This window comes from Scleropages formosus, chromosome 15 (assembly GCF_900964775.1).
Source record: "Scleropages formosus chromosome 15, fSclFor1.1, whole genome shotgun sequence".
NCBI classification, from domain to species: domain Eukaryota; kingdom Metazoa; phylum Chordata; class Actinopteri; order Osteoglossiformes; family Osteoglossidae; genus Scleropages; species Scleropages formosus.
In genome coordinates, this window is record NC_041820.1 from 19,978,359 (window position 1) to 20,188,734 (window position 210,376).

Sequence of the window (210,376 nt, forward strand, 5' to 3'; positions counted from 1 at the left end):
AGAGCCCAAACTACCTTTACAATTGAACAATTAATCGAGAAAAAAGAAACGGAAGCACGGATTATTCAGTCTAGAGCATAGAAATTAATTAGTAGAATAAATTCCTCCTGACCTTCAGATATACTGTTAGATTAAACAGTGTCCATGCGTGATGCTGCAGTGCGCAACATTTTTAATGGACGGTGTGGGGAGAAGAGCCTCACAGTGGGGAAGTTGCCTGTGAGTCGGCGCTAGGACCCAGAAGCCCGTGCTGTGACACCAGCGCAACACAGACAGAAAGCTTGGGAGGTGTAGTGGAAGAACGGCAGGAGAATCTGATTAAATGAGCAGATTTTTTTTAGGCAGATTATTGAAGGACACAGCAGTGAAAAAAAGCCACCGAAGGCGCAAACAATAATGAGCGGGAAGCAGTTTTGAGACCTCGGACCAGGTAAAGTCCGGTGTTTTTCTTGTGGGGTTCACCGTGTCCGCCTGCCGCTGCACACACAGACAGGGTAGGTCCCATTGTATTCAATAGGATGCGGCTCCTCTCACCCGAGCTGCCCCGGGTAGGCCCCGAACCCGGCCAAAAACGAGCGAAATACGCCAAATAAGTGAGCAACCTCTGTGCTCTTCGCCTGCTGCCGCTTCGCTAATTGGCCTCAAGTTTCTTAACTACCCAAACTTTTGAGCTCAGCACAGCGTGTGCTGCTAACAGATGGTTTTATGAGTATATTTCCTAGTAAACTAGCCTGCGGTATTTATTCTTTTATCAACACAGTAGCCGTGTTCGCTGTTGACCCGCCTAGGCCGAGTCGTGGATGTTTTCCTCCTCCTCCTTCCCATGGCTCTCTCCGTCTTTTACTAGATTAAGTGCAAACGGATCACTCCAGGAGGCCACCTATATAACCTCGAAAATGTAGCGGTGTCTTGTGTATGTTTCTTCCTGCGGCTCAGCAGCACGGTAAAAAGGTACTTTCATTATCAAGTAAGCGCTTCAGAAAAGTGCACGGCGCGTTCCGCCGCGCGTGGCTCCGACTCCCTCTGGGTTCGAAAGCTGAACTTGTTTGGTCCGAAGCCCAGCCTAGTTTCGGCACACTAAAGCTGCATTTTGTACGGCAAAACGGCTCTTAATGTTGAGACTCGAGGCATGTTTTTGGGGGAACCGTTGCAAAGCTCTGCTGAGACGGGAAATACCCATTTTTCGACTGGTCATGTGCTCAGTCTTCGCTCGGACGGTACATGACATGATGATGTAGCACCGGCGCGCTGCTGAAATCGCTGCGATACTTAATTACTACACAGTTTGTGTGGGGAGCCGCGTTGAGGAGCAAAAAACTAGGCGCGCGCGGTCTCCACATTGCTGCTGCTCGGAGATATTATCTACTCCAAGTGATTTGTTTTTGTTCTTTCAATCTTTCTCTCCCCGAATTACGGGCGCGAGTTGGTAAACGTTGCTGCTGCGGTGTGCTTTGAGACACGTTTTCGTTCTCCGCGTGCGTCTTTGAAACGATCCCGAGCCGTTGGTGGGAATTTCCGACGCACGGTCGCAGCACGTGGAATGCGACGGTGACACGCGCTGACGCCCCACACTGCGCCCGGCTCGAGCGCAGTGAGTGAGCAGGGCGTGCTGAGCTCTCCGCACATCCGCATTAAACACTGAGCTCACACCGCTGTGCCAATTGCAGGTAAACACGTGAAATTCCACGTCCACGGCCGGCTGCGATAGCACATGCTCCACACACGCGTCACGTTTCTTTTCCGTGGACTTGGTTCAGACTGAGCCCTCATACATGTATATTTTTTTGTGTGTACTTTCAGTACATGCCGTGCGACAGAACAGTATCGACTGTTTTCCTCCTCAATGGTTTAGCAGGTCGGGTGGCTAAGGCGTGAGGGCAGGGATATCATGGTAAAAGTCAGCTTGTGTGGGCATTGAATTAAAGACACAATTTTTCCTTATGATATGTTATGTCTTTCAACAGTGGGGTAGTTGATAGTGTAGGGGGTAGGTGTTGCCTTCAGAACCGAAAGGTTGCAGGTTCGAGTCCCATCTCCAGCTGTAGTACCCTTGAGCAAGGTACTTACTTTAAATTGCTCCACTAAAAATACCCAATATATAGGTTAAACTCAGTGACACAGAGCGCTTGAACACAGGCATAAGGCAAAGAAACAAATACATCAGACAAGGAAACAAAGAAGACGGTTGACTACAGTCTAGCATAACACGTTATCAATGCGTTTATTAAAGCTATAATTATGCCTTCTGGCCATGGAGGAAAGGAACAAAACTCCCAACTGAAAGTCTACCTCCTGGGTATTCTAGATTAAATATGAATTCCAAGTCAGTTTACAGGTAATAATGGCATTGTTGCTGTATGGTACCTTAATTAATAATTCATAGCCAATAATTGTACGTAACATTGGAAGTCACTTTGGAGAAAAGCTTTGGCTAATTGAATAAATGTAAATGGTTCAGCAGTGGGTTGGACCACGGTCCTGCTCTCCGGTGGGTCTGGGGTTCAAATCCCGCTTGGGGTGCCTTGCGACGGACTGGCGTCCCGTCCTGGGTGTGTCCCCTCCCCCTCCGGCCTTACGCCCTGTGTTACCGGGTAGGCTCCGGTTCCCCGCAACCCCGTATGGGACAAGCTGTTCTGAAAATGTGTGTGTGTGTGTGTGTGTGTGTGTGTGTGTGTGTGTGTGTGGGGTTCAGCAGTTGTATAAAGGTGCTGTGACCTATTTTACTGTCATCAACGTATACATTGTAGTTTTGTAAGCCGAGAATAACGAAGTATGCAAAACTGTAACGATTTGTCGTTGATATTTTTTTGTCAGACACTTGCTGGCAATTGCGTCTCCTGTAGACAGGAGGATTTTGAATGAGGACAGTGGTGAACCCATGGCGAGGCCTGCATTCCAGAGGATGCACAAGCAGCAGGCGACTGACATGTGTCCTCTGCCTTTTTGTACTTATTTGCCTTGTTTTAATTAATGGTGAAAATGTTATACCATGTAACACTGCTTGACAGAACAAGCCTTTGACTTAAGAGGGCTGTAAATTGCATTATAACCCCCCCCCCCCCCCTCGTGGGTTGTGGATGGTGGTTTATTTAACCCCTCCCCCACCAGCTCGCTCTCTCTCTCCCCTTCAAGTGTCCAGGTCAGCTTCGCCCTGCGGCTATGAAGGGACTTCACTCTGCCTTCCTGTCGCCCTCCTGACGTAAATGTGCTGCCCGTTGCGTGGTGAATTTGAGGAATGCCGCGAGAAAAATCCAGAAAGAGGTCTGCATCATAGTGAAAGTGTGATGGCCACATTCTGGGATGGGCTCTTCCACAGGGAGGATCCTCGAGTCTCCAAGTCTCGTACTACACGAGCGCATGGATGCCCCTTGTTTCCACTGATGCCGTTGCGGTGGCTCCAGTTATGACTGCATTGTACTCAGGATGCCCACAGCAGTTGTGAAATAATTAAGACAAATGAAAGGACAAAGTGCAATGCGCAAAACCAGCAGTGACCGCAAGGTTTACACAGTGTATGCAAACGACGCATGTTTATTTCAGAGAGGATGGTCAGTCGCCTGCTCCGTAGCTGTCCTTCCAGTGCAGAGGGTCCTCGGTGATTAACGGTCCCTTTGGAGCTAATTAAGAAATAGGGCGGACTGCGGGCGACCAAAGTAATGGAAACTAGACCAGAAAGTCCGGGGGAAAAACCTTTACTAATGACAAACAAAACCAGAGAAGCGGCCTCCTAACTCATGGTTGAATGAAAAATGCCGCATGGTGTTCAAGGTGGTCCGCTGGACACGGAGGGGATGGCAGTTGCTAAGTTACTCAACATTAAAACAAACAACACACTAAAAGCAGTAATTCAGAGCGGTGCCTCACCAAGCCTGTCTCTCTGTAGTCATTTAAATTTGCAGGATTGACTTGGGAATTTGTTTATATTTGATTATGTTAATGCAACCAGCTTTGTACTTATTTACCGATTGTCCCTCCTTTTTTTTTTTTTTTCCCCCCCAGCTTAAATACAACAATAGTTATTGTTTAAAGGTGCAGTGTTGTCAGCACATGTGGTCCATCCTAGTCCTGGATTTACCTTCTTGGAGGGATTTTAAATAAATGTTGATGTAGACTACCTAGTGTCTGCTGGCCTGTATTCAGATCCACAGTAGAGATCTGGTTTTTGTTTATGTGACAGAATAATGTCATATAAGTGAAAATTGCATATCTATAATGGAATACAGAGAATCTGCATTTGTGTCCAGGATCTGTTATTTCTGGATATCACTTTGTGTGGCTTTTTTTACTAGAGAAATTCTGCCAAACTACTTACCCTAAATATACCTAATTGACAGCCAACTGTCATTCATGCCCGTGGCACCCATACTCTGATGGTCTAGAGCCAAAGACCTACTTTTGTGTGCTGCTGGTCGCCCCCCCCCCCCCCCCCCCCCCCCCTTCCCCTGGGCTTCCACTGTAGCAGGTGCACAGCTGTCTAACCTGTGTCAGCCCACACACAGTACCTCTGTCCAGACTGGGCACAGGTCTCAGAGCTCAAATCCTAAACCTGTGGCAGGCAACCGCAGATGATGTGTAAGGTGCATCAAGAGCTGTTGATGGCACCATAAGTAAAGGAGATATAGGGGCCAGGGGGTTCTTTCCAATCGCACAGTTTTCATCGCACTGCACCGCTGAGCACGAGGTTAGAAAGGCAGCAGCATTTCTGTGTCACCTCTGCTCTCCGACCTGAGCCCCTGTCATGGGGGGGCTGGAGAGAGTCAGCATGGGTGTCGTGTCCTTGCAGTAGCCTGAGCAGTGCTCCGCTCAGCAGCCTTGATCACTAGTGGTGGCAGGAGGAGGAAAGAGGCCAGACACAGCGGGTCTCAGAAATGCTTTGCATTTTTTTTTTTTTTTTTTTTTTTTTCTCCCCCACAGCCAATAGTGTGACCATACAGCCCCTCGTCTCACTGTGGAGGCCCAGTCTTTAGGCTGCAGGGTGTTTAAATGTGCAGATGTGAGCATGTAATGGTCACACAGTGTTTTGTAGAACACAAGATAGTTGGTTAGCAGGGTGGTTCAGCAGGCTAATGTATTTGCGGTGTGACTGACTTACGTGAGTACTGATATAGCGATCTGGAAAACATGCAGTGCATTATTCATATTTCTCAGCTGACATGGTGAACTGAGAGGAAAGCAACAGCAGCTGTTCAGAGTGCAGCCCACAGTCTTCCTGTCGACAGCATTTGTTTCTGATGCAGCAATGGTGCTGTTAAAGGTGCCGCGAGGGAACCGTGAAGGGCATAGTGAGGTCACTGAACACCAATGACTTCCTGTAGCAAGCGCAGGCAAAACTCTTGCTTGTGGACTTTTGCGTTGGTGGCTGTGAGCTCCAGCACCTTTGCGTTGAGCATCGATGGGCTCCTGGAGGATGTGTTTTTGCATGGGAATCATAGCACTGTTGAAGCTGCAGAGTACAGTGTAATTTGTGAAAACCTCCTAGTGTGTGTGTTAAACTCAGGCTTCATTTGTTCTCCTTTTCACTGATGGAAGATGTTTTAGTATGATGGGCTCAGCCAGTTGTTTCACTTTCAGTGTGCGTTAAGATTGGCTTCAGATAAGATCCCCACGGTTCAAGTGCAAGAAAGAAAAAGGGGTGAAATGCTGAAGGAAGGGCCCTGAACAAAGGAAGTCATCAGGTCATGGGTAACACAGTGTACTAGTCGACCCTGCTCACACACCCTGTTGCTCAAACTTTTTGTCCCTCATTGTTGACCTTGTGGTGGTCTCCACGCCCATAGACCAGTACTGTACATTTCGAAGATGCCGTTATAAGTACTAAGTCCGTTTGCACTAGTAGATGTTCAAGGTAGATTTACCTGTCGTTCTAAGGCTACACATGGCTGATTTAAAAACTGCACTGAACATGTGAACGTAACTGTAGAGTAACAGCAGCAGCGTTTCTTCAAGACAGACCGCTTGTGAATGTACACCGTAGAAAACATTTCAGGTTTGTCCTCTTTCTTTTAGTTGAGGGCAAAACCAGACTGTTAAGTGTGTTTGTCATACTTCAGGCGGGATACAACAGTTTAAAATACTTGGTTTATTTAAAACTGTCTTGCTTTTAGTGTTAAAATAGATGTGCAGTTTTTCAGATAGTGGAAAATCTGGCATTATGGGAAATGTTTTATGACCCCAGATCTGTGATATGAAATGGATTCATTGGTTGTCAATATCTCTCCAACTTCCTGTTTATTATATCCCAGGCCAGCACTGCAGAGAGAACGGGGTCACGTGAACGAATGAGATGGGGCTAGGTGTGTTGACGGCTTGGACGAAACGACCAGGGTTCTGTCCACAAGTTAAGGTAGCAAAGGGCAGCCCCATGTCGTTTGGCAAAGGCTTTCTCGTAGACAAGAACTGCACGCTCACTTCCTGCTCGTCCGTTCGGCTAACGCAGAGCTGCCTGTCTTCATGCTTGCTTCTCCTTATCACAGTATGAATGTATGGAGTTGGAATTTAATCTTCCAAGAAGAGCTAAAATACACTGACAAACTGTTCCCACTGAAAATCAGTTTTTATATTCTGATAGAATTGGGGGAAATTCCTACTTATTTAATCATTTTTTGTGTATTGAGGAAGTTTAAATTCTTTAAAGGTTTAAGCTCAGTACTTACATGTTCCAGGAAGTTCCAGAAGAAAAGCTGTAACTGCGTGTTAAGGAAGGAATAAGTGTGTGGAGAGAATTATTCCATTACCCAGGTTGTTATGGGTTCTTCCAATTCGGGGGTGGTTCTGGTGTTTCTTTACCCTCTGTTGCAGCTTTCCATATTAAAGGGGAGCAGAGAATACAAAGTGCTTCTTAAAGTAAAATTGACATAACAGCTTTTTATTTCTTTCTTTTTTTTTTTCCTTTCACAGGTAACTTGCAAGAACAAGGCTTGCTGATTCCTTTCGCCCTCCTGGTTTGAGCGAAGGTCTTGTGGGGAACTGCAGCATTTTTCCCAGTCAGACCCCAAGAACAGACCATCATGCAGGCCATTATGACTGACGTAGTGATTGTAAAGGAGGGATGGCTGCACAAAAGAGGTATTGCCCTTGTACCCTTCTCCACCACATCGCACTGTTGTTTCAGTGTGATGTGTGCGTAGTGGCCTCCTTCATGCTGGACTGTAGGTGCTCCCCAAAATGTGTTGCATATGTGTTTAATGTTGATGCATCCAAGTGCACACAACACAAATGCAGTAAAGTCTTGTTTGTCTAACATCTGCACATTGTTTGCCCACATCAAGTAATGATAGGGGACAGTATGTGGGTATCCAGACTTTCAGACTGAAAACTTCAATAACAGAATTGTTTTTAGAGGATGCCTGTTAGGGTTACATCTGTATCAGTCTTTTTTTGAATGTTAATGTACTTAATTTTAAACATATACCCCCAGGAAACCTGTTGGCCTTAAATACTGCATTTGTTTGCCTCATCCACATAATAAGCTGTTGGTGCGTTACAAACGCTCAGGGATTTAATCGGCGAGTTAATTACCCCAAAGTACTACTGAAGGAAGCGCAGTTTCCCACCACTCCTTATGTTTGAAATTGCCTGTGGAATGTCCTAGCTTTTCTACCAGAATATTGACACCACATTGCAGTTGGCTATTTTCACACTCCTCTATCCTGTTAAAGTCATGTTTATAATATGCTTCTACACCACTGGTTCCTAGTATAGACCAGTGGTGTGTTATGAGTTCCTTGTATGTTGGCTCAATAAGTATAAATTGTGAGTCGGATGTTCTGTGTCATTGTGGTTCACCTTGCATGATGGGGGGTGTAACAAATCAGTTTGTATTGATGAATTTATTCACAGGGCAGCGGTATTTTGTATGTCGATCTGGTGCGGAAAAATGACAAATAGTTTAACGTCTGAAATGGTTCCATGCATGCACTCAGAACTACCAATAATTTTTATTCCCCATGAAGTTGCAGGAAGTGCTTGTTGTTCATATAACTTGCGGGGATTGTTTTTACTGGAACTAAATTACCTTTCATGTGAATGCTTCCACATTCCAAGCAGAGAGAATGAAATGTAATTCTGTGCAGGTCTTTTTTTTTTTTTTTTTTTTTTTTTTTCCCTTCTTCTCTCTACATGAGACGAAAAAGCATTATTGAAAAGTACCTTCTGCGTCTTGCTTCTTTGCAGTTGCTTGTCCAATATTCTACACTTTTCAGTCAGACATCAGTGACTGAATATGCCTCAAATTTTTGAAGGCTCGAGCAATAGTCTGCAACAATCTACTAATGTGGAGTGTTGTCTTTTTGTTGAGGCATAGTTAGACTAATATTGATTTGGAATCTTTAAACACTTAAGTGTTTACAACTTCATAATACACTTTGACTTTGGGCATTTTTTTTTTCTTTTCACCCCCCCCTTAGGCAATGGGTAAAGCAGCTTTTTTTGTGTACTGTATCATATCTTCACAACATGGAAAGAGGTTTGAGAGGAAAATATGCAATATTATAGAGGCTTCAGGTATCATAGTGGGTTGAGCTACTACCTTTGGACCTTGAGGACCCAGGTTTGTTTCCCAATTCCTACAGTAGTACCCTTGTGCAAGATAAATACCCTAAATTGCTCCAGCACACATTACCTTGCTGTTTAAATGGGTAAATCATTATAAGTTACCTTTGACAAAACTCTTGCCCAAATGAATAAATGTAATGCATGATGTTCCTTTGTGTCTTGATGCTATTATATCATCAAGCCTGAGGTTTAAACCTATAACTGTATATTACATGTTAATACATGCTGCAGTTGAAATAGTACGAACCACACTATACTGGATTCAATTGGTAGCCATTGATTACTAGCAGATTATACTGAAAGGCTATTATTAATTGTGAGTCAGTGTTTGTCCACCCTTTTTGTGTGGTATGGAAACATAAGAGAATGGAATGGTTTGCAGCTGAGCGCAAAAGTGAAGGGAAAGATTTGTCTTGAGGTGGCAATCCTGAAGACACCGGGGATGCCTAAGCACTGGAATTGAAAAGAACGGAAGAACTCTTGCATTAGTTTAGCTTGGGTTTGTGTCAAATTTATCAGAATCACATATGCGCGCATGCATGTGCATGGTTGTGTGGAAAGATCATTGGGGGAAAAAAAAAATCATTAACTTCCATGATGGTGAATTGGATGGAATATTTAAGTATTGGGAGCAATAGCACAGTGGGTGGCATTGGTGCCTCGCAGCTCCTTGAGTATAGTTTTGGTTGTGGGTTTGAATCTGGCTTGGTTTGCATGGAGTTTATATTCCTTTCCACCATGTGTTTCAGGTGAATTGGTGACTCTAAATTGGATGTGTTTCTGTATGTGTGAGTGAATGCATGTGGGTACACCCTGCCAGACTCCATGTGCTTCTGGGATAGACTGGACCTCTGCAAATCTGGGTTTGACAGCTGGTTATTGATGATCTACTGTATGTATTGGTTTAATTTAGAATATGAAGTACTCATATTTTTAGTGTGTGGTGCATTATTGGTGAAAATATTGCGTTGCATTGTATTTTGACCTTAATTTCCCTCAAATGGAAACCATACTGGATGAAAATATCACACACTGCAGCTCAGCAAAGTTATTGTAATACACAGCAGTAATTGTAATGGTGTAGCAGTAAAGGCATGGCTGTGATGTCTGGAACAGCTAGAGAGGCACTGATGGGTGATTGATGAGCAGAAAATGAAGATCGGAGAAGACGGAGAGGAGGAGCTGGAACACTTGATTCCCCAAGTCTGTGCAAGTTTATGATCCTCTTATGATCTGGCGGCTCAACCCTGCAATCCGCAAACACATTCGAGGCCCGGAGAGTAGTGTCAGCCCTGCTATTACCGTTTCAACACAGTGCTTACTTTTTATTGCTGATTTGTCTGTCTTGAACTGAGCAGAAGACCTGCAAATGGTGGAATTTTTTTTTTTTTTTTTTTCCCTTCCCTCCATCATATGAAGTGTTGCCAAAAGACTGTGGAGGATTGGCTGGAATTCTGGTTTGCTTGAACATTGATGCTAGATATCTGACTGGTACCTTCTTTTACCATTCCCCTCCCCTTCCCCCCCCCCTTCTCCCTTCTGTGATCAGCAGTGCAGTGCTTGCAGGACAGTTGAGGAAGCTCAGTGCTTGGAGGACTGTTTGCTTTCCTTCAGCTCCATGAACGTGTAGTTAAAGTTTGCAAATAGGGGTTAACTTCTTCTGATGGTTCATGTTTAAGCCTGTCACTGATGTGAAGGTGACCTTATGGTGGCCTCTAAAGACTTGAGTTCCCCACCCCTGATTGTCAACGATGTATTTAGACAGTGTTAGTTGAAGTTTCATTAGAGCACAGGAGCGATGGGGTTTGACGTGTTTGATCTTAATTTTACATGGTTGAGAGTCTGACGCAGGGCAGCTCCCATCTCTTACGGTGGCCTCTCTTTCTGTGGCAAACACTTTAACATTGGTTCTTGTACTTGCCGATTCATTTAGGGGAACACCATTTAGATAATTATAGTTGACTAGCCATGAAATGGCTTTGAGGTAATTGAATGCTATTTCAAGACTTTGATTCAAATAACATGACAAGAGCTAGTCATTGGTTTGACCCTAACGAAATCAAGGACATGTTTGTGTTCAATTAAAACTTTTTTTTTTTTTTTTTTTTCTCCTTCAAGCTGTGTTGCTTTTTCTAAACAACACAACAGCGTAGTGAACATGACGACATTGCAGAGGTGTCTTTACGGCACACCGATTGCTTAAACAGAAGGTTTACTCATCAAAGTGTACAATTCCATAAGTGCTGTGACAGCACACACTTGGTTCCACTAAACTGTCACAGGCCTTGTGTTGGTTCTGTGCACGTTACCTCAATGCAAGTCAAACTCGTTCTGTGCAGTAAAGAGTAAATCACCTTGTCTTTTGCTTTGATCTTTTAAAATTTCAAATGTGTTTTGGTTTAAGATTAGAAGAGATTACTCAGTTGTGAAGTCGGGTGTTGGAATTCTTTAGTGTTTGTACAAGGTGTCGTTCCTCACATACCTGTTGCCTGTGCAACCACTGTGCTCTGCCTTCCCTGCTTTAGCTACGAGAGCTGGGACCCACCTTGTGTGGTGATGCTCCAGGAAAAGCCTGGAAGTGGGAAGGAGTGGGCTGCCGAGCTCTGGCAGATGTGAACGCGGGCAGCCAAGCGGGACAGGGTGGGGCAGTGGGTAGCACTGCGCCGCCACAAGCACACAGCACTTTGCTGTGCAACGCAAGGGTCATCCCAGTTCAGCTATGCAGACTGACGCAGTCGGCAGAGCTTCTGGGCAGGGGATAACCAGGATCGTGATGGTCTTTGGATTTGAGGCATGTAGTGGGACTGTGGCCTTGTTTTGTACACGCAGGATTTTAGGTTTTCCAGACGCCAGTGACATCACTCTGGTAGCCTTGCACTCGATGAACCCAGGTCACTTCAGCTGGGTCGTTGTTTCTGAGAGAGTCTGGCTGGGGGGGGGAGGGAAAAATGGAATGTCAGAACACGGTTTACCTCAAAATGATTTTTGAAAAATTTTGGGAAGCCTTTCCATGAACCCAAGTGTAGTCATTTGGTGTAGACTTGATGGCTCAGTTTAGACCCTTGATGCTTTCATTTCTGTATCCATTCTCTTGTTCCACCAGTGTGACCATTGAACTCCATGGTGAAAGAGTAATTGCTGGTATTTGGAGACATCAGTGTGAAACATGAGAATCAAGGGGTAATGCGGAAGTTACTAGGGTGTTCGACTTCGTAGCATATCAGTTTCCCCTCTAATCTTTTTATTCTAAATTTCCCCCAGTGATTTTTCTTCTTATTCTTCTGTTCCACTTTTAGCTCTTTGCATGCACTCTCACCTACTCCAAAATGTTAGGTACCTGTGCAAGGTATAACAGCAGCACAGCGTGCCTTTCTGGTTAGTGCTGGGTCTCAAACTGCTTCTGCACCTGCTTGTTCCTGTGCGGCTGCAATTGTTTGTTAGGCTGGCTGTTGAAACTGACTCTCAGAGCATAACACCTGTGGAAACCCATAGATGTAAAATACAGAAATTTAAATGATATTGTTGGCATAGATGGATGTACTGTTGTGATTAGCACTTCATTTGTTTATTTCCCCTTAAGATTTAAAAAAAAAAAAAAAAGGCTCTTTTGACTGAAAAGGGACCAGAGTTCATTACTTGCCCATGGTTTACAACCCTGTCAGATGGAAACCTTGTCAGTTTTAATCAGTACTGTGTGGTGTGTGTGGGGGGGTTTGATTTTTTTTTTTTTTTTTTTTTTTTTTTTTTTTTAAACAAAAAAAACAAAAAGGTGTATATGGTAATTATGCTTTGACAAATGTCTGCTCTTCCTTATTCACTGTTTACAAGAATACTTTGTTTGTTGTTCACCTCTAATGGGGAAAGGTAGAATTTTCAAAGATAACGAGATTTTATTATAAAGTTACCAGGCAAATTGGGGCACTTGTGTTTGTAGATCTTGAATTTCATAAGTGAATTAGAGGTGGAAACATTTAATAATAAAAAAAAAAAAAAGAACTTTCAAATCCATACACACACACACACACAGAAAGCAAACAAACAACCCTTCAAGAATGCAAGTTGGCACGCTGTCAGAGTCCAACAGCTGTGCTCGGTGAAATGTCACTTGGAACAGCTATGTTTTGATGTGGGGGGCACCCACCAGCTTCCCGTGCAAAACAAGGCCCCTTGTCAAGACGGCCTTCAGTGTCACATCATTGTCATGCCACTTTGGCCCGCTTGCCCCCACAGAGAGGGTCGATTGGAAAGACTCAGCTGTGTTGAGCCTGCTGCTTCCCAGCCCTCCCTTCTCAGAACTGCAGGTGATAAATCGTCTTGGTCGTAAAGCGGTCATAGGGCTTGTTCCTGTCTTTGGTCCAGTCTGCACCTTGTGCCGTCTGTTGTCTTCCCCTCACAGCCTCAGCACACCTTGGAAGCACTTGATGAGTTGAAAAGGACAAGGCTCAAAAAAAAAAAAAAAAAAAGTCTTCAAAGTCTGTCTTTTGCTTTGCTAGCTTGACATGGGCCGTGCCCTGGTTGCCATCAGTTTAACTCAAGGGCTGTTGTGGTTGTGGCAGTAGATGTGATGTTTCTGGTCCACCATATGCGATGACGTTATGGCAGAACACAATCATAGTTGCCAGCTGCTCTGCCACTGTCTCTCTTCGCTTGCACAGGTTCAGGATATTCTTGACAAGCCAATGGGTCTACCTTTTTCTTTCTGTAAATACCAAGAGTGGTTTGATTCCTTCCAGATTAACCACATCCCTTACAAGGGAACAAAAGTCGAGGTTTAGAATTTCCCTTCCTGGAAAAGGAAGGCAGTAGCAAGAAAAGTAGAACAAGCTTGTTCTTTCTACTAAGCTTAGCTGTAATCGCCAGAGCAGTAATTCTCAGCCCCTTCCAGTTATACTCTCCATCCTGAAGTAGCCAGGCTGCTCCTAGTGGTTGTTCTGCAGGCTGTGTGTGGCACGGCTGTGGCCATGGAGTCTCCTCAGTCCAAAGACTTCATGGCCAACTCTCCTTGGTTCTTCTCATTCCTGCAGCTGATGTCACCAGAGCAGCAGGAAATCATCTCTTTGTCATTGCTGTGTTGTAGTGGAGAATGCAAGACATCACTGGACTTGATTTATTTATTAATTTTTTTTTTTTTTTTTTTTGTAATACAAGTGGAAGACATGTTGGAAGCCTTATATTTGCCTTTCCCTCTTTGTGTAGTGCTGATTTTTGCAGGGGATTTGGACTTCCTCTGACTGGGGGCAGTTTTATAAGGGTCTTGTGCAAGTGTGGAAGGATGTCGCTATGCAGAGCTTGTACTCGTTTACATCATTTAGCAGATGCTTTTCACCAAAGTGACATACAGTTATCTAGTGTTTTGCAGGCACCTTTTATCCAAGGTTACTTGCAACACTAGATATACTACACTAAACTACTTTAACCCATACGTACAGCAAGGCAATATAACATACTCACTCTTGCCTTTGCTTTTGTTAACCACTTGTCCTTTTCAGGGTCAGAAGTCCAGAGCTTATCTGGAAATCACTAGGAGGGGAGCTCTCTGTACGGGATTCCATTCTGTCCGAGGGTAGCTGCATACACTCGCACATACTAACTCGGTAATGTGGAGTCGCCAGTTACCCTTAAATACATGTCTTTGGACGATGATAGGAAACTGGAGCACCCAGAGGAAACCCACACAAACACAAGGATACCATTCAAACTCTACACAAATAAAGTTTGGATTTGAACCCATTACTAAATTCACAACCTAGGTCCCCCTTGTGCCACTGTCCATATAGATTTGGTTCCCTTTTGGCATCCACAGTGCGCTTCTTAAAATCATGCAAAAATAATTTTTTTTTTTTTTTTTTTTTTTTTCTTTCTCTCTCCCTCTCTCTCCCCCCCCCCCGGAGTGTTTGGTGTTTTTATCCACAGGACTGAGGGAGGCTGCTTGCTCCAAGGGAAGACTAGTATTGAGTGTAGTTTGCTCCTCTTCAGGGGTATTGAATGACGTGGAAGCACCCATGGCTCCGGCAGGAATGAGTAAGGCGTGAGGCTTGCTGTCCTTGCCTCAGCCCCCAGGCCTTTCACTCATTTGCTTCCCGACAAGTGGGGTGACTCCACCAAAAAGGGCCGTCCCCTTCGTTAGGCTAACGAGGTTCCGGAACAAGAAGCGACTGTGTGTGGGAGGCTGTGCAGGCATGGCTACGGACGCCAAAATACTTTCAGCAGAATAAAGGAAATTAAAAGGGGGTGGGGGGTGGCAATGCAAAAGAAGCCAGCTAGTGAAAAGAAGGAAATGGATTCCTAATTTATATGGCTCATTTCTTCTGAAACCACATCCTCCACCTAACCACTACTGTGCTGGCATCTTCCTCCTTTTGATGCTTATTTGTCCGTATAGCAGTTTGACACACATTTTGCCGCAAACTCTCTGGATTTTTAATGTGGGGTTTTTTTTTTTTTTTTTTTTTCTTTTTTGTGTGTGTTTGTTAATCGCATGCCTCAGTGACACCTCTATCACTTGATGACCAGCTCATCTTTGACAATCAGATCCTTTAAACGTGCATGCTTATGCATGCCACATATGAGTGATCTGAAGGAGACAATGGCCAAGCTCTGAGGGAGAATGGATGTTGGTGGCTGGAAGGGTGAAGCGTGGTGCCTGGTTTAAATCTTGCTGGTACTGAAACGGGTCGGGCTTTACCTTGTCTGCCATAGTCCCCGTACCACGTCTTGGGCTCCTGTGTACCCTCCTGCCACCTCCATTCATCCCTGGCTTGCCCTCAGGGAAGGAGGATGTGCTGGAAGAATACCAAGCTTTTATTTTTTTACTTTATAGTGAAGAGGATCCCTCCCGTCTTTACCGTATAAATAGAGTGGTTAGCTGTGGCTGTTTCAGTTCTTCTGAGAAGCAGAGCCACCTGACATGAGCTGTCCTAGGTGATCACTAGGAGTCTAGTGGACTTAGGATGGGCATGGTGCTAAGTGTCCTTGTACCCAGATCCACACCAAAACCGCATACTCCACAGAACTGCTGAGGATCCCTGTGCTCAGCCCCTTCTGGGTGTCTGGTCGCTGGCGGGTCTTGCGTATCGCAGACCAGTGGGAGGCCAGCTTCTGCTAAATGTGGTGAGGAGAGCAAATGGTGTGGGCGCAGCTGTCGTGGACGGGTGCAGGCAGGCGGGGGTAACAGGATACCAGGGACGGGCACTTCCGGCAGTTGTTGGAGTGTATGCCTGGCTCTGCCATGTGCTTGCACCCCCATGCAGATTCTCCGTGCCATCCGGACACCCCCCACTATTCCTTGTACCCACACGCCGCCTCCTATGTATGCCCAGCCCTCTTCACCCCCGCAGAGCGTGAGCTACACAGGGGACCTGCTTCCGAGTGGCCTGGCGCTTCCCAGTCTCCAACATCAATCTTCAGAGCGCCTCTCCCCGACACCTGGGGAGGGGGGAAATGGCGCGGGAGGCCCTCAGCTGCTGGCTCAGATGGGGGCTCACTCTGTGGGCAGATTGCTGAAAGTTCCCACTTCTGTCAGCTCCCCATTTGTCTGCGTGCTGCTGATGTTTGTAATCAATTCAAAAAAGTGCAGCCTGAACTCTTAATGCTGTACTTTATCCCTTTCCTTCGTTCCTAATAATGGTTGTAAGAGAGACGTTTCACCTCTGCCACGTGCTGTGGTGATTTTCGGGTCCTTTCTTGGAAAGTTTCATATAACTTCAACATCTGAGCTATATTTTATTTTCCAGTGGTTTACCTTCTAAATAAGGTAAATCAATGGAAAATGTTGTTCTCCACTTTCGATGTGGGAGGGCCAGTCTTTTTCTTGAGAATGCAGATTAGTGATGTCTTTAGTATAGGTTTGTTTGTTTTGTTTTGTCCTATGCATTAACCTAGTTAACTAATCCATAGCCTGCTTGTTTAGTGAGGCAGGAGGGGGAGGGATGGGGGGGGTAAAAAAAAAAAAAAAATTCTGAACGGCAGAAAGAGTGAGAACTTCTCAGTGTCTCTATGGTAATCAGCAGGTGTCACTTTCTGTGGAGAAGAAGCGAAGGCTTTCTTACAAGCGTGAGAAAGAGGGTAGGCTCCCCAAACCTCCCCCACCGATCCACTTTTCCTCCCCCCCCCACCCCTCGTCGTAGCAGCAGCAACAGCGGCGGCAGTGTCGAAGGAAAAGCTGCAGTGGAATTTGGGAGCAAGCAGGGGTGGGGGTAGGGATGGGCTGGGGGGGCACTCATCAGTAGAGATGAGGCTGGGCCCGTGGCGACCTGTTGATAGTGCTGCCAGAATGGGCACTGTGGTCCCATCCAGCTGCATGAGAAAGAAAGCGGCCAACAAAAGAGTGCACGGACAGCAGGCGGAGAAGAAGACGGGGCGAGGGGGGGAGCACCAGAAGAAAAGAAAGAAAGACCAAACTCCTGGGCGGTTTGGCCCAGCTTGTGAATATGCCTGTTGTGAGACCGGGTTGCCTTATATGGTCATGGGGAGTGGGTAGGCCTCATTCGCAGCTTGCTTTGTAGTGTCAGTCTGCCTACGGTGACCTCTCCATCGGGTGCCCCCTTCTCTGGCGGGCGGCAGAAGCTCATTGAGATGCAGGGCACGGGGCTGCCGGGCGCAGCTGCGGGCTACAGGCAGGAGCTGGTGCAAAATGGGCGGGTGGGGATTGTGGTGGGGGTGTTCGGGCCAGGCAACAGTGGGGGAAAAAAACCCAACAAAAGACTTGGGTCTGCTGTTTCTGAGTTTAAATTTCCTAATCCCCAACACCCTCCAGTCCACACCCGCACGCACGCTGTCACCGTGGGTGCCCCTTCGCCTTCCCGACCACGACCGGCCAGGAACAAAACACAACAGCTAGTTGCCCTCAAAACCCCACACCCCCAACCCCCATTCCCCATCCTCCCCAGGAAGTCCAGCCACTCAGTTTGTTCCCCATTTCTTTATTTTCTGTGTGTGTCTGTCTGCGTGCGTCTGCGTCCGTCTGTGATGCCAGCTCCTGGGGGTTGCTCTTTCTCCGACTGCGGAGCTCGCATGATGTGTTTATTAAAGAGCTAAGCTCGGGGGTGTTTTTTTTTTTTTTTTCTCTTCTCCTCCTTCCTCTTAAATATCCTCACGGTCCAGTCCTGGTGCCATGGAGACACATGGACACAGTGGGTGCAGACAGACAAATCCACAGGCAGACATCTGACCTCCACCACCTCCTACCTAAGTGCTGTGTGGGGTTTTTTTTTTTTTTTTTTTTAAATTTATTTATTAAAAGAAGTGCTCTGTGTGTAGGAGAGGAATGGAGGCTGTTGATCTTGAGCACTGCATGGTCTGACTTGGAGTCCCGTTAGCGCTGAAAGCAGAGTAAACTCAATGTTGGGGGTACTTTAGTGACTCTGATAGTGGGCAATAAGCTGCAGCCGGTTGAAACCTCAAAAGGTCCCTGAAGGTACTGCCTCTAGATCCAAAGGTCGCAGGTTCGATCCCCACCTCCAGCTGTAGTACACTTGAGCAAGGTACTTACCCTAAAATTGCTCCAGGTAAAATTACCCAGATGTATAAATGGATAAATTGTAATAACTATAGCTTGTAACAACTGTAACCTTAACATTGTAAGTTGCTTTGGAGAAAAGTGTCAGCTAATTGATTACTTGGAATAACTGTTTTTATAATTAAAAGGTATATCCATATGGCTTTGCCTGGGACCCCTGTTAAGAGGTAATATCACAAGATCACACCAATAATGGAGGACAGTGTTAATGTAGCATTGGTGAGATGCGATGGGGTCATTCTAGAAGAGGCTTCAGGGTTTGCTTGCTCCCTGGAAGGCGAGGTCACCTGTACAGCCCATTTGGATGGGTGTTGAGCGCAGTTGTGTACATACTGTGAGACATGTCAGCTTTGCCTGATACTGACTGAGCAGCTTTTGTTCGGCACAGCTATAATTGAGTCTGATGCTTTTGCAAGCTGATGCAGTAAACGTAGCTGGAGGACCCTGCCTAAAAGTCCTGCTGCAGTCATACACTTGAGCTTGATTTAATCGTTCTCTCAACAAGCACACTCACTGCAATATGAGTGTTGACTTTCGTTTGACAGACTATTTTACTGCTTCATGTGACAAAATGGTCAGCAGGTAATTGTTTGTTTTGCATTCACATGACAGGATTTCTGTTTTCTGGGGCAAAAACAAGTGGTGTGTTTTATATTTTATTTATTTTGCTATTTATGTTGTAGTTTCGGTTAAAGGAGTCTAAGGAAAAAAGTGTAGACTTAAATTATGCGGACTAATTTAAAGATGCAATTTTCTTTGTGTAATCAAATTTGCATTTTGTGCATATCGATCTCCAAAAGCAGCTGTGGCACTTGTGAATTAATCAGCCACCCTACATGTTTGGCATTGGCACTAGAGCTGGGAGGGAGTGTCATTTTACTACCTGTGTGCTTAAGTTGTTAAATTTTGTTATGCAGGTTTAGATCAGTGGATGAAGCTCATTCCTTGCATGCGCACACACACGTGTGTGTGTGTGTGTGTGTGTGTGTGTGTGTGTGTGTGTGTGTGTGTGTGTGTGTGTGTGTGTGTGTAGTGTTCAATGCAGTGGGGGCGTGGCTTCGGCTCCATCCTGACTCAAGCCGCCCGGCAGTTGGCAAATAAAGATGAATTCCCTTTTGTTTGGCAGAAGCTTGCGGTCCATTATTTTCTACTTTGCCCAGCCATCGTCCCAAAGCCCCTGCAGCTGTTTGTCATGTAGAGACACTCTGTCAGTCCCGACAGCTCCTCGCCTGGGAGGTGGTGGTGGTGGTGGTGGGGGGGGTGCTTCTGCCCCCTTCCTTCCCCTTTTTGCCCTATCTCCCTTTCTTTTCTCTGTTTCCCTGCTCTCTCCTGCTTGCTTGGCCAGTGCCCCTGGTGGCAGCATCAATACTGGCTCACCCCTCGCTGACCTCCGGCTTTGGAGCCCCCCAAGAGATCGGCTCTCTTAGGACCACGAACACATCTGCATCCATCGATGGTGTTAGGAAGTGCCCTTTAAGAAATGAGTGAAAGCCTGCGATGCAACTGTGTCTGACTGTGATGGTGGAAGGGTCTGGTCTGTTTGATGTTTTGTGATTTCAAAGGTGCCTCTGAGTCAGCAGCACAAGCCGTGGTGCTAAATGGGGTTTTGTTTTTGATCTTATCTGCTGTTTGGTTAGGCTGTCTCGTCTCGCTCTCCAGTTCCTGTTTTGAAGGCTTGTTTATGCTTCTGATAATCGAGGGCCTGTGTGTGTGTGTGTGTGTGTGTGTGTGTGTGTGTGTGTGGGGGAGTGTTTTTCTGCACTTTGCCTTCTAAGAAACATGCTCTGGCTCCTGCTTTTTGTTCACCTAGTTGTTTTGAATACCAGCTCTCCTACTGTCCCCAGAGACCAGACAGCGGAACAACAAGGAATGTCAGTGTGCATTATGTGTAGAGTGCCCATACAGTCTTTGTGCAGTGTTACTTTTTAGAGACTTGTAAGATTTAAACGATGTGTAAAATGCAACCGAGAAGGAATTCATTCTTTATTGTAGGGTAACCAATAACTCCAACACAACTTCACTCTCCAGCATGAAGTTCATTTAGAGAGCAGGGCTCTGTGTAAACTTCACCGGGGGGGACTAATAGGGACAAACCTATGGAACAGTCCCCCCCCCCCTTCCTGATGGCTTACAGAGGCTTCAGGGTAGGTAGCCAGAGAATACAACTGACCCTTTCTTCAGTGTATCATAGCCTTTATTTTCTGGAATTCAAAATGTAGGAATGTAGTACAAATTAACTATTTAAATCGGGAATAAATTCCCTCTCTGCATTTAAAGATTCACTTACATAGAAGTGAAGTTAGTAAAAATTGCAACTGCGCAAGGATTTTTTTTTTTTTTTAATACAAGATATGGATATTCTTAGTGTTTCCCCATATTTTTGCATAGCCTGCACTGGGGTACGGCTGGTGTCGGTCTAGTATGCATGTGTGTACAGGCACTTTTCTCCAAAGCAATGTGTATCTCATCGGAAAAAAAAAAAATACAAAGTGCATTACATTTATTCATTTAGGTGATGCTTTTCTCCAAAGCAGCTTACAATTTTAAGGTTACAATTATTACAAGCTTACAACTTTTTTCAACTCATTTGTGCAGTTGGGTAATTTTACTAGAGCAATTTAGGGTATCAAACCTGCAACCTTTGTATCCAAAGGCAGAAGCTCTAACCACTACGCTACCAGTTATCCCACATCAACACACATACATGGTGTGTTCTGGTGTTTCCTACTTCTGAGAACATTTGTTTTTACTACTTGGCTCCAATGACAGGATGACAAATCTCTTCTCCCCCCCCCCCCTTTCCACTGTACTCTATTTATGTATTTCCTCTATATTTGATTTGAGGAGAGCAGGAACTTTGCTTTCTGTGAACAGTACCCATGACAGCTGAAACATGGAGGGCAATACCATTGGCCTGTACACAGTGAACTACAGATGTGCAGCTGAGTTGCATATATACACAAAAGAACATGAACCACGAAAACACTGTCAGTGTCCAGGGCCTCAGTGATGGCCACCCACTGTGAAAACAAGGCCGGAAAGCACCGAGCAGAGTTGGCATATTGGAGAGGATCGCTTGGGACTGGTTCCTATTGAGCCATAAGGCTCATTGCTGCCTGTTCTCCTCTTATTGCCGCTGACTCCCACACATGTCACTCATGGGTGATAGGGTTGCATCCAGGGAAGAGAAGTGGAGAATTTTGAGTTTCACTCTGACACATGTGCCAGTGGGATGCCTTACTTTCCACCACTACAGACTGCAATTGTTAACTCAGTCCAAGGACCAGTTAGACTTCAGAACCCAAAGCCACACTTATCATGAACCTTTCGCTAGAGGGGAATGGTTTTCAACTCTCACTGTCAGCCATATACGCTCTTGATGTGCTTGCTGCTTTCTGCATCTGATTGAGTGTAAAAAAAAAAAAAAAATTAAAAGTAGAACTGCTGAGAATGAAAAAGGGAAGGGACCTGAAAAAGCAGAAGAAAGGGGTCACAGAACAGTTTTTGCAGAAACTGCCCAGACAAACGGAAGTAAGGCATGGGTGAAGGGAGGTGGGGAGTAAGTGTCTGGGGATGTTTCTGTAGTGACAGCACAGCCAGCAAGTCACCATGAAGAAGTTCTCCAGCATGAAATGGCATGTCCTGCTGTTTAGCAGCCAGCTTGATAGCTGCCACTCATCTTTCTTTTTATAGGACAAGCCTTTAACACAGCATTAAGGCTCCACCTTGTTTGGGTGCTGTGGTCCTGGCCAGCAGCTCACTTTTTGTGATCTGCCAGGTACTAGATGTGCAAGAGAGATGGGGTTAACGTCATGTCGCAATGCACAGGCCGCTTGCCTGCGGAACTTCTTGATCCCTGTAGTAGCCCTCCTTTAACCCCCAACACATCTGCCTTCATAAACTTGTTTTCTGTGAAGTAGTGTGTATCACAGGGTAAGGTGTGGCAAGCAAGCCACATGGGCCATAAGATCTCACTTGTCCTCAAATGCCATGGCCTGACGTAGCATCCCTGGCAGCTCTCGCATTCAGGGGAGTTTACCCTGGGTGCCACATGCCATTGCGGTGAGCGTGTGTGTAGCACTGGACACCTCTGGGACCTCATCGCACTTGTTCCATTTTCCCATAAAGAGTCGAGAGCTGTATCATAAAAGTCCCATGTAACAAAAGGCATTTTGTAAAGTTACTCATTTCCTGTGCAATAAAGCATGGATTGCAAAGGTGATTGGATGTGAAATTTTATGCAAGGCTAGAATGTGCTTCCAATTTAGCACTAATACTTTGAAGCAGTGGACTCCCCCTCCCACCATGTTTTCTGTCTGGTGCCTCTGGTCTGTCGTCATGTCGTCAGTGGCCACGTGACCCACATCGTACTGCCTCAGAAGGCCTTTGCCCACCCTGGATAAAGGCGGGGTTGGATGGAGTGGGGTGTGATAAGGGGCACGTGGCTTGTTCGCCCACCCATCCATGGGGAGGGGAGGGGGTTGTGCGTCATGCGGGAGCTGGCAGGCTTGCACCAGGCCCCTGTGCTGAGATGCCAAGGAGCCTTTCACTGCTGACTGCTGCGCAACCCCCTTTCCTCACATCTGCCTCTGCCCATCACTGCCTCTGTGTCCATGCCATGTCTGAGTAGTGGAGGGTGAGGAGACACAGAGGCCCCTCCCAGCACATTTGACTGCCTCAGCACCTTGATGCCTGCTGCCTTGCGATTTGGTGTTGTCAACACAGTTCACCAGGCACAGGCGCCACTTCATTGGCAGCAGCCTGTAAGAATCCAGTGAATGTACTGAGTGCGCTGTCCTAAAAACATGTATGATATCATCCTTAAATGTAGAGAAAGCCTTTTGCGTCTCCCAGCTGTTGGAAGCCAGATTTGTCATTATGTTCTAATCTTTGATGCTGAAGCTGTAAGATGGCGTGGAAAGCGAGGGCTGTGCAGGAGAAGTACACTGAGCATCTCCCCATTTGTGTTTGTGGTAGTTTGGCGGCTGAGGCTCGACACATGGCCTCATTGTCCTGCCTCTGCATCGTGAACATACTGTCCTCGGGTGCACTTGGCAAACAGCCCCAGGGACTGTGGGGGTAATTGGGTCATCCAAGTCACAGCACACCGTGGGGGCAAGCAGGCATGGGTGCCACCCTCCTGTCACACAGTGCCCCCTGTGAACGGGCCAGTGAATCCAAACCAATCACGAAAGTTCTCTTTGGCAGCTGGCGAGAGGGGGGTCAGGGACTTACGGACTCCTATAAACATGTCGTGGGTTGGGTTGTATGACCTTCCGCATGTTGCAAGGAGGTGCTGTCTCAAAATGGGACTTGTGTCATTGTTGGCTGACGGCATAGTCTGCTGAGAAAATTAGATTATACAGACGGGCGACTTTAAAATAGAAATGGCTAAGGGTCATCGAATGGTCGCTTCGTAGGTGTTCGCCACTTCTGAATCGCATTCTTTCCTTGAGAACAGACCGCCTTCAAACTCAGTTGTATTGGAAGCTGTTTGAGGACCAACAAAGTCGAACTAATTTCTAAATTAACTATGTTTATTTAAAATACTTACGCTGCAGAATGGAAATGAAAAATCCCCCCACTCTCCATGTCACAATGAAAAATGACAACAGCAGTAACAACATATTGGACATCTGCTCCTAACTGAAATCTAAAGTATACAGTGCTTTGGGGCAGATGTTTTCTCTCTAGCTGCGATTCACGCTGCCTCCTCGCCAGTTGCAGTAAATCAGGTGTTTACAATTAGTCCGTCTCCTGTTTTAATGATTTAATCCCGTAATGGAGACTGTTGCTGAGCTTTAAACTCCTTCAGCACCTGTGGCCAGGGCTTCTCTCTGCAATCAGACACATGCATCCCTGCTATTCAGTCCTCTGCTCCTGTCTTGAGCCCTGGTGTGTGTGTGTGCACGTGCGGGGTGTCTTTTTTTTTTTTTCTTTTTTTTTTTTTTTTTAAATAAAGCCCTGTCACCCTCTGCTTGCTGGCACTCGCCATGGTCCATCGTTTTGTGCAAAACGCCCACTTGAATGTGCAGCTGTTTAACATCTTTTACGCAAGTGAGGGAAGCTGGCTCTCACTGAGCCTGCTGTCCACATTTGCTTCTTGTCGGCGGCATGTACTGCGCTCGGCAAGCAGTCTCGAACCCAGAAGTGACTAGTGATAGGAGTCTCGCCCGAAAAGGCAAACAAACGCCCTGCTCGCTCAATCTCAGAGTCACGGGAGCAGCGAGGGTTTAGTGTGACTGGCAGCAGAATGACGGCTCAGCCGCAAACCATTCTGTGTTGTGACATGGCTGGAATGCACTTTGCTTCTGTTTCTCGCTTTCTGCTCCCTGTGCGCTCAGCCTCTCCGCAGAGCGTCTCACACGCTGAGAGATCCCGCTGTCGTCCTCAATGCCTTCTCTGGTTGGCGAGAACGTGGCAGAAGTGTGCCTTGACTGATTCCATGTTCCCAGACTGCTCAATGACAGGAAATGGGGCAATTAAGGACAGCTTGCTCCGTCACCGCGTGAGGTTAATACCCGGCTCCTGCAATTAAAAATAAATGACACTTGTATAAATATTCAGTCCTATCTCCAATATGAGTCTTCGCTTTTTCTTTTTTTTTTTTTTTTTTTTTCCTCCTTCATATGGAGTGAAAGCTGTTTTTCAGATTTTAGAACATCTGGTGAAGCATTTCCTGACAAATCTGTGGCATAAATTGAGTTTGTTTGTATCTTGCAAATTTGTTCTGGTCCCCACCCCCCCCTCCCAACTTTCATTGGATAGGATCGATGCACTCAAGCAGGGAGCCATTGGTGCACAGTGGGGGCAGTGGAAGGGAAGGGGCCAGAGGGTCTTACTGGGTCACGATCACCTGTGCTCCTTGCTGGTGTCTTAAGTGAGAACGCGACACAGATGCTGACAGCTTGATCAGGCCGACTGCAGCATGTCGCAGACTTTGACTGCATCAAGCAGGAAAATATAGAAGTACAGCTTGAGCAATTATTGCAGTTCCGCAATGAGTCAATGGTTGCGCATCCTGAGAGCTCCTGTCCTGTCCCCTGCAGGAGAGTATATCAAGACCTGGAGGCCAAGATACTTCTTGCTGAAGAGTGACGGTACATTCATTGGATACAAGGAGAGACCACAAGATGTGGACCAGCTGGAAACGCCTTTGAATAACTTCTCTGTAGCCCGTAAGTATTTTGTTGCTCTCCATCCACTGCACAATACATAACAAATCATCACAAGCACTGACTCATCAACAGATCGTTACCATGTTTTCACTCTTACTAGGCCTTGCCAGCTCATTACTGTTAATAGGATTAAAGTGTTAATGCTGACAGGCAAAAGAAAGTCTCTTGTCCCTGTCATAAAAAGGAGTTGTGGCTGGCTTCGTGCCTTCCTGTTTCAGAGCTGCGTCTCTCGCCTTTCTCAGCGGTATAACACTTTACCGCGGCGTGCCAATGTACACACGGAAAGTTAGTCTGCTGTGCTCCGCAGATGATTGAACAGAGTAATTAGACAGCATATTGTTCGTCGAACAAAACGTTTCCACTTGACACCCTTGAGTTATAGTGGTTATTAACCGCCTGATTTCAATTATTTATCTTGTGGCTCCGAAGCCTGCTCCATCAGCAAGAGGCAGCGCAGGGCTTTGTCACAGTGTGGTATTCCTTCACCCCCCCCCCCCCCCCATCTCCCTGTGGCCACACCCCCCTCGTGGTTTGGGTAGAGCTGTGCCTTTGGACCCTCATTTTTGTGGAGCTATGGATAAGGGAAGCTACGCCAGCCGTCCCACACCAATATTAAGGGTCGGGAAGCGCGTAGTCGCCAATCTTCACCACTTGCATGTCTTGAACTCTTTTTCTAAATCTGGCATCTATGTTTCTCTGCTAAAAGGCACAGCTTGGAACAAATTTTAATCTGTATCTTAATTACGTTTTTAGATGTGCTTAATTGTTGCACTCTTTCACTCGCATCGTTTAAGGAATTATAATTTAGAAAATAATTATTCTGAATCCATACACCATGTAGAAATTTGGCCTGGGTGCTGTGCTAGAGTAGAAGTTATCACTCATTTACCCCGGGTTGGCACCAGGATTTCAAGTGCTGCATGAAATGGGAGCAAAAAAGGGGAGGGGGATTCAAATTCCTTGATTAGTGAAGAAAAATTAAATTGGCCTGAAATACTTCTGAAATTCAATCAACATTTAACAGAACATCTGACCTCACACAGTCCATATCTCAGCTTCATGTCCAGAATTCTATTTAATCAGTAATAGATTAAAATTTCTAGAGCTTTTTCAAAACAAACATCAGACATATATTAATTTTTGAATCATGCAGAAATACTCATTGTACACAGCTTTCATGATGGGCAAAAATGCTGCTGCAGGCATTTCCCAGGTCTTCTCCCTCCCCCTCAACAATGTTTTCAACTTTCATTTGTTGAATAGAGGTGGGGCGGTTGCCTTTGGACCTAAAGGTCACTGGTTCAAATCCTGTCTCTAGCTGTAGTACTCTTGAGGTATTTACCCTGCTTTGGTCCAGTGTTTTAAAAAAAAATACTGGAATGAATAAATATAAATGAGTAGCTATTTCACAAAAGTGTAGTAGCATGAAACAGGAACATTTTTGTTTAGTGTGTTGTATGGTTTTTAAAAATTCTATTTGCCACATTTTCATTGCCTATTGTCCATCGTATGCTGCCGACCGTGCGCTCTCCTGTGCTCTGGAGATTTGGAGAGCGTAGCAAATGGTCATTTCAGGAGAAAGTTTTAATCTTTGAACAATTGCATTTCAAAAAGTGACAGTGTTGTCTACTCTCAAAAAAGTTTACTGTTGGTGCATCAGTTAAATTGGAACCTGAAAGACAAACAAGTGTGTGCTTTGGGCTGTGACATACAGCTCTAACCTGTAATGAAGTCGTGTGTCAGAGTTAGCACGCTTGCTGGCTCTTGAATTAATGGATGTATTCATAACTGTTGAAATAGATTGGTGATTAAGAAAATAACGTATTTAAGGAAAAGAGACATTTTTTGCACTGTACACCTCTGCTGTCCTGTGGGTTTGTAGCTGCAGCTCTTTTCTTCCTGTAGTTTGTGCTATATCCCCCATGGCATTCCCCCACCCAGTGATAGTCCCAATGGTGTCAGCTGCACTGACAATAGAGATAAATAGCTGCAACTGCAGGTCTCTCTTTCTCTGTGCTCCCCCCACCCCCACGTGGTCAGAGTGCCAGCTGATGAAGACGGAGCGACCCAGGCCCAACACATTCATCATCCGCTGCCTGCAGTGGACCACTGTCATTGAACGCACCTTCCACGTAGAGACCCCTGAGGAGAGGTGAGTGCTAAGCAACCCCGCATCCCCCCCACCAACACTGGCAGCCCCTGTGGCTGTCACATGCACGGACAGGTAGTCACAGACGGTGCGTGTGACAGGCACCCGGCGCATGTCGCCAACGAGTGGACGGACACACCGAGGCAGCAGGTGAGTGCGGCCGACTGTAAAGGCAATGTAGTGCACCAGCTGGTGGGGGGGGTGGTGTTGGTGGCCAGTGTCAGAACAGGCTTTGTAATTTTTCTTGCTCTGCCTCCCTTTCTCTGGCTGTCCCCAGGGAGGAATGGACAAAAGCCATCCAGACCGTTGCCGACAGCCTGCAGAGGCAGGAGGAGGAGATGATGGACTCCTCACCGGACCCCATGGACGTGGAGGTGTACTTGACCAAACCCCGACTCAAAGTGGTGCGTTCCACCCCAGTTCAGAAAGTGTGTTGCCCTCGAAGCTCCTACCTGTTCTTTCCCTGCCTTGACTTCACCCTGTGCTTGCTATACTTGCTACCCTTCTGCCAACTCTGTACCTCATATCAGTTTGTTCCTGCCTGGCACAGCCATAAACACTGCAACACCTGATGGCTGGTCCTTGGGGCTTCATCGCCTCCGGATAGGACTCTTAGAATTGTGTAGTCCTGATGCCAAAGTCCTCGATGCACCACATATGGTGGCCAAGGAATACGTATTCTTTCAGCATTCTTTTACATTCCAGAGGCCATAGTTCAAATGGACAGCAGCCTAAAATTTACTCAATAGTAGTAAGAAGCTTCAACATTCTCATTATTGCTCATGTGGTGGAGGACAGTGTTAGTGACTCCCAGGTCTTTTGCATTATTTACAGTTTATATTGTGAGGGTTTTTTATTTTAAACTGTAAGAGGCCCTGATTGTAACACAGTTCCACCCTATTTCTTCCAGACTATGCACGATTTTGAATACCTCAAGCTCCTGGGAAAAGGCACTTTCGGCAAAGTCATCCTGGTGAAGGAGAAGGCTACAGGACGATACTATGCCATGAAAATCTTGAAAAAGGAAGTGATAGTGGCAAAAGTGAGTAGGGAACCTGGTTTCTAGGCAAGGATGGGTGGTTATGAATGGCATCTTGGATTTTTTTTTTTTTTTTTTTTTTTTTTTAATTTAAATTTATCATGTTGGACTTGTCTGCGCTACACAAACTGCCTTTGTGATCCCTTTCAGGATGAAGTAGCACACACACTCACTGAGAACCGAGTGCTACAGAACTCCAAGCACCCATTCTTGACGGTGAGAGACCCCTCTGCATGCCCAAACCCAAACACTTCATTGTCACTTCTGGGGTGCTGAATGGACCCCTCTTCAGACGGGCCCTCGAGGCAAGCTGCTCTGTTTCCTTTTGGGAAGCTCGAGGGATGTTAGCTAAACCGTGCTGAGGGAATCGGGGCTGAAAGAGGAGCCTCACTAGTAGATGTCCTGTGTGACACCCAGTAAAGGCTCACAATGATGCTTCCCTCAAATGGTCTCCCTGAAGTGCCTGGTATGGCGCGCCACATCTCTGCCGGCCTGAAAGGCTGCTGTGGGCCGTCCACTGTCTGAACACAATTGAGCGAGCAGAAGCGGTTCCCATCGTCTAAATGTCCCATGTGGTTGCGGATGCTGAATGGGTGACGTTTGAGAGCATCACTAATGCTCTGCTGGGCCTTAGGGACACAATACCCACTAAGGGCATGAGAGCCACTTGAGAGAGAGGCTTTTTTTTTTCCCTCTAGTTTTTAAACAGGCAGGAGTCCTCAGAAGAATTAAGACGCATATTAAAAATGAAATAATTGTAATTTAAATGTCATTTTATTGTAGTTTAGCTGGATGTTCTAGTGTGTTTTTCATAAGCAACTGGTACCATAAGTGCCTTGTCTTCCTTTTCTTTTCTCAGGGATTGAAGTACTCCTTCCAGACACATGACCGGTTGTGTTTTGTCATGGAGTATGCCAACGGTGGCGAGGTAGGCACCCATCTGAGTTCCGTCATAATGGCTGCAGGAAGCCTCTACTGCCCCTCAGACTCAGTAACCTTATGGACCTTTCCTCCCTGACTTCTGTAGCTTTTTTTTCACCTCTCTCGTGACCGCGTCTTCTCAGAAGAGCGTGCCCGTTTCTATGGGGCAGAAATTGTGTCAGCGCTGGACTATCTGCACTCGGAGCGTAATGTGGTCTACAGAGACCTGAAGGTGAGGGCATTGGTCCTAGGGAAGGGGACTGGTCTCTTTGCTGTTGTGTTAATAAAACAAAACACACACCAAATTAGTGTATTTTAGGTCTACTGCTGAGCATTTTTTTTTCTTTTTTTTTTTTGAGCTATGAATGAGACTGGAATTATTGGTTAGGTTAGGCTTTCCTGTATGAGTCTCTGAAGGTGCGGTGGGGGTGCTTGGATATCAGTTACCCCCGTTTCATCCACTTGATGAAACTATACCAGCCTGATCAGCAGTATAACTCCCCTCCCCACCAGGTTTATGAGCCAAGCTCCTGGCCTGCTAAGGTTCTTCTGAAAATGCCAGGGTAGCAGGAACAGGGGATGTGCTGACTCAGTGGGGGCACTGCTGGCAGCATGTGAGCTACAGCTGCCAGGTGACTCCTGTGGAGAGGACACTCTGAAACCAAAGGCCACACATTGAGAACCCTCTGCTTTATGGGCTAATGGATCCCAGGAGCTGACGCCAGTGGACTGATGTGTGTGTGTGTGTGTGTGTGTGTGTGTGTGTGTGTGTGTGTGTGTGTGTGTGTGTGTGTGTGTGTGTGTGTGTGTGTGTCACTCTTGCTCCCCCAGCTGGAAAATCTTATGCTGGACAAGGATGGACATATTAAGATCACAGACTTTGGCCTGTGCAAGGAGGGGATTACGGATGGGGCTACCATGAAAACGTTCTGTGGAACCCCAGAGTATCTGGCACCAGAGGTAAGATTGAGCGGTGCAGCCTGAGAAGCAGATTGTTGAAGGAATGATGTCACTCCTTAAAGTCACCATGCAGTCTTCAACTAATTCCTGGACTGAATGTCATGGCAATGGTTTCTTTATTTCTATTTGATAGGCTCAAACAGACAATCTTAAGTACTCTGGATCAAGACAAAATAAAATGAGCTCCCCATTAACATTTTTTCTGGGACACCTGACTCTTGTAGAGGAGGGTTGTTGTAGGGGTTTCCAGGATTATTTTTATCACCATCATTGTCAATAACTTTCATTGAGATCTTGCCAGGACAGCTTAGTGTTAGGTAAGTGTATTATGATCTTCCAAATCAGTACAGCAGGGTCTTGTGACTGGAGTAATTCAGGGTAAGTCCTGTGCTCAGGGGTACTATAGCTGGAGTGGGTTTTTGAGACTTTCAGGCTGCAAGACAACAGCCCTAACCACTGAGTGACCTGCTGTTTACCTGACACAACCCAGATGAAATGGATGTATTCTTTTCTGTCTAGGCAAAAACATATGCCCAATGAATTGTAAATTTTAAAATTCTTTAAATTTTTTTCCAGCTGAAACCACATCAGCTTCAGACAGTTGCCTTTAGTATTGTGACTGAAGATGTGACAGATTCCCCTTGCCATTACGTGTTGGTGCGTGTGTAATAGGATGCAGTATTGTGTATGTATGCCAGTCTCTCACCCCTCCCGAAGAAATGTTTCCGGAAGAACTGTGCCAAGTTGACACAGTTGCCTGCTCGTTGTTTTTAGCCCCCATTTGGAATTTGTTTGCTTGTGGTGGTTGCAGTGATCATGGGGGGGGTGGTTTGGCATTGCGTGGAGAAACGTGAGCTTCTGCACACCATCGTCCCCCCCCCCCCCCCCATCTCACAAGGAAGGCCATTCTGGGTACAGCTGCCTAGGATTCCACCCCTGACCTGCCCCAAGTGCTCCTACACCCTCTAGGAGCCCTCACTCATCTGGCTCCCAGGAGGACTACCTCTCCAACCTGAGCTGTCTTTTGCTATCCCTGAAGTTAGTTAGTGCCTCTATCTTCATTTTAACCTCACTTTATTTTGATGTTTGTTGTTAATTGTACTTTTGCTGAGATGTATGTTGCTTTGGACAGAAGCGTCTGCTAAATGAATAAATGTAAATGTTTATTGTAGCGGTCTGTAATCCCAGTACTGATTGGGTTTGAGAAGCAGCAAGATCTCTGAGCTGAAATGGTGTGGCTCCTTTTGTATATTGTCCACCTGCCTATCCACCCCAGAGTCATTGCTGTGATGTTGCAGCTTAGCGATAGCGATGGACCCAGCGGGGGCCGTTGCCACAGAGATCAAGGCGTAGCTTAGCAGCCCCGGTGGGCCTCTTCGTTCCAGGTTGCTCGGTGGTAAACAATGACCTTGTTGTGTGCAGAGCCCAGGAATGCTGAGGCTGGGCGGGGGGGGGCACTAAACTGGGCTTACTGTGCTTGTCTGAAACCACACCAGTAGGCTGTCTTTAGGTTTAATTAAAAAAAAAAAAAAAAACTGGGGTTCTGTACATTAAACAAAATACTTGCATGACATTTTAAGTCAAGAATTTCTGGATGTTTGTGTGTTTAAATCTATTTGGAATTTTTTTTCCCTTTTTTGTGATGTACATGTGTGTGATTTTGTGTGCGTGCGTGCACGCGCTGCCTTTGGTTCTATGTGAGGAGGCACTTGGCTCTGGCTCTCCTGGCCGATCCACAGCTGTGATGCTCTTCTACATATATGGGGCAGCTGCAGGCCCAGCTGTCGCGGTGTGTGAATCGCAAGACCGCGACTCTGGAAATAGAGATGGCCGAGTAATCCTATCACTGCACTGGCTTCATGTTACTGCCGACAGACCTCCTGTTCCCCCCACCCCACGTACACCTCTCGCTGCTCTGCTGTTCACCTCAACAGGCACACACAACGTAACTTAACAGTTCCTTTCCTTTTTTTCCTCTTTCCAGCTCACTGCCTCTATACACCCTGACCTTTTTGTTGGACCACAGTTCATACCATATCCATTCATAATTTCCTGGTGTTCTACTCAATCTTTTGTTTTCTCTGCTAATTCTCAGTGGTTTGATAGTGTCACACTTCAGTCTATGTTGCCCAAGATATCTTTGATGCCTTTGCCACAGTGACATGTCTCTGTCTATCCACCAGGTGCTGGAGGACAATGACTATGGCCGGGCAGTGGACTGGTGGGGCCTGGGTGTGGTCATGTACGAGATGATGTGCGGCCGACTGCCCTTTTACAATCAGGATCACGAGAAGCTGTTTGAGCTCATCCTTATGGAGGAGATCCGTTTCCCTCGAACCCTGGGCCCTGAGGCTAAGTCTCTGCTCTCTGGACTGCTGAAGAAGGATCCCAAACAGCGGTAACTGTTCCCCTCCCACTGGCGCCCATCGTCTTCCCATCCTTACTCCAGAAGTTGCCAGAGCAACATTGGCTTATAACCAGTCTGACCCAGTACTTCGCTGTGTCATTGTCATGTACGACTTCCATGTTTACATTGCGCACTGCACACTTTTATATACATATATAACCTTGTTTCTTGGATTTTTACACTAATAGTAATTTTAGTAATTTGTGACCTTGCACTAATAGTAATTTTTGTAAATTTGTGATTTACACCCTCTGTTCTCCTTGTGTTTTTCTTTCCTTATGTCCTTATAATTTATGTCATAAGCTGCTGAGAGGATTCAGAGTAAGAATCCCATTGTATGGTGTAAAAAACAGTTTATTGTACACGTGACAAACTCTTGAATCTTGTCGACATGGTTTCACCTTTTCATCCTCCCTCATTTAGGAGGCAAGAAGAGTGAGGGGTGTTAACACTCAGCATGATGAGAGTAAACTGTAATGTGTGATGTTTGTGTAGTTATTTTGATTGAGAACTCTGTCCTGTTGACTGATCTGTGCCTCCTGGAGGCCTGTACTCAGTTGCACTCTGACTTCCTCCCCACTGCAGGTTAGGAGGAGGGCCAGATGATGCCAAGGAGATCATGCAGCACAAGTTTTTTGCAGGCATTGTCTGGCAGGATGTTTATGAGAAGAAGGTAAGTGTTTTTCTCCAGATGGGCTTTGTCAGCTTGTTGTAGCCCAGCACATTGTAAACTGGGTGCCCTTTTTACCAGCAGCACTAGTCCAGGCTGCAGCTTGTCGCCCGATCCTGGGGACTGTCAGGCTCATTGAGAAGTCCCCAGGCAGCCCGCTGTAAGTTGAGCTCTGCTCGCTGAGCGGGGTAGAGGCTCGCTCGGTGGCATCTGCTTCCATTAGGCACTAATCAGAGGAGTAAATTGCTGAAAACAAAGCAGGAGAGTTGGGGAATATGCTAGCAATAAACCGGTGATTAACCCAGAACCAGCAGCTCCACAGAGGCCCTGTTAGGCACACAGGTATGATAGGCATCCCTCATAGGGATGCTCACCCGATTGGCTGATCTTGGCCCCAGCGTTGAGTTACACAGGTTGCTATGCTGGTCAGTGCCAGCTCTTCGGTATCAGTGCCCATAATCAGAACTAGGTTCAGCACTTGAGGAAACACTGTTCGTGCAAGCTAGCTTGAGCCCTTCTCCTAGTAGAAAAACATTTATTGCAACCAGGTAGCTGAACTGTAATTTGGATATAAGGGAATGGTGATGCCCTGTGCTGTGTGTGTGTGTGTGACAGAGATGTAGTGGATAGAACAACACTGTCTCATTGGACAGTGATATGTCAATGGACTCTGTTCTCTTCCAACAGCTGATCCCACCCTTTAAGCCCCAGGTCACCTCGGAAACGGACACACGGTATTTCGATGAGGAGTTCACAGGGCAGACAATTACCATCACGCCCCCAGGACAAGGTACGCACCTCTGCATGCTAGCTGAATACCCCCCCCCCCCCCCCCTTAGGCCCACACATGCTCCCTGTTGAGAGACATGCGGTCTCTCCCCTTGACACCAGCTCAAGTGCTCTTGTGTGCGTAATGAAAAAGTGGGTTGGAGGCGCAACCTGCATTGAAGCCATCCGTTCCAATGCAAGTGGGGTGGTTGCAGGAGCAAAATCTGGAGTGAATGTGTTAAAAGGATAAATGTAATTTTAAAAGAGTAGTAGGGACTGAAGTCATGAAGGAGGGAGAATGGGTTACTGCCCAATGCTGGTGCAGGGCAGCTGCCAGAAAAAGCTCAAGGGATTCTGGGAAATGATTACAAACGATAGAGCAGCCATGTCTACATGAAAGCCATTTAGAACTGCACTCAGCCACTGGGTTTAAGCATCCTGCAGTCTAACACAGTTCACAGTTCATGCTGGCTTTTATGTGTCCATCCTGTTTATGTGACATTGTCTTTTTAAATCTTTCAATTTTTTGTCAGTTTTGTCCAAAAACACAGAAAATGTGAATAGAAGTCATTCCAATCAAAATTAAAATGCAATTCAAATAATCCTACAGGTGATTCCACCATTCAAAAAATATTTTCATGTAGATGTATTAATTCCACCCCCCTACCCCATTGTCAGTTATAAGGCTCCCCATTGTCAGTCCACCTCTCCAGGTTTTCATTGCCTGAGATGAACATTGATCAGTTTTCTTGACGCGTAGCTGTTTCAATTCAAGTAAAAAGAAGAAAAAGGAATAAAGGACATAATGTGATAAAAGCAGTGTTCTGCTATTCGTGCTACCTTGGTCTCAGTCATGGACTAAATGTTTGCAGGAGAAGGTTGGTTTGGATACCTACCCTTTACTACGGTGGTGCCACCAGCTGGAGTTGGTGTGAAATTGCTTGCCTCTTTCCAGTTTTGCCTGGACAGAGCCTTATGTTAAAGGCAGCCTTACTCCATTCTGTCAAAGATCCATACACCCACCTATTATGTGTTCAGTGCAGGTTTGACCATGTGTGTAATTAAACTGGGCAAGTGGCTTGTTATCGCTGCTTTTAACTGGAGACTGTCAGGCAGCCATATTTCATAGGTTAGCTCTGGATGCACAAAACAATGCAGAAATACCATTCCAGTTCTCTGATTTGTCTATTTTTTGCCATTGATGGTTGGATCTCTCCTTTTCTTCCTCTCTTAGATGAGAGCATGGAGTCTTTCGACAGCGAAAGGAGACCCCACTTCCCGCAGTTCTCCTATTCTGCCAGTGGGACAGCCTAAAAATCCTCTTCTCCCCTGTCCCCATCCAGTCTCCACCCCTGTCCAGTCTACAATATCGCCTTTCCCCTCCACCAGACTGCATTGTCAAAGACCGTGGCCTGCTCCTGCTCTTGCTTTTTTCTTGTGTTTTCCAGTGCCCTGTCCCAAAGACCCCCCCGTGGGTTTGCCATATCCAGAGTGGGTGGTGGGGGGGACTCAGCACTCAGTCAGAAAGGGATGGATTTTTCCGTGGCCTTTGAAGACCATCTTTTTTTGTGAAGTTTACAAGAGGTAACACTACAGTGTATTTTCCACATAGGCCCCTTGTGATTCAGATCATCCATGTTTTGAATTAGCCTTCTGCAGAATTCCTCACCGATTTAACACACATCTGCAGTCCTGCAGCACCGTTGACGAGATGTGATGATCTTTTTAAATTCACACTTTGCTTGCATCATCACTTCCATTAATTGTGCTTGCTGTATTCTTACAAAGTGTGAATTTTTTTTTTCCTAAAGCGATCTTGTGGCGAAAAATTAACAGGGTCACTATTTTGGGGAGGAAAAACCTCCTTTTTGCATTTTCCAAGAGCGCCAAACCAATTCTAAGGTTCGATATTTCGAAACGATCTCTTAGTTTGTCAAGTAATATTCCTTATGAGCAGGTTTTCAGTGAACTTCAGAGTAAGTGATAAGCACATCCAGAATATGTACCCGTAACTGTTTTTGTTCTGGATATTTTTAAAATGTATGACCTCAAAATTAAAATGACCAGATGTTGGAAACAGGCCAGCACATATCACACAAAGTTCATCCTATCCACATGGGCCCATAGTCACCATGTTTTGTTCATAAATATAGGCACATTATATGTACCACAGTGCACAACAGGGGACCATTAGTAGCGTAGATTTAGCAGTAATAAACTACCTGTATTGAAATGATAGTGCAATACATTGACGGAGCAAGAGACAGAGGACACTTTATGACCCGGTGAAGGGGTGCTGGAAGATGTATTTGTGTTTCACTGCGTGACACATTTCTTTAGCTGGAAAAGCTGCAGTCCCTATCAACCTGGCGCAATCCACAGCCATGCCCCCCCCCCCATCCCCCTCAGGCGGAGCCACTCCCAAGCTACATCCCAGATAACGCTTGGGTTCCAGTGCGCTCGAATGTTGCGCTCTGCCGACAACCGTCCTCCACTTCCCTCTGAGCAGGCCATTTAGGCTCCGGTTCTTTCTGCTGAATCAGGGATTTTTTTTTTTTTTTTAAATCTTTCTCTTCTGGGTTTTTTCCTGCATTGGGTGATCAATGCCCAATGCATTCAACACAGCCTCAGTGAGGTCACCGTAACGATGCACACTCCTTTTGAGACATAGTTCTCAAGCTGCATTTTTTTTTTTTTTTTTTTTTTGGTTCAGGGGAACGTGAGAGTCGAGTTGGCGTCGAGCTCCCTGGCGAGCCTCCGCCTCTGTCCTCATTTTGTTTTTGTAATGTATATAAACGAGTGACAATGACGTGGACGGGACTGCACCCGAGGCCTGGCACCTTTCTGTCCACAGCCTTGATGCATTTGTAGGTTGTGTTCTTGTTACAAATGGGTATCGAAAACAGAGCTAAATAGGAATTGGCCTCCCCCCCCCCCCATTTTTCCTTCTGGTTGAAATGAGGTGTAAATACCACACAAGAGTGTTTGAGACGAGCAGAATGAAGTAATTTTATAGCTATGACTGAATCGAAACATGACCCATGAAATTTAGCCTTCCTGTCTCATTTTGCTCTGAATTTTAGGCTACGAAATGTACCCATGATTGGAAACTTTAAACTATTTGCGTTATTTTTTTGATCTTGACTGATAATCACTCAATGAACTTATTCAACATACTTTAATGAATGTAAAGGTTTATTTCTTGTGACACCGCCATTCATTTTGTAAGTTTTGTGTATGTATTTGATGTCTTGGAACTTTTTTTTTTTTTTTTTTCCCCCCCTCTCCTCTTGCTTTCCAGTGACCTTATGTTCAAACTGTAGACCCAATAGTTGCTTATTCATATATTCATTCCCCTTTTGCTGTCACCTCTTAGTTTTGGGGGGGGGGGGGGGAGAGAAATGTGCATTTAACTGATGTTTCAAAACAATTTCTTGGCTTCCCCCCCCCCCCCCCCCATTCCCAAACACCTTCAATGACAGCCAGGAGACTGAATTATAAAACACCAGCTTTAGTGAACAAAGAATACAAACTTTTTTTTTTGTTTTGTTTTGTTTTACACTGTTCAAACATTTTTACTTTAGCTTTGTTGTTTCCTTCAAATTGCTGAAATAAAGGGTTTTTAACTAAAAAAAAAAAAAAAAAGTCTCAGCTGTCTTCATTTGTTGCTGCAGACAAAGTGAAGGTGGTATTTTAATTGATGTGTATTGTGTGTAAGATAGGCCTGGAAACTGCTCTACTGCCCTAAACACCTGAGCACACCAAAAGTGAGAAAGCTTGGTATTGCCCCTGAACCAGAGAAGTAAATACAAACTAGTACTTTCCTCCCAATAGAAAGGCTGTTGATTGTTTTCTGGAAACGTCTGGAAATTTAACATTTTACAGACCTTGTGTTGAATTTTTTTTTCTGTAGGTCTGGTGTCATTGTGGAGTGATGGCTAATCCTGTGAGAACTCCTGACCTGTGGAGCTAGTGATGGGATCTAGTTGCTATCACCCTCCTGGAAATCTGCAACACTGTTACCCTATTGCACTATGCTGAACCATACTTATTTTTCAGCATTATCTAAGTAATGGTGGCACAGCAAGTAGCACTGCTGTCTCGCAGCACCTGGGTGGTGTGAGAGAACATGGGGTCGATCCTCGCTCTGTGTGGCGTTTGCATGTTCTCCCTGTGTCCGCATGGGTTTCCTCTGGGTGCTCTGGTTTCCTCCCATAGTCCAAAGACATGCTGTTCAGGTTCCCCATTGTGTGTGTGTGTGTGTGTGTGTTCCACTGATGTATGGATGAGTGACCCATTATAGGTAGTGTATCTAGCACTGTAAGTCACCTTGGTGAATGAGGTGTGTGGGCTGATAACACTATGTAATATCCATTGTAAGTTGCTTTGGAGAAAAGCATCTGCTAAATGTAAATATATACTTCTATATTATGAAGTCTAGAGGACTCTTACAAACTTAATAGCCAAAGAGTTATGTATTTTTTAAAAAAAAAATCAAAGTTGCTCATTAAAATGTTTCTGAAGGCTAAATATGCAAAGTAATTGGCTTGAGATGGTAACCACCTCCTCAAATCATAAATGTCAGTTTTTACTGTTTAGCGTTTTGAAGGGCAGCGCTTAAGAGCAACAAACTGACAATATACAGCGGTTCTTTTTGGCAGTGAAGTTTTTGCAGCGTTGAAGATGTTGCTGCTGAAAAAAGACACCAATTGGAGACATTTAAGTGGGTCATTAAAGTGACAGTTTAAAAAAAGAAGACCCGGAGGACCCTTGATACTCACGTCTAGCGTGAGGCGCATCCCTGACCTACCTTTCTATGCTGCCGTTTGATTTATGACCTTCTAAAGAGTCCGTCCCAGAACTTTGACTCTGCTAACAGAATGTTCAACTGTGTCCTCGCAAGCCCCGAGACCAAGCTACCTGTCCTACCTCCCCCAGCACACCTGGGTGTAGGGTAGCCTTTGGGTTGAAGTCAACCCTCCAAACGGGCATCAGTGCTTCCAGATTTTACACACACACACACACACACATACATGCAGTCTGAAACCGCTTGTCCCAAGCAGCGTCGCGGCAAACTAGAGCCTGCCCCGGCAACACAGGGCACAAGGTTGGAGGGGGAGGGGACACAGCCAGGACAGGACACCAGTCCATCACAAGGCACCCCAAGCGGAACTCGAACCCCAGACCCACCAGAGAGCAGGACTGTGGTCCAACCCACTGCACCACCGCGCCCCCCTGCTTCCAGATTAATCTCCTTTAATTCTATAGGTGGGTGGGGGGTATATTGTTTGACAAGCTCTCATCTATGGATTTACATTTTTTCCTCTATTTCAGCCTCTTTCTAAGGTACTCAGTTGTCACTCCATTGCATATGTTAACTTTATTATACCTTTACCCAAGGTAGCTAGCAATGATATCTACGCTATCGTAAGCTTCTTGGTTATCTGCTCATCCACACAACAGAACAATGCACTCCATACACTGTGGACAACTGAGTGACTGGTTCATCCAAAACATCTTTGTGACCGAAAGGGGGGCCACCCGTAGGACAGCTGCGTGACTGCAGAAAACGTACGAACTCCGCACACATTGAGCGCTGTTCGAACCCACGTGCGGTTGCGCGGCGAGGGACCCTATCTACCTGCTAGTCTGAAGCCGTTGCGGGGAAACTCATGCAGGATAGTATTGTCTGCTTAAATAAGTAATGTGAAAGAGCATCTCGGCCTCCTTTTGTGTCTGCCTTGGGCAACACAATGCCTGGTAATGTGTCTGACACCCATGACATCAACACGGTATTCAAAGTGTGCGATCTCCTGCGTTTGTCCCCGGGGTAAATTGAAGAGACAGTTGAAAGAGATCTGCAAGGAGAGCGCAAGAACAATGTTGTCTTTGACGCCCACCGAAAGCAAAATGTCCCACTTCCCTACTCGGTCAACGTGACTGTTTTTCTTTGGTGGTGACTTCAGCACCTGGTTGCGTGTGGATGGATCCTGGTCTAATGTCTTTTACTTTGCTGTTGTCCCCTTGACCGTACGGTAGTCTTCCCGTCTTAACACACACACGTTGACTGAAGCCGCTTGTCCCGAGCAGGGTCGCGGCAAGCCGGGACCTACCCCGGCAGCGCAGGGCTGGAGGGGGAGGGGACACACCCAGGACGGGATGCCAGTCCATCACAAGGTACCCCAAGCGGGACTCGAACCCCAGACCCACCAGAGAGCAGGCACAGGCCAAATCTGCTGCGTCACCACATCCCTTATGTCTCAACAAAGCTGTTTAATCAGTTGCGAATCATCCAACTGACTGACCCAGTCAATGGGGTTCCAGGCGGACTGTTCTGGCCTTGTGGCCGGTCAATACTTGTCTGCAGCACCGCATCAATACTTGGTCCTCGCTCTTCAACTCCTACATACCTGACCCATGAGATGCTCCATTATGATTATTTTCCTACCTCAATAAATGAGGACAATTAGTTGCAATGCATTGCTGTATGGAACAGTAGCAGGGCCCTTATGGGACTTCACCCTCCAGCCCTTTAAGTCACAAGCCCACACCCGTGAGCATGGAGTTCCTTTCTGTAGCCCTTCCTGATGAACAGTATCTATTCCAACATGTGCTTCGGAAGATCCCACTGTAAGCGAGTCTTGCCAGGCTCTCTCCCACCCCACATGAAACAGATTTCCTGAGATGTGCCATGTCCTTCGCTGCCAACATGCTCTTGATGCCTCATTGAACCTCAGCCAGATGTTGCGGCCTTGGGGCCACCCCCACTGTTTAATAGGATGCTACGATTTTGTGGCCTAGTATCTACTTTGGGAAATGTGGAAATTCTTTTGTGAATTGGGGTAAATGCCTGTTATGTGCATAAATCATTCCCGTTATATATGTAGATATTTAATGCACCACTGAAAAAAATGAAACGGGTGAATCGTTCAAAACTGGTTGTGTCTGATTCCTCAGCCACTGCTCCCCCTACTGATCAGCCTCAGCGATCATGCCCCTGTTCCAGCCCTCTTGCCCAACCCCACCCGCCACCCCTTCCTCCAATATTAGCTTTCTGACAAAGCGCCAAAACTCAAGACTGTCACCTAGCAACAGGGAGGAGCTCCGCGGTGCCCGGTATCCTTCAAGCTTGTTTTCGAAGGAAGTCCACAGTTAAACTTCATGTACTCACGAGGGAGCTCTTCTTCCCGACACTCACTTTTGTTGTTACTTCCTGCCGTTTCTTGGTCCACGCAACGCCTGTCCGCGGTTGGACTTCAAAGCACGTCCAGACCCCGCTCGCGGCGGGGAATCATCGTGATGCCCGTGACCTTACGACCCGCAATGTTTTTGAATTAAGCCATTACATCAATATTTTCTTTTCACTGTGTTATGACTCACATAATTAAGCTCTGGGGCAAATATACCTGAGATGCAGCTCTAAAAAGAGGATATTTGCTTGATGTAAATGGAGCCAACAATCTGTCTCTCCCTTCCAAGTGTAATGTAATACTTGTGTAAGGTACCAACTGGGCGAGTTTGGTCGGGCCCAGTTTCCCCAGTGTGCCCACAGCCGGACCGGGCCAGAGGAAGTGCTCCCCTGAGCCGGGCGCAGATGGCGTCGTTCGGGGAGCAGATGTTTGTCGGTGCGGGGCAGCGGATTGACTGGAGCCAGCTGCAGAGCAGGTAGGGGCCCTGTTACACACATTACAAGCACGGGCAGAGAGAGCCCAGCAAGAGGCCTCACCTCACACTGCCCCACGAGCTCTCCAGCTGCGCCCCCACAATGCATTGCTTTGTGATGGTGATTATTCTCAGGGTGCTCTCACTGAGAATTCGGGAACATGGTGGCACAGCGAGTAGCGCTGTGCTGTGAGAGTATGTGGGTTTGATCCCTGCTCAGTCTGTGTGGAGTTTGCACGTTCTCCCCTTGTCTGCATGGGTTTCCTCCGGGTGCTCTGGTTTCCTCCCACAGTCCAAAGACATGCTGTTCAGGTTCCCCATAGCGTGTGAGCGACAGACAGAGAGAGTGTGTTCGTTCCGCTGATATATGGATGAGTGACCCATTGTAGTAGTGTATCTAGCAGTGTAAATCACCTTGGTGAATAAGGTGTGTGGGCTGATAACACTACATAGAGTTAATTGGAAGCTGCTTTGGAGAAAAGTGTCTCCTAAATAAATGTAAACTTTCACAAAGGATCAGTGCCTACAGGACCTGGGGCTCCAGAATAAAATGTGTTTAGGTCTTCGTTTTGACCCAGTGTGCAGGAATGAAGTCACTCTCTCCTTCAGAACTGCTGAATCCTTTACACGTCTCTCATTTTACGACAGCTACATAAATCTGCAATACACCAGCCGCCGTGATTTTATTTCCAAGCTGCCTCAATTCTGTAGCCAGCTGCTCGTGGAAATGTGCACTGGCAAAAACAGTGGTATCAGGCAAACTGTCCTGCAGTAATCACATGTTTTTATCTAAAGCTCTTCCTCTGTTGAGAAATGTGTGTTTGTTCACCCTGAGTGTGTCGCTTTAGAGAAAAGCGCCTTCTAAATAAAAAAAGTGTAAATATACAAGAAGCCATTTAACCTTTGTGACAATCTGCTCATCAAAACAGGCAAAGTTACATGATACCTATCACACACGTTTCACTAAAATCCAACAGCTGAATGACGTGTATTTAGTGCTTTTTCTTAGAATCATGCAATAAATAAGCAGTTTCTCTAGTCCTACGACCACATCGTGCTTCTCCCCCAAAGAGATTATACCACTGCTTTCAGTGGAATCCTGAGAACAGTCATGCTTGAGAAAGGTACTAGAATTACTCTGGTAAAAAAAAAAAAAGCTCTTTCGGCTGAATAAATGGGGTAAAATCAAACCAGAAAACTTAACACTTCAAAAAATTGCTGGGGTTATACATGAACGCTTATCACACAGATATGTGCAAACGGTGACATTTATTTAGCGGACACTTTTCTCCAAAGCAGCTTCTCATAAGTTTTATGAGCCCACACGCCTTATTCACCGTGGTGACTTACACTGCTAGATACACTACTTACACTGGGTCACTCATCCATACATCACTGGAACACACACACTCTCTGTGGCACTCACACACTATGGGGGAACCTGAACAGCATGTCTTTGGACTGTGGGAGGAAACCAGAGCACCCGCAGAAAACCAACGCAGACACGGGGAGAACATGCAAACTCCCCACAGCTGCTGAGTTGGCTCCGCTCTAAGACTGACCGTAAGCGAAAGGGGCAGGTGAGCCATGACTGTTACAGCTCGAGACACACGAGAGCGTTTACAGCTGGAAGCAGCTGACAGCCCCTACCCAGCTGGCATGTGACACTGAAACAAAGTGTTGTGAAGGCACTTGCTGAGCCCTCCCACAGAATTCTGCTGGACCTCCGCTGCACACGGGTCACTCATGGGCAGCAAAGGAACCTCCCTGCTTTCGGGTGCATACCGATGACAAATTAATATGGGCGGCACGGTGGCACAGCGAGTAGCTCTGCTGTCTCACAGTGTCTGGGTGGTGCGACTGGACATGAGTTTGATCCCTGCTCAGTCTGTGAAGTTTGTATGTTCTCCATGTGTCTGCGTGGATTTCCTCTGGGTGCTCTGGTTTCCTCCCACAATCCAAAGACATGCTGCTCAGGTTCCCCCGTAGTGTGTGAGTGTTCCACTGATGTATGGATGACTGACCCGGTGTAAGTAGTGTATCTAGCAGTGTAAGTCACCTTGGTGAATAAGGTGTGTGGGCTGGTAACACTATATAGTTGTACACATTGTAAGTTGCTTTGGAAAAACATGTCTGCTAAATAAATAAATAAATGTAATGTAATATAAAGACTAATAAAAGGTGTACATCTAGTATGAGGAGAAATGTGTGTATGCTTTCCTCTTGTAAACCCCCCCCCAAAGGACTTCTCTCTGCCCTTGCATTTAAAACATTAATTTTTACTAGGAAATCTTATATCTCAGGGCCATCAAAGTCATGACAGTCATTTAACTTATCATCTAGCACTGCCAGGCTCGCACCCTGGTTCATCCGTGGCTTCATCACCAGATGGCACACACTGCTATTCTCTAAAGCCTTTTTGTGTCCTTGGATGACAACGGCACCTTGCAGAGAAAGGCCTCCCATCGGCACGTCGTCTAAATGAGCGCGGTATCTGTAAGAAAACGACAGCGTGGCTCGGGATTCAGCTCTGGTGCCTGCGTGGGACTGTGCACAGGTTCGCGTTTTTATGTATGACATTTGCATCTGCGTTTCACCGTTAGGAAACGCCTGCTCTGTTTTTGAGCGGGGACGCAGTTTCGTCCCATTTAGAGGTCCTTCAGATCCACGTGAAACGACCTGCTGCCTCTGGGAAGTGGCCCCAGGGAGAGGATGTGCCCCTTCCTAAATGTGCGCAGCTCAACGATGACCATCAGCGGCAAGTTCTGGGGAGGATGGTGAAATTCTGCTCAGTGGGTCAAATGGAAAGCTGTGCTGGGTGCCTGGAGACAGCAAAGGAGGGACCCACTGTGATTACTGACGTGGGCAAGATCCTTTTTAGCTGCTCACGTTGACTCATTTAGCTGATGCTTTTCTCCAAAGCAGCTTCGAATCTTTTACCCATTTATACAGCTGAGTAATCTTACTGGAGAAATTTAGGGAAAATACCATGTTTAAGGGTACTACACCTGAAGGTGGGAATTGAACTCATAACCTTTAGGACCACAGGTAGCAACTCGAACCACTATACAACACTCAGACATGTCCTTTGGGTCGGAGGCGGCCCCACCAAGGAGTCCACCTTCAATCTGCATCATACGAGCAAATGAAAGAATTTAATGTACAGTCTAATGGAACGGTGGGATTTGGAAAGGCTGGTATAAAGACAAAAGCAAACAAAACCCTTGACGACCAAACATTTTAATCTTCTGGAAAACTACCTTATATAATGTCAGCAAATGAGCTACATTCATCCGTAAATATTTTAGTAACAGTCGCAAATAGTGATTTTCTTCAGTGTTTAATTTCCTGTCATAAGCAGGTTTAAAACAACTTTAGACTAAATTAAACCAGAAATACTACATTTACATATTAAGAAGATGTTTTTCACCAAAGTGACTGCCAATGGATGCTATGTAGTTATCAGTCCACACACCTTATTGACCAAGGTGAATTACACTGCTAGATACACTATTTACAATGGATCACTCATCCATACATCAGTGGAACACACTCTCTCTGTCACTCACACTATGGGTGAACCTGAACAGCATATCTTTGGAGTGTGGGAGGAAACCAGAGCACCCAGAGGAAACCCCAGACACAGGGAGAACATGCAAATGCCACACAGACTGAGTGGGGATTGAACCCACATTCTCTCACACCACCCAGGTGCTGTGAGACAGCAGCGCTACTTGCTGTGCCACTCATATACTAAAGTAAGATTTTTTTTCTCTTTTTTTATTTTTGGCTGTAACTTCTTGAGTTTAGTGAAAGCACAGACATACACTTGTGAAATTCAGTCGAGCTGCTACAGCCCTTCCTGCTGGGATGCAAAGTTGGATGATCAACTGTCTTTTCTATCCTTCAGTCCTTCAGCAGATTGAAATGCTGCAGTGGGCTATAAGACGCAGATAAACTATACCATGTGGTATTTGACATCTGCATTTTACACCTTTAAAATAAATAACTTAATTTGAAAAATCTGTACTATTATCATTATTCATGAAAAATGCGCTTTATTTGGAGTCCAATCCATGTGCGCTGTACATGAAAATGAGCAGAGTGTAGAGTTCAGGAATTAAAAGTTACACCTGCTAAGCAGTCAAATATTTTCACTGAATATTTAAAACGAACATTTCACGGGACACAGAGGAGTAGGAATATTTTCCAAGTAATTCTTTTTAAATTTATAACCCTCTCCAGAATGGGAACTGTCACATAGGGTAGGAATGAGAGAACAATGGGGGGCGCGGTGGCGCAGTGGGTTGGACCGCAGTCCTGCTCTCCGGTGGGTCTGGGGTTCGAGTCCCGCTTGGGGTGCCTTGCGACGGCCTGGCGTCCCGTCCTGGGTGTGTCCCCTCCCCCTCCGGCCTTACGCCCTGTGTTACCGGGTAGGCTCCGGTTCCCCGTGACCCCGTATGGGACAAGCGGTTCTGACAATGTGTGTGTGTGTGTGTGTGTGTGTGTGTGTGTGTGTGTGTGTGTGTGTGTGTGTGTGTGTGTGTGTGTGTGTGTGTGTGTGTGTGTGTGTGTGTGTGTGAGAGAACAATGTTGCCCTCTTGTGGCCAGACTGGTGCGTAACAGTTAGTGCGTATTCAGGCCAACCGCTGGATATGAAGGTTTATGGCGCCATCTGCTGGAGGGTCTCGGTTCGAGCGGAAAATTGGGCAGGAATTTCCCCAGCGGTGTCCTTCATTGTCCTCGTTGTCCTCATTCTCCTCAATGCCCTCACCGTTGTCCAAAACAATGCATTTCACACATGGTGGGTGGATTAAAATAAGGTTTCTGCTGAAAACCGGTTGGGACAGATTAGGTTCTTTCAGATCAAGCCAACACAACTAAATAACTATGTAAAAACCAGGTTATATTCTGAAGCCAACGTACACCTGACATCATTGGTCAACGAATATAAAAAAACTGTTACTTTTAAAGGAGGACTTTTTTTTTTGTCGCCAAGGCATACTTAGCCTGTCACTTGTGTCCTTAATGTGTGAAACATTGCAGCAGCAGTTTAGGGAAATCAAAGCAGTGAAGAAACAACAACAGATCGCATTTAACTAGGTTACACAAGTATGAAACATACTGTAATATCTTGCGATATTATTTGTTGTTTAATTTGTAAATACTAGGAACTATGCAGTGTGTTTTAAAAAGCTTATGGTGAGACTTCATCACAGGCATGGAGCAGGTGGACCCACGCAGGGAAGGAGCCACTGAGGGAAGCCAGTCCTGTTCTGAATGCCTTGACAAGGTACCTTTGTCACGCACACGGTAAAAACCATGTCACGCGTGTCTGCTGCTCCTGCCTGTTGCTGCGTAACCCTCTTCTGCGAGAACGCGCCACGTTGACTAGTGGGTGTGCCTTCATTCCTGGAACTTCAACGTCACCCCGTGACGTCACCGCTGAGCACGTGAACCGAATGCAAACACAGGGCAACAAACGTGCGTGACGTCACGCATCACGTTCGAACATCTTGAAAGAAGTACGTTTTCAGTCGCAGGTTTGTTCTAAATAGCGGTTCAGTTCGGGTTTTTTTTTTCCCCGAGGCGAAATACATTTTAGCAGTTACTGTTTTGGTGTGACCTCTCATTTCCATTTTAGCGGATAAGGGAGGGTCCCTGACACGGTAAAACATTTACTGCGCAAGACCGACAGTAACTTATGCCAACGACGGCACGTTGGAGTGATGGAGTATTTTGGTGTAACACATAAAACCAAAGACCATTTTATATTTAAAAAAAAAAAACCCTCCATAAGGACATGGGTGGGTGAAAATTAAACACAACATGTACGTTCTCCACCCTCCTGTTCCGAACTATCACCTCGCTGTTTTGCGCAATGGAAAAAATGTATAATGACATCATGTCATGTTACACCCGAGAGACTAGCATGTTTAATTATTACTGGCGGTGTTTATCGCAACATTAAGGACATTTCGGTTCCGGCTTTTAATATAGCAGCGAAGCGCTTCCTCTACGGTGTACATGCACCGCGCTGCACGCACTCCGCTAACCGCTACACGCGAGGAGCCGCAGCCCTGGACTCTGCGCGAGCTCAGCGGTGACGTTAACCTGAGAGGTCGGCTGGGGGCGGGGCTGTGCCTCGCTCGCGCACACCACCGCCACCGTCGGGGGGTGGAGCGTCCCACGACTGACAGCCGTCCACGGGAGCGCGGAGCGCGGAGGGCGTGTACCTCTTCACCTGGTATCGCCGACACCGCCGCGCCGCACCGCACCGCGCTCAGCTCTGCTTTCCTTCCTCGGTGTGAGTTCGTGAGAAAGGCGGGCTCGGTGTCGCCGGGGGAGACGGAACGCGACTCACCGATCACAGCGTTTTACCATGTTTTAATGGTGCCGCTGCCGGCTGCGTCTGGGAGGAAGCGGCGTTGGGAATATACTATATAGGTAGGCTGCGGAAAACCGTGCGGGTTTCATCAACGCTCCTCGGCCTCTTTCTTAGCGAAGCTGGTCGTCAGTCGGCTGGTCGGGAGACGAGCGGCGATCGCGCCCGACTGAACCGGAATTTCAGCGCAAACGCCCGGGAGCGGCTCTGACATGACATGATATTTATACAGCGATCTGTAGGTTTCTGGATGTGTGTGTGTGTGTGTGTGTGTGTGTGTGTGTTCGTGATCGGCTAGCTAGTCCCAGCCCGGGCTCTGATTTGACCGTGCTGCCTGTGTTCGAGCAGCAGCTCGGCCGATGCCTGGCGGTGGGTGGAGAAGAGCTCGGTGTGTGACACATACTGTCGTCGATATAATCATGCGGTGTTGTTCGACACCTGGGCTGTGGACACACTGCTGTCTGCGGGGGAGGGGGGACCGTCTGGGATCGGCGTCTCCGTCTCTTCACCCACCGACGACACTCCATGGCATCCATCTCCCTGAAATCGCGTTCATTCTCTGCTATTATAGAAGCGGTGGACAAAATCTCCCTCGTTTGTCTAGAATACACGGCCGCGCGCAGTAACAAAATAAAGGTGACTGTCCGTGTCGGACCTCTGTGACATTATTTATTTATTTATTTATTTTTTTCCCCCGGCCGGGAGTGCGCGTGAACGGCGCGTGGATGAATGACAATGGAGCGCGGCGCGCGACATGTTCATAATTTCCACAGGCGGACAGGGTGGGTCGCCGCGTGCGGTGGCTCAGTGGGGGGCCTGTCCGGCCCTGGTCTCGAACCTGCTGCTCATTTCCCCCCCCAATCAGTTCTCTCTGCACGGATGAGCCGACAGGGGAAGCTAGACGTCACAGATGGCGCGGTGAAGAGGTTGATCGCAGGCCGCTGGACTTGGACCCAGAGCCCCAGAGGGTCGTGTGGAGCTGCTGGGTCTGATAAGGGCCTCCGCTGCGCTCAGATAAAAACACAGGGGGCAGGAGCCTCTGAGTGACTGGAGGTTTCATACAAACGTGCTGTTGAAGATCAACCAGAGGTGTGGAAGTGCGGTGGCCCTGGAGACCCGAGCAAGTTCTGCACTTCAGCTCCTTCTGAGCCACGGCTTAATCTCTTATCTTTATGTTCATTTCCCTCCCTTGAAGTCTTTGCCATCTGGCTTTTTGTAGGAGGAAAAAAAACACAAACCGTTCTGTTGTCCGAAGCGTTTGAACCGTGGTACGTGTTGCTCTTTATCGTGACGGTGCAGAGAGAGCAGGAGAATCAGAAAGTGGACTGAGCTGCAGACTGGGCACGTGCAGGGAAATGTAGTCGTCCGCATTTAGTTGTATAGCTTTTCTCCAGAGTAACTCGGTGCTAAAATACTGGAGGAAGTAGTTACACAAGGGTTCTCCGACACAAAGTGGGATTTGAGCCTAGGTCCTCCAAATGCAAGGCGGTAGATCTGATCACCATCTGATCACTGCCTCACTATGTAAGAAGGCTCCATCCATATTCACCCCTGGCTTCGGTTGTATGAGTGTGGTGTCATTAGGGATTATGGGTATGGATCCACCCACCTGCTGCCAGACCAAATAATATAAAATCTGCAGTTTACATGTTTGACATTGCAGCTGTTGTTAAGACTGACACCCATCAGGTGCGTTGACTTTTTTACTCACGCACACACATCATCTGAAACAGCTTGTCTCATGCGGGGTTGCGGGGAGCCGGAGCCTAACCCAGCAGCACAGGGCGTAAGGCTGGAGGGGGAAGGGACACACCCAGGATGGGACACCAACCCATGGCAAAGCATCCCAAGCAGGACTCGAACCCCAGACCCACCGGAGAGCAGGACCCGGTCAATCCCACTGCACCCTCCCCCCCTTTTTTTTAAAAAAACTCTTTTTGGACATATTTTAACAAATGTGCTTTATGAGCCTCTGTCTGTTTTTGTGGCGGCTGGTCGTGGCAGAGCCCCGATGGTGTGTCCGTGTCCCCTGGAAAGCGGTAGCGGTGGTGGTTTCTGGGAGAGCTGCCAGCCTGACTGCACGTGACTCTGCAGTTCAGGTGCACCCTGCAAGCTGCTGTGGGCAGGGTTTCTGCACTGCCCTCCCTATACAGTTCTCAAGGTTTTCGCTGTTCCTACATAACGTCATTGCCGGGACCTGTGTATTTACACACCCTTATTCACAGGGTCCAAATTCTCTTCCTGATGGGCCATGTGAGCTGCGTGCTGTTGTCAGGAAACTGCAGTCCATAGCCGCGCTTCCAGTTAGTGCACAAGTGAGCCCAGCGTTTGGTTTTGCATGGAGGAAGATGGAGGGAAAGATGTCCGCAGTATATACAAATTTTGCCGGTCGCTTTGCACCAAGAGGATATTGCTCCTTTGTCCGAAGCGCTGGCCCACGTACGCGGCTTCACGAGCAACCATCCGTTGAGCATTGACAGGTTTCTAGAGCTGCAGCAGCTTAATTTTCAACCGCGTCACCAGTATTTTCTTTAAAAATTTGTTCAGTTTCCCCTAAATCTTGCACTGTATTTATGACAAGTTGTGGAAGATCCTGAAATTCACCCTGAAGGGAAACGCTTCATGCCACAAAAATTTATAAACGGCTCAGAACTCTCGCAGCTTGTCCATTTTTAGCGATTCGGAAATTATGTGCGCAAATCAGATTTCAAATAGGGACCCAGTGCTGGCGTTAGCGTGTCAGTTTGATGGCGTTGGCTCACGTCTGTCAGGCTTCCGGAAAATGTTGCTCAAAAACATGAGGATTTGGAGTCGAACCCAGTCCTCTACATAACAGTAGTTCTGTTTCATCACTTACATGCTGGTGCATGCTGGTTGTGAGCACTGATTGTGTTGGACATTTGGATTTTTGGTCATACCATACATCTTAGGACCTGGACATGTGATATTGTTGCCTTGTGCATATAACAACCAATGTTTTTTTGTTCAGAAGCACTGAAAAGGAAGTAAAAACAAACAGAATAGCCACAACTGTAGTATATGTGGTAACACTGGGCGAAACTGTCGGTAAAATGTTCCAGACTGTTACTCTGGAGTTGTACTGCCATTATTAATTTGATGAACTGTTTACTAGACATCCTGCCTGGACAAAAGAGCTTCATCTTACTATGTTTTAAAGCCAGTTTTTATTTAGGTTCCCCATACTTGACATGTTCTCTCTTGTTGAAGTCTGGTTACACATTTACTTTTGGTCCACCCTGCTATATCATTCAAATTACTGTTCGTGCCAGTTACTCTGGTATCAGCCTGCAGGGCATTCTGGGATTGCTGCGCCTCTGACACAAGTTGAAGGCTGGTCGGTTGCTCCTTCAGTTGCATGCCAGCCAGTGGTAAAGCAAGCAGACGACTTTTGGCAAAAGGGCAGAATATTGTACTTGCCATTATACACCGGCGGGGGGTGCAGTGTGTTGACCTGGGACCTGCTCTCCAGTGGGTCTGGGGTTCGAGTCCTGCTTGGGGTGCCTTGCAACAGACTGGCATCCTGTCCTGGGTGTGTCCCCTCCCCCTCCAGCCTTACGCCCTGTGTTGCCAGATTAGGCTCTGGCTCCCCGCGACCCCGTATGGGACAAACAGTTCAGACAATGTGTGTCCATGTGCATTATACACCGGGTCCTGACCTTACAGACACATTTGGGCCTGGAAGTCTGTTTGTAATTCGATAGCTCTGTAAATCCAAAATCACATTTACCGCTGAGTAATATGTGTATCCATGCACTTATTAACATGATGGGTTTAGCAGAACTTTAGATAAAGCTATAACTGATTTAAAATCACTGAAAACGGAAGTGTTATCTCTGATACCTTGTGTTCACTTCTTTTCATGTCAGTGTTTATCAGCTTTTGACTTTCTTTCCCCCCCGTTCTCTTGATCGTGTGTAATATGAGGAGTCGGGTTATTGTACATTGTGGCGTGGTATTTTCAGACTTCTGGTAAAAGGGGCTCTTTTAATTCTGGTTTTCGTATTATGTTTTTCAAGCTGTGGTATCCTAAAGTATCCTTTAGATACTTTACAAATGCATCCTTAAAATACAGGCGGTCCCCGATTTGTGATGTTTCGACTTACAATTTTTTTTTGACTTTACAATAGTGAGCTGGACATTCAGTAGAAACTGTACTTCAAATTTAGATTTTTGTTCCCGGCAAACTATATGCGGTGCGATACTCTCTTGCGATGGCATCTCCCAGTGTGTCACGCGGTTGTGTTTTGTGCATCCGTAATGTCACAGAAGCGCCCATCTGTGTCTCCTGCTACTGCTGGGAAGAAGAAGAGGAGGGCAATTACTCTTGAGGAGAAACTCAAGATAATTGTCCAGCATGAAGGCGGTAAGCCTGTGTAATGGCCATCACATGTATGTTGGTAGGTTAGGTGTATTAAATGTATTTTCAACTTATGATGGGTTTCGCAGAACGTAACCCCATCGTAAATCGGGGACCACCTGTATCTTTAAGAGGACTGAAAATGAAAGTAAATGGATACCAGCTTCTGCAGACTGCTTGGCCTAGCACCCAAGTTGATGATGATGTGGGGCACCTGTCTCCTTCAGAATTCCCAGAGCCTTCTGAACCTTCGTGGGAAGATGAGTGTGACATCATGGTTCCTGGTGAGCAGCTCTGGGACACGCCACCGGCTCCCAAGGGAGATGATCTTTGTGGGCAGGGAGGACTGTGAACTCATGCTGCAGGTGGGTATCCCTGCCTTTCCTCTCACCTCCGAACATCAGACTCCACCTGTTCCGCCATCTCTACAGAAACTGCATATGCGCAAAAGAAGTGCAAATGAGCAGAGGTGACGAGTAGTCCGTGCCAAGAACGTCTCCATGAGTCACAGGCAGGCAACCGCAGACCACATCTTCAAGAATTTTCCAGTCTGCACTTCTTAATGTTTGTAGAATCTGTCATGGAGGTCCACGTCATTGGGTATCCATCTGTCGTAGTTTGTGACAGCAGATGAATAGAGCACGCTTACTTTTCTTTGTTCTGACTTTAAAAGGAATATTGTATTGTGAATATTTCTGTATAACAGGACCGTTGACTTCTTTCATTCCTTCACAGCCTTGAGTGTGATCAGACTGTTGCATGCAGTGATGTGGGTACAGTAGTGATGCTGGACTGTATACAGCCACACCCTTCACATGACTCTGCTGTCAGATTCAACAACAGAGTACATTTACTTTAGGGAGGTGGGCATCCAAAGCAGGGACGTGTCAAGGATTTAAAGCTGATGCCTGGCTTTCCATTACTGTAAATGAAAATTGCGATGTATGTAACCTCACTCCGCTGCTGCTCTTTAGTTCTTCTTTTACTCCTGTGCTTGCTTTCTTCTCTATTATATCTGAGGGACTTTGATTTGAGTCTCTGGGGGAAGAAAAACATGCTCAAAATTGTTAGTTCTTTCGTTAGCCTGTGGTTTGCTCCTCAAGCTTTGCCCGCCCACGGTGTGGTGACCTGCATTCTGTAGCTCGCCTTCTCCACATTGAAGCCAGCAGGCTCCTGCCAAACTGCAGTCTCGCCCATTCCTAATGGTGTCTTCTTTTGAATCCTCTGTTTAGATCGTGTGCCCTTCTCTCTTGTTGTCTCTTTTGTTGTCCCATTGTGCCTCTTTTGGTTTCCAACAGTGCTTTCTTTAGAAGTTATTATGGTGCAGCCTATGTTTAACTGCGTCTCAAAAAGATGCATGGTGTGGATCCTTCACCATGCCGAGCAACTGGTTTGTTTTCTCTGTTTGGCTGTTCCAGCTCCATTCAGTCTGTTTATTTAACGTACACTGTGTGCAGCAGCTTCCTGTAAGTAGTGGTTGTCGTGAATCTGAACAGGCCCAACAAGTTGGCCATGCGGCACTTACGGGTGATCAGACAGAATTGCCCCACAGGACTACATTACACTAGGGGTCAAATTCCTCTGGCTGGGGATGAGATGGTATAATGAGAAGATTTAGGAATTGAATTAAGTGACTAACTTATCAGCAGCTTTTTCTAAGGGACGATTGCAGGGAAATTGTCAGATTTCATCTTCAAGTTGTGGGCAGAAGTGCTGGCTGTGGTATGGCGATTGTATGTCACCTGTATTGTGTCGTGCAGTTAATAAAAGGAGGTCACCTGTGTTGTCCACTATAACACAGCTTCCAAAGAGTGGTCATTTTGGGGCAGTAGGTTGGATGCCGATTCTGTTGCGTAGGGCAGAGGACTTTTGATTTTTGACCAACAGGTGGGAAAAGCTCTTCACTATGGACAAGGTCCTGCTGAGCTAGGATGGGGACAGAATTCATTAGCAGCCAGGGACATAGGCACAAGGGAAGTGAAAGGGTGATTAAAATGAATATGAATGAATGTGTATGCATGTGCTTGAGTGCTTTCTCTCGTGTGGGTACAGAGGACTGAAGTGCCTAATGAGGGCTAGGAGAGTTTACACACGCTCTCTTAATTGATGGCCCTGTTCAGGACAACATGCTTTTCTTCCACACTGATGAAGCCAAGTTTATTGTAAATGAAGCGGCCACCATGGGAAGTCTATCTAAAGAGACTTTAGGTGCTTCGCTCGGCCATTTAGAATTTGAAGGATGTCTAAATTGGTGTAGAGGGGGCTAGTGTATGCCAAGAACACATTTACCACATCATTAGACCACCACCACGCCTGTCTTTGACATAAGGTGAGACTAATTATGCCATCAGTATATCAAACCCAAAATCAAGATTTATTAGACCAGGCTTCATTTTTCCAATCTTTAGTCGTCCAGTTTTAATGATCACTTGCCCACTGTAGCATCATCATCTTGTTCTGAGCTCAGAGGAGATGGAACCTGACATGTTTTTTGCTGCTCTAGTCCATCTGTGGGACAAGCGGTTTCAGCCAGTGTGTGTGTGTGTGTGTGTGTGTGTGTGTGTGGTCCATCTGCTTCAAATACTGATGAGTTGTGCACTGTTCTCCTGTGCTCATATTTTTGATTAATTCCGAGTCTGGCTGTTCTCTGCTGACCATTTTCATTAACAACGTGTTTTTGCCATCAGTGGTTCCAAGAAGATATTTTTTGCTTATCAGAAATTCCTCAGAAAATTAGTGTGCAAAAATTTCACAATTATAGGCGTTTCTGGCATGCTGGAACCACTACGTCTGGCATGAAGTCATTCCACAATCAAAATCCTTTATCACACATATTAGCCTTTGTAGTGCTCAGTCCCACAGTCACTGAACCTCTGGACCTTGTCTACATGCTTAATATATTTTGAGTTGAAACCACATAATTTTGAGTTTGTGGTAACAAGTAGGTATACCTAATAAAGTGGCCATCTGAGATGGCTTCGTAGACTTTACAATAGCAGTACCAGTTAGTTTCAGTGTAAAGAAACTGAAGCAAGGGGAAGTTTTTAAATGTTTTGTTTCCTTATCTACTTTGTTCTTTTGTTCCTTGGTAAGCCAGTGAGAACTAAAAGAAAATAAATGCAAACTGAAAGAGGGAAGTAGAAATAGATGGGTGCTACCCTACTTCAGAGCCTATCCTGGAAGCATAGGCATGGATCACTGCAGCCCTACACTGGTGAAGCAATAATTGATAATGGATGCACTGATGGGTAACTTTTTTGATAAAACATTGTCTATTGATGAAATGTTGGTTTGTCAAAGAGGTACATGGATGATGCTCTGATGTTAAGGTGATGCAAGGTTTTTGAAAACTAGAGCTAAACTCTCCAAATGCTCTTGGTCAAGGTTTAATGGCCTCATTTCTCCTTAAGCCCTGTTTAATTATGTGAAGCAGATTTTGTGCGCCTAGCGATTGCCTGTACGCTGCCCGAGGCATCACATTTCCCAAATAATGAAATTTTTTGGCTCTTCAGTTCTTAATATTGCAGTTCCTGAAGATTCAATAATTCACCAGTCTGCGTTGCCATGCATGCAGCCTTTTGTGCTTTTCTGCCATGCTACTGTGCTGCACGTGCTGTCTCGGCCACATGGTCTTGGTCTTGCCTTGGTGGGAAGAGCTCCTGAGATTCTGGGAAGCTGCCTAGCACGTGTGTGAGCGAGGAGCTGCAGGTGTCTTTAAAGATGTTCAGGGACGTAGCGGTATAATACTTCTTTGGACTTATCTGACCTCATTCTGGCCATGTTTGTTGCCGGCAGTTGTCGAGAACGGCTTTTGCAACTGCTTTAGCTTTTGTGGGCACCATAAGGTAACAATGTGCTTTAGTGGAAACATTCACTCAGTAGACCTCTCCCACTTATTTAGGGACTTTTCTTTGAATTCAAATTGCATTCTTGATGTACTAAGTATAGCGTTGTCTTTTAAAGTGAACTTTTTTCATGTTAAAGGAAGTGTTGTAACTGAGGCTGTGTGTGACTGTCTACATTAGTCCTTTCTACCCTCTATGTGTAGCTGAAGTGTGTAGCAGCTGGACAGCATGCTGCAATGATTCTTAGCAATATCTTCATTCACTGACAGCATTATGGTTTTCAGCTCAAGTGTTCATGAACCTTCTTTGTGGTCACTAACCTTGAGTCTCTTGGAAAGTAGTCCACAAAATCTTCTTGGAGTGTGATCTAGCCTTTTGAGTCTTTGGTCTTATTTCTGTGAAGACCTTGTGTCTGGTCAGATTGTAAATATCTTGGTTTGATTATTTTGTTAGACCAGTAGATGCGGCAGATCTTCCCCATACAGCTGTTGTATGAGGTGGAATGGATTTTTGTTTGGTCTTGGTAGCTCCCCAGTCTCGATTCTCAAAGCAAGACTGATTGGACATTGTGGTTTTAGGTATGTATTTATATTTACATTTATTTATTTAGCAGATTCTTTTCTCCAAAGTGACTTCCAGTGAACTCTGTGTAGTATTATCGGCCCACACACCTTATTCACCGTGGTGACTTACACTGCTAGATACACAACTTACACTGGGTCGCTCATCCATACATCAGTGAAACACTCTCTCTGTCACTCACGCACTATGGGGAACCTGAACACCCTATTTATGTTCTGTTCTCTGGATTTACAGATATTTGAGTTTGTAGGATGTTACTCTTGATTTCTGTAGCCTTGTTTTTTCAGTGGGTCAGATTTTAGTGGTTATGTCTTTAAGCTATGATTGATTTAACCTATTCTTGCTTTGTGCGTGCCTGATGTGCGTTTGCATCCTACAGTCCCGCAGCGTGGACAAGCAGCATGCTGTTATCAACTATGACCCGAATACGGATGAGCACCTGGTCAAAGACCTGGGCAGCCTCAATGGGGTGAGTTTTTTTTTTTTTTTTTTTTATTTTTAAAAATCTGCCTATGATCTCTGACCCCTAAACTGCTCTTGAGTTTTGAAAGAACCGATTCCTCCCAGCACTTAAGGCCTATTTCAGCAGACCTTGGAAGATTTGATGCAACAAGAGTAAAACACTACTTATTCCACACTGGTCCAGACAATGTTTAGGGGTGTTTTTTTTTTTTTTTTTTTTTTTTTTTTCTTCCCCTCATCCTGTCCCATTGATGTTATCTGTGGAACTGCATCAAATCTTGCACCAGGATCAGCCAGAAGAATGCAGCTATTGTTCTTTCCTAATTTTTTTGAGTACATTGACCACCACGCAAAGCACTCTGGCAGTAGCTGTGTTATTTGCATCCACTGCCTCTTTGGGCTGGTTGGGTGAAAGAGCACCTCATTCATTTGAAGAGCTCTTGATCCTGTCATCTCTGCTGATACACAGATGGAAATCACTGATCAGGGTTGCCGCTTTGTCACATTAAAGCAAATAATGAAATCACTGTGGGGCGAAGTGTCCAGAGCTGGTATCGCCAAAAAATGGGTCATTCTTGGGATGCGGAAAGTACCACAAGATCCCAAGTGAATTCTGAAAATGGAAACGTGTAGCTGTTAAATATTTATCTGCTCCCTAACCCATGCTTTTAATACATAAATATCAGTTTTAGTCCATGTGATAAGGAGAGTTTTACTGCAGTGCTCCAGTAACTGTTACATACAGATGTGGTCAGAGCCCAATGCTCTGGTTTCCTTTCCTGCTCAATGTAGATTAAATTTAAAAAAAAAAAAAAAAATTGGCTGCGTTCCAAAATATGTGGCCCAGTTTAGTGAATTTATCAAATTTATGGCTCGGCTGAATACAACGCTAGTATTTGGTTAAGGGAATGTGTTTGTTTTTCTGTAACTGTATGGCTGGTTGTCAGAGAAATTGCAGATGCACGTGTCTCTGGTTCCAGTCCATTATGGCCTGTGTCAGACTGTCCTTTGTCCACCTGCTTCTGGACTAGCATTCTAAGTCCCTCATTACCCATTACATAACCATAACCCTAAACGTACTTAGAATCCTAAAATAACTCCTTCGCTCACTGATAACAAGCTTCTTCAACGAGACCTTGCAAATATGTTTTTTCTTCTGCTTATACAGTTAACTCTGTAGGTATGTTGGCACTTCCCTTAGCTATGTCTAATATGTTCATGTTTCTTTTTCCCCACAGACATTTGTGAACGACCTAAGAATCCCGGACCAAACCTACATAACCCTGAAGCTGTCTGATGTCATTCGCTTTGGATATGATATTCTTTTTTTTTTAAACTGACCGCACATGTGCCACATAGCTTTTTCATCAGTCTTGTTAAAGGTCTCAGCTATGTTTCATGTCTTGGATGGAATTGTTTAGCACTTGCACTGTTGGGACAGCAGCTCTGCTTCTGGGTTCATCAGTGCTATAGCTACTGGGCTGAGTGCCTAAACTTCTCTACAATCTGAGGTGCTTAACAAGAGAAAATCACAGATTTTGCTACAGATCTGAAAGGTAAATCTTGTATGAAATGTTAAGCCCTTTTTGTTCCAGAGTGCTTGGGGTTTCGGGTTTGTCAAACCATTGACCTGGAAATTTCAAGCCGTCACTGGCTCTTTGTGAACACTTACAACAAACAATGGAATGACGCTTGGAAAAACGGGAGCAAAGCTGATCCTCTCGGTCGAGTTTCTGCATAAAACCAATTAGTGTGATCTTGGAGGAGGCGAAAAGTTAAACCTAAGGATGTTGACATTTACGTCATGAGTGTTGACATGTTCCTCAGTTTTGTTGGGCCTTAACACAGACCTCACATGCCCATGTGTACGTCCTGGAGCGGAGTCAGCATAAGGTTCCAGAGGAGGCTCTGAAGGTGGGTCCTTATATACTTTTTTTAACAACCCCCACATGCAAATAAATATGTGTGTATGTGTTCTTGAGAGAGTAGAACCTTTACTGTGGGGTGGAGTGTAGTCAATGTCGACTGCTGACCCACTGCCCCTTCCCTCTGGTTCCAGCATGAGAAATATACCAGCCAGCTGCAGATGGGCATGAAGGTGCTGGAGGGGAAACGGCACGAACGTTCTGACGAGAAGGGAGGGACCACCGATCCCCTGAAGCACAAGGGGGAGAAGGGAGAGCGCAAAGTGATTTCAGGTAAGTCACACCACTGGCACGTACCATGGGAATCCTGTACATATTACAGCTGCAGTACTGTGGAAAAGTCTTAGGCACTTAGAAGTTCCATAAAAATATTTGTTTCGGACGATTATTTAATGTATTCTGCTTTAGCATCAATGGGAAAGAGCACATTTTAGAGTTCCCACCATTCCTTTTGCAAAAAGTTACAATGTTATAGTGAGGGTTCTGTATGTTGTTAAAGAAAGTACACACACACACACACACACACACACTGTCTGAGACTGTTGGTCCTGAGTGGGGTCATGGCAAACCGGAGCCTAACCCAGCAACACAGGGTGCAAGGGAGAGGGAGGGGACATACCCAGGATGGGATTCCAGGCTTTGCTGTGTGACAGATTTGGACAGGCAAGTAGGACCAGGCACGTGAGACAAGTCTTAGCGCTAGCCAGGGGAAGACTGGTTAAGGTGGGTGTGTGTGAAAGCAGCTCAATGCAAGCTCTCAGCCACGTCTGGGGAGGCTGGCTGTAACTGACTCCCCCCCGAAACCTCCATCCCCCTCGACAGCTCCGTTAGCAGGAAACGTTGTCCACGCTGTATTGGGTTGGCTACCTGTCTGCAAAGCTGGGGTCCCTGAGGACTGAGACATAGTCGTGGTATGTAGGGTTGGGTTTGAAGCCTGTTGGCATCTCTTGGGCAACTGGGGCTGCTCAGTGGATTTAGGGTCATAATGTTAACTGCTCTGTACAGCACAGCTTTCATCCTTTCTAGTTTATGCCACCTACTGCCATTTTTTTCCACATGCCCTTTGTATCTGTAATTTTTCTGTTGTCACTATACAGGAGAACTTTTCTCATCTTTCAGCCTCTATGTCTAAATTCAACAAGAGTGCACTGTCAATTCTTGCCACCTTGATGCGGTGATTCAATTTTGGCCGTCTCGTTCCAGCAGAACTTTCAACGAAGGGTTAAACAAGCTCTTCAATGTGGCTAATACCTGCTGTGGATTACACAGCACGTTGGAGTCCTCATTATCTGCAGATAGGATGGATGAGTTAGGTGAGAGCTGGCCATAGGTAAGCACCCAGGCCAAGTTCTGTCACATATACTCAAAGTTTGTTTCATGAACTTCTGTCCTTTCAGCAGTTGTTTGTGATGGTCTGACATTAGTTTTGACTTTAGTTGCATATATAATTCTTTGAGTCTGTCTTCTGTAAATGCACAAGAGGTTCAAAATCCAAAGCCCCAAGGCTCTCTATTCTGGCTTCAGTGTAGTGGATGGGGCCCCTCTCTCACTCAGAACTGTTCTTTCCTTCTCAACATACAAGAAGTCTCAAAACCCACCTCTTTCAGAGTCACTTTGCTGCTGATCTCATATATGCTTCATAAACCTTCAGTATTTCTTTAAAAAAAAAAAAGTTTCACTATCAATCGTGTATACAGCTGTTCATGTAATGTATAGAAGAAAAAACTGAGGCATCGACTAATTGACGACTTTGTGATTTGCGTGTCTGCATTTGTATTTCCCACCTGTTGGTGACGTTATGTTTACTCTGAGTGCTGTGTTGCTTTGCAGAAAAATGTCAGCTAAATGAATAAATGTAATATTTAAGACCTGAATGTCACACCTCTATTGGGACTTGTAGAGTTTTACCTGTAAACCCAGTTCCTTAACCACTACGTCACAAGCTGCTTGTGAGCCGTGCTTTAATGGGAGACCTGGGAAACACCTTTGTTAGTCTGTGCCAATGGCTTAGAAGTGGAAGAACCTGCCAGTCGCCGCTTGTCCAGACGGCTTTGGTGTCTATGGAGCCTTGCTGCTTTCCTGAGGGCAGACTCTTGGCTCTGCCTGCAGCTCCCGGTGGGACCCAGTCAGACCAAGCGTGCTGACGGGCCAAAGCTCAGTATCCCTTCAGCAAAGCGTTTAACAGCAAAAGCGAATGAGATGCCGAACAGCCTGCTGCTCTCCAGGACCAGGGCTGCTTTCTCCTGAATGGGATTCCTAGTTTGTTGTGTAAGGCTGCGGCTACTTGCCTCTGTGACTGTGGACAATCCATCCATCCATCCATCCATCCATTTTCTAGACCCCTTAGTCCTTCTAGGATCGCAGTGGCAATAGGGAAAGCAGAGAAACCCAGATGTCCCTCTCCCTCAATTTAACACTTTATTTTATTTGGCAACATATATTATTGGTGATTTTAAAAATGAAAATAGACCTTTTAATCTTGTGGTTTTACGTATTTGTACATAATGGTCCATCTAAGTCTAACCTCGTGACGAATGGTTTTCGGATAACGGAAGTTATCACTGAAATTATGGGAGCTTTTTGGCAGGAGACCAATATAGGCTCATTAGGTGTTTAATATGAAGTTGTTGGCAGTGATATTTGGGGTCATTGTATTGTGATTTAACAGAAGTGTTCTTGTCTTGGCAGATCTGAGTTTCCATAATGTTATTTGTGTCACATATTCTCCCTCCCCTCATACATAAAGGTGTTTTCCTTTTCTATAAAAGTGAGCATGAGCTCATCTTTCTGACATTAATAAAATCCCCTCCCCCTTTTTTAAATCCCGTTCTACCAGTATGGCTGTTTTCCGTTATGCCGTTCTACAGGTCTCTGCCCGTCTCTCCCTTCCCCCATCAGTCTTACATGTACTCGCAGCTTGTTGCTGCCACATCTTATCTCCATGGCAACAGCAGGCTGGAGTTACGATGCCCTGGTTTGGTTTTGCCCTGCGCAAGCTGGAACGTGCCTGGTGCGATGCTGACAGAAGTGAGATAATGCCTGGGCTTGGTTTCAGTCCTGCTCTCACCGAGCTGACCGCCTGCAGACCATTAATAGCAAAACAACGGATTGTAAAACCGCAACGGATTCATGAAACAAATCCATTGTGGTTTTCCTGATCAGAGATCAGTACTCAGTAAGCTGTCATTCATCTTAAAGATCAAAATTTACAACTGAGCACTGATCTAAGATCACTACAACCTGCCAAGTAATGATTAGAAACTGTAGTGTGCTGAGATGCCTTCACCCTTAACCAAAATATTAATGGCGACCGGTGAAAACTGAGCTTTAGCTTCCTACAATAAGATTGTGACACTGACTCCATGCTTAAATGTGATATTAAATATGTAGATGTTCAATAGGTGTGAATCACTTTAGCATCCTGAACAGTAGTATTTAATATTTATTTAACTTTATACTTTTCTCGGAGTTGACTTACAATCTTGAGCTCCTTACAATGATTGACCCATATATATAGCTGAGTAAGTTTTACTGAAGCAATTCAGAGTAAGTACTTTATTCAGTGGTACTAAAGCAGGAATATTACTCCAGCCAGGGTCTGTCGAGTGCAGGGTGGCAGCTCTAACCACTATTCCACTTAATCATAATCAAAGAGCACACTCTTTAAAGCTTGTGTGGTCTTTACTTCCGTGCTTGTGATTTAAAACTGAACACATCTTCAGAGTCTGGCATTTTGATTCTGCTTTTCTGTGTATGATAGTCCCTACTTTCTGTAAAGATGAGCTGTTGCTCCTCAGTATTGATGCTGCTGGAATATAGTTCAGTTTTTTTGACGAACCAAGTTCCTGCATGTGACCAAGGGAGCTCATGTGCACATGAACCCTTGTAGAGGTGCCTGCTGTCATTGTAATGACCTCATCTGTTTGTGTCTCTTCGTGTGCATGTATATAGAAGTCCCAGACCCACGGCCCACCCCACTGTATGGCCAGCCCTCCTGGTGGGGAGAAGATGACACGGGGAACAAGGGGCAAAAGAGCGAGAGACGCAGGTCAGAGGAAGGCCACACAGGTAAGTTACTGGGCCAGTGCATCACCTACTTTCCACTTTGTCTCACTAGCTACTTGGACATGTCTGTCTCTCTGGAAGGGGTTTCAAGGGCTTTAAGGATTTTTAAATCCTCAGTGAACTACTAATGGGATGTGAAAGTTGTAATTTTTTTTTTTTTTTTTTTTTTGCCCCCCCCCCCCCCTTCACAGAACAGCAGAAATGTGTTCTGAACAAGTGGAGGTATTTGCCATTTGCTTAAGAAGGCAGGACCAGTATTTACACAGGCATTAAATGGTATCACTGCCCAGTGTTCTGCACTGTATCCCAGTAATGACTGCAGCCTTGTGCTACTCGGGGTTGGCAGGTGACTGCATTACCGTTGATTGCTGGGAAAGCCTCGTGACGGATTACCATCTAAGCCAAGGGGAGCGCTCAGTTTTCTCTCGCACGGCTTAGGCTGAAATAGGTTAGAACCGGGCCATTTTCCTTGGCTCTAGTTAATGAAGTGTCTGACCTTCCTCCTATTCCATGTCATATAGTTTCATGTGACTTATCCTAGATGCTGATCAGGTTTAACCTGAACCAAAAGCAGGAAAATTAGATCAGGTCTTGGATAGAACTACATGAGGTCATTTCTGTGTTGGTCTGGTGTTACAAAAAATTGCTAGTAATACTGTATCTGGTTCAACTAGGGATTGTTCTCTCAAAGGTGCTGTTCTTTTTTCCCCAGACTGTCTGAACTTTCTCAGACCTTGTGGGTTGTGCATGAGGCTTATGTGTATATCCTCGTAGTTCATCAAGACAGAATCAGTCATATGCAGAGCATATTAGTGTGTTGAAATAGCAAATATTACTGACAACTGAGCTCGTTAACTCAAGCAGAAGGTTAGGATTTATTCGCAGGAGATTCAAGAATTTAACCTATATAGCAGTATTTTTTTATGTTCATTTTGTATTTGATCCATCTTTCTTAATCCATTTACAGATTTTTAAACTGTGTACTTGTTTCTGGATTGGATTCTAGTTTGTTGTAGAATGGGATTTAGAGTTGTTTAACCAATAACATCTTCTGTTAAAAATGGGGACCCAATAGAATGAGCTGTGTGGGCAAGTGTACAGTTGAACTGAAATGTATTAGTCCTCAAGGGATTTAAAAAAAAAAAAAAAAATTAAGACTTATGATAAACCTCATGTACAATTGTTGTACCAACTCGGCTCTTTATAAACTTGTCAAAAAGGAGTTCCTGCGATGTAAGCCAAAAAAAGATTTGTTTCCCAGTATTTGTCAAGGCTAGATGGAAATTTCTCACTTCATAGGATAAGAAACAGTATCAATTATAGCTGTTCTGTTTGTTGATTTTGTCACACCAGTTTGCTAAACTTCATGTAAATATAGCATAAAGGACAGCAGTTAACGTAGTCGTCCAAGAAATATTAAATAAATAAATGGTCCACCCACTAGATTTTGTGTGTTTAATGTGCTTTGTTAAAGCATGTTAGATTCCAGATGTAGTTCTACTGGTGTGTGCCTTAAACCAGTGCCAGTTATTCTTCCATGTTGATTTATCATCTTGGTGTTTGCCACACAGAAACCTTGAAAGATGGCTCTGTACACAAGCCTGAGGTCAACGGCTCCCTCTCGGACAATAGGGAGCCCCAGGGCAAGTCTATCTGTCCGTACCGGCGGGAGCCCAGCTATTTTGAAATCCCTACCAAGGAGTTTCAGTCCAGATCTCCGGAGGTAGAGCTCCACGAGATTCCAACCAAGGACACAGACACCCAGCAGGCACCCACCCCCGACACTCCTATGTCCTCTGTGGTGCATAGCCATGCTTCCTTCACTATAGAGTTTGATGACTGTACTCCAGGCAAGATGAAGATCAAGGACCATGTCACCAAGTTCTCGTTCCGCCAGCGCAAACTTCCAGGCCAAGAGGTGGCTACCACACCCACAGAGGTGATGTCAGCTGAGAGAAAGGTGGCTGACTGGCTGGTGACCAGTGATGTCAGTATGATGCGGAGGAAAGCACCCTGTGAGGATGTCTACAGTACGAAGAGTGACTTGCCCATGTACATCAAGACCCTCAAAGGTCAGACCACTTGTAAAAACTGTGGATCCTGTTGAACTGCTGTTTTTATTCCTTCTGGAAGTTAACCTATTTCTGTCTCTGTGTAGGACACCACCATGAAGATGGCACCCAGAGTGACTCTGAGGACCCCATCTTAAAAGAGAAGCAGTGCAAGTCTCAACAGTTTCTTCCTTCTCATCCATCGCCCTTATCTCAGCAGCTGTCCAAGCCTCTGCAGAAATCCCCGAGCCCACCAGTCACCGTGGAGCCTTCACCGGGCTCCCCATCAGAGGATTGCTCCCCACCACGTGGCCAGAGTAGGCCAGATCCACAGCAGGCCTTTATCATTGAGTTCTTCGACGACAACCCTCGTAAGAAGCGTTCCCAGTCCTTCACCCATAACTCTGCCCACGCAGACTCTTACTCTGCGCTCAAGGCCAAGTTGGAGAAGCGGAAGGGTGTAGCCCAGGCTGGGGAACGGCCCACAGCCTCACAGGGAAATGTCCCACCCACCCAGTTGATCACTGTCCCACTAAAGGGCCCAGGTCCTGGACAGGGCAACGCACTACGGGCCATGTCTCTCAAGCGAGAGAAAACTGATGAGCGAATCAGCACTGGACCTACCTCCACTGCTTTCTCCATCAGGCCCTTTGGCAGCGTGGGCAGGAAGTCCAAGTTAGCCCAGGACTTTGCTGTGGAGTTCCTGCGGGACTCTGGCCAAGGCACCACCCCCACTAGAGGGAAGACGTCGCCACCAGCAGTGGTAACTCCGCCTGCAATTGTTCCAGCTCCTCGCCCCCAGCCCCCAGGCCCAGCTGACTCTTCAGCTGCCTCCCCTGTTCACCAGCCCATACCTTCAATGACCCCACTGTTGTCCCAAGGGGTCCGTATGATGGATCCGAAGACCTCCAAGGTCATAAGGAATGAAGAGGAAGATAGCTTAAGTGACGCAGGCACCTACACCATTGAGACAGAGGTACAGGACAAGGAAGTAGAGGAAGCACGCAACATGATTGACCAGGTAAGGGTCCACCTGCTTCAGGTACTAGTTACATGACACCAACCAACAGAATAAGCCCACTGCTTTCAAGTTTTTTGGGAAACCAGGAGACAAAGAGCCACAGAGCAGGAAAGTGAAGGAACAAAATGATTTCTGTCAACACTGCTTTGTTTGTATGTCATTGGTGTAAACCTTGACATAAAGACTTATTTGCATCTAATACTTTTCAAAATCTCCAGCCCATGTAATTGGTACTCTTAGAATATAACACTGAGAACCTTTTTTGCACAGGTTGGAAGAGTGTAAAAACAACTATTGATTGTAGGTGTCATACTGTCATTTAGTTAAGCATTTTTTAGTCTGGCTGAGTGTTTGTAAAAATGCTTGAATGGCTATGCATAAGACAGTTTGTCTCTTGGAGTTACAGGCACTGTGACCTGTAAGCCCATATGACTACTTTCTTGTCCTCCAAGATTATGTTGTCATTAAGCGATAGGTTAGCTCATTTCTTCCTGGTTGCTTATTACCTAGTGCAACTTTTTTCAAGCAGTACTGAAAAGGGTAAACGAGTCACATATTATCACAATGAACTCTGAAGCCTGTCATTGGTGTGGATTGGAGTCGTATATTTCCTCATGTATATCCAGTTGCGGTATAGTGTACAGCACTATCACCATCTGGTAATAAACATCTAAAATTGAGAATGGATAGCTTCTTTATAAGTAGTTGCCTTACAGACTGGGCATTGCGAGTATTGTAACATTTCTAATTGTTTACAGCACCTAAAGTTTGTCAGTGATTAAACTTTTCAAATAGATCCAAGCAGAAAGCTCTGGAGTCTACCTTTGGAGTTCTTCTTAGAATCCCTTGCACTTATGGTCCTTTGCCCTGTGTCCCATGTGGATGTGTCATCTGAATGCTAGCCCCCCCCTTCCCCTCTGAGTGTCCAGTTCCAGTTTGCCAAACCACTGCAAATGCTCTGGCAGAAACTATCCAATGGTCTCTAAGAAGAGATGTCCTTCTAGCCTTACTCGTCAGGAGCTCCAGTCTTCTTTGAGCTGCTTAAGAGTGGATGGAATAGAACCTTGTAGACCTTAGTGAAACATGTAGAGGCTAGAGCAAGACACAACTTCAATTAAAAGGGATGGAAGATGAGGCTGCTGTTAACTGTGAGTGGACAGCAGATGGAGAGAAGTGTGATCACTTATTCCAGACACATTCCACCGTGTCCAGTCGCATAAAGCCCTGGTGCTAAGTTTACTGGATCTCTCCTTTGCAAGGGTCTGGACCTTGTTTTTGCAGTTAGAACCACCCACCTTCTCTTCCCCCAGTTTTTGTCAGACACTGACGTGGAGTTGTGATTCCTGTCTTTTCTATGTCTTTCATTTCATTCTGCCTGGAATGTTTATCAAATTATAAGGGAATCTTATAGAAAGCCCTGAACTTTTCACATAAAAAAAAAAAATCTGAAAAAGCTATTTAAAGCTGCGTATTTAACTGTAATTGTGAGCTCTGTTTTACATTGTGTTCACTATATCATCTTTGGCAAAAATATATACTCCATAATTAGTTTTACTAAGAATCAGGTACATTATACTATAATGTATGTATGCTTTCAGAGATACATGACTCAATTCAACACTGACAAATTAGAAAATCTATCTTGTCACTTGCCCTGCTTTTGTGGAAACCTCACCCTGTCTGTAAAAGGAATTAACGAAATGCCACTCGTGTTCCGGCAAAATAAACGAGAACTGTATCCTTACACAATTCTTTTACACATTTGCTCCTTATTTGTGACCGTGCAAAAAAATAGTCATGATGTACATTTTGCTATAAGTAACACTACTGTCATATAGTAGCAAATCCCACATATTTGTAGTTTTCAGAAGGATTGGTTGGATTATTTTAACATGCTACATTGTTCTGGAAATATATTTTAAAAACCTTATAATTACCCCCTTTATTATTGCAAAAAATTATGGAGCAAAAAAAAAAAAAAAAAGTTACTCTTTTCTAAAAGTAAGGCAGCCTAATTCCCAAATAGTGATTCTCGTCCCTGAGTCTTTGTAGAGGTCTTCAGTGTTCATTCATTTTTAGTTCACAGCAGATGCTTTCATTGCCAACTACACGCTTCAATAAATATTTTGGCCAACCTCTCCTGCCTGGTCTTGTGTGGCAGAGTGCCATGCTGGAGGGAGTATTTCTGCTACTTGCTGTTCCTTTGTTCATCCCTTTTGGGGCACGTTGTACCTCCATCACAGAACTGCCCTGTGAAGAATCCAGCAGAGAAAGGGATGCTGTTGATAACTTGTAGAGATGGAGAGAGACTAATAGAGTGCTTACGTTGCTCTTCCTGACACCCATAAAGGAGCCCATGTGGGGGTGGCCCCTCCCCCCCACCTCTGCTCACGCATGCTTTGTTCCTGACAGGTGTTTGGTGTTCTCGACTCCCCTGAGTACACCGGTGTGACTACAGCGGCCTACAGGCCGGTAATTAACCAGGAAAGAGAACACGAGACTAGCCTTCGACATAGCCAGAGTAGTTCTGAGGATCTAAAGCCGGCCACAGAGCAGGCCTATAGTCCAGACGCCCTTAGTGGTGCCCCCGGCAGTCCTGTACAGGTAAAGACCATCGAGCCCAGCTTGTCGCCATCCTCCCATTGAAAGACACCTTGGGCTCAAAGCCACCTCATCACTCAATCAGCCAATCATTTGCAGAGGGGTAGCTTAAATCTGCATGGGTTCACTGTTGATTTGGCATGGTGTCTTCTTCCATCTGGTGTCCTTTGAACCCCTGGCCCTTACACCCTGTTCCATTTGTTTTTGGTGGGTTTTGTCTGGGTTATTTCGTCTTGTCACCTTACTGTCACTGGTTTTTCTTTCCTGGGGCAAAATGGTTGATCTGCTTCTAGACACGTGGCAACAATTTATGAAGGATGGGATATTTTTTGTTTTCCTTGAAACGATTGCTCTGACTTTTTTTTTTTTTTTTTTTTTTTGCAGTTTAATTTTCTGAGGATAATTTAGAAAGAATTAGTGGCTGCTTTTTGATTACTGCTAGGTGGTATTCTAACGTTGCCTTGTATGTATGAAAAATATCCCAGCCTGATTATCATTTGTGCTAGTCAACAGAAGGATAAATCATTAAATGTCAGTTTTTATTTTGGATGACTAATCTTTGGGTACATTGGTACAAAATATTGAATGAGTCTAATTTTGACAAATTTAGACTCGGTTAATTATGTAATCTGTAGTTTGTTGTGAATGAGATGCTAGTATAGCAGTTTTTTCTCTAACTGAAGTCTGCTTCTACACTGTAGGCAAAAGCAGTGGGTTCAATGGCTCTGGGTGGCCCCAAGTGGGTGTCTCGATGGGCCAGCCTGGCAGACAGCTATACCGAGTCAGGGCCTGTTCCTGGGCTTTTTGACATCCCACCACCAGGTGACCTTTCGGAAGGAGGTAAAAAAAAAAAAAAAAAAAAAAAAAGTTACTTTTTAGCTATGATTAAGCTGTGCATTTTGCATAGGACTGCTGAAATTAACAAATGTATAATTTATTTGGGGCAGTTCAGGGTTATCTTGAAAATATAAAAAATATTGCTTTCCTCCAAGGATTGGATGCTTTGGTCACTAAATGGATAACTCACTGCAAAAGGTTCAAATTACAGGGGGAAAGTACCTACCAAGCAAATTAGGAAATTTAATTTTGTCATATACATTACACTAAAGAAAACAGAATTGTACATTAAACTGTAAATTTAAAAAAAAAAAATCATTAACAGAAGTGCTACTCTAGTGGAAAAAGTGAATACTTTTATAATAATAAAAAAAAAAAAAAAAATAGTAAACTTAAAAAAAAAAAAAAAAACACCAGCTGTGTTTATTTGAGCTGTGAAGGCAGCATCTCTTCTCGTTAGTGTAGTGCTTTTTTCACATATTTTTCACCCATTTCATTATTCGGTAAACAAGAACCGTCTCGCAGGTGTACAGCAATCAATTTGGAGATGAAATTAAAAATAATAAGGAAGTATGCAGGTGGACAAATTTTCTATAGCACGGGAGCTAGGTTTGGCCGTATCGACTGCGAATACGATTGTAAGAGATGCTGCACGTATAAAAGAGCACGTGAAAGGAACAGCTAGCATGAAAACAACAATAACGAAGAAACCTCAAGGCTAGGCTAGGGTAGGCTAGCCTATGTTGAATGGTTGGGGAGGAGAGGCAATCTGACATGTAACTTTTGACTTGCATAAGGGGTTGAAAACGGTCTATTTGCATAAGTTGAGGGGAGTCTGTAACGTCAAAGTAATAATGACAGTTCTGACTGAAATTGTGTTTATTGGTTTGTGCACAGACGGGAAAATCATCCATCAAGCAATGCTGAACAGAAGTTTGGACAGCACAGAATCTGAACCAAGCCAGGGCTCCAGAACCAGGCGGCTGCTTCCTCAGGTGCCACCTTCATCTGAGAAATCGGAGAGCCCAACACCCAGCGTGCTCATCCGACATGAGACCTACATGACCCACGAAACCCCTGAGAAGGAAACGAGAACTCCCTGCCCACAGGACTCTGTCCAGAGACTGACAGTGCAGGATGAGGTGGATCCAGACAGCCTGAGTGATACCAGCAAGTCAGATGATGGCTCAGCAGCAGCAAAGCGAAGCGGGAAGCCTCGGCCTGAGAGAAAGGAGAAGCTCAGCCCACGGAGCCCAACTGAAGAGAAAGCTGCACACGCTCCGAAGTCTACGTTCCTCTACATTGGCACTGAGGAGAACCTTACCAAGCAGGACCAGGTGCTGTCCCCAGCAGAGAGAGAACGGGAACCTCTGGTTAAGGTGTCCCCAACAACGACTGTGAGCAGACATAGGAGTGGTCAGGAGCCAAGGAGGCCAGTCAAGCCTGCTGCCTCAGCACCCAACTTCTATGCAGAAGAGAAGGAGGCTGCACCTATGAAGGAAAGTACAACATCTTTTTTCAGGCAAGAGAGCTTCACTAAAGAGCGCCCCAGTGATGACATCCAGGTCAGCAGGCTTCCCCACATCAGTAGCCATGTCAACCTTGGTAACTTGGACACAGGGAGCCAGAAACAGGATGAGAGTGGCCAGGATACACAGTCCTTCCTCAAGGAGACAGAAAATGCACTTGTGGCCCTGGAGACCAAGTTGCAGGCTCAAGGATGTGGCCGCGGTCAGAAACAGGAGGACTCTCTGTCAGGAGAGTCCGATGTGGACACTTCCAGCACTGTCAGCTTGGTGAGCAACCAGAATGCACCAGGCAGTGCTTCCAAGAAGAAGCTGGCCGTTGACGGCCTGCTGAAGGAGAAATCGTCCTCGGCCAAATCTGCCCAGGACCAGAGTCGACAGGCCACAGCCCGTGAGCGCTTGTCCGAGAAGCGACGTACCCAGGCAACGGATAGTTCCAATAAGGCCGAACTGGCCAAACGCTTCCAGCTGCGGCGTAGCGCGGGGAATCGGGGCTCCCTGGAGTTCAGTGACGAGCCCCAGAGCTCCAGCGTTCCTCAAGGCTACTGGGCCGACACTTTCGCCTCAGACCAGGAGACTGGCTCCAGGTCCACCATCCGCAAGAAGCTCTCTGTCCCGCTTCAAAGAGAAGATTCTAGCAAGGCCTCCAAGGGCACAGCCCACCAAGGCCTCACCCGTTCCAACAGCCTTTCTGCCCCCCGGCCAACTCGTGCCTCCATGCTGCGTCGTGCCCGCTTGGGTGAGGCCTCCGATAACGAGGGTACTGAGACGGACCGAGCATCCCAGAACTCGGATGCCAACCCTCCAGCCAAGCCTTCGGGAGATGGGAAGAAGCTCTCTCGGCTGGACATCCTGGCCTTGCCCCGTAAACGCACTGGTTCCTTTACCATGCCAAGTGATACTGAATCATCGGTGGGACGGCTGGGCTTTTCCAATCGCAGCTCTGACTTCAGCAGCGCTGCCCGCAAGGTTTCTGCTCCGGAGCCCAAAACGGCTGTACGGCGCAGCTCAGGGGCCACAGGGAAACAGCCTGTCACCCGTGCCCGCTCAGGCAATGCCAAGTACTCCACCACAGTCAGTAAGTAGAGTGCCCCCTGGAGGATTCCTTAATTTCTTACAGACTGGTGGCTTAACCCCAGGGCTGCATGTGGTTTTTATCTGCTCATTTGAACGTGGAGTTAAAGTTCGGAGATGTCACTTTTTTTTGCCCATTGTCATCTTTCTTGATGAATTTATTTGAACATATTTGAAGGTATTAGGGCATAATTCTATGTGTCTACATTTTAAGTCTATCTGGTCATACTGGTATAACACATTTAACAGCTCAGCTGAAATCCTCAGGCTCAGAGGAGGCCAATATCCAGGCTTTTAGAGCTATAATTCTCTAGGTTTAAGACCTGAGCTTCATCTGGTTGAGCAGAGGGACTGAAAGAAAATCAGTCTTACCTGACACCTTCAAGCTGCAGTTACCCACCCTGTCCTAGATCAGGAGATTGACATGGAAATGGGGGTCTTGTATCCTGGTATCTAGGCTATTTTGGCTGTTTCAGGCTGATCTCTTCACTGACCATGTTTTTTTAATTTCGTACAAACCTTTTGTGATTTTCCAGCAGTGTCATCAAATGCCCTAAGAGTACAGCAACATTGTCAGCTTGGAGAAAGTGTCATGCCCAGCAAAAACTGCTTATTTGAACATGGTCAGTTTTTCATTTAAACAGCAGATCTCAGTTACTTGGTTTCTTTTACTAGTATTCAATATACTAGTATATTTTAATGGGTACTGAGGAAGGGGAAACAATTGGCTTAGTACTTTGTTTTACAATAAATCTGAGTTGGCGTATTTTTATAGTCAATTAAAAACATAGAAAAACTGTACCATTAAAGATTACTGTTTTGTGGAATACTATAATCATTCAGGTTCATCTGCCAAGTCAAAGAGCACTGACAAACCTGCCAGTCTAACTCTGTCTCATTATTTTCCTCCACCTTCATCAACATTCTCTGTTGAACATCTGTCCCGCCACCCCCTCAAAAAATCAAAGGTTCCCGACGTCGTCAGAAGGGCTCGGACTACACGTCCACCTCGGAGGAGGAGTATGACTCGAATCACGGCACTCCCAAGCACAAGCGCACCCAAGCTTCGACTGCCACGCAGACTCCCCGAGGTCAGGCAGCTGCTCCGCCTCGCCTCCGCTCTCGCTCCCGTCAGTCGGAGGATGAGGACAATGAGGGCGACCCCTTCCAGAACTGGTCTGCACACAGCGCTGAGATTGCCAGGTACCACGGTGCTGACAGAGGGTAGTGTATAGCTGCTTTTTCTCCTGCTACATCCCAACCGTACCACCTGTAGCATGGCAACGCATTCTCCTCATGGTTAATGCTGCCAGCTCCCCAGTTATTGGAGAGTCATATCTAGAACAACATTGAAACAATCTCACTGATCTTCATATCACCTGGCATGTCATTGTTCGCTGCATGACTGTTCCTGCCTCCAGTCTTGCATGGGGCTGTCAGCTGTAGCATGGCATTGTTTGGTTCCTGCTTTGGCTGCAGCTTTGCCTATCAGGATATGGCTGTCTGGTTTCCAACAAGCTGACGTGGCCTTGCTTTGTGCCGTCAAACCTTGGACGTCCCCACAGGCTCAGTCAGGACCTGGCGAAGGACTTGGCTATCTTGGCGCGGGAGATCCATGATGTTGCTGGAGATGCTGACTCCCAGGGGCCCAGTTCTGCACCCAGCACACCTGCCTCCACCATATCCACCCGGGAGGAGGTACAAATGCACCATCTCCACCGATAACCTGGAATTCCCATGATATTTTGTGGATAACACTAAGGACCCAGTATGGAAGATTTTTGGAAGTGGCCAACTTGGGTTTCTTGTCCACATTCACACTATGGTAGTGTGTAATGCCACTGTTAGATAGAATTGCCTTTCTTCATTACCCGTGACCCAACGAACAGCTCTCTAAAGCACGCACATGCACTCCCGGGGGGAGGCAGAGTTCAGCAGATTCAGGAATAAAGGATGATTTGAAGGGGAACCCTTTGCTTTTGTTCTTTGTTAATATTTCTTTCTCTCCTTGTGAACAGAAAACATACCCATCTTCACGAGCTGCCTGCTCATCTCAGGTGCAGACCCCATTTGTCCTCTCACGTGGGCGTCCTCTGACTTCTTCACCCCATCTCCACTTCATACCCCCATTAATTTGTACTATAGCTCAATACCTTGAGTGTTCTTTCCTTTACTGATTCATAAAATCAAACAGGCCATATCCTCCTAAGGTTATCCTGTCTCACAGTCCATGTAATAGGCCTTTCTGTACTTTCTTCTCTTTCTATTTCTGCTCCAGTAAAGGTGATCGTGTTTGTGCATTCTTCATACAGTTGCTCTTGTGAAGACTTTTTTTTTTTTTTTTTTGTCTGGTGTTGGTTACTGTCTTTATTCCTTTTCCCACAGTTGGTCCAACACATTCCAGAAGCTGGTCTGAACTACCAGAAGGTTCCTCCAGGCTCATCCGGAGTCAGGGAACTGGACCAAAATGTTAACGACCAGGACCCGAGCTCCAAGCGCCGTGCATGGAACCGTGAAGAGGTAATTCTTTTTACTCTCAGACCAGCTATCGGAGGTTGGTTATAGTTAGATTTAATTGATTTGATCTGAAATTGCACTTTGTGTTCTTCCCCATCAGATGACTTTTGTTCTTTGAAAATGTGAGAGAAATATGAGTTAACTCTTGATTGAATTTTTTAAAATGTGAATTTTTAATTAACTTTTCAGGTGATTTTTGATAATCTGATGCTGAACCCTGTATCCCAACTTTCACAAGTTATTCGGGAAAACACTGAACAGCTGACTGAAAAAATGAAGTAAGTCATGTTTCAGGGTGGCTAGAATTTAATTACTTACCATGCATCTGTACAGAAACACCCAGTTTTAGTTAACTGTGAGATATGGTTATCTGTATTTTAAGCAGTATTTTACCGTAACATTTGTTTCATTAGCTGATGCTTTCCTTCAAAGCAACTTACAATGATTTACCCATTTATACAACTGGGTAATTTTTACTCAGGAAGTTTTTGGTAACGATCTTCCTCAAGGGTGTGACAGCAGGGGGTGAGATCTGAACCTACAACCTCTGGATCCAAAAGCAGCAGTGCTACCTACTGCCCCACCACTTTTTAAAGGGCTTACAATACTTAACCCTTTTCTGAGGTGGATTCCCGGGCTGTGTGTTGCAGTAAGCCTTCCCAGACCCTAGTTCAGGTCTCCTTGGGGAAGATTTTAATGAACTCCATCCCAATATAAGGGTGTGTGACAAAGCCCCTCGTGCATAAACATACGCACAGGTGTCCAGTCAAACCATTCAGCCAGGATACTACCCGTAAAATAAGGAGGACATTTCATTCATGCAAGAAATTGTAACATTAAATAGTTAACCGTTCCTCTATTGGGATAGAGTGCGTATTTGCAGTTGTTGATAAAAGCCACAGACTTACCAAAATTCCTCATGTGCCTTGTGTTGTCAGGATGATGTTCCATGACAAGATTGAGGCCTGGGAGGAGGTTGAGGCCAGGATAAATGCAGAAAATGAAGTTCCCATCCTCAAAACGTCAAACAAGGTATGTCTCATATTGAAGCCAGCGCATTTAAAAAGTTTTTGCAGAAAAAACTTGCAGAAAGAAGAGAATACTCAGCACTTGCTTTCAGTTGAATAAATTTCTTTGTGTTTTAGGAAATCACATCTATTCTGAAGGAACTAAGAAGAGTTCAGAAGCAACTTGAAGGTCAGTGTGCAAGGCGAATTTTGGATTGATGCTCCTTTCATTTATGCTGCAGTTATTTTGTCTGCTGAACCCACATCTAAAATGTGATATTTTGTGCTGACTCCATCAAAATGACAGGAAATTAATAAATAAACTTTGGGGAAACTTTATTTTTGTCACACACTGAGCTATTTAGTATTCTATATATCTATCTTGTGTCTAGTATCTATTTTAGCTATGAGTGTTCTGTACTAGATAGTGAAACTACATTTTTTTGGGATTCTACATGGTGGCAATACTCAGTTTTGTTTGTGCTCTTCAGTGGAGCTGGTTCTAACATTGCTGCGTTTCCTTATCCCTCCTTAGTCATCAACACAATCATTGAACCCTGCACAGTCGTGGGGAAAGCTGCTGCTGACCAGTCTTCCCCTTCCTCTGGGACGAAGTTCCGACCTTCATCCAAGGACAGTAGACCTCATTTGCAGCTCCAGGGAGCATCCCATCAAGGGATCCAGGCCACCACCACTTTTGGATCTAGCAGCAGTACCAGAGAGCACACTAAAAGGGCTTCAGCAGAGCCTGAGGGAGAGAGTTTTGTGGTTTAAGCACTTGTCTCGAGCACTCCTTAGTAATGGACCTCACTGCTTGGATAAATAAGTGGATAATGACTAATTTAAAAATCCTCATCATGGAAATGGATTTGACTAAATCAAAATATGAGTTACAAACCTTCCTTGTGGTAATGAGTGAACTGTATGAGAAATGGTTGTTTGCTTTTTTCATCACTGTGGAGTAGCATCTTGATTTTGACACATGTAGGAAGGAAATTCATGACAAGCAAATCCTAAACTCTGGCATTCCCTCCAGCCTTTGTGCCCAACCTCCAGTTTTCACATTGTCTTTGAGCACATCCAGTTAAAAACAGTATGTTATGTGAGTCAGTATCATTCTTTTTGCGCTCATGAATGAGATGTTTAAGCTCATGGACTTTTGTTGTGATTGGGTTGTTATGCAGTGTCAGGCTGAGGGTTTGTATACAGTGTCGTGACTGTACTGTCCCAAGACAGTCATACTGAAAATGATTATTGACTCTTGCATGGCAAGGAGCTTCTTAAGACTGTGTATTATGATAAACGACGACAAAGCACTCCATACCAGTTTCCCATGAGGTAAAATTTACCTTGGGTATAATGTTAGATGTTTTCCCATCAAGTTCCATCAATGAATGCTGGGTGGCTTTCATCAAATTTCATCAAGTCAAGCTTTGCTATTAAAGTGGCCATCCTCTCTAAATGAATGTGTTGATAGACTGATGGCACAGCACAGGAGATGGCAGTAAACTTTATTTGGAGACATGTTCCATACTTGGCTTATTGAGCTTTTGGAACCAGTATAGTGTACAAGCATATTCTTACTTTCAAGTTAGGCCCCACCTCAGAAAAAGTACTTGAAAATGTTTCTGTGATCCCCCCCAGAATGTTCCTTGCTCTGTGTTGCCCTTAAATGTTCAATATGACACATCTTGCCTAGAATGTCGTGAAGGCTCTAGGTCTTGTGGTGTTTTGGCTTCTCCGTCCCCCCCCCCCCGGTTGGCCCCTGTTAAACTCTCCAGACAACTTGGCATGGATTTTGTACATCAGTGAAAGGATGGGTTCTGTTACAACCTCTTTGCTAAGGTATTTAGGAAGAATCCGTAAGTTACATATTTCACGTTTTAAACGACAAAATAATTGACTTACCAGGCACACAGGGAAATAGTGTAGTTTGATAGGTACTTTGTCTTTTCATGGCTTATCTCCTAAATTTAAGCTGTAACAATACAGGAAGCATCATTTTGCATATCAGTCCAAATCAACCTGAATCCATTGGTGCCAGTGTTTCCTGGTTGAATTGGTGATATAGAAGCTGTTCATTCTTTTCAACTAAATACCTGAGTACTTTGCATGGTAGAGAATTCGGCTGAATCTTTCTTTGTAGCACTAAGCCAAAGACCACCATTCTATCACCCTAATCCACTGTCAGATAACTAGTGGAAATAGGTGTACCATCTGAGGTCCCTTTCTCATGAGTCTGCCCCATGAGTAACCCTTCAGCCATGTTATATCATTTATGTCAAGTAACTACTTTGTCTATCTTGCAATGTGAGACTGTACTGAAATCCTCCCACCCTTCTGTCTGTTTCAGGGAGAAGTAGCAGGTGTCCCCCTCCTTTTCTCTCTTATTTTAAGTATTAAAGGAGCACCCCCTCCACTATTTCCCAGAACCAATGTAACCAATGTAGAAAAGCACTGTGTAATAGAGACATGTTTCACCTGTACCTGGAGACAAGACGGGTAAAAGAAAGAATGAATGTAAACGCAGAGGGGTGGATAAAGACTTCACAAAGTTTTGTGAAAATGCACATGTACCTTATTTAGTTTCTTTGTGTAATACTAGGGTAGTTGACCAAGCGTGCACTTTTCCTTTTACAAACACCATATTGTGAAAGTAGCAAATGAGGAAATGGACTAAATCATCAGTGGAAAAATCTCTCATCTGCTTTGTATAGCTTATAAAAAGCCTCAAAAGCTGACAGTCTTTTCACTTTTCATAAACTTAGAATTTTATGCCATTGCCACATTACTAGTTCAAGTACTTTTATTTGTCCCTCCTCAGCAGGCCATTGTGGGGTTTTAAGATTCTCTGGAATGTCCATTTTCAGAAACATTGGCCTCTTTTGAACTTAGAATCAACTGCAGCTGATTGCTGTCTGTTGGGCTACAATATGGTGTAACCGCCAGCTAATGTTCAGTGTCCTCAACAGGCCATTCTGTTATTTTGTTGTATGATTGTCATCCTCTGCATGTAACTCAAATTCAAGCTGCGCATAAAAGAGGAAAAAATAGACAAAGTATCACTTGAATTATGTATAGTATTAGATCAATGTCTATTTAATGCTATGACTACTAATTGTTCACTTTTTCCATGTTTGTTTCAATGGTTTATTCACTACACAATGTGTAATTTATTTAAAGTTCTTCCAGATTTTTTCATGAACTATTTATGTGACAGAATTATTTGTTTTGAGAAAGGTTATACATATCATTTTATGCATTATTTTAGAATATTTTTGATTGTCATGCCCGTTTTTTATTTGTAATAAATTGATCTCAGTCATAAATGTCAGTGCTTTTATTTGGCTTATGTGCTGTTGGGAAATGCACCAACATACTGCTTTACTAGCTCACAATGTATTTTTTTTTTTTTTTTTAATTAAATTTAGTAGCAGAGCTGGGTTACAATCAGTATACCAGAAAATGCTAAACCATTGAAATACATAATACAACTGTAAAGCAGAGGGATGCAGTCTTTAGGGTTGTATGTGTTTATTTAGAAGAGCGAATAGTGTGTGCTGAGAGGGAGAATGTGCCTTTATACTGGGCATCTGAGCCGTTATTACAATGTTTCAGTGCTGTAAGCTTGTAACCTGCTGCATTCCCAGAAAAAGTGCCAGGAGCAGTCTCTCACTTCAAGCGAAACTGAGACATCCCTGGAAATATCCTATAAAGATATGCTGAAGTAAGGCAGACTCTAAATAAATTAGGAACACAAAAGATTTTACAATAACTGTGCATCTATTGTTAAAGTTATAGCAAATGGATGCAGTCTGTTTTGAAGTCACCAATTGAACAGGCTATTTTGAATTTCACCTGTGAATATACAACTCAACCTTTCCAAAACAGAGATCCTACACCTCCCAGCTTGCCTGTCGTCTTATCACGATCTCTTGATCAAACTGGACAACTCGCTCATTTTGCCTACTTCCTCAGTTAAGAGTCTAGGAATGATGACTGACTCAAGTCTGTCTTTCTCAGCACATCGAAGCCACAACCTGGACCTGCAGATACATCCTGCACAACATCTGCGAGATCCGTCCCTATCTGACAACAGACTATGCAACTACTTGTCCAGACCATGGTGATATACCACCTGGACTACTGCAACTCTCTCCTGTCTGGCCTTCCCGCTACTGCCATCCGACCTCTACAGCTGATACAGAATGCTGTTGTCCGAATTGTGTTTTGACTTGCCAAAGCGTTCCCACACATCTCCCCTCCTTGTCTGTCTGCATTGGCTTCCTGTAGCTGTCCGGATCATATTTAAGATCCTGGTTATGGCCTACAAAAGCATAAATGGAACTGTTCCCAGATATCTACAAGACTGCATCATCCACTACACCTCAACTGGACTGCTACGCTCTTTCACCTCTGCCCTTGTGGTCCCACATACAAAAGGTCCAAAAGCAGAAACATGAAGATTCTCAGATCTGGCTCTGATGTGGTGGAACAACCCCCCCCCCCTCACTCAGAACTGCTGAATCTCTGTCCACATTTACAAAGGGTCTTCAAACTCACCTCTTCCAGACTCACTTTGGCCATGATCTATTAAGCTCATGTAATGTGTAAATGTTCATGCACTATAACTTTGAGATCATGCCTGTTCAACAATGGATAATCCTTCACACAACTACTCCTGTAATATAATGCGAATGCTTATATGCAATTCCAAAAAAAAAAAAAAATTACTAGGAAGGTGATCAGAAATCGTGGATATTCGGATAAGGTTTTATACAGCCAGTCGTGAGATGTACATTGGGTCGTATGGTGGAAAGAAACTAACTGCACTTATGAATCACATGTCTGCATGCATCTAAGTCTCTTTTTGCTAAATACACCCATTGTATTTTCTGAGATGTACGTCGCTTTGGAGAAAAGTGTATGCTAAGTGAATACACACACACCCCATCTGAAACCGCTTGTCCCAGGGAGCTGGAGTCTAACCCGGCAACGCAGGGCGTAAGACTGGAGGGGGAAGGGACACACCCAGCATGGGACACCAGTCCGTCACAAGGCACCCCAAGCAGGACTCGAACCCAGACCCACCGGAGAGCAGGAGCCAGTCAAACCCACTGCCCCCCCCCCCAAAATGAATACATGTAAATGTAAATATTTAGGCATATTTAAATCCTACTCTCAATTGCATTGGCAATGTTAGAGATAAGTTAAAGCAGAAGCTCTATTTTGCTGTGTCAGTGTAAGCAGAACAGTAGTCTATGAAGTGTAGAAAAGCACAGAGCGGATCACGTGACCCAGTGAAGTACCGCGCAGAACGGAAGAGATCGCAAAACCCTATTAGCAGCAATTCTCCTGCAAGTTCTCTTTAAAGGGGAGACCACGGCAGACAGAGCAAATTATAAACAAGCGGTCTTAAATATTATAACAGCAGGTGGTGGCAACAGTGCTTTACATGAACAAGACGGTGATTGTGTTAAGGGCTCTGGACCTCTGTTGTTTTATTCATTTATATATGTATATAATACATGTTATTAAGAATACGCAGTAACAGCAATACTGTACATGTTGGGTGGCGAGAAAAATTAGGTGACTTCCGGTAGCACGCAAATACTACAGTTCCCATAGTGCGCTTGAAACCGGAACAACATCGATTTATTTCGGTTGAAAGGTTAAAGTGGATGAGTACGTTTAAGTTGCGGAACAGTAGAAAATATTATTTAATATATAAAACTTAACATTTAAAATGGCAGCTGCTAAAGAACTCTTGCAGATGGATCTTTACGGTTTGCTCGGGCTTGAAGAAACAGCGTCCGAAAAAGAGGTAAGAGAAACTGAAATATCCAGCATTGACAATACTGTTCGAACCGAACGTCCACGACTGACTGACTCTAACATGCCTGGTGGATGAAAACATACCTACCTTCAGTTTATTTCATGCTGAGTTTTAACTGGAATTTTTTTTTGAATAATAAACATAATAACTGACAGTAATTTAACTCGAACGTGTATGTACGTCGTTAACATATGTAATGTGACGTTGTGTTCCACAGTGGTCCCTGAGTGTTTGTGTTATATGACGGTATTTGGCCGCTAAGGGGCGCTCTCACGCTCTCACTCAGTGTTTTAACAGCAGGTTGTTCCAGAGCTCTGGATCTTCTGCAGCTCCATTATTGATGACATTGTGACCTTCCCTACAAGCAGACATCTGGGAGCAGGTGGTGGGAGATGGAGTGTGCCGCAGAGACACTCCTTAAAGGCATTATGCCTGCGGTGCGGTGCGGTGCACTCCATCCCCATCACGTGGGCAAATACAGGATCTACATGCATGTGAGCCAGTCTGGGATGCGATACCAATCCATCTACACAAACGCCACATGACTTTTCTGTAGCACAAGTTTAATTTTTAGTTTGGACACCTGGAATTTACAAATTTAGTATTATTTATATAGTTTGCGTATATTGTATATTATGTTTATTGTCTCCAGACTCTGGCCTGTGTGCTGTACTGGCTTTTGTTTGGACTGATATGTTCTATGTGGCACAGAGGTTGAGAGAGAAACGAAATCTCGCTCTCCTGTTTGTGTAACTCACCTATAGGTGGAACGACAATAAAGCTGACTCTGAGATGTTCTCGCAGTCCGCACTGGACGCCCTGATGCAGGCTTCCCACATCTCTGCGAACTACCGATTAGCGCAGTTTTCAGAGAGAAGGCTAAATTGTACACATAATTTCTGAAACTGAGACACTTAAGTACTGAGATGGTATTAGACTCTACAAACACTGTGGTTTTCCTGGGCTCGGGGTGAAGACCTGGACTCCTGAGGAATATAGTTTTACCTCCATCAACGGATAAGCCAGGCACGATTTTAAAAAAGAAAAGTGTTTTGTCAAGTCCTTTTGTTTGAAAATTCAGGATGTGCCTTAAACCAGCCCTGTGTTTCTGCACTGCTAGTTTTAGTGAAGTGACTAGAAGACACTCGGTTTGCTCCCCTCAGCCTTCCCACGGAAAGAACCCTGCTGCCATGTTTCTTTGTGGCAAGTGCAATGAGAAAATAATCATGTCAGTATTCATCAGAAACACGGAATGCCTGAGCTGCCCGTCACGGCTGAAAATCTTTTGCGTCTGGAAGTTGTCTCTGACTCCGGTTTTCAAACTCAAGTTGGTATGTGGGGTACTTAAGGGTTAGTGTTTGATTTCTGCTTCCCCCAGCCCCGGGCTCTCGTATGTAATTGGAACAGAATGTGCCAGATCTTGTACGCGGGCTCGCACGGACATTTGGCATGTGCAGGGATGATTCCTCCTTCCCTCACCCCCCATTTCTTTGCCCCTCAATCCCATCCCGTGTCATCCCATTCCCACAAAGCTCCCGGCAGTCTGACAGGAACCTGTGGATCTGCCTGTTTGTGACCCGTCATCCTCAGAGTTTGCAGTCGCCAAAAAAGTACAGGGCAGTATTGATTCAGCTTGGTGGTTGGTCTGTGGAAAGGGAACATTAATTTGATCATTGCGTTTCTAAAGCGGGCTCTGCTTGGAGGGGCTTGCCCTGGAAGTCTGCGGTTCTGGGCTCAGATACAAGGGAACGGCTGTTGAGGGGCCAGGCTCTGTGAGGTCTGCTGTGGTTGGGGTGACAGAGTGACTGTCACTGTCTGCATGCCACTGGGCAGGCCTGGAGTCCATGAAGGCAGATCTCCTCCAATTTCCTGTTTCATCCCACACCAGCCCAGCCCACCTCAGGCTGCTTGACCACATTTGGATGAGACAATGTTTTGGGAAGCGGCGCACCGGTTCCGGAGTCGCGCCGGCTTGTCATCAGCCTGTGCCACGATCCTGGATTGCACTCGTTCCGCCCTCAGCCACAGCTCATAAAGTCCTCCTTAATTGACGTGCTTCCTGTTGCGTGTGATGTTTCACATTATCTCCACTGTTATTGTGGTACAAATGTGCTCTCATTTTGTGTTACTCACGCTATGGATCGGGGGGCTCTTCAGGGGCCTCGGTGAATGCTGCTGACTCTGAGTCACTCTATCAAAGTTCCCTTAATAGGTGTTATTTGTTACAGCAGGTGGTCCAGTGTTAAAAGGATGAGATTGCAGGCTGTCCCCTTGAGCAGGATACTTAGCTTGAACAGCTCCAGTAAACCTCCAGACACAGAGATGACTAAAAGTTTGTGACTCTGAGATAGTCTATGGGAATTCTGTTTGCTGACTAAATAATGATGGTTGTTTAACCATGACTGCAGCGTGAAAGTTGCTCACTGGAGCAACGACTTGAGTTGTTCATGCGAGAATGCTGGGAATGGTGTCGCTTTGGGTCAGGGGGGCCTTACGCCTCTTTCTTGGCTTCTGTGGGAAAGGAATACGGGACACTTAGTGCCTAGTGTCTGCTGACTGCAGCACTTGCGGCTAAGCGAACGGAAGGATTTGCGCTCTCGTTCTCTCGCTCGCGTACACTTTGTGATATGAGGACGACTTGAGGTGGAGAAGCATGACCTTGACTCGCACCCAGTGCTGCCTGCTCGTGCACTGCACCCTCGCACTTGCGTGTTCGAATGGAATGTGCGTTTAGCATCGCTGATGGTGTGCAGTCCGGTCCGGCTCCTAAGTGGAAGAATTTTTCTACACTTGCCAGCAGTAGTGGAGCGGTGCTGTTGGTGGTGGGGGGGATGAAAACCTGGCGCTGCTTGTCTTACTACGCCCCGACCACCTCCCTTGGTGTTCTTGGTCCAGTGACTGCTCGCCTGCCGGCGATTAACCACTCTCTTTTCAATGCCTCTTGCGCTCACGCATCCTGCAAATGTGCTCCAATTACCTCAGGAGGGGGCTTCCTTCCCCCTCATTTACTGGTCTGCTCCTGCTCCTCCAAGACATTTAAATGAAAGGTTATTATGCACTTGAAAACAGGGTTTAAAAGAGCCACAAGGTGCATTAGGAGCGTAAACGTGTCTTGCGTGGCTACGATCCCAAACGAAGACTTACTCAGTTTTACACTGTTGGGGTGATGTGCTGATTTGGTTGACTGATGACGTGTCGTCTTTTGTTCACAGTGCAGATCTTTCCCTGCAGTGCACTGGTACTGGTAATAAGGTAAACCGTACAGGCTGTAGTTTGTCATTTAGTTAGTGCCTGAACAGTAACCAGCTGTGGAGGAATGGGACCGGGCAGAAATATGGACGTTGTCTGACGGGCTGTGGAGAAAGGAAAGCTTGAGGCACAGGTGGTGGCAGAGAGTGTCCCACGATCCTGTGCCACGCAACACTTCATTTCCAGACTCTGTGTCCAGCCCCTTCCCAGCATGCTCAGTTCCTAGCCTATTACTTCCACAGTGCAGCCTCTCCACCACAAATAAATATTTGTGTGTGCCTTCCTGCTGTTTTATACCCCCAGCACCCCTTGTACTGCTCTTCCTTTCCTGTGCTTGTGTACCCCGAAGCCACGGGCTCGGAATGATGTTCAGTCTGGCGATCACCCAAATTGTTCTCCAAACTGCAAACCTGCAGCGCGTGTGTGAGAGGGTGGTTAATTCCCAGGTCACCTCCTGGTCAGACAAACACATGACATCATTTTTCATGACTGCGTCTGTTTCCTGTGTTCTCCACGTGGCTCGTTTGGGCCGTCGCTTCAGACGAGTACGGATGCTGTGCAGGTGAGCTGCAATAGCAGCTGAGAAATGTTGATGGAACTGCATCCTCGTGGTTTTGGATAATAACAAACATATGTGCTCCACCCAGTGGTTTGCTGTTGGGACTACAATAGACGAAAACTAAACAAACACAAACACACACGCACACACCACAAGCAATGCCCGGTTTGCCCGCTGATAACTCTGTGTGTCATCGCTTGTGCCCTACGGCCGTTGCGCGTAGCCCGGGAGTCTGTGTTGCGCTGCCTGACAGGAGCTCGCAGCTGGAGCCGACCAGGCTCTGCTGGAGGCCCGTTCGGGCTGGGGAGAGCCTGGTCCTCTGGAGGAAGGCCAGCCTGCTGTGCGTGTCAGGCTTTCCCTAGGGTGGGCCGCTACTCAAGTGCCAGCTGGTGGTCCTGGGGTGCGCTTTAACAGAGTTTTCATTTCGGGATGCCTTCCTGCTGAACCGTGTCCAACACGAACACTTGGAGAGGGGCATGCCATGCCATGCCAGGCCGTCCTCCGCCTCCCACGGACATCGGCAGGGGTCCGCGCTTTCTCCCAGACAGCCCCAAAGGAGTCTGCAGTTCATTACAGAGCGTGGCTGGAGTGCGTTTTCCTGGCCCCTGGGGTGCTAGAGTCCACGGAGCATTGTGTACACCGGCTCGCTCTGTGGTGGGATTGGGAACATACTGTACAATGTAAAGCCTTCCAGACATGCGAAAAGAGCTATGATTTATGTCCCACAAACTGCGTTTTGATTGGTTCCCGTGGGGAATTGGCCTTGCTCTCGTGGCTGGACTGATGTATGCCGCGATTCCTGCTGATTTAAAAATGTTCTGGCAGCAGGAACAAGTTTTGGAGCCCACAGACTATGTCTTCACCCCTGTCCTTTGAGAAATTATTCCGTGTACTCATTCAGTTAGTCATTTCCTAATGTGTGGAGATGACTGTTATCAGGAGTTACTGCACTTTTGTATGACTGGAATTTTCACAGCTTGAGTTTGTGGAAATTTATGTGGACATCACTGCGTAATGATGATGATAATCATTGTTGTCATCAGGAACAGTATAAATGTTAAAGAAATGCTATAACACTTTTAACATAAAATACACACATTCTGAAACCGTTCACCCCAAGTGGGGTCGCGGTGAACTGGAGCCTAACCCGGCAACACAGTGCGCAATGCTGGAGGAGGAGGGGACACACCCAGGACGGGACACCAGTCCGTCGCAAGACACCCCAACTGGGGCTGGAACCCCAGACCTTCCAGAGAGTGGGACCCAGTCAAACCCACTCACCACCACACCCCGCTAACATAAAATAATGATTAACAATAAAAGGGTGACTGCTAGTAGTATAGTGGTTAGAGTTGTTGCATTTGGACTCAGAGGATGCAGTACAATCTCATGTCCAGTTGTAGTAGCAAGAACAAGGTACTAACCCTAAAATTGGTCCAACAAAATTACCTAGCAGTACAAATGCGTAAATAATAGTATGTAGATTAACAGTGTAAGTCGCTTTGGGGAAAAGCATCTGCTAAATGAATAAACGTAATGTAAATGTGAAATATTTAAAAGGTTATTTATTGTCTCGAGAAGGTGGAGTCTTGAGTGAGATGGCGAGTAGCACAGAGGAATTATTTTATACGAGACGGTGATGGAGACAAGTTGGGCTTGTAATCCGCTGGGTGTGGATTGTCTTGAGCTTCTTTGTGCAAGTCTGTGATACTTTGCATTGGACTTTGAGCTGTTATGTGTGTGTTTTCATCTGTTATTTGCTCCATGCTCCCTTGACTACTTAGCGCTGTGCTGAGCAAGCATACTGTGTTTCCCGTCCTAGGCTGCACCATCTGTTAAAGTGACCAGGTGGTCATTAAGGGATGTCCAGCGTATTATTTTACTTATTTACCGGATGGCTTTGTCCGAAGGGATTTACAATGTTAGAAAAATAAGTAACATGCAAATGTCCAAACCAAATCACTTTGTCACTCACTGTAACCACAAGTAGTGAAAATCTTTGCTGCGGTCTCCATAGCTGTTCGGCATAAGTTACAAATATACAGACTACGAAAAAAAATACACAATTTACAAATATACAGACCACAAAAAATATGCACAAAACACCTGTAAAGTATGTACAGTGTGTACAATATTCACATAATAAAATACACATTATGCAATATCTGGTGTTGGTAAGTACAGTGCATGGGAGGTAGAGTGAGAAGTGCATGTGGTGACGTTATTGGTTGTTTGTAAGAGTTCCACAGTCTGATGGCCTTTAAGCGTTCAACAGAACAATGTATACCCATTTATATAGCTGTGCATTCTTACTAGAGCAATTTAGGGTATGTATCTTGATGAGGGTTACTGCAGAAGGAGTATAATTTGAACCGGGACCTTCAGGTTGTAAGGCAAAAGCTATAGTAATGAGCAATTCTGTTCTCTTTGGATTTTCAGTTTTTGTAAGTCATTTCTTGTCATTTGGCCCATAATGAAATCAAAATAAAAGCAAATTATGCACCAAAATCACTTAAAATAAGGATGGGCACATAACAATGCAGTGCAGGATTTAATGTAAACAAAAGCTGAGATTGTGTCCATTCCCAGTATCCTGTGCTGGTACTCAGTTTTTTTCTTTTTTTTTCTTTTTTTTTTTAAAACTTCATCCCGTGGGACAAGTTCCTGATTTCAGCATGCAGCTCATTCAGTTTGTGTGCCTCAATCCGAGTAGTTTGTTGTGAGATAAGAGTGGCTCCTTCTGATGGTAACCTGAGGACCAGGTTATGGCTTCATTGGGTTGGGAGAAGCAGAGATGTGAATTGATCATTACTCTCACATTTTATCCTGGAAGTGGTGCATCTAGAGATGACTAATCCGGATGTCCTTACACTGGGCTGAGTGGTGAAAATTTTTGAAGCAGTCAGTGTATATTCATATACCAAGTGGCTCTGTAATGGGACATGGTGAAGGTTTTTGTTTCCAGCATGCAGCCCAGTACGAGACGTAAAGAAGTCTCAGTAGAAAGGCAGTGAAGGGATTGAACTTCATAAGCACAGAAGGTATGTTAGGACTCAGTGTAGCTTTCATTCCTCCTTTCTAGCCTATGTTTCATGTCCATATATGATACCATGCTTGCAGGCATTGAGTATAATTCCCGTTTTTTGTTAATCAGTCTCAAAGGTGTTTTGCTTCCTATTGATTTTCCTTTTTGGGGCCAGCAGTTTTTTTTTTTTTTTTTTTTTTTTTTCCCCCACCGTCTAATTATTGTTTGCTATTCCATGTAATTATTGAATTGCAAAGAATGGAATGACACAGGTTTGAATAGAAGGGTTGATTGCTAGGGTGAACACGGTGGTTTGAAAAAGCATAAAAATATCGCAGGATCACTCAAGGATCAGGATTTATGCAATTAAGGTTGTTCGGAGAGAAAATTAACCATAAACATGGTTATTAGGACAGATGTGCAGTGGTGGTGGAATTAGTTTCTCTGTTCTTCTGTCTTTGGGTACTTGTCTCACAATGTTTCAGGAGAATTCAGCTTTACATAACCCCAGCTGGAGCTGGATACATATTTGTTGCAGTGTTTAACCATCTCATAACTGCTGTGATTTTGCTTTCTATCAGGTGAAAAAAGCATACAGGCAGAAAGCTCTAACATGCCATCCAGACAAGAACCCGGACAACCCCAAAGCAGGTATGCCGCAGTTTGCGCTTCTCGGCAGTCATTTTTCTACAGCACACAATTAGGCGCCAGTCTTTTCAAGTTAGACATTATGTGCTCTAAAGCGTGTTTCCTATGGACCAGTATGAATTTGTACCTTTTTCAGTACAACAGAATGTATCCTTAATGTTTTCAGGCTCCCATGAAAACTTAAGCCACGTGTCTGAACCAGCAAGTCTAGAAGGAATCCGTTTTCTCTGAGTGCAAGCTCATACGGGAAATACCTTTTCAAACAGCATTATTTCTTTGCCCTTTTGTTTAGTTCAACTTATACAGCCTACAATTAAAAATGTTTTCAGTCTAGATTTTTGCATAGTACTTGCGGTTCTGTGCAGATGGTACAATTTCAGGGCCCTGTGCAGAACCTCGATGAGTTCTGGTCACAGGTTCAGCTCCTTAGCCGGGGGCCTTGTTCACTCGATGTCTGTACAGCAAGGGCTCCAAACCACCTAAGCCTTGAAATGGGCTCTCTGGGTTAGATGGAGGGTCCTGTGCCACAAGGACCAAGCGATGCAGACACATCCCACAGCATGTGTTTCCCGGTGTCCTGTTGTCCCCGGGGGGCCTCTTTGGGAAATTTAAATACAATTTAAATTCACGAGGAAAAATAACATGTACCTTGGGGAGGGAGGAAAAGGCAACGCTCTGTATTTAAAACATTTTTTGTGGTTGCTGGATGCCTCTGACAATTCCTGATTGAGTAAAGGAGAGTAAGAGTGTACTGGAGAATGGAGCGTAACAGAATGGATCAGTTTCCGAGAACTGAAAGAGAACGATGTCGGTGAGAGAGAATGGAGGGTAGGAAGGTCTAATGTGCATTCAAATGCAGTCCAAGATTGTTTTGGTTTCGTGCATATTTACCCAGTCACACGAAAGGGTCCTGGGGGGTAAAACTGGGGTCAATCTGAAGCGCTGAACATGTTCATGCTGTGCCCAGGTAAAATCCAGACATGCACCTTTGTACTTTCCTTCATGAGTGAACAGTACTTTGTCATGTTGTTTTAGTTTGTCACTGGTGACCTGGGCACTCTGTCCCAAGGAAGAGGGAGATTGCTGTGGCTTTGTAGTTGTTAAAGCAATGGCAGAGAAGCTGACTGGTAAGATGAACAGGCCCCTGTCAGAAAACTCCACATCCACTAGGGAGAGCCAGGGGAGGCCATGAATGGACATGGAAAAGATCTTGTGCTGTTGGAGGAGAGGACGTGCGTGAGACGTGAGGCTCCAGTCTGTTTAATGCAGGAAATGTGTCCATTAACACCGTGGCTCTTTGGTACAGAGCGGAGGCTCGGCACTCCTCAGCCCACAAACCCCCTCCGCACACACAACACGTTTAGTCTCACTTTACGTGCATAGCACCCCTCAAATGCAGTATAACCCTTGGCCTTCAATTCATTTTTAAGGAGGGAAAAAAAGTGGTATGGCCAATTTACCTAGTATTTCGCAAAGTCTTTTGAATTCTGCTATTGTGCTACAAAGGTCTTTGTTGTTACGTAAACTTATTCTCAGCAGATATATGTCCAACACAATTTCCCCACCTAGATGTTTATTGAAGCAAATCAGGTGCTTAGCTCAAGGGTACAACAGCTGTTCAGCTTATGGGATTTTAACTCCAAACATGTTATTCTCCATTCTAGTTTCTTAAATATTTTAACACCTGCTTGATGGGCCTTTGGTACTAGGCGATGGTACAGGTTGATGGGTCTGGTGTAACACTACTGTCTTTCTGCTCTCCAACAGCGGAGCTCTTCCACCAGCTGTCCCAAGCACTAGAGGTGCTGACAGATGCAGCAGCTCGGGTAAGCCTGTGCATCCCCTCCAACTCAGCTGCTCTTTATCCTCAGTCCCAGACTTGATTCGGCAACAGGCCTCCCTCTGCCTTTGTCAATAGGCTGCTTATGACAAGATCCGCAAGGCGAAGAAGCAGGCTGAGGAAAGGACCCAGAGGCTGGATGAAAAGAGAAAGAAGATCAAGTTAGGTGGGGTCTCTTTACTAATTTACCGACCTCAGTAAACACATGTGCATATTCGTCATGGTGACTAAGAGCATATGGCTATCAGGGAACTGATGAGGGAATTTGTATATGGTTGTCGTGACTTTTCACAACCAGAGTTTCACGGTAGGCCTGCAAGATGTTGGGTAAGTGTCAGCATATCCTAGACTGATGCCTGTTGGTCTCGCAGGACCACCTTTTGCTTGCTGCTGCATTGTACAGACTTATCGATCCTCAGAAGGATGGTTGTTACGGGCTTTATGAGAATATTTTCAGCCTCGTTTCAGAGCAACAAATATCCAGTGGGATATCTGTGACTGACAGCCTCCTCATATCAGAAGTGTTTGACTGTTCCTAGGATGCTCCAAAGACCCACGTCAGTTTAACTCAGGGTCTCGACCCAACTCCTATCCCACAGATTTGGAGGCGCGCGAGAGGGAGGCTGAGGCCCAGAGTGCTGAGGAGGTCAAAATCACTCGCACATTAGAAGAGGAGGTAGGTGTTCATCTTAAAACACAGTCTCACCTGCTAACAAGGAAAATGAAAGTCCCATTATACTCTGCCTGGTTATTGTCAAAAGGCCTGTCTGATTGTGTTGTGTTATTCTGTAGTAGTTCGGTCGTGGTACGGCTGTTTGAAGGAATATGGGTAAGGGTTTGCTGGTAGGTAGATGAGTCTTACCATACACACATATCAACAAATTAGGTTCATTATGACAGTAAAGGTAGAATTTTTTTTTTCTTTTTTTTTTGGGGGGGTGGGGGGCAGTTGATAGGATGTGGCCACTAGGTGGCAGTATTATATTCCCAGTATAATACTTCGGGTACTTGAGGTTGCCATTGTGTGAATTTGGTGTCTTTGGCCGTGGAGCTTGTTCTCTCCTTAGGCCTTGCCTCAGGTGTGTGCAGTTATAATGTTAACTTTCTTCCATTAGATTGGCCGTCTGAGAGAGGAAGGGTCCCGGCAGCTGCAGGAGGAGCAGAGGCTGATTAAGGAGCAGATCCAGAGGGAAAGAGAGATGAAACAGTATGGAGTCTCCACACCACCTGGTATTTAAATTCACCTACACACAGCATTGCACACAACTTGCCACATGAAATATGTGGTTGCAAAATTAACGGGGGTTATAGTTAGTTCAGCTATGCATATAAAGTTTCAATAAGTGCACTGTACTGAAAAACACCTGAATGATACAGTGTAATCCAGCATTGGAACAGTGAGAGGAACTCCAGAGTTTTGGAAAACTTCCATATTTTTACGTTCCAGTTTTGTTTCCTGACACTATCACTAGTTAACGGTCTGGTTTGTGGTAAATAAAACTACCTTATATTGCTTCTTTTTGTTGAATCTTAGAAAGTGGTATTTAGAAAACTGCACCTTTATTAGGAAGGACACAGTGGCACAGCCCCTAAATTGCTTGATAACCATGGGTTTGAGTTCAGCTCAGGGTGTGTGGAGTTTGCGTGTTTCTCTCCGTCTGCACCCGGCAAACATGCACAAAAGAAGGCACTGGAAAACCACTTCCGTTCCTCCCTTTCTTAGAAAACCACACAAGTGGTCACCAAGAGTTGAATTGGACTGGCTGGCTGGCACTTCCACACATGGTGCACACACCTTAATTAGCACCATAGTGTATTTGTTTTTCCTGGAGATGGAAGAAGAGGGATATGAGGCTTGGTCTTCGGCACCCTTTTCACAATTCACAAGGCTGGATGAGGACAGCGAGTCAGAACCTAAGCCTCCATCTGACAGGGTAGCCTCTGTGAGGCCCCCATTTCTTGGCAGAAGTCCTGTGACTTTTGGGGGTTAGCTGTTCTCTGCTGTGGGGTTGGTGGTGGTGTGCTCAGGTTGGTGTTCTGATTGTCACCACTTTCCTGTGTGACTATGCTGGAGCTCACTGGACAGCCATGATTATGGTGATTGAGTCTTGTCACAGACTTTCTTAGAGGTTTTTTTTTGTTTGTGTTGTTCACTTGAAAGTCTTGGCAGAATGAACATATTCTGTCTGTGTCTTTCTCTTCCACATTCCTGCAGGTGCTTTGGGGGGAGAGCGATCGGACAGCAACATGACCCCAAAATTAAAAGTAAGACAGTATAAAATATTGCTTTCCGATTGTGAACATCTTGGAGTGTGATGGATTTACATTTATTTGCATTTCCGTTTATTTATCAGACGATCTTTTCCAAAGAGACTTCCAATGAACTCTATGTATTGTTATCACCTTATTCACCAAGGTGACTTACACTGCTAGATACACTACTTACAATGGGTCACTCATCCATACATCAGTGGAACACACTCTCTCTGTCACCCACACACTATATGTGATTTGGGATTTGGGATAGGTGTTGTGGGCAGGTGGAGCAGAGGTAGATGCTTGTCTGAATCGGAATTTAGAAGGGGTCATAGGATCCAGCTGAAGGTAACTCTTAGGTATTTTAAATGGACAAAGACAAAATATGTTACCTTGTTCCCTCAGTTCCCTGTTATCCTCAGCTTGTCTGTTATTTCCATTCCAGTCCATGGCCCTAAGAGCTTAACATACAAGTAGGAGGAGGAGTTATATTTCCCTTGGAAAAGATTCAGTCCACATCCATTATAAGACCCCAAGAGTGCTAGCTAATGCATTTATATATTTAATCTTGTTAAAATGTCTGATACCCATCAGGAATAGGTTCTCCCACAAGGAGTCAGTGTAAAGTTTATGTGTCCAGCTAGAAAAATAAACAGCCACGTGGAGTCTTGAGTCTGTTTCTCGACATGCAAATCTGATCACGTACATTTTTGAAGGGCAGCAGTGTCCGATGGTTGCCCGATTCTTTAAAATGTCAGCAGGCACCCGCTAGGCCTGCTTGTTATGTTTGCGGCCCTGAAAGACATTGTTGTGGAGCAAGATGTTTTTTGTATTTATCCCTTTTCAAAAATGCATAGTCAGCACACATCCTGCTCATGTACACGAACTTCTAGAACTGTCTTGTCTCACTAGAATGTAACTGGCTCTTCAGTTTAGTCTTCGTTGTTCTTGTACCTGCTACACAGAATAGCTTTATAGATTTTGTCTTCTTTTTCCATATCAGCTGAACTGTCTTCTGTTTATTTCCTCCCTGTTACGTTACACTCAAGGTTTAATGAAAGATTCCTCGAGTCGAGGGTGTCAGAGGCTTATGTTAGTTGCAGTCTCCCTATCAGATAACTAGTGTGCCTGCAAATTCTCAGGATATCTGGCCCACTAATGAGTTTCTCTGTCCTAGTTGATGCTGGAATAGCAGTGTTCCTGACATGCTCTTGTAACAAGGCCTCACTGATCAGTGTATTCTTGAATGCAGAATGGTAAATGAGTTGCTGAGTAATGGCATTCCTGTACAATTGCCTGAAGTTATTCTTGTGTGTCAGTGAGTACTTGAATTCTGATACCCTTTCTTGTGGGGGTAAACAGAGTGAATAGGAATAATTTTCAGAAACATTTTCTCACAGGAAATTTTTTAGGTTCTAAACAATAGTTTTACTTAAAAGCCTGGGGAGGGGCACAGTTGTGTGTTCTTGAAATGTTCAGCAGATCCAAACATTTAGTTGAAGGACCGGAGCTGTAATTGTCAGAGTTGTGTATGGCCACAGCCGTCTACTTTCAGGGCAGAAATATGGCAGTTCTTAGAGAAGGTGCTGTTGGAAAATATTCTGCTTTTGCGTGAAAGTCCCCCTCCCAACTCATTTGATTAATTGAAAATGATCTAAGGTTACATATCTCTGTGTGGGGAAGGTACAGTATGTGAACCTTTGCTTTTAATGACTGGTGTGACCTTGTTGTGCAGCGATAACTGCAACTAAATTTTTCTGGTAGCTGTTGATCAGTCCTGCACATCAGCTTGAAGAAATTTTAGTCTATTCCTCTTTACAGAACAGCTTCAGCTCAGGGATGTTAGTGGGCGTCCTGCATGAACTGCCTGCTTCAGGTTCTTCCACAACATTTTTGTATGATTAAGGTCAGGATTTTGACTCGGCCATTCGAAAACATTAACTTTTTTCTGCTTTAACCATTCTTTCTCTTGAGCTTTAGTTCACGGATAGATACCCTGACATTTTCCTGTAGAATTTGCTGGTAAAATTCTGAATTCATAGGTCCATCAATGATGGCAAGCCATCCTGGTCCAGAGGCAGCAAAGCAGCCTCAAACCATGATACTGCCATCACCATGTTTCACAGATGGGATAAGGTTATTATGCTGGAATACAGGGTTTGTTTTTTGCCAGTCATGATGCTTCTCCTTGAAGCCAAAAGTTTCTATTTTGGTCTCTTCCATCCACAGAACATTCTTCCAATAGCCTTCTGACTTCTCTACATAGACTTTAGCAAACTGTAGACAGGCAGCAATGTTTTTTTTGGACAGTGGTGACTTTCTCCTTGCAACCCCTCCAATGCATACCATTTTTGTTCAGTGTTCTCCTGATGGTGGATTCATGAAACACTGACATTAGCCAATACAAGAGTGGCCTTTCGTTCCTTAGACATTATCCTGGGTTTCTTTGTGACCTTCCAGACTATTACACGCCTTGCTCTTGGTGTGATCTTTCTTGGTCAGCCAGTCCTGGGAAGGGTAACAGTGGTGTTAAATTTCCTCCATTTGTACACCATCTGCCTGACAGTGGACTGGTGGAGTCCAAATTCTTTATAAATGTTTTTGTAACCTTTTCCAGCCTGGTAAGCAGCATCAACTCTTTTTCTGAGGTCCTCAGAAAGCTCCTTTGTTCGAGCCATGACACACTTCCACAAACCTGTGTTGTGAAGATGAGACGTTGACACTGAAGCCCCTGATTTGTGCTCTTTAAAGGCAGGGCCTCCCTCACTTGCACCTGATTGTCATCTCTGTGATTAAAACATCTGACTCTAATTTCCCCGTCAACTGAATTGATAATACTAGAGGTTCACATACTTTTGCCACACACAGGTATGTAACATTGGTTCATTTTCTTCAGTAAATAAATTAAAAAGGATAATGTTTTTGTCTCATTTGTGTAATTGGGTTCTTTTTATCTAGTTTCAGGACTTGCGTGAAAATCTCATGTTTTAGGTCGTATTTAAACAAAAAGAGAAGATTCGAAAGGGTTCACAAACTTTCAAGTACTACTGTAACTCCCTTATAAGTAGTACAAGGTTAAACTCCTGCTGTCCATGTGAGCGCAGATGCACATATTTGGTTTCCTGCAGCTCTCTAGCAGTGCAGCAGTTTGTAATATATCAGTTAAAATCTGAGATAGAACAGAATCATGGACTCCCTGCAGCTGCCAACGACTAAAAATGTGTACCTGCAATAGAGCACAGGAATAGAAGTTTTGCTCTCCTGGTTGTTGTGCCCCATCATGAGCCACAAGGCTGGCCATAGTACTGGGTGTTTGGCTCAATTCAGCAGGGCTCTCCTTTTTAGCTTTCTGCCACTTAAACACAAGTCTACTGTCAGATAACACATTGCCTTGGCTTGTGGTTAGCAGGTGAGTCAGTTTTGTTGTTGTTGGTCTTTGTTAATGTTAGGCCTAATCTTCCCCCTCCACCCCCAAAGGCAAACATTGTATAAATTGACTGCAGGTCTGCTTGCTGTGGGAGAGCTCCAAAACTTAAAAATTTCCTTCCAGCTCTGTGCTGGTATCATTCCATGCTAATCTATGCATGTCATCAGGCAGACTGATTACCGTTCGTGTTCATGACACACCAGTATACCCCTATTTAACTCTTGTTTTTAGCCACAGCAATATTTAATTTGTTTCATTGCCGAGTACATGGGCTTACATTTTACTTACTCTATGCTATTTTATTTCTGTCTTTTAATCTGTTCAGCTAAAGTGGAAGAGTAAGAAAGATGATGAAACCAATGGCGGCTACTCTCACGAATTCCTGCTCAGCCTTCTGCAGAAGGTGGGTTCCAGTGCACTGTGCGACAAAGGTTTTTTCCTTGTACCTTTGTAAGTGTTGTCTTATGCTGTGGTCTTTGGGAATGCATGTTGATCTTCAACTAGTACGTTATCAGGAACACAAGAATCCCTTTGTTGATCCTGTTGCAGATCTGAAAATGACTTCTTGAACTCTGGTAACAGAGTGGAGTTTACCTGTTATTATGAAAGCAGTTTATTCACAATCTTTGCGTGTTAAAAGGTTTTCCTAGTGTCCAGGGCTGCAAGTAGGTGCACATGACATCACAATTTAACATGTTTTATTTTCCTCCTCGTATGAGCTCCATTAAATTTTGTAGCGGTGAAAGTGCTGAGGGCAATGTGCTGTGTTCCTAAGTAAGGCATGCTGTCGTTAGTAGTCCTGTTGCCGGCATAGTGGGTTTAGCAGTATCTGGGGAGCTGCTAGGAAATGGGCCTTTCTCATGCAATGCCGTGGCGCTCTCAGACCCAGTCCGGTAGATAGCATTGTCGGTAGGCCGAAGGGCATACGCAGGAATGTGCAAAGGCCCAGTCCAAGTGCGACTGGTGTGAAGCCTCTGAAGGGAAGAGAAAAAAACATGGTTTCAACGCTTCCTTGCACGCATGTTATCGGGCCCAATTTTCAACGTGAATTTTGGAAGCTGGGTCAAAAAACCGTGGGAAGCAGGAGATGTCTTGGCTAGGAGACCTAAAATATGTCTTTTTCTTAAAAAAAATACAAGTCCCTGTTTAGAACACAGCAGGTATTGCTGAAATAGAAACCGCCAGCACATCCCAAGGGAACTCAACTTTGTGTACATTGGATTCCCACTCGACCTTAACTCAAGTTCAGTTTTTTGTAGAAGTGGAGTGTGAAAGCCTGCAGAGAGTCTTCTTGTCACTATTGGCAAGGTTTTGGGTCCAGAGTGTCCTTTAGCATTCCTGAGCTGCCCATTTCCCACAGACTGGCGAATTGTAAAAGCTTTCCTGCCATGGAAGTCTGTGGAATTTTCTTGTGCTTGCTCAAGTTTGTCTTTTCCCTTTAAGCTTCAGGGAACCAGTATTGCACTCTGGCCTCTGGACAGGTCACTGCTTGCCGAAACAGTATGTTCCCAACTGTCACTTTCTCCGAAATGGCGGTGATCCAATAGTAACCAGCTGAGAAATGTCATCTTTGACTGCTGCAACTGAGTCCAAGTTAAACTGCAACTCTGCTTTTACTCCTCTGCATTCCCTTCCATTTCTCCCCCTCAGGTCAGAGGTCATGGGTATATTTTTCTCGTTTTTGTGTTCCAAGCTCTGCTGTTAGGGGCTCAAAAAAGGTTTATGCTGACTTCATCACGTGTATTTCTTTGTATGTTCTATCACGTTAATGAGGAAAATTTCAGGAAAATGTTCCAACTATTGTTAAGACAAGTTTGTGCATCTCTTCTTGGCTGAAGTACACTGTGGATGGGCACTGTCTCCAGAAAGTCTAATAAGCTGTCTGGACCCTAACTTGTGCCTAAAGCTGATAATTTAGGAAAAATGTTTGTTTTGGCTTCCACCAAATGTGTCAGAAATACTTGGCCAAGATAATGGTTCACACCTGACCTTGAGGTTTCACCCGGTCATTGAATTACTCGTCCTCCAATGTCTGTTGCAGTCCTCTAGAAATACCCCTTCATTGACTCACATCTCAGCAGCTATATAGTCTTGCCCTCAAATGGTATCTTTTGTTTCATACTTAGCCCATACCTCCACAGGGTTCTCAAAGGCAGCTAACATTTCCCAGCATTCACCTTCCGTGAGTTGGTTTATGAGCATTTTGACACGGTTTGTTTCTGTCCTATTGTGCCTCATAATTGCTGTTTTCGCCTGTTCCCCGGTTTGCTCTTAATGGTTTTCATTAGAGTTCATTATAGGAGCCCAGGGCTTTATTACTACCCTCCGTACTTTGCACCGAGACGGATGTATACACAAACCTGGCCCTCATTAGAAATCATTTAACTCACTGTCTATTAGGCCTCTTGCCTGATTGATGTGTGTTTAGTGGGGCTGATTTTTTTTCCCCCTTAACAGGTTTAAAACTCTTTTATTTTCTTGGTTTCATGGCACTATGAGCAATGAGCTTTTATTCTCAAAAAAGAACAGATTTTCAAACTGACTTGATATGTGCGTGAATACTGTAATTTTACTAAGTTCACATTACTTGTGATTTTTTTTTTTTTTCTCTCCACTCTTTGGTGGGGGAAAGACTAATGGTTCAATTCTGCTTTTCAGTATGGTGATGTGTTGAATGTGCTGGTATCGAGAAAGAAGAAAGGGAGTGCTGTGGTTGAGTTTGCCACTTTCAAAGGCGCTGTAAGTACCTTTTTACCTTGCTTCCTGCAAATTCAAATCCCATAACCCATGGATGATTTGACTAATTTTGACTCATGACTACATTAATCTAGTCCATGTTGTCTGTGCCCTCTTGAGTTACTCTAGGTTGTGGAAAAGTAGTATGAGCTGTTCTTTAATGGGAACCAGGAGATTTCTGGCAGAGGAGTCCCCAGTTCTGGATATGTTTGAAGGCCCCAAGTCTCTTTTGTTCTCATGTGTTGTTTGTTGTGGGGTCTCCCCAGCCATGTGGTTACCCTTGAGAGAGCACGCTCGTAGTCTCCAGGGACTCTTTCTCAGGGCTTGCGGTTGCTGTCTGGAACTCAGGATGGTCTCTGGACAGCCTAGGACATCAACAGGCTGGCTGAATGCCCACCACACGTGTGCAGTCCAAGCATTGCCCTGCTGATCATTCAATATGTTCCTTCTGATTTTTCCTCTCACGTCCAGTGGTCCTTTAGTTGCCATGTTTATGCTTGTTATTAGAATAGACAAAGGCCGGTACTGCATCCGAAGGTTGGTTTTGTGCCTGTTGATGTGTCTGTCTATTTTTTCCCTAGGAACTGGCATATAGGAATGAAATGGGCCTGACAGGAAACCCGCTGAAGATTTCCTGGCTGGAGGGACGGCCGGAGGCTACAGCAACAGAATCGTACAGGCAGTCTGCGGATGGCTCTTTCAGGCCAGTCCAGGTGGGGTAACTGGTCAAGACTGGCCGCAATGCTTGTTCCAGATATTCGTGGGAATTGTTTTTGTTCGCTTTCTAGTGCAATATTAATATATTGCAGAGGACTAGCAATGAATTTCCCACAGACTTGGTTTCCAAGTCAAATAACATTTTCTGTGCCTTCCCTCATAGAGAAATATGTAAACTTTTGGGGTTTTATTTTTGTATCATTTCTCAAATATTGTCATAATCCTCACACTCTTTGTCTGGACATGGTGAGCATTTTTTTTGAATGGGCTTAAATTTGTTTGCATTGGAAAGGGTAATTTTATGCCCCCACACTCCTCCATTCCATGATCCTAGGCCCCCCCATCCACAATTATGTTTCAACAGGGACTTCAGCAGACTGGTTGACAACAGTGGACCATCTGCTGCCTTTGAGTCCAGCAGAGTGCTCTGACCCTCAATATGGAAACATGAATATTTATTGGAGAGGAGAGAGCTTCCATGAGGGGTGACCATTAATCCCATAGTCATTTGCCTGCACTCATTTTCTCTTTGTCTCTGTGTGTAACTCAGAGATGAGCCTGGTTGGGAGTGAAGTAGGGAATTCCTCAAAAAAAGCTTTCGTGCAGAGGCCCACATGGAAGAAACCACACGTGCAAGCGTTCCGGCGGTACTTGAGGAATGCTTTCCGAATGGGGGGGAGCAGCAGGAGGCGTATGCCGGGAATTGTGGGGTGTGGGGGATGCCTTTCCTGAGCACACACCCGTCCATAATTCACTTCATGTGGTTCCCTGCGAAGCCAAGGCCTCCCTGGTCTCTGCTGCAGTGTGGATGCTGTGGGCTTTGCCGGGCTGAACCAAGGACAGATCATGGTACCCACGACCTTCCCACCCACTCTGGGCCACCCTGCCTGCTCTGCCTAACTTGGGCCTTCAGGTTTTTCATGACTGTATGAAACTTCACAGCGCTCCGTACTATAGCTATGGTGCATGACACCCGTGTGTCTCTCCATCCTCGAATGATATAACCACATCACGCTGTAATATGCCTGGTTTCCAGTATGAAATATCTTTAGGCATGGCTTTATTCCCTTGTCAGAAATAGCACTGGTTTATCTGTGGGATTAGTCACTGTAATTACATTTTCATCTCATATTGTCATGCCAAATGATCTCGTCAGAGAGAATCTGGATGCGACATGCCTCACCTGTTTTCAAATGGATGGTAGGATACACTCTTATATCAAGTTCATTTTTTGTATTAGTCTTGCGTGAGAGAGCCTTGCACTGAGCAAGCCCTCTCATGACAGAGTGCATGAGCTCCCCTGGAGTCATCTGGAGGAACCATAGGGATTGCTGAGTTTTAGGGCTCTTCTTCATGCAGGAATTTGAATGTTGAAGCTCAAAGCTGCCCATTCCACCCCCAAACTGATTTCAGTGATGTAGTGCTAGTATGCTACGTTATGTCTGAGAGAGAATTACATACAAACAATGTCAAATCAATATGCTTGTGTTTAGTAAGAGACTCCCCCGCCCCCCCCTCCCGGGATAGACTGAGGACTGTTTTATTTGTCATGGGCTACTGCAACAGCGTTCTTGCTGCCCTATTGCACATTGTGTGACTGAAACAGCTTTTCCAGCAGGTAATCCCTAGAGTCTGTGAAACAGTCCATGAAAACAAAATGATGGAGACAGTGAAGCAGGTTACCATGGAATCCTTCTTAATGTGATAATATTAATGGGGATATTGAGAATCAGGTGTAGTGAAAATACTGTTAATGACAATGAGAAATGGAGACTGGTTTAGAATTGAGGGTTTGCACTTCATAATTTTTCCAGTCTTCCTTGGTTCATGGCTGGCAACCCAATGTTTGCTTCAAAAATCCGTCCCTAAATTTAGTCTTCCAAGGACCACCAACCACATAATAACCCCTTTGAACAATGAGCTGTCTACAAATCAATAATGCATCCTGAATTTCACATTTACTTGCTCTCTGAATTATAGCTGAATTGTTTGGGAAAACATATTCTTATTAGGCATTCTTCAATGGTTGTTAAACACTACTGAAGTGTCAGACCTGTAACCTTGTCAAGTTGCCTAATGTGTATCAGATTTAGATTTTTGACAGTCTGCTTTGAGACCCCCTTCAAGTCTTGTATGTTTTTTTGCTTTTGCTATACAGTGCAAATTCATGAAAGAGAAGTTGCTGGAGTCAAGTGTGAGCGAAGAGCTAGTGTGCTACAAACATCTGTGTCCCACTCATGCTCTTTCTGGGAAGAGATAAGGGATGGCCAGTATCCAGACTCATTGGAAAGTTCATTAAGAGATTAAAGAAATGCATTACATCAGGAGGGGGGAAGAGAGTAACTGGAAAGATGCTATTTTGTGATGGCTATCGTTATTAATGTTTTTGCTTGGCTTGGCTAGAGAAAAGACAGGCAACAGTGGGTGGATGTGTGTGGTTGCAATACTGTTACAGCATCTATGAAATGTAGGGGTGGTGTGAGATCCCAGCAGGGGCCACTGGTTGACAAGGGGTGAGAAGGTCACATTCTTTAGGGCACATGAGCTACTCAGGGATGTGCAACAAGTAGCTGAGCAGGACAAGAAGTTGTTCAGTCCACAGCAATAATGTGACATGTGCGTGTGTTTGTATGATGTATTATTTGATAAGTGTTTCTGAATGGTTATGCAGTTGAACTTGCAGTCATAAAACTTCAGAGTTCGCTTCCCAGCACAGACTTTGACATCAGACTGAAGTGTTTCTTCAACTACGTTAACTAATAAAATAGTTTGCAAATTATGGTTGTAGTGTGAAAAAATATATGCAAAGTCAGCATAATGATATGGTCCAGCTCTTTAGACCAGTGTTCTCTGAGAACTGTCATTGTGGATATGACTCAGGTTGTGCTTTTCAAATGAAGGTGATCGTGGTGGTTGTGTTTCTCCATGTGTTCCTCTGTGTTCTGGGAAAGTGGTAGTAGATGTGACCACTGGTATCTGGCAGTGTTGCTGAGGTGGTGTTATTGGTTTTTGACTTATAAGGGCTGTATTTTCAGGTCAGGGTGCAATTAGTTGCCCCCTGGGAGCTACTGTTAATGAAAAATGTGTCACTGGCTTCTTTGTGCTGTTGCTGGCAGACATTCAGCAGGCAGGTCTGCAGTTGCAGTGTCCCAGCAGGTGATCTCATACACCCTTCTGCTATGATATTGTGGCATATATATCCCACATTCCCTCCCAGTGTCAAATGGCACATCATCTTAATGGGGAAATAAGGTGTGATGGGTGGCCCTACCACATGCATCTGGACCAGGTGAACTGTGAGTAGGCAAGAGCCACTGAAAGGGTGAAACAGTATGGAAAGGTCTGCTCTGTATGTGCTATGTAAGACAAAGTCATTAAATTTGGACAGATAGTAACAAATAGTACTTTACCACTATACTGGACAGATGTGACTTTTGCTTGTAGTCAAAACTTAATTTTGCAGCAGTGTTTAAGTCCCAGGGGACGTGGTGGCGCAGCAGGTTTGACTGGGTCCTGCTCTCTGGTGGGTCTGGGGTTCGAGTCCCGCTTGGGGTGCCTTGCGACGGACTTGTGTCCCGTCCTGGGTGTGTCCCTTCCCCCTCCAGCCTTGCGCCTTGTGTTGCTGGGTTAGGCTCCAGTTTGCCGTGACACCGCTTGGGACAAGCAGTTTCAGAGGTGTGTGTGTGTGTGTGTGTGTGTGTGTGTGTGTGTGTGTGTGTGTATGTATTTAAGTCCCTCTTGCTGCACAATAGTCTGGTCTCCATAAGAAACTGATGTTAAAAAGAGATTTCACCGTTATGACATGTTCTGCCTTTAAACTGCTGTTGGCCTTTTAGGATATCTATGTGAAAATGAAACAAGTGTTTTTATGAATTATTAGAGGTCAAATTCAGTTTATCCTAAAAGTGTGAGATCATGTGTGAGAAAAGAAATTTCTTATGAAATTAGACTGAGGTGTAAATGAATCTGGTACATTGCTAAGGCCCAAGAAACTCTGCCTTACCTGGGCAGCTGTGCAACTTTCACTTTTTCATAGAAATAGCTTCTGGCAAGTAATAGATTGAGTAGCTGCGGACAGTAATAGATTATGTTGGATTCTAATTTTTATCTCCTTTGCATATTTTGCTTGGAGCCTCAGTTGTCATGGTAGTTAATACATAAAAAGTTTTGTGTTAAATACACAAAAATCAAGCTGCCCGTTGGCCTGTCTGAGTCCTGCACGTTAAAATGGTCACTTGCTGTGAGGTGTTGTCGCTTTCACATCTTAAATGTTTACAAAGCTGGAGTTCGCTGTGATAATAATCAATGCCAGAATCTCCTGAGCGGTGTGAATTTTTTCCTTTCCTTATGTCCCATGTTTCCCAGTATTACATTTGAGCTTTTTGGAGCTTTACTGTGTGGAGCATATTGCCCTTAATGACAGTTCATATTTGTAGTAATTTCACAGTTCTACCCATTTGTATATTCTGTGTGCCTCGCAGTAAGTAACTGACCTCTGATGTCTGCAGGGTCACGGTGGCACAGCAGGTAGTGTTGTTGCCTTGCAATGTCTGGGCTATGTAATGTATGGGATGTAGGTTTGATCCCTGCTCAGTCTGTGGAGTTTCTTTATTCTCCATGTGTTCACGTGGGTTTATTCTGGGTGCTTCGGTTTCCTTACACAGCTCAAAGACATGGCAGGCAAGTTGTTGATTTTAAACAATGCTCATAGTGTGTGAATGTGTGAGTGTATGGGTCACATTGTTCTGTTGTGTGAATGGATGATACAGGTGAATGAGCAGATACATACTTGTAAGTATCTTAGTGTAATGTATCTATTATTTTCAGTCTCTTTGAACTAAGGCATCATGTAATAATAATAATTATTCCCTATCTATGAAAAGTTCTACAGGGGACAGTTTGAATGTTTTTTCTGTATGTTTGCCATGTAACAGAACAGGTATATTGGATATAGTCTAAGTGCTTAGAGTGGCTGTAATCTAGACAATAGCTTCGGTCGTTGAATTACAGACACGATTCTTTATTCATACTACCATCCAAAGCCTAGCTCTGTGGCTGCAACTTCCTGAATATTTTCAAGGTTTTTCAAGATGTTGAATGATTTAGAACCTCATTCTTTGTTTTTCTTCTTTAAATGTTCAGTTGACTCCGTCACACAGATTCCCTTATGCTCTCTTACTTAGAGCACTTGTCAGAAAATGCTTTGAAAGTTAAAACTAGAGGAAAAACAAGAAGAAATCAGGGATGGAACTGTGACAGACACAGATATGAATAGCTATGAACAACATGACACTTTGAAATCGTGCAGCAGCGTCACATTGAATTAAAACTGCACGGTGCAATGCCATGCGGGGGATGACAGATCCCTTCATTCTTCTTCCCATATTTGGATAATTCCATGGTGGCTCAGTGTGCTTTCCTTCAGACACCACCCAAGACACTGATCTCCCTGTGCTCTGTGGGGAATGGCTGTGCCCTGCTGAGCTTCTCAACTAAAAAAAAAGAGCTGACTGTTGGGTTCATCCCCATTCCAGTTCTGAACATTTCCTACTGCAGTAACATTGGGGCCTGGATAAGGGTGGGGAACAAATTCCTGTGTGACTCAAGGGTGGTCTAAGTAGATTCACTCAGGGGAGTGCAGAGTACCCCTCCAATGCAGAGTTGTTGGGCCCTAGGATGTTATAGTGGCAATATTTCAGATATCACTAAAGCCAACATGTTTCTTCTGAGAAATTCTGTAACACCCCCACTCCTAAAGCTCTTGAATTGCACAAAATGCATTTCAGATTTTTGGAGTTGCCAAGGTGTACAAGTCAAATGTAAAATAGTGGTTGTGGGTGTCATTTAGCATATTGCTTGGCAGAGAAACAGAGCATTTCCCAATAATAGGTTTTCCTTAATTCAGTGTGAACAGAGAAGATTTTTTTGAACCTCTAATTCTTTATGTGGTACTGATCCTTTCTGTTACTGTGTGGAAATTATGACACACTATTAGGAGGTTGCATAAAGTTACTGTTCTTGTCAGGTTGCTTATTGTGCTACAAGGGTATAACTATTTTCTTCTATATGAGATCAATGCATGCAGAATACCTGCTGAGAACATTTCTAAATTTCTAACTTAATTTTTCAGTAATTTTTTTTTTTCATAAAGGCCAGTTGAAAAGGGGAGCTTTTGTTATCTTTAAAAAGCTTTGATTTCTGGGATGCATTTATCATAAAACTTTTGTGTTCTTCAGGGCTCACTTTAGTGTTGGTATTGTTTTCATTAACAGCTTGGTAAATTATTAAGTAGCTTCTGCTATACTCTGTCCTTAAAAGTAAAATCACAAGCATTTTGTAAATTCTGTACCTTTATTGATGCAGGACACAAAAAACCCCTTGGCTGTATCTGAAAATATAGCGCCTTTCTCTATAATACATGTACATGTGTTGGAAAAGAATACAGATGTTTCGATCCATTAACTTTGCAGCCTAAGGCTGAAATGTTAAGCTGAAGACAGCAATTTGCAAACATTTTTCAGACAGAATTCAAATCATTGAGGCAAATGTTTCTGATTGTTGATCTTAAGTTTGTGGAAGGAAGACTTTGGTTACAACAATAACAAGCAACAGTGCATAGATGTAATCAGTCCTGTCCACAGTATAGAAAACACAGGGCTTGTTGCATGGCGAGGACTATGTTCTTGATGGCTTTAACTCATAGCCTTTCTGCCAAACTCTGGCTGGAGTGTGAAGGAGGTGTTGACAGAGTGGACTCTGTGCAGTGCCACAAAGCAGGCAACAGTTCTCTTCCACAGGCCCACTGTCAGAAGATCACCTGATTTGTTCAGGGGCCTAGCATCTGGTTTGGAGTCTCCACTGGTTCACTTGGCAAAGAATGAGTTCCACTGTCCTAACTCATTTTGGCCTGAGTTAGAGTATCAGGGCAAAGAAAAAGCAATAGTCACTGCCTGCAGCCAGCAAGCATGTCCTACCAGGCTTTAGTGATGGAGCCTTTCCATCACCTGCAGGACATCATCCAGGATTGAGGGACCCAGGTCCAGGTCTAAGGAGAATGTGGAGTCATCCTGATTCTGTGTGACTTCGACTAAATCTGGCCGGGTTGAATCGGTGTCTTCGATTGAGCTGAGGCTGTCCTGTCTCATGCTGATCTCAGCTACAGCCTCTTCTGAGTGTAGCTCCTCCCCCTCCTCACTATCCAGCAGGGGCAAGGAGTTGCACTTCTTGCGCCTCACAGTGGAGTGGTCCTTGACGGTCCAGTCAGGGCTACCTCCAGCATCTTCCTCAGCCACGTTGAGTCGGGGTGGCTTGGGTGGCGGGGCACAGGCCAGAATAAGGTTCTGCTCACTTTGAGAGCTGTGCAGGAGCAAATTGTGGCCCCTCTTCAGGAATGCGAGGTCCCCAAAACTGTCGCGGTGACTACGACTGCTGACATGTGACAGGTGACGGAAATCGCCCAGTGGCAGACTGATCGTGTTGACAGTCAACGGCTCCCTCCGCCTCTGTGGGGCTCCAGGCCAGCGACCCGATAGTACCTTTCGGTGGATGACAGGCCTCAGGGGCATCTTGCTGGAGTTCCTGTCCAAATGCAGCCAAGATAATGTAGTATACAGCTCTTCTGGGAGTGACTAGAGGTGTTCAACCAACCTGCCTGACAACAGTGGTTCTGGGAATGCAAGAAAAAGGGAAAACAGAAATCAGTCACAACTGCTGTTTTCTCGGAATAGTGTTAGAGAAAATGCTTGTGTTCAGCAGTGCATGGAGAATGTCAGTGGGATTTATTTTATGCTTGAGCTTTTTCACCAGCTCCAGGTGCAGTGCAGCACTTTGGCCAAAAGCTTTCTGGGAACATGCAGCCGTTTAATGAGTGCACCTGTTCTCCTGATGCTGCAAGCTAGCAGTGTTAAATCATCGTTTGGACTGGAGGCGATCTTTGACACATGTTTTGAACTGTCAGTAAGACATGAAGAACAACAGGGTCATCTCAGCTGTTAAACTGTTAACCTATTGCGTATCCATTATGTATACATCAGTGAATGAGGTGTTTTTGTTGTATCATTCTCCATGAATTTTTATAGTTTAAATGGGTATTTAGTAAAAGGGAAATGTGTTGATGAGACTTACAGTAACTATCAGGCTTCTCAATGATGTCAGATTGTGTTGGAATAGTGGTTTGTTTTGCTGGCCTAACTACTGATGAAATGTTGCAAACACCTTCATTTGGCCAGTTTCTGGTAAAGCATGGCAGATAAATTTGGTGAAAAAAGGAAGAAAAGAACTAGAAATAGTATCACTTGTTTCTGTTACCAAGTATTGAAATTATTAGTATATCCCTGTCATGGTTTACACTTTCTTGAAATGTTCCTCCTTCCTTCTACTTTAACTTTGTTTTCCCACCAAAGGTTATCTGGGTTTTCTTTTTGAATCTGGCTCAATCTGGGTGAAGTTTGCATGTTTTCTCTGTGATTCTGTGGGTTTTCCTCTGACTTTCCGTGATCCAGAGATGCATTTCCGGTGCATTGTTAAATCTAAATTGCACCTAATGTGTTTCTATGTGTGAGGTCCCTTTGATAGACTGTCTTATTCAGGCTTCACCTCCTCTTAAGCCCTATGCTTCCTCTAATAGTACGAGAATACAGCGTCTTGAATTGGTTCAGCAGGTACAAGAAAATCGATGGAAGGGTTCAGTTTATAGCTCTCATTCAAGCCTGAGTTAGTTTCTTGTACTGTTTAAACCAAACCAACCAGTCAGTTTGTGCTCACCAGTACTGTATATTATTTTGTTGAAGTGCAGAATTGTTAATTTGTTTCCTTACAGTTCTTCATTTACATACTAAGAGTTCAAATTATTATACTGAGTAACTTGCAATAGAGCTTATTTTTACTGGCTTAATTAATTAGTACAACAGCAGGTCTTTTTGGAAAAATAAATTTTAATGACTATTTCACCGCCTTTCCTACATTAAACTTGCGTTCGTGACTTGAAGCACTCACTTGTAAAAACCCAGCGTACCGCAGAGAACATGTTTCACCAAGCTATAAACATTTTATCGCCACTTCTTTGGCAGCGGGTGGCTGGACAGTGTGGAAGCAGCAGCATTCTTTTAAAAACATGTAACTCTGAAAACGAGGAGTGGCCTCTTACTTCCATTTCACTATGAGGAGAGTTCTTTGAGAAATTGCTTTTTGCACAGATAGCCCCCAAATGGTCCTTTGTCATTTTCTGCTGTGGATAGCTTCCACTGAGAGCAGCTTTTGAATGTGTACCTGCCTGATGCTTCGGCTAACTTGTCAAAGATAGACGTGTGTATAAAAGGATCATATTCAGTTTGAATAAGATTCCCATACTGTGTAATTAGACATAAATAAGCACTAAAAACGGCTTACCTGTGTGAGTGTGGCACCGCTCTGGGTTCGTCCCCTACAGCTGCAAGCTAGTCTGTCAAGAGGGCAGGTTCAGGCTGATATCTGTCGGCGCTGGCAGCTTCTTTCCTCACTTGATGGGGCTTGTCCACCAGATGGATGTGAAAGCAAAACTGTCACTGCTCCATAACTGTGGCTACCCACCTTTTAGAATCATCGGCGGTATTATCGTCTCTCACCGGTGCCTGGCAGTAATGGCGTTGTGCCTGGCAAGTCAAGTAGCCACCACCCCTGCTTAACAACCTTTTACATTTGTCAAAATCTGGGTCCTCCTGCTTTTCAAATGTCAGTCATGTGTCCCACCCAGCATTCAAAGCGCGTCTGCGTGTGGTGTTTGTGAATGGAAGTATGTTTGCACTCGCACAGACTGTCCAAAGTACAGGTGACGGCCGAGGGATCAGGTGGAATAATTTCTTTCACCTCTCCCTCTCTCACTCTAAATTTAAGCGAGGCGGGGCAGGTGGGGACTTCTCTTAGACAATGACATCACAGCATCATGACGAGCACGGATGGGACATGGTGTCTGATTCCTGATATTCCTGACAAGTCGTGTGGAATACCTGTTGCCCTTGACACTCAGTTGTCACGTGTGTCTTGCCTGTCACAAGGTATGGTCACCTTTGATCTGGGGCTCGCTGATTCACCATTTTGCGCCAAGGGCAACATCAGACATAATCAACAGATTCCATTCATAAACTCACCAGGCTTTTAGCTGTCTGAAGTAAGGAGTGGGTGTGTGGTGAGGGCTCAGTGAAGGTTAAACGTTTACTAATCTCTGTGTCATTGTCTGCTTGAAGTATACTTCCTGTGTGCTGTTTCGCTGGTTTTGCTTACAAGCCCCCAAGCCAAAACTCCACGTTCTCACACTGTGGAATGAGCACAGTGCTGGTTGTGTATTGCTGCACAGTGTTGCGTAAACCGACCTGTCTGTGCAGGCACACAAAATAACAACAGAATCTTGTCTCTGGTGATCCTATTCTCAGGCCTCACATTTCAGGTGTGTACCATGTTCATAGATCCTATACTGTGCGCATGTTCCAGTTTCTTCAGGTTTAGACCTCCAAGCTGTAACTACAGTGAATTGGGGAATCTGAGTACAGTACTGTGTATTTGTTTTTTGGTACTTTGTTAAATTTAAAGTGTGTTGTTTTAATGCTTATTAGAAATTAATTTCCTCTCTTTTATACCTTCAAGCTTACTCATTTGATTAAACCAGGGAAAAGTATAGTATTTATGCTGCATATTTATTTAACAAGAGTCCATCAACCACATTTCACTCAGTTGCTTGGCATAACTCCTAATTACCTGGAAGTAAAAAAGTTCCTGGCATCCAGAGGTGTGTATAGCTGCATGTGGGATTTATGTCCATTGTTCCGTGTCCATGGTTTGTATTGAGCTGCTTTTGTCATCTGCAGTCATAGTCTGGTCCTACTTGAGCTGCGGTGCTTCCAATGTGTCCAAGCCTGGAAGACATCCTCCTGAAGACTTCCAGATGTGAGCCTGCAAGGGCAGCAGTGTTTTTCTTCTCCCCCCAACACTCACCCCCCGTCTGGTCTGTGGCAGACCCCTAGTTTGGTTTATGCTTCTGTGCTGTTGGCCAACCAGACAGGGACTGTGCACATCCGCAGTCTGCTACCACATGCCCTGTCAATGTTTCTCTATGAACCACTCTTCTCTCCCACAGGAAGTGGTAAGGGGAGCCCAGAAACTGTCGGGAGCGCAGTGCTGAAACATAGCTCCTTGTGGATATACACTGTCTTCTTCCAGTCCAGTATGATTCCATCAACACCCCAGGAAGGGATTTCCAATGACTGGAAAAATTTTGGCTCTTCTCTGTCTTTGTTGAGGGGGGGGGAAAAAAAAAGAATTGGTGTACATGATTACAAATGAGGGCTACAGCATCTGTAGAACTGAACCGAATGTTGAAAGATCTTGAGTTTCCTCCCTGTGGACAAAACTGCTGAATTTTTTTTCTGTGTGACTTGAACTTACAGCTTCAGGACAGTCAGGTAACCAACTTTCTAGTCCTCTTCTACTCAAAACACTGGCAACCATCTCAACCTTGTCTTTTCCAGACAGGCCTTGTGGTTTTGCAGTCCTCTCTGTTACATTTATTCATTCATTTAGCTGACACTTTCCTCAAAGGTGGTTTAAAATATTAACTTACCTGTATTTTATTATTTACCCATTTACATAGCAGGGTAACTTTTACTGGAGCTATTCAGGGTAAGTGCCTTGCTCAAGGATACTAAAGCAATAGGTGGGATTTGACCCTGTGACCTTCAAGTTCAAAGGTGGTAGCTGCCTGCTAAACTACTCTGTTTCATGTTTCTGATCATTTTTTTTAAATCTTCTTCCACCCTTCCATTACCACTTATACTCCACCTTCTACACCCTCTGTCACATCTTGCTTTAATTTAGACTCCTACCTGGCTTCTTCACTCTCCTCTGCCATCCTAACCACCCTCCCATCAGCAGCAAAATTCTCAGCTTTGTCCAGAAATAATGTGACCAATGTCATTCTTTCAGCTCTCTCCTCCTTACTTGAGTCTGTTCTCTAACTTTCAGACAAGCATAACTCACCTCCAGCCCATGCTATTGGATACATTTCATGCAAACAAAACCAAACTCCATGTTACTCAATGGAAATGGTGGAAATCTAAAAATGTCAGACTTTACAGCTTACTGTGGGTATAGAAAGTCACTACCCCTTCCAAAATATTCACATTTTGTAACCCTAAAGCCTAAAAAGAGGACAGAAACAGCCTTTTTAAAGTTTTACTGTACCTTGAAACATTTAAGTGAAAAAAGAATGCAAAATGTTTGGTAGGAGGGGTAAAAAGTAGAATAACTGGGTTAGATAGGAGGATACCCCCCCTGACTTAATACTAGATGGAAGTACCTTTTTTGCTTTAATTACAGTCTTGCGTATATTTTGACACATCTGTACCAGCTTTAGTCATACTGAGGAAGGAGTATTTGCCCATTCCTCCTTATGCAATTGTTCAAGCTCATTCAAACTGTGTGGTGACTGCTGATGGCCTGCCTGCCCTCTTCAAGTTACTCCAAACTTCCACCATCAAAAATCTTTGAAGTTTCTGCTTCTCCCAGCACATTGAAGCCATAACCCGGTCCAGAAAATGCCTCTTGTGTAATATTCTAAGGATTCATTCATATCGTACACCTTCCTGTCTGTTCTTTTAGCCTGTGCCATCAAGCCCTTCCTGCTGATCCAGAATGTTGTGGCATGAGTTACAAAACTGTCCCAGTTTAGTTACGTCTACGGATCTGCACCCGAATGCTTACAAGAATTGCTCACTTCCTACACCCCTATACTATGCTCCTTCATCTCCTGCTTCTTGGTGGTCCTACTGATGAGAGGGCCAAAGTCTAAAATGTCTAGCTTCTTTTTAGTTTTTATGTGGTGGAAAGAAGCTCCTCCTTTTTCACTCACCTTTCCATCTTCCTTTTCAGCATTTGAAAAGGGTCTCAACAAGCATGTTTTTTTTGAACCCACTTCCCTCCCGATCTCCTGATTTAACAGTTCCACAAATTTATATCACCCCATCTGTTACAGTCACCTTGTATTTTCTGCCAGAAATAATTCTGTATTGATAATGCGGTAGAATGTATTATCAAAGTCAACTTTATTGTCATTCTGCCTATAGGTGACTTGCGCATATAGGGATGTGAAATTCTGTTTTTTCTTTCTCTTTTCTCTATATAATGTTCATGTTCAGAAATGATGGTGTCAGACAAAATTACTAACTTTGAAAATTGCATTTCTTCACCTAACACTTTTATTTGTTGGGGAAACACACTTCTGTTAATTCAGGATTGTGCATGGTTATAGAGAAAAGAATCTGCTAAAAGCAAAAATTTAAATGTTAAAATACATTGAGCATAATATCACAGCTTCTGTTTGTGACTATTAGTAATTTACTTTATAGTTTAGCAGATATGTTTTCCCTTGAAAAAATGAGGGGGCATTATTTTCTAAATTATGATTTTAGTTAATTAAATTGGAGGACATAACAAAAATCTGCTACTACCCTTTTACATCAGGATTGCCCACCACTGCTGTACAGTCAACATTAGTTGAGTTTTTGTCTTAACAAAAGTAAGTTTCTTTATGCTGAACTGTTAGTGCCACTAATATTGACATCTATAATCGGTCCAATATCTTTCCCCTTTTGTAACATCACCATCACCACAGCTAGATTCCTGAGGCTGGATGTAGCTGTTTGTTTCATCTTCATAACTGCTTTTCACATGGCATCACTCAGCAAAGGCAGGTACCTCCCAGTTCTCTGCATCTGTACCAGTACAGCTGAACTGAAACCAATCACTTGCACAAATAACATAAACTGCCTTATCAAAACATTCGCTCAAGGTCTGATGAATACAGGAACTCTAAAATTTCTGCTTTTCCTCCTCTTCTCCTCTTGGTGAGTGAGCCATTAGAAGCTAAGGTGTCACATCACTGTGTTATCAGATGGTGAAATGATCTGGTATCCATTGACAAAAGCCATTTGGCCAGAGGCACAAGTTGTAATCTTGTTTCAGTTCGTCCAGGTTCATTGCTTTGGCCTGGGCTTCTGTGTCAAAGATGTATTGTTCACTGGAGTCTGGACCCCCCTCTCTGGGCCATGCCTACTTTTGGGGTCTAGCTTGGTGCACTCTTTCCTGGAAACCAAGGATGCAACACAGTTCTTAATGCCGTTGTGCTTGTCAAAGTGTTTACAGACACCAGCGACTGTCCAGCTGTTTGAAATGCAGAGTGTGAGGTTGTTTATATTCATTTTGTGCTTTTGCTGTGTGCTCAGTTCTAACGATCTGCTGATTGCATGCACAGGATTTAGGTGAAGGTTACCTTGCATTGCACCATGTTGGTAAAGAACATCTGTTAGCTTTCTGCTGAAGGTGCACCATTCTGGCAGGTAAAAAGCAGACCCATCAGACTATTAGCAGCCCTACTGTTAATTCACATTAGTGCCTTGACTGATGAACAGCAAATATATTGAGTAAACAAGCTCAGTAAACTGAAGTGTTTCCAGTCCATTTTGGTGGCACCATGACACCCTCTATGTACCCTTCCTGAGAAATTGCCTGTCGGCAGTGGACAAGGTTTGGCTGTCTGCTGCTGGAAGAAGTAGCTAGTGCAGTGGCTTGAGCTTGGGTGTTCTTTATTTCCACAGAGCTAGTTTTAATGGGCAACTGAAGCCCAGATTGCCAGGGGAAACAGAGAGGCTCTCTGTTGCTCTTCAGCTTAAGAATCCAACCAGCCATTAAATCTGTCATAGTGGGGTTCTTTTTCCCTGGTTTATTTTAAAAACATTTTTTATTAATGATCTATGTGTGGTTTTGCTCCCCCCCCCCTTTTTTTTTTTTTTAACTGCATGAAAAATTTGAACTCTACTGTCCACAGAACAGAGAAACCAACTTCTCATTTTTAGGTTGACAAACTCACTTTTCATCAGGGTACAAAAAGTACTAAACCCCTTTGCTGAGAACAAAGTTTAGCATTTTGACTGGTTTTTGAGAAATTCCCAGTTTGTCATTTGGGATTATGACACTCTGGAAACAGTCATCGCTCCATGGTGTCTGTGCTGTGCTAGTTCTGTCCTGTGGCTCAGTTCCAACAGAAACTCACCCATCACAAGCACTCGAAGGGGCAGGACTTGTGGTTGCAATTCTTGAAAGTTGAAGCCTATGTAGGTGTGGTTGCATAACCATGAAGTTGCAGCATTACTTCACAGTTTGAGGCAGGATTAGTAGGAACACACAGAACATTTCTATTTATTCATTAGGCAGATGATTTTTTTCTAAAGCAATTTACAGCTCAGAGTTAACAAAAATGCATTCACAATAGGCAAAGAACTTTAGATGCAGACATGTAATGATCAGATCACAGGTATTTTGTCTCTTTAGATTACTACCTGTATAATGGAGTCTGATCAGAAAAAAGTTATTGTGATAGATGGTGTGAGGCAAATTTATAGAGCTGTTAGCAAATCAGGACAGAAGATGGTCCGAAAGAGATGTGTTATGAGACCCTTTTTAAATATTGAAAGGGATTTAGCAGTGTTGAGGGAGAACCTAGGGGCTTTCAATTTTGGACCTCTTGTGACTGGGACACAAGCAGCTAGGGGTGGAGGAGTATAATGCTCTTACTGGTATACAGAGAGCGGCCAGGTCTTGCAGGTTATGGGATGTTGATCCTTTGTCCATCTTGTAGGTCATAACCGGAGTCTTTAACGCGACAGAGGCAGCCACAGGAAGCCAATGGAACACAACAGCACACTATCATACTATAAGCATTCTGAATACCTGAATACTGTTCTTTATGAATAGTAAGTAGTTTGTAAGATTTTTTTAAGTTTGTCTGATTCTTGTGAGTATTGTGGTAGTAGCTAGCAGAGAAGGTAGACCCAGCTTTTCCCCAGTAATAGTCTCTAGCTCCTACTGCACGATCCCCAGCTGTTCTCCAGCCAGCCGACAGTTGTAATCCCTCCAGTATTTCCTGGGTCTACACCAGGGTCTCCTCCCAGTGGGCATACCTGATTCAGCTTCAGTGTTAGCTCACCAGGAGGCATTCTTGTGATATGCCCAAACCACCTCAGTTGACTCTTCTTGATCAGCAGAGTACTACTCTGGGACTTTCCTAGATCACCAAGCTCCTGACAGTGTCATGGAGAGTGAGCAAATTGACCCACCTTGGTGTGGTGGTGGGGTTTCTGTGTCCAAGTGAATCTCAGAGCTGTGTAGGTTTGATATTTGTGCTCTGGGTAGGTTCTTTCTTGGTGCACAGGCCTGTAAGACAAAGTCTAGACAGACAAGAGTGGTCCATGAAGACCACTTCAGATAGGCATAAAAAGAACTAAGTGTACCCTCTTTGGATTAGAGTTACTGGGACCTACTCTTGGAGCCAGGCTTGGAGTACCTGGTGGCTGGGCAACTCATGTAATCCAGTTGGGCTGCGCTCAGAATTGCAGTGTGGAGCCCTGTTGTAGGTGCACTGCTTCCTGGGAGAAGGGTGGGGTTAGGTGCAATTCCAGAAAACTAGGACACATGGTTGACATGGACTTTGGACCTGGACCCTGTAAGTGGAAACTATGAAATATATTTCTCCAAATTTCGTGTGAGATTGATATAGCATTTTTAACATTTATTTTTGCTCCAATTCCTCTACTTTAATTTTTGTATAATTTCTATCACATTCTTCCCTGTATAATGTACACAAGCATAGTATGACAGGAGCTTTCTACCAGCTCTGCTAGTTGTGTGATTGATGACTGTTTTACTAACATAATGATAGATTGGAAATGCTGTGATTGCAGTCTTGCAAAGTCTAAAATTAATTAAAAATTTGACATGTGTATTAGAGTACCTTTAATATGTTACATTTGTATTTAACAAATTTAGTCAAGATAAGACATTTATGTGACATGTCTGAATTAGTTGCACTGGGTAGTAAAGTGTCCTTTAAAGCTTTAGTAACTTAACATTCTACATATTTTCAGTGCAAATTCTCACATGTACTTATGTTTTCAGTCTTTATAAGTCACTTGTCTCTTTATTTAGGTTGTTTTGTGACCTTATATGTGCTTCACATGTGACTGAGTAGCAAACCAGAAAGAATTCCTATTTTGGACATATTCTAGGGAGTCATCTACCAGCAGTTTTTGCTCGTTACTGTCTTGCCATGAATAAAATGAGTTTTTTTTTTTTTTTTTTTTTTTTTTCCCCCCCCCATATTTATAGTACTTCTGTGGTATGTTGTGTTTTCTTATTTTTGTGGCAGACATAACAGGAAATCTTTTTGCCAAGACTGTCAGCACCAGAAATTCTGCTAGGAAGTTGCTGTTGGTCTTACTACTTTATTTTAAAGATTTGACCATAGATTTACTCTAGTTTGGATTGTATCTCAGTTGTTTTTGAAAGGTTGGTTGTTTTTTTTTGTTTGTGGATTTGTGTGTCTGCTGGAGCGTGCAAGTGTGCACGCAAATTTCAGGAAATATGAACGGTCTGGGAACATTTATGTCACCGTGGCTTGTGCCTGAATGATTTCTAGTTGCTAAATTAATATTTTGATTCCTTTGTGAAGGTATAAATTCACTGGCAGTTGTTTGGTAGATTAGATGTTTGTTTACAACATTCATTAAATGATGAGATAAAGAGCTATATGAAAACGAGGAATACAAGGGATTATCCCAGAAAACCTGTTTAGCAATTAAAGGTTGCAGCATAAAAATTTCCTTCCTTCCTTACTTCTCTCTACTCTTCCTTGCAGTGTAAGAAATTTTGAAAAGGCAACCAAAGTCATATGAATTATATTGAGCATCAGATGTTTCGGAAAGCTACCAGTTTGGGCCATGGTACTAAAATCCATTTCCTTGCCAGATGTGTCCGAATAAGCAGTCTATAATCAATCCACACTATAATCAAAATATTTACCACATCTAGTATAGAGGGTGAGATATCAGACTTTTCATTTAAGTTTTTTTCAGTAGTCAAATCAATGCCATTATTGTAAATATACCCTTATGGCATATTGTAGTAAGAAATATTCTGTGAATGAACTTGAAGTTTTCTTTCTGAATAGTAATTGTGGTGCAGACAAGGAAAACTTTGACACAGATAGAATGGTATTCATTGTCACCAAAACACAAGTCAAGGTTATGCTCCCATGTGTTCTTCTATGGATCATAAGAGCAAATATCAAGACTTTTTTAAAAGAGTGTATAATATAGAGAATATATCTGGAACTGGCTGCAGAGTTAAGCCATTTTCCCCATTTAGTTAAGTTTGACTAACCTGTTCTTTTTTTATAGACCTAAAATAAAATGTCACAATTGGAAGTATTTTTTTGAAATTGGTATTTGATATAACAAAGTTACTTTTAAGGTGGTCCACCATTTCATCTGTAATTAAATATGACATCAAATTTTTCACAGTTTTTATTAATTTGATTGTTTGCTTGCCTACCTATTTGTGTATCTTTACATGCACCCTGTGTGTATATATGTTTGATTTTATGCAAGCTTGGTCTTTTCTTACAATTAGTTTTCTGAATAGCACTGAGTCACAACAACATAGAGGCAGAAACAGTACACCAAGAAATTGCAAATACATCCACATACACAGAGCTAGTGCAGAAGGTCAAAAGGTGATTATGTTTTACAGATGTCGTTATGTAACGCAGTGTAATAAATTCCAGATGGTTGTCCAGATATTTAAAAAAAAATATTTGAATTGTCATGCAGATTAAAGGTTGGTCATTTTTTAATTTTTTTTTTAATCAAAGTTATTTGGTATGGATAATTTTAGAGATATAAAATACTGAGATTATGCTGATGTTTCCAGGAGGACTGTATCTTAGTAACCAAAGAGGCTCTCTGCAGAAAAGAATGAGCAGGAACAAAGTTCTGTGTATTGAGAACCTCAGTGGCTTTTGACCAAGTTTTGGAACTCAGTGTATTTTGGCTTCCCAATGAGGAAAGAAGTGTTGGCGGGCAGCTGATGACACAGACACAAGTGATGAGTGTGTCCAGTGCTTTATGGGTGCCTCTTTTGGTTGCCACAACCACTCAGAACTGACACACCACATAACCTTGTTGGTTTCAAACTAATTAATTGTGGCTGAAGATAAAGTAGATGGTAGAGGATGAAATACTGTCACTGGAGTTCTAACACAGCCCCACCTAAAATTCTCTCTCCTTCCTCTTGCATATAAATTTTGAGCACATCCAGCACAGCAACAAATGCAAGTGGTCCATCACACCAGCTAAATTGCACTTCCTCTTGTCATCAGGTGTTTTTATTTTGTGTTTATTTTTTTTTTCACCAAAGGCTGCCGTTGCTGGACTCGCCACAGCAATCATGAACTGGCTTAAAGCTTTCCTCTCAGTTCTCTTTACTCTTCATCCCAGCACAGCCTCCTTCTTGAACAAACTTGTAACTGGAGCCATCATGAGGAATAGAGGTGTAACCTACCTTATTGGCTACGTTCAGTGGGTCGATCTTCAAACAAGCATGGTGCTCCCAGTTGGATGACTCGGTTGAAGCTGCTCTAAATTATGTTCGCATAAGTAATAAGTATTCTGTCTGTGCTCTAAATTTTGGGATGTTCATTACTGTTCTGTGGGCAATTTGGTAGGCCTAGTTTTACCTGGTTGTCATGTTGGCCCATTCTTTGAGGTGTAGAGAATTGGAGCCATGGTGAAATAATTGTGGCTGTGAACAAAGGACAAAAATACAGCACAATCACAGCAGAAGCATATTGTACAATTCTTTGGGTACTTTAGGTTGCTACCCTGCCCACGCAAAACAGCCACATTGTGTATGAGCCAGGTGAATGGTACTGTATTTCTTTCTCAGGTGGATCAGGCTCTTGTCAACACAGTCCTGTCATAGTGCCAGTACATCAGACTACATCAGCTGCCAACATGATGCAATTTTGAGGCTAAGTTCTGTGATTAAAACTTGATTTGATGTTGTGGACTAAACTATTTTAAGGGAAGATGCATGACTTTATGCTATTTTATGGGATAAAGGATGAGCCTGAAGAGTTGTGAAATGCATTATAAAAAGAAAAAGAGAGATTGCAATGCTTGTTTAAGTAGTTCTTTTTTGTTCTAGACTTATTTTACCAAGATTGTACTAAAAACTTTAAGTAGCTTTTTAAATAAATTAAAAGATTCTTGACTGCAGTATTTAATGAAATGGGTCCAGCATTGTTCATACAACAAAGATGGACCAAGTTACTTAAGTACCTGCACTTTATCCAGTGTCTGTCCGCTTTAGCTGGATGCCTCCTTGGTTTAAAAATAAATAATTTTAAAAATGTGTTGTTTTTCCTAGTTTAATTCAGCTTAATTTTGGTTCTGGCCCTTATACTTGGCTGTTCAAATGTTTATTTGAGCAGTGCCTATGCTTGGGCTTGCACGTATCAGACTTCTAATGATTTCTAAATAAGTGTTTGGCCCTCATAAATCACTCCCTTCATGTTCTGTTGACACAAATGGTGGAGAAACAGCCCCTGATCGAATTCACCTGTAAGAGAAAAAAGCATGCCGTTCTGCAGCTTCCTGTTTGTAAGGGGCTTCTGTCTGTCAGCATCAACAGGTCATACAGTGACAGCTGCCCTTGATCACTGGCCATGGGCGCAGAGTTTGTGGCATGGTGCTGACCAGACATGGTTGAAGAGCTTAACAGTTCTCAACCTACTTGTCTTTGGTGGACCTTTATAAGGAGCTACTTGCCCCTTGTTCTTTTATAGCTTGTTGGATTGGTGGTGGGTTTATTAAGCCTGTGTTTTTATCCTTTATAAATTATAAATCAGTTCACCCACTCTTTTTATTTAGCTTTCTTCCAGAGAAATCCACTCTTTGAGGCACAGTGAAATTTGATGTCTCCTTTTTATTTTGGCTCGATTTTAAATGGAGAGACCTGTAATGTTGGCTTGGAGATGTGGTCATGTTTCTTAGATCAGTCCAGCTTATTCTGGTCTGAGCCTTTGTTTAAGCAATGGTGTTTATTGAGTTAGCACACAGACAGCCTCTGAGCTATATTATGAGGGAGTGTTGGCTGATGGTTCCCAGGCCAAATGGACTGAGACAAGGGCCGGGTGAGGTGAGCTGGAATAGTGTTTCTTAAAGAAGTCTTTATTAATGGAAATTCAGACAGACGAGCAGTATCTTCACTCCAGACTGGATCGGGACCTTAGCGATGAGTTACCCCGTGGATTATTGGGCAAAAGGGAGTCTGTTTCACTCTGCCTCTGTAGTGTTGTGGGAGACCGTGTCATGTATTAAGGGACATTAACACAGATTGCTAAAATGTTAGCTGGTGGTGGAAGGAATCACCAAAACAGTGCAGCCTGTCCATTTTCTGGAAAAAAATTATTGTATTCCCAAGATGCGGGATTCCAGAGATTTGGCTTGAGCCCACATACTGTGATCTCAGAGTCAGGATGTTTCTCTACCTGTGGAGTCTGATTGATGTTCAACAGACATATGAGTATGAATGTGATTCACCCTGGAATGATGTCAGAAGAGGTGGGGCAGATGGGCCCCTGGGGCTCTGGCTGGAGACAGGTGTGTTAGCATTCTATAAAGGCAGGTGGTAAAGTGTCACGTCATCCATGTGCCTTTCTCTTTAGATCAGCAGTCAGTTCTGGTATTTCTATTCTGTGGCTTCCACTGCCCCTGATTTCTTTTCTCAAAAACTTCTAGTTGCACAGTATACAACAAACAGGCCATATGTCTAGCTATGTACAGATGTTCCCCATTTTACGATGGGGTTACGTTCCGCGAAACCCATCGTAAGTCGAAAATGCATTTAGTACATGTAACATATGCCTCTGCGTGACAGACTGGGAGATGCGGATCGCTGCCTCTGCCCAGCACTGCGAGAGAGTATCACACCGCATATTGCTTGCTCAGGAAAAAATCTAATTTCAAAATTCAAAGTATGTTTTCTACCCGATGTCTATTGCCAGCTCGCCATCGTAAAGCTGAAAAAATTGTAAGTCGAACCATTGTAAATCAGGGACCACCTGTACGGTTACTCACCTTGAGGTTCTGTAGTGAGACATCCCTAATGTAGAACTGCGCAGCTTTCAAAAGTACTGGGATGTCAAAGTCACTCCATGATTGGCTGATGTAATTGATATAACCAATTTGCCAACCTTAATTGGTGAAATTATTAAAAAAATTTTTTCCTCGGATATATTGACACAGTATACAGTTTGGTTTTAGTAACATCTGTTTATTCACCTGTATTGGTGTATGGGTTTGAAGGTAAAAGCACACACTAGCTCTTTATAGGTTGATCGAGGTAAAATCCCCTGCTAGAGAATATTCATTGTCTGCTGGCCTGTTCTAGGCACCTGTTGTTAGCCCTCTTTTGGCACACCATTAGGGTGTTATTGTAAATATATCCACAAGGGTGGATGCCGGTTCTCTGCTTTTTTGGCTCGGGCTGTTTGAAAGCACTTCTGAAGGTCACCAGTAGAGGTCAGGCAGGACATGTTGGCAATACATGTGCAAGTGGGGAGATGCAATGGTTAGTTGTTTACTTCATGCTAATTGTGTGATATTTTGTGGATATACATGCAAAGTGAGACTTTGACTTCATGTCACCGGAATGATAATAGCAGTCTTTGGTGACAAAAGCTGAAGGGATGTCCTTCTTTGTACTGTCTAACACCCCACCCACACCTAGACATTCATACACTCCCTTTCTTCTGTTGTTCAGTAACATTTCTTTGTCTGGGCTGTCACTTTGCTTGCAGCCAGCCTGTCACTGTCATGGAAACGGTGCCATCACAGGTCAATAGGTGACAGCTGGCTGGAACTAGCTCGTCCAAACTCCTCTGAGTAAGGGAATTTCGAGGACTTCAGAGTGGTTGTGCTGAGGCACTGGAACACCGGGCCTCGTTCGGCTCAAATAGTTGTAGGCAGCCTAGCACTTTTAAGATTGCAGAGCGGTTTTTGGCATGTTTTAATGGATGTATTTGTGCTTCTTGTGCAAAGGAATGTATGTATGACATGGATTTTTTTTTGTTTTTATCTGGGTGTTGTAGTAAAACAGATGTTAACCTGTTTTAGAAAAGTTATTGTCTGCTGTCATGTATGGGTAATACTGCAAAGGCAGTAATGATTCATTAATTAATCATGGCCGTAGCTGTAATGAGCTGCATTAGCAGGAGGCAGCAGGCTGTTTTAACCTCTGACTTCATACAGCTGAGACTTGTTATTAGTCCAGTAATGCTACCCTGGAGACGGAGCGGTGAGGGAACACAGCTGCCCTTCTCTCTTCCAACACACATAGGGACACCAGAGCGCATAGCCTCAGGCCACACTAGACTGCGCTAATAGGCAGCAGTAAATAAGCATGGGCCCTGGCTCCAACACTGCTATTTCCCTCTTGGAGTCCAGTGCTACACATCTAAAATGGAATCTGCATGGGATTAGGCTGATGAATGTGCTGAATGTACCTATTTCAGCTCACCTGCGGCAACCTGGGGTCATTACTTAGAAATCAGTCTCACAAATCACAGGTATTGTAGGCTTCTGACCTGAGGGTTAAAGCTTCAAGTCCACAGAGTAATATATTGAGGAGTGAGATATTTAACCTGAAATGCAAAAGTTGAATATCCAGCTGTTTCAGCTGGTAGCCACTTTAAACAAACAATAAATGGTTAACAACTGAAATGTGAGAAAGCTGTGGAGTAAACACAGAGTTGATTTCTTCTTCAGTGATCTTGGAATTAAAGGTATTTTGCTGGGGACTGGCTTGAATCTGCCTTCCTCGCTGATGTTTATATCTCTCATGTCACAATGCTTTGCCTATTTTGTATTGATATTTTTATATTTATTCATTTAGCAGATGCTTTTCTCCACAGCAGCTTCCATTGAACTCTGTGTAGTGTTATTAGCCTACAAACATTATTCACTAAGGTGACTTACACTGCTAGATACACTACTTACAAAGAGTCACTCATCCATACATCAGTGGAACACACTCTCTCTGTCACTCACACACACACTATGGGTGAACCTGAACAGCATGTCTTTGGACTGTGGGTGGAAACCAGAGCACCTGGAGGAAACCCACGCAAACACGCAAACTCCACACAGACTGAGTGGAGATCGAACCCATGTCTTCTCGCACCACCCAGGCACTGTGAGACAGCAGTGCTACTTGCTGTGCCGCCATGCCGCCACTCATTTTTAGAAATGAGTTCTCAAGCTTTTTGTTTTAACCCAGTAGACAGTACTGTGCTTGAATAAAATTTTGTGGATTTCAAGTTTTTCCTTTATTTGATAAAGTTTACAAAATTTTTTATTTTCTTTTAAACCAAGTGTAGTTCCATGCTTCATTTGTCATATCTGTTGCTGGACAGTTTTGTAATGCAAGCGGTCCCTGGGTTATGAACGTCCGACTTGTGTACAGACCGTAGTTATGAACACATCACCAGTGCCATATCACCTACTGAGAAGAGCCTATAGCAATCCTAGATGTCTTTCTCTTTACTGACCCAGTTCCGTTGCTTTTTCCTGCAGAACATCTGCAGAATCTCTTCATCCTTCACCAACAGCGTCATCTGACTACTAGCTCAGACTTTAGTTCTCATTAGGTTTGACTTCTCTTAGGGCTTCGTGCATCTGATATCTATCCTCTCAAACTCTTCTAGAAAGCTTCTTTCCAACTGGTGTGTTCTGTTCCCTGTTGCTCCCACACTACTCTATTCCTGTCTCTCTAGTGGCTTCCATTTCTAGACTCTGGTTCTGACCTGCAGCTCTTTACATGGCTCTGAATCTCATTATTTCCAGTGTTGCATCTCTTGATTTCTCCCATAAAACCTGCGTTCTACCTGAGGCTGCCTATACTCTGTGACTCCTCTCTGCAGATACACTAAAAGGATCACTCATCATTCAAACTCCTAGCCTCCAAGCTGTGGAATGAGCTTCCACTTAACATATTTGTTGCAAGGATCCTGACTTTCACACAGTATTCAATGTCTCTTCAAATAGTATCTTGTTATGTTGTGTTCCATCCTCATGACTGGGAGCACTTGACCCGAAGTCAACGTTGTGGTTAAACAGTACCTTAGAACTAATTAAACTCAGGTCTGTTCCGTACAGCCTTTCCTAAACCCGTCTGTCTTTTCATGCTTTTTTTGTGATTTCATTCCATTATTCTGTCTGATTGATTTAATAATTTGATTTTGTCAATTGTGATTTTGTGAATTGGTTGATTGTGGTCATCGTATTACTGTATTTCACCTAATTTTGGCATAATGTGATTGTGTACTATTTTTACAATCTCTGTTTTTTTTCTTGATATTGTAATTTGCCTTGGATAAAAGTTTCTGTCAAATGAAACAACTTTGACAGGTACTAGGCTCTACCATTGAAGTCCATGGTGAAAGTCCATTGGGTGGATGGTTGACAGCTCTATTTCTCCTCTCTGCTGCTCCTTGCAGGGTTCCTTGAGCAGCGAGCGGGACTACGAGAGCGTGGTGCTGATGCGAATGAGGCAGGCAGCTGAGAGGCAGCGACTGATCGAGGAGATGCAAAGGGAGGATGAGGAGGAAAAGCTGGCTGCCCAGGCTTAGCCCTTGTCTATTTACACTTTGACCCCTTGAGCCGCAAGAACTCTTGACTGTTTTCCTGGCTTTAGTTTTTAAAAGCCAGATTTTTTATTTGTTTTAAACTTACTTTTTTGAAGGTGTAATTTAAAAGCTGTTGGATAAATAAACAGGTCAGTGATGGCATGTCTGTCTACTTTAATGGTAAAACAGGAGATCATTACCACATGGGGTTAGACACCAATAATGTAAACTGACAGTTTTGTTGAAAATTACTGCACTATGTGCCTCCTATTTACCTCAAGAGAATGATTAAGGAAGGTTTGTGTTGGTCAGGACTGCTGGTTGATGAAAGTTGCTTTTATCTCTTTGCCAAATACCTTTGTGGAAAAAGGTAAATTCATGGGTACACTGAATCCCAGAGTTGCTAATGTTCAACTACCATCGGTCAGCAGAGTTTGTATCATGTGTAAGAAATGTCTTGTCTCTAGACCCCAACTGGCAGCCAGAAACAATCTGTTGTTTTCTCCTCTGCATTATTACTCTACGTATCCATTCGCAGAAACATGAGCAGGGAGTCGAGAGCTCTCTGTCCAGTACAGGTGGAGGTTGTTAAGCAGAAAGTTTAAGCACTGATTTTGGATCAACTACACAGTGGTTAAGACTGATAATCTGTAAATAAATTCTTATGTTCTGTTTTTAACTTTAGTCTCTTTTTTTTTTTTTTTTATCTTGGAAAGAAAAATGGTGACATTCACAGGTAAGATGCATCTCATATCATAAGTGACATGCAAAGTACATATATTTGTTTGTCTGTAAATATTCAGTGATAGAAATGTGACAGGTACAAAATGCCAGGGACTCATAGCTCTATCTCAGGGTTATTCAACAGATACCACTCCTTGGTGAGTATTTTCATTGGTAAGATGTTTGTTAATGTTCAGATTTTTATAATTTAACTCCTTTTTATTTATCACATTTTTTGTTCATGTTTAGCTCTTTTTATGATAGCAACACTACCCATGAATTCAAACATTGTTTCATTAGTGGGAGTTGATCTTTAATTTTATTTGTAAGGACAATTTATAGCAGCTCATTGACTGTTAATAGTGTCCTCGTTAGAGTTGATGCCTTTGGATCCAAAGGTTGCAGGTTTGAATCTCACCTCTAGCTGTAGTACTCTTGAGCAAGGTCCGTCCGTCCGACTCGCCCCATACAGGACACGGGGAACCGGAGCCTAACCCGGCACACAGGGCGTAAGGCCAGAGGGGGCATGGACACACCCAGGACAGGACGCCAGTCCGTCGCAAGGCACCCCAAGCGGGCCTCAAACCCCAAACTCACCGAAGAGCAGGACCAGGACCAACCCACTGCGCGCCACTGCACCCCCTACTTGAGCAAGGTACTTACCCTGAAAATTACTCAAGTAAAATTACCCAGCTGTATAAATGGGTAAATTGTAAAAAGCTTAACATTGTAAGTCACTTTAGAGAAAAACAAAATGAATGAACATAAACATTTACACCAGTAGTATTTGTTTTCAGGGGGTGCAGTGGCGCAGCAGGCTTGGCCGAGGCCTGCTCTGTGGTGGGTCTGAGGTTCGAGTCCTTCTTGGGGTCCCTTGCTGTGGACTGGTGTCCTGTCTGAGATGTGTCCCCTCCCCCCCTCAGCCTTGCGCCATGTTGCCAGATTAGGCTCTGGTTTGCCACAACCCCCACTTAGGACAAGCAGTTATAGACATTGTGTGTGTTTTCAAGGGAACATGACGGGACTTTATCTCAGTCCAATGTGGTACAGCCCCCCTGAATGAACTAAATTTCAGACTGCCTGTAATGTGTTCAGTTCTGCTTCATACCCCTCAGTTGTGTTATTTTAGTTACCGATGTCATGTATGAACAATTCCACTGACACTTTTAGTTTTTGCTGGCCATCAGAATAGCCTCATGAATTTGGTTCTCAGTTCCTCCCTTCAAGAGCAACCATTTCCTCTCAGGGCACTGCCACTAGTGAGAGCTGTCACTCTAATGACAGGCATTGAGGCCGTGGTTCTTTTTCAGTCTCCTAAAAGAAATTTTGATGTTGTTATTGTGTCTAAATGAGTCCATTTGTCCTCCGCTGTCAGTGTGTTATTGAAATTAAACCACATGTTACTGGTTCAAACTGGAGTAATCCATCGTCTGGGTTCTCGCACGCCGGACCGCGGTGTCATTGCACAAGTGCTTCCTCCCTCTCTCCCCAGTGTCTGTCGTGCGGACCCGTATACCACTCTCCACTCCTCTTTTTCACCCTGTGCTCCCCTCACATGGTTATGTTTATGTGTTGATGGTCAGACTTTCATATTCCAGAAAGAACAAAACACACAAAAGCTATTCCAAATTGCAGCGGAGGAAATACAATTACACCTCCCCTTCCAAAGACACATCCTGATTGCAGTTTGCGCCAGCAGCATGTAATGCGTGCCAGTGTACGGGGAGGAAGGGCTGTCCTGTAATGAAGCCCTAACTACAAAGGAGCTGCTCAAGGCCCTACTTCCAGCCGCATCTCTGCAGTTGCCTCCCCCCTCCAGGCCTTGTTCACAGCTCCCAATGCCTGTGTTCTACCCACTAGAAAATATCCTTCCCCCAAGTCTTCCCTGAATTGTAGGATAATTCACAGCCAAGTCACGGGTGCAGGGGTAAAGAAATCGGTTAGGCTGGAGAGCTCTGATTTGGAGTTCTCCTTAGACATGGCTGGCAGCTCAACAACTTCAAATGAGCCTCCAATTAAACCACTGTTGTCCTCCACAGGGGGCACTACTGCACCCGAATCGCACCTTTGTCAGCTTGCCAGGAAGCATATAGTACTCTGCTGAGCACAGAACAGCCCACACAGACCCCCCTGCTTGACAGCACCTTACTTGCTTAGATTAGACCTGTAATGCGGCTGTGGTTCATTTCACTATTTGTGGACTGCCATCTAGTTGGCCAATAAATGAAGTATGAGAGTGTACAACACACCATATGGGATCTTTGAACAACTCAACAAACCGTATCTAACAGGAGAGAGCTTACACTGAGATAGAGGTAAGTGTCCCTGAAGCATGGCAGCGTTTCAGTTCACATCTTTGGAAGACGAGGAAATAAAAGAAAGAAACAAGTCTTGCATAATGTAACTTTTTTTTAACATTTGTTTCCCATATACAGCTTCTCTTCAGACAGTTTCCAGTATGACACTCTAGTGCTTACATCCTCAATAGAGAAAATGGTAAAAAAGAAGTGGCAGATAAATGGAAGCATGAAGTTTTGGTCTATGGCCCCCTTGCTTTCTCAGCCCATGGAGGACACATTCATTCTGTACAAACTCAACAGTTAGGTTTTCTTCCATGGACCTCTATGACATGATAGAAAGATTCTTTACACCTTTTAGACCTCAGTGGCAAACGCACTGCCTACTGGGAGACGCCCATGAGGCTTCGAGTTGTCGTAGACTAACTGCCTGCTTAACTTGCGCACCCATCTCTTGACAAAGTGAAAAAAACCACATAGGCTGGACAGGTTTTCTTAACGGTAATATACTTACACCATCCACCTAACCAAAAAGAAATACTTTATACTAAGAATATAACTGTAATTGTATATTGTTCCCTTCCAACCACAAGCTGCACCTGACAGACATGTTTTACAGTTGTAAACATTTTTGACATTCTTTCATTTAACACATTGCCTGTACATTTATAAAAATAATGCATCACCTCACAAATGGCAATACTTCCTTGTGTTTTCACATTCCGAAAGTAAAGTCAGGAACAAGGATGATTACAATTGAACAAAATACCATCACCCATCCAAAATTATGAGAGACGTTACGGCCTACGGGTGGCCGGTTCTTGGACTTCATTGCGACTGTATGGGTCCTTGTCTCTGCAGAGGGAATACTGGCCTGCTAATGTCAGGTCACTCCTCCTCCTTGTGCAGGCACCACACCAGGGTCTGGCCCACTCCGGTCATGGTCACTACACGGTACCCGATCTTCTCCAACTTGTCCAGAACCATCCGGGGCGGTTCGGAAACGTGGTACTCAGAACTGCAACACGCAAGCCAAAAATATGACTATTCCAAGGGGAGGAATTTCTTTAAATTTCGACCGTGAGCAATGTCATATGTAGCTATGCAGGCCGTGGCAAGTGATGTGTATGTAAATTCACCTGCAGGCGAACCCTTGCAGAGCTAACGGCATATCTTTTTAGCTCTGTATTTCACTGGAGCAGCTGGACAGTTTCCATGCTCAAGAGCAGCCGCTTTTCTGGCAATGCTTAAATTGGACATTGACTCTCTTTCAGGACTGAAAGTGGCAGTGAAGTCTGCCAACATTCAACAGCCCCTTCGTAAGACCACACTGAGACTCACCGGCTCCATCAGAAGAGGATAAAGGCATTTTCCAGAAGGGCTGATCTAATTATAGGACAATTATAGGTACCTGTGATCAATAAGACCTCAGTAGGAGGTCATGCCTTTAGCCCTCAAGCCCTTTAGCACTTAAACTATGGAATAGTCTACCAGTTACTGTCTAAAATGCTGCATCTGTCTCAGTCTTCAAATCCAGACTAAGGACTTACATGTTTGCTCAGGCATTTCACTACAAAATGTAGTTCCACTTGCCTGTGTTTCAGTTTTTCCCACCTATGTGTCAAAATATATTAAACTTATTCAAGTTATGGGGGCACAGTGGCACAGTGAGCTTGGCTGGGTCCTGCTCTTTGGTGGGTCTGGGGTTTGAGCCCTGCTTGAGGTGCCTTGTGATGGACTGGTGTCCTGTCCTGAGTGTGTCCCTTCCTTCTCCAGCCTTGCACCATGTGTTGCCGGGTTAGGCTCCGGTTTGCCGCAACCCTGCTTGGGACAAGCGGCTTTGGCCAGTGTGTGTATTTAAGTTATAAATTACTAACAATTTATTCTTGTTGAGTATTGTCTCCCTACAATAAGACCTGAGGGGGCCGGTCTGCCGTTACAGAAACACCCCATGCTGACTGACGATGATGACCAACTGCCATAATGGACAAGACGTATGTTGCAGGACTGGAAAATCAAGCTACCGTACAGCAACAATGCCATTATTTTCTATAAACTGACTTAGAATTCATATTTAATCTATAATGCCCAGGAGGGTGGGCAGCCACTGGCACTTGGACCCCCAGAGGTTTTCTTCCCGTCCCTTGACCTTCAGTTCAGAGTTTTTTGTTCCTTTCCTCCGTGGCCAGTAGGCATAATTATAGCTTTAATAAATGCATTGATAATTTGTTATGCTAGACTGTAGTCAACTGTCGTCTTTGTTGAATTGGACAGAATTGGATTTCAGTTAATAAATTTGACATTGTTTGTTCATTTTATTTTGTCGCTCTTCAGTGCTGGGTAAGGGGGCACGGTGGCACAGTGGGTTGGACCAAGTCTTGCTTTCCGGTGGGTTGGGGGTTAGAGTCCTGCTTGGGGTGCCTTGCAATGGACTGGTGTCCTGTTCTTGGTGTGTCCCCTCCAGCCTTACGTCCTGTGTTGCCGGATTAGGCTCTGGCTCCCCGCAACCCCGTATGGTACAAGCGGTTCAGACAGACAGTCCTGGGCAGCTAAGAATGTAGTGGTTACGGCTACTGCTCTCATACCTAAAGGTTGCAGGTTTGAATCCCAGCTGTAGTACCCTTGAGTGATGCACTTACTCTGAATCACTCCAGTAAAGTTACCCAGTGGCATAAATGAGTAAATAATTTTAAGTACCTTACCACTGTAAGTCACTTTGGAGAAAAGCATCAGCTAAATGTAAATTATATTTTATTGAAAATAATATTTATTTTTTTAATATTTTTAACAGTGTACATTTTACATGTCTTTTCCATTTGCCATAGCTACTTACCAAATATTTTTCAACTCTTTTAATGGACTGGAAAAATGGGGAAGATACGGCATCAAAGGGAGTGGCAGATAAATTATAAAAGTATTAGGCTGCAAATTTAGAATTATTTATCAGGAATGTATATGCAAGTGAATTATGTGACTGATTAAGTGAAAATGCTGGAAATGTTCAGTGAAAGGTATCAGTCAGGGCTAATAAATTACAGGGTTAGTGCAAAAAAATCCAGCTCACACTCTTGTATGACCATGCTGAACATTTTCAGTCTTTTCACTGACTCAGTCACACAATTCACTGAAGCCAGAAGTCCTGAGTGGGGTCACAGCAAGCTGGAGCCTAACCCAGTAACATAGAACGCGAAGCTAGAGGGGGAAGGGACATACCCAGGGCGGGACACCAGTCCATCACAAGGCACCCCAAGTGGGACTCAAACCCCAGACCCACCAGAGAGCAGGACCTGGCCAAACCGGCTGTGCCGCTGCACCCCTGCGCTCTCTTCTCACAAAATTCAGTCACACATTATTTGTACATGTATTTTGAAAAGCTGATGGGATTGCAGGGTGTACAAATCCAATGAAATGACAATGAATTTCAACTGTTACTCATCTTTGTTACTCAGTTTCATAGTGAAAGGTGTTTTAATGAAATTCAAATGACTCATACAAAAAGCTGACAGTTTGTAATGACCCAAAGTGGCACGTAAACAGTAGATTATGGCTGATTTTAAGCCCATACCTAACTGTACAGATCCACGAGCTGTGAAAGGATGACCTATTCTGCAAACAGAACCACATCAACACTTTTCAAAAAAGAGAACACGTGCAAAAGTGGAACGATTTCATATCCCCAAAACTATTTTTAATTTCTTCATGAAATGTGCACAAACTCTAGGTGAGCTGCATTCTTTCTCAGAATGCAGATTATTTTTGTTATTTTGATCACTACTGAATGTATCCACTTGTTCATTCGTGTGGACGGAAGGATACTCACAAGTTGTTGCCCAAAATCGTTGTTTTTGACGCTCCCAGGTAGTTCATAATCTCTGGATCAGAATGCTCATCACCGACCATTGTGGGACCAGTCTCCTGCGATTGAGAACATGGAACAAAGCAGGTCGAGCGAACTCCTTTCATGGTTACACAGCAAATGCTGTTTTAAACGACTGCAACAGCTCTTAGTCATCTGCTCTACCTGTTTGCCTCAGCCATCCATAAACCATGGTGCATAATTATCTCCAGATGAATGCAACAACCCCTATCCCAACCCAAAGACAACATACTGACACTTTCTCCGCTTAAGAAAATGACAACATAATTTACACATTGAGTCACCTGTAGAACAATGGATGTAGACTTCTTTGTATTTACTACATGGCAGTCATTTCTTACACGGCATGTTTTTCATTAGTGTAATGTTACACAACACAGTCCAGCGATCTACAAAATGAATCCAGTTCAGCGCTGGATACTTGCATTTCCCTGTTGTGCAGTGCTCCTTTCATGTTTTTCTTTTTTTTTAAAAAATTTTTATAATTACACCGGTGTCCGTTATACACGGTTTCACAGATATGTCGCTTCTTATTTCTGACCATATCTTGCTCTAAAAAAACACCCCACAAATATATCACTAAATCTGCAACGGCTGCATAATCGTACGCAAGACAATACATTTTAACTTGGAATGTAAACAATTTTTTTTGTGATTTTCTATTATGTAACAGTTATGACCTTTTATAGTTGTTGTAAGGACAGCTGGTAGCCTAGTGGTCAGAGCAACTGCCTTTGGATACAGAGGTTGCAGGTTCAAGCCTTGCTTCTAGCTGTAGTACCCTTGAGCAAGGTACTTACCCTGAATTGCTCTAATGAAATTACCTGGCTGTATAAATGGGTAAATAATTGTAACATTATAAGTTGCTTTGGAGAAAAAGTGTTATCTAAGTGAGTAAATATAAATTTTACATGATGGATTATACTGTACCTGTACATATCTTTCACAGTGCAGCACACTATATGTTTTATACAGCGATAAGAAGATGTGCTTGTTGTTGCCTCTTGCCACTAATATGTTCAATTCACCGTGCTACCATAATGTACATATACCAGGGGCATAACTACTTCTTAGATATTAGAGGTAGGAATGAGATGAGAAAGGCACATCTATTGGACCCACTTTTCCCAGATTTACTAACTGCTCCATAAACATTATCGGTCACAATCACCTCTGTATTTCGTGTTCTAATTCTCTATAGGCAGCTACTTTCAAAATGTGCACTGGGAAAAACGAGTACTGGACAAACTGACTGTGCTTCGAGAATCACGTGTCTGTATCTATAACTCTTCATCTGTTGTGAAATGCTCTTTTGTTTACTCCGAACTGTACGCTGCTTCGGAGAAAAACTTTTGCTAAATTAATACATATGAACACAAAGTATACATATGAACACAGTCTAACAATACATCATTTTGCAAGATGCACCTTTTCAGTCCATATTAGTGTCATACAACAGCGACCTCTTGGATATAAAAATCTCACCAGTTTGGATAATGGTACATGTTTTCAACCAAATCACGCAGGGGGCGAGCACATGTGTTTTGCAGTATTTGGAAATTACTAGAACACAGACTTGCTTCACATAACAAGGATAATTTGTTCCTGGAAATCTACTCCTGAAGTTAATTCTCATGAAGCAAACTCTTAATTGGCATTAACTTAAATGAAGAAAAAAATGTGTTCCTCAAGGTTCACCCATTTTTTTTTTTTTTACACCAAACTTGCTAAATTCCTGCCTTATCTTTCAAACGCAGACAAAACCTAATTCAAAGACAAGTCCAGAATATCACAACTCCTCTGGATACCATTAAACCCAGAATTTAGGCCCACATGTGCAGACCTGCTTATGCATAACACATTTACATGCTCCCTTTTCGCGATCCACTCCCTCCCTCATCATTTGCATTACTATTATTTTCCCTTTTTATTCTGTTGCTGCATTTTGTCAGTTCTGCTGTTCTTGGCTGGCATGGTGGTGTAGCAGGTGATTTACAGCTCCTAGTGCAATCTACACAGAGCTTAAAAACTCTCCCCTTTTTCATGTGTGTCCTCATGGTGCTCTGGTTTCCTCCTACAGTCCAAAGACACATGTTTCAGGTGAACTGGTGAATCTAAGCTGCCTTTAGTGCATGTGGGGACAGCTTGTAGCGCAGTAGTTAGGGCTGTTGCATTGGGCTTCAAGGGTTGCAGGTTCAAATCTCATTTCTGGCTATAATACCTTTAAAAAAAAGTACTTACCCTAAATTGCTCCAGTAAAATTACCCATCTGTATAAATGGTTAAATAATTGTAAGTTTCTTTGGATAAAAGCATCAGCTAAATAAATGTATATGTAAGTAAAGAAATGTGTATAATAAAGATCTGACTTTTTTTTACATTATATTTATTGATTTAGCAGCCACACCACTGTGAAACAATGAAGATGTGCAGGACAAACCAGACCTACATAGGGCGGATGCTGTTCGCCCTGTGGTGCTCCGCATCACCTACCTTGCATTTTCAATCAAATTTTCTGTTCCTATGAAGCATTTTTTTCTCAAAACCAAAATAAAAAATTACACATAAGTACATCAATAATGTATTTTTCCACCTCCTTCTTTTTCTTTCTTTTTATCAGGCCGTACAATTACACACACACACACACATTTTCAGAACCGCTTGTCCCATACGGGGTCACGGGGAACCGGAGCCTACCCGGGAACACAGGGGCGTAAGGCCAGAGGGGGAGGGAACACACCCAGGACGGGACGCCAGTCCGTCGCAAGGCACCCCAAGCGGGACTTGAACCCCAGACCCACCGGACAGTAGGACTGTGGTCCAACCCACTGCGCCACCGCACCCCCCCGTACAATTACATTTTATATTATTTCTTATGTCTTGCTTTCTTATTCTTTACATGTTGTAAAGTCTTGTATTGTTGTACTTTAGTTTCCAAAAGGGTAATATTGGGTGTAGCATTTGAATTTTTTTTTTTGTGGATATGGTATTTACCAAAAGATTTACACAGAGGTTTATTTAAAAAAAAAAAAAAAAAAAATCAAAAACAAGCAATGACTTTGACTTTCAAGCGTCTAGATAGATCTTTCAGTTCACACCAAAACATTTTACTTTAAATACGGCCAAAGAACAGATCAGTACCACAAATTCACATAAATTGTTTATATCCCTTCGAAATCTACTTTACACTTTCTAAGTAGGCCATACGAAATGGATCCTTTTAAAAGAAAACCATTTTCTTTTATTAGTGAGACAATATTTCACTGGTAAATTGCAGTTAGGCACATTTTGGTGTATAGTTTGCTCTTAACTCCGCATTCTCCTAAAACAGCCCTCCGCTATGCATGTCTTACACTTCGTGGAACTAACCAAAAATGTTGACTTTAATGTGAACCCACTGCAATCATAATATTCCCAGAATGGTTTTGGGGAACCCTGCCCAGATCCACTATGATCCGAGCCAGCGATGCACCTGTTTGCATAAACCAGACAAACTTCTTGTCCTGTTACCCATTTCTGCCCACAGTCGACCTCATCATGGTGACACCTAGGGGCACTGCATAACAATAATAATAATAAAAATAACAACAATAATAACAGACTTTTGTACTGTTACTATTATTGCAGTATTATTAATCATTATCATTTCCGCCTTTTCGATCAGTACTTCATACTTATTTTGGTAAACTTTGTCACTAATTTTCTTACATCATGCAACAGCAAAACAACTCAGGATTTACGATCAAGTTTCATTTTCCTTACTTCCCAGACTTTTTCAAAGAAACTTTTGGAACTGATCTATTTTTTCACTACTGGATGTCACCGAGCTGGAGTCATTCTGACACCTGAACCGGCAACCTTCTGGTTACATTCTTAACCACAACGTAAATGTTCATTTCTAAGCTATAATCAATCATTTCGGGGTTCTACAAGTCAATTTGTAATTTTTTGCCACTAGATTTCACTAATATTATTGTTTTTTGGTTTCAATTAACCGAACAACAATGTAAATGGCCATCACTTCTTAAGAGATTAAGTCGTTAATTAATTTATACTGTATTATATATATATATATATATATATAGTATGCTTGCGTTTTTGTCATCAGCCAGGCATACAGTTTAACAATAAGAATGGTAAAATAGTTATATTATAACCCATCAGTACTACGATCAGATGAGATGGGGTCTGTTATTAGCCAACATGTGTCCCTTACTCACTAATAGTAGCGCTGCGAACACTGAACGCGCACAAAAGCCACACACACTACGCCCGCAGGCACATCATGATGATCATCGGCGCATTCGTTGGGACCGCGTGCGCTATGAATAATGTATTCATTATTAGTTCAAAGAAGTCGTCGGCATACGAACCAGTCGGATCTGAGTGCTGATGAGAATATAAGGCATCCTCGACTGTAGGCGTGTAAAGAACTGTCCCTCGGGGATGGTCTTTGGCTTCAGCCCGTGGAAGCCGCTTGAGAAAAAAAAATCCGCTTTCCTTTCCGCGGCGCTCGCGGTGACCGTTCGGCACGAAGCGCGGATACGCCCACTACGATGTACCAATCAACGCGGAAACGCCCACCACAACGCACCAATCGGAGCGGTTCACCGGCCGTGCCGCTGACTGGGCCGTCGCGAGCCTCAGGGAGCTGCGCGTGCCGCCTGGGCAGGTTACGCGGACGTTTTTCTATGGTCACTTATTAATAAGTATATCGGCGCTTAGCTGACGAAATGTTTCCCTCAGGTATTAAATTTAATACATTAGTGCTTTAACAGTGGAACCTGAGGACCCTGACAAAGTTATGTACACACACACGAGGCAATGGTTTGCTTCAACTATGTTTAACTAAAAGAATCACTTAGTGTCTGAATTGTGAGAAGATCATGCAGTCGGACATCGACTCCCCATAAGCTTTTGGACTGTTTGCCATCCTGTGGCTTTCTCAGATTCGGTTCGGGTTTCCCTTTTAATTCTGTGGTTTGGAAAGCCTTTTTCTGCATATTGTTTTCGTTTAGGACGAAACACGGAGGGGCTTTATTTCTACCATTTAATAAATAAATGCTTAGACGTTTAAAGAACTTAAGTTTATTAGTCTGGTGAGGAATTTCTGCTTCATAAATCTATCTGCGGTCCGTGCAATAGCTGTTCACACCCAGAATTTCTCCGTGTTCACTGCAGTACTTGAAAGCCATACGCTTATTTTTTAAATAATAATTATTATAATTTCCTAAATGTACGCTCTTCTTGTAAATTTGTATTACAAATATTTTTAAATACAGCAATTAATACTTTAAAATGTTGTTACCGTTTTTAAAGGTGTACACATTGGACTCAAGACATTTAAAATTGTTTCAAAGGTAAAATTAAAATCTAAACCTTGTCGTTCTTTACGGTTTTATTGATGTTATGTAGTCTTTGAGTGTAATTACTGTAAATATTTGGTTGCCAACGCAAGGAGTCCACTATGCATTCGGACAACTAATGAAATGTTTAGTTCAGTTTACTTTGGTTTTACTATCAGGATTGAAATCATTGAAACACTGGATCGAGGTAAATTGAAAGGCAATGCACAATTTATTTTCTACCAGTGTGGATTTTTAATTTCCGTTTCTGAGGAAGTGATACCATCTTTAATTTCATGTTGTTTTGTGCGGCGGCTCTCAGGGGAAAACAGTAACGTCATCAACGATACTGAAATATTGGCGAAATTGACGATGACAAATGTGATGCTTCGTGGGGTTAAGATAAATCATTGGTGAAACGTTATTTTTTTTTTCGGGCCTATTCTTTTTCTCATAACTGCCCATTGTGTCCAATGCTCAGGAATATGGGCTTAGTTAGTTTGAAGATCTATAGATGGTGCAGTAACTTGTGTTGAAGGTTTTAAAAATATTAACAGTGAGTTATAATGAAATATCGGGTGAACGAATTAGATTTGCTTGAACACTGGGGGGAAACGACCCGCCGTCCGCACCGGTTACTGGCTGAAGCGGACCATGTAGTACTGTACTGGAATACATTAGGAATGCTATAGCGAATGAGCGGAGGAATGTTTCCAATCGGACCCGTTTCGTTGTGACACAACCCGTCAGCGGTTGTGTTGACGACGGTGATCCCCTGTAAACGAAGAAAACGAAAGCAGTGAAGTACCGCGTGCTGTCGTTAATATAGTATTGCGGCAATGAATATATAATTTAAAGGAGCCGCTACTTCTACGTCGTTAGTGTTTACAGTAAAACTTTCCGTGGTAGTTACATAGACAGTAACGAAATTAATTTAATGTAAACGTGGACCTACATGAATGATAACCTTGGATAAATGACGCCTCGTTAACCTTACCTAAATAAGTTTCAGTTTCTGTCATCACGTGTGATTTAAAAACAGAACAGAAGCGTTCGACTCGAGCCACTTTTTTCCGCGAAGCAGCCTTCCATTCCTTTGTGTCACTGAAATAGGCGACACCGTGAACTGCGTAATTTCTCCATGAATACGATGGGAAGACACGCGTGGATCGGCTTGGGTGTCGGGGCCACGGCCGGTTCGGTCCTGCTCGTGTATTTCATATACAGGGAGAGGAGGAGGAGGAGCAGGAGAGTCGGCATGATGATGCGCGAGAACGAGCCCGCGAGCGCTCCTGGCTCGGGCCCTGCGCAGCTGGAGCTGCACGGTGAGTGAGGGCATAAATCATGCAGCCATGTTCCCATGTCTGTGAGGAAATGCTTACCTTTGTTTCCTTGGAGACAGCAAATTAATCGACAGCAGAACAACACTCTGGGTCATAGGGACAGAAACAGTAGGAGATATTGCAACATACACAGTATATATCCATGTGGGGACAGCTGGTACTAACAACAGTTTGAGCTGTTGCTTTGACCAAAGTCACAGGTTCGAACTCCAGCTGCAGTACATTTACATTTATTCATTTAGCAGATGCTTTTCTCCAAACAAAGCGACGTACATCTCAGCAAAAATACAATTTGTACATTACATTAAGAGAAAGAGACATGGCTGCAGACATGTGATTCTTAAGTAAACCTAGTTTGTTACTATCCACTTGATGCACCAATGATCATCGATCAAATAGATGTATAAAGCGCAGGATAGATGAATCCTGATAACCTCCTACAATTTTTTTTATAATAAGGTACACAAACATTGAAACAAACATTAACGTACAATGCAGGAGTAGCGGCTGTATAAAGGCTTATCTGTGGATGATGATCATTACAAGTTTTGGTGCATGAACATTAACACCACACATGAGCTGGAGAGATCTTGGGTGAAATGGATCCGGAAAAGGTGAGTTTTCAGACCCTTCTTGAATGTAGGCAGAGTTTCTATAGTTCTGAGTGAGAGGGGAAGGTCATTCCACCACAGTGGAGTCAGAACCAAGAACCTTTGTGCTTTACTTTTCGTGTGCAGGACCACCAAGCAAGCAGCAGTAGATGAGCGAACGGGTCTGACTGGGGTGTAGACCCTTGATCAACGTACTTACCCTAAATTGCTCCAGTAAAATTAACCATCTGTATAAATGGTTAAATAATTGTAAGTAGACTAACACTGTCAGTTGCTTTGGAGAAAAGCATCAGCTAAATGAAAGAATGTAAATATACACTGTAAAACAAAGGGAAAGGGTTATGCTGTTTCACAGGTGTGATCATGTAGCACTGTGTCAGAAGGTGCAGAATGGTGTCAAGATGTTACAGAATTCATCTGAATTATCATGAAAATGAGATGCAATTTTTTTTTAGCAGAACATTAAACATTTCTGTACATTAACGTATTTAAAGAGGGAACTTCAGGTGTAGACGATAACAGTAAAACACATTTCCTCATCAAGTGTCTTGCATTTACCAGTTAAGGGATATAAACAGCTGAACATGGTTTATGTTACATTTATTTATGTTACATTTATTTAGTAGACTTTTTTGTCCAAAGCGACTTCCAGTGAACTCTGTAGTGTTATCAGCCCACACACCTTATTCACCAAGGTGACTTACACTGCTAGATACACTACTTACAAAGGGTCACTCATCCATACATCAGTGGAACACACTCTCTCTGTCACTCACACACACTGTGGGTGAACCTGAACAGCATGTCTTTAGACTGTGGGAGGAAACCAGAGCACCCAGAGGAAACCCACGCAGACACAGGGAGAACATGCAAACTCCACACAGACTGAGCAGGGATCAAACCCACATCCTCTGACACCACCCAGGTGCTGTGAGACAGCAGCACTGTCCTCTGTGCCACCATGCCGCCCATATTTATTGCCCTATATATAATTTGCACATGTTTCAGTTTGTGACAGTGTCTCGGGCACCACGGTGCCCAGACTGGCAGCTGGACGGGTCCTGCAGCCAGAACAGGGAGGGGAGCTACAGCGGCGGCTGGACGAGGTGCTCCAGTGCGTAGCTGACCTGCGGGGGGAGGTGGCTGAGCTGAGGGTCGGTCTCCAGAGCATCGCCGTGCAGATTGTACATGATGTCAAGTAAGTAAATGACACCAAGTGGCACTTGACATGAGTCAGGTGACTTGTCTGAGTTTGTGTGTGAGTTTCACTACTTGAAAAGCACTCTATGTTCATATGCTGTTTTTCCTCCAGCTTCATGTAGTTGGATGTAAGCACGTTTATATGTGGTTCTCCTCTGTTGTTTCTATGGAGAGAGGGCCTGGAGGAGAGCCAGAAGGCTGCACGCAGGCGGCGGCACCTTCTGCCCAGAGAGCGCACTGATTCCCTCAGCTCCAGTTCCATCTACTTCACTGCCAGTGGGGTCAGTCTTTATGATGGCGAGAGCGAAGGAGGGTTGGTACCATTCACATATTTTATTTTAGGCATTCTCAGACCTTACATTAATGTGGGCAGCACTCTGTTTCATATAGCACACATCCAGCACTTTCACTGCTTTTGTATCTTTTTTGTTACGATTATTGAGCTCACAGCTCTTTCAGAGAAGATTTATGACTTAAGTTGTGGTGGTATATGGAAAACGGCAGCTTGTTACGATGACTGCAATATTGACACAAGTCAAGGTTTTCATTACACCGGTTCTTCAGCTTATGAACACAATTGGGACTGGAAGTTTGTAAATATGAAGTCACATTTACCACTAAGTCACAATCAGTAAAACCTCACTAATAGACTTTTCTTAGTTTATTTACTGGTTAGGCTCTGTATAAGTTTTCATTATAGCTGTCTTCGAGAGTTTTCATCCCTTAAACACGTGTGGAGTTTGAAGTCTTGTTATTCCTCAGCAACACTAGCAGACACCAGCCATGGTGTGTAAAAAATGTGGAAGTGAGGTTGTGGAAATGTGGAAGATGTTGCAAGCATCTATTATTTTTGAGTGTTTTTCTTCAAGGGCATTGAAATGTTATGCAGGTATTCAGACTGAACATAGCAGAGTTTCATTGCAGCTGTTAGCAGATGATGTGTCTGTGCTAGAGTGCTTCTCAGCTGGATGCAGCGCAGTCAGGATGAATGTCAACACCTCCAAACCCGTGGTGGTGGTTCTCGCTAGTGACGGTGAGGTTGTTACGCTGCCCCAGCTAGCAGAGTTTATGTACCTTAGGATCCTTTTCACACATGGTTGCAGGGGGACTTATGAGATTGACCAAAGCCTAAATGCAGCAGTTACCAAGTTGCACTGTACAGAACCGTGGTGTTGAAATGGGAGCTGAGTCTTTGGACAAAGCTTGCAGTTTTACATTTCAGTCCGTTTCCTTTACCTTTGATCATGTTTTTTGGGTAGTGACTGAAAGAACAAGGTCTCGGGTATAAATGGTACAACTCAGTCGGCAAGGCACAATGGAGCTCAGCAGTCAAGGGGACCCTTTGATTTGAGTCACTACTCTCCCAGAAAGGATCCGGTTAAGGTAGTTTGGTCATCTAGTTTTAATACCTTTTGAGGTCCCCTAGTGCAGATACAAGATGTGCTGCAGGGACTGTATCTCCAGGCCAGCTGACGTATGTTTGGGTATCTCCTGGAGGAGCTGGGCACTGTTATAGCGGAAAGGGTATCATGGCTTGTCATGCCTGTTGTCACCATGACTGTCACCAGGATAAGCAGCTTGAGGATGGATGGATGGATGGAAGGATGGATGGATGATTTGTAATACTGGGCCAGTTGTATTATTGTCAGACTTAAAATAAGCAGTTACAAGAAAAAATTGAGGATGGCTTCTTTTTACTGGCACTTTGCCATTGGTACTGGGTTTTAAAAAGGTCTATTTCAAGAACATGGAGGAAAGATAAAGTCAAAGGGTAGTTTTGGCTGTTAAATGGAAGGGTGTATCCTTTTGAGAAGTTTTGTTTTAGTTTTTATCTCTAACAAGCAGAGGGGAACTTTTCCAGGAAAGTAAACAGGACACCAGTGGAACTGAGGGCTGCAACCAGTGAACAGATTTGCAAAAAAAAAAGTATGACAATGTGTTTCTTAATCCTGGATGGCTTCCTGTTCTGGGTCCTCCGCTGTATGTGTACTAATGGTAGCCTTTACTTTCACTCTGAACTGATTCAATGTGATGTCAAGTCTCAGAGGGGTGGCAGCAGGAAGAAAAAGTGTGTTTCAAAGGTCTCCTTGACACTCTCCACTCTCAACAGTTGCCATGCAGGACGTATTGGGCGTTAGTCTGTACCATTAAAAACTTCCCTCCTTCCTGCCTCATTTTGGAAAATGCAGAAAGGCACCAGACAATAATGGGAAATAGGATGATTGTCTCTGGAAGGGCTTGAATAAGACCTTTCTGTATAATGTTTCTCTGGAGATTAATGTCTAACTGATTTCTTTGAAGTGAACATTCTGGTGGTGAGCTAGAAAGTCAGAAAAATGAAAAAGTTCTGAATTACAGGCACCCTATTATTTATTTGCTTACCAAGTTCTTTGATCCAACTTACATAAGTGTGCTATTTTCATTTCACAGTTGGGGAATCACTAAAGTTTAAATCTTAAAGCTATAAACTGTAAATACAGAACGAAAAACAAAGGGAAAGCAATGCATGTTATCTCGAAGGTCTAACTAGAAGCATATTTCATAGTTCGTCTTAACTTTGTGCATGATATGCATCATACTACATCCAGGGAAAACGGTATTCCAAACAAACAGTGGCTGATGATCGGTGATCACGGTCTCAAACTTAGGTATACAACAGCAAACGCGGAGTCAGACTACAATGGGGACACGGATCGAGAGACTGATAAGGAGCATGAGGTGGTCAGTGAGGACGATGAGGATCGAAGCTGCGCCACTGTGCGAACGCTGAGACAGGATTCCCAGGAAGAGGATGAAGAGGATGCCTCACTGCTGCTGGAGTCGGATCTTCTCAATGAGGAGCTGGAACATCTTCTGTCCCAGGGTGACATCTTGCATGCTGGAGGGTCCCAGGAGCGGGCTGAAGGCTTTCAGCTTCTCCTTGACAACAAGGCCAAGGTGAGTGCCAGATGAACAGCCAGAGACCCTGAGGAGCTGCTGGGGTTTATTACTGAACCTTGTCCTTGAAGTTGCTTGTGTCCGTCTTCTTTATAATATCTGAATCTAAAGCATAAATAATACATGCTTATATCCATCCAATCTAAATAATATACACTGAAAATAATTATATTTAAGTATTATATTCTAATAAATGTGTCTGTGCTGAAACATTAGCTGTGCAGTTATAATTAATTGCATGCCATCCAGAAATGTTCACAATGAAGCCAACTGTTTGCCAGCATGATTTTTGTGGTCATTGAAAATTCTTTAGTATAATAATGATGCGGACAATGATAATGGATGGGTTGTCATTAGTTTATAAAGGGACATACCAAATTAAGGGTCTTAAGTTGTTATTAGATGATGCGATACAGCTCTGTTGTGCTAATAATGGACACTGGTATCCGCTGAGCTGAACCACATCTACCCAAAGTACGCAAAGAATCCAGGGCTGTATTCCAGAATTATTATTTCCGTGGTGCCTTTCATCAGGATGTCAGACTTCGTTTATCTTGTTCTTCTACTTGAATATCAGATGCAAAAAATTCTTTCTGTGCACACACAGCTTGATGTGTTCTGACTTTACTGATAACATTTTTTTTTTTTTTGCTGTCAACACCAGCACTGTTCTTCCAAATCACAGTTGCTGATATATAATTTGCATGTCTTTCGTGTCAGGGCACCCATTGGCAATGCAGGAGACTGTTCTGCCAGCTTTAAAGCCAGCTTCTATTTTTTTTTTTAGCAAATTTTAATATGGAAAATTAATTTTCAGCAGAAACCTGGCCAATTTAGACTGTAACCTGTCACATCACTTGCTGAGTGTCCCGTAGTTCCCTGGGACAGATTCAGCTGTGTCTTATGGTTACCCTGCTGGTGTTAGATGTTAAACACTGTTTGCTTGTTGGCAGCTGAAGATCTCCCATGCTTCTGACCTGTGGACAGCATTACATGGCCATGAAAGGGGCAGGATATGCCAAAAACAAGTCAATTAAAGCTGTGTTGAGTTCTTTCAAGTTCCTGATGAGGGTTTTGGAGGAAACCATATTTCACACACCTAGATACAGGAAATGCCATGCGTTCGGTCAGAGAAAGACCATTGTTCTGCAGTTGGGGTTTTTCTGCAGAATTAGTCTGAAAGTATTTCTGGTGCCACGTCCTGTTAGATAATAACTTGTTTTTTTGAAGCATTAAGGCACTGTGCTCATTCTTTGAATTCTGAGCCCAGCTGTGTTGTCGTTTTGGTTCTCCTCCTTGATGTTGAATACTTAAAATCTTTTCCTTTTTCTCACATTTGTTTGAAACCTGCGCCTCATATCCATAGCCTTTGCGTGTTTGTGTTATGTTTTTTCAGTTTGGAGAGCATAAAGAGTTCCTGTGGCGGCTGGCCCGAGCCTATAGCGATATGTATGAAAGCACACGGGATGCAGAGGAGAAGAAGTCCTATGCTGAACAAGGTGACAAAAATGTCTCTTTATTTTGTGCCTCCTCATATACTTTAATGGGCATAATGCTCGCCTCTCTACCGAGTGATCTTTGTCAATAGAATGTGCAAAATGTGTATGGCCCAGTCCTTTTGTCTGTGGTAAGTAGGTATAGAAACTTTTTTCTTGAAGCTGAAAGGGGGTTGTTGTTCTGGAGTGAACAAAGAAAGTTTGAAATTTTGAAAAATTTAGTGAATTTGGGCTTCTCATCTGACAGGGTGTAATGACCAAAAATAAACTCGTATTTTGGTGATTGCAGTCATTAGATCCACTCTCTCCCAGGCAGCTGAGCAGGGGTCGAAGGAATATTCATGACTACATCCGATTGTGGAAGGATTTATCTGGTGAGAAGAGCAGTGGGCCTCCCACAACAGCTGGGTCTGCAATACCTGCGGAAATAGATTGGCTGAAGTCTTGGACAGGGTAATAGATTGAGTGTGACAAGAATATTATAGATTGGTTGTACTCCAGTATCCTCTCGAAATATTGCTGTATACACGTTCTTTTTCGGCCCAACATGTGACACAGCTGGAGTATTCAGTTTGTGTTAAAATGAACTGTCAGTCATCTTAAATGTGCGCTCTAGGCTGAACATGTCTCATTGAAAGCATGAAAATGTAAATGCTTTCTTTGTGCTTTTATGATTTAGTTTTTGCAATGTGGTTTAAAAATCTCTTTCTGTGGGCTAACAGTTATGAGCCTAGGGCTGAAAAAGAGCCTAGACATGAAAGTGTTGTGTGGAGAAATATGAAAACCAGACAGTACCTAGGTTTCAGCTTCAGTCCTGGGAATATATTGTCCTTGGACTGAAAAACGATTTCCATTGTTAATTTGTCATGTCAGTCTCTAGGAAAACACCCAACAGCATACCTAGAGGTTATGTCATGAAGCATGCTCACCGTATTCAGAATGTTCTGACATTATTGAAATTGCAACGGCAGTTAAACACTTGCTAGGTGAGCCCAGGTTTTCTCAGTTGTGCTAGGCGAGTGTTCGCAAAAGGAGTTGCTATAATGCCAAGACCCCAAAAAAATCTAGAAAATTATGATGAAGTTCATCATATCCATAAATCAAGCATAAATGAATGGTTTTCAAGAATTTAACGCTGTAACGAAATACTAAAAGTAATACTGTCACTAGTGCCAAAGCCCACAAAATGCATTGGGAAATCATGCAATGAGGGTGTCGACAGTTAATATTTTAGTTTTTTAATCTTTTTAGTCATGCCTGAGGACTTTTCACAGCTCATCATGTAAAAAAATATGTATAGAAAAATAATCATAATATTTATAGAGGAGGAACTTAACACAAATTTCATTATTATAAGGATTTTTGTGTCTGCTCTTTGCAGTTAAATTATTTTAAGTGATCTTGGCAGCAAATAAAAACCAAATGTGAAACATGATACAAAAGTGGCAAGAAATAGTTTTGAATTGCAGCAACTCTGAACATTTGTATGCTCTGCATTTTGACCATTCAAATTTATATATGCTCAGTTTCTCCATTATGTGATGTAGCACGTTCTTTTTCTTTACTGTACAAGTTATTATACCCTACTTTATGTTTACATTTACTCTTATTCATTTAGCAGGTGTTTTTGTCCAAAGCGACGTACATCTCAGCAAAAGTACAATTTGTCCATTACATTAAGAGAAAGAAACATGGCTGCAGACATGTCATTCTTAAGTAAACCTAGTTTGTTACTATCCACTTGATGCACCAATGTTCATCACTCAAGTAGGTGCATAAAACACAGGACAGACAAATCCTGATACCTTCCCACCAATTTTTTTTTAAACATTATTAATACACAAACAATCACATACAGTGTCGGCGTAGCAACTGAATATAGGCTTATATGGGGATGCTCATGAATATACGGTGCATGAACATTTACACCGTACATGAGCTGGAGAGATCTTGGGCGAAATTGGTCCGGAAAAGGTGAGTTTTCAGACCCTTCTTGAATGTAGACAGAGTTTCCGAGTTTTCTGAGAGAGGGGAAGGTCATTCCACCACAATGGAGCCAGGACAGAGAACCTCTGTGCTTTACCTTTCATGTGCGGGACCACCAAGTGAGCAGAAGTAGATGAGCGAAGGGGTCTAGCTGAGGTGTAGCGGTTGATCAAGTCCTGTAAATAGCTGGGAGCAGTTCTATTGATCCATTTGTAGACAATAACCAGGGTCTTGAATTTGATTGGGGCAGCTATAGGAAACCAGTGCAGAGAAATGAGTACAGGAGATACGTGGGAACGCTTTGGCAAATCAAACACAACTCATGCAACAGCATTCTGTATCAGCTACAGAGGTTTGATGGTAGTAGCAGAAAGGCCACACAGGAGAGAGTTGCAGTAGTGAAGACGGGATGTCACCATGGCCTGGACAACTAGTTGGGCAGAGTCAATTGTGAGGTAGGGACGGATCCTACAAATATTATGCAGGATGTATCTGCAGGACCGGGTTGTGACTTCGATGTGCTGAGAGAAAGACAGACTGTATTCTGTATTAATTCGAACGGTCTTATGGCAGAGACCAGAAGGCCAGACAGGAGAGCGTTGAGATTGTCCAGTCCGGATATTACCATAGCCTGGCCCAGGAGGTGTGTAGAGTTTGTAGTGAGATAACATCTGCAGGATCCACCCTTATGTTGGATGTATCTGCGGGATCTAGTTGTGGCTTCTGTATGTAGAGAGAAGGACAAACCTGAGTTGATTATTACTCCCAGGCTTTTAGCTGATGAGGTACGTAAAATAAGTGAGTTGTCCAGTTTTATAGAGAATTCTCAATGAGACGACAGAGCAGCTGGCAGGTGGAGGATCTCTGAGGTTGAGTTGTAGGTGGTGATCAGACAACCAGGCAGAAATGTACAAGGCAGTGTTGTACACTGGACAACTCGCTCATTTGGCCTACCTCTTCGACTAAGAGTCTGGGAGTGATGATCGTCTCCAGTCTATCTTTCTTTCAACATATCGAAGCCACAACCCGGACCTGCAGATACATCCTGCATAACATCCGCAGGATCCGTCCTTACTTAAGAACCAACTCTGCCCAACTACTTGTCCAGGCCATGGTGACATCCTGTCTGGACTACTGTAACTCTCTCCTGTCTGGCCTTTCAGCTACTGCTATCAGACCTCTACAGCTGATACAGAACGCTGCTGCTCGAGTTGTGTTTGACTTGCCGAAGCGTTCACATCTATCTCCTCTACTCATTTCTCTGCACTGGCTTCCTGTAGCCACCCGAATCAGATTTAAGACCCGGGTTATAGCCTACAAATGCATCAATAGAACTGCTCCCAGCTATCTACAAGACTTGATCAGCCGCTGTGCTCTTCTACTTCTGCCCGCTTGGTGGTCCCATACACGAAAGGTAAAGCACAAAGGTTCCCGGTTCTGTCTCCGTTGTGGTGGAATAACCTCCCCCCTCACTCAGAACTGCTGAAACTCTGTTCACATTTAAAAAGGGTCTTAAAACTCACCTCTTCCAGACTCGCGTCGTCCATAATCCTTTAGGTTCACATAAGGTGTAAACGTTCATGCACCGTAACTTTGAGATCATGCCTGGATAAGCCTTTACACAGCTACTCTTGTAATATACGTAAATGTTTGTGTAGTTCAAAAAAAAGAAAATTAGTAGGAAGGTGATCAGGAATAGTCGATATTCTGAGTTTTATGCAGCTACTCGTGTGATGAACATTGGTGCATATGGTAGAAAGAAACTAACTTTACTTAAGAATCACACGTCTACAAGTATGTCTCTCTTTCTCGCAATGTAATGCACAAATTGTATTTTCTATGAGATGTACATTGCTTTGCAGAAAAGTGTCTGCTAAATGAATAAATTTAAATGTCTGAGAGGCAGGCAGGGATGCAAGGGGAAACATTTGTAGCTCTGAGAGGGTGAAAGGAAGAGTTAGGTATCATCAGCATAGCAGTGGTAGGAGAATCCTTGGACAACAATGACAGGACTGAGGGAAGAGCTTTAGATGGAGAAGAGTAGGGGGTCCCTACACTGAACCCTGTGGAACACCAGTTGAGAGAGGCTGAAGTTGTGACTGGGATCCACGCCAGACTACTTGGGGAGATCTACCGATATGTAGGACTCAAACTATTTCAGTGCTGTTTGACTGCCAAGTTGTCTGAGGAGGAGAGTAGAATCTGGTGGTTGACAGTGTCAGATCCATGTATCTGTGGCATGGTGGCACAACGAGTAGCACTGTTGTCTCACAGTACCTGGGTGGTGTGAGAGTTTGCATGTTCTCCCTGTGCCTGCGTGGGTTTCCTCCCACAGTTGTAAAAACATGCTATTCAGGTTGCCCCATGTGACAGAAAGTGTGTTCCACTGATGTATGTATAAGTGACTCTGTGTAAGTAGTGTATCTAGTAGTGTAAATCACCTTGGTGAATAAGGCTGATAACACTACATAGAGTTCATTGGAAGTCGCTTTGGAGAAAAGCATCTGCTAAATAATGAAATGTAAATGTATCTGAATACATCACCAGTGATGTCACTTGGGGTCACTGACTGTTTCGGGTCTTGCCAGACTGGGTAAAGAAGTGGAGGTTCATCTGTTTTGCTTGTAATGTCATCAGAAACTTTTATTTTCTTGTTGCACATTTAATGTTCTTGAGGGCCGGATTAATGACATACTGCATATGACATTACATTTATTCATTCAGCTGATGCTTTTTTCCAAAGCACTTACAATGCTAAGGTACTTACAATTTTTTACCCATTTATACAATTGGGTAATTTTACTGGGGCAATTTAGGGCAAGTACCTTGATCAAGGGTTTAAACCTGTGTCTTTTGAGTCCAAAGGCAGCAGCTCTAACTACTACGCTACCAGCTGCTCTTGCTTTCATTTTTTTATGACATTAATTTGAACTTTTGTTAATCTGGCAGTATCCATATTGAAAATTTCAACAAAGATGCTGCTTAATTTTTTTTCTTAAATGAATAATGCAGTGATATAGCGTTAATTATTACAGGCAGTCCCTGGGTTACAAACGTCCGACTTATGTACTACCCGTAGTTACGAACCACCCCCCCCCCCCCCCCTTTTGTAAAGCCTACTATATTAAAATATATTAAAAAATTCGAGTTACATACAATGATTAGCAATAACAGACGAGTGCTACTGTGCAACGCACATCTAAACAGTGCTGGTCTACAGTGGTTTGTTAACTCGTGGGCGTGTGAGCCCAAGATAGGACAAAGACTTCGTTCTTTTCAGTTGGACTGTCACACCTACGACCTTCCTCCGAACATGTGCAGTGGGGTATTTAAAGAAGCTGTACCTGCACAGCCTAGTTGCAGAATCTCATTTGAGAGTCAGTACTCAAGAATGAACCCACGACAACCTACCCGGCCTTCCAAGTCCCCTGTTCTCCTCAATCCTTCGTTCCCGCTCCTGACGTCCATTGCTCCTGACACTTCCATCACCTCCTTAACTACGACATCGGATTCTCCTCAAGACCTATATCTGTGTATTGACCGACCCACGCTTGTCCCTGACTACAAATCACGCCTGCTCCCTTATGTGCCAAGAATGAAGATCTGTAATTGGGTACACACACACCTACCTTAGTCTCCTGCACGCTCAGTATGACGCATATATTGCTATTAAGTGTCTAGTGTGTTACTCTATTTGTCTTTCTTTTTTTTTGTTTTTACCCTCTTAACCATGGCACCAAAGCGTAAATGAGATGCAAGGGATGGTGATGCATCACATTTATTTCTACAAGAAAAGGGAAATGATCATGAATGAAACTAAAGTGGAAATAATAAAGAGAGAGGTGAAACACCAACGAACATTGGACAAGCGAACGTTAAAGTTTCTTCAATGTTTTTTATACCCACACACACATTCTCTCTCTCTCTCTATTCTAAATACTGTAGTAACATTTATCTCTTACTATGTCTCTATTATAAATACTGTACGTAGTTACATTTTTTGTTATTAATATTGTTATCATTATTACGTTGTATTATTACTCTATTGTTATATTAAAGATGCTTTAGTGCATCCAGAAGTGTTTCTGTAATGTTTTTTATCCATAGATGGGTGCATAGTATACTTACTATATACTAAGACAAACATTTAACTAACATTAGACAGGAACCGTACGTAACTGTTCCGATTTACGTAATAATCCAACTTAAAGACAGATTTAGGAATGGAACTCGTTAGTAATCTAGGGACCGCCTGTATTTTTCTTTAAATATTGAACCAGTTGCCTAAAGTAACACCAGTTTGTCTTCACACATGTCATCAAAATGTGAAGTTTTTTGTTAATATTTTTGGCTTTACATTGTTTGAATGTCGAGGGGGTGCGGTGGCGCAGTGGGTTGGACCGCAGTCCTGCTCTCCGGTGGGTCTGGGGTTCGAGTCCCACTTGGGGTGCCCTGCAACGGACTGGCGTCCTATCCTGGGTGTGTCCCCTCCCCCTCCAGCCTTACGCCCTGTGTTGCCGGGTAGGCTCCGGTTCCCCGCGACCCCGTATGGGACAAGCGGTTCTGAAAATGGGTGTGTGTGTTTGAATGTCCAATTGATTCAATTAACAACACAGGCAAACTCAACTGAGGGCTTAGCTGCTTCAAAAGCTAGTGTACACAGATGTATACCTGGACTGAAAACAGCTAAACTATAACTACAGATGTGTGCTTTTTTCCTCTTACAGTTCTTGAAACGTGGCAGGTAGCTAGTTGTGTTATTCAACAGCTTGTCGTTCAGTTTTTCTTAATTTAATATGGGGCAAATTACTTTTTCAGCAAACTGTTATCTGGTGTTAGATAATTTTAAGTGAGTTTAAAAAATGTGTTATTTGTTCCCTAAGATGCTCTTTATTTAATACAGGCAGTCCCCGGATTACAAACGAGCTCCGTTCGTAAGTCTGTCTTTAAGTCAAGTTTGTACGTAAGTTGGAACAGTTGGGTATGGTTCGTGTCTATCGTCAGTTAGTCAAATGTTTGTCTTACATAGTACCTTTCTGTGCATAAAAAACGTTAAAGAAACACTTCTAGATACACTAAACCATCTTTAATATAACCAACCCACTGACGGCTACAACCCCTTGTCCTGAGCAGGGTCGCGGGGCGAGCCAGAGCCTACCCGGCAATACAGGATGCAAGGCTGAGGGGACACACCCTGGACAGGACAGCAGTCTGCTGCAAGACACCCTGAGCAGGGCTCGAACCCCAGACCTGCTACACAGCAGGCACTGGCCAGACCCTCCGTGTCACTGCCCCACTGCTCCTCCTCCCCCCTTTAATATAACAATACAGTAATAATCTAATAGTGCAATGTAATAATAATGAAACTACAGTATTTATAACAGAGACATAGAAAGAGATAATAATAAATATGATCCACACGACAGATAAATGAGAGGAGCTCTGCGAGTTGAAAGTGTGTGCGTAGTTTGTTAGGCTGGTCCCTAAAAGTGTTCATGTCACTGGTTGCGGACGCGGTAGCAGCCAGTCTTATTGATTAGCACTTTAATAAACCCCAGACTCTTGGGAATCATCTGTAGCGTGGTTCTGTGCTCATTCGGGTCATTACAGTATTATTAATACATTTATATTTATTTATTTAACAGATGCTTTTCTACAAAGTGACTTCTAATGATCTCTATGTAGTGTTATCAGCCCACATACCTTATTCACCAAGGTGACTTACGCTGCTAGATACACTACTTACAATGAGTTGCTCATCCATACATCTTGAACAGCATGTCTTTGGACTAACCATGTACTTCGGCACATACTGTAATAGTGAGAGAGAGAGAGAGAGAGAGAGAGAGCAAATGTATGTCTGTGTAGGCATAAAGAACATTAAAGAAACTTTAATGTTCACTTTTCCAGTGTTCGTTGGCATTTCACCTTTTTCCGATCCCTTTATTTCCACTTCAGTTTCAATCGTCATCATTTTCTTTGATGCACCCCATTTACGCTTTGGTGCCGTAGTTAGAAGGGTAAAAACAAAAAAAATTAAAGCCAAATACAGTAACATATGAGACATTGTTGACAGCAACGTGGTCCAACTGAAAAGAACAAAGCTTTTGTCCTACCTTTGACTCACGCACCCACAAGCCAATGAACCGCTGTAGAAGCGCAATGTTTTGATGCACATCGCAAAGTAGCTCCTGTTTGTTATTATGAATCATTGTATAACTCAAATTTTTAATATAATAGGTTTCACAGAGGGTGGTTTGTAACTACTGGTTGTACATAAGTCAGATGTTTGTAACCCGGGGACTGCCTGTGTTAGTTTTTGGTTGAAGACCTAAAAACATTCAATGTTAAAAATTTACAATAACAGATGAAATCAGATAATTTTTCAAGCACAGAACAGAACGAAACCACTTCAGAAGGAACAAATCTTTAATTACCTTCATTAGGTAAGGTGATCATTAGGAAAGATATGAATGAATTTTACATATTCACAGGAAGCTGACAAAGTAAAATTTAAGATGGAAAGAACAACAACAAATTCTCCCAGTCCTTCACATAGCAGTTACTTCCAGAATAGGAGTTATAGATTGACTGTGTTTCTTTCCTAATGGTGTCCCCAGTGTGTACAAAGTGGAGGGTGCATCTGGTTCCTGCCTATGGACCAACAAGTGTGCCCTTGCTAATGAGAACAACAGCAGGTTGCTGACCAGTCTTAGTGCGATGCTTATCCACGGGGTTCATTCAGAGAGAAGCCTGCTTCTCGTGTTGGACCAGAGGGCCCATTCTGTATTCACTTTGACTAATCATCAACAGTCTGCCGGAGCTGGCACTTGTTTGCGATGTTTGGGAAACCAGAGCTTATATTCCGGGCCCTTCGGGGCTGAAACTTCCAGTTCAGCTGTGCTCTGGCTTCTGCTTCGACAAGTTCCTCCTTCTTGATTCCCCTGGAAAACCAAGAGAAAGATCTCTTTTCAATGTGTGGCTGTTAGCAAATAAAGTTATCAAACAGAAGACCTTTGTGCTAGTTTAAAAGGGCAAAAACAAATTAAATTAACTTCAGTAATTATGTACAAGTAAACAATTTCTTTACATTTTTGCTCTTAAGATACTTAATTTTATTTTTCTTAATTTTTTTATTAGTTCTTTTTGGCTCAGTTTAAAGGAAGTGAAATGAGTGTCTGTAAAGCAGATAAGGACAAATGACTTTTCAAAAATTATTTCAGTATTTGGTCAAATCTATCTTTTGTTTACCAGGATTTATTTTTTTCTGAAAAGTTATTACCAGTCCCATATGTTGTCTTGTCTCAAAATGTTTTATCTGTAAATATTTAGTAAAGTGGGTGGTACTGTGGTATTTGTGGTATTTGTGTTGCTGTGTAACAGTCGGTGTAGGTTCAAATCCGGTGATGTCTTTGTGGTGCTTACATGTTCTTCCTGTGTCTGGTCATATCATGCTTTCTCTAGCCACTGCTGACATTACGCTGGTTGTCTGAACAGTTTCTTTTAGAGGCAGTTATTCTGGGCTCATCTGAACTGCAGATTGGACTACAGACATATCTCACATCTTGAATGGGGCTTGGTCTGGCTCTACAGCTGTGTCCACCTTAGGCGTCTCATTGGTTGTCATTGTGAGGGCTACCCGGATGCTAGATAACAGCTGTCTTTTAGTTCTTGAGAGGAGATTGTTGATTGTCTTCACAACCCCCAGCCAAAATTTAAAGAAACTCTGTTCTCGCTCCTTATTCTGCATTCTCCCAGCTACTTTCTGATTCTTGTTGACTCTCTTTGTTCAGAGCAGATTAGAAAGTATTGGTGCACACTTTGGTGTTTGACAAGGTGCCAGTGGGATTTAAGGAAGGCGTAGCAGTATTTGGGCAGCAGGTTTAAATTTAGCTGTGGCTTGACTTGAATAGTGTGACTCTCTCCCTCGTAGGACGTGAAGAAGCTGAAGCTGCCCTGCAGAAAGATAGCCTGAGTGCGGAGGGACACAAATGGTGAGTTGGCAGATACCCATAATGCCTTGGGTTTAACATCATGGTCTTTGTTATATTGTGCCATGCGGATGTTGTTTATGAACAGGCTTGAGAAGCTAATCTGTTCAGTGTATCATAGTTGGATAGAAAATGCTCTCATAAATTAAAAAAGAAGAGAAGTTTTAGTTTGTTAAATAAAAGTCAACACACCTAAATCTGATCAGACTTCAGGTCTCTATCACAACAGTATGTGCAATTATTGTTTTCGTTTTTTCAAAAAGATAAATAGCAGGTGTTCAAAAATGAACCTGCTAATATGGTGCTAGTTTTTGTACTGACACTACTGCCTGGTGTTCAGTACTAACACGGGTGTCCATAGTGAACTTATGGGTTAAAAAGAGGGATGCCACCCAAAGCTCAGGAAATGAAGAAACATTTTGCAGATGGGGAAGTTGGATGTTTATCCCACCTGTCAAGTTAGGGGACATCGTCCAACCACGTTGTAATCGTAATAGAGTGGCTGAATTACGTTGTTGTAGTGAGTAAACCCTCAGAACCACAGTGGACTATATAAATGGACAAATACTGGACTACTGTGCGAACAGGGGAGGCTGATGTAATGTTTTACGTTTAAAATGGTCTTTTTTGTTTTCCTTTAATTCCTCATTACACTCCCCAGGCTCTTAGAAATGAAGAACTTGAACTAGCTTGTACATATTCAGTTAATGAAACAACTGTAATGAACGATGCAGTGACTTGCACGATTACAAGCTTGAGAAACAAAGATGGTGTGGAATAATGTGTGTGCTGAGTGACAAGCTGGCTTTACAAGCAGAAACTGTTTTTAGTCATTTGGTGCAAATGACACTTTGTGCTTCAAGCTAATCACTTACCACCTGAGAAGAGAAGTGGAAGCAGCGAGGTGTCAAAGGAAAGCTGGTTACGTGACAGTGATGTCATCAGACTACTGTGTCGCATGAAGTCCATAACTTTCCAGGGTTTTGTAGGGTGCTTCTTCTGATTCCACAAATAAAAATCACTCGTGTGATTTTTCTTTCTGAGCAGAGGAATTTGAGGATGTGACAGCAGTTCTCTTCCGTGCATCTGTGTACATTGACCTTCTTGCTAAAGCCCAAACTTATTTTCTCTGAGGGACATAAACTAGAATTAAAAGCATTTATAGATAGATATAGATAGGGTATATAAGGTTTGAACAAAGTCTATGGACACACTTGTATACGCTGCTGTTCATTCACATTTTTCTGTTTGTAGGGCCTTGACCAAGAATGTTGCTTCAGGAAAATTAAATGATGGCTTTAGAATTTTTTTTTCCACTAAGTGATTCACCAGCCAGTAATACAAGATGGTAAAAGTTAAGAGCTTTGCTGTACAAGGAGGAAAAAGTGTTCTGTGATGGATTGGGCAGCTTGTGATCTGATCTTACCTGAGGTACCTGATACTTCTCAGGTAACTCAAACACAAGTGAATTACAATTCAGCCCATGCTGTTGAACTGCATATGACATAACTAGATATAGAAATGTTCTGGAAAATGTTTGTCCCTGGCACTGAAACAAGAGCACAGTCCTATGACGTAGGCCCTCCTTCCTTGCATCAGCAGTACACTAACTGCAGCACATATTGACCTGACCAGCATTCTGTGAGAGGAAAACTGAAATTTGATTTAAGGGAATTTGAAATTCCATTATAGTGAAGCATCCTTTAATGATTCTTTGAAATTGAAGTGCTTTAAGTTCATAACGCTTTTTTTTCTCCCCAAATTCTTCCTCAGAAAAAAGTACAAGCAGTGCTCTCGCACAACAGAGAGTGAAGTGGAAGTTTATTGACCTTTTTGTTCTTTGTAAAAGGAACTAACAATGTCTTCTGAATCCAAAATCCAGCACATAAATTGAGAGAATACTCTAGGGACACAGTGAGTTTGATCATAAGGCTGTGTTCTCGATCTTTGCTAGTGAATATCATGTTAAGTTAGCCTAAATGTTTGTTGTGTTCTGGTTAGATTCAAAGTCCTTTTCTCTAGGAATGTTGGATCTTTTTCAAGCGTATTCTTTTCCAAATCCACTGCCACAGCCCGGAACTGTTGGGCCATTGTTTACACTTTTTACAAATACAGTTTTCTACAAATCTATGGCTATGTGAAGAGGCTGGGTCTCTGCAGCATCTCTGAAGTTGAGATGCACTTGGCTCAGGTCCCTTCTTGAAAGTCCTCTGCATTTTAATGTAGTGCATTGCAAGTTGGCACAGACTTATGTATTTACAGAATTTCTTCATGGCTTGTAAATGAGAAATGGCTCATGTTCTCCCTATTAACAATCAATTTACATATAATCTACATTTAACAAATATGGCTTAGTTGCTTTTTTTATGGTACAACTTCAGTGCAGTTGCTATTTTTGCTTATTTTACATAGCTATAGTTGCCCATTCTCAAATAAACTTTGTCCAAACTGGGCTCTGGACTGATGCTAGGAGCTTCTCAACCAATGTGTTTTGTACTGTAGGGTATGCTTAATATAATAGGGGGACTGTGCGTGTATGATACATGTTTTGTTTCATTTTCTAACTTGAGGGATTGACATGAAACCCCTTGAATTGCAGTGTGCTGTATAAACATCCATTCATCCTGTTTGGATAGCTGGTTTATGACTTCCTAAGCCCAGGCGGGGCCTGACTCTAAGGCTGGCCCATTACATCCTCAGCAAGCTCAGCCTGCATCAGTCATTGATGTCTCTCTGTTGCCTGTGCCCACCATTCAGTGGTCATGTCCTCATCTGCCTCTGTTGTTGTGCCTTTGGGATGGTTCTATCGCAGTGAATAGGGGAAATTTGGAGGGAAAGCAAGGAAGCATTGATTTTCCAAGAAAACTAAACCAGTGACTTTTTTGTGGGAAATGTAGTCATGACAAAGTCACAACTCTTTTTTTTTCTCCTTTTCCAGTTCAACTTACATTACTTGGTGCCTAGCTTACCGTGTCACTATGAACAAAAGGACAATAATAGTTGCAGTTTTGCCCACATTCAAGGTACTGGTCTTGTCTGAGTACTTTTGAGTACTCTCTGTCCAGTTATCACTGTGTGCATTTTTCTCTCAAGTTTCAGGTTTATTGTCATAGGTACAAGTACCACGTACAAGTATCATGAAATTCTTCTTGAATGCTTCTCCACAGACTATGGACAAGACAGAGACAATACAAATACTGTACAAACAAAACAATGACAATGACAGTGAGTAATGTTAATAGCAATGACAATAAATAACGGTAACAGTAATAACAATAATACCAGCATCTTTAAACTTCTTGTTCATAAGGTAGGGAACCAGTAATGGAAATTCTTAAATTCTGAAAGAACAGTTGGCTTTGTTTCTATCCATAAGTGTTATAATAGAAATTGCCTTCTATGCAGGTGTCCATTCAAGTGGTGTGTTCCCTTCCAGACATCTTTGTGGTAGTTTACATTTACATTTACATTTATTCACTTAGCAGACACTTTCCTCCAAAGCGACTTACAATCTATACTATGTAGTGTTACAAACCCACACATCTTATTCACTGTGGTGACTTACACTGCTGGATACACTACTTACACTGGGTCACTGTTTAATTTATGAGTCACTAGTTCTGATTTTAACTATGTTTTTAGAACACACTTGTGCCTTACCCCTGTATATCACCATTCACTTTACATATAGCTGGAATTTATTGCTTAGCTACCCTCAGCACAAAGTAATACAAAAGGCCAGTAGCTTGTAACCTGTGAGACCTTACACTGACATTGATTTTTTTTATAGTCAACAATTTTGCAAAGGAGGAACTTTTAGAAGAAACCGTAAGAAAGTACAGAAAGGTGGTCCTTATGTTTTAATTAGGTTGTTGCAGGAACATAGCCTAGGAGGTCATGGTTACATTTGGAAATTTTGTGATGGTGCAGCTCTGGTAAACTTCTTTAGTCACGGCTTTTGCTGCAGAGACCTCATAATGCATGTTGCCCCTTCTCCTAAGTCTCTGCTACAAGCCAGAGCTGAGAGGCTGCTTCTCATTTAGGGTAATGGGACTCCAAATCGCTCCCTTGCCCCTTCTGTTGGGTCACAAGTTAATGAACCATTTCCTTCGGTGTGCGGTGAGAAAATGGCTCCCAGGGTTGCCGGTATAGAGCTGTGTCAGCTCAGGGATTGATTAACGCTTGAGTCCTTGATACTGCCTGTCCTGGGGTGGCCCAAAGAGCCTGACTGTTCTGGTGTTTGAAGTGAATTTGATGGGTATGAACTTTGTTAGTGCAGTCACTGTACCTGACGCACTAGGTTTCAACCCTTTGATTGCTGAATAGTGAGGGGTTAGTATTCATAATGTACAGAACTGTGGATCCAAATCCTTTCTGCATATTTCTCTTATCCGTTAACATCCAGTACCTGGAGATTTTTTAAATTAATCAGATAGATGAAAATAACAAATGTGTAATAATATAATGAATTATATGATTTCCTCTGGTTCAGTGTCAAAGATGCTCTTCCTTCAAGATCTCCACTGGCCACTTCTGCCCTCCTCTGTCATTCTCACTCCACTATATAAGAATTCAAGGAGTTCTGGTTCCAGAAAACAACCCCCTCATTCTTCACAGCAGTGGCCTGCTCTCAGTCACGTAGTACTCCAAAATTTGGGCTCCCAGGCCACTGTGTTTCTCAAGCTGTTTGGTTTGGCAGTTGTCTCAGCCATGGAGCACCACAGAGGTCATCATGGCCTGGGGAGGAGGAGGGTTGAGAGGGCGCATGACGCACTGAATGACTAACACAGGTGCCTTGACATCAGCTTGTAACTCAAGTCAAATTTTTGCCTTGTGGGAGAATTATCCACTCCTTCCTATTCCCTCCTTGGATTTGGTTTTTCATTCTATTTTAGATCCTGAAACAGTAACACCCCTTTTCTGCCTACAGTGTAAAGTTACCCAGGGGCTAATTGCCGAAGACTTGTCCTGGACATTATAAGTGATTGTTGTGGTTGGATTGATTTGTCATGCAGGTGCTTAACCCACCCAGTGCCAAGACAGGAAAGGACTGAGGACTTTGGAACTGTTCTGCAGTATTAGATCATTTATATATTTGAAACTTGGTGCCTACCTCTCCTACCCCAGTCCAATGCCCTAATAAAAAAGTGCTTTATGGTATACCAGGTAATTAGATTTCAGAAGTTTCTTGGTTACCTTGTTACTTTTTGAAACAACCACCCAGGTAGTTTAATACCATGTAGGGCTTTTGCGCATACTATTTCGGCTGTGTTTTTACCTGATGCATCCTTTATTTTGCAGTGACACCCTTATGTTGTGTGATCTGTATGACAGAGAAAAAGAGAAAAACAGCTGTATTCCTACACTGGATGGTTCCCAACTCTAACTTTGCAACACTGCTGCTAAAGGGAATGCCAAGGGAGTAAGAATACCGCATACTTAGAGATTTGGCTGCCGCATCACTCTGAACTGTTTAATTTAGTCATTCTTCTCTAAGGCAACCCAGCTTCTCATTCATCCTCAAAACAGCACGTTTTATGTTGGGCACAGCATTTTGGATTTGGAAACAAACCATACTGGCAAGCCAGCTTTGGTATGTAATGTTTCCCAGTTGATATGGTGCTACAGGCAGGCTGAAGCAGGTCTCTTACTCACTCTGTCATGTTTTATGAGTGTAAGGATCTTAATGGATGTGTTTCCATACTCTGTCATTACACCTTTATACTTTTCCCAGAAATGGGCCTTTTTGACAAATTATCTTTTGTTATTTCTGGAAGTAGAGGAATCTGTTGTCCTAAAATATTCTCTTTCAATTATTTAAACTTTGCAGCAGATTAATCATTTAAAATTCTGAGTCTTATCTCTGTTAGTATACATCGCAAGCGTTTGTTTATCTAGAGTTTAAAAACTTCTAACTGGTCTTCCAGAATGCTTATGTTCTACTGGAAGCACACCACGTACCTCTTCAAAATAATTCTAAATGCTTCGCTTTAGAGTTGCATGCCAACCGGTATGTGTGTCAAAGGTGCAAAAGGGCTTACACTTCAAGTGATAACATTAGCTTGTCAGTATTTGTAGTAACAGGTGTCAAGAATGACTTTGACTTGCAAAATGCATGCTTTCCAATATCAACTGCATTTTTCCTTCAGAAAAATGACAGTACATACAGTACATACAAATATGACATACAGTCATACCCCAAGATATTCCCATTGAAGATATTGGAATTTGAGTTTACAAGAAGTTTCATTTAATACCCCTGATTTCAACTTAGAAGGCATTTCTTGTGTTTCCAAGGAATGAATTTGGATTCCATGCACCTCCTGACAGATGAGCAGCATAAGACATTTACATTTATTCATTTAGCAGGCATTTTTCTCCAGAGCAACATATAATGATTATGAACTAGTATTCTACTTCATTATGAACTAGTATTCAGCTTCATCCAGTGTGGTTTGCAGTGCTAGTCACACTGCACTATACTCCCTTCGTTTATTTGCCCATTTGTACAGCAGAGCAGTGTAACGCATAGATGCATACATGCGTTATTTAACTATTGTTAAAAAATGAAATAACTGTCCATTTCAATGGGATTTGGTTATATTTTAGCATAAATGGCTCTGAATTTTAGGGCTCAGCTACTCATGGTGACACAGCAAGTAGCGCTGCTGTCTCACAGCACTTGGATGGTGCAACAGGACATGAGTTTGATCCTCGCTCAGTCTGTGTGGAGTTTGCATGTTCTCCCCGTTTCTGCATGGGTTTCCTCTGAGTGCTCTGGTTCGTGCCCATAGTTCAGAGACTTGCTGTTCAGGTGGACTGGTGACTCTAAAATCACCCTTTGTGTTTATCTTTGTGAGTGACAGACAGAAAGTGTGTTTCACTGGTGTATGGATAAGTGACTCATTGTAAGTAGTGTATCTAGCCTTTGTAAATCACCTTGCTGAATAAAGTGTGGGCTGATACTACTACATAGTGTTCATTGGAAGTCACTTTAGGGAATGTGCTTAATGAATAAACGTAAATGTCATAAAAATATTTACTACTGAAAATAATGGTAATTACAAGTTTTGAGTTTTGAGAATTAGTGTTACAAAAGGTTTTTCTTGAATGCATTGGTGGGGAGACTTTTTCTCAGCGTAAGACCTCAGTGCTGTCTACGTTATTTGTTTGTAACATCTCTTGACGTCAGACAGTTAAAAAGCTGGATTAGCTCCACACAAAAGCACCAGCATCACTTGACTGAAGTGTATATTTGGGCTAGTTGTTTACAATGCTTGGTGATTAGCAGTGATTATGTCAGAAGGTACTGTGAAGCAGAATATCATCAGGTTTCCCACCCAGTGCATTCATCCTGATTCCTCCTTAGAATCTCAGAGAATCTCTGCTATCATCATCTGTGGGTCCAGAGCACCCACAGCCCTGACTGAAAGTTTCTCTTTGCAACTAGAGATTCCAAGCCTTCTATTCACTGTATCCAGGTAGCTACACTTTGAGTTTGAGCATCTAAGCCAGAATGAGGACCATGTCACTTGCCTTTTTTTGGTGCTGGGCTGGCTCAAGATAGAGTGGAAAGAGTTAATGCTCTATCATATTTATATTTTTAGCTGCTGCTTTTCTACAAAGCAACTTACAATGTTAAGCTACTTACAATTGTTTACCCATTTATACAGCTGACTACTTTTACTGGAACAATTTGTAGGTAAGTACATTGCTCAAGGGTACTACAGCTGGGATTTGAACCTATGACTTTTGGCTCCAAAGGAACCAGCTCTACCCACTACGCTATTGTGGGGCTGTCATCTTGTGGGATCATAATGTAATCAAGATCAACGAATAAAAAAAATCTCTTCATTTTTCATGTGTTGTAACACCTCTTGCTATCTTTGTTATTATTTAATTTCCACTAATATAGGCTATATTGAGTACCCCAGGGTTCTGGGTGCAGAATAAGAGGATGGTTTAGGAAGAACTAAGGGACATATAAGGCTTTCAGTGTTTCCAGTGTTGTGACCATCATTCTTTTGAACCTACAAATGCATTGGATTAAGGGATTGTTAAAACCAGTCAAACATCAGCATCCAACGGGATTTGACTTAATGGCTCGATGGCACTCCATCATTTCTTTTTTTGTCTGATTGGCTTTCATCTGGTAGTATTCTGGTAGACCTGTTACATCTTAAAACCTCATGAAAATTGTGTTATACGGAGTGACCGCATCTATGTTTGTGTCCAGAGGACCCTATAGGTCGGGGGCTTGAAAGAAACTTTGCTACGATGTCTTTTGTCTGGAAATGGACTGCAGTGCAGTGTGGTCCATCCATCCAATAACTGCTTGCCTAGTGGAACGTTGTGATGGTCCAGAACCTATCACAGAAGTATTATGTTTAAGGCAGGTTGTAAGTATAACAGAGCAGTTTTTTTCAGTCCAGAATCTAAGTGCTTCTTCTGAACAAATTCGGCATTTTGAGTCAAGGGAAATTTTTTTGTAAATGTGTTTGGGGTCAGGGGAGTTACTTTAACTGGACACATGCCATTTCCCCCTGTACTGTTAGGAGGCCTCCCATTGAGTCTGGTAACCTTACTCTGAACCCCAGATAGACTGCATGCGTGCGTGCATGTATATGTGTGTGTGTGTGTGTGTATATATATATATATATATATAGAATATATACACATGCACACAAACTTTGCACCTAACTGACAGGGTTTGAAAGGATAACACCATCCCAGTGTAGAAACAACTGCTTTTGATTACTGCAGAGGGGAACAGAAGAATGGATAGAGAAATTGCCAGTAGCGACCAAAAAATGAATTGTTCAGTGTCCATATATCAACATGAGGTGCCTGCCCCCTAGCTTGTATGATTTCCATATGGCAGGCTTAGACCTCACAGCAACGCAAGGCCTCTGACAAATCCCTTTCAGTATTTAAGTAGCCCTGGCAGAGCAGAAATCACTTCTAAGTTCCTGAGTGCCAGGACATGACATTTTTCAGGTGCTGTGCAGTCACGTCCACTAGGATTGCAGGTCTAGGTCAAATGCCCTTTGGTTGTGTCACAGTTGCTCTTTTTAATCAGTATTTAAAGCATGTAAATGTATCTAGTATAGCTGATATAAAGTCATGTAATCAGAAGTTTTCTGCAAAGACTGCACTTTGCTGCAACTGTTGATATAGCCAACCATCTGGAAAGCAACTTCACTCTTCATTTGAAGCCAAACACTATTTATAGTTTGTATAGCTAAGTTTCTTTTCAACATGCATGGTCTTCATCATGCTTATAAGGCTACAAGAGCTTTTTGGCTTTTATAGGTCCAGTTTCTGGTTGTGTTTTTGCTTTCATTAATGCTTTGTTCTGACCAGAAAGTGTTTTATTATTCAAGTAGTTCCATTTTAATGAGTCCAAAGTCAGTATTTATGTCTTCCTCTCTAATTATACTCATTAGTCTGTGTTTACTCAACCATAGCCAACGAAGTCTAGTTGTGTCACATTGTGTAATAAATCATTTTACCAGCTTGTCTCTCCCCACAGTAGTAGGTTGGCCAAAATTTGAAAAGGATTTCCTAAATGCAGTAGCTATATATTCAAAATGTAAGGATAATACTTGCAACCCCTAGGATGCAATGTGAGGAGAGTAAACTGCATGGCTGTGAAGTGGTGACAAAGTGGTATTGAAGCAGTTAAAGGGGTTGGTCAGGAAAAGCTGCTTCTTACTTTACCTGAGGACTTGTTTAGACTCTATCAGTTCTGATTTTTTCTTTTCCTTAATATTGTAAGCTTGACAGGTCATTATTTCAACCCATGGTTTCTACCCATTGTAGTTGAAAGGGGACAGCATCAGTTTAAGAGTTGGATTAAATAATGTGATTAATCAGAAGAATCTGGCATGCAGACTACTATTTTCACAAATTATATGGGAAGTCACTCAGGTGTTTTTCCATTTTAATTAATAGGTTAAAAAGAAGATATAGTGGTTACAATTGTTGCTGCCATGACATTGGATTAATTGTCTCCATGACTTTCTGTTTTGGGGCCAGGAGTGTTAACACTTCTGATGATATCTTTTTAACTTTTTAACACTTTTAACATTCTTATCTTTTTAATATATTTATCATTTTATGGTCCCTCCATTGGGGAACTCAGTCAGCTGCAATGTGTGCATTTGCTTGGAGGGGAAGTGCTTGGCTCGCTGCTCATAGAATTTCCAGTTGATATGTCGATGTTTCAGCAGTCACCTTTTATATCTACTTGTCCTTTTTTTTGGGCACCCTCTTGACCTTCACCTCTATGTTTCCAAACCATGGCACAGACCCCCTCTGCTTCCCCCCAGGTAAGCAAAGTGATGTCCGTTACAGAGGCGTGTTTTGCCCCCTTCTCCCTCAAAAATCATCTGCATGCTCTCTGCACGTTTGTTTCAGTAACGTAATCTGCTTTCGAAAGGCAACAGGACCCCTACCAAGAAGGAGGTGTGTAGTTGTTGGCAACATACTCCATGCTTCATCCCTGTGTGATGCAGAATGACTCCACTTGAGCATGAAGGAAAGGGGCCTGGGTTTGTTTTTACTGGCAACTGGGGAGAACGCTACCTTGGAGGTGCTGGGCTGCCGAGACCTATATATTTTACCTCCTGGCAAGGCTATTCAGGGGGTAGGATTGGCGGCAGACGGGGGGTAGAGGGATCTAAAAGGGGAAAAGGGGCCTTTGCTGTTGTGGAGTCAGCCAAAGTGCAGGCCTCTTTCTAATGGGCTCTCTGCTGCTCTGCAGTCCCAGTTTGGAGAATTGGAGCAGACACCCTGACTCCTGTCTTTGTACAGGCAGGGAGAGGGTGCATTTCAGAAGCAGTTGCTGGGTTGAGAAATTGAGGGTAGCACATCATGGTTGTCTGGAACATTTTGGGGTTGCTTGCATGGGGTCAATTTCTGTCTCAAGCCTGGTGTCTTTCTGTACCTCTGTTGCTCTCGTTATTCTTATCCTAGTGTTCTAGTTCTTTAAAAAATGTTAAAGTGCAAGCTATTTCATTAAAACTTATACAAAGTCAATATATTTTTTTGCATACCTAAGCAAATTTGTGGTTGTTCAGTTTTGACCATGGGGCTAACCAACGTTGTTTCAGTTATGAGTAGTTAACTGAGTCGGTGTCAGCTCTTGCTACTCATATCCATTCATTCTCCATTTATTCAGTTAGCTGATGCTTTTCTCCAAAGCAGCTTGGTGTTCAGGACTTACAATTATTTACCCATTTCTACAGCTGGGTAATTTTTCCTGGAGCAATTTAGTATAAGAACCTTGCTCATTGGTGGTACAACTGGTGGTGGGATTCAAGCCTGCAACCTTGGGGTCCAAAGGAAGCATCTGTAAGCACTCTGTGACCAGCACCCCCAAAATCTCCTTTTTTAAAGAGTTTTGAAGACACACAAACTAAGCTTAGTTTGAAGGCAATGGGATTCGAACCCACACGTGCAGAGTACAAGGAATCAGTCCACCAACTTAGCCACTCCATCAAATTCAAGTGAGAAAAGATTAAAGGATCCCTTCCGTCTCTCCTGCTAATAACAGTGTAGCAGCATTAATTTTGCTCTTGGGTCTGGTTATGATATCAGAAGCAGTCTGGTGAGCTTGATATGAAACAGTCGCGCATTGTTATTTACGAGACTGGAATAAGTGTAAACATTATTATTATTATTATTATTATTATTATTATTATTATTATTTAAATGAATTCCTCATAAATGGTTTCCAAACTTGGTCAGTGTGTGGTCCCTGGACTAACATGATATATTGGGTTTCCTTTTGTGACTACATTTATTATTTTATTTTCCTAAAATATCAGTTTCCTTTTATTTTATACCAAACGTCTCTCAAACTAATGGGTAAATTCATATTTAATTCTTCATTTCATTCCCAGTGGCCAGGATTCAATCATTTATCTTAATTAATCAAACGTTCATATAATTTGAGGAATTTGACTTTCTTTTTTGAAGTATGATCTTGATTTTCAAGTAACAAAAATTGCAGTTAAAACAAGGATTACAGTTGTCCTCCGCAGTTTTGCACATTCTTTTGCAAGAAAGATTTACTGCCCTTTTGCCAAAGCTGTGGAATTGGAGGGGCCCCCAGTGCTGATTGCTCTTAGTGCGCCCTATCTGCAGAGCACAATGTTAGGACATTTATTACCACCACATTTATTACCATCATGGCTCACAAAAATTTTGCTATGTGAAATTTAGCTGTCACGACTGTAAAATCCAAGAAATATTTAGACTGGAATGTTTCTTAGAAAAATATTATTCTGGTTCCTCTCATTGTGCTCGAATAGTTCAGATTTGTTGGGGTTCTTTCAGTGGCTAAAATGCACGCCAAGAACTTGTGAATAACAGTGTAGTGCAAGTAGAGATCCCAGTGCTAGAGCCTGAGAACCACAAGCAGTGGTTTGTACAATAAATACATGCACTGTTAACCTGAGGATGCAAAACCAAGCATGTCTCCTGGGAAACATGCAATACGAAATTGGTATGCGTGTCTGTGTGTAATTTGATCAGTAAAGTGTGCTCATCAAGACACTTGAACAAACAAATCTGCCAAGTAAAGAATAGAAAGCGGTAATGAACCAGTCCGAACTGTGTCTCACGCTAGCCTCAAATACACAGCAGTACTGTGTGCTTCTCAAAGTCAGCCAGCAGCTGGCTGATGAAACTGCACTGGTAATATGACTGACTTCTCACTGCATCCAGTAACCAAACTGCACCACTGAGAGTTCAACTGGCTCTTTTACTCTGCCATTCCCTTCCTGATCTCGTTTCCTGTGTTTCCCCAAAACAACCATGCTGAGCCTTGGTATGGAGACGGAAGTAGTTGGCTCACCTTTTAACCAGGTCCTTTTCGAAGTCAGGTGGAGACTCAAGTAGAGTTTAATCTGACCTGTTTCCTACAGGTTTGCCATTCTCACTGGCCTGACCTCCCACTCTGAGACCATGCACAGCAAACTCAAAAGCAGTCACATCTTCAAGGTAAGTCAACCAACGTTAGCTGTAAATGCTGCTTCTATTTCTGCTGACATATAGACTAAATTTTCCTGTCTGTGTGCGTGACCTTTTTATGTGATCTGATTTTCCAGGAGCACATAGACAAGGCAATATCGCTGAAGCCTGATAACCCACAGTGCTTCTATCTCCTGGGGAGGTGGTGTTATGAGGTGAGATGAAGCCCCCCACCCAGTTCAGAACAGACAGGTGGTTTGCACTGTGAGATGGGTGGGGGCTTTGTGTTATGTCATCAAAGAATTATTTTAATACTATAATAGGTGTTTGCTGTTTGGCTGGTGCAATACAGGGCTTTGTGGTAAATACAGCTGGGTCTGTAGTCAACAGTATTCAGCTAACACTGTTGCTCCAGCATAGTTGAGTGTGTGTCCCCCTTCTTAACCAAGAAACCAGTACTCAATAAAAATCAGTTTTGTTAGCACTATTTATAATTTGTCCAAGCTAAGTAGCAAACGCTTCAGGAAAAAAAAAGAAGTAAGAATAATAAGCTGTGCAGTTTGAACTGAATATGAGGGACTCTGATTTTTATCTTGGGGGTGATCAGAAGTACACAATTACCTGCAAATATGCATCAGAAAAGGACCACACCAGTACCTGGGACACTGTGGTAGGATGGAAATGTCAGAATAACCCCTACTTTACTTACATTTACATTTATTTATTTAGCAGATGCTTTTCTCCAAAGCAACTTCAAATTAACTCTATGTAGTGTTATCAACCCACACACCTTATTCACCAAGGTGACTTACACTACTAGATACACTACTTGCACTGGGTCACTCATCCATACATCAGTGGAACACATTCTCTCCGTCACTCACACACTAGGGGTGAACCTGAACAGCATGTCTTTGAATTGTGGGAGGAAACCAGAGCACCTGGAGGGAACCCATGCAGACATGGGGTGAACATGCAAGCTCCACACGGGCTGAGTAGGGATTAAACCCATGTCCTCTCACGACAGCAGTGCTATTCGCTGTGCCACCCATTCTTATTCTTCTCATTGTTATTCTATAGGGGGTGCGGTGGCGCAGTGGGTTGGACCACAGTCCTACTCTCCGGTGGGTCTGGGGTTCGAGTCCCGCTTGGGGTGCCTTGTGACGGACTGGCGTCCCGTCCTGGGTGTGTCCCCTTCCCCCTCCGGCCTTACGCCCTGTGTTGCCGGGTAGGCTCCGGTTCCCCGTGACCCCGTACGGGACAAGCGGTTCTGAAAGTGTGTGTGTGTGTTATTCTATACTTATTCTTTCAAAACTGACATGACTGGATTAGTCACAGCTGGCCTATCTCAGTGTTTGTCATTTCACTCCTTTTGGAGAACATTGTCCACAGTAGAGCAATCCCGTCACAATGAAGTCATTGTTGTGTCCATTCAGGATGTTACGTTGTACTCCCTTAAATTCAGTGCTGCAGTCAAGGGAAAACTTGATGATTCGTCTTTAGGAATTAATTCCCTCATTTATTCATTCTTAGGGCATTGTCTAAAAAAAAAAATTGCAAACACCCCAGGACCTAGACTGTTGGAGAGAAACTGTTGGCCTAAGTCCCTTAATGCCAGCCGGCTGAATAAATCACATCTCCGGAATCTGGGTCTACCCGGTGCACTCTGTGTAAGCACTCTTCATCCCAGCTTTATTATTCTTCCGAATCCGTACCTCCGCTCCAGCTCAGCTTGTGGTTCTGTAGACTCAGAGTAATAGATTGACTCCCATGTTTTAATATACAGGCTCCATGCAAGGCCTCCCTGGACGCAAAGACTTCCTCTGAGTTCTTTTTAACTTTTTGATCATTAACGTCCTTCCATCCCGAGGAAGGAGCCGGCTGTGTGCTCGGAAGCTTATAAATTCACCTAATCCCCTCTTCTGTGAAGAACATCCCTCAGCTGGCGCTAGTGGTCAGCATGCAGTGACCTCTGACCAAAGCTTCAGAAGTCTAATCCATTTGTTTAGATAAGTGAAACTATAACTATGTAAATCTGTAGATAACTGCATAGGCGACTGTCAATGTACTTTTATGCTGTGTGCAACCAAATTTCCCAGTGTCCCATACAGCCTTAATAGAACACCATTTCACTGAAAGAAATTAAAACAGAAGTCTTTGTTTAATAATCTCCACATCACTGAAGACTTACAAAGGTTTTAAGATCCCTGTTAAAACAGAGACTGTTGAGCCACCGTGTTATATAGTATAATTTAACATAAGCAAACAGTGCCTGGTGAAGCTAAGCAGGGGCCTGATTCTCCAAACCTAAGGAGTCATCACTTCAGTGGCTCACCCACCTGCAGGTTGGCTTTTGTCCCACCTGTTGTAAACCACCCGTTTATTAAAGTGCCGCTGTGTTCGCAGACATCAGTTTGCAAACAATCCACAGGGTGTGTTATATTCCTGCAGTGGGACCACAGCTGAATCAAGTTCCTTTAAGGCCCTTTCATGTTCCATTAATTTTAATGGCTTGCCTTCTTTCCCATGTGAAGAATCAAGCGTACTCTTCCACTGGAGCTGTAGCAGCATTTTGTGTCCTTGAAAACAAACACAAAAGCTTAATCAATAAGAAGAAATGTTTTCTTAGTTAATATGGCTATATATGGTGATTATGTGAAAATTAGCTTTTATCTAACGTCTGAAGAAATCTTTTGCATGTAGTTACATTGTTTTGTGTGTGTTAACAGTGTGCGGGACATGGGGTGTCTTGGAATTCTGCTCACACTTGCCTATTTATAATTACAGGCAGGATATTGGCACTTGTTTTGTCTGTGTGAGAGTGTGCATTCCCTGGCATGTGTTCAGGCTGTCTAGCTCATTACCTGTTTATTTCCAATCACTATCCATTGCAAGGTGGGGTACATTTTATTCCTGCCAGTAGATGCTTTACATGTATGCCTGCTCCTAAATCTGCAGAACATCTTGAGCCTTTCTCCCTCTGCACACATTGTGCACATGGGGAAGGGAAAGGGTGGCTAAGTGGTGAGGTGTTTTTTGCTGGACTTATTTTACCTCTCATCTACCTGACTGCCAAAGTGAGGGCACTGATGAGCAATCTGTTTTAATCAGAGACACAGATGTCTATGCACCCATGTACCCTGCTCCACCCTGCTCCAAGGCCTGAAGGCCTTCAACATCATGTTGACCCTGGGTAACACAGCACCCATGGCAAAGGCCCCTGTCCATCCCAAGTATTGAACGTGAAATTAACATAGTATTAGAAGCCTATCCGTACTGCCTACTCATCTTTACCATATAATGAAAAGGCCCAAATTTATTCTATAGATGGCAGAATTTATAAATAGCTACCTTACTGCTTTCCCTCCTAGGTGTGTGTTGTAACTTTGAAGAATTTTATTTTTCATTTTGGAATTGTATATATAACTAGTCAATCACAGTTCCAAGACAGAGACTGCTTTTTCAGGTAAATATGCATATATGTGAACTGGTAAGGGGGGGGGAGGTGCAGTGGGTTGAACCAGGTCCTGCTCTCCAGTGGGTCTGGGGTTCGAGTCCCACTTGGGGTGCCTTGCGACGGACTGCCATCCTGTCCTGGGTGTGTCCCCTCCCCCTCCAGCCTTACTCCCTGAGTTGCCGGGTTAGGCTCCGGTTCCCTGTGATCCCGTATGGGACAAGCGGTTCGGAAAATGTGTGTGTGAACTGGTAAATGACTGAAATGTATTCAGATACTTAAAAAAAGCATCTGTGTAGTAAAAAGTAAATTAAAAATAAATGACAGTAGTACCATAACACACTATTTCATAAACAGTTGATCCATAATTCTGCAGCAAATTTTTTGCATGTATTTTTAATATTTGGCTTGCCATGATGGGTTCCAGGCAGTTACAGCTCCTTTTCCTTGTTTGCACAAAAGTGGAAAATCTCTGATGAAAATAGATTCCTGACATGTACGCAGATTTCCCGCAGAAAGACATTTATTACAAAAAGAAAAAGAACACAAATGTTTTATTGCTAAATTGTAATGGTCTGGCACTGTGCTTTGCCAAGAGAGTGGATAGGAACTTGTCTGACAAGGGGGTGTAGTTTGGTTTGGAGTTGAAGCTAGAGATGAGAACTCTTCACTAACAAGTCCCATACATATTACTGTGGTACATCAGTGTGAAGCTCTCCAAATTTAGAGCAGTGGGAACACCAGAATCTGACTTTGAGGGTCTGTTTAGACGTGGTGAACTGTGCATAGTTGAGCATTGTAACTGCCAAGTTACCTTCCACATGAAGTCATCTGCTGGCTCCTTCTGTTCCTCCCATGGAGACTTTGTCCTGTTTGCAGTCCCTGATCTGACTTTACTCTTCTGTCTCCTGCTCTCACAAAGTGTTTACTCTCAACGGGTTTGCCAAGGGTTAGAAGAGAAACTTCTGAGTCTAATGGGGTCCTGTCTCAGAGATGAGGGTGTTAAAGAGAGCTGCTTCCCTGTAGTTGTGGCAGTGTTGGCGATATTGCAGAACTGTACTGACATTTTATTTGTACCAGAACACCAAGGTGGCAGTGTAGTGTATTGGTTAGAACTGCTGCCTTTAGACCCCAAGGTTGCAGGTTTGATTCCCATCTCCAACTGTAGTGCCCTTGAGCCCTTCTCTCTAAAGAACCCTTACCCTAAATTGCTCCAGTAAAATTGTCCGGCTGTATAGATGGGTAAATAATTGTAAGTTGCTTTGGAGGAAAGTATCAGGTAAATGAGAAAATGTCTGTCTTACCCTGTAACCTACTCTGTAGGTATCTTCTCTTGGATGGCTGGAGAAGAAGGCGGCTGCTGCCCTTTTTGAGACCCCTCCTACAGCCACTGTGCAGGATGCCCTGGAGAACTTCCTTAAGGTGCTGCATATCTCCTGTTCTCTGGGTTTCAGCAACAGAAGCCAGTTAACCTGTTCTAGACCTTCTTTTGGGTGCTTCAGAGAGTTGCGGAGTCCAAGAGTTGGTCCCACAGCATAGGCAGAATGTTGACCCTTCATTAAAGAAATACAAAATTGTTTTCTCCAGAGCTAAATTGGGGTATGTATTGCATACTCCTGCAACATGTCTGGAAGTGAAACAGGAAAAAACTTGCCCCAAACTCCTGGGGTTTCTTTAATTTGGTGAAACATGTTGTTTGAGCAGGAGAGGATTTGCTTTAATGTATCCACAGACACTTGTACAGACTACGAGTTTCCAAGATTGCAGCATTTTAGTCTGAGCTTGAACCATGTTACTCAGTCCAGCTCAATACCTCACCCAATTTTAAGGATGCTTTGTTCATCTCTTATTAGCTTAAACCAACTGAATTCCAGTCATGATGGTACCTTGGGTTGTTATTGTGTATTTAGTTGAGTAAGCACATGAAATACTACCATGTGTATGATTTTTATTAATTTCTAATTTCTAATTCTTCTGTGATTTCAAATGCATCCATAGGATCCCTCACTATTTTTTGCTTTTCTTTCACAATACAGGCTGAACAGCTGAGCCCAGGCTTTTCCAGGATAGGGAGGCTTTACATTGCCAAGGTAAAAGAACCCTACTCTCTTTCCACCCAGCAAGGTACGTTACATGCCACAGGGGTGGCCCAGGAGTTTAAATGTGACAGCCTAGCACATTACTGCAACCAACCTAGTTGTAGGCAAGCACCACAGAGGACAAGCAAAAAACTGCATCTCACCAGACATCCAAGATGCTTATGCCTCTGACACGTCCACAAAGAGTGGGTTTTCTCATCTTATTAGTTGCAGTGTTGATTTTACACCCATAAAACCCAGGCAATAGATACAATAACTGTGAAAAAACCTGAAATTTGCTGGTTCGAGACCTGAGATGGACAACTTTACTTCCCTTGAACAAGGTTCTTTGTCTGTTATGCCTGTAAATTTTATGGATAATTATTTAAATAAAAATATCTAGCAAATAGCAGTAATAATTCTCCATAATTATAAGCTTGCTTACTCTACTAAAACCAAATTTGAAGGCAGGTTCACTAAACAGAGCTGTATACATGCATGTCTCCTGTTTGTGTTTTACATTTCATAGCCAAAGTAATAATTGGTGGAGCTTGTCTCAAAATAGTTTTCAAAAGCCACTCTTTTAATTTTAGGTGCCTTATTTGTATGATTTTATTACAGTCTCCTCCTTACTGTTGCCTTTGTTGTTTGGGCAAAATAATCAGTGGAATAAAGCAATGCATTATGTTTATTTGACAAAAATATTTAAGAAATTTAAGAAGGCAGAAGAAAACAGCAAATTGTTTTGCTGCACAGCTCTATGGCTGGTATATGTTGGTCACTCCAAACTGCTGCCAGAGGAGGGTTGCTGTCTTAGTGAATGTGAGCCTGTCTTGAGACATTTCACTGCTGTTATCTCTGACAGCAGGAAAGTTTTATGGCCTCTGAGGGACTGGCCAACTCACACTGCTGTTTTTCTGGCTGTTCTCTGAACCACTGTGGGACTCTGCCTTGAGACTGATATCACCCTGCTTATGTTAACCCCCTCCTGTAATTCACAGTAATTCACTATAATTCACAGCCTGGGCTTTGTTTTCAAGTCATGGACTCTGAGGTCCTATGGGAGGCACTAGTGAGTGAAACTGGGGGCAAATCTGTATTGTAAATTAGCAGATTACCACCAATTGCAAAGTAATTGCATCCAAAATAGGCAAAACTTTATTTTGTCTGATTTTAGCATAATGCAGAAGCTATTTTGAAATCTGTGATCTACCACAATGGTAAAAAGCACTTTAAGATGTTCAGACTTGGATGTAAGAACTCACACTTGCTTTGTCATAAGTGTGATTTGGATGGTGTTTTTAGTTCTGTTGTCTGCTTTGAACACTCCACATGTTCTTTCATATTTTCATGATTTTGCTTTATCTTGCTAGTGCCACAAGGATCTGGGGAATATCTCAGAAGCCAAGAAATGGACTGAGCTGGCTTCAGCAATGCCTCGTGTTCCCTGTGAGGTAGGCATGTGCTGCAGATGTGGAGGTCCTTACACAGCCACACAGCCGTATACTTTATGCAGTTTGTTTCATTAATTTGTCTGCTCCCCCTCCCTTGTTTTATTTGATGACATTTAACTCTGCTGCAGCTTTTCTGCTGCCTGTGCTGTGCTTGTGTCTGTACCCCCATGCCAACAGGCAAGCAAGATCCCTGCTGGTACTGATCTAGTCAGTGGTGATCAAAGTACTCAGTGTATATGCATGTAGGGGGGACTAAAAGTCAGTAGCTGGCAGCCCCTTTTCTAGAGCCCTGGCACCACATTGAGTGTGCCTGCTAGGCTTGTGTTCCACTCCCTTGTCTGTGTGTCTCTGACTTCGTACAATGTGCTCGCTGTCTGTGCAACTCGGTGTGCCGTGTAAGCCTGTTTTCGCACCTTTACAATCCCCATCCTGCGGGTTCCTCTGCCAGTAGCCATTCCATCTGTGTGGATGTGAGCCCCTCATCCATGTGATGGCATGAGGCTTCTATCCTAGGCATGATCTCATCTTCTGTGTCAAGTGGCTTTCACATGCTGCTCTCTTGTGCAGTGCCACACACTTTGGTACACGTTGCACACATTTGTCATTCACACAGCTGTAATCAGTTAGCATAAATCACAAAGCGAAAAAGGAGATTTGTTACCTAGTGTGTGTTGCTCTCTGCACCTTTCCAGTGGTGTGAACAGGGAGGGTCGAGCTTATGAGTTGTGTAATAACTCACCTATGTCTTATTGGTCTCACAGGATGCAGAGAGTGCCCCTCTGGAAGAAGCACTGGCAGATCTATAAAACCGTAGGAGGCATGTTTCAAGTGGGTTCCTGGTGGGGTTCCATGAAGGGCTGCATGGGGTCTTCTGGGAACCAAGAGATGTTTGGGTGACCAACACAATGAGCACCAGTAGAATTTGCACAACTAACGATTACTGTTTTACTTTAACCATCATTTTGTAGGAATCTGCGATTGGTTAACACATATGGGTGTGGTTTGAAGGGGCAACTTGCCATTACAGGAAAAGCAGCGATCTGCTGTGCATGTGTTTCTGACCTGTACAAACAGCTCCCTTTTTGTTTCCTGAGAGTAATCGTTTGTTTGCTATGTGAAGGAAATTGGAATTGTAGTGCAAGAAAATAACAATGGCCTCCCCTGCAGTAATGGCAAGGAGGTAATGTAGACTGTGATATTGTCACAGAGACCAGCTTCATGAGCGTTTGAATAATGACTCGTGAAGTGTATTTTGACTGAAATTATTTTAATTATTATAGGGAATTCTTTGGCTGTATAATTAAGATCCCAAAATTGCTAACACAAACTTTCAGACCTAATAGGAAACACTTATGGGCACTAAGAAAAAAGTACATTTGTATGCACTTATTCATATCACAGTTCTTATCACCTCTTTCACAATACATTTCTTATGTGGTAGCTTTGGCCACACTGCAAACTTGTACTGATGTTTTTTCTTTTATAATGCAAAATAGTTCAAATACTACTTCACTCTCACACAAACAAATTGATAAGGGCACTGCTGTCATAATGTCAACTGGAACAACATCGTAAGTCTTGGGCAATGCCTTAGTGTATGACATAATACCAGAGGGTTTTAGCAAAGGAATGGGGGAAATATTTTAGGAGTTACCAGAACACCCAAAGGAACATCATGGAACTGCTCTGGAATACATCAGATTACATAAAAAATGCCAATAAGAACTCTTGCTGCTTTGATTTGTGCACAATCAACTTCTTTGTGTGCTAAAAAAATCATACAATGCACTGACTGACATGCCTTGAGAAATGGAAAGCTTTTTTAGAAATATCACACTTATACTCACACTTAAGAGCTAACAGTTTGTACTTTAGGTCGAAAAAAGAGAGCCAGTCTGGTTGATCTAAAGGCCTAGTCTCACATTGGGGTTTGGGTCTTTAGTCAAAAATGTAAGGTTTTATTTTTTCATGTGTACATTGTTTTTTGTTTTCCATTCCTGTATTGCCAAGCTTCCTGTTTTCTTTGTCTTTCATCATTTTAAACATTGATATATATACTTTTCTGACCTGCCTTTATATATGCACTGTAAACCAAATAGTCTGTTACATGACCACTGGTATTGGATTGAATTTTTTGTGTTTTAAGTGCTATATTCATCAGCTAAACATAAGCACTGCTTTCAACAAAGCATTCCATATTGACTACTTATTTTCTGAATATCAAACTCTTGTTCAAGAGTGACAGCATCTCTTTTTCAGTGACTGTTTTTCATAGAAGAACATCTTGTGATATGACAGCACCTACTTGCTGTCACCTGGAAACATTTTGAATAACACCCACACCTGCCAGTTTGATAGCAAATAGCCTAATTGAGTTTTAATTGAATTTTGTTGCTTTTGTCAAATGTGACTTTTGAACTGAGTTTTTTGTAGCTATCCAAAAACAGAAACTGAATAGTGTGCCTTCATGAGATTTAATGAGGGACAACCCACTGTGTTTGGTCATCTGTTCACTGTGGAGTGGGGATGAACCAATGGCCCATGTGCAGCCTTCCCATCCTAAATGGCAACCCCTCTTCAGATGACCAGCACCATGAATGGTGAGGCAGGGTGCAGTAGAAAAACCATAGAGCAATTTCAGTCATGGAAATTGCAGCATTAAACAGTGGCTGACATAGTCTGCTGGTGTCAGATTATTACTTTGATTGCTTTTTGTTGTGTATATGCGTGCAAGTATATAACAAAGAAATGTTCACTCATTTGCTTGTACTTCTGACCCATGGTTCCGGTTTGGAAGTATATATACAGTACTTAAAGAGTATTCACCCCCTTGGAGATTTTGATGTTTTGTTTTATAACATTGAATCACAGTGGATTTAATAAGGCTTTTTTTGACAATGATCAACAGAAAAATACTTTTTAATGTCAAAATGGAAACACACACACACACACACACACATTTTCAGAACCGCTTGTCCCTTACGGGGTCACGGGGAACCGGAGCCAACCCGGCAACACAGGGCGCAAGGCCGGAGGGGGAGGGGACGCACCCAGGACGGGACGCCAGTCCGTCGCAAGGCACCCCAAGCGGGACTCGAACCCCAGACCCACTGGAGAGCAGGACTGCGGTCCAACCCACTGCGCCACCGCACCCCCCAAAATGGAAACACATTCAGTCAAATCAATTTTGAATTAATTACAAATATAAAACACAAAATATTTGAGTGCATAAGTATTCAGCCCTTCAAGTCAGTATTTAGTAGAGGCACCTTTGGCAGCAGTCGCACCCATGAGTCTCTTTGGATAAGTCTATCAGCTTTGCACATGTTGACACAGCAATTTTTGTCCATTCCTCTTTGTATAACTGCTCCAGCTCTGTCAAGTTAGATGTGGACCGTGAGTGAACTGCAATTTTAGAGTCCTGCCACAAATTCTCAGTTGGATTGAGGTCCAGGCTCTGACTTGGCCGTGGCAGGACGCTGACATTTTTGTTTTTAAACTGTTCCTGTGTAGGCTTTTTGTTTGGAGTTATTGTCTTCCCACAAAATAAATCTTCTCCCAAGTTGTAGAGCGGACCAGGTTTTCCTCTAGTTTCTCCTTGTACTTTGCTGCATTCCTTTTACCCTCTATCTTAACAAGCTTTGCAGGACTTACTGCAGAGAAGTGTCCCCACAACATGATGCTGTCACCACCATGCTTCGTAAAGGAATGATGTGTTTCTGGTGATATGCCCAGGATACCCAGGACGGGACAGCAGTCTGTCATAGGGCACCCCAACCAGCCGCACAGCGGGAACCACCCCCCCCCGCCACATTCATCACTTCATAAATATAAGGCCAAATTGTTTTTGAAGACTTGAGTACTTTTGAGCCAACACCATAAAAGGTACTAAAATACTAAGTAAAAGTTTAACCTGAGGAAGTTGAATATAGATAATATTTTCTGGGATATTTAAATATCAACATTGTAACCTCCTTTTTTCATGTCAAATTATAAGATATACAGTATACCAAGTGTGTATTTATATTAATATGTGACTACATGAACAAAATGTCTCGTTAATGGTGCCGTATTTCGGATTTAAGAAATACTATGTAAAATGCTATACTGCTTGCAACAGAATTATACATTGAAAATGTAAAGTTTCAAAACATAAATTAACTGTTTACTCTCAAAATGAAAGACAATAATACATAAATTTTCTAATAAAATGTTGTTTGCATTTTAAGTTATGTGATGTTTTTTGTCATTTTGAAAATTGTTTCAGATGTTTACATTCTATATAGTAGTAGTATAAATTGTCTTTAGAAATAATTTTGTGTATTTGACTTCACATCTGTGAAAAGTGTGAACTGTGTTTTTGGATGATGTGGAAATTGGAGTCAGCTCTGAAGTTAATAAAACATGAAGAAGTTCCACCACAAGAATTCTTTCTGCATTTTCTTGTTCCATGCATAAGGTGGAGGGGGCTGGGAGAAGTATCAAACGATAAGGGCTTTGTAATGCAGTTTGGCTTTCTTGCTGTGTTCTGTCCAGTGCGACCCTAGAGAGATGATTCGCACAGGGGTTAGGAGCCCCTCTCTCGTGCCTTAGTGCCCTTCGGTGCCAGTAAGATGTTTGTGGCTCGGAAATGTGATACATGTATTTTTTTGTCTGGTAAATCAAAACCAGATTGCTGGAGGGGAAAAGCAAACACATTCTGGAAAGAGAGTGTTACTTTTGTGTTGTGGCTTTTCAAAAAGGGCCAGAGTGCAAGGGTCAGGGTCACCTTCTTGTCGTTCCAGCACATACCACTGCTTAGACAATGCTGGAGGAGAATGGTCTGCTGGAGAACCATGTTGGCTCAGCAAAACCACCAAATGCTATTGAACGTTTCCTTCTCTCACTCAAGCAGGAACACTCTCAGATTCCACCTTATCCCTATCTTTCCATGTCCAGAAGCTCTTTTTGGGGCTTTGCTGCAGTTAAGTTTTGGTGAAATGCTCCTTGTAATTACATTACACTCAAAAACCTGTTAAAACTGTTAATGGCCACAAGTCAGTGGAAATCTGGTCAGTGGGTACAGAAACTCTTCCACAGGAATTGTGGTATTGTGGTGGGCCGGAGATGACTGCATGAGAGGATGGCGGGGTTTATGGGTTGGCCTGTTCCTTCTAACAAATATTTGTGAGGAAGATGTGCGTTTAGCTGTGAAAGGAGAGAAACAGCTGCTTGGCATGTCATACTTTTTCAGGGAAAGTGTCTCACTGTGTTGATTACTCATACCAGACAAATTCCTACTATGATAACTAGGTCATTAATTATTTTTGCAGCCTTTCTGCCTCCCTCAATTGAGAGTATAGTATGCCCCAATATGCAACATATATAGCAATATGAGGGAGATAGCATAGGATACTGTAGGCTTATAGCTAGGTGGTCAAAGTGATGAAATTCTCAGACTGGCAGAATAAAGTATGACTGATTGGGTTGGTGTAACTTAGTTTGTTTGTAGATGTGGGATGCAATATTGAACCATAGCTCACTTGTCCAAAGACACATATTGGGGTTACCCACCTGCCCCCTTCCATACATTCAGTTGTGCTTCCCAACTTGTGGGACTCTCATGATGCCACCTTGGAGAGTACATTGATGGACCTCACACTTAAGGTGATTTGGAGACCCACTTTAGCTAAATAAACAATAAAACTGATTTTACAGAATTCACATTTTTGGTGGATATTAGGTGATCAGTAATGTTTTCAAACATAGTTTACATGAAGATGCTGAAAGTATTAGTGTCGAGCAATATGAACGATGCTCTAGACAGGACGAATCCTCTTTCCATGTTCGAGCATTCAAAATTTCACTCTGTGCATTCATTGTATTGCCTACATAATTAAAACCTGAGCATCTGTAGGAGTTACTTCAGCATGACAAGGAAGAGATTTCAGGTCATGGAATGCCAGTTTGTAAAAAGAATATGTTTGAGGATGTGCTATTTGACAGTAGAATTGCATATAGCTCAAATATTATGGCTCTATTCCTGAGATGAGAAAAATTTAAGGAGTTCAGGTAAAGAGCATCTCATGCTGTGACAAAGTGATATTAAAAAAATGCCATATTTGTAACTAAATTTTTTCAGTAAAAGTTTAGACATTTATTTTTAAAACTGTACAAAAATTAGAATATATCTTGAATTAAATTTGACAAAGGTACACAGAAAAAAAGCCATACTCAATGTCTGATGGCCCCACCCAGCTGTGTAGATAATGGGAAAAGGATAGAGATCAGGGTATTAGGGGAGTTTTGCAGGATGATATACTCAGTAAATGCTGTTCCCACTTCACAGATGCTACAATGCTTAGGTTGGCCATCTTCCCAACTAAGCCAGTCTAGATGTTAGTTAAGAGCTGCTAGCTGATTGCCATATATGTTTTAAATGGGGTTTTGTTTTATGGAGACCTGTGGTTCTGCACTGCCACATCACAGCTTGTAGTATATTAGCAACTGTTTTATACGTCTTGCATAACAGTATACAAGTAGCCACTTGATGATCTTGTTGATGTTCATCATTGCTTTGCCTGATTTAATTTGTGATGAACAACTAAATGTGTATGTAAAAGCCGGATACTGGCCACATGTTTGCAGTTAGTACAGGATTATGAACTGAATATCTCTGCAGTTGTTTTCATAAATGTTAAATGCAAAACAATCAGAAGGATTTTAAAAGTTTTGCAACCAAGTTGGCTTTGTCTGAGTGGTTGAAAAAATTTGAAAAGTCTGTTTTGAGGTTAATATTATTCTGGTAAAAACTGATTTACAGGGAAAATACTTCATTCTGCATAAAAAAAAATCTTTAGATAAACATTATAGAACAGTGTAAAAAAATTGCAGTTTGTATGAAAGCAGTAAAAACATTAGCTGTTTGCTATGAAGTACATACCTACATAATGGGATGGTTTCTAAAATCAAGTATTTTATACCTTTTTAAGTCATTTCTCTCTAAGCTTGGCACAGATCTTGTAGTTGAGAGGCTTCAAAGTTAAGCCGTAGGAGCAGTCCATGGTGAGTTCTTGCATGGGACTGTTCTCAAAGGTGCACTGATGCAGCAAGATGGCTGTGAAGAGGAAGATTTCCACCTTGGCAATCTGGTCTCCAATGCACCTTCTTTTTCCGATGGAAAAGATCATGACACTGCTTGTCAGGTCTTTGTTGATGGTGCCGTCCTCATTCAGGAAACGGGAGGGTTCGAAGACATGTGGGTCCTTCCACTTCTGGGGATCGTGGTTGACAGACCACTGGTTGATGAACACTACTGTGTCCTTTGGAATGTGCATACCCTCAATGGTGACATCGGAGGTGGTGGAGTGGGGTATGGTTACGGGCACAAAGCTGGTGTAGCGCATGGCTTCATAGATGAAGGCCTCCAAGTATACCAAGTTCTTCTTGTCCTCAGAAGAGGGAAGTCTGTCTCTGCCAACGACTTTGTCAATCTGCTGCTGGATCTTTGTTTGAATGTGGGGGTATTTTACTAAAAGCAGGAGCATCCAGTGCAAAGCTGTGGCGACTGTGTCCATCCCAGCTCCTATCAGATCTGTAACAGTCCCTTCTGCATAATCCTCTGTTAGTCCACTGTCATGGCTTGTCTTACTGATAACTTCAATAATTGCATCACTCATGTCTCGTGTCACACCTGGGTCGTAGGTCTCTCTATGCTGGACCACCTTGTCTTTTACAAATGCAAAGAACTCATTATTCAGCTCCTTAAAGCTCTGAAACACTCTGCGCACAGGATTAGGGAAAGACTGGAGCCAGGGCATCAGGTCCACTAAACTTCCTGCACCTACAGTCTCCCCAAACCTGTCAACTCTGCCTAGGAGTGTCCTGAACTCCAAATCTTCATGTCCGTAGCGTTTTCCAAAGCAGAGGGCACAGATGACATTGGCAGCAGCTACAGTTAGTTCATGTGAGGGACTGAAATGTTGTCCATCTGTACCAAGCCTGAGAAAAACCTGAATCAGATCCAAGGCTTCTGCTACAATGTGCTGCTCAAAGGTTTTCTTGGTTTCACTGTTTGCTGAGGAAAAAGCCCTGATGGAGGACTGAGCAATTTTGCGATGCATCTTCCACTGACTACTGTAGTTGCTGAATGTCATGCTCTTGCCTCCTGAAACCATCTGAAATGATACAAAATTGGGTCGTCCTGCAAATTCCTTACCGTGCTGGACCAGAGCCTGGCGTATTGCCGTGTCTCCGTTCAGCACAATAATGTCATTGCTGCCCAGCCGGATCTGATATATGTTGCCGTACTTCTTGGCCAGTCTGGAGAAGGTGATGTGAGGCATTTGGCCCAGCTGCATGGCATTGCCCACCAATGGCCAGGCAAAAGGTCCAGGCAGTCTCCTCTTGTGTCTGAAGTTCTTGAACCACAGACAGGCTTCAAGACAGAAGAGGAAGATGAAGGAGGCAACAAGAGCCGGCTGGACCTGTCCACTCCACTCTCTGATGCTGCTGCTGTACGCTCCAGACTCTGTGTCCCACAAGGCCATTGTGTTGTACTGATTCTCTTGCGTTTCTTTTCTCAGTAGGGTGTTCACTTCTTTTGCTCTAAAACAAATGTGTGTCTTTCTTGTTTTTTCTTTTTTCTTTGCAGATTTTTACTACACACCAGCGTCTGTTTTTGGTACAGCAGATACGCAGCACTTTAAAGTCTTCAGGGTAGTCTCTGCTAGATCTCTGATTTGGTTGCTAGTTGATGTGGTGAAGAGCCAGGTTCTTAAGGCGCTGCTCCTATCCTTCCATGCCTCCCCTTAGCTTGTGGTAGACGGCTCCATTTCAGTGGTGCCCAGTGTAGTAACGTCCCTTTTCAGATGACCAAATGAAAGCAATGCAGTTCACAAGCTCTAACACTCTCCCTTATATATATCTGTGCGGTTTTTGGAGTGGGCTGGGACTTGGGTTTTTATCATCTCTCCCCTCCCATTGTGGTCATCCCACGGACCCCAGGACTCCTATTCATCTCTGCTACAGAAAGTTGTTCCAGCGGGGTGTCAGTCATGCTTGGGCCAAGAGTTCACTGGAGAGCTAGTTTAAATACAAGAAGCACAGTGTCCCAGTCAGGTGGGTGTAGCAGTAGGAGCTGCAAGGGCTAAAGAAGCAGCTGGGGAAAGCGCTGCCTACGGTTTTTACGACAGCGTACAACCATATAGTTTAGGAGGTTTGTGACCTATTATTCGAAGAGGCAGAAAAGTTCCTGTTGCAGCTCCTATGAAAATATTTTTGGACAGCATCACGCATTAAACCCATGGCCTCAACAGGCTTCTGCTTTTTGTATGTTTTGTTTCTCTTCTCCTTCAGACTAATGGGCACTTGTGAAGTTGGCAGGATTGGATAGACTTTTAAAGTTTCTCATTTTTGCTTTTTTTTCCCCTTTAGTTTATGTTTTTTGATAATGGAAGAATTTATGAGAACAATGTTTTATTAGTAAGCTGTATGATATAAAAGCACATTTGGTGAGTGGCAGTATATGTGGAGTAGGACAAATTATGGCTCTGTTCATTTTTGAGATAAAGCACATTTTGAAAAAATTACAAACAGGAATATTATGATGGAATAAAATTAGCTTACCTGTAATGAGAAAGTGCAACATCTTTGACTTTAGGTTATAAAAAGAAATTCTGTAAAATGGAGGTTTTGTTTTACCTTAGGATGATAACTGTATTTTGAAGATTTATTCAGATGATATTTGCAGCTATAATGCTACTCTAAAGTTTATAGTTTATATTATGGTGTGTGCGAGTGACAGAGGAAGTGTGTTCCACTGATGTATGGATGAGTGACCCATTGTAAGTAGTGTATCTAGCAGTGTAAGTCACCTTGGTGTGTGGGCTCATAACACTACATAGTATCCACTGGAAGTCACTTTGGAGAAAAGTGTCTGCTAAATAAATAAATATAAATGTAATGTAAGTTTCCGGTTTAAAATGAAACATGAATACCGCTGACATGAACATACTTGTATTACTACTTACTTCTTGTATTGCTCCTGTGTGGGCTTTCCGCATCTATTGTTTCATCATTAGTGAACAATCAGTGAATTACAATTTTGTTATTTACTCTCTTTAGAGATATGATTATAAAGTACTTTTAAGTGGTTAGGCAATGAAAATTTGATTTTGAAACCATTCCAATCCATTATTTTAAAGTAATGAACCTTATAAACAATTAAGTTACAAAGCCGCATGAACAAAGCTGTAAAGAAATGGAACTGTATCTATGTTTTTGTGCACAGGATTTCACATAGATCAAAACACAAATGAAGGGCAAACAATGTTTTTTTAATGTGGATGGTAATGGAATGCATTTACTGTGGGGTATAGTTAGCTTAATGGTTATATATTTAGTAAATGAGATAATATTACGCTAAAGATTAGTGTTTTGGTCAAACTACTTAACAGGGCAGAGGCTTTGCCAGCAAAACCAGTAATGGGTTTTCACAAAGTAACAAAAGACTTGAGAAATTAGTGGAAAAAAAGGAGTTGGTTGGTTTGGATTCAATGTGATTTCTGCCGCTGGTGAACGCAGGTGTTTCGACTGCTTCTCTGTTCCATGCAAATTTTAATCCACTAGAGACTGTTTACTGCATGTAAAGCATTGGGAATTTGTAAAATTTCTTTGATGACAATTGTGCACTTTGCTTGGTTATATTTGTATGGAGAAATTTTGCCTTTTAGCTATATTTTATATAGATAAGATGCAAAATTAAAGGGATTATAGATATATAGAAAAAAATACATGTATTTGTATGTGAACACACAAGGCAAATAATATTCTCTCTTTTTCATTTCTTACATGTATTATTTAAAAATGCCGGCAAAGTGAAATGAAACCATTTCCATTTATTTTAGGCCAGGATGGTTAGTGGTTTTAAATCCGTGTTTTGGATTATGTATGTACCACCCGATAGTCATTTTAGACCGATCTTGAGTACTTAATTATAAAGGGAGTTTTTTTAATTTGTCTTTTTTCTTTCTTATATCCTTTACAATAAAGGGTATTTTATTCCAATAACAATATTTATAGACACATTACAGTTTTTCATTGTCATAATCTTGCAATGTGGATGCATGATGCAGAATTCTGATATACACCAGTAACGTCCGCAGAACTAAACTAAAACATCAAGGTATACCTTCCAGCTTCAGCAAAAAATATTCACGGTCTCAGTTCCTGTTTTAAAGTTTCTGTCACAAGAACTGTTGATGAAATATTATTGGTTTGTAACATTTTTATGTTTTACTTATTAAGTTGTGTAACAAAGTTGGAGAATTTCTTGGTATAACTATGGGTGAGAGCGCAAAGTTGCATCTGAAAGGTCTAGTATTTAAAAATGGAATTTATAGGTAGATAGATTTCATTCTGTGTGAACTGTTGAACTGAATGTGTGTAATGTAGAGTGGCAAAAAGAAATTTTAAAGGATTTTTGTTTGACAGATAGCAAGAAATTCAAGTCTGCAGCCACATTGCCAAGTAGGTGGACTTTTGAAAGAAATATAATGGATGTCTTGTGAACAAAGAATGGACTTAATACCTGCATCCTCCCTGTTTTATTTATATTTTATACACACCAAACGTAGCTTATAGTTATAAGGTAAAAACATGGTATACATTAAAGTAAAAAATATTACACACACAGCTGGTTCCCTTGGCTTAGAAAGAGAGGAAATACACAAAGAAATCATTTCCACAGTAATATACTTCACCTGATAAAACAAGTCTTGAAAGGTAACCTGGCATTCACATAGCTTGCAAAGTCCTGGGACTGTAAACAGAGGTGCATTTTGCAAATTACATGAAAACATATGGAACCATTTATTGGGGATTATTTGTTTTTGGCCTGTAATATGAAGCAACACATGGTTATACAAGACAGTATTGCAGAAGTTTTTTGCATCTGACTGTTCGATGAGAATACTTTCAAGTGAGATCTTAATTGTATATTTTTCAAAGATGCAAATATGTCAGGTTTTCCAAATACAAAATTTTGTTGTGACAATGCAATATACCTGCTTATGTCTCTCAAAACTTTACAAGTCATTGAAAATAACTTGAGATTAATGTTCCAATTCTTCTCTATGATGTGCATCTCATTTTGTCCTCTTTGCCATGTGATCCTCATTTTTATTTGTAGTAGATAGTGAATTTAATGTTTTTAATAAGAAATAATTGCCCAAAACATGGTCAACACTTTAAAATACATTCATATATGTGACTCTGATGTGAAACAGCTAATGCTTTGATATAATTTCATTAATCAATTCACAAATCAAATACAATAAACAATATATGTACTGTATATAAAATATTTCAGACGTGAGAATTTTTAACAGATGTTTGCATACACATTCACCAAAGAAGCTAAACACAGTGATACACGTTCATTGTTAATTGCGAACAAATGACAAATGCTGAATATTTAAAAAATATTTTACTTTGAACTTGAATAATGTCCCACATAACTCCTGCTTTGACATTATTGCTTGCACATGCAGAAAAGATGCTGAATATATGCCACGATTAGAATGTCATGAACACAAATTTAATAGTTTTCAATCATACTAGATTGTGCACGTTTCCCAAAGTGTTTTCAAAGACCCAGAACCTTTACTGAATTGTAGTACAGTATACTTCACAGAAAATACTTTGCCTATAGGTTTGATTTCTTTTACAAACCTGCAGACTCAAATTGTTCTACTGATAAGTAAAAATACAACTCTTAACTTGCAGAAAATAAAAATTTAATCAATTATGAATGAATAATTAAATATTAAATATGAAATTACTTAACTAAAGCAGTCAGTGCAAATCCCTCTAGACCAAGGATTAATCCATTTGCTAATACTCACTGTTAAATGCCATCAGTCACCTTCTAGCAAAGCTGAAGTCTTTGCTGGCCTTAAGTCACTAAATTCAGGGTAGACAGTGCTTAGCTTTTCATGCTGGTGAGACCATGCCGAGAAACTTTCCCCTGAGCTTGGCACAGATCTTGTAGTTGAGAGGCTTCAAAGTTAAGCCGTAGGAGCAGTCCATGGTGAGTTCTTGCATGGGACTGTTCTCAAAGGTGCACTGATGCAGCAAGATGGCTGTGAAGAGGAAGATTTCCACCTTGGCAATCTGGTCTCCAATGCACCTTCTTTTTCCGATGGAAAAGATCATGACACTGCTTGTCAGGTCTTTGTTGATGGTGCCGTCCTCATTCAGGAAACGGGAGGGTTCGAAGACATGTGGGTCCTTCCACTTCTGGGGATCGTGGTTGACAGACCACTGGTTGATGAACACTACTGTGTCCTTTGGAATGTGCATACCCTCAATGGTGACATCGGAGGTGGTGGAGTGGGGTATGGTTACGGGCACAAAGCTGGTGTAGCGCATGACTTCATAGATGAAGGCCTCCAAGTATACCAAGTTCTTCTTGTCCTCAGAAGAGGGAAGTCGGTCTCTGCCAACGACTTTGTCAATCTGCTGCTGGATCTTTGTTTGAATGTGGGGGTATTTTACTAAAAGCAGGAGCATCCAGTGCAAAGCTGTTGATGTGGTATCTTGCCCAGCACCTATGAGGTCAGTAACGGTACCTTCAACAAACTCATTTGTCAGTCCATTAGGTTTTCCTTGTTCAATTACGGCAATGATTGCATCACTCATGTCTCGTGTCACACCTGGGTCGTAGGTCTCTCTATGCTGGACCACCTTGTCTTTTACAAATGCAAAGAACTCATTATTCAGCTCCTTAAAGCTCTGAAACACTCTGCGCACAGGATTAGGGAAAGACTGGAGCCAGGGCATCAGGTCCACTAAACTTCCTGCACCTACAGTCTCCCCAAACTTATCAACCTTGCCTAGGAGTGTCCTGAACTCCAAATCTTCATGTCCGTAGCGTTTTCCAAAGCAGAGGGCACAGATGACATTGGCAGCAGCTACAGTTAGTTCATGTGAGGGATTGAAATGTCGTCCATCTGCACCAAGCCTGAGAAAAACCTGAATCAGATCCAAGGCTTCTGCTACAATGTGCTGCTCAAAGGTTTTCTTGGTTTCACTGTTTGCTGAGGAAAAAGCCCTGATGGAGGACTGAGCAATTTTGCGATGCATCTTCCACTGACTACTATAGTTGCTGAATGCCATGCTCTTGCCTCCTGAAACCATCTGAAATGATACAAAATTCGGTCGTCCTGCAAATTCCTTACTGTGCTGGACCAGAGCCTGGCGTATTGCTGTGTCTCCGTTCAGCACAATAATATCATTGCTGCCCAGCCGAATCTGATATACGTTGCCGTACTTCTTGGCCAGTCTGGAGAAGGTGATGTGAGGCATTTGGCCCAGCTGCATGGCATTGCCCACCAATGGCCAGGCAAAAGGTCCAGGCAGTCTCCTCTTGTGTCTGAAGTTCTTGAACCACAGACAGGCTTCAAGACAGAAGAGGAAGATGAAGGAGGCAACAAGAGCCGGCTGGACCTGTCCACTCCACTCTCTGATGATGCTGCTGCTGCTGTATGCTCCAGACTCTGTGTCCCACAAGGCCATGGCGGTGATTTGCCTGAAAGCTTTATATTATTATAATAAACGTCTGTGATGATGAGAAATTGCAATATGACGTGTAAAAATAAAGCAAAAAGGCTGAAGCAGCACTGACCTCTCAGAGTTTGAAATGAAAATAAACTTCTGAATTTTCAGTGTATTTTTTGCACAAAAGCAGAAATTCAGTCTCGCAAACTGAAAGAAAACGCAATTTAGGATTTGTCAACCTGATTCTGATGCTGTTCAGTATGGTTCATAGTCCTATGGATTCGCTGACCTCCAAATTAAAGAAATGCGCGCGCGCAGATGTCTGTGGCGCGGAAACAGGTAAAGTAAAGACGTCTCTCCCCTTCGCTCTGAGATTTGAGCATTGTGTGTTTGTGCTTTAGGAGTAACTCTTATATAAGTTTGCGGTGTGGAGGGCCGGGCTCTGCGTTATTATCATACTCCTCCCATTGTGGGAGCCCTGGAGACCCCTCACATCAGCGCTTTCCTGTTGGGCTTCGGACGTCTCCTCGAGACCAAACTACAGGCGGCGGGCTCGCGCCAGGTTCGGAGGCGCGCGGTGGGTAGCGCGCGGGCAGGAGGAGCGCGAGTCCGAGTGCTTAGTTAGTTGTACCTCAGTGCGTTGTAGCGGTGCGAGGACTTAGTTTGTGGAGTGCACTGCGTGCAATACGGTTTGTTTTCTTTTTCCAAGTTTTCTTTGACTTGTCTGTGAAGTAAATGTTCCTTCAGTGTAGTATTGCAAAATAATGCGAGCGTGACTCAACAACAGTATTATTCAAATTCTCGACACGATATAACGTAGCGTCTGCTTTACTATTCTCCCAACTTTTGCTACCATGACCATGTGAAGCCAGTTTTTAAAACTCCTCACTCACTGTGTCCACATAACCTCCGCGAAAGCAGATACATGAATATCAATATGAATATGACAGACCAGGTAAACATCATGTGAAGCGTGGGAACGGCTACCGTTCAAGAACTCAAATTGTTGTTATATTTGTCTTCAACTGGTCCAGTTTAACTGATGTTCTGAACCGGTACGCTTAGTTACACACCGCTCCTTCAGCCAGTTCAGGTGATCATCATCTCATCCGTTTAAACTGTGTCCGGTGTGTGTCATGCTCATTTATACGGCTTGACTTGTCTCGCAATTTGATCAGACGGTCGGTGTGCGAAAAAAGGGTGAAAACACAATTCCGTCCCTATTTTCACTCATATATAATTAGGCTGCAGTGTGTATTAGGCTCTTAATCTCGTTCGCTTTCAAACGAGAACTAAGCACTATTCGATTTTACCTGCATCGTGTCCGTGCAACTCCTCTCCTCCTTCCTTGTAGTGTGTGTTCGCAACAATTATTATTGTAGCTCTCCTGTGCCGTTCGAGACGATGTGGTTTAGAGTGTGTAGATGAGTCGTGTGTGAGCGGGACAGTGAGGACACACACTGCGCTCGATGACGGAACAACTGCGAAGGCATCAATACTATTACTATATACTAGTAGTATAGCAGGGAGGACGGCCGCTACTTGGCGGAGGAGCTTTGAAGTGAGATCATTGTATCGCGATCCCATTTTTCTTTCAGGTACACTTATGTCCCACTTGTAGCCTTATTTTATCTGATAAAAAATATGATAGATAATATCACTTTCCCAGAAGACCATGGAGGAGTATCAATTTCCCCGGCAGCTCCAGTGTGGATTTCCCACAGTGCAAAACCTGTTTAAAGTGCGTCTGGTTTATGTTTTACTTGCTGGTTTCATGGCACTGTGGGGAATCCCTGGAAAGAGCTTTTGTTCACCAGCTGACGTTACTGTCACCTATCAAACAGCTACTTTGTACTTCTGTCATCAGCTTAACTCTTGCCCTCTTAGCACTTTAATACTCCACGTTTGTGTTCTATAAATTGGTCATCTCCTCGTTTCTTGGGAATATGTACACAGCAAAGGGTTATTTTTCATTCTGCTGGATGATATTAATGAAGTATGAATACTAAAAAGGAAAAATATGGAAGGTGATTACTTGCTCTAAAATGAAGCTTCCAAGAATTCATTTAAAATGTCTTAGAAAGTAGTTTGTAAAATCGTTTGTAATTAGTTTTGGCTTCCTTATACATATTTTATGGATGTTTAAAAACATTTAGAAATAACCCCATTTATGCTTATAGTTTGTAATAGTTTTCTTGTTTTGCATTCGTGCTAAACGTAACTGAAAAAGTCAGAAAGATCTGCAATTCTTTTTTTTTTTTTTCTTGATTCAGTCATTTAACATTTAAACTGCTGTCCTCGTTTTGGCGAACAGAAGGAATATTGTTGTAACCACTTTTTTTTTTTTTTTTTTTATTTTATTATAAATATATACTTAGGTAGTCTTCCATTCAATTTATTATTCATACAAGTACATTTAGCCAGTCTCTCATCCCCTTGTTGTGTCAGTTTTTTTCAAAGAACAATGAGAAATGTGTAGTTGCTTCCGAACCTTGTCTCATTTTGGTGCATTTTTGTAACATCCACCTCAATGGGGTTTTTGCATGATTTCATAGCAGACCTCAGGTGACCGAAAAGGTTTCTTTCTTCTCAGTAAACAGAGATATGAACACTCTGCACTGACAAGTGCATGCAAGGCAATGATAATCCGAAGGATCAAGAAAGTAGCTATCATAAGGAGGAACACACAGCTTTAGTGTTTATTTCAGTACTTAAACTCATGAAGACAAAAAAAAAAAACAGGTGAAAGTGGGAAATGCCGTGCCAAGCTTATATTTTGGTTTTAGTGGTTGAACTAGAGGGGGTGCGGTGGCGCAGTGGGTTGGACCACAGTCCTGCTCTCCAGTGGGTCTGGGGTTCGAATCCCGCTTGGGGTGCCTTGCGGCGGACTGGCGTCCCGTCCTGGGTGTGTCCCCTTCCCCCTCCGGCCTTACGCCCTGTGTTGCCGGGTAGGCTCCGGTTCCCCGTGACCCCGTATGGGACAAGCGGCTCTGAAAGTGTGTGTGTGTGTGTGTGTGGTTGAACTAGATGAGCTCCTTACTTTTTCTGTGGGAGGTGGGACTATAGAGAGGGGCTACACAGAGCTGATTTCTTTACTCAGTCAATGGCACCTTCCCTACCACCACTCTGAGGGGAATCAGTTCCCGCAACATTTAGATACTTCTGCTGAGTGTGTATGAATCTGTGACTTCTCACGTTATAAATGTTCATCAGAAAGCTGTAATTAGCCTGTACGTGACATTCACTGAGTCCCAAAAAATAGAACAGGGTCACACTACTAGGTAAAGATCAAGGAAGAGCATTTTTCAAAGTACATTGGGGAGTGAGGTACCACTCAATGAGATTAAATGTTTTCACATTTTATAGAAGCCCATATCATTAAAATTAAATTGTTTCAGTATTTGTGTTAACCTTTCATATAAGCGCAGTTCAGACTTATCAATGTCTTTTTGAACTCTTATCCAGGTCTTCAAAGGAAAAAGTCAAGAGTCATTGAACCCGTACAACTGGCCTCACGGCAGATAATCTGAAATGGGAGTCAGCAGTGGATTTCTAGGTTATGAGACGGTCAGTCAGCACGCATTGCACATCCATTCCACAGCGTTCACATTTTGTGTGCATCACTTCCTGTCTGCAGTACCTCGTCCACGATGTTCTCAAACACTGCTCAGCTGAACAAGCCCAACATTCTGAGTACCTAAGAAATAACAGATTCAAAGAGGAATAACAAATTCATATTTCATATTTATTCATTCGAATTCGTATTTATCTTGCACTCCAGCTCTTGTTTTATTTCTCCTTACACTTTTGTTCCCAGATTTCCCCAAGTAGGTCTATTTCAGTGGCTAGCTGAGCAAATGCAATAAGCATCTATCTCTGTGTCTGTGTCTCAGAGCAATTAAAATTGCAGTATATATCTCAATTCACCTCCTTCATGGAAAGGTACCAGTGTCCTTTCTGTTGCTTCTCTGACATTGTTAGAAGGATACTCATGTGGTCTCTGTCTTTTTCTTAATATATAAGGAAATTAGCTTTTGGAGAGTAACAGAGTACCACATGCGAGGGGTTTCAACATGGGCAGAGTGATAAAGATTGATGGCACGACCATGTATCAGTAGACCATGAGACAGACCTCCTCCTGCCTGTCTGTCTGCACCCCAGCTCCCAGGGAATCCCCCCTACAGTGTAACCCCAGCCTTGGAACCCCCTCTCCACATCCACACTCAGTTATTCTCGCTGCCATCACATCTAATTAGAGCCAGGTTTGCAGTCCACTCACATGTGCGTGTGTGTTTTTTGCGTGTGGCTGCCGTGTTTGCCTGTGATTATCTTCTGTAACCTGGCTGTGAAAGCTTGGCCCTGACCCCAGGCTGACTCTAGTGGGGGTTAGGGGGTAGTTCGGGATTGATGAGGGTGGAGGAGGGGTGCAGGGAGTCACGTTGCACGTAAATGGCTGGCAGCAGGCGTAAAGAGATGAGACCCACAGTGGACCGGCTCTGGAGCTAATCACTGTTTACTAGTCTCATTTCCACTTCTCAGGCAGCTACTGTCACGCACAGCCCAGGGAGGGAGGAACAAAGAGGGGGCTGGAGGAGATGAGGGGGCCAGGAGCTTCATGAGGAACTGTAAAGACTCGGAAAGGTGGATTTCATGTGTCAGAGTTGTAAAGCTAAGTAACGACTGAGCTTTGCCAGAAATAAAGGACTAACAAACCAAACTGAAGTTTTGGGACTTTGTATTCTTTGACACAATTATCTGACTGTTGTACACATACTGACGGAAGCAGAAGAAATGTAAATACAAAAAGTTGTCCACACTTAACTTTTTTTAGTCCATTTGTTGCTTGCAATCACAGGAGCTGCAGATGGTGGTATAGTGGTTATAGCTCACATATGTTTATACATTTAGCTGATGCTTTTCTCCAAAGCAGCTCACACTGTTAGTCTACCTACAATTATTAACCCATTTGTACAGCAGGGTAATTTTACTGGAGTAACTTTTTGGGTAAGTGCCTTGCTCAGGAGTACTACAGCCAGGCATTAGGCTCAAACCTGTGACCTGGGGGGGCCAAAGGCAACAGTTTTAACTACTACACTACCAGCTGTTTGCTTACAACTGCAAGACCTGGATTCCTATTCCACCTCCCTCTGTAATACCTTTAAGAAAGGTGTGGTAGATGGGGTTAAATAATTGGCATTGAATCAGACTGAACTTACTTACTGTGAACTGCTCCAGAAAGAGTTATCGAACTGTATGAAAGGGTAAACAATTGTGGCTGACGTATTGCACAAATTTAAGACTACAAGTTAACATGGTGTCAGTTAAGCGAATTAATAGAGTAATGCTGCATCCTCAAGATGGTGTGTGTCTTTGTTTTTTTTTTTTGCATGGGCAGAGATGAGTTCATAAATAGCGTTCTAATGTCAACATCTTTCTTTCCTTAAGACGGCATGATAACATTCTCCGACTTCTGTCTGTTTTTAAGATATTGCTGTAGTGTCACACGCCACACAACTTGATAAGATGCAATTTAGTTTCTGTCTTAGTCAAATCTGACTTCTGTGGTACTCTCCCATTGATGTTATGGATGAAAATATTGTACCATAATATTGTCTTTATTGTACATAAAGAGGAGAAAAAACCTAAATATGAAACTCAGGAAAATGAGGCCCCCTGCCTTCCATCTAAAATTGCTACATGCCTTCATTGCTGTTTCTTCAGTTCCTGTTGTGGAAGGCATCTGAGGCCTGAGGTCCTGCCTAGGCACCAAACACAGAATGTACGGCAATTAGAAACTTCTGGCTTTTTGTTGCAAAATTTGACAGTTTCTGGATTGTTTTTATTTTAACATACCTTGTTCAAATGTGTTCTTTTAAATGACAATGTGTGTGATTTTCACCGACAACTAATAGGGAGCTGAATGAAGGCTGACGTTAAACTGTCTTGTGGTATTTGGAGGGAGAACTCCACTAAAACTATAGAAGCTGGAACTAGAAATATAAAACCACACAGGTGTCCAGAATGAATGTAATAAACCACTGGAGAAGAAGTAGGGCTTAAAGTGAATAGTTTATTTTGCTGAACACCACCTAAAATGGCATTTTATAATTGGATTCAGAGGACAAGTATGTTGAATTAAAGTTGATTAATACTGTGACAGTACAGCAGGTGGCCATGAGTGTAATATGAGCTCACCATCAAATTACTGCTGACTCGTTACCCTGTGACCGACATACATCAGTGTAATGCATGCTTGCTGGTGTTCCACTGTGCCAGTTTTTCCGTCACATGCAATGCATGTTCTCCTTTTGCATGAATCCTGCTTGACTGCTACATCAGACTCCTGATCTAGACCCCTGTGAGAGAAGCAAAGGAGAAATGATCAAACTTTCCGTTTCTCAGCAGTCACATTCCGCTCCTCCTGCTCTCATCTGTCTGGTGCAGAGGTACACCAAAGTTGCGTAAGGCCTGCCAACGGTAGACACATGAATAATTGACCACTTGGAAATCTGTGTTTGTGTGTGCGCCACGTGCCTCAGGCCAGATCTTTGTGGGTTTGTGTACCATGAACTCTGTCTGACTTCATATTTTGTGTGCTGAATCGTGTGCATACGTGATTTTCACTCACAGTAGCCCAGCCTCATCAGTACACAAGAAAAAAGGTGAAGCCTCCAAAATCCATCACACAAACACATGTGTTTTTTGAAAAGATATGACTGTGGGAGGAGGGTGTGGTGGTGCAGTGAGTTTGACCAGGTCCCACATGGGGTGCCTTGTGATGGACTGGCATCCCTTCTGAGTTGTGTTCCCTCCCCCTCCAGCCTTGCGTCCTGTGCTGCCAGGTTAGACTCTGGCTCCCCGCAACCCGACATGGGATAAGCAGTTTCAGATGTGTGTGTGAGTAATTGTGGGAGTTCACATTAACCCTCAATTTAATGCAATAAATAAGTCCTACCACACAAAGAAAAACACAAAAAGACCAACAAATTTCAATAACTGCTTGTCCTGAGCAGGGTCACAGTGAGTCAGAGCCTATCCCAGAAATATTGGGCACAAGGAGGGCACACTCTAGACAGGACACCCATCCATCACAGGGCCATAACTAGTTATGTAAGCACACAGCCAGGCAAAGGTACTGGAGCAATTGCAGGGCAAGCACCTTGCTCAAAGGACTGTATATGTAGATGTGGGGATCAAACCAGCAACCTTGAAAGCCAAAGGCAGCTGCTCCAACCACAATGCCACCTGCCTCTCTATGTTTTTTTAAAAAAAAAAAAAAAAAAAACATGAAAGTTATAAGAAATACTTTTTTGACCAATGTATAAAAAGGTAATTCTGTAGTGGTCTGATCGAGGTTTTTAAGGTTTCCATGATTTGCAAGAACGTTAACAAGATCCTTTCACATTACTTTTTATTCCGACTCCCAGAATACAAGAGGTACATAGATGTCTAACGGTGACCTCACAAGAGTACTACTGTACATCAGGAAACAAGGGAACACTGCACTTAAATGCCATCTACATTTTCGTCTGATATGGAGCTTCAAAATTTCCTTCAATGATGTTTATTACCCAGTAGCACATTGAAACATTGCAGGTTCAAGGGGTAACCGAATGATCACCTGAGAAACCTGGTAAAAGTAAGATAAATCTCTCGCTGTTTTGTAACTAAGGGGGATGCGGTGGCGCAGTGGGTTGGACCGCAGTCCTGCTCTTTGGTGGGTCTGGGGTTCGAGTCCCGCTTGGGGTGCCTTGCGACGGACTGGCGTCCCGTCCTGGGTGTGTCCCCTTCCCCCTCCGGCCTTATGCCCTGTGTTGCCGGGTAGGCTCCGGTTTCCCGTGACCTTGTGAGGGACAAGCGGTTCTGAAAATGTGTGTGTGTGTGTGTGTGTGTGTGTTTGTGTTTTGTAACTAGAAGTAATAACTGAAATCATATAACACCAATTCCAGTGTAAGTATAGACATAAATTTTGAAAAAGGCACATTTTTGTTTGAGCAGTTACTCATATCCATGGCCTCGGTGGATGTAAAAGCAGTGGAATGAGAGGTACTACAGATGAGCAATAAACCTTCCTTCCCTATAACGGAATGGTCCCGAAATTTTGTCCCGTGTTCCAGACAAACATTTGGAAACACGTTATTTAAATGATATATTCAAATCATATGATGACACCACTGCAATAATATCCCGACTTCTGGTCCATACATTAATCTCTGATATGTAATCGCATGATTATAAACGAATCTATACGATATTATATTTATAATGGGTGTTTTTAGTTGTTTTCGTACTATAAATGACATCTTTTTATTATTTCTTTCAGAACAAAAATCTGCTCTATATAGATTATAATTTATTTTGTTAAATAGGTTACCTATTAAACGTGTTTTCCTTTTAAGTTAGCACTTGGATCCGGGGGCGGGGTTTGAGATCCAGTGTCTTATTTATTTATTTATTTATTTATTGATTTATTGCTATTATCATGAAATCGCGTTGTATCTCATCACGTGTCTTATGCAATTTACCGAAAACGCAGGTAACGCTCGTCGATCGTAAAATGAGGAGAGCGCAGCTAATGAGATAATTGAAATATTGCAGTTTAATTAAATGCGCAGCTGTGGGTGGTTGGAGTAAGAGATCAGTCCAGCACATCGAGGTGGCTCCAAGTCGTGCGGTTTTTCCCGCCTTTTTTTTTTTTTTCCCCCCTTCTTTCCCTCCCTCCCCCTCTTTCCTCTTCTTCTTCTTCTTCTTCTTCTCCTCCCCTCCCTCCCCTCTCCTTTTTCCTCCCCTCTTCTTTCTTTATTTTTTTGGGGTCACTTAAGAAGTTGCTTATACGAGACATGATGAACGGGAAAAAATACAAAAAAAAAAAATGTCTCGATATCAGTTTAGTACTAGTGTATGTATGTATGTATGTATGTACTAGTTAAAATTTTGATGTTTTTACGTTTACATTGCCTTATCGTTTTGATTAAATATTGGATTAAGCTTTTTTTTTTTTTAGTTTTTCTCCAGTAAAATTAATCCAGCTGTATAAAACGGGCAAATAATTGTAGGAAACTTAACATTGTAAGTCGCTTTGGAGAAAAGCGTCAGTTAAAGGAATATTTGTAATCATGTAAATGTAAGAGAGAACTTATTGTGAAGAGCTGTGAGTGTTTCTCTGAGTCCTGATTTCCTCGTTGTCCCTCGTGGCCCATCATGATGTACTAACTCTTATTTACCTTCCGTCCATTTATTTATTTTATTTATTTATTCATTTTGCGTGCTCGTTGCTTTTTGAGAGCGACCAGTTCGCGTGCCATCGCTGCCTTGCGTGCGCCGCTGCTGGTCACCGGGCCCCGGCTTCCCCAGGGAGTTAAGGGGGGGGGGGTGGAGATTGTGCTAACAGATTAAAATGAGAAGGAGAGAAAAAAGAGAGCAAGCAGAAATGGCTTCCAGATGACCCCGATTTCATGTTAGTCAGTTCGTGCGAAAGCAGAGGACGGACCCGATCGGGCTCTCAGCGGGCACCGACACAACCCGATCTGTGCCACCTCAAGTCTGGGGTCCCCACACCACCCCGCTGCTCTGAACACACGTAATTTTGAAGGTATTTCTCACAGATAGCGTGCATATTTATGCCAGATAAACGTATGATGATGAATTCAGGCCACTCGGTTGGTTCATGTGCGGTATAATAAAGGTGCGCTGCAGAGGCTCTTATTCTTTGACTCGCCCACGAACCTCTTCAAGAATCGGACGAAGATTAAGGACCCTCGTAGATATTCCTCTGAATGTAGTTGTGGATTTTTCTATCGATCAATCTATCTATCACTTTTATTTAGTTTTATTTTCAGAACAAGCCTGCACTTCAGACACCCTGAAGACCACCCATGGACCACAGGTTAAGGTTAGATTTAATTCTTCTTCTGTAATATACCACCGAAAGATATGTATATATGTACATTATGTATGTATTGTTACTGCGAGTTTGAGCGGGAAACCTGTTTATTGTAAATAGTTGCATTATGGGAAAAATGTGAATAAAGTGTGCAACCACTGGGGGGACTTCCGGGCAAAAGAAACGTGTGACCCTGTTTGCTAGTTGGAAGGGAAAAGTTGGGGATGACTTGATGTGTAAGTACTTGAGGAAAAGGGGTCTTCTGAGTGAGAGCATTGCTACCTTGTGTGCCGCTGTCGCAAGAAACATTTATAATGAATGGTACCAGTGTGTCGTCCTTCACCCCATCAAGCACAGGACACTGTGTGCCGCAGTATGTATGTATTAGGTCTGTTGCTATGATTGTAGCAAAATCAGGGTTATCTTATAGTATAGTGGTAGAACTCTTGCCTTAAGTGTTAAAAGTCACAGGTTTAAATTTCCATTAGCGGTGCAGTGCTGTACAGCAAGGTGTTTACCTTAAATCGCATAAAACTTACACTAATAGTTAACTAGTATATGGTAGGAGAAATACCATCTTTCTATTACTGTTTCTTAGAAAAACACTAGTTCTCTCTGTAGCACTGATCGCCCCATAGAAGCTGAGATCAAAATTGTGGTTTGCTTATGCGCTACAGTGTTGATGTAATTCTCTCCATCCGCTTAATGAGTATTAAAGACGGATCACAATAATTCATACTTTGTGTTTGTTTCAGCAAAGCTGGAATACTTATATCTCTGCTAGCAAAACTTTGCTAAATGAGAATTGTATTTATTAATGTTTGATAATTTGAGCTGTGGGGGTGCAGTGGGTAGGACCGAGTCCTGCTCTCCAGTAGGCCTGGGGTTCAAGTCCCGCTTGGGGTGCCTTGCGACAGACTGACATCCTGTCCTGGTTGTGTCCCCTCCCCCTCCAGCCTTACACCCTGTGTTGCTGGGTTAGGCTCCGGCTCCCTACGACCCCAAATGGGACAAGCAGTTCAGACTGTGTGTGTGTGTGTGTGTGTGTGTGTGTGTGTGTGAGAGAGAGAGAATTCGGACTGTGAAAGTGGCCCATCTGCTTGATCTCTGTTGTGCCTGAATCCTAAAGCACGCAATTTAACTCCAATCATTCTATTACAATACACACACACACACACACATTTTAAGAACAATAATGCAAAAAAAAAGATGGACATCATTTGGGTTCAGCATTTTGTGTAATTCCTCAAAATTGGCTACACTCCGTTTCTCCCATGTTACTCTATACCCTCCAGTGTCAGGTGTCAGTGCACGAAACCACTCAGCATGCTCCTCTTCTGGAAGAGTCCAAGGCCACAAGCCGCGGGGCACAGTGTCACTTGTCAGGCTGTAAGTTAAACACGATTTAACTGCTTAACTAGTAATGTGGGAGGGTTTGTTGATTCGTTTTCTTTAAGTCCAGGGATAACCTAAAGAAATGCTATTAGAATTGGTCAGCTAAGTGTTCGCAGTAGACAAAGGGTTAGCCTCAGAAGGATTGTGTTCATCCTCGCATCATTGACTTGTCCTGTTTTGCCCCTGATGCTGTGCAGATCAAGATATCCATCAGAGACTGATGTCCTTTTCTTGATCTCTTTGAAATGAGAAACATTTCAATTCTTAAAAATCACAGTGTGAACTAACAATGTAGACAACTGCTTGTTCCGAGAGGGGTTGTGGCAAACCGGAGCCTAGCCTGGCAACACAGGGTGCAAGGCCGAAGGGGGAGGGGACACACCCAGGATGGGACGCCAGTCCATTGTAAAGCACCCCAAGCAGGGCTCAAACCCCAGACCGCCACACAGCAGGCACTAGCTGTCGCACCCCCCCCGCAGTGTTAATCTGAGCACATTGCAAGGATATCCATATTTTCCTGCATGAAAGGCATCTGTAGGAGAAACATAATAGAAGGTTGAAATGCTTGTTTCACATGGAGAAAGCTTATACTTCATAGGCAAAGGAATTTATTAATGCTGAAGGAAGTTGTTTCACGTAAAGGCCTACTGGTGCAATGCTTGACCTTTTGGGTCTCCATCGCACATGGTGTGGGGTTCTGTCCATCTGCACTTCACAGCCCTGAATGCTATCTTTGGGTCTTCTGGAGCTGGTGGTTTTCTCTTCAAATTGTGTAATAGGGCGAGTAATGTTCTGTGTTTTCTTCTCTTCTGCACCTTAACATGTTCTGCTCGAGCAGCCGGGGTGCCTTCTCGTACCCTGGAAATGAAGCCGGGTCAGGGAAGGGTCGGGTGCTTCTCTCCATGTCTAGACCCAATTCCATGGGTTCATATCTTCTCACCGTAAGGGCAGAATTTGCACTGGGCCTTGTGGTGCCTTGTTAAGCTTAAGCACTAGCACTGAAAAACGGAAGATACTTGCAAGCTTTGGCTCAGAAGTTGGCAATTTGTGAAAGCAGCTATTCCCAGAACAAATTCCCTTTGCACTTAAGTGTTGTTTGTGGATAATTGTTTTGGGCCATCACCGCTTCCTCCGGACATTTTCATACGATGATTCACTTGTTGTGTTACAGTAGACCTTCCCCAGTCGGCGCAAAAGCTCTTGTCAAACAATTGCGTGTGTCCAGCTCAGAACACCCAGAATTAACAAACAGCAATGAACTCTCATCGGTTTGATCAGCGAAGCCTTCTCAGCCACCCCAGTCAGTCACTGGCAGTCTCCATTGTATTAAAAGATGACAAACAGTTTGATGTGTGACCAAGGCAGGAAGATGATGTATGTCTCTGAGGTTTGTTTCCCAGTGAATCAATTTCTTCAGGAAATGTGGATGTTCTTTCGTTCTCAAGTCACGTGTCCCACCATCTGGGTCTACATTTCAGTATTTAGGAAACGAGAAGAAGCTGCAAACTTCTTACTGTGGTCTAAACAAACAGCATGCGTGTGCACAAAGGTTAAATTTTTTTTGTAAATCATTTCCTGTGAATTGTCTGGGTGGCAGGAACATTATTGTTTGGCTGATTATTCATACTTCATCATCCCAGCATATGAGGCCCATCTGAATTCTCTGGGATCATATTCTATTGTACTGAATTTTGTTGAAACATTTAATCCCATTCATGTCACATTTTCATTATTCATCATAATGTCATAGGATCCGTCAGGTGTTCGTTTGATAACTGATGTAGTGGGTTTCCCAATCAGTTATATTAACGGGCATTATATTGTATTACAGACGTGAACTTATAGTTGGACTCCCTCAGATCTCACTTGTCCTCATTACATCTGTGCATGCTAGTCTTCCAGTTTCTGGCCCAAACCTCTAGCCTGGCTATTATACTTAAATGCTTGTCTGGAGGAGGAATCTAACAGATCGTTTAAAAAGTCATTCTGCATTATTTCCTAATTTCAGGACCTCCTTCAAAATGCTCTGTCCTGATGAACGGCTTCCACGACCTGGTCTTTATTTCCTCAATGACCTGACGTGCAATGGAAGAACAGAACCACCAGTGCTACTGTGATTAGTCATCTATTCTTTCTCCCAGGAGATTTCTCAGCCTTGACTCCTAGTCTTTCCTATCCTGCTAAGAATGGAGGGGAATCATAAATTATAAAGGTATGTGTGCCTCTTTCATGGTTTTTATTTTCAGACCCTCTCCACTCTACCTTGGCCTTCCCAGTTTTCTGTTAAATCACAAATGAATCGTTTGTGGAAATTAAGACTTTTTTTTTTTTTTTGGAAGGAAGTGCAAAGCAAGAAGTCTGCACCGTGTGGGTTGAAAATGGCCAGACACCTGGAGAACATAGTGATCGCGTGAGAACTTGCAATTCTGCACATGTTGACAGTGGTTGAAAACTTCTTATCCTGGACCATATGAAACATGGTTTGTGTTTAGTACCAAAAGCTATGGCCTCACCATAAAGACCCTGATTCTGTGACACGAGACCAAGCCAGTTAATTGTGGATGAGACCCATTTGGCCAGGAGTTTTTGACTGGAAATGGTGGTTTTGCAGGATGGTTGTCAGGCAGCTTGACCTTGGTTCACATGATTGACAGAAACCTACTGTAGAATAATGTGATGTGTGATATATTTATTACGTCATGCATATTAATAGATTAATTTTAAACAAAATGCTTCTGTAGCTTGTAGCATAGTGGTTAAAACTCCTATCACTGTACCCGGAGGTTGCAGGTTAGAGTCCCACCTCCAGCTGTAGTACCCTTGAGCAAGGTACTTACCCTAAATTACTCCAGTAAAATTACCCAACTGAATAGATGGGTCAGTGATTGTAGATAACATTGTAAGTTGCTTTGGAGAAAAGCACCAGCTAAATGAATAAATCTAATCCTATAAATTCAATGCTAGAGGGGGTTTCATTCTTAGTTTTTGTCTTATGATGAATGTATTTAATTTAGCAATTTTGCACTTATACATGTATGCTTACAAAGCTGACTGAATAATATTTCTAGCTAAATCTTGCTGGTGCAAACAATTTTTCTTTATATTTTTAAAAGTTTTTGAGCACCTCTGTTTGTCTGTGTATTTGTAAGCCAGCAGCCTTTTAGCAGATGTTTAAAACAATATTTGGCTGACAGATGGAGAGAAAAAGACCAGGTGTGGAAATAAGTCGGTCCTGGAGCACGTTGTCCGGCACCTCTTTAAAAGCTCACATTATGAAGTTATCCTCGTCGTGGGATGACCCTTCATTCAACCAGCTTCTTGGGCTAATATGTTCAGATTTGTGCTGCCTTTTGTTTTTTGTATTTTCTGAAATACGCAGACAAATTGACATGTTCTGGTTAACACAGCTGGTATTTTTATTTTGTGAAAGATTTTGCAGGTGGCCCCCCCCCCCTCCGCTGTCCAGCTGGGAAAATTATGGCATGTCCGTGTACAAAGGAAGCTTCAGATCAACGCCCTTATTTGTTGCAAAAGCACGAAGCACATGCTCAAAGCTGCAGATGGATACAGCCTGCTTGGAAATTCTGGTCAGCTGAAGCTGAGGGAGCTGGATAAATATTATTGGTGGGAGAAGCATGTACTTGAAACATGGAATGTAGGCTGAGGATGTTCTGCTGTAAGAAATAAGAGGGCATCTAATTTGAGTGCTGAAGACCATTCCTATGAGATGCAGATCTTAGTGCTGTTTACAAATTCCCTTGCTGTTCTCTGGCCGTATTTCACTGTGGCAGTTTGCAGGGTGCCGCTGCCCAAGGGTCTCCTCTTCTCCTTGATTCACCACAGCTTCACTCATCACTCTGAATTGTCAAGAAACACGCAGCCTACTGGCAGAGTTTTAAGTGTGAGCTTCTTTTCTAAATTTGTTTAGATTCAATCATGTTAATTTGAAGAATCTGCAGGTGGTTGGTAGGGATGACGTAAGCCCTCCCTCAACTGATTTTCTTCGAATTGGGTCACCCCATCCCACTCGAACGGCTTTCACTAGTAATTTCTGCAGTCCAGATGCCATGGGCTGCCCTGTGGTCACTGTGGCTTTAGGTGTCACGCTGCAGTGACTGCCCTGCCCCGCCCCCAATTACTGTCTTCGAGCTTCCTATCCTAAACAGAACCAGGGCCCTCATAAAAGAGGGGGTTAATAACAGTTAATGTCCTGACCACTTAAGGTATATAAATAGTAAATGAGGCTTGTGCTGGAGATGGGTGCAGTGCTTTCTAAATCACCATATTTTTCTCGTGCACAAAACAGCAGGCATTTAGCAAATGGGAATAAAAGGAATTTCCTTATCGGACGTGTAGGTGGTCCAGGCTTCCAGAGGCTCTTCTGAGGCTGAACGGGAATCTAAATGGGTCCCATGCCACTGTGCCAGAATGAGTCTACAAGGATGTCAAGAGTGCTTAAGTGGGTGTTTGGTGTTAAATGTGCTCCTTTCTTGAGTACCAACATGCTGTGAATTTGTGTGAAGATCACCTGTATTTTTTTTTCTAGAAAGTTATACAAGACCTCATAAAGTAGAAGAGGGGTTTTTAGCCATGGTGCTGGTGAGCCCCCTCTGTATGCTAGTTTGTAAGTCTTGGTTGTGTATGAGAGGTTCAGTGATAATGCTTGACTGAGTACTGAATGCTTGTCACAATTCAAATGTTTAAATAATTCTAGCAGATCTGTGCTATCAGATGAAAACATCTAATGGTCCAAAAATCATCAAAGATGTCTATGAATAGCAGTGGTTATTGCTTAAATTATACTGTTAAAAATGATTAAGGAGGCTACATAATTCTTTTCAACTGAAGTTTTATTACTTGAGCATTAAATAGATATTTTGATTCAATTATTATCTACAGGCAGTCCCTGACTTACGATGGGGTTACGTTCCGCGAAACCCATCGTAAGTCAAAAATATCGTTAAGTCGAACCGTTGTAAGTCAAGGAGTATCTGTACTTTTAAATTAGAATTTTTTTAAAACTGATAAACAAAACATGTTTCAAGCCAAACTCTTTCACATTGTTAGAGGAAGTCCTATACTTTTGGTGCCCTGAGTCAAATTTTAACTCTGACTTATTCAGTTATCAGCATTGACAGCAAATTAAGAGCTCAGAAGCTGCAACAGCCAGGATGCACAAGGATTTGGCAGCAGGAATTTGAAAACCTTTCAGCTATAAACATCAAATCTTGCATTCAGAGGATAGCCTCACCCCCTGCCCCATCGTCCTTGGCCTCAGGTTACGCAACAAACGGCAGGGAGGGTTTCCAGGTGGATGATGTGAGCGAACCCTCTGTGTGCTTCCACCCCTCTTCCGTGTGCTTTCTTTCATATCGTAATCTGGTTACAGGTCAGTATTTCTGACGCCTTTGCTCTGACTGCTCTGTACTGCAGCCTGTTACTTCTGGCCTCGTAACTGTATGTGCACAACTGTTCTTTTGTTGAAGAGTACAAGCTGGTCGTGCTTCTTGCTCTCTACTTGTTGGCTCCACCCAACACGGAACATGACCGACGAGAAACTATCCGCATGTGACTGAGAACTCAGTGTTCTGGATTTTCTGGAAGGATCAGCTCAGTACTGCTTTCCAGTGTTGGTGTGGGTGTAGAGGAGAGCACAGGCTATGGAGAACAGATATGCAAGTGGATGGACAGCTGTTAACATAACAGTTAGAACTGCTTCCTTTGCACCTAAAGGTTGCAGGTTTGAATCCCGCCTCTGGCTGTAGTGCCCTTGAACAATGTACTTACCCTAAATTTCTCCAGTAAAAAATTACAACTATTTACCCATTTATACAGCTGGGTAAGAACCTTAACACAGTAAGTTGCTTTGGAGAAAAGTGTCAGCTGCATGAGTAAACATGTTGAAGAAACACTTTTCTGTGGGGTCCAGTGGGCTATGAACTGAGCATCTCTGTGACCAGGTACAGAGGGGCAGTTACATTTCTTCTCTTGCTTTCCTGCAGGGCTCAAAATAGGGTTTAAAAATCTTCGCACCTTACAGACAGGGTCATTAGAGTTCCGTTCCAGCATGGGTGCCCCTGCTACCTACCTTGTAGTTATGTTGTTTTTTTTAAAAGGTTGGGTGAAAGAGACTTTTGAGAAATATGCTCATCCATTAGGGCTGTTACAGGTAAACAGTTCCTGTTGCTCCCACGGATGAAGCACAGCAGAGCCCTTGTAGATTCTACTGATTTCCCCAACAGGCCTTGGTGAAGGCACCTTTTAAAGGACTACTGACTGAGAACAAGAATTGATTAGTGTTCATTTGGATGTTGAGAACATTTCTAGTTGTGCAGGAACTCCTCTTGGGACCCTGACCATTCCCTGGTCACTCAATGACTCAGGCCTCTGTTCCCCACACTTCTACTGAGCCCCAGGGTGCCTGCTAATTGACAGGACAGAACCAAGGAAATGCTGTTGGTTTGAAACAAATGGCCATGCTTGTCCTGATAGACCCAAACAGGCCCTTCAGCGCCACTGCACTGACCCCCACCCAGCTATTGTTTGGGAACCATCTAATAGGCCATGAGATAGTCAGATCTCATGTGTTTCATAGTGTATTCTTCTATGTTTTATACACCAAGCTAATGTAAATGTTCTTTGTAGTAAGCTTCAGAGAGAAGTGCTGAAGCCAGTATAATCTCAAGTGGGACAGTGGTATAGATGTCCTACATGGACTCTGGGGAAAGAATAATAAACTCTTCTAAGTGGAAAGCGCTAGTGGAGAAAAGCATGTAAATGAAGGTCAAAATAGGGTGCCGCATCACCTGCTGGAGTTCATATTTACATAAATTCATTTAGCTCAGGCCTTTCTCCAAAGAAACTCAATGTTAAACTACTTACAATTATTTACCCATTTATAGAGCTGGATGTTTTTTTTTTTTTTTTTTTTTTTTTTTCCCTGATCTTTTGTGTGATGTAATTTAGAGTAAGCATACTGTGGCCAGCAGGGGTTGTTGAACCTGTGCTCTTTGTGTCCAAAATCAACAGCTCTAACCATTAGCCTACCAGTGGAGTTTGTATAAATTGTCAAAAGAAGTTTCTCCTTAGTTTGCTTAATAGCTTGAAGGTCTCCTTCCTTGCAGATCACATGCCTGATATCCCACTGCAGCAGTACCGAAGATGATCCATGACCCCTGACTTTGCCACCTCCCATCTCCTGCGAAGAAAGCATTCGGAAGGTAATACATTTCCCAGTTCCCCTTGTTCTCTGAGTGATGAAGGGGTTGCTGCATTAGCCCCTGTGGTACCAAAAGGGTCTTGCTTGTGCGATGTCTTCCATATGCTGCTCTAGAGACCAGCACTCCACACATCTGAACGCCACCTATTTTACCCCAAAGACATATTATGCAGGGTGTTTTGAATTTTTCTTGCAGTGTCACTTAAATGTTACACATCATTATATATCTATAATTAATTTGAAAATCACAATGAATGATTCCTAACATCGTAAGTAGTTTAACACTTTCAAATGTTACAAGGTTTTACTTTTCTGTAGTTTATTCCCAGAAGATAATTGTTAAAAAAAAAAAAAAAAAAAAAAAAAAAAAAAAAAAAAATTCCAGCACTGATACAAAGGATTTTTTAACCAAGTGCATAGCTGTACCAGAAAGCACAGGTCTGTTTGCTCACCGTTCTGTCTTTAAAAAGTGTACATTAGGAACAAAGGTGAGAATCAATTTTTATTTTATGTAACATTTCCGAAATTATAAATACAGAAAAATTTTTACAGCTTTACAGTAATTTTCATATGTGGCCTCTTTGTCACAGATCCAAACTGCACAATGCATAGTGTGTAAATGACAAAGGGGACCGATTAATGTTAAAGGGTATTGACAGTCTAGAACTTGATATTGTCTCCTAACATGTGTATGTGTATATATCTGTGCTGTGGAAAGATCAGTGATGACTATAAATCGGTGAATGCTGTTTTGGAGCAATAGACATCTAATTTTGGGACACTGGCTTCCCTGAATCCTCCCCAGCAGACATAGCTGCTCCTGTTATTTAATGACATTAGTCAGAAGTCTTGAGGCCATTTTAAGTTAACACCATTTGTTACAAGACATCTTGACAACTTCTCCTTCTCAGAGGTCATCAGCGATGACATAACTGTGAGTTTGAGGGAAGCCAGGCCTCATGGATGGGATGGGATCCAGGCAACCAATGGTCTTTATTACACTTCAAGTGGGCAGTGGTTGGGGAGGGCCTTCACTGTCCTCCTCCTCTTGCTCGCTTTATTACCTCTGTTAGTATTGATGCAGCCTGATGGCATTGCTGTTGCATGACAAGACACACGTCTGGGCCCCTGCGTGAGAAGGCTGGCTTGCCCCTGCCCGGGCTTATTTTCTTTGCGTGACCATCTCCCGCCACCCCCCCGTCACGTCCCAGCTGGGCCCCTCTGACCCCCTTCACGCCCTCATTTACTAGCATGCTGCTGGTTTATTTACTTTGGCTGGCAGCCCATGTGAAAGGCACATTCTGACCAAGTGGCAGGGGGCCAGCAGTGCTGGGGAGGCTCCTTTATGGCACAGTTCACTGGGTGAGGGGACATTGAGTTGAGCTGTATTCTCTCCCAGGCCTGTGTGTGTGAGAACAGCCTGTCTGGCCAGGGGGAAAACTTTGTGCTTGCTGCAGGCTGCTTTTGAAGAATGGTGTCGGGTCACATAGAGTTTAGTCTGAGAGCTGTCTCTCTTGGACCTGAACTCTTGTACCCACATGGGGGGGGGGTCTTCATCTTAGCAGTGCTGGTGTATCATCTGTACTGGGACAGACCCACTGCGATTTATGCCATGTGGTTTTGCTGTAGAAGG

The 210,376-nt window shown here is 43.3% G+C and overlaps 6 protein-coding genes, 1 long non-coding RNA gene and 2 pseudogenes across 13 annotated transcripts; 5 read left to right on the forward strand and 4 right to left on the reverse strand.

Moving 5' to 3' along the window:
• The first annotated feature begins 266 nt into the window (after window positions 1–266).
• Window positions 267–36,726, forward strand: akt1 (v-akt murine thymoma viral oncogene homolog 1). Its single transcript, XM_018727822.2, has 14 exons — window positions 267–430; window positions 6,898–7,065; window positions 25,120–25,248; window positions 27,289–27,400; window positions 27,675–27,801; window positions 28,308–28,439; window positions 28,587–28,652; window positions 29,296–29,364; window positions 29,464–29,589; window positions 30,189–30,317; window positions 32,501–32,715; window positions 33,310–33,397; window positions 34,082–34,184; window positions 35,397–36,726. The coding sequence occupies exons 2-14, from the start codon at window positions 7,008–7,010 to the stop codon at window positions 35,474–35,476; spliced, it is 1,434 nt and encodes a 477-aa protein (XP_018583338.1). The 5' UTR covers window positions 267–430; window positions 6,898–7,007; the 3' UTR covers window positions 35,477–36,726.
• A 16,121-nt stretch (window positions 36,727–52,847) lies between these two features.
• cep170ba (centrosomal protein 170Ba) lies at window positions 52,848–79,380 on the forward strand. Of its 4 annotated transcripts, XM_018727683.2 has the most exons (20): window positions 52,848–52,952; window positions 57,394–57,483; window positions 58,715–58,793; window positions 59,332–59,390; window positions 59,536–59,674; window positions 63,353–63,469; window positions 65,038–65,538; window positions 65,625–66,538; window positions 68,951–69,142; window positions 69,841–69,979; window positions 70,874–72,580; window positions 73,113–73,199; window positions 73,545–73,779; window positions 74,142–74,274; window positions 74,595–74,633; window positions 74,962–75,096; window positions 75,283–75,371; window positions 76,032–76,125; window positions 76,239–76,290; window positions 76,636–79,380. In XM_018727683.2, exons 1-20 carry the CDS (start codon window positions 52,848–52,850, stop codon window positions 76,872–76,874), a joined length of 5,145 nt encoding a protein of 1,714 aa, XP_018583199.1. In that variant the 3' UTR covers window positions 76,875–79,380. The 4 variants fall into 4 exon arrangements, with proteins under 4 accessions (XP_018583199.1, XP_018583200.1, XP_018583201.1 ...); XM_018727684.2 differs by lacking the exon at window positions 73,113–73,199 and having other exon boundaries at window positions 73,545–73,800; XM_018727685.2 differs by lacking the exon at window positions 73,113–73,199.
• Window positions 79,381–81,758: 2,378 nt separating this feature from the next.
• dnajc17 (DnaJ (Hsp40) homolog, subfamily C, member 17) lies at window positions 81,759–131,279 on the forward strand. 4 transcript variants are annotated; one of them, XR_001964930.1, is made up of 14 exons: window positions 81,759–81,924; window positions 89,351–89,420; window positions 91,185–91,243; window positions 91,336–91,423; window positions 91,857–91,933; window positions 92,373–92,487; window positions 93,473–93,522; window positions 97,266–97,343; window positions 99,599–99,679; window positions 100,258–100,389; window positions 125,811–126,088; window positions 126,656–126,675; window positions 130,234–130,366; window positions 130,902–131,279. XR_001964930.1 is itself a non-coding variant. In XM_018727650.1 (11 exons), exons 1-11 carry the CDS (start codon window positions 81,847–81,849, stop codon window positions 125,940–125,942), a joined length of 960 nt encoding a protein of 319 aa, XP_018583166.1. In that variant the 5' UTR covers window positions 81,759–81,846; the 3' UTR covers window positions 125,943–126,101. The 4 variants fall into 4 exon arrangements, 1 of the variants encoding a protein (XP_018583166.1); XR_001964928.1 differs by lacking the exon at window positions 130,902–131,279 and having other exon boundaries at window positions 130,234–130,606; XR_001964929.2 differs by lacking the exons at window positions 130,234–130,366; window positions 130,902–131,279 and adding an exon at window positions 127,135–127,163.
• LOC108919577 (cdc42 effector protein 2) lies at window positions 106,759–110,302 on the reverse strand. The gene is made up of 2 exons (XM_018727651.2): window positions 109,781–110,302; window positions 106,759–108,059 (listed from the first exon to the last, which is right to left on the reverse strand). Exon 2 carries the CDS (start codon window positions 107,956–107,958, stop codon window positions 107,374–107,376), a length of 585 nt encoding a protein of 194 aa, XP_018583167.1. The 5' UTR covers window positions 107,959–108,059; window positions 109,781–110,302; the 3' UTR covers window positions 106,759–107,373.
• Window positions 129,514–137,753, reverse strand: gchfr (GTP cyclohydrolase I feedback regulator). The gene is made up of 3 exons (XM_018727652.2): window positions 137,209–137,753; window positions 132,780–132,874; window positions 129,514–129,977 (listed from the first exon to the last, which is right to left on the reverse strand). Exons 1-3 carry the CDS (start codon window positions 137,242–137,244, stop codon window positions 129,848–129,850), a joined length of 261 nt encoding a protein of 86 aa, XP_018583168.1. The 5' UTR covers window positions 137,245–137,753; the 3' UTR covers window positions 129,514–129,847.
• Window positions 137,754–138,234: 481 nt separating this feature from the next.
• rmdn3 (regulator of microtubule dynamics 3) lies at window positions 138,235–177,774 on the forward strand. Its single transcript, XM_018727588.2, has 12 exons — window positions 138,235–139,505; window positions 141,143–141,332; window positions 141,507–141,647; window positions 143,983–144,271; window positions 145,668–145,770; window positions 155,687–155,747; window positions 168,677–168,752; window positions 168,860–168,937; window positions 173,500–173,598; window positions 174,213–174,266; window positions 175,628–175,708; window positions 176,470–177,774. The coding sequence occupies exons 1-12, from the start codon at window positions 139,322–139,324 to the stop codon at window positions 176,512–176,514; spliced, it is 1,401 nt and encodes a 466-aa protein (XP_018583104.2). The 5' UTR covers window positions 138,235–139,321; the 3' UTR covers window positions 176,515–177,774.
• Window positions 177,775–182,664: 4,890 nt separating this feature from the next.
• LOC108919438 (cytochrome P450 1B1 pseudogene) lies at window positions 182,665–184,562 on the reverse strand (annotated as a pseudogene).
• A 2,720-nt stretch (window positions 184,563–187,282) lies between these two features.
• On the reverse strand, window positions 187,283–191,657 carry LOC108919550 (cytochrome P450 1B1 pseudogene; annotated as a pseudogene).
• LOC108919552 (uncharacterized) lies at window positions 190,646–194,954 on the forward strand. Its single transcript, XR_001964927.1, has 3 exons — window positions 190,646–190,823; window positions 193,712–193,813; window positions 194,786–194,954. It is a non-coding gene; the product is annotated as an uncharacterized LOC108919552 (long non-coding RNA).
• The last annotated feature ends 15,422 nt before the right edge of the window (window positions 194,955–210,376 follow it).

Excerpts from the sequence above, each read along its gene's own strand:
- akt1 (XM_018727822.2), top strand. The coding sequence starts at position 7,008 with ATGCAGGCCATTATGACTGACGTAGTGATTGTAAAGGAGGGATGGCTG. Across the intron at positions 25,249-27,288 it reads GAATAACTTCTCTGTAGCCC|AGTGCCAGCTGATGAAGACG; the intron begins GTAAGTATTTTG and ends CCACGTGGTCAG. Across the intron at positions 30,318-32,500 it reads CAGAGTATCTGGCACCAGAG|GTGCTGGAGGACAATGACTA; the intron begins GTAAGATTGAGC and ends TCTATCCACCAG.
- cep170ba (XM_018727683.2), top strand. The coding sequence starts at position 52,848 with ATGAGTGTGACATCATGGTTCCTGGTGAGCAGCTCTGGGACACGCCAC. Across the intron at positions 52,953-57,393 it reads ACTGTGAACTCATGCTGCAG|TCCCGCAGCGTGGACAAGCA; the intron begins GTGGGTATCCCT and ends TGCATCCTACAG. Across the intron at positions 66,539-68,950 it reads CACGCAACATGATTGACCAG|GTGTTTGGTGTTCTCGACTC; the intron begins GTAAGGGTCCAC and ends TGTTCCTGACAG.
- dnajc17 (XM_018727650.1), top strand. The coding sequence starts at position 81,847 with ATGGCAGCTGCTAAAGAACTCTTGCAGATGGATCTTTACGGTTTGCTC. Across the intron at positions 89,421-91,184 it reads CCCGGACAACCCCAAAGCAG|CGGAGCTCTTCCACCAGCTG; the intron begins GTATGCCGCAGT and ends GCTCTCCAACAG. Across the intron at positions 91,934-92,372 it reads CTCGCACATTAGAAGAGGAG|ATTGGCCGTCTGAGAGAGGA; the intron begins GTAGGTGTTCAT and ends TTCTTCCATTAG.
- LOC108919577 (XM_018727651.2), bottom strand. The coding sequence starts at position 107,958 with ATGCCCCTGAGGCCTGTCATCCACCGAAAGGTACTATCGGGTCGCTGG.
- gchfr (XM_018727652.2), bottom strand. The coding sequence starts at position 137,244 with ATGCCTTATATTCTCATCAGCACTCAGATCCGACTG. Across the intron at positions 132,875-137,208 it reads TCAGCACTCAGATCCGACTG|GAGACTGGTCCCACAATGGT; the intron begins GTTCGTATGCCG and ends TCTCAATCGCAG. Across the intron at positions 129,978-132,779 it reads ACGATTTTGGGCAACAACTT|TTCTGAGTACCACGTTTCCG; the intron begins GTGAGTATCCTT and ends TGCGTGTTGCAG.
- rmdn3 (XM_018727588.2), top strand. The coding sequence starts at position 139,322 with ATGAATACGATGGGAAGACACGCGTGGATCGGCTTGGGTGTCGGGGCC. Across the intron at positions 141,333-141,506 it reads CAGATTGTACATGATGTCAA|AGAGGGCCTGGAGGAGAGCC; the intron begins GTAAGTAAATGA and ends GTTTCTATGGAG. Across the intron at positions 174,267-175,627 it reads GGAGGCTTTACATTGCCAAG|TGCCACAAGGATCTGGGGAA; the intron begins GTAAAAGAACCC and ends TTATCTTGCTAG.